Here is a 208273-nt window from a genome sequence, read left to right as displayed (position 1 = left end):
GTGTGGGGGTGGGGCAGAACCGGGGGGAGGGGGGCATTAATAAAATATTGCCCTGGGCCTCTTTTGACCAGGAGAAGGCCCCGATGATGACTGCCATCAACAAAGCCGGCCCTCCACTAAACAATCACTAAAACCTAATGGGATGGAAGCACATAGGTCAACAACCTCGAATGGAATAAACGTGGAGTGAGCGTGAAATAGTTCCTGCGCGCGTATTCCTTCATGTACGGTAGGCGGAGGAATGTGTCACACCAGTGTAGAGCCGTAATGATGTCAACTTGTTATTTACTTTCCAAATCTGAATGACTGAGCAGGGCGAAAGGAGAATTAATCAGCCGCGCTGTGACCAGGCAGGCGAAAAAGAGTGGCGTGTGGGGGAGGGGCGGCTCCGAGGCCAGCTTGGCTCACGGTCTCAACTGACTGTAGTCTTTACACACGCTATATGAAGAAAATATGCAGCTATTAATACACCTCGACGCGATGTTTGCATCGTTTTCTGCTCATAACACAAAGTGCGCCGCGTAAAGTCTGTATTCGGTGCCGCTGCAGCCCAACATTTGCTGGATTTCAGTCACACACTACAATGTACAGTAGCCTTTGTGGGGAGGCATTCAGTTGACTTATGGCGGCAGGACACGCTAAGCTAGCACTTCTTACACATTAGCACGGCGCATAATAAAAGTGTCCCCCCCCTGTACTCATTAAGTCACCGACCGTCGAAGGTTCTAAACGCAGGCACGGCCGTGTTTGTATTATTCAGGTTTAAGGTCAGTTCGCCTTCACCCCCCCACCCCCCGGCTCCCTCTCCCATTCTCTGTCTACGTCTCTCTCCCGCTGCCGATCAGCGCCTGCTGCTGTCTCTTTATGTTAACTGTCCTCCTCACTGAGCGGTGAAACTCCACAGAGTACCCTGCAGCCTCGGCTACGGAAACTCGCCTCCCCCCCCCCATAACTTTACCGCCAGCTTCGAGAGTCTGAGCGAACACGGCTCCTTTTTCTCCCCCCCTCGTTAGCCCCCAAAATTAGCCGCCTGTGAGTCACAGGAGACAGCGGTCGGAACTTGAAATATGACGATAAGCAAAATGGGAGGAAAGTCGCTGCTAGCTCACTGAAGTTGGAGGTTCTCCTTGTGGAAGAGGAAGAGGTGGCGGCGGACACCACGAGTTCACTCACAATAAAAGGTACGCCAGTAAAAGTTAAACGGCATCGTTTCGAGCTGCGCCGCGTTGGCTCGGCTCGAATGTGGATTATGTGCGGGGAGAGTTTGAGGAACTGGTGATTGTAGCGTTGATTGTGAGGTTACCGGCACCGGGCTTAGTCACCCCTGGGCTCCACACGTGTGCTCGAATTCCTGCTTTTGTGATCGAATTTACTCCGGATCGGTGATAGTTAGGCAGCCTACTTTGGTCCCACGGTGGTTTTAGGCGCAGGCACGGCAGCTCCCCTCTCACGGGGCTGACTTTTGCCCGAAAAAGCACACTTAGTTTTGCAGATTGAAAGTTGTCCTATTCCGCTGAAGTGTTGGGATCTCTGCCTCATAGTGGAAACTCGCACATCCACACGGTGTAGCATGTTCCCGTTGATTTATTTAAGGCATGGAACAATAAGAGGAATGTGTAGTATAGAAATATTGCCATGCATACATCAGGGAGGGCATGAGTTTGGTGGGGGAGGGGGTCATATGTACTAGACCTTGCCTGCAGATTTCTAGGTACAGTCAGTGTTACTGTACTTTAAAGGTGTAAATTGGGCTGTGTGTGTTTTCACCATTTAGCACAAATCACAATATTCTGATCACAATTTGAGTCATAGTACACCTTTATTGCTTGCTTGTGCTCCAGAACAGGGGCTTATTGATATCTAGAGATACTATTTGCTTTATTTTTTTTAGTTGTTTTAAATAGCTGTTGTAAATGGGTGTTTCTGTATTAAAATTGTAGATTAGGTCAAAGGTCTATTCCACTGTACAAATTTTAAAAAAAAAACCTGGCAGAATCCAATGCTGCAAAAATAGTGTGACACAGTGAGCCGCTTCAAAAAAAAAACCCAAAACATTTTAACAAGCAACTACAAACGGGGACTTGTGAGCTCACAGATTTGCACAATATATGTGATTAAGAGTTGCGCAACTTTTATTTCCTGTTGCAGAAGTGTGGTAGAAAATATTTTACTGATATCTCCACTGTTGCTCAATCAGTCTCTCAAATTATTGATGCCCCCATTTATGCTCTTCTAGTGATTGTGGAAGTAAATCTGCTTGTTTTGCCCAGAGGGAGTCAAATGTCCTCATGTCAGATTGATGTGTCTCTTTTAGGAACTGTTAGATTAAAATAATTGTGATTATAAGGTGTATTTTGACATATTTGTCCATTTTTAGTATAAAATGAAAAAAAAAAACCCACTGTCAACTTTCATGCAAACCAGTTTAAACGCAAAGATAAGAAATGGTTGCTTTGCTGCAGCAGTAACAAAAACTAAACCATCTTGGGGATCAGAAATCTCTTTACAAACCATGTAGTTTTCATAAGAACCATAGAAACTAGCCACCTGTGGGAGGTAGTGTAACTGATTCCCTACACAGTTTCACCAGTTTGTATTTAAACTGCTCGTAGGAACTGTTCATGACTTTACTACAACATCTATAAACCATGAGCAAAGGTGGTGTCGCTCTTATTTACAGTAAATGATAAGGAGCATGTGTGTGTGAGTACATAGGAAGTGAGGTCACATGGTATGACTCAATAAAGAATAAATCATCAGCAATAAGAGGTTGTTGGTGTCCACAACAATTCTGCATTTTCAGGTGGAAAATAAGCTCAGCAGCATCCCCAAATGTCTCGTTGTGGGTCTAAAGCTCACAGAGGTGTGTGTGTGTCTCCTTCAGTGCAGATTTAGCAATGTTGGGATAACCTCAGGGTGTTCAAAATGTCAGTGATTGTTTTCAAGCCTCAGATATCAGTCTGGAAAATATTCCCTCTCCTGCAAGAAGATACTGCTTCCTTTTTAAAGAGCTTCTTTAAGTGACTTTTGTGTCTGAGTGGTTTGTCAGAATAGTAGCAGAATGGTGCCAAAGCACGCGCACACACACACATACACACACATACACCTCCTCTAAATCACTGACAAAAATTCATCCTTGATAATTGTCATTTGCATCCTTAAAATCTAGGACACAAGACTCATGTAACATGTTGGCAAGGACTCCTTTTGGGTGGTTGTGGAATCAGAGGTAACAACAACACTCCTGCTGCAGTTGGAACAATATTGGCCCCCTCTGTTATGCTTTACCATAATATTTATACAGCCCGGGGAAGTGTGACAGAGGGGCAACAGGCCCAGAAAGCACCAACAGGAAGGTGCTACTGGCTTGCTTTGCTCTAATTGCAGTGGTTACAAGAGCAACTTTTGTGGCACCAATTTAAAAAAAGAAAAAGAACAATGGGTGTTTTATGACATCTTTATGCCCGTGTGAGCCCACTTTACACCTTCTATTTCTGAATCAACCAACGTGTTTGTCAGTATCTCATTTGTGCACGTCCCTGATAGCTCGAAGAGCTGCTCTCATTTGTGATTGGTTTATATTTTTCCCAGTATTTTCTAAACAACACTTAGATATTTGGACAAATATCCTTGTTCATCTTGTTCCGGAAGCACGTAATTAAATCATTTCATCGGGATGTAGTTTGTCTCTTGCTTACGCTCCTGTCCTTTTTATAAGATGAGATGCGCAAAGCTACCATTTGTATAAAATGATTAAATACTGTTTGTTATTCGAAATGCATGTGTTTGCCAGGAACAGGATGAACTGAAGCGCATAAGCCACGACATTACATCCAACATTAACTGTGTCCAAAACAGAAATATATCCTCGGCTCGTAAGTAGGGCAAGGAAGTCCCTGAGAAAACCCGTGTCAGCACTGCAGGCCTGTAAATCTCTGTATCAGACTGTCCAAATATTTCTGTTGCAGTATTTATTCGTGATAAGCCACAGGGGGTGCTGAGCCCTTCTCTGCCTCCAAAGGATACAGTTTGCACGGGCTACCAGCCAATTGACAGAACGTGGGTACTCTGATATAACACCCATACAAGTGAGCTACATTCGGGCTGCGGTCGTTTATGAAAGGTTCCGGCACCGCCGGTGGAGCTGTTTGTCATTGCCTAGGTGCACCTTTTGAGAGATCACCCCAATTTTCCGAGTGCACAACAGCAGAGATGGAGAATACCGTTTGGAAAATATCACCCAGGTTGAGGCTTGTGGAAAATCATGGGTTTTGCTGTTTTCTTCTTCTTTTTCTTGATTTCTTCTTCTTTTCTTTCAATCCTGTGTGGTTGCAGCGGTGCGTCATTCATTTATTACTACGGCTCTTCCGTACTTTGTTTAGAGCAGTTTCACGGCCACACTCACGTTATCATCATTGCTATCTTGTGAGGAGCCTGATAAACCCATAATTAATAAATAAATCCATAACTAGCACTGAGTGTAGATGTATCAGTGTGGCTTTATTACTGTATATGGTGTATACATTTAGGAGCGTTCATCCTACATGTTTTGGCATATTCTGTGTCAGACGTTAAAAGAAATGGCTAAAAAATAAGTCAAGACAATACAGACAATGGCAAAAAGTGGTAATATCCCAGAACTATGTGTGTGCGCATCATAGTGAGAAGAAAACTGGTGATCTATCACTAATGTAAGTGTCCTGCTGGGGTAAAAAAAATAAAGTGGCCAGTTCAGCAGACGCAGGTGGGTGACGGGGAAGTGAGCAGGGCAACTCAATTGACTTGAGACAAGTCTAGAACATGTCCCCGATTGGTTGAAAGACTGGAATCAAAGGCACCGTGGGACAGCCGGTGGATAGCTAACAGTCAGAAAAGTGGGTTATTATCACAGCAGGGATCCTGCGATAGTTCATTTACACTGCGGATGAATAGCAGAGCCACCGTAACGTAGCGCTGCACGGCGAATCGCAATGAGCTAGCCTTTGTGAATGAGTTTTGTGACCTCATTTTTAAATTAATACTGTGTTTGTAGGCAGGCGTAGGCAGTTTCTTTTCTCTTTTCTTTCTTACCTTTAGGTGATCTCATTCCCAACAGCTAATCTCACTCTTAAGCATGTAAACCCATTCACCGAGTGGCAAGAAATGTATGTAGTGCGTTAGCGCCAGATAGGCTGATGCTAAATGTGACAGCGTTGTTAATGACACTGCTGGGTGACATCTTTACTCTTTGTTCCCTCGCGCTCAGCGGAGTGAATTGAATGTGACCGAACACCTTCCATTTCTGGCCTCTTTTGTTACAGAGCAATCGCCTGGCTGCTTTAAGTTTCCTCCCATTGCATTTACATCATTCTTTTTCTAATGTATAAAGCTACAGCCAAATACCAGTGAGATAAAAAGCCCAGCCTCTGATATTCAATCTGTGTGTGGATAAGAGAGCACTGATCACTGCTTGAGTTATATGTAACTGTTTAGGTTATGCATCTGCCACCCACAAGCTGGAATAAATAAGCCAGCCAAACCTAATGTTATATTTGCAGGTTGTGGGTCAATGTACGCATCACAGAATGCGTACAAGCAACAAACTGAGCCGTAAAGCTCTAAGATTGAAATTGAATTGAGATACTTTTCTCTTGTGTCTGTGTGCTACAGAGAAGTGCCTTTGGTAACTCCACAGATCTTCACTGTTAGCACAGACATGGATGCCTGTATTTGCCTGCACTGGACAAACATTCTCTTCTCAGAAATAGATTTGCAGCACTGCTGCACTTAGACATGAAGTGCGTTTACGTTCGAGTATTTGTTTTTATGCTAGTATTAAGGCAAACATTTACCTGCTCTGTTCTCATTTAAGAGGCTCTACAATAAATGTGTGTTCAGCATTTATAATAAAAAGTAATCTTTAAATAGGAGCTCTTAAATAAATGTATGTGGCAAATTGCCGTAATGCCCCATTTAATTACATTTTCACAGCTGTGGCAGCTGGACGGTAAAGCACCACCTGAATGGAATATTAAGGTGTATTCTGAATCCTAACAAGTAAAGCACCTATGCTCAGAGAGCTGACAGTAATCAGAGCTGAGCTAGCTTTACTATAAAGAGACTCAACCCCTCTGTTCTGTCACCTCTCTGCTGCCACCGATGCCGCGATCACAGGCAGAAATGTGACTCTCTGGAATAATAGTCACCAGGGCTCGCTCCTGTGACTGCGTTTACTCGGCATGGACATGCTCATCAAAGCCTGTGTTACTGCAGTCATGCACGCGTCTCATTGTCTTTGTAGGTGCCATTTGCTTTGGAGGATGGTGCACGGTGACGAGGGACCTTTGGTGGTGTGTGATGCCGTGTAAACGCTGGGTGAAAAGCGAAAAACACCCGTGCAATGGCTTCAAAATGAAGAACAGTATTTCAGCTGCTTGTCTACCTTGTTTATTTGGCCCTGATCTCAGATGGAAGGGAAGTGCAAGGAGAGTGGGGGGTATATAGGATGGCATGAGCAGCTGTTGACAGAGAAGCAAGATCCTCTTGTCACCATAGCAACACTTGTATAGCCCACACTGGTGTGTCTCTGTTTACGGCTTATTTGTGCAATCTTCATCTCGCCGAACAAAGAATAACCGTGTTTTTCCCCCCCTCTGCTGAATGTTAACATTTCAGATTTGGGGAGAAATTAGACCTGTAGAAATGTACATTTACACTACAATATAAACACGTTTGTTCACACGCGTGCATACTTTCCTCCCTTTAAAAAAAAAAAAAAGAAGCAACAGTTTATTTCCTTACAACTGGATGCATTTGCATTGTTGTCACTTTACAGCCTGATTCCTTGCGGAACGTTTTAGTCAGGTGTATTTTTAATAAAACACACAACAAATAGAAGTCTGAATGTGTTATTTGCACAGTGAAATCCAGGGTAAATGAGACCGAGTCAGGCTCTATGTGTTCCTTTTTCATGGGTTTAAATTAGCGGGTGCATATTCATGCAGTGTGAAAGCGGGTGTCGATGAAGCGTTGGTATCAGAAATGAAATAACACATCTGATCAAGATAAAACTGCTCTGTATCATAGGAGCTTTCGCTGTCCCACTATCTCCCCCACACAACAAATTTACTGGCTCCCCACCCCCACACAGCCCTATACACACACGCATGCCCCAAAGCGACGCCTTCCTTGTGTGCGTACATGAATGCATACACACGTGAAGCGAGAATCTCTTCTGGTATCAGAGGAGAGCAAATTAAAGCAGAAAATCAAAGCGATGACATTTGCAGTAACCAGCAGGTGTATTGCAGTTTTTCTGTTCTTTGATTGAATTCCGCCTGTGAAAAGAAAGAATTGTTCAGCATTTCGAATCAATGCTCACCACTGACTTATTACATGGTTTTGAAAATAAAAAAGTATTTGGGTTTTTCTTTTTTCTTTTTTCTTTTCTAACAGCTTAAAATGCGCTTAAATTTCTGACAGCGCTGCCTGGAGCATGTAAATTGAGTGATGTCATTTAGGTTGGTGGTTTCAGACTACAGTTTAGAAAATGTCGTGTCAGGGTGTGGACTGAGAGGGAAATTAGGTTACCAGACACTCGCCTGTTTCTCATCTCTGCACAGCCTGTGGTGTGTGTTGCCGTGGTACGACTGTGGCACAATTCAGGGAAATGTGCAGCCCAGTCAGGGAGACACCAGGTTTCTTGGAAGAAAAGTCAACAGATCTGGGTTTGCTGCCCTGATAAGAGTATTACGTAGAAAACCAGTGGGTACATTTGCATTCACAGTTTATTTGAGCTATTCTCAAAAGTGGACTTTGGCGTCTCGTCGGAATTCTTTCCTTGTCCCAGTTTACACGCAACAGAGTTAAACTGCTGGCTGACAGGAAGAAGCCGTCCTCCTCGCCCCCAGGGGGCGATATGCAGCCTTTGGGTGGGTTAATATGGCCGCCTTTCCAGTTGAAATGTTACACCACACAATGGAGTCCGGTGGTATTTTGAAGAACAGGAAAATGGATAATCGCCAAGCTTTGTTCATGTGTGTAATGCTTTGCCTAGTGTGGAGACGAGATGCCCCCTCTCCCTCTTGGTCATGGTGGTTTTGAGAGGCAGACAAAAACGCCGTATGCTAACGCCAGATTTCTTGTATCTTTCATGCACAGTGGTCTAGTTCAACTCCGATGAAGTCGTTCATACACGCATATACGGTTGTCCAGTTTGGGTCATAATCTGTGTTTTGAGGCCTGTTTTATACAACAGTCTGAATGATCTTTAGATTTAAAGCTATTTATGGTCCCCATCTCCTCCTGAAAGGTGACTTGAGATTCTTGTGTTTGTGTGGGAGACCAGATAGAGGGGGAGAGAGGCATTTTTATACCAGCTCTATAGTTTGAGTCTTTTTTTAGGATGAGGTTTCTCTCCTGCATCCCCGTTTGAACTTTCAGATGCCGGGAAATGCTGTTTTACATCATTTTTCCTGTTAACTTCAGGAGATGTCTGCTTTCAAACTAGACTGTTTGTTGTGCACATTAAAGACCGTGTGGTGGTTGAATAGCGTGATATTATTTCGTAACCGTGAAGAGGAAGTTTATTACAAAGCGCTGACGTGTTGTCTCCATCTTGGAGGCAGACGTGTGCGGCGCAGAATGATACAGGCCTTGCAGGTAATATAAGTGCATAATTCTAGTTGAATTACTCCTTTTATCCTCTTTTATTCAGTCCTGTCTTTTGTGTTCTGAAGTTTGGACAGTAGAATCTCCCTTTGCGGGTGGTTATCTGTCATTTTCACTCGCTGTTGACAGTAAATGAAAACCCGAGCTTGCTGGGGATTTTCTGTTTTATATAATGCTGATGACTTTAGGTATGAGAATGGGTCTTTGGTCCGGACTCTCATCAACCCCTCTGAACCATGTGGGACACTATGTCCTTGATGTTGTTTGAATATTCTGTTGGGGGAAGCTAACATTTACAATTTTCTATTGTAGTACATGACAGAATGTAACAGCATAAAGCTGCTTTTTGTGTAATTCAGTGGTTGTTGCACGCGTGACCCCATTGACCCTCATTAGCTGCTCACACTGGTACGTCTTTGGAGGGTTTCCAGTGAGGATCCAGTCCACCTCAGCGTGGCACCGATGCTGCAGTTGTAACAGCACAACGCTGTCTGGCTCCAGTTTCAACCGTGCCGCTGTTGCTGACAGGTGAGGTTGTAATCGTAGACAAACACGTCATGCTATTCCCGTTGTTAAACGCTTTCGAAGGTAGCACACGCGAGACAATGTTGCCGTGGGTCTGTTAAATTTCATTTTGCTGTTACTGGGTTGTGTTGTTACACCACGCCGCAGTTAACAACACATGGAAGACCAGTTATAAGACTTCACTCGTGTCATAGGTTTGAATCTTGCTGATTGGTTGCTTTTCCTCGTCTTTACTCCAGATAGCGAATCAGATTAAGGTGAAATGAGAATGGCTGTGAGCCAGCCTCTCAAATGCTGGTGTGTGTGTGTGTGTGTGTGTGTGTGTGTGTTGAAATTGTTTACTTTCTGGCAGCCTTCCACTTCCCTTCTCCTGCCCTGTTCTGTTAAAGTGGAGCAGCCAATCGCAGCCATCTTTCTAATCAACCTCCGTCAGAGAGGTTTATGGAGCAGTTGACCGTCGGGGCGTTTCGTCACCACTTGTCAAGCTCCAGACCAGTTCAGCCAGCCAACGCCAAGCTTGTGGTCCAACACGTTGAAGGCCGGCCCTGGCGAGCATGCGGTCATCCACGGTGTGTGAGGGGGAAGTGTTGTCTTTGGACACTCCGCACTTCCTTCTGCCGTGTTTTGCCGCCCTACACTGGTCTGTCGCTAAGTGACTCATTGTGAGTAACAAACTAGAAACGGTCGCTGTTGCTCGCTGGTGATCAGTGTTGATTATGCAGCTGCTGCATTCCACGGCCCCGTCTATATTTATCCCCCCGCCCCACAAACAACAACAACAACAACAACAGGAGCAGCAGAGAGCCAGTCTCAGCTCCAGCCAGGCTTCAGAGGTGGGATTTACTCAACAGAGCAGTTCAAGAGAAAATGGCTGCTGTTTCCAGGTCTGCTGTGCACATCTGTCAGAAAGTGACCGTGCAGGAGAAAATGAGGTCTCGGGCGTGCTCGTCTTTCAACACTCGGGCTGCTTGTGCGGTGTGTCATTTCTCCTATATTTTTGTGATTGTATTAAGTGCGATCAGCTCCCAGTGCTGCTTTCACATGCATTATATTTCTGTCCATGTTTCTGTTTATGTTGTAAAAGATCAAATTTGCAGCTTATCAACGGTTCCGACTGTTTGACATGGCAGTGCAAAGCTGCAGCGCTGTATTTGTTAGTACCCTGGATGAGTTTAGCTCCTGTCAGGTGCAGCCAGAGAGCTGATGGAGCTCATTCTTTCCTGCCAAAACGACATTCTGTATCTGTTCAATTAGCTAAATTGACTGGTTTATTTTAAAGAACCTCCCAAAAAAACGAACCTATTCCTGTAACTTCCACATTAGACGAAGTGAATCCGTGCTTAATCAGTTAAATGCACCTTTTATCTGATTCGGTAATAGCCTATAATTATGGCGTACTTTGGACTGCAGCACAAGTAAATATATTACGCATTACCTCACAGATTCAGTTGGTCAAACCTGATATCAGTTACCTAAAGGATTACTCATTTACTTATAGAATATTTTTTCATTTACTGACCTTTTAAAAATGTGTTTAACCGAGAGAATTCTTTGAATTTACTCAATAACGTTTCCATTTTAACAGTCCTTTGGGAACTGGATGGTTTTCATCATTGCAGGCAAAGCGTTAGTCCTTCTGAATCTTGGACTAAGATCTGTGGAGCTCAGTCTGTTATTTAACTCAGGATCAAATCCAAAAGACAAAGATTATATCTGACCACCGTTATTCCTGTCTGTTCAGTGTAGGACTGAGAGTGTCCTTGTCCTCCGCTAGCACGTAATCCATGCATTTACCTGAAACAGAGGCAGCAGACCTGTTTTAAAAGCATAAAGACCCACCTTTATTCCTTCATCTCATGTAGGTTTAATTGACTCATTCAGCTGAGACCTGTTGTAAACATTAACACTTTCAGACTCATATTGGGTTCACGTTGGTTCACATTGGGACACATTTGTGCTGTGACTGTTGCATAAGATCTGTTTGACTGTCTCTCTGCGTATAAAATCCATTATTATTTGTATTTTGCCGACCTGGTCGCGTCGATTCGCCCCTAACGGCTTCACGTCTCGCCGATAAATCCACGAGATGGCCATTTATTTGCCGTGCTGTTTTTATAAACTGGCAGCAGATTTGAAGGTGACACAAGGTCAAACACACCTCATTCTGCACAGCCGTTATATCTTTGCTGCTCCCCTAAAGGGACAGTTGGCAGGTGAGTATGTTTTTTTCTTTTAAAAACCAAGGCTTCATACACACTGAAGAACACTGAGGTAAATCTGGCCTCCATTAATCTCGATTGAGACTAGTCCATTTAGGAAGCCCTGCAGTCAACCCAGCAATTAGCCTGCCTGCTAACTCTGACGACTGACAACCTCTGTTCCAAAAATAACACTTCCATGATGGGAGGGGGGAAAATCTTATGCTCATCTGCACTTGTTTTTTGTTCTGAGCCATGAAAGTATTGATATAAAGTCAAAAACTCTGGAATGAATGATCCGGTTGTGTCACGAGGACTGATTAGTGTTCTGCGTCATGGCATGAAGCGGCTGTGAATTCATGAAGCCGTTTTTTCTATGTCCACGGTTTATGCTGAAAATACTCACCAGTCAGGACTGGACCAGTCAGGAACAACGACACCGCTGATGAGATGCGTGCAACCGAATCCTATCAAATCGTCACGGATAAAATTCAATAGCACGCAAGCCCAACTGCCGATTGTTGCTTTTCTCCATTAATAACAGGTTGAAATGACAATTCAAATGTTTGTCTCTCCAGCCATTAGTGAAGTGTTGACTTTTGAGATGCTAAGTGTCAATATTGTGCCTCCAGTAAACTGTATATCTCCAGTTTCTGTTGTATATTTTTACAGTGTAAACAGCCGGTGCAGTAGCAGCCTTTTTCTTCTTCCTTTTTTGTGGTGGCTGGTTTTTTTTTCCCTCGGGGATCATTTCTCCAGCATCATTTCTCACGTCAGTGGATAAACCCGAGAGCCGGGCTAGCTTTTGCCGGCTCCGCTGTCGGGCTCATTGTTTGGTCAGAGAGGATCCGACTGTCCTGGGAGTTGTGTAATGGAACACGACATCACGAGCCCATCTGATAGAGGGATTATTTCGGCTGTTTTGCGTTGCTGGAACATGTGCTGCTCCAGGCTGCCTCTTAATTACGGCCCTAGTTGTTTGGTATGTAGTTGTAGTGGCATGGCTTTGATGGCAATTCCTTCCTAGCCGATTACATAAGATGAAGAAAAACATGGCCATAGCGGGTTAGAGGAGCTTTTTTTTTTTGGCAGGATGTAGCATCTCACTTCCTTCTCATCTTTTTTGAGAGTTGCACAACACTGAAAAAATGCTGAAAGAGTTCTCTGCCATGATGATGTCTGATTCACATACTGGATATGAAACATGAGCTGTTTTAGCATTCTAACGCACGAGCGACACATACCGAAATATAGTCTATTTTATTAATGTAACAGTGTACCGAAGGTGGTCAATGTAGATCCTGGAAACATTAGTCACTTGTGTATTATCTGTGAGCCGAGTGGGTGTGTGAAATTCCACTTTGAAAATGCATTTCAGTTTACCAGAAGTTGGTTTGAACGGTGGATTATTCTACATATCCGTCAGCATTTACAGTTAATTGGGGATTATTTGAGGACATGGTCCAAAAGACATGAGGCAATTGTTTTCAGTGTCAGTGTCCGTACTGAAAGCATTTCCAACTCAAATATAACGCGTTTCACAAGATATCTTGTTTTAGCTTCAGCTGTGTGAAGAGGAAAAGGACCTTATTTTGTGGCGGCATGGGTTTCATAAGGCATTATCCCAGTCATGCAAGCACATACTCTATATAAAAGAACATAGAAAGGTGGAGGAGTAAATAATTCATGTAGAGAAACATGTTCAGGCCCTCTGGCTGTATGCCCATTGGTAATTGGGACAACACCATTCTCTATTTTTCTCCATCTCTCTTGTTGCTCTTGTTGCTATGTTACCAAAGGGGAATTTGAGTGGGCCTGGACAGTGTTTGGAGTGAAAGACAGACAACTGTGCCGCCTTCATACCTGACAACACCCCTTCATTTCAGAGAGAAATCTCCCTATTGGAGATTTGGAGCGGTTAAACAGTATATGTTTCGTTATGTTCCAGTAGGTGGACTATAATTGGGACTAGGCTACATTCCAGACACCTGTCTGTATCCGTGTGGCGTATGTGTAATGTATAAAGACATTTACGCTGCTCCATATGGCCCATGTGTGAGGTGGTGCTCAACAGAGATCTGCTTCTTCTGCCCGAGCACAAAATCCTTGTGGAATAGAAACTAAAATCTAATTTCTTTTCCTCTCCCTCATTTCCAATGTTGGGGTGATATCAGTTGAACATGACTGTATTTGCTGATTGATTGGAACTCAACTGGAAGGTCAGACTGGCTCCTATGAGCATTTTGCCATCTGCGCTTTTCTGTAATTTTACCTAATGATTAGGAGAAAGGCTTTTAATATGCTTACTGCTTTGTCAGGGCTCTTTCATTCCAGAGAGCTGGCTGGGTCACAAGCGGGAAGAATCATTCAGTTCTTCGTGGAGGCAGATGGATGTAGATACTCTCTTTGAATGCGAGATACAATAATTTATGCATTCAGTGCTAGACGCGCCTTCACAACTGAATACATTGACATTCAGCAGAGGGATCTGTGCAATGAGTGTGAGCGGTTAGTAACAGAGGCTGTGTGCCAGTACTGTGCTGTATGTTATATAATTACTCAGTTGCATCATTGGAATTTTGCAGCGTCCAATTTGTGTTTTCTAGAGATCCATTATGCTTTATAATGATTTCATTAGTAATAATGTCACATTGACCAGTACTGATGTTTTTAGGTGGTCACAGCCTTCCAGCATACCTCCTCTGTTTCTTTGGGCTAAGATGAGTATTACCAGTGACGAAGTCAACTTCTTGGTCTACAGATACCTTCAGGAATCAGGTTTGTGTCACTTCTGCTCTGCTATAAGCTGTGGGGGCATGTTATATTACCAACAGATAAACAAATCGGCTCAGATCAGATATTTCTAATAATGCTTGATGCTCATTGCAGTACTAATTACCTCGTTGCTATATCAACCTCTAGTATGGCTTAGAGGTTGCCATTGATGCTGACTGTATATCATTAATTGGCACACTCGTTACAACAATGAGGCTTTCTGTTGTTGTGATAGCATGTTCTGATGATTATTTGTGTCCTGTTTGTGCACCTTTTAATTTGTACTCTGTTGCTAATGAAGATAATGGTGTTTTGTGTTTCAGGTTTCTCACACTCAGCGTTCACCTTTGGCATAGAGAGCCACATTAGCCAGTCCAACATCAATGGAACACTAGTGCCCCCTGCTGCACTCATCTCCATCCTGCAGAAAGGGCTTCAGTATGTGGAGGCAGAGATCAGCATCAATGAGGTGACAGCATGCACGCTAACGCTTCTCTGTTACATCTGCTGGCTTTAGTAGTGACTGACTGCCCTTTTTCTTGACAGGATGGTACGGTGTTCGACGGCCGGCCGATCGAGTCTCTGTCGCTCATCGACGCGGTCATGCCAGATGTGGTGCAGACACGACAGCAAGCTTTCCGTGACAAGTTAGCCCAGCAGCAGGCGGCTAATGCCACAGCTGCCTCATCCTCTGGAATCCAGTCTAACACCCCAAAGAATGGTGAAGCCACTGTTAATGGAGAAGAAAATGGCACTCACAACATGAGTAAGCGCCAGCAGCATTTTTTACAGTGTAATGTTATTGTTCCTGATTCTAGTGCACTTAAGTAGTTTTTACATTCCTCTCCAACGGCGCACATATTTTGGTTTCCTCTTCTAAAGGGAGCCAGTTATAATAATGTCCTGCAGCCAGCGTGAGCTGTTAACTTCAGATCTCTGGTTGTTACGGCTGCAGTTTTATCTGCACCTGGAGACAGCAAGAATGGGAATTAATGACGGCGACTCCTGTGCCGTTTTAGATCATTGCTAGCATCAGAAAGCAGCCCGACAGTTGCATTTGTCTGTTTCTTGGGAGCGTTGGTTATTTCTGCTACACTCTGTCAAAGCAACCTCCTGGTTTTCCTGAGAAACAACCGCCACATGGTCTCGCAGCATTCCATATCATTAGCAGCTGCTGAACTTCATCTGTGGCCCAAACCGGACGAGGGTAGAGTTGACGATGCCGACAACAAGGGGGGAGTTTGTGTCCGCGCATCCACTTCTGTAATTTCACAGTGCAGACGGCAACAACAAGAGCGTGGCGTGAGATTTCACAGTTTGAGGGCACGCGGAAGGTTTTACATGTTGCTGCAAATGAACATTAATGGGACATTCCATTACAAAGCTATTAGTGTGGTTTCCCTTCCTGCTGAGAGCACAATTATGGAGAAGACATTCAAAATGGATCAATATGTGTCTTTTTGTTTGCTGAGCTGTTGGTGCTGATATACTGTAAGTAAACACACGTGTCAGTAAACACGTGCGTCTGCCTCCCTCTGCTCAGATAACCACAGTGAGCCCATGGAGATGGATGTCGATGTGGAGATACCAGCCAGCAAAGCCACGGTGCTCCGGGGCCACGAATCTGAGGTCTTCATATGTGCCTGGAACCCTGTCAGCGATCTGCTGGCCTCTGGGTGAGTTCCTGCCGGTGCTGAAACAGATCTCCATTCATGTCGGATGAGTCATACATCATCGTAACAACGCTTTGGCTCTTTTTTCTGAAGATATACGACTTTGTTAGATCTAAGGCTGACATGTTGATATTGGGATAATCTATTGACCCCCCTTCCCCCCCATCTGGATTCATTGATATTCTGTTCAGCTCCGGGGACTCGACTGCACGGATCTGGAACCTGAATGAGAACAATAACTCCAACTCCACCCAGCTGGTGCTGCGCCACTGCATCCGAGAAGGAGGACAAGATGTCCCCAGCAACAAAGACGTCACCTCACTAGACTGGAATGTAGGTTCCCGATAGTCAGACCTCCTCTCTCCTGGATGAGGTAAATGACCTCTGCATCTGCTGTCAGTTGAGTAGCAGCTCTGTTTTCTCTCCATCCAACAGAGCGATGGGACTCTCCTGGCAACGGGATCTTATGATGGATTCGCCAGGATATGGACAAAGGATGGTATGTCCATCAATCCTGGGTGTTGTTGCTCTGCATTGAGCTTGGATCATTGTTATCCGGAATAATCTGTAATCTCTGTGATTCGTTCGGAAGGATGTTTTGTCAAACAAATGGATCTGACTTTTATCCATTAGGAAATCTGGCAAGCACCTTGGGGCAGCACAAAGGGCCCATATTTGCACTTAAGTGGAACAAGAAGGGGAACTCTATTCTTAGTGCTGGTGTAGACAAAGTAAAGTCGTCGGTGTAATTTAAAATATTCTGCTTTCACCTTGATGAGTTTGCTAAGTAACCCTCTTTTTTATTTTCCAGACGACAATCATTTGGGACGCACACACAGGAGAAGCCAAGCAGCAGTTTCCTTTTCACTCAGGTAAAGGGAGATCGGGTTGTGCCGTGAACAGTGTTTTCATGTATGGTTGTGCTTGTGGGGGGGTCGTTAACGAATGAGACCTCCCACAGCTCCAGCCCTGGACGTGGACTGGCAGAACAACACCACCTTCGCCTCCTGCAGTACAGACATGTGCATCCACGTGTGCCGTCTCGGCAGCGACCGACCCCTCAAGACCTTCCAGGGACACACGGTAAACTGCTACTTCTGTCCCTCATCTGTCTTTAAACGATCCCTGCTAGATTAAGAGGGGCACTAATGAGGTTTGTGTGCGGCAGAATGAAGTTAATGCCATTAAGTGGGATCCGTCGGGCATGCTGCTCGCCTCCTGCTCCGATGACATGACGCTGAAGGTAACACTCGGTCCTCACGGCCCCTGAAGTCACGACTGGCGATTTGGACTTCAACACATTTTACTGTTGCCTTCACGTGCAGATTTGGAGCATGAAGCAGGAGTCCTGTGTCCATGACCTCCAGGCTCATAATAAAGAGATCTACACTATCAAGTGGAGCCCGACGGGCCCCGGCACAAGCAACCCCAACTCCAACATAATGCTTGCCAGGTGGGAACACCCTCGTGTTTCATTCACATTCACTTACACCCCACGTTTGATTTTAAGTGCAGAAATGTGCTCGTAGCAAACTGCAAATATGTACACGTATGGAACTGGAACATGGGAATTAGTCTGGTATTCAGAAGAAACGTCCGTGTCAAGCAGATCCAGGGGCCCCACAGTTGTAATCTCTGACCTAGATGTGTATGCGTGTGTAAATGTGTAGTTCAAATAGCACAGGAATTTACAGCTCTTACTGAGAACCCATCGTATCTGCCCTGAAGTCACTTGGTGAATAATGCTATGAATAATGGAGCTGCCCATTCTGTTCCCGCTTTAATCCCAGTTAAAACACCAGGATTATTCTATATTTTACATTCACAGATTTACTTTTCTCCTGACATTTTGTTAACAAATGTACAACTCGTGACCCTTTGGCAGTGCCTCATTTGACTCGACGGTGCGACTGTGGGATGTCGAGCGAGGTGTTTGTATTCACACACTGACCAAGCACCAGGAACCCGTGTACAGCGTGGCCTTCAGCCCCGATGGGAAGCACCTGGCCAGCGGCTCCTTCGATAAGTGTGTTCACATTTGGAACACCACGGTAAGCAAACGAGACACACAAGGATAGACGAAGCGGCGGGATGCCCTATCAGGACGCCTTCAGGAGCTGTTGACACTGTTGTTTCAGACGGGAGCCCTGGTCTACAGTTACCGGGGAACCGGAGGCATTTTTGAGGTGTGTTGGAACAGCGTTGGAGATAAAGTTGGTGCCAGTGCTTCAGATGGTTCGGTAAGCTCCTGAAGATAGCTGCCTCCTTTATTTGTCAGACACTACAATAGATTGAGAAGATTAACTATAGTTCTTCAGTTGTTTATTGGTCTCTCTTTGACCTTCCAGGTGTGTGTTCTCGATCTCCGAAAATAGCGGATTTGACACTTTGGTGACGCATCCTGAAACGTGGAGTGAAATGTTTTCCACTGACATCAGCAAACGGACTACCAAGGCTCCAAAAGAGTCCAGAGGTGGAGTGAAAGGCCTCTCACAGGGGAAAACCATCTTAGCGCAGAGGAACCAACACCAACTGGCTTCAGTGCACCTTACAGTTTGTTGATGTGTGTTTTAACTAAGAGCCCCACCATTGGACCCAATCCCGCTTCTGGGCTGCAGCCTCTTTAAAAAGGGTTCTCACAAGGAAGTGGCGTGATCCCTCCAGGCCACCGCTCCAGCCGTTATCTGGTTAAAAGTGTCCGAACACACAGCTGAGTTTTATATAAAGAGTAGAAATGTCAATGAATCACGTTTGGCTGTAAAAAGGCAACAAATGATGACCGAAATGCTCTGCTTCTAGAGTTCCTCTGAGCAAATGTTACTTGATGCCCAAATGAGCTAACTGGGGTGGTGACAAAGGAACATCAGGGCACACGTGCAGTGTCTGTCAGTGCTGGGCTGCTTCTCAGTGCCGTCGTTTGTTTCTTGCTGTTCAGCTTTCTCCACAGACGGACTTTTGAAAGTCACGGTTGAATGTGCCGCCGACGGGCTCGCTGACAGGTCGTGTTTAACAATGCTAGGAAAGGCTGGATTATCCTAATATTACCTTCTCAATTCACTGGACATTAGTCTGTTGGTCTAAGATGTGAAAAGGGTTGTTTACGAAGAGAATCTACTCCCTTTTTGGATGTAAATTTCAGAATGTAAAGCTATGTAAATTAGAGTATACACAGCCTTATATACTGTGTATATATGTTTATATCCAATCTGTAGAGGCTCGTTAATGACTAGAGCTGCCACCCCTGCACACCACAAAACCTCTAAGCTTCTAATAATGCAGTCTGTCTCTTTGATAAGAATATTCACGTCTGATGCATCAAGTTGATTTGGGGCGAGTTGGAAGCGACCTGACTATTGATCCTTTGAAGCGAGGTGTGTATGTCCCTGCATTAGGTCACTCTATGGGTAGTGATGCCGGAGGGAACGGTCACCACCACCGTGCTCTGCTTGTTCTTTGCTTTATCTGTCGTGCAGAAACCCAGGAATACATCTGAATTAGCATTACCATAGCTTCTCTTTGGCACTTTCCTCTGAACAATCTACTGAAAAGTTAATTGCACATTTTGGCCAGAAGGTGGAGGTCAAGCAAAAAAAAAAAGTCCCGGCGATGTTGCTGTAAAAGTAAAGGCTACGGGTTTATTAAACCTTCCAAATGCTGCCGGCTGATCAGAGTTGGTCGGATTTGACATTCCTGTGTTGTGGACTTGTCTTCAGATAAGTGCAGTCTGCCTCCCTCTACTCAGTGGGACCTTATGGAAACGTAATATCTTCCAAGTAATTCGCCACCTGTTTGATTTGCTTTTTTTCTGCTCCTTTCTCTTTTAGTCCGTGTCTAGAGCCATGTGAAGTACACTCTTTGTGATGGTGCATATGCAAATGTTCAGATTTTGCTGAAAGTGAAGGGCAATTTCATTTTTAAGGTCCAGTGTCTAGAATTTTAAAGTATCTTTTGGAAGAAAATGAATGCATTCATATTTGTATCCATTCATTCTGTAATAGCCCCAAAATATGTATACATTTTAAGGAAAAATCCTAAACACTGGACCGATTTAATGGGTATTCAGTTGTATTGTGACTTTTATTTGAGAGCCATTATTGTCTGTGTCAGACTGAGAATTGGTGGCCTTTCTCGACAAGTCAAAGAGCCCAGTTTGGAATATGGACCGCTACCATCCCTCCCACACCCTGTTCCAGGGTGCACCAACCCGTTTCAAAGACGAAATGTTAAATCAAGTCGTTCATTGTCTCGAATAAATCGCTCTATTTTGATATCAGAATCCACAGGAGCTCACTTGAGTGATTTATATTTGTCTGAAATGCCTTTTCTGTGGGACACAACAGCAAACTTGTACACAAGGATTTAATGTATTATAAAATGTGTGCAAAAATACAGGAATGACACTAGAAGGAAACAAAAAAACATTCCGTCTGAGCCTAAATACATATAACCTAAATACATTTGTTAGAGGGTTATTAGTTGTTTTTTTTGTTTTCTTAAAAAGTCAAGTTTATTCAACTGGCTGCTGTGAGACAGAGTTCAGGAGCTTTTGGGCTGTTTCAGAAGTTCTAACTGATGAATAATATAAATGAACTTGAGACAGGTGTAAACTAAAGAAACAAGAACCACATCCTGCTGGAAAAAGTAGAGCTCGGAGGGTCTTTAGTGCTTCACAGAGTTCTCCAGCGACTCCTCATCAGCGTCTACATCCTCATAGCCTCGTAGCTCGCTGGAAATGTGGATTTCAACTGTACTAGACTCTGAACCTAGCAAGACAAAATAGGGGGAATTACTGCGGGTCACTGCACATTTCACTGTCACAGCGGCTTTGTCAGAGCGCAAATGTATTTTGGGAGTTTTTGTAATGGCATCCTGCAGTTTAGGCACGACAGCATGTAAGCTGCATCTGACTAAAGAAAGAATCCACACATCCTTTCAGGGTTGCATTAATGGAACTTTATTTCTAAAAGGACTCAGTGACACAAAACATTCAACAGCTTTTGTTTTGTACATGATACAGTACAGAAAGTGACTACAAAACTTTACAAAATGTTTGAAAAATCATCCCAAAATACATTTAGAATCATCAAAACAGGCCTTTTTTTCTGCCGTGACAGACATTTCAACTCTTAAAAGAAAAACTTGTCATCTAATTCTAATATTCAAGCGTCTCATGAACCGTCCCAAGATTTCACTAACTATTGGAGGAAGGACAATCAGCAGGAACAGGCATGGGAACCCTAAAGACTAAAGAAAATGTTGTGATGAGGCCAAAAGGCGACGGAACAAATAAGGAAATGAGCCGACTTCACACAAACCTGAGGAGGGAGCCTCGACAGCTCCAGTCAGACAACTACAGTGGAAGAAGCTACAGTCAGGAAGCAGCGCGTTGCTCCGCAGGGCCCTCAACGCATCATATCATGTCCCACGCACCTTTTCTCTTTATTATAAATATGATACTGAGGACGTTCCTGTGCAGTCGGCGTAAACACGACTGTAGGACAAACGATCTCGCAGCAGATCACAAAACATCAACAAACGGCTCGAACAACTGCAGCACCTTTTACAGCAAAAAAACGGCTCAAATCAAAGCGTCTCCCTCTCTGTAAACACTGATTCACACACGTCCCTGAAAGGAAATAAGGGTTTGCACACGTTCGTTTGCGCGCCACCGTCGACGCGCAGACAAAAGCATCGGTGACGGTCGTCACTTTGTCACGCGCAGTCCAGCACCACATGGACAACATCGGTTCCTCCGGTCGATTATCTGCCCTAGCTGTATCAACCGCAGGGAAAACCGATCCAGTCTGGGCTCGGTGAGCTGTGGAGCGTCACCAGCCCTGGTACACAGGTGAGTGGTTGCTGTTGCTGCTACTGAAAGCCCAATTACCTTCTGAGAGGATGCTGACGGTGTCAGAATGGTGGTGCCCGTTCCCCAAGGAGGTCTTCTTGGCTTCCTGAACGTGGCTCTGGTAGAGCAGGGTGGCTCCCACCAGAGGATTGTGGCTCGTGTTGGGCACCGATGTGGAGACAGACTCCCAGGCCAGTTCCCTGCTCCGCCGGGGACTGAGGTCCACGTCAAAGCCCGTCCACCCGTGAAAGGCCAGTGTGTTCAGGAAGGCCTGCATGGGGTTCAGGATGCCCTGAAGGAGTTGGAAAAGGCTGGTCAGACGGATGAAGAGGAGCTGCCCTCATGCTGTGTGGACGACCAACCATGATGAACCACGTGATGAGGGCCGTGTTTCTGACATCCCGGAAACTGCTGTCGTTGATGTCCGCCTGCATCTCCAGGTAGAAGAGGAGGCTCTCGTTGATGATGTTGGGAACCCAGCTGGAGGAACAGCACAGGAGAGGGCAGAGCCATCAGCGAGACCACAACTGGAAATAAATCACGGGATGAGACGTCCTCGTGTGAACGTGCAGCTGATTTCTGACGTGGATATCTTCATTTTATCTCCGGGGAGGAGGACGCATGGTAATTGAGCCTGACTCATGATGGTCACCCTCCTCAACAATACTGCCATGTCACTCCCATGGAGCATTGATTTAAGTAATGTTCTTAACTAACTTCTACTAAACATTTTTTTTCCAGCTTTAGTTGGTCACACGTTTTCGGTTGTACTCTCTGGGATATTCTCGGTTTTTATTTGCTCCCAGATAAAAACATGAGGCCATTTAGACGCGGCAAAGACTTCAGCTATGTTTAAGAATACCGCTTGATGACTGATTTGCAAGGACACCTGACACCCAGCAGAGGGCGCTCCAGCTGCGACAGAACCATGGGGAGCCTTCTGATGGCAACGAACTGCAGTTAATGAAGCATCTGAGGTCGTGCATGATTCTCTGTTATTGTCAGACAGCGGGAAAGGAAGTCCAGGGAAATTTACTCTTCCAGAAATGGTTTGGGAAAAAAACACCCCATAAAAACTCAGCACGAAGTCACACTTTAAAAAAAAAAGTATTAAAGAACCTAATTCTGGCACGCTAATTATCAGCGCTGGCATGAGAATGGAGTGGTGGTAACAATCTTCTCACCTCGCTCTCAACAATAAAGGAACCTGTAGAAGAAGCCACCTACCAAATAACAAACACCAGCATGATTTTAAAGAAGCGTATTTTTATCTCGTTGGCCAGGCGCCGCTCGTTTTCCGTGTAGATTCCCTGTCGTCCCTTTAGCAACGACGTGACTGTGGAAGGAAGAAGATGAGCAGAGAAGGTAGACAATTAGTGCCAAACATCAACAAATATGGACTTAATTAATGCAAACTTTTAAAAAGTCTTCTTCGTTTACTTGAATAGTTTTGATGTCTGAATCATATAGATTACAGATAACTGCCTCCGATATACTGCAAAAACAACCCCCCCCCCCCAATGACCTGCTGCAGTGGTCCGGTTAAAGAAGATGGGGTTGGCAACAAAGACCAGCAGCATGGGCGCGTACGTGGTGATGTAGTGAGGGATGGCGTGCTGGAGGCCTTGCTCACAACTGCAACAACAGCACCAGACCTTTCAGGAAAAGACAACGTGCAGCTTGTGAAGCAGAGGAGAGGCTGCGCCGAGCAGCAGCGTCTCCTCCACCGGGCTGGAGGAGCCTTACTCGGAGATGGACGGGTAGTAGAGCATGGCCACTCCTTCAGTGCACAGCAGCAGAGCCAGACCCCAGGTAATCATGTGGTAGAGGATGATGGTGCTGTCGGGGGGAGGAACAGTCATGAGACCGCAGCTAGCAACACAGGAGCTCCACGTTGTGGGGATGTGTGTTCTGCCTGTGCCTGTGCACGTGTGTGATGATTCTGAGGTGATTTCAGCGCCTCAGGTGTGGAGGCGATAACGAGCTGCGACGGACGTTGGCTGAGGCTCGGCTCACCTGATCCCTGCAGATGTTTTCACCACCAGGAAAACGTCGACGGCGTAGAAAAAGGTCCACCAGAAAGAGGCGCTGAAAAACAGCTGGATCCACATCTGCAGCACAAAACAGGAAGTGTTCAGGCGCAAGTTGCACGGTGGAGCCGAGGTTCATTCACTGTTCTGCCCGAGGCCTGTGGTGACGCTCAGTCCTGCATGTGGTGCTCATGCACAACAAGACGTGACCCACGTTGAGCTGTGGGATCGAGATTCCTCGGGATCAGCCGTGTCCCCGAGCTTTGTCTGAAAACACCCCACACCTACCGAGCTGCCCACGCAGTAGACCTCCGGCCAGACCGCAGTGCTGTTGGCCGCTGAGATGCTGTCGATGATGTTTGGCAGACCCAACCAGACGGACGACCGGAAGATAATTCCTGGGAAGAGATTGGAGCGGATGAGAGAGACCAAACCTCATTTTTCTAAAGTGAAAGGAGGGAAACGCTCCTGTTCTTTCTGTTGGGAGAAAAATGTTGATACATCATCAGCACCAAACATGTGTTTCAGAACTCCGGTTGTGTTGTGATCAGTGTTTCCATTTCCTCCACCATCACAGCGACACGAACAGAGGCACTTTTAAAAGTGTCCGTTTGCAGGGAATCACACCTTCAACACACCCACATGTACCCACAGTGAGTCAGAGGAAGAACAACAATGTGAAAGCTGGAAACTATTAATGCAGCAATATTTCTTTAAGAACCATGCTGCGAGCACGTGGCAGCTCTGACAATCATTTCTGCCAAGAAGCGATGTGCAAAAATGGCTGATAGATCTCACATTAGTCGTGTTTAGTGAGGGATGTGAAGCCTGTTATGAGTGTCTGACACAGGAAAACATATAAAACCGCCCAAAGTTTAATGGTGCAGCCACAAGAAATGAAATACTGCCGCGCGTAATTCATCCAGAAAGAAGCAGATGGAGCGTTTACCTGCGCATCCCAGCATGTCGCACACGCTGATGATCAAGAGGATCCGCGAGGAGGACGCGGGCCTCGGCAGCGGGTACTGTCCCAGCCTCCTGTATCCTTTCCGCTTGGGCAGGAGTTGCAAAATGGAAAATAAAAGGCTGAGAACCGCGCTGGCCAGAGTCAGCGTTCCGAACAGGACCGGCTGGAAGGTGACCACAAAGTCCGTCGCCGCGTCCCGGTTCGGGCAGCAGAACGTCTCCAGCCGGGGGGAAGCCATGGCGCGCCGGAGGAGACGGGAAAAGAGGACAGGAGGGAGAAGTGGGCTACGGTGTCAGAAGACAGAGACAAGAGAGAGGAAACGATCGGCTACATGACCCAAGAGTGAGAAATCACGGGGTTTGAATCATCATGTGCTTCCATTTAATCCCTGCAGTTGTAGCTTAACTGCGCCAAAGCAGCCGACAAAAGGCTGTTGTGCGCTGTAAGATGTTGTTGCCTGGCTGTAATTTAATTCATTTAACATAGAAAAACACTATGATCCAGTTAGATGCTAAAATACATGGTGATTTGTCAATATATAAAATATGAAAAGTGCTTTCTACAGTTGCAGTGGAATCAATTATAGTGACACGTTCAAATGAACACGTAAAACTGTCCTGGTGGGACACGTGAGCACAAACATGAGGAACACGCCAGCTCTGCAGCATCATGTCAGGAGAGTCAAGGGAAGTTTGAGACACATGACTCAGATTTTGCCGACAGGCTGAAGCTACCAACTGTTGATTCCAGCAGTCTTCTACTGGCATAGACTGGACACACGTGGGGGCATTATTGGATCACTGGTTTCCATCGTGCCAGTTCACAAATTCAGAGCATCAAACCAACCCTACAAAGGGCTGATGAAGGTCAAAGATAAAGGTCAGGCAGCGTCTTTTCACACACCACGTGCACAAAAATCTGAGAGAGAAGATTAGAAACAGTGAAATAAGGTGGTGGACTCTATCTACAAGCTTGTTTTTCCAACTCTGTTCATTTCCAGGGCCGATTAAGGCCGCCACGCTCCTCAGGGTCTCCACCTGTGCAGTTCAGAAGTTCAGGAGCAGATGAAGATGAAGCCAAATGAAGACCCTGATGGTGCTGGTGAGGTCGGGTCCTTCAGCAGAACACACACAGACAGCTTCATCGTTACTGGATCCCCGTCTGAATCCCAAGGCTCAGCTCCAAACAGTCATCCTGCTGCTCCTGTCAGCGTTCCCATGACCAACAAACATCACGGAGCTTGTGTCTTCCCAGTGCCTCTACCCTGTTTGACACGAGGCTGGAGTCAGAGCATCACTAGTTGCCAGCTGATCTAATCTCTGAGGCGCCATCTCTGCGGGCCAGTGGCGCAATGGATAACGCGTCTGACTACGGATCAGAAGATTCCAGGTTCGACTCCTGGCTGGCTCGCTAGAGTTTTGGGGGCAGTCAGGCTCTGAACTGGGACCCATTTGTGGACTAAAACTAAAACCTGGAACGTGGGTGGTTGCAAGAGAGTAGCCAGAATAGAATAATGAGATCGGATTATGGAACCAAGGAAAATATAGATGTCACATCACTAGGATGTTGTGCATGTTTTTATAATACATAACATACTTTTAACAGACTCTACAAAAAAAAGGAATTAAAAATAAATAATTATATTTTTCAGCACAGCTGGATCAAAGTTCTTGGTCAGAGATCTGAAAAAACTGGGGTGGTAACGTTTGAATCAGATTGAAAGTGGAAACAAAGCGTGTGTGGCTGTGAGTATTCCGACAGAGACAGAGAGCTTTTATTCTGCTCATACAATGGAATTCTAATCCTCATGCACCTTCTCTGACAGGTCAGCTGTAATGGCCAGTTACTAGGCTGCTGCTGCAGCAGGGGATTAACGCCGCCCTGGGGGGGTCCGATCGCTGCTTCTACAACCACTACGCTACTGCTGCCCCCTGCTGGACGGAGTAGACTGCTATTACTGCTTTATAACACAATGGTCTACTTCAATGGTCAGCCTCAGTATGTGACTGGAACATGACTCCACTTTTTTCCTGCAGGCAAAATGTGACCAAAATAACCTGCCAGCAAACTTCAGCGACGACATTTTTTGATATTAACAATAGTAATACAAAGACTGTCAGTACTTTCCAAATGGTTTCAACAGCTCAGTGGAAAACACACTCCTTATTTTACGTGGCAGAAATGTAAACTCTGCCTACATCACACTCGTGTGAATTGCGTAATGAACCACGAGGGCTGCAGTGAGGGCATCCTGATCTCTCAGAAAGATCACCCCCACAGCACATTTAAACCATGCCTCACAGCCCACTTTAAAGGTCGCTGTCGGTGACCCTGTGACAGACTCAGAGCCTGAAAAACAGGGTCTTCCTCAACCAGCCACACCAGCAGATGCTGCCTTCGGCTGTTTCCAGTCGGGCACTGAAGTTGTTCCCGTGTTGCAGATGATGGGCGTGGATACGTGGAATCAGGTTACACTATGGTGTCGGACCTGTCTGACAACCGCCCCCTCCCTCCCCGTCAACCAGCCTCTTTCCTGCAAAGCAAAGGCTCTTTTTTGTCCAAAGAGGAAATGACATCAGAGCTCCTGGCAGCGCCGCAAACTCAGTGGAAACAGATGAGGACCAAACGTCTCTCATGTGAGCTTTGACTGGGAGTTGCACGCGATCGCTCGGCTCCTCTCAGGAAACGCCGCCCCCTCCCCCCTCCCCCCTCCCCCCACGCCCAAACCCTCCAGGCGAAACAACGAAACGACACTCAAAGGGCTTCGTCAAAAGCAGGTCTTTGGAAACAGCCGCTGTGAAAAATGTCTGCTGGACGCCGAGAGACGCCGCAAAACCGTACATGTCAGGACGCGGTGCTTTTCTCCAACTCTTTGATGAGCGGTGAGTGGCTGCTGGCGGTCCCACTGCAGCTGGAGCCCATTCACCCATTTACGGGGTGGGGTGGGGGTGGGGGGGGGGGGGGATTCAGCCGGCCAGCCGGACGCATGCTTGTTGTTTGAAAACATTACTTTTGACAGATGTCTTTTTTCTTGATGTCTCCACCCAGATGTTGAGTCAGACTGGTCTCCCCTGCACGACGCCGCCTTCAACGGACGCGTCCTGGCTCTCCAGGGACTCATCGGACAGGTGAGGACACCTCACCACTCATCTGGTTATGAAGGAGGAACTGGGCCGGGCGGAGACCTGTTGGGCATCAGTTTGTTTTGAAACCAAACCCCCGGTGGGGGATTTGTTCGCAGGGGACGTGCGTGAACCTGAGCACCCTGGACAGGGTCTCCCCCCTCCACGGAGCCTGTGCACGGGGCCACCTGGCCTGCGCCGACCTGCTCATCCAAAACGGGGCGAACGTGAGTACGGCGGCCTCCTTCTGAGGAGGTTCTTGGCCAATCACACTCGACCCCGGATGATTTAGGGTGACGACGGGTTGTTGTTCTTCTTTCCAAGGTCAGTGAAGGACACGTTGGCAGGGTTGTGTCTTCACGTGTTTCAGAGATGGTGAACCATCAGTTCTGATCAGCTGAGTTCAGGACAAAATATCAGATTCACGTACAAACAGAATTGTTGTTCCACGACAAATCCTTGTCTACTCGTGAGCTGTTTCGCAAGAGGAATCGCACCAATGAGGCGGTTACACGAGCGTGAAAAGTGGAAACTTCAGAAATCTGAAGCAAATATTCTTCAACTTGTTTTCTCCCGTCCAGCCTCAACTTCCAGTTCTCAAATGTTCTTCCTTCCTCCTCCACATATATTTTTAGGTTCTCCGCTGGTCGAGGTTCTGCAGCCACAAACCCCTCCAGTATTGCGTCACCACGTTACACCACTGCTGGAATGATCAGAAACTCCATAAAGGGGATAATGTTCAGAATTTTTTGGTCCACATAAAAAAGTAACCCCAAAACATGGATAGTAAGGTTTTGGCCTCTTGAACGCCCCCTGCTGGTCAGTTACATTACAAGAACAAGCTCCTCATTGTGCTCTGCTCCCTTGGCTAATTATTTCTATCAAAACCATCCACATAAATTAATATTGAATATTAATATTTAAATCCCTTCCCGTCACACGCTCAAATCAAATCAATCTTTATTTATATAGCGTCTTATACAATCAAAATTGTTTCAAGGAGCTTTCCAGAATCCCAGGGCCTGACCCCAGACAAGCAACAGTGGCAAGGAAAAACTCCCCTTTAACAGGAAGAAACCTTGAGCAGGACCAGGCTCATGTAGGGGGACCCTCCTGCTGATGGGGGGCTGGGTAGAGAGAGAGGAGAGGAGAGGAGAGGAGAGGAGAGGAGAGGAGAGGAGAGGAGAGGAGAGGAGAGGAGAGGAGGGGAGAGGAGAGGAGGGGAGGGGAGGGGAGAGGAGAGGAGAGGAGAGGAGGGGAGAGGAGAGGAGAGAGAGGAGAGGAGGGGAGGGGAGAGGAGAGGAGAGAGAGGAGAGGAGGAGAGGAGAGGAGAGGAGAGAGAGGAGAGGAGAAATTAACAACAATAAGCTTTTTCAAAGAGGTAGGTTTTAAGTCTGATCTTAAAGGTAGCGATGGAGTCAGCCTCCCGTACCTGGACAGGGAGCTGGTTCCATAACAGGGGGCCTGGTAGCTAAATGCTCGGCCCCCCATTCTACTCCTAGAAACTCTGGGAACCACAAGTAGAGCAGCATTCTGAGAGCGGAGCGGTCTATTGGGCTGGTAAGGTATCACTAGCTCCTCCAGGTAGGATGGAGCTAGGCCTCTGAGGACCTTGTAGGTCAAAAGAAGGGTTTTAAAAATTATTCTAAATTTAACGGGCAGCCAATGAAGAGACGCCATTACAGGAGTTATGTGATCTCTTTTGTCAATACCTGTCAGAACTCTGGCTGCAGCATTTTGGATCAACTGGAGGCTTTTTTAAAGAGTTGTTTGGACACCCTGATAATAAAGAGTTACAGTAGTCCAGCCTGGAAGTAACAAATGCATGAATTAACTTTTCAGCATCAGGCCGCATCAGCAGCTTCCTGATCTTTGAGATGTTGCTCAGGTGAAAAAAGGCACTTCTAGAGACTAATTTAATGTATGAGTTGAAGGAGAGATTTTGGTCAGAAGTTACTCCTAGATTCCTCACAGAGAGACTAGATGTTAATGAGATACCATCTAGAGTGATCATGTGATCTAATCTATCCCTGAGAGGTTCAGGACCAAACACCATGACCTCAGTTTTTCCTGAGTTAAGGAGGAGGAAATTTGAAGACATCCAGGACTTTATGTCTTTAAGACAGGTCTGGAGCTTCACTAACTTCTCTGTCTCCTCTGGTTTCATGGATAAATATAGCTGAGTGTCATCAGCATAACAATGAAAATTTATCCCATGCTGCCGAATAATGTTCCCTAAGGGAAGCATGTACAAGGTGAAGAGGATAGGTCCAAGTACAGAACCTTGAGGAACTCCATGGCTAACCCTACTGTATGAGGAGGGAACACCATGGACATGAGCAAACTGGTATCTATCAGATAAATATGATCTAAACCAGTCTAGTGCTGTCCCTTTAATCCCAATCACATGTTCCAGTCTCTGTCACAGGATGCTGTGATCAACTGTATCAAACGCACGCTGTGACCGTGGACGACGTTACTGGCACAAAATACACCTACACATAAACTACAGTCAAATAAAGAGTCTGAATGTCTCTGCCAGGTTAACGGCTCAACAGTGGATGGAGTCACTCCTCTGTCAGAAGCCTGCGCCCGGGGCCACGTGACCATGGCATCGCTGCTCCTTCAGCGTGGGGCGAACCCCTCGGGGAGCGACCACACCAACTCTCCAATCCACAGGGCTGCTGCCAAAGGTCAGAGGTCACATTCCATTGATACTCACTCATAATCTATGCTGGACCAGCGCGGAATGCTGCCGTCAACACATCAGAAAAGCCCGGCTCAGTCATGGAAAAAGGGGAATTGCATATTCACCTCCTGGGATTCAAGAATGTCAGCAGAGCTTTTCAAAAACAAATCTCCTGATTCTAAGTGAGCCGGTCCACTTTGTTCTGATCCTGCTCAGGTCACCCAGAGTGCATGGAACCTCTGGTTCGGCATGGTGCAGACGTGGATCAGGTTATTGAGCAGCAGGGCTCCCCTCTGCACGTCGCCTGCTCCAATCAGCACCTGAGCACCGTCAAGAAGCTGCTGGAACTTGGTGAGAACACCGACCTGCTCTGTGAGCGTGCACAGGTCAACCTGTCATCCTGTTGGGTTTTATTTTAACGCAGTTAATTCAAGTTAGACGACGTCACCTCCCCCCTGAAAAGGCTTTATTAGTTCCAGACTCTTATTCTGCTCTCCTACCTTCAGTTAGAATGTAGAAATTAAACTGCAATGGACAGAACAGAATCAAACATTTGGGTGCTAAACTTACATCAGCCTTTCTGCAACATGAACGAGATCCTCATTTGTAAGTTTAGCAAGACTTTAATGTGTAAAATCAGGAGCTGTTTAGTATGTTGAGCACTGTCCTCTGAGCAGGTTTGCACTTTTAAATGTCCACTCCTGCCAAAATACCAACCAGTGACAGGGAAACCTGGGAAAACAGCAGCGAGAGGCCAGAATCCCTGATTTTAATCCAGAATTTCCTTTCTGCGAGGCTGCTCCTGCAGGGTCACCAGTCTAATGTAATGTTAGAACACAATGGGTGACAACACAACGGGGACATCACCAGAACCGATGCCTCACACCACACAACAAAGATGCCATAGCAGTGGTTCTTCTGCAGAGTTCCTGGCAGAAAATATTGCAACAATAATCCATAATAAAAATAAAATATTTTGAGGGTTGCAACGACCTTCTTAACCACGAAAAACACTTTATTTTCCAGCATAAAGCAGTAAAATGCTGTAGGTGGTAAACGTCAGGCAAAAGGATGTGACGGTACCTCATGGGTCTGCCTTCTCCTCCAGGTGCTTGTGTAAACTCAAGCGTGCGTGGTGAATCTCCTCTGCACATCGCTGCTCGACTGTCCAGCCCTGAGCTGGCGTCGGTCCTGCTCGACCACGGGGCCGCTCCCTCCCCGAGGAACTGGGAGGGCAAACGGCCGCTGGACCTCGCACCTCCGGATAGTCCGGTGGAGAGGCTGTTGAGACAAGGAGGTAGTGAAGCCTAGATGAAGCAAGCAGCCTCTCTGTGGGGTTGGGGGGGGCAACGGCCTTTACATTAATGAAAACGTCTCTCTATCACGCCTCCTGCTCCGCTCCCTGATGCCCCCCCAGAAGTATCTCCGCTCATGCAGCTGTGTCGGCTGCACATCAGGAGAACGTTGGGAAAGTGGAGGCTGAGGAGCATTGATGAGCTTCACCTCCCCGCCGACATTAAACGGTATCTTCTCTACCAGTCAAACACGGGAGGAGAGCCAACGCACCGATATTAGGCGATGTTACACTTGTGGGACAGCAGGGGGCGCACTTGCACAGTCGTACTGAGAAAGATCAACGTTGCTTCAGAAATGTTGGTAGGTACGTTTGATTCCACCTTATCTGTAAATAAAATAAAATCCAGGGCATTTCCTGTGATACTTTAGAATAAAAACCTAAAAAATATATAGAGGGTAAGTGCCTCATCTGTATAAGTGACAAATAAAAGTATGTGATATTTTCCAATTATCTGTTGTTGCCCTTCAATGCAAACAAGTCACATTTTAAACCGTTCTCTTTATTAACTTGCACGTTCACACACATACACACTTTGTACTGTGCATGAATCACCTACATGTTCTAACGTCCTTAGAAGGGACGTTAAAGGAAATGGAAGCATGAGTGTGACACAATTTGAACTCACCCCTGTTTGTGTCACACAGTCTGCTGAGGGATCAGGAATTATCACCCAGTTTCCCTGAGCTGGACATTTCCATTGGAAATATTGTCCTCATTTCAAAGCAAAACGCATTCGCTCCTCAAGCTTCACGAGCTCTGCCGACCTGCATAAACTTGCAGTTACAGTCGTGAAGTGGTCCTTAGACCTGGCAGAGTACGGCCGCCGTGCTGACAAAAGCTTCTTAAAAGCAGCGTTCTACTTTAACCAAGTCGCAGTCACCTCGAGCGCGGCGAGAGCCCCCGGCGCCACAACCGGGCCTTCGATTATAAACGGTGTTAATGAGCTTCTCGCCTCTCTGAGGATCCTGTACTGAAACGCCGGCCGATGCTGCGATTGGCTTTAGCATTAGATGGCTTCAACACGACCTTGTTTCTTATGAATGCAACTTTTAACGAGATGAACCAGGAGGTGACACTCGCCCGGCGATAACAATAATAAATCAGTCCAGTGGTTCTAATCAGTGCAGGATTAGTTTACCCCCGATTCCTTCTAGCCATCAGCCAGGCGAGCAGCTGCCATCCGACAGCGAACAATCTCCAAGAGTAGACGCCAGACAAACCATCCCTAATAACCCAGCTGCTGCCGTTTCTCACGTCCCGACCGCTCTGGGCTCGATCTTGTTATAGATATCAATGCTAAGCTACAACTGGGTTACGCCCCATCCTTGTGAACGCAGTAATTGCGTTGGTATTTTTAGTCGTCGGGCGTCGGGGTAATTAAAACAAACAGGAGAGATAGTGAAGACGGATCTCTAGTGGTTCTCTGGATTGAGTGGGGAGGTTTTAGTGAGGTCAAACGCTGCTGTTTTCAATTAAAACACCTCAGCACTAATGAGGCTTCCTGAAAGAGCGCGAGCACATGGGACCAGAAGCTCAGCTGCTCAGACACATAAACGCATCACGTGTTACAAGGATTTATTTTACATTTTGTTGATTTATACAAAATTGTACAGTAGAATCAGAAAAATAGCTAAGTTATGATAAATACAACTTCATTTTCCTGTGAGTAATCGATGATTTAATATCCCACCATTAAAAGTGTTTTAGTTGTTTTTACTCAGAAGATCCTCTATTTCTATGGAATGTCCGCTTACGTTGCAGGTCCATAATTCTAGCGTCCTCCCCTCCTCCCAGGAGCCGGGGCTCCAGAGAGGGTTCGAGCCGGGTGGCCCGAGGCCCCACCAGGGGGCGTCTGTGTGTCTCTACGCTGCGTGGTCACAGGCCGGTCAGGAGGGCTGCGCAGAGGTGCCCAGCAGATAGAGGCACAGCAGGGTCAACATCAACAGGACCAGCACCAGCACAGTCAGGACCTTCTGGATCCATAGACAGGTGTTGACCTTCTGCTCCAGCCGGGAGTTACAGGCCATCAGCCGCATGAGCTGGTGAGAATGAAAGAAGGAATAAATCAGAGAAAGAAAGAATTTTTTGTGGTACTTTACGGCACTTGGATTTCTCCAACTGTCAGGTGCTGGAGGGCTGATAGATGTAGGTTTCTATTTCCATTTCTACAGGAAAAAAGTCCATTTCAGTAGAACCAAGTTCTCCTTCCACCAGAACTCACCACCATGCTCAGCTCCTGCTGCCCGCTGGTCGCCGTGTCAACAGGAGCGTCCCTGAGCGGCGTCCCTGTGGGTTTGGCACCTTCCAGGACGTGACAGCGTAACCTGAGGGCGAGACACGGTCCAACGGGAGGCGATGTCACACCTGAACCGGCTGGGAAAAGAGAAGGTGTAAATCCTTCACAGACCTGTGCTCCATGACCTTGGCTTTGGGAACTTCTTTCCAGAAGAGCGCGAGTTCTTGAGAGCCAGCGTTCTCCATCTCAGCAGCCATTATCAAGAATCTGTCCTGTGGGGAAGCTTGTGAACCTGCACCAACATATCGGAACAAAAGAAAATGAATGCTGGGATACCGGAGTACTAGGAGTCTCGTATTCCCAGTAACAGGACAGATGCAGCGAGGGTGATGGCCTCGTACCTCCGTGTAACGACACCACGATGTCGACAGACGCTCCAGGCTCACAGCAGCTGCTGCTGGGTTTGACTCGGTACTTCTCGGGTGCTGTGGTCCTCACCTGCAGAGTATACGTCCATTCTTAGACAGCTCAATGATGCTCGGGGTTTCACAGAAGCAGAACAGACGCAGCTTCCCTCTCTTTTCTCCTGAAACAACAGCTCATTGTTTCAATAATTTAGTTTAACACACTCACCTTGAAGGCCACTTGGTTTTTAGCCACATTGCTCAGAATTATGAGGCTTTTTCTCTCAGTTTCTACAGAACCAAAGCTCAGTTCCTCGGCAGGGCTGGAGAATAGAATGAAAACACACACACACACTTATTCCTGCATAGATAAACAGTCACTGTGTGTCTCAGCCTTGTTCAGGTGCACCATCTACATGATGATGATTAATAGATTTTGCCATAGTTTAGCCAGGTTTAACAGGTCCCAGTTAAAGGATGTGCGACTATGGACACATTAGGATAGCTGAAATGACGTGCTGCTCCCGTAGATGTTCATTAAATCTGGTTCATACAGACTTTACAGCTACAGTTAAAAAAATAAGACTTTTGCTGCATAAATCAAAACAAATACATGAGAACAGGTGCTTAAAGCCGTTTCAGTGAGTTAATGACATCATGAGGACACCCTGGCAACAGTGTGTCCTCATCCTTCACTTGGATGACTGACATAACAGGATTCATGAAACCAGGTTTGGGTGGTTCGGAGCATTCTCTACATTGGGGGATGTACTGTAAAAACTCAGGTGTTCCTGAAGCCACCAATCACACAACCGCTGATGCTGTGTGAATCTGCCCCGCCTGTAACGGCAAACCAAGTCACATGACCACTGGAGTGGACAAAAGGCAGAATAAGGTTGTATACAAGTTTGTTTTCATGAAAGATCTCGGAGCAGAAAAGTAGCTGCTGAGGTTTACTTGCTGCCTGATATCTTCATCTGAACGCACGAGTCTGTTACACTCATGCATCACAACTACCTCCATATTTACCTGTAAATAAAACAGAGCCCTGCTGGCATGAAGGCGGTGATTTAAATGTAAAATCCAAATCTAAAACCTAAACTCACAGCCAGATGCCATTTGTCTCATTATCTGCTGCTTGTAGAGCTGCTCTGAATGCTCCGTTTAGATAAGGTCAGGCTAAAAATAGCCCCAAAATGAACAAACTCAGCTTCAGTAAGTACAAAATGTTCAGTGTCTTTGGGATTTCACCTTTGGCACTAAGTAACCAGCATAGTTAATACTTCTCTATTTAACTCAGCTGAATAAAGCTCCCTGTTGATACAGCGTGGTGGCGTTTCAGGGGCTTAACTAGGAACAAAGATTCATTGTAGATGTAGATTCTGGTGCTCGGTGGCTCGGAGGTTCTGGAAATCATTGCTAAAGCCCAGAAAACTGATTGCAGTGACACTGACAGCCCATGAACACAGCAATCATTTCATTTTATCAACTTTACCACCAGAAACCAGAGCCGTCGCATCAGAAGTGTTGTCTGGAATCAGTGACCACGTGGACGCTCCTGGACCAAAGGACTGAGTGGACATGACGGCGACACAACTCTCAGATTTCTAAAACATACCTGCAGTCTCTAAAGCCAAAGGCGCTTCACCATTATGTCTTCGCCACGTCCAACAGATCAATTAAAACATGTTCGGTGCCTGAAGTAACGGGCGCTCTAAAAGTTCAATTGATTACTGGCCAATATCTCCCTTAGCAACTGATTGATGGCGTCCTTAATGCCTGCCCATATCTGATGAGATCATTCGGGCTGTAACAGTACAAACACGTCGATAACGACTCTGGGCAGGCGCACGAAGGGGACATTTCCATCGATATCTACACGACCCCCCACAATTTAGAAGTAACAGACTGCAGGTGTTGTAAATATTCTTAATGTTCAGACAATCTGCAGTGTGACTTGGGAACGGTTGCCGAGCGCTAAGATGAATCAGTTCAACTCTGCTCCTCCCAGAGGTCTTTAGCCCAACATCACCTCCTCCAGCTCCGACGACCTCGTAGGTCTTCAGACGTTGTTTCAGTTCGTGGAACCACTTCAGAGGACTGACCGTCCTGTCCTGTTTGCTCGACCCCAAGAGAACTCATTTAGCCTGAAGAGACGTCTTCATGAAATTATCCTGTCATCTGTTATTAGCTACTGAGATTAAACTCTAATGATGCGGCTGTACGCTGATTGACCCCCCCAAAAGACCGAAGATGAAGTCAACAGCCGCTTCCCCCAGTAAGAGTTGTGCAACACCTCGAGGCAAACAGCCTCATAAAACACCAGCAACAGTGTTTACAGTCAACAAAGGTGCTGTTTCAACACCATCAGGAGTGACGTTCAGAGGCGTGGGCGACAGAGGGGCGGGCGGGACAACCTACCTGACGTGCAGGAGGTGACCTTTGAAGGTGGTGAGTGGCTTCCTGGCTCCCTTGTACTTGGCGCTTGTCTCTCCTTTATCATTGTCCTCAGACCTCAGGCTGTCCTCCAGGAAATTGACCTGAAACCATAAAGGCCGCTCGATCACCAGAGATTCAGATCATTTGAGCTCCTTCCCTTTATCTGGACCCGTGGTTAATAATATTTTTGACTGGCATCACTAATGAGTATTGGGCCATGGAATGACTGATTCTTCCCAGTTTCAAAATGGACCAGGCCCATTCGAGGGCGTTCAAAATAACCTTAAATGCTGCCTTTTACTAGACCGAAGCCCAGGAGTCGTTGCATAATTCAGAAATTAGTTTCACTTCAACAAAATATGCACAAACTTTGCCCTAAATCCTGTGCGGACGCATCAGCAGACCACAAACATCTGACTGGGAATACGTTCATAAATGTGATGACTTGGGGAGGAAATGGAGGCTTTCACGGTGCTTTCAGATGCAGATGTTGCACAAAAACAGATGCAGGCGGCGCGAAAGCGAGCGCACATGACAGGAGAAAGCGAGGGGGGCAAAGGTGAGCGGTTCGTGCATGTGACGGGGACACGTGTGACTCGGGAGGGGGGGGGGAGGGGTGTCGTTTGCAGAGGTAAGCAACAAGACACGTCATCTTAATTTCCTGGCTGACTGTCCTGCAGCTGCCACAATGAAGACATCAAGAGATAATCGGCTGATGATGAAACATCTGCATTTATTCATCATTTTATAAAAGAAACTTTTACGTAGTACTTTAAAAAAAAAAAAAGTCCGTTAAAATCAACCAAAGATTGTTACACTGAACAACGAAGACAATGGCAGTTCAACATGAAAATCAAACCCCAACAATTCCAGAAATGATAAAGATCACAGGACATTGTGTTCTAAGTCAGTGACTCAAACTCAAAGAAATGATTGATTCTTTCATCAATATACAGACCATAAAAGAACTGATGGAGTGTCAGTTAATACAAAGCAGATAAAAATCGGTGAAATGTGAGTGTCTACTGATCATACAGTACAAAAAGCACATGGCGTTACAGTGAGCAGCCCCCCGCTGAGCCAGGGACCTGGGAGAGGATCATGTTGGAGGACAAGGCACCGCTAGGCTGTGGTTAAAAAGGCCCTTTGAGAAGAGATAAAAGGCTGCGCTAAAGGTTCAAGTCTAGCAGCTTGTAATCTACAGTTAAGAGATAAGAAAAGGAAAGGACACTTGGTTATCACGCTGTGAAATAGAGATGGACCACGTCAGTCCCCCCCCCCTTCCCAGCCGGGTTGAGATCAGTTCTGCGCGACTGGAGGGGTCAAAGTCAAATGTGAGTTCCAGGACAGGTCAAAGGTCGAATGTGTTCAGGGGCGGAGAGGACATCGCTGGGCTTGTGAGGAAGGTGCACTCACAGCAGCTCCAAATCACATGAGCGCAACTGTGTGCAGAAACGGTCCGGCTCCTCGCAGAGGTGTGAATTTACACTGACTTACCACCAGCCCTTTTTCTTAAGAAAGAGAGAGAAAGGCAATTAGCTTGCTGAAAGCCTGAAGCTGTCAGCCAAATGTTGCCTGGAAATCAGAGGAATCCAGGTCATGATGGGATGTGGGGGGAGGCTTGGTTTCATCAGACGACAGAGCTGAACACAAGGTGTTCTGCAAAATAAAACCATGTCACAGCGCTGCAGAGGACCCGGCTCCTCTCTCCTATGGTGCAGATTGGATTTATCAGACACAATATCAAGGTTTATCCTAGTAATAAATGACATCATGCTATTGTCTTAAGAAATGACTTTGCTATATCCCACTTGCTGTATCCCTGAATTAATCCACCCCTCTTGCATCTATGGAGTGTGTAACTATGGTGTTTCCTCAGAATTCTGTGTTTTTAGGTTAAAATTAAACACACATTTAGGCATGACTGAGCACACACACAGTGTGTTTGCAGATTGGCTGGAAGTTTTACAGACTAAAGTACCGGTAGCGTCACCCTCACCAGCTTCATAATCCCAGTGTTTGTGCTGCCAGAGTGCTGGTTAAACTAGTTCCTCTCGGCAGCCTGTTTACCCTCAGAGCCGATGTGACTGTATTTTATATGAAGGGCTGATGTGTGCAGAGTTATACTAAAATGAAGTTTGAACAGCTCAGAGTTGGTAGTTGCTCTTTTTCCACGGCAGCCGCTCCCTGACACGTCTTAAGAGGGAGACTCTCACGCGCCTGACTGTAGCTGATTAAGAAGATCAGGAAAACTGGCTGATTTTCATATCTCTGATTTGTAAAACCCCAAATCTGTTGTGTGTGACCAATGAGGTGTTCGTCAACAACAAGAGTATTGTTTGTTTATCGGGGCCGTGTTGCTGCGCCCCCCTGCTGATGTAGTCGGTGTCCTGCAGGCAACCGACTACACCAGCTCTCAAAGGCTTCTATGACGTAGGTCACGACCCGGAGCGTATCGACTGTCGTCAGCTGAACTACAACATTGATAAGAAAGCTGGTAGATATCAGTCAGTACCAGCTGCCATGTTGAATAATGAACCCAGAGAATAAATAGCCACATATGTGCATTCACTCAGATTACTGCCTTAATGCGCTTCATCCATTTTCATGCAGGCTTCCGCTGAACGCTGCTCGCCAGAAAAGAAACTAAACAGATTAGGAAGCGAGGGCTGGATTGTCCTGTAGAGTGAGGAGAATACGTGACTAGGAGTAATGGCGTTGACACAGGAGAGGACTTTAGCTGCCGACATATTTGGGAGGAAGCTTCCAGATCATCTTAGTGACAGGGCTATACTGGGCTCCCTGCTGCTGTGTGGTGGGGAAGGGGAACCAGCTGCAGCAGGGAAGAGCTTAAATGTCGGACTCCGACAACCTCTACATGCCACATGAGGAGCTGAGAGGATGAGAGAAGCAGAGCGGGGCCTGGGATGCGCCGGCTTTGCTGGCGGGATTTAATTGTGGCCAAAGACATCATGAGTCACCTTCACAGACACAATGAGCAAGAGCTTAAAATTTCCCAAATCAAAGAGTATGAAAGTCTCTAATCTCAGGCTCGACTCCAAGAAAGGCAGCAAAACTAGAAAAAAACTTCAGCTACAGAGGAGAGTTTAGTTTATGTGACACGCGTCTACATTTCTGTGATCAAAACCTCCTCTGTGGTCCCAAAACCAGCAGATGTGTGATGGACTGCAAGCAAATTTATGTTAGTAAAAATACGACACGATTTCAAGAAACCACAAAATTTACCTTTTTGGGCTTGACAGCAACCTCAGAGTTGAAGCTGGACTCAAGAGCATCTTTGCTCTCTGCGTCAGCCTCTTTGCTCTCCATCTCGTCCTCACTCGCCACCGGCCCGTTGTCACAGAGCGGCATTTGGAAGTCATCATCAGGAAGGGGGGGGTAGCTGTATTTGAAGGGGTCCTGAAATGCAGATGGTAAAGCCCTATTATATATATACATACACACACACAGATTAATGACTGCGAGTCTTTTTTGGTGTGGGAACAAACAATTCATGCTGAGAATGAATATTAATATCAGTCAGCAGCCACAAACTACCGCTGTGTCTGCAAATATGCTGCGGACAGAAAATTCCCCGCGTTATAAAACAATTCTCTGCTGATCAGCGTTTCAATCGGCCATTATAACTAGTAGTTTTTACTTGATTCAACACACGAAGGTGGGCAATTACAGACAAGAGCATTGTCCATTAAAAAAGGAGTAACAACGTACCGTTCCACCCATGTGTGCTGGCAGGTACTCTGGTCCTATGAACGTCTGGACCTCAGATTTGGAGGCAAATCTGAGCTTGCTAATTGCCTCCGGACCCAACCAAGTCTTCACGATCTTCCATGCAGCTGAAATACAGTAATTTTTAAATGCCAGCTGTGAAAGGAAATGCAGAATAACTGAAAATGTGATGTGAGATAATGAGGGAAAAGTGAGCTGAGGCTCACCATTCATGATCCAGGGCATATCCACAATGATCATTTTGGCTGAAACCAATAAAAGTGAAACAGCTTTAATTCCCTTTTTAAAGAGGCTGTAAGTTCATGTCAGTTTCGCAAATATACCACTGAGATTTCCACTGTTGAACGTTAAGTAACTTACATAAAAACTTGGGGTAGTAAACTTTGAAGCAGTTGATAATGTACCTCACAAAATCCATGTCCTAAAACAGAGTGGAAGAAAAGGCTCTTTAGGTTATGAAAGACCCTGAAGATTATGTAAGGTTCTCAACAGGGATGTTGTTGTTCACCGTGATTAGAGCTGCGGCTCATACGCAACAAAACATTCATTACAAGCGTCAGGGAATGAGCCCCCGCTAATGATGTCAGAGGAAAAAGACCTGAGGATGTAACGTCCCCGTTTTACGCTCACAGGACCTTAAAGGCAACAAAATAGCTCGGCTTGTATTTTTGTTTGAGTTTCAAAGCGAATGCAGATCCATTTGGTTAAATGCTAAATGTTTATCATCTTATGGCTTCTTTCTTTTTAGTGTGGTAAGAATCGTGAGATAAAACAGGCAATATGTTAGAAGATATAGCCCTCCCTGGGCTCAATAATTGGCTGGATGGCTCATTGCTATGCAGGAGGCTTTAGATCTGAGCCTTAATGAGATCATGCCCGCGACCCCTTCGCCAGCTCAGACTGTGATTGAGCGTGTCTCAATAAGGCTGCGCTCTAAAATGATCCTCTAATCTACTCATTTCGTATTTTATTTGCATGAATATTTATCATGTTTGTCTTGGTTTTATTGGGCATTTGGATTTAATTGAGCCATTTATTCAGGAAAGAGCCCCGGCCAATGACGTGCACTCTCAGAGACTTTCTTCAAGCCGCAGCACGGTGGCTCTTACGGATTAGACAGACCAGTAGAAATGACCAACAGGATTTAAAGGTTACTTTAATCTACAGAGTAGAAAACCGCTGAAGAGCATCGGCCCCTGCAAGACCACAGCTCAAATATGAGACAGTCAACGTGACTCCAGGGACACTGTAGGGAAAAGCTCTTTTACTGGCTCACTTACATCTGTTTGTTAGAAATAACAGGTATGTCTGCATGCAGTCACTTACGATATTACTGATGCCAGAGTCGGACATGTCGAACACAACGGTGAGAGGCATTCCAGGTTCCTTCTTTGCGTACCGCTCTAGCCAAAAGGCAACATACTTCTTCTTATCCAACACTGTTTTTGGGTCTTTGACATGTAGCTTCACTTTGAACCAGACTAAATAAAGTAAAACAGCCATTTGCATTGTTAATAAAACAGGCCAATGAGTAAATACAAAAAACTACGTTTGTGCTGTAAGCAGTGTGAACGCACAGAGTTTGTTGCCTTCTTTGTCGTAGCCATGGAGGAACACGGCACCGGTCTCGAACATCCATCTGGGAATTACACTCTCGGTGAGATCTGAAATATGCAAGCACACACAAATTACACATTTCACTGTTGTGTTACATGCACTGCCTACAGCGAACGTTACAGTGCTAAACAAAATGGCCAATGCCTACAGCAGAAACTAATCCTACAATGTTGCTGTTTGTCAAATAACGCATCTTTAAGGGGCCCTCTGCGAGTACAGAACAGATACTGCTGATTGGCTTCCTGTGAATGACATGCAGATTGTACTTTCCTGGGTCTGCAATGTTTGTACCACATCATTACCGTCTTTTTTTCCCCTGTTAAATATTCCAGGTTTGCTAAAAGTGACAAAACAGGGTCTTTGAATAGTAACCGCCCCAATAAGCTTCACTTCCAGTGATCAACGATTTGACTGCATTTGAATCCAGTGCAAACTGGATCTGAAAACAAAAAGTGGGGATTGGTTTTAGAGCCAAAGCCTGGAGACAGAGGTGTTCTACACACAATGACACTGTATGGGCCATCCATCCCACCACGCCGCAGCACCACCGACAGCGTGTCACAGCTTCACAAACACCTCAGTGCAACAATGCCAACAGTGATATAGTTTAGGCAGCCTTTAACACATTTGTACTTTCAAGGTAGGTGGAATTTTGAAAGTGAGGGCCGCTATTACAAGTCCCAAACACTCAAGGACAGCTTGTGGTTTCCTGGTACAACTGTGCTATTTAATGCATTGTGTAGTAGGGGATAAAAACCCATTGGGCTCATACCATTAACACCAAACTCTTTCCTCCATTGAAGGCTTTCATCAATCATTTTCAGGGCATCATCTACAACATAAAGCCTCCATGTCAGGTAGCCTTCCACCAGAGCATCTTCACTCTGGAGCCTTTCCACGTCTCTGGAATCGTATTTTTCTGTTGAATCTAGAAGAGAGACAGAAACAAAGTGGGACAACATTCATATGCATCCAACTGACACTGCCTGAGGAGAACGACCATGTTTGCGGTGAACTCAAAGTCCACCCGGAGGCCATAACGACGTGGTCTTAGCGAGAGTTCCGACACAGAGCTAATGTTAGCTAAAGAACTGTCAGAGCTTATCTGTCATTTAGGTCATGTCAGAATCGTGAGAGTGTGGGGAAGCGCTGGCAGATAACTACGGGAAGTGAAGAGTTATCGGAAAAACTCATCTGGCTGATAACAAAATCAACCTTTACGCGAGGAGGAACTTTCGGCTGGTTCAACATGTCATTTACCTTGGAGAAACTCATTTGTAAATCTCTGTCTCGTCTCCACAATTTTCTTCTCGATGTCCTGTCAAAACAGTTCGCGAGAATTGGACAAGATCTCCTACTCGAATGAGTGATTTAAAAAAAAGAACAGATCACATTCTAACAGTAGCTGAGGGTACCTGCTCTCCTTCGCGCTGATCAAGTTCAGCCATATTCAACTCCGAGGTTCCCTTTCAGCGGCACCGGTCCCGCCAGCTAGCAAGCTAAGCTAATGTAGGCAGGAGGAATCAGTGCAAAATGTGAAACTGTCATTGTGCCGCTGCCATTTTGGTTCAGGTCGTAGCCACGCCTCCTTATGGGATGTTGATTTAAACACAAACAATGGGGAGAAAGTTTAAATACACGCATTCGATTATTCTTGCGCACGGGGCGTTCCAAAAGCAAACAGTAATTTGGCTGAATTTCGACAAATTCCCCATTGTTTTCCAACTCCGAGTATGACCCACAATGCACCGGGGTAGACAGGAAGCGTTCAAATTGGAGTTGACGCGCCGCTACCAAGTTGCCGTGAAAAGTTGATTAGGACAAAGTTAAACAACTGCTGCTCGTCCTTTTCAGCAACCTGGTGAGACTTCTCCCATGAAGGCGACCGATTTGCGCGTTTGCTTACCTCGGGCTATCAACACGCGGATTTCGATCACCGCTTCCTTCTTTTCTATCACATGATGGAGGAGAAAGTCCCCATCTCAACCCATCACCTGCTATGCTTCTCTGGAAATATGTTCCTGCTTAAATGTCGCCGAATCACGGAGTCAAGTGGCGGCAAAGTAGGAGCTTTTACGCTTGCATTCAGCAGGCTGTCATATAACAGGGAAAACGACGTGTTCGTGAAGGCAGCGGAGGGAGCCGCTGTCCTCAGCGGAGGGATATCGTCACTTGCGTACATTCTAACCTGCAAATGTGTATTAAACTACCAGAAAAGAGTCAAGACACCCTGTATTTTAGTGTTAAAGAAGGGCGAGGGTGAGAAGAATTTCCAATATAGCCTCTTCACATTGAGCTCTGACAGGTTGGAGCTCTGTTTGGAGTTCAGACTGCCTTATGAACTGCGGGAGAACGTGCGTGTTCTCGGTGGTCCTGCGGTGATGTGGAGGCAGGCGGGGGACGTCTGCTTCATATCCGTGCAGACAGGGGCGGTGCGACGTCTACCTGTGCAGGTGCAACACTGTGTGTTTGGAGAGCTCCCCCTCTGCAAAGGCAATGTGTTTGTTATTGGAGGGCAAGAGCTTTCTAGCGCCCGGTGCGTGAGCCCGAACCCGGGACATTTCATTGAAAGTGGACACACTTTTGACGGGAATATGATTTTACCGCAGCCCTACATTAGCCTCACGCAGTGCATGTTGATACTGTCAACAGGAAAGACAGACTGCAATAAAGTGGTCCAATCTGCTGTAGTTGTGGCAACTTCTCGACAGCAACTTGTTTATTTTGAGAATGGAGTGGTGAAAAATGCATGCCAGCTTCCCTTTGAGCAACCCAACAATATTCAGCTCGTTGACACTGGAAGGAGTGGCAGCATGTTTGTCATATCGTTTCAAAAGGGCCACGCATGCGCAGTGTGGAAGGAAACCTTTCAGGTATGTAAAAACTGTATTTATACACAATTGGAACCTACTGATTACATAGCTATGTCATTATCCACTGAACAAATGTTTATCATCTTGTCTGCAGATAGCTGAACAATGGTCAAACGTTGACTCTGTCCACGTGGGGGACTTTTTGGGATGTGGAACAGAGCAGATGTTGCTTGTTTTTAAGGGTCATAGTGTGACAGGCCAGCCTCTGGATAAATTCCTCCTGACTGACCTCTGTGGTATCACATGTGCTGTAAGGAGTGTTTTATATCAGTTAAACTTGTTCATGTCCTACATGCATACTGCTCATGATCCTGTTTTAAATGCATGTTTTAGAGAGGCCAGTCTGATGAAGCTCCAAAGACGTCTTCTCTACCAGAAAATAATTTCCTCATGCTTCAGGCTTTAGAGTCCAGATTGCAGGTGAGAATGTATAATCTATTGTTATGTTGCCTTTTATGTCATATGAATCTGCAGATTAACCCCAAAACACTGGTGTCACTATTTGTTACCCTATCACCACAGTCATGGGTGAAAATCACACCAACTTAGTGTTCTAGCCCTAAGAAGGTCATCACTTTTATTTTGTCAAACCGTATTATAATGTTGCCAAATGTTAATTAGAAGAAAAAAAGATGTGAGATGTTTTGTGGAACAGTGGAGCTCTGCTGCTTGTAACATCTGTCGGACTGTTAAGTGGCGTTGTCGGTATTTTTAAAGTACTCAGTGACACTCGTCTCCTCTGTTGTCACATATCTGTGGTCACATATTTAGAGTGGGATGAGCATTCTGCAGGAGCTTCAAAGAGAACTGAGAGAGAAGGAGAGAGTTCTGCAGCACTCCGTTAAAGCCCTTACAGATGTGCTCTCGAACCGAGACGCTCCTCTGACGCAGCCTGAGCAGGTACCCTTCACGTATGACAACATTAACGCGACATGACAGCGTTAAGTTACATTGCCCATGGCTGTGTAACTTTCTAAATATTCTTCCCCTCTATGTGTGAGTTGTTTGTCCCTCCTTTTCAGGGATGTTTTTCTCCAGCGCTTGTCAATCACGTTGTCATGCTGACATATTTAAAATGGCATCTCTCATGAGTAACATTACTGGCAGGATGAGGAAACAATTGGAGGTGTAGACAACACACACAGTCCTAATCGTTTTCAACAGCACAGTCATTGCAACCAACTTTAATCCTAAATTGAACATTAAGCATTCCAGCAGTGTTCCTAAAAATCCACCGTGTACAGAGTGTGTGTGTTTTGTGTACTGCTGTCACACACGTCACTGTTGATCACAGGCTTTTCACTCTCTGTCCAGGAAGGCCTTATCGCTCTGTGGGACTGTGATGAGGAGTCAAAGGAAAATGCGTTGGATGGCGAGACAGCAGTCGTGCCAGCGGTGTCTTCAAACCCTCAACTTGACAGGCTGTGGCATCGCATCTTCGAGGACCGACTGCTTGTGGGAGTGATGCTAACTACTACGAGTGATGCTAACGACAGCTCCGTGTAAACAGGATTGTTTTTTGCTGTTTTCTAAATGGAGAGAATACTTTTTGATCAGCGTCTCTTGCATATCTCTCAACATCCCTGACATGATGCCGGTGTCCGGTAGGGCTCATTCTGCAGCGCTCCTGCTTGTCAGGCTAAACGAACCCATCTGATTGACTGCATCTTGTATTTTTGTGTGTTAACCATACTGGCAACACAACTGTGCACCAGTGAGTGAGATTTATTGCCATCCGTTGTCGTATGGATCGTTGCTGCGTTGTCAAGTTGCTCGGAAACGTAACTTTCCACTTGAGTTTTGTCACTGGGGGAAGTATAGACATCGCTCATGATTTTAGCCTCTGGGACGTCTTTATTTACATTCCCGTTGTTCTGACAGTCACAGCTTCTTCCATGATGGTCACAAGAGTCCATATTTAATGTTGTGCATGATGACATTCTGTCCAGTTGGTGTAGTCTCACCAGCTCCTAAATATTGGTGGTACCAGCTTGATGAGCAGTCACCTGTTCATTCACGCACCAACACTTTGTGCTGCTGAATCTGATCCCCCACCATCGATGTGATATCTGATTGTTTGTGATGTGTTATTTTTGTTCCAGACCAGTGGCCAGTGTAAGCTTATCTATCGTGACAGAGGCGGACCAGAGCGCAGCGCCCGCAGTCATCCAAACCCAGAGCCAAGCGTTCTGGCTCCCTGCACCCTGCTCTTCATCCTCCTCCGCCTCCTCCTCTGCCTCCATCTTCCTCGAGCCTCCAGCTAAAAGAAGCAAGCAGCACGGTGATCTCAACACATGCAGACTGGCCGTGACTGCTGTGACCAGGCTGACACCTTTGCTGAACTCGGCCTGTGTCAAGTGTTCTGTCATGCTCCGTTACATCCAGAAACACGATGCTTTCGCCCCTCTGAGTGGCTCAATACCCCACATGCTGCATTGTGGTAAAGTTGTTCTCGACATTCACGGTGATTTCCGGAGCAGACTGTTGAAAAACCCTCAACTTCAAACAGGTAAAGATAAAAAAAAGTCCTAGGATTTAAATGTTGATATAAAGCTTCTAAATATTCTTTTGTTTTTCTGCCCAGAGGAGGCTAAAGAGGACTTGCTGAGCCTGCTGACAGTGCTGGACCACTGGGTCTTCCTCATAGACTCTCCTGATTACAGCTTAGGAGATCTAGAAAGCTGGATTCAGAAACGATTTGATTGTAAGAGGATAGAGCTGAGCCATCAGTATTATTATTTAGACTCTCCGGAATCATCTACCTCCATGCTGCTGCACTGGTGTCCCATAAGCCCCTTCCGCGGGGAACTGTCCGTCCACTCAAGGTAAATGCTCTTCACACATACAGGACGGCCGTAGTGCTGCACTCACAGTTGTTGGTCTTGATGGTTTTGACTGCAGGCCATTGGTTTGCAGATTGGACTATTACAAAACCAAAGGATGTCAGATAGAAGCTGGAGATGGGAATGGTTTCATCACATGTAGTCGTTGCTGCCTCACTGCTCTGCCTGCTGTGTCATACTGTTGGAAAATGATATTTTCTCAGTGGCAGACGTGCAGACGTGCTGCTGCTATGTAAACGGGGACCTCTATGGCTTCATATCAAGACTGTAATGCGTAACCAAGATGATAAAAACATGACAAAACAGGGAAACTGTCAGTATACTTTCAAGCTCTGGGCATTGATTTAAACTCAACTACCAGAATTCACTCACTGTTCAGTTTTATTGGAAAGAACAAAGGAGGCCGACTCTGCAAGTAGAAGAGGGCACCGTTCGATATATATTAATGGGTTCGATGTCGACAAGTCTTTGAAGTAGTCTGGGATGGGAGTGTGATATTTCAATGAATACCAAAGTGATTTTGATTTCCTGGCAAGCGAAGCACTTAAAACGTTTTGACAAATATTCTCTGAAGGGGTGGATGTGATGCAGAAATAATAAAGAGCTCCAGGACCGGTTTTGATTGATCACAACATGTATTCTTTTTTGGGTTTGTTTTGCAGCCAGATAAAGATGCTCCAATTTCTGGATTCTTTCTTGAATTTCCTCCCCGTTTCCTGCTCCATCCGCCCAGTCAAAAACACACAAGGACAGACTGCAGCTCAAACATTTTCTTTGGTTTTGGAGAAAGAGGTGACGTCACTTCGCGATTCTCTGACATCATTATTGTGTGACGAAGGTGAAGGGGACAAGACGAGCCAGGAACACGAGGCTCCCGAGCCAGGTTCTGCCATGGAGCTCCAGGGATGGAGGGAGCTATGGCAGCTGGATGTGGAGGAGAGTAGGAAGAGACTGCACCCCCTAGTGGATGTCGGGAGGTACCGCAGTCTGATGCAACGCGTAAACGACGTCCAACAGAATGTGGATTTGGTGGCTCTGTTAGACACTCAAAGAACATTGCTCAACTAGAATTCTGCCCACCTGACATTGAGATTAAACCTTTTTGTAAATATAAACAACAATATTGAGATTAAGACATTGTTTATAGGTGTATTTGATCAGCAAAACATCATGCTGCATACATATGCAGAGACTCAAGCATTGTTTGTTTGTGTCAGTGTGGGCTGAAGTGTGTGTTTCTATCAGGGATTCTGAATCTGCCTTCTGTCTCTTGCTGTGTTGGATATCAGCCTTTTTCCATTTCCCTTGGCTCACTTCCTGGGTTTCAGTCGTAATCTGATTCTAATATGACACTACTTACTGTTTATATCCCTTTACGCCCTATGTGTTTCTAAATAAGCTCTTCAATATGTGCTGCTGCTCAGCGTAAGAAGGAGACCAGTTGCATCCTGTGGTGAGAAACCCTGTAATGAATAACGTCACAGGATAATGGAGGAGCAAAGGGTTATGGATCTTGGAGATGACTGAAAGCTTTTAGGAGCACTTCTCTGTTATGGGTCAGTTATTTTTCCTATTAAATGTTTGGTAAAAGTCCCTGGATGCTATTTCTCCTTATGCTCCACAGCACGCCGACGCTGCTGGTTAAAATACCACTCATGCTTGTTAACATCAAACCCTACTTAGAAGGACCTCGCCGTCGCTGGGTGCAGGAGGTCTGCGGCGACTGACCGGCTGCATTTGCTAAACTGCCTTTTGAGGGTATGTTTTTCTGCTCCAGTGGGGGTTGAAGAACACGGATGTGCGTTTTGTTTATTTGCAGGAGATGCTCAAATGGGCTGCACCCCCCCCCCCCCCCTGTTTTTCACCTTTAATGTCTCTGTTGCCAGTAACACCTACCAGTTAGCTCAGCGGTGCATAGCTCCAAATATACTCACATAGTTGCCTGCTTTCACAACTGAAAGCTATTTTTGTCATTTTAGAATCAAACTAAAAGCTATTTTCAGTTCATATAGAAGTGTAGATTTTACTGTAACGCTAAATATATCAACACAGAAGGTAATGTAATTTCCAAAAAAACCCACAAATAAACAGCTTGTATTGAGTAAAATGACATTTATCTGTGTTCAGCAGCTTATCTTAAATGTTCTTAGTAATTAGTCACACGTATTTTATCGGGTAGATTTCACCTCTGGTTTATCCATAATAAGCCACGCAGATTTGTTTTTAAATCTTAGACAATTTTAAAAAAATGCCTCTGATATTTGCAAATGCTGGTTACACAAGACTCCCAGTGTGCTTTAATATCATGCTGATTTTATTCAGTGGTACTGTGTCATATTGATATTACCCCGTGATGGGAGCACCTCCTGTTGCCTTATTGATCAGAGCTGGGGGGTTTCCTGTCCGTTAGATTCTGGAACCTCGAGTTGGACAGAACAAAGGGGGAGCCTATTGACCATATTTAGACTTTAACACAGCGCTATTCATTTTGTCAATGCTGCGGTTCAGAATGTTCAGCCAATTAAGCCACAAATTATCCGTTCGATAATGAAATTGCTGTCAATAAATAAATAAATAAATACCATCAACAACGGGGGGTGAAACCCTTCATTGACCTGATGAACACTCAGTATAGAATTCATTTGTAAAAGTAGTTTTCACTGAATAAATTCAAAAGAAAAAAATGTTATATTGCTGCTCAAATTAGCATCTCCTAAAAGGTATCACTTTTAAACAGATGTCTTTAACCCTTTAGTACACCGAGAAAATCTGCAGCACTGCAAGAACAGAATGGTTATATTAACGTTTACGTGTGACCATCTTGTCACACATAAAAGCATAAAATTAATGGTTTTGTTATCGGTATTGGTCATGAGAAACAAAATCCATTTAATTGACAAATTGTTTTACAACATCTCTACGTAATTGGAGGAATCTAAGAAATGTTCGTCAAATGAGTTTCTTCCTTATCGCACAGCAGCACATTTTTATTAATCCCTCGGGGTTAATAACACTGCTCAAAAATGTCAGGCTCATTTATGTGAACTTTGCTGGTTATTAAACTTCAAAAAAATCAAAAACCCTTAACACACAATCAACTTTGTTTCTAGAAACTCGACCACGTTCGTCACCTCTGACTGAGGTGATTTTACGGAATGGAAAAGGATGCACACACGGTTCCATCAGTGTGACGCTTGCAGAGGTTCTACGGAACCGTCATCCTTTGAGGAGGGTCCAAAACAAGCTGTTCTGATTAGACCTAAACACAGAATAAATTATGCTTGCACTCGCTGTGTTACCAACATCAGAGACACTTGAGGCAATCACACCAAGTGTTCCCAAGTACAGCTTTTCTCTCTCGCATGAGCCTCCTCCATTGATATGCAGTTGCTATAGCAACCCCCGTTTCTCACCTCTCTCCATCAGACATGATGCCCCCCCACATACACTCACACTTTAATCAATGTGGAAAAGTTGCTTCCCTCGTCGCCCCGATTACAAGCCCCATTTTCTTTTCACTTCTTCTTCGCTGGTTTGAGCAAACAAATATTTGTGTTTTTGTTTATTCGGAGCAGAATGATAATAAACGATGAATAAAAGCTGTGCTGGTGGTGGTTCCATGTGGGGATTAGTTATTGATCCATTTTTACTTCCCGTGTGTTGAGCTCTAAAAACGTCTCCAGACCATTGAGGCGCCGGCGTGACCCCAGGCCGCCCTGCGTTCTGTGGTGTGTGTCATCGCCCTGACTTATAAGATAAGAGCAAAGCATTTTCACATGTCGTCCTCCAGCCAGGCATCAATCGGAAGAAAAAGGATAGAAACAAAAACAATCTGACCATCCAAATATGGTACACAGTCAATTTTATTAACGTACAGAACAGTAAATAACACTTTTCAGAAATAGCATTCAAAAACCAATAGCTGCTCTCTATTCCATCTGTCCCTCACTGTTGGACTCAGCTAATCCGCCGTCCAGCAAATAAAGCCGGAGGGAGGTCACAGTCGTTTCCTCTGTTACGATAAATATGCCATCAGTTAATGTACAAAAGCGAAAAAACAAAAATCACATTAATATGGAGCAACAGAAAGGGCCGACTACACGCCTGTTTGTCTAACAGCTCACGAGGCATCGCTCTTCTGACCCGAACACCAGCCGACGACCGACATCACCTCGAACATCACGCGAAACAAAAGTGCTCTTGAATTTCAGCTCCAGTTCGGGGAGAAAAAGTCGTGGCGGTGCATTCAAAGGCTCCGTCTCGCTGTATCTCTGATAGGTAAGGCCTCGGGAGTATCCAGCCCCAGATCTTCATCTGCTTTGTGTCGATGCTCGTGCAGAAACGTGCTGAGACCTAATGTGTGAGGGATGCATCTGGGTGCATATTTCATATGTTGGCTGCTTTGTTTGGTGTAAACGGATTCTGCCCGGCAACAGTGCACAAAGACAGTACAACCTTTTTTTTTTTTTTTTTTTTGCGGTCAAAAAAACCTCCTGCTGATTTATAAATCCAAACGGAATGTTTCTGTTTGTCTGACAACAAGGCAGGACTGATTTTAAATAAATAAACAGAAATAAATAGATAGATAAATAAATAAAGGTTCATCTTGTCCTGTGAGAGTCTAAATCATGATCCCAGATGAATCGGGAAACATTTTTCACTGATGTCACAACAAAAAGCATCTCTGCAACTGTTCAATGTTATCAGAGTGACAATTACTGTGAGATGGAGACATGATAATTATACATTATCCCTGAAAGAACACCACGCCGCTCGTTAACGTCTCGTCACAGTTCCTGCGGCGTTCCTCAGTCCAGGAAATGGAAGAATTCCTTCCCTCTGAAGTCTCCTACTTCTTGTGGATGTCCTCATGCCTGATGATCTTGTAGGTGATCCAGTAGAAGACGTTGAAGATGAGGAAGGCCAGGGGGAAGGCTGCCCTGGAGATGGTGTCTATCCTCTTGGCTCTGTCCACAAACTTCTTCCTCATGGTGTCCACGTCTCTGGGGACCGGCGGCTGAGGGTTTGGGGTCGGGGCGGCGTTCTTGATGGCCGAGCTGTCCTTGGTCGGCGCGGGCTGGCTCACGTAGCCGGCAAAATTAAAGCGGCCTTCGCGCATGTCTTCATCCTGCAAACATGGTGTCAGAACACAAACACGCTCACATTGCTGCTGCCTCCTGATTGGCTGCCAATCTGGTGGAATCAGTCATTCAAGCCCTGCTGGCAGGTCACCAGTTCAATGTCCCAATTCTCTGTCTCTTCTGGGCACCTAGATCCTATTGTGTCCCCTCTAATGCGCTCTGCCAAGTCGATCATTTACCTGAAGACATTATCTTCACCCGAACAAAGGAAAGGGATGTCGGAGAGATCGGTTGAGATAATTACTGGAAAATGTATCAGATATTGTGAAAAAAACGAATAATAGGAGAGGTATTGAACTAATTTAGAGTGATGTAAGTTTTGAAGATATGAAATGTAGGAGTCATTCATTCCTCTTGCAGTGAAATCTGTGACATGACATTTAATAAAATTCATACTGTCCAAGATATTTTTATCTGGACTATAAGTGGGAGAGGTGCTACAAATGTTGATACAAGCCTCCATAACCATAACAAGCACAAATTCTAACCACATATTGACCACACGGTCTTTGAAAACCTGCCTTTTGTGTCCTCCTTTGTCTTCGCCTCAGGCGTAAGAACTCCTTCTGTTGCCTGGAGACAAAATTAACTCCAGCATATTCCAGCAACGCAGCAAATACGAAGAGCAAACACACAGCCATCCAGATATCAATGGCTTTCACATAAGAGACCTGAGGAGAGAACGCACATTTTGTCAGATCTTCCCAGGTGGCGACATCAGAGTCCAGCTCAGATAAACACAGAAGCTGAGACATCGATGAAGTGTTCGTTAGTCCCGCTGTTGGTTCTCGCTGCTTTTCTCTTTCATCCCGCTCATTATCGCAGTTTACTGGGACTTCTCACTGATAGTAATTAAGGTAATGTTTGCTGGCAAAAGTATCAGAGCTGCCAGCGAGCAATGCCAGCGACTGCACAGCGGGAAATAATTCCTGCCTATTAGTTCTGATCTGTTTCCTTTGAAAGTGCACGGACGAAGTTAAAAGCCCGCATCGCTCATCAGCGTCCTTAAACTCGTGACAGCTGATTAACGTTTGGAGAAAACGTCTCAGCTTTCGGAGTTAGTGTCTGGTTCAATTAGACGGCTCCCGTCATACACTCAGCAGCACACGCGTGCACGTGCAGAAAGACGTGACTCGGTGTCTGTGCTTAACTCCCCAACATGCACAAACAGGTAAATAAGTGACCGATCAGAGGTCTGAGGTGAAAAGCAGATTTAATCTGCAGCGAGGTTTACGTGCACGGCAAACACACACACGTGCATGCTGGGACTGATATGAAACAATGACCTTTGGAAGAGAAGCTCTGGAGCCGGAGCTCTGCGTGGTCATGGTGAGCACGGTGGTGATGCCCAGTGCCACTCTGGCAGGCGCCGCGTCCATGTTGATCCAGAAGGACACCCAGGAGAGGATGACGATGAGGAGGGAGGGGATGTACATCTGGATCAGGTAGTATCCCATCTGTCGCTCCAGGTGAAATTTCACCTCTATACAAGTGAATTTACCTGGTGTGGAAACACAGAAGTTTTCACTCAATGTGCACGTATCTGTCCACCTCCCTCAGCTCTGTGTGTTCCACCTGTGTCTCTCCTCTTTCCCTTCTGTGCTACATGATTGTCTCTGATTTCAAGAACTCTTTTTTTGATGACATTTGAACTTTTCCCTTAAGTCTGAGTCTTCGAAATAAGTTCAGGCACTATACTTTTCATTTTATTGTTCTGTCTTTACAGATAAAGTCAAAAGCAAAGCTAGAACTTTGAGGAAACCCTCATAATTCGCGCAGATCACAACTGTTTCACATGAACATGTCACATGTATTGCATGGCCAGTGTGGAGGTTCGACAGCAGAATCTTGAACACGGGTTTGTTATTATCATTCAGCTCATATCCACACAAGATGTGTATTAAAGGGTGAAATAAAGGAACCACGCTAAAGAGTAGCCGCATGTTTCTTCTCACCGGTGTTGTAGTGTTTGGTGCAGTAGCCCAGCTCCTTCTCATCCCTCATGATGAACTGAGGCAGGGTGAGACCGTCAGACACCTGCACCGCCCCGTTCTCCAGCCACTCGAAGACCAAGTCATTCATGGTGTAGCCGACTGGCGGCGGAGAGACAGACAGACACGCACGTTTAGGCCAGCGTCCACGCAGAAACAAGAACAGAAAGGCAGAACTCACAACTCTCCAGCTGCATCGTGCAGGTCTGGACATCCATGGGAAAGTTCTTCAGATCCATCGGGCAGGACAGGATGAGAGTCAACCTGCAGGACAGGTGGGGGCAGTGAGCGGTTTGCACGTGCACGTGGATGTAATTCGCCCAAAATGACTGACAGGTGCTGCATTTTCCTGACAAATGAAATCCCAGCTGCTGCTTTTCTTTGGACATCTTTTCCATTCAGGCCTGTGTCTGGCCTCTGATAGCCTCTGGCACGCAGCGTGGCGCAGGATTCCCTCCAGCAGATTCCTATCACACTTTCATTACTCCAACTTATTGTATCTGTGATGCATTGTGGGCCGCCGTCTCGGTTTGTCAGCATTCTCATGAATGGTGAGTGGTCCCAGTCACCCTTCATCTGGCCTATTAACCCTCCACACCTGAGCTCCTCTCGGCCCCGAGGTGCCCGGTAAATGGACTCAAGGGTCAGTCTGCTGTGATGCGGTCACGTGCGCGCACAAGATGGAATATCTGATTGAAATGAAATGTGTTGAACTCTTTTAGATTGTGTTTGCTGAAACTTGGGGGCTCGTTTCTCTGTGCTCAAACAACAGGGGCGACACACTGAGGGTTTCTCATTTCCATCTTCATTCCAGATTCTCAACAACGGCCCCGAGACCAGCTCGGCCTCTCAGAATCAATGTTCCCGTGCTGAAAACCCACATTGCGCGTGGGGATGTGCCGCAAGCCCGGCGAATTACGGCATTTCAAAGGAGAGATCGTAATGAGATAAAATCCATATCTTTGATGCGGCCTTTGATGTTTAAGAGGAAATGTAAGAAAAGCTATGAGGGAGCATGTCCTGAGGAAACTCTGCTTCATAGCGCCGGCTCTACTGTGTCATTTTTATTCAGCGCCCACCCCCACCTCCGTGTCAGGCCTGCTGAAAACTCTGGGTGCTTCTAAAAATTATTTCCACTTGACCTGTGAACCAGCAGCAGTGAAAATGACCACTGTGATATCTTTATAAGACCTGGCTCATCGTGACTCACAGTTCAGACTTTTCACTTTACTGTCGCAGGAAGAGAAAAAATGTGAAACTATTAAATCTCTCCTCAGCTGCTGAAGTCGAACTACCTAATTTTCCATTCCAGTAATTTTTTTTACCTTTTACAACGATTATCTCGCCAAGCTCACTAATTTTGTTAGCAGTTATGGCTAAAAACAATTATATGATCATTATGTCTGGAATCTTCCCGCATCAATCGCCAATTCAAAGCACCACAAACAGGATCAGATTAAGAGTTCTGCTCAAAGCGGATGAAATCATCAGGTTATACTGAGGAAAATCGAATGGTAATTGTGGTACAAAAAGGTAAATAGACTGATATTCTCAGATATAGAGGGACCAAAGTGGCTAATTGGAGTGATTATCCAGAGTGAAAAGAGATAAGATTAATTGTTCTGGTTTTAGAGGGACAGACAGAGTAACTGGACTGGGTATAGCGGGGCACAGGTAATAATTGGTCTGGTTATACTGGGATAAATGGTAACAGGACTGGTTAATAATTATTTAATACTTATTCATAAAACTGCTCCAGCAGCCCATCAGCTCCTCACCTGATGCTGTAGAGAACGTTTCCGTTCTTGAAGATCCGCAGCAACTTGTTGTCCGTGGTGACGTCGTGGAAGTTGGCTCCTTTCTCGTTGGCGAAGAAGAGGTCGGGCTTCCATATGGAGTCCAGCATGGACGGGTCCAGGTCCAGGGACGGATCGGGGTATTTGCTGTAGGCCAGCCGCGGGTCATTCCACTTCTGCCTCAGGAAGATGTTCACTCTGTAATCCTGCACAGATGACAAGACGCTTTGCATATTTCATGGCACTCAGGCCACAGTTATGAGACATGTGCCAGTTCATAAACAGCTTTCCTGCCAGATGCATTTATGTTTGATGATGTTGTCACGATAACTTTGAGGTACATTAATAAAAACCCCTAATTATGCCACAGCAGCTTGAAAAGTATAAAGTAGCATAAAGTAAAACCTACACCTACCTGTAAATAACAATAAATCAAAGGATGTAACTGTTTACGTGCAGGTCATGATTTATACTCACTTTTTTAATCACTATGATTTTGTCATTACAGAGGCTAAAGACGGGATCTTGTCATGTGATCGGCATGACAGTGTGACACGGTGGTAAACTGAAGCGCCACAAATCTCTCACGATTGATGTGTCACACTGATGAGACGCGACCCCGTCGCTGTTTGTCATTCCGTCAGCACGTTGGCGGTTCCAAAATATTTGCATGCGTGTCTAAAGCTGTGTAATTCCCTGGCAATCTTGAGTGCTCCGGCTCTGCATAAATTATCAGCCTCCATTTGTGATCTAAGTAGCTAATAACCGTCATTATGAACCCTGTGATTGTTGAGTTTGTCAGGGTTCATGTTTTTATCTCCTTGGGCATTCAGGTGTTCTCGCACGTTACTGACGGAACCACCGATGCAGAGAAACCCCCCACAAACCCTGGGCTGATCGCAGAGTTGTGGCAGAAAGTTCACACAATCCTGCCGCTCACAGCAGCCCAGAGATCCCACAACACAGCAGATACTGCATAACAATTTACCGATTTTATTTGCTTCTCTAATGAATCTAAATCAGCTTTGGAATTAGAGACTTCCACAAATATTTGGTGGTCTCAATCTTAACCTTCCTCAGCTGATTCCGGGATGAAAGTTCATCCTCTCCTGGCAGATTCTGCGTAGCTGAACTGAATTTAGTTGGATGTTGAACCAGACTTGTTCCTCACAGGTAAAGCTCCTTCTTCTTTTCACTTTTTTTTAAAGCAGCACTTCTCCTCATGCTACTCAAACCTCCAGGTAGGTCTGGCAGGATCTCTTGGGTTTAGATGATGCCTGATGTCTCATTCTGGCTGAGAGCTTGGATCAGGAGATTCTAGCTGAGTTGAACAGTCGTGTGACGCTGACGTCTGGAACTCCGACGCCTCTACTTGCTTTTGCATCATGCAGCTGCATCTACTCCTTTGTACATTGTGAGACCATCACAGGGGAGGGATGATATAAAGTGGTGTGAGTTTACTGAAAATGCAGAAGTGTGGGAGCTCAATGCATCCATGAGATACCAGATCTACACAGGTGTAAATGTCAAGCACCACTGTCTTTGGAAAGACAAACCATATATTCCTATTATCCCAAGTAGAATAAATAAATAAATGTATGGAATACAGAGGTAATTCTAATAATATGTTTCAGTCCTTCAGCAGAGGTCAACATTCAACTCACCATTGTAGTTTCTGCTATGGAACCAAAGCTGTTGATAAATATGTTGCAGGTGACGTTAACTGGTGGACCTGCAGGTTGAGGGACAGACAAAATGGTGACACAACACAGGAACCAGGAACGCACCAATGTCACAGAGCCGACGCTGTTGATTAAAAGATTGAAAGTCACATTTATGGGGGTCTAAAAAGATATGCTGAAGCATGAAGGAAGGTGAGGATGGATCAGCAGGTTTAGCAGATCCTTCTCTACGTAAATACCTACAGATATTTAGCTAAAATCTAAAGAGTTGTGTTACTGACTTCATCACAAATCTCTTTGCCTTTGTATGAACCCTTTTCCCCACTCTTTTCTGCCTCATCTTGATGTGTGAGGTTGTTAGGCCTTCCCACTGCCCTTCCTTCACAAGAGCCTCATCAATATTTCATGAAAGTCGGTATTAATATTTGCCCGAGTTTGTTGTCAGGTAGCTGCATTTAGCGGCGCAGCCAGAAAAGAAAACATCTCGCAACAAACTCAGCAAAGAAATCTAGGTCAGCCTTCACAAACACAGATCAACGTTGCGCTGAAAGACCAACCAGCAGGTGCGCATCGCTGTGTTTTCTTCTGTGCATTTATCTCTCCTGCCATGAAATGCCAGATTCCTAACAAGACAGGGAGCATTTTCTGCTCTGAGAACGAGTCGTCCACCTCTGCTTATTAGCCAGAAGCAGCCACTGTTGCTTTGCTCTCTGATAAAGGAAGCCAGCCGCCTGAATCCAGAGAGCCGCTTCAACAGGAATCCCTTAAGTTCATGCAAATCCACGTCCACCTCAGCCAGCCTGGAGTGTGTCTCTCAGCCTGATCCTCACTCAGCTCCTTTCCAGTAACAGATGCTGTTCGTGTCTCTCCGGCATCACAGCAGCAGCAACAGGGGAAGTCGGTAGCCTGCAGCTTCACCACGGGGGCACCATCCATCATTTGGTCTGTCTCGGTGGCATCCCTGTCTGCAAATGTGGCTGTGACATTTACAGAAGCCCCCCTTTTTGGCTTTCAGGTTATTATTTAATGGAGACCGTGGTTACTGTCTGGCATCATTTCATCACATGGAAACAAGCGTGTGGCGTCACAGGGGGAGGTTAGTTTAAGAACACACTCGAGCCAGGACACGCTTGTTATTGTGGAGATGATTGATCGCTCTTATCAAAGGACGGGGAGCAGGATATCAGCATCAGATAAGACTAAATGGATCCCAGGATAAGAAGGAATGTGTTTGTGAGGAGGAATATTCTACAGGCAAAGATTATCTGAGTGTGAGCTGCATAAATGTATGTGGAAAGGGATGCGGGATGGTTCCCAAAAGGACAAACCTTTAAAATTGGGTCTGATTCGTGCATCGTACCCTGACGTGCGACCCATTAGGGAGTCCAGGAAGTCTGATGGAGACATGTTGGAAGATGATCTGGAATCGTGCTCCTTGGCATGCACAACCCTGAAACACACACACACACACACACACACACACACACACACAAATCACTTTATCAGAAGTCGTGACAGAAAAGTGGGAGTTAAAGCTTATCTGTCGCCTTCCAGCTGGCTGGTGAGGACGGTAGAACCAGAGAATGGGGTTATAGAACACACACGGCTCAGGCCAGCCTGTATAATTGTGTGAAGTTGTGGGAATTTTTAAAAAAAATAATTTTTTTTGTTCCGCCAATCATTTGGCCTATTGTATATTATAATGTCCAACCATTTAGCAAATGATGTCACCTGAAATAATAAATTGTGAAAACTGCAAAGCAACTTTCATCAATATATAAGTTCTAAATATATAATTTAGAACTTAAAAATTAAAAACTTTTTTGTAGGGGAGAAAATACTCAACTTTTAAATGGTGTTTTAATGACACAAATTCTCCCTCTCTCCCTCTCTCTCTCTCTTTTTTAAAATTTCGTACAGAAGAAACAAAATGGCAAAGCTCGGCCTACCTGAAGTTGTTTGTCTCCATGAAGTACGTCAGTAAAGTTATGCAAATCTTGACAAAGGAGCGACTCATTCCTTCAGGCTTTCCCATGTGCTCGCTCTTTTAGTTCTTCCACATTTTTATGTTGGTCAAACACATAATCCAAATGGGGGGGTCGCTCTCTTCCTGACGCGCGGGTGTGTGTCTCCAAAACACAGGAGACATTCCTCAACGCAGCCGCGGATCATAGCAGACGCGCATTGAACTCTCGGAGCGGAGGAGCGCGGCACCGTCGGTGCCACGGACGGACGCTCAAAAGTCCACAGGCTGGAGCTCTGCTGCCTCGCCCTGTGGAAACCAGTCCGTCGGCCTGTGCTGCCACTTGTGAAGTGAGATGTTTCGCAGGTGGAAGACGCGTCCTCTGTTGAGGAATGGGGACGGAACGCCTTTTCTCATTTCAGCACTTGGACAGCTCCCGGCGTCGTTACGCGCAAGCGCAAGGCTTTAAAGTGGCGAACGTGAGTTGATTTTCAATAAGTCCAATAAGCGCAAGACGTGTTCAAAAAACCCCACAAACATCTTCTTTCTTGCTCTGTTATCAGATATGTGTCGTGTTCTGACCATAAAGCTTGCTTTCGGAGAATAGTGCGCGCCGCTGCGCAACAGGACCAACCGACTCTCGACACGTTTAATATCTTCGATTGATCACGGAGAATTGAATTCATTTATTCTCTGCCTCAATAAAGCAATAAAACTGAAAACTAACCAGGATTATATATATAGATTTATTTGGCACAACAGTGACACAAACAACTGGATGATTCATAACTGATTCTACTGATTCTATATTTACCTTTAGTGTGTGTGTGTGTGTGTGTGTGTGTGTGTGTGTGTGTGTGTGTGTGTGTGTGTGTGGGCGGGTGTTTTCCTCACAATTATATTTTTAATTTAGTTACATGTTTACATCAGCTATATTAAAAGTGTAAATAAAGGACACACAAGCAAGAAGCCACTGGGAGAGTACTTGGTACCCTGGTTGCCCTGGAAACAGATTTCCGAGGCACATCATTGGAAATGCTGAAAGGTTGGCCTCCCAGAGCGAGACGGAAGAGAGCTGACTGACAGAGACAGACACAAACAGAGAGGAAATATACTACAGGCTGGCTGAAGTCCAACGGCGGAGGGGCGGAGGGTTGAAAGGCCGCCACACAGATTCAGTTAGTATTATTTCGTATGTGGGTGTAGGAGCTCCTGGCATCCGCGCAGGGGCTACATGGAAAACCTGGCAGTGTGAGGATGTGTGTGGCCTGAGAGGCTTCGTGGACCACATGAATGAGTCATTCCACATGATTGCACGGCCGTGCGCTGGGGAGGAGACGCAAAAGAAAGAATTAATCCACATCGGCTGCGGTGTTGCGGGATAACATTGCGCATCACACGCCTCAGCCGCCGCGACACGCTCAGGGCCACGTTACACTGGAGCCTGACACTTGGTCACTGACCAGCTCTCCAGACCACCCGCATCCCTCCGGATAAAGCGCCAGCCGGGCCTCGTGTTTGGGGAACATATTGATGGCGTTATCATGTGCCCGGCACATGTTTGCATGAATTCTGAATGCGCTGCATGAATTATTTACCTACATGCAGATGTGCTGAAACTCTGTATACATGGGAGACATGTGGAGGATTCTCACTGGCTCTGATACAACTATAGCCAAGGTAGTTGAAGCTAAGGGCCGAGATTTTCCTGCTTCCCATTCTGAGAAGACTTTATGTGGCTACTGTGTGATGACTATAAATCTCAGCTTCAATTGGCCATTAAATTCCCAGGAGGAACAGGACTTTGGTGCAGGTGGGTCACATCCTTAATGCCGGACAAGTCAAATGTATGTGTCATTATAGAGAAGACGGACACCGTGCTGCACCTCTGCTTCTTTCTCTCATTTTCCCCTGAAGTGAATGAATAAAAAGGAGCACACTCCCTTTGAATAGGAGCATCTGTCTGCCTCATTTATTTATCGAGCTGTTTTCGAGCCCGATATTAAAATTACAGGCTGAGCAAAAATTGTGAATCTGCCCACACACCAACAGAGATTGGTTGCTGCGCTGCCTATTATTCTGTGGGGAATTAGGGCTTGTTCTTCATCTTATTTGTCATGCTGTGTAAAAGGATCTGCAGCTCTATTGCTGTCTTCAAAAAAAGAACAGTTTATGTAATATCGGTGCACATATAGAAGCTTTTTGAAAAGAAAAATATGACTGAAAGAATCTCCAGTGTGCGGAGGGTGCGGAGGGTGCGGATGTCATTGATTCTGCTACACTGGTGGAGGAGTTGTGGGGTCGGTGACTGACTGGAGAGCTCACCTGGAAACGTGCACTGGACTGGAGACAATTGAGAGCTGCGGAGTATCTGCTGCTCCATCGATTGCCTGTATCTTTATCCCACTTAATGACTTCTTTCGCTCCATAATTCAGCTCATGGAGCTGATCTGGATACAGAGAGCTAATTTGTGTGTGTGTGAGTGTGTGTGTGTGTGTGTGGGGGGGGGGGGGGATTATTGTGATAAGATAATGCAAACATGCCGGAGGAGGAGGAGAGAAAATAGAATTTAATGAGCAGATTCCTGAAGAGAAGGAAGGATTTATGAAGTCCAAACGTGCCACAAGTCCCAAGTCACTTATCAAAACCCCTCTGTCATCATAAAATGGAGCTATTTTAGGGGCCTCAGTGGCACGCGAGAGAGTGATAAACATGCTCCAATAACACCCAGGCTGCAACACAGCCACGAAGATATTTTCAGTATGTTTCAGGCATTAGGTGAAGCGTGTGCATGTATGTGTGTGTGTATGTGTGTGTGTGTGTGTGTGTGTGTGTGTGTGAACAGCTTAACGACCCAGGAGGCTTTGGCTTCCTTAGGTCAGGTCATTCCTCAGGTCAGAAGAAAAGTGGTCCTTCTTCAGTGGGAGCAGCCTGACAGCCACAGAGCCTTTCTCCACGACTGAGAACTGGGAACCCGCCGATCCCCCAGTCTGGACCCCCTCAGCACCACACAGATGAATAAATGGATGTGTACATCAGAATGTGCGCGCCAACTGAAGCCGCTGTGTTTGTCTTCGGATCTGCATGTCAAGATGTCGTCCTGGGGATTCACTTTATGTGCACTCACCCAAACTCTAAAACAGCACACACACACACACACACACACACACACACACACACACACACCACACACACACACACACACACACACTCACTGGTCGATACGGGCTCAGTCTGCAGCCTCACGCAGCTTCTCACTCACCGCTGTCACTGCAGCTGTCAGATGAAGCAGGAATAAATTGAAGATAGAAATTTAAATTGCTGAATTCGTTTACATCTTTTTCCCTCCCTTTCAGCGTAGCTTAGATGCATTTTAGAGGATCAATTACCCAGAAGAGGGACAGTGGCAAAGCAGCACACAGTGCTTTTACCCATGTTTTTTTAAGAGATTCATGGAGGAAACTAATCTCTTTTCATGCAGGGACTCATGGCGAATACTAATGCGCGTCGCTATTCCGCCATAATGTGTCCATTTTCAAACTGAACTTGAAATAAAGACGCCTGAAGCGGGGGAATATTGTCTGATGCAGCTGGTTGCGATGTCTCTGTCAGAGGAGGAGACGGAGGGACGTTCTAATTGTTGTCACACAGCTCTGAGAGTTGGCGCCCAGACGCCGTTAAAGGCCCCGTGCGAGGAAATAAGACATGATGCGCTTGCACAAACGCAGCCTGGCCAAAGTGACGAGTCTGCAGCCTGTCAGATGGAGGAGCACATTAAAGCTGACTGACTGTCACACTTCAAATGAAGCAAGATCTAAAGAAGTGAGTGGCGTACTCCACTGATGGATGGGCCGGTTTCTGCCCCCGCGGGGCTTTTTTAAAATTTCAATGGAACTTACACAAACCATTGCATGTTCTGGTATCTGGTGAGCAGATGCTGTTGTGCACGTTGACCACCCCTCCTCCTCTCCTCTCCTCTCCTCCTCTCCTCCTCTCCTCCTCTCCTCCTCTCCTCTCCTCCTCCTCTCCTCCTCTCCTGCTCCTCCTCTCCTCCTCTCCTCCTCCTCCTCAATGTCATCAGGGTAGGGCCGCAGTTCTTTCAGGGAGTCATCTTCATCACTGCAAGCCTTAAATAAATGTTTTCATCTTCTCATTGAAGCTCAAACTAGACTAGAATTTTCTGTCTTCTCTCACATTTGAACACAGATTCTCTCACAGAATCTCAGAGTCTGGGGATCGTCTTGGTTCACTTCCTGAATAGTGGCTCTGAGACTCCATTGAGGCGTTCAAATATTTTCAGCTGAGGTCAACCCTCAAGCTCCATTATATAAAAACCAAAAAAAAAACAAACAAACAAACAAATGTACACCTGATTTCTCCCGCTCATGAACAGAATCTTAATGGGCAAATAGATTTTTAGCAGTGATTGAAACCATAGTTACCGCAGCAAAAGGGTTTTGTGTGAAATGCTCAGACAGTGAAATGTTTAATAAACACGGAGGCGCTCAAAATGATTAAAGCACCCAACAGATCATTAAATACATGATTTAATTGCATAATGTTGATTAAATCTCTAAATGGTTCCTCTGAGTTTGTGCACCTTCTGCAGCAACACTCATGTTCTCTCAGGCCTTCTGCACCTCCAGCCAAAGTATTTCCTATGAATCTACAACAGATCTGTCAACTTTATTTTCTTACTTGCCCCAAATGTGCTGGGTGGGGTCGAGGTCTGAGGGGGCCGGTCTGTGATCTTGACCCTTCCGGGAGATTCCCCCTATAGCAGGCAGATCTTCAAAAGCTAGAAAAATGTTCATTTTGTGGGCCAGTTCTATAAAAAATGGTGTTCAGGTATAATATATAGTCAAACTTAGGACACATGTCAGTAAACTAACGGGTGAAGCACATTTGATAGACGATTTAAATGGAAAAGTGCAGCGGCCATATTCATGGATGTGTCTGGGGGGGACATGGGGCTAAACTGACAGACTGTCAGCCTCCAGGTCTCACACACGCTCAGAACAGTTCTGCTCTCATTAAAGAGGAATTCACTCACCAGAGAAATTTAAAAAACATTCAGTGAGAATTTTTACTGGTTTTCTTTCCTTCCCTTTCATTAATTACATGACATTAAACATATTGTGAAAGGGAACATTGAATGTAAAGTGAAGCAGCTTCATTCACTACTCAAACATTTAATTAGGCTGCATACAAATGGAAGCAAAAAAAAAAGATGTGAGGGTTCCTCCACACTGATCACACAGAAATTATTGAACACAATGTGAGAGCTTACCAAAGCCCAATCCCCCCCCCCAACTGATAGCCAAATCCTACTTTAAACCTGATGAATGCAAAGTTATTTCCACCCAGCTGATTGCCATGGGAACAGAGCTTCAGCCGTCTCCTCCAACTATACGAGCATTAACAATTGTCTCCTTCAAAGGACTCGTGATAGAATTCACAGAATCCCATCTATATGATGCTGCGTTAATGCAGCAGACACAACTGCGGAGGAGAGCAGGTCATTGTGGAAGCGAGTGGGTGAATCTTCCAGCCGTTTGCTTCAGCTCGGAGTAAAAGTGGGGAATAATGGGGGGGGGGGGGGAGTGCGGAGCGTGCAGACACAACAGAAGCTGTCAGGTTTTCCATGCTACACTTTCAGACGTACGGGAACGCTGCTCGGTGGTTCTGATCCAAGACTTTTGGGTTGGAGGGGAGCTGAAATACACACAGAAGCAAAGGAGGGGGGGCTCTGTTCCTGATTCACCCCTTTCTCGTGGCTTTAAATAATCACACGGGCAAGAGCAGGCGAGCGTTTGCTGGTCGCCGTGGCCACAGAGAACATACGTGATGGATTAAACGAGGAGAACCACTCGTCGTCACCACTGTCCATCATATCTGTGCCAGTTTCACTCGCCTGGCACTGTTATCACTTTGGAACCATTTTTAGAACACTCTGGGGCAGTAAACACGGTTTCCATGGAAACATCAGCGAGACACACATTGATAAGCGGATTGGAGCAGCTGTATTTCTCTGATGACGAATGAAACCTCCAACGCTGAGAGGGTTTCATCTGGTGAACACAATTAAGCACCTCCAGTGGAGCCAGGAGAGGGGATCCACATGGACCCCCTCTTATGTGTGTTTATTTGCTTTTTATTTTTCATTGGAAGGAAACACACACACACACACACACACACAAAGGCACACGCATTCTGTGGCGCCCGTCTGCCTGCCAACTGGGTCTGCGTCTGAGAGTGAATGCACAACCATTTCCAATTAGATGTTACTTTACAAATGGATATATTGATCTGCTGCAGCTGTTTTTAATGAAGCTGGAGAGAAACAATCAGGCACGGTTTAATTTAGCATCCGTCAATGGCCAGATGAGGAAGGAGATAGAGAAAGGTCAGAGAAATGTGAACCAAATAGCCCCAAATACCACCGTCTGGGTGGAATACATACGCAAAATAATTCAGCAGACATGCAAAATGTCAGTTAATATCTGTCTTTGCAGGAAAAGCTGTTAGAAAAAAAGAAATCAGGCCTATATTTACACTTTTCCCCGTGTCTGTGAGGTTTCTGCACTGAAACTGTCAGAAGGACGCTTGGAGGAAGACGTGGGGAGAGATTCTTTGCCTGAGAGCAGCACATCTCCCCTCTGTGGATTTCTCTGTCCTGGAACTGCTTCGAGCTCTGACCTGAAAAGTCCAACTTTCCTCCCCGACTTCATCAACAGCATGTGGAGCGAGCAGAAACCACGCAGAGGAGCCCGTCAGAAAGTGTTACTTGCATGATAATTCAGCTTGATCACACACACACACACACACACACACACACACACCACACACACACACACACACACACACACACACACACACACACACACACGCACGCACACACACACACACACACACACCTCAGAGGTTAACATTTCTCATTCTGTTGCAGTTCTAAAAGGATCAATGTGGGCGAAGCTCAGTGATGAACTCGTTCCCGCCGGCAGTCTGATGGGTCTGTTCTCTAATGAATCGCAGCCTCCAGGGGAAATAATGACACTGGCCTCTGTGCTCGAACAGATTCGCGCTCCACAAGTGCGAGCCAAGCGCAAACATCCTCATAAGCCTTTTTATGGCGCAGAAGGAAAAAGCCGAGCGTGAGGGGTAAAATCAGAAAGGCCTAATTTTCTCATTTGGCACCTCGGTCCTAAATTGCGTTTTAGGCGAAGACATTTGGGTCAAGAAGGTTTGATGTGTCCAAATGGAACTTGGAACTACCGGGGAGGCGAAACACATGGGTTTGTGTAGCTCCGGTGGTCTGAATGTGTCAGACGCTGCCAGTTTCCATCATTCACGGTGTAGAGGAGTGTGAGTGCAGCAGGCAGACAATGGAGATAAAATCCAGTCAGAAAATAAGTAATTAGTGGAAACAATGCAACAGCCCCGCAGTCCAGAGCGTATTAATGTGCAGCAGCTAATGGTCTCCCTGAGAACAGACAGCCTGTTTGCTAAAGTAAGTAAGAAATGGAGGTCAGCAGCCCTAAAAATGGACCAAACATTTATTGTATCTCTAATTAGCTCCGACTGCGCTTCTGAAAGACACAGCAGGGAAATTAGCTTCAAGGCTGCTGGAGCATAATCACGCCGCAAATGGCTGCGTGACTTCAGTAAAGACGACACTGACGTTCAGTTGGAGATAATTACCTGGGATGCTTTTGAAGAACGCATGTTCACACCGTCAGAACAAATATCGCACAGCTTTGATTTAATGAGCATGCAGAACTCTGCATCATCCATAAGTGGCACCGGACCTCCACCCGTTCCTCCCCTGGACTGAATGGATTTTGACACAAGCCGTAATACGTGATGGAGGTTGAACAGAGATCATTCTGCTGTGAAGATCAGGAAGGTGGAGGTAATCCTGAAGAAACTTCCCAGAAACTCTGATCTGCTCAGAGGATTTCAAATGAATCAGACTGAGTCAGACGTCGCCTCGGGACTGAGTCTGTCTGCACAGGTATGAATCATACAAAAATTGTAATATCTTCCACATTTGACAGTAATTTTAACATAAGTTAGTTTGAGTTATTAGTTTTTACCTTAAGATTATATCTTACAATTTAATTTTTAAAAATGTCATTTTGTTCTGCTGAATGTTTTTCTTTTGAAGTAAAGTAATAAGTTCAAATTTAGAAAATATTCCATGTAGGAATGAAAAACCCCCATAAAAATAGAAAATGAGTTGAGGATGACCCCAATAATATCCCAGTCATGTCCACTAACCCCACACTAGTCCAAACAAAGCTTAGTATGTATATGTAAAACTGGGTTTTGAAAAGGAAAAAGACAGGTAACTAAATTATTATAATAATGAAATAAGATAAAATCCAGTAAGCTAGTGAGGGAGAATCAGCTTTGCTCCTGAGTCCTTGTACCCTTTCTAAAGTGTTGGGAAGGACAGAGACGTGGCCAAACCATTTCCTGCTTCCATTTCAGACCCAGAGCAGCTGTTTGGAGGCGATACCATTCAAAATACGTGAATCGCCTGTCACTGCATGACTCCATAATTTCCCTCAGGTAAACCCAAGGACGCCACTTTTTTAATCTGAAAATTGACACAACGGGAGTCCTCTGGAGAAATGTGACATTTGTGATACGGAGGGAGGGCGAGAAACCTCACATTATTGACACTTGCTAATTTAAAATTTCTTCTGCTCTCCTGAAAGTCAACAATAGACGGCCTTCAAGCTGTCTTCATGAACAAGAGCGTCTGTGTTGAACAAAGGTTGGTGTAAATATTCCTCCTGCACCGACGCCACTGAGGCAACAAAGATCTTATAAAACAGGAAATCCAGCGACGAGTGACATTTAAAGTATTAATTAAACCCCCACAGCCAGCTGAAACATAAGACCCCGCTCACAAATGCGCTGTTAAATCTGAACTTTGGTTCTGAATGCGACCCAACAAAAGAGGAAACGGGACCAACGATGTCAGCCAGTGTTGAAAGTATTCAGTGATATAAATACCTCCAGTGATGAGCTTCCCGTAAATATTTGGGGTTACCTTAAAGCAAAGGGCTTCTGTGCAAACACGCTGTAATGTCACCACAGATCAGACCCATGGCCTCGGTCAGCGTGCTTGGACACACGCTTGTGTTTGCAAAACTTTTCCATCAGCACATTAAATTCCTTCCATTGAGAGACGGAGGAGATTTTGGGAGGATAAACTGTTGATATTCTTGGATGGGGTCAGAAATCCTGAAGCGGCTCGGCTACGGCCTCATTTTTCATCGGATGAAAGAATTAAAACTAAAGAATCTCTTTTTAAAAATGTGGCTTCGTGCTGCCTCCACAGCAAACCCCTGTGTTTGTGTGAGGGACACTAATGTAAACCAGCGCTTGAGTAATTCTAAATCGTCTGCTCTGTTTATGTGACAGCACCGCAAAAGTATGCGAATACGTCTCTTCTGTGTGTGAGCAGAACTTGGATGAACGTTTTAATCAGCGTTTGCTTCGGTGTTTTTGGACTCAATAGCCCAGGACAGACATACAAACGTCCAGCAGATGGCAGCATAATCCAGACTAGCGCCTGGCTGTTGACGTGCCTTCACTTTTTAAAGCTTCCTCTCCAACAAAAACATACTTTTACATTGAAACGGTGTCAAAAATGATCACTGATCCGCATGGGCGAGTTATTCAGTGCTCCTTGATCCCTGAACTCACTGCCAGCCAACTAATGAAGGGAGTGGTGGAGGAATTCAGTGTTTTACAGCAGTATGAGGGTAAAGTTAGCAGAGAAAGTTTCCAGTCATTTAATAACTGCAGAGTGATTCACTGTTGAATTCCACTTTTGCCGACATGACAATGAGCCAAACGTTTCCCGTCAGGGCTGCGGAGCCACTGCTGATGCCGTCTTTCTCGTGCATCCTGCAGACAAAGCTGCAGTGACCCAATTATCTCTGGAGGCAGAGTCACAAGAGTGCGAATAGTTGGTTTTTTGGGGTTTTCTTTTCCAAGGGCCAGAGTAAATTCTGTCTCCTAAGTTGTCCAGAGCTGGCCACGCCCATCTCCCCTCGATCTCAAAAGGATAAATGAGGGCAGCAGAGGAAACACATTTTCTCGTCGAGGTTTTCTTACTTTACACTCGACTTCCAACAGCCTTGTTTTCCTGTAATCATCTCCTCCTTTTACACATGCGCTCGAGGAGATAACTGACCTGGATGGAACCCCCCCACCAGCTGCTTGGAGCTGTTCTTTGCTGGAGGCCGATAAATGACATTAGAGCTCAGGGCTGTTTTACGTGCTGACGGCTGCCCTCGACCTGCTGGAGTCGCCCCTTCAGCCTGTTTTCTTCCATCCAACACATTAAAGAGAGTCTAACTTGAACAGGAGCCAGATTTAAGGGTCCGTAACAGGGGACATGGTCAGAAACGGGTGGCGCAATCCATAATAAAAGGGATGAAGAAGTCCACAAACGCCGTCAACAACCTTTGGTTTTATAGGCAAGTCGAAGAGATTAAACCATCGTGGTTGGTGGTAAACAATGTTTCCATTAGATGGCAATAAAGCTGTTTTCCACTTCTGCTCAAACACTAAACCAGATGTTAATTCCGCTCTCATATGTTCTCTTCCCAGGAAAGCTGAAGGAACTCTCTCTCTCTCTCGCAGGCATTCGATTGGTGCATGTGAACACAACACAAGGAGGATTTGCTTACATCGTAAAATAGGAATTGTTTTAATTTGTTCAAGATTTTTGAGAGTTTTATGAGGAGATTTTCCTCGGACTGCTGTGGAAAAGTCTTGAGCCAACACGTCAACAATGCTGACCTGCGCTGGTCTTACATAAAAGCTGTCATGGACAAAGGACTGTAATTAAAGCTCTGATTTTACAGCAACATCTTAACAAATGATGTAATAGCACATCTGCCGCTGCAGATTTTGACATCTTTACGTTAGCTTCTGGAGTGTGTGGTTACGAGCTGACGGGAACACTTAGCAGGCCAGACGTGCAACAAAGTTTTGGAACTGATGCCAGCTTAACTTTTGAGCACCGACTGCCTCTCCTCCTGAGTCTATTCACAATGCCCCCTGTTTTTCGCAGTGGGCTGTTACCATGACAACTGTTGTGCCCGGTGCAGGACCTCAACAAGCGTTCCTTAATTTGTAATTAGACTCTGTAGGCCTCCCTCAGGCTTATTCTAGTGCCAGGATGTGCATATTCCTGATTAAAAACATGCAGAACATGAAATATTGCAACGCCGCAGCTCCTTGGACGTCCTCTGCTGATGTTGTGCGTCTTTGTCTCCAATGTTTGACCAACGTGTGGTCGATTACCTCAACAGGTGCGAAAATAACAGCTGACTCTGTTCTCCTATTCTACAACTGCTTACTTGTCAAATCAAAGGGCTAATCAAAGTTTATCAAGACATTTTAGTTTCCAGTGAATAAATCATCCCGTGCACGGTTGCTAAGCGACACAGCCGTCCCGCGTGCACAGTCTGCTGTCAGATAAAGGACTTTGTCTGATGTGTTTTGTTTTGCCGTAGTTTAGCGGTTGCATGGCTGCTGTCTGCCAGCTGCTGTGCCTGCTGTAACAGCCAGCCCAGTGCTGGAATGTTCCCATCCAGATCCTCTATTCACACACGCTGCCCGAGCACAAGAACACAGGGCAAAAGGGTCTGCATGCAGGCTGTGATTCACTTTTACTGGAGTTGCGTTGAACATGTGTAGAAAGGACTCAAATGCAGAGTTCCAAAGTTTTTATATATTTTTTTTATTTCACGCGGATCCGAATCATACGTCCAGAAACTCAAACCTGCTGAGAGACTGAGCAGAAGACAGGAAGTCCACCTGGGCAACAGGTTAAAAATCCCCCAAAATATTTGACTAACCGTAATACTGCCTTCGTGGGGCTTTGTAGAGTCGAGCAGTTAAATATTTGCTTTTCTGAGGCTTTTGTATCGACCATGAAACGGCCCATTGAGAGGTGCCACTTGGCCACCAGTGAATAGGCTGGATTGGTGGACGCGCTGCAGAAAACTCCAAGGATACCAGCACACAGTAATGATGATGAGTTAGCACCGTGACAGATCTGTCTCTGTGAGAGTCGCCTCCATTTTTTGCCTTCACACTAATGCTGAATGATGTCGGTAGAAGCGCCGGACGCATCACACACAACAGTTCAAACCACCTCAAATACCAGCCAATTATTTCAACAGATTCTAAAAATGATCATTGCATTCAAGGCTGTTTATAGATGAGACAGTCTGACCGAAATGTCCTCTAATCAACATGAACACATGAATGTTTTGTGTTGATTTAGTGTTTCTCTGCAGCAGTGTAGTAGAATTGTGACACACATGTGTGTTGTTCATATGGGTTTTAATGTTAACGACTGGTCAGAGTGGGGGGAAATGGACTTCACTGCAAATATCATGTGTTTCTTAGTATAACTCTAAAGGATTTAGACTCACAAAGTCAGAGTTGTATTGGTATTCAGGGCAGCTGTGCAGTGGAACTGTCACCTTATTAGTTGATTTAAAATCAGATTCAGATTCCACATGTTTACAAGTCAAATCATATCAAATCAAAATCAACGAGGAATATTGGAATAAATTTTGTCAGTACTGTTGCCCCAACCTTAATCCTTAGGTTGGAGAAAAGCACTGGAGCAGAGGATGTAACCCTGAGAGACTTTCAAAACACTGCTAACTCATTTTCAACCACATTAAAGTGGCAGCGTTATCTCATAGCTATATTACATTTTTTAATATGCCTTATCAGTTACATTGTGACAGGACTGAAGAGCACTTAAACAAACAGAGCATGATTAATGTTGTGTGTTATATATTAGATTTGACCACCACTATGTCAGGTTGTCATCCCATGATCAGCAGACAATTGATTGCATGTTTGTTGACCTCTGACCTCTGATAAGACCTCTTCTGCTGACCTGACAACACACCTTTCATTTGTCGATGATGAGCAGCAGTACAGAGAATCCCTGGATGTAATCACCACCACCACCACCACCACCACCACCATCATCATCATCATCATCATCATCATCATCTCCTCCCAGCCAGGGTTGATAAAACAGACATCATCTTTGAAACGTGCCGGACGAGGTTCAGCACGAATTCTTCCAGATAAAAGTTGCTCACGAAATCAGGATGAGGAACAACTCAAACTTTGGACCAGGGCTGAAGATGTGGATGAGGGGGGAGGACTGCCTCTCATCAGTAATCCCTGCGGTGACGTCACCAAGGCTATCTCCAAAGAGGCTCTGTGTTGAGTGTTGGCGCAGCCAGGCGGCCAGTGTGCATCCCAGGACGCAACATTCGCGCAGCCGGGGCTCAACTTTCTGCTGAACGCTTCACTTCGGACACTTCGGAAGATCAAAATGGGTAAGAATTTGGAAAAGCCTTCATATAAGCTGACGTGGTCGAGGATTAATGCAACTTTACCGTTTTTCCGCCATCAAAGCGCGATTCTCACTTAAAACTTCTCTGGCGCTCCAACTTTCGGCGACTGTTTGTAATCGGACCGATGTGCGCGTCCAGGGCTGCGCCGACGGGTTGCTTACCTGGCCCTGTTTCACGTAGTCTGGCGCAGTCTGCTGAGGCAACAGGAGAAAAGCGATTAGAGAGATTAAGTCTGTGGATTCCTGCAGGTCGCAGAGGTGTAAACACGCTGCCCCCACTGTCACAGAATAACCACAACCACGGATGACTATCGCGCCGTCGCGGTGAAAAGTCCCTGTGGTCTGTGGTGATTCCAGATCAGAATGCTTCGGAGTTTAATAGTGGAAAAGCTGACAGGCAACATCGACTTAGTCAGACGCTCCGTAGCTAAAAATGCCATTTTGTGTGTGTTGGGTCAGAACTTGCTGTTTCTCTGTGAGCAGATCCTGGCCCGGTGTTGGTCATCTGGGGGTCCTGCTCTGGATGGGAAGCAAATTAAGTCTTTTTCCCCCTCCACCTTTAAAGCTTTGGTGACCACCTGAGCTGAAACCAAACAGGTTCAGCTCAGAATCAGTTCACTGTTTGCAATAGAATTTCTGGCATCTTTTATTGCCCTGTCCTGTTTGCCACGGTGCAGCTGAGGCCAGGCAGAAAACACTGCTCTCAAATGTGTATCAGCGCTCATTAATTCACTCTGAAGCTCCTCACAGAGGCGTCTTTGTGCTCCTAATTTGGAGCTGCTCCTTTGTGCGACTTCAGTGGCTCTTAATGTACAGAGACGTCCACTGAATTGTGAGTTTCACTGTGGATACCCTGTGAACTAATTTGCCCACAGACCCCCTTTGACCGCCTCACAGAAGAGAGAATTTTACTCTGCATTTCTATTGTACATTGTCCAGTTACCAGAAGCTCCTATTTTATATTCAAACTGTCTCCATGACTCGTGGTAGACTTGCTAAAAATGAAATAAAAGTCGTCGGATGTGGTGAAGCTGCAGTGTGATTTCCTGGGTGAACTGTGAAAAAGGAAAACGGGTCAGTCCTGCCCATGAAAGCTCTGACCAAAAAAAACAGGATGTGTCCAAGCTGATGCGAGTGCGGAGCTGCTGATGTGTCGAGGTCGCACGGACTCTGTGAAACTGAGGTCTGGTTTGATTTTACAGTGACTTTGCTTGTTTTGCAGGGTGATTCTCCCCTGCCCCTGTGATGAACGCTTCATTTGTGTGTGTGTGCGTGTGTGTGTGTGTAGGAGGACAACTTGGCCTCAATCTGCTGAACTCAAAGGGAGATAACAAATATCCACAAATATGCTTCTTCTGTTTTAGACTCTTGATTTTTACCCACACCCATAGTTTTGGTTGCCGTGGTCAGTTCTCCCTATAGAGAGCATTTCTTTAGGTTGTCAGGATGATCTATAGGACAAATCCTTGCATGTGAATAGCATGCTTAATATTTGCATGTGGAAACCATGAAAGTCTGCTCAGTTTTCCTTGCTGGGGTTTGCTGCTCTTAGGGGAGGACATCTGTCAACCAGAGGAAAGGTTTAAAGGGATCGCTCATCCAGAAATGGAAAATCACTCCGATTCTTCTCACCACTGAAGAGGTGGCTGAGGGTTTTTTGACATGCTAAATCCACACTCTTCTCGTGACTCAGATGTTCTTCCTGTTCTGAAGATGACCATAGCTTTGTGTTATTTAACATTTCAGCACATCTCCCGTCATCCACAGCCTGCTCCCGAGCGGCCATCTTTTCTGTTCTTCAGCCAAAACAGGGAGCTCTCACGTGACAGCAGACTCCCGCAGAGCCGATTATGGACTCCATCTTTAGTGTCTGGTCATCTTGAAGATGTTTGCAAAACGGTGGTTTGTGTTCGGTGGGCTGGTGGAGAGGACCACCAAGGCTGGAAGCACCCCAGAATCAACCCTCACAGGGCAAAAGCAGTGATTTAATCACAAGTGACGGCTCTGAATGTGTCTTTAATTAGGCATCTTTCTACAGTGTCTAGTACAGTCTAGCAGTTCATTTGCTACACACATTGGGTTTGCCAGTGTAGCTGATGTTAAATGTAAGTCACAGAGGACTTGTTGATAAGAGTTTCTGAATAGTGCTGTTCCCCAGGGGTCCACACATCAGGGGTCAGGGGTCCACACATGCACAAGCTCAACAGATCTTCACTATCTGTGTCTAAATAACGGCTGCCTTTAGGTAAAGGAGGGTGTCTGGAAGCTGTCAGATTATATAGCTGACAGTTCAGTGGCAGTGACACATGCGTGGACATGACAGTGGACATGGCAACGAGTCGATGTGGGCTGTCTTGTGTTTACTGGTCAGTTCCACGACACAAATCTCTCATTTAATTGGCTATAATGTGGTCTATCTGAACGATAAATGTCGATTTACGTGCATTATTTTGACGTCGATTACTCTAAATATCATCCTGAATGAGGCAGTTGCTGTCATGACTCTATAGTTTTCTTGCTGTCTTTCTGATTGGAATATACTTAGCAGATTATGACCTTGCCAGACGTTACCTCAAGCTTCCCTCTCTGCTTGCTTTCTGACCAATTGCTCTAATCTTGGTTTCCCTTCCCTGTCTCATTTTCACTTCTTGTTTCTGCTCTGCAGATCTGATCTAAAAGTCATCTTACTTTCTTGAGCTTTATAACGCCCCCAGCAACAAACAGAGCTGCTGAGTTCCTCTCTGAACATGTGAGACTGGATGTGACTTTTTAAGAGAGCAGAGGTGAACGGAGGGACGCGAGCATGTGACCTGTGCAGATGAACAAAACATGCAAAACACACCTTTTTAATGTAACTTAACAGTATCATTCCATCACTGTTCTTCAAGGTTTCATGGAAAAGAAAGAGGAAAACAGGCTCTATTTGTTTCTCCAGCATCACTACGCCCACGGGGAGCACGGAGGTGATATTCGTCAGCAGCAGTTTCTATCACTGTTTTGTTCAGTGTCACATGATTGTTCCAGAAGGCTTTTGGGAAATAATAGGTCAGTCAAGGCAACGGGCACGTCCAACTGATGAGCGTGCACTCATTCACCGAGTGCTGCCATTGATCCACTATCACGGGAACATTGATTAAACTGTCGATATTCTTCACACGCATATTTGGCTACGCTTGTAAATAGAACACGACGTTTGTGTGCGACTGTGAATGTGGGAATGCGAAGATAGATCAATGACTCCTGTTTGATGGCCTAATTTGTGCAGCACGTTCCTGCAGAGTGGCCACACCGAGCAGACAGAATGGTCTTGGTTGTATTTTCCCAAATCCAAACTCTCTAGCATCTAAAACAATGCTGACAATGAGAGAAATAACCTCTAATAACCTCGAAAGTTCATTATATATATATGGTCCATTTTAATTAATGTGGTTCCATCTTTGTTCCTCCTGGAGGGTCTCCTTCCTAGGGGGACAGGCTGGCAGGTTTTTGGCCTCATTTTGATTTGATTTGTAAATTGGTGCTTTTTAAACCGTCAAGTAAGCAGCAGGAGATGCCTTTGATACTGTTTAATAGATGACTAATTCAGGGTGAAAATCTTTTGGGATCAGAGTGACAGACAAACCCGGTGATCTCTTTCTAAAAGTAGAGTCTCTGGATTCCATCTAAGGAAACATGGTGCAGTACGTCCTCAACTTGTGTTTTGTCGGATCTGTTCTTCATTTCAGTTCTTCTTTCTGGTATTGACTGTTCAAACAGATTTTTATGTCCTTCTAAATGCAGTTTTTCCCACTTGTTAACTTGCCAACAAGCTTTCTTTACACAGCAGCCGACCATGTGTGTTGGGAAATCGCGAATATCAACATCATCAGTCCAGTTTGAGTTTTGATATGTTGAAACCAGAGATGCCACGTTGATGTGTTTCCACACACAGACCCTCTACAATCGGAGACGGGAGGAGGGCGCTCAGCTGTTCTGGTTCTGTATCATTTCCTTCTGTTTGAGAAGTCTGCCCATTCAAGAGTTAATTCTAAACTTCCACAGCGTCTAATTCACATCTTAAGGGCTCGCTGTGGAAAAGGCTCAGACGCTAAAGTAAATAGGTGAAATTAGATGAATTAGCCGGGCCTCCAGCTAATTTTCCTGTAAGATCATGTGCACGGAGCAAGAGCAGAACACATCGGGCGCTTCTGAAGTGTGGGAGCCTGAAGGATCGAGCCGCTGGCTGAGTGCCCACCGAGTGTATTCAGCCCTCCACAGATAAGCCTTTGTCCTCGGTGCTTTTACGCAGCTGCTAAACAGCCATAAGACAAAAAGCATCGGGGGGACCCCAGCACCCCGATGAGAAATGTTCAGCATATGAAGAGCCCTGCCAGACAGCCTGGGAGCTTTTGGACCCGGCCAAATGCTACGCTTGGGATGAATTAAGCAGGAATTTCAATGGAGACACATGTTATGACTTTCTTTATGCCTCCGTCTTCTGGATTATGTGTAAAATCCTGTTTGAGATGCAGCGACATCTCTGCCTCTCCCAGCACGCCGTGTTGTTTTTCTAAGACGTGGCGTGGAATGCATACGACTCCCCCGCGCTCACGTTGTGGTGATGCTACATGTGACACATTCTCACTGCCAGGGACAACTTTGTTACCTTAAGAAGAAAAAAACCTTTCCAAGGGAGAGATTTCCTTGTCTGCCTTTTATCCTGGTCAGGAAGGGAAACTTCTGCCAAGCAGATGAGAATCAGCCGTGGTTGAGCTTCGGTGAGGCGACAGCTGCAGGAAACCCAATAGTAGAGTGTTTTTGAGGCCGTTTGCTTTGCAGAGCTGCTTTTTGAACAGATCTAATGTGACACAACCTTTTAAACGGTGCGGTGACTTCATCATTCACACGTTGCCTGATAATTTATGGCTTTTTTGTGTGACTCCATTTAAATGATCTTTGGGGGGAAGGAGCAAAATAGAAGCCACGGCAGAGAGGAAATCCCTGATTTTTATGTCTGAAAAATGGCTTGACCCTGTAGCCGCATGCGCATTAGCGCAGGGATCAGTTACTGCCGTTAATATCGCAGCAGCGCCATTGAGGGAGCTCATAAGTCATCTTAGCTTTTGGCCTCGCCTCCATGGGAATACGCCATTGTAACAATAGAGCAGCCACAGCTGAAAAGGGTATTTTTTGTCTCTTTCAGATGTTGGATTACCCCCTGATGGCTGGTTTTATGATTTATCGTCATTATTGGGGAAGGCCTTTGTGGTAAATCAATTGTCAACAACCAGGCTCTTCGAGTACTAATCAAATAGTTATAACTAATGTGTTATTACAAATGTAGCATAGTTAGAAACCCTTGAAGTGGTGGCACATAATCTTAATCTGCCATCACCCTAACCACTATATGCCTCAAATTTAACACCAGCATGTTGTGCAGATTTTGCTACACAATAGAATTACAGCCTTCGTGCCCCCTTAATAATTGCAGTTGGGAAAATGTCCCCACTTTTATTGTGTAATCAGAGAGGTGTTCCTGTGTGCTGTGAGTATTTCCATCTATGGAGACATCCTCATCACTTGATTGATGGAGCATCCTCAGATTACATTCCAGAGTATAAATGTTTAGACAGTGCTAATAACGTAGCGACTGCTTCGCTTCCCGTGGTCCTGCTGAACGAAACCACTTTGCTCCAGTACGTTCTGTGCAATGGACCACATGTTGACGCCATAGGTGGTGCTGGAGATCAGTGCTAGGAGCAGAAATGGATTGACCCACTCTCGTAGAGGTCACCCGAGGCCACTGTATTTACCGTCCAATAGCGAGATTAGCTTCCATCTTTCTGGTGGGATGAGCAGTTTTACAACACTTATTGTGAAGCACTTAGCCCTGCTTCCATCAAGGATCTGAGGACAAACAGACGGGGGGGCAGAGTGTCAGGTTCAGGTTACGGGCTGGCTCGGTGCCCCTCCAGGATCCAGCTGCAGGACGCGGAGCTTTGACTCTCAAGAGGGTGAGTGGTGTGGGACAATGGCATTAAATCAATCTCGGTGTCATCTGCACCATGAATCCTGAAACGTGGGGTCTGTTGGGCCGACGTAAGGAGGAGGTTGGCTGTTCCCTTTAAAAGAAGCTGGGGGGGTGTTAAAAGGGGTGAAGTCTTGGGTCAGGGGTGAGAGGTTGGCAGAGTGAGGACAAAGAGACTGGCGGGAGCAAGACGGGGGGAGAAATCCTAGCAGCTGTGATAGATGCAGCAGAGGGTGGGGACTGTCCATGGGAAGCAACCCCGAGATTAGCTCAGTCCTGTCTGATGTCTCTTTGCACTTCATTGTGGCTCTATTGTGTCTGTGTGTGTGTGTGTGTGTGTGTGTGTGTGTGTGTGTGTGTGTGTGTGTGAGTGTGTATACCCTCCGTCTTCGTTTTTCCCATTCCAGCCAAACTGAAGTTTGAAAACTTGTTGTTCCAGACCCTCATCTGTTAAAAAGACAATGTCCACACTTCCTGAAATGAAGCACTACATTATCTTCAAAATCCATTTAATTTTAATTGTCTTCCAAGTTCAAATGTGAGTTCCCAGACTTTATGGCCTGATGCTACGAGTAATAATACAGTAATTCCGTTTGTACGTCTGCAGCTCCTCTGCGATTCTAAACGCCTGCTGTCTGATCACTCGAGGATCATTTAAATCAAGTCAGCACTGTTACAGCTAAATATAAAATTGCTTAGGCTGATAGGTATTGCATTTAAAAGGATTAGTGTTGGTGGAGAAAGGCCTTGTGGGATTGTACTCATAGATTAATGGTCAGGTGCTCAATGTCTAAATAATCGCAGGCTATTTGCTGTTAATCTGGCCAGACAAAGAGATGTGGTGTAAGAGGGAATATGAAATGATCCTGAGGAGATTTAGAGTGAATGAATCAACCACCATTGCTTCCTAGTTCGGCTTCTTACTGGCACAAAAACCAGTACAATGCAGTGGTAATTTTGGCCATTATGGCGCTATTTGGAGTATTCGACTTTTCATGTACGGTGAGTTTTTTTTCTAAAAGCATAATGACAATATAATATAGAGGGAATAGACAGGATACTTATAATTTCTAACTGGATAGTAGAAAAGTGTCAGACCACAATAACTACCCAGCTTCCTCCAGGCCCTTATCTTTACAATTCTAAACAGAATCCCCCAAAAAACCCAAGCAATTACTCAAAAATCTCTTTCACTCCTCCACATTTATGTTTCGGTTCTTGGCGCTGCCTTGCTCCTCCAGCTCCAGACTGGAATTATGAAATTCTTTAGGATAAGATGTTGTCTGATATGGTCGTGGTGCCAGTTTAAACGTTAGAATATAATGTGAATCATCTGCACAACCGCACTTTCCCTCTAACCACAGTGGAGATGCCAGACAATCGGGCTGGTGGAGACATTTCAGAGGTCAAACGCGCCTGCCTGAACGATTGTCTCCTTCTTTTTAAACTTAACACGATCAAAACACAAACATGTAATTGTGGTCGTGCTGAGTCAGACGCTGTGGCCATTGTTTGGCCAGACATTTGCAATTATGGTGCAGAAAAAAATGGAATCTGCAAAATGTACAGTGAAAGGTTGAGAGGGAGAACGTTTGAAAACGTGATTCGCAATCCGTGTGTAAGGTCATCGTTTCCGTCACCTCGTGTCTGGTCACTGCTCACGGCGGGCGGCCATTTTCAAGCAACAGGAGGATGAGGGAGATGTGACGAGTGTCTTCAGAATCTTAATGTAAAGTGAATGTTGTGACGTCTCCGTTCTGGTGGCGTCACATTACTGCGGCAGAAGTGTTTGAAACGGCACCGAGAGCAGGTTTCACCTACAATGAAACATCCCAGAAGATGTAAAATCCACAATGAGTCCAAGTATATAGGATTATCTGTTTTTTTTTAAAGCTATACTGTCTGTCCATAAAGGGGATTTTCACCAGTGATTGTGTTTTTACGCAGAGATGAAGGAAAGAACAGGGCTGATTATGAGAACTCTCAGTGTGGTTTCCCTGTCGCTGCCCACATGTTCGCCTCTAATGAACAACGAGCGATAGCATCATTCTTTCCAGTTTTCTTTCCTTTAGAATTAGTGAGAAGTGCTTCTCCTGCGTTGCTTAGTGAGTTTATTTACGTATCGGTTACATGAGTTGGATGCTGGATATGAGAGGCTTGTCTCAATGGGCTAAATGTTGGCACGAAGGAAATGTTGGGATATTCTGCATCTGTAGACAACTGGGTCAACAAAAACTGAATGGATTTGTATGATGCTTTTGTGGCGCAGTGCTTTTATCAACCGATCGATGAGGCTGGACTCAGCTTGCCAAACGTGCAGCGGCCGTATTGAGCAGACTGACCCGTGAACATGTCCTCCATTTGAATCCAGGCTGGAATAAAATGATGGTCATTTCCATCTTTGTAATCAGAGGCAGCTACCTCACCACACTCCTGCCGCTGATCTTCCAGGGAGCAGAAAGCCTATTTTCTCTCCAAGTGGTGCTTAGGCTAAGTCTCAGTCCTGCACCCCTGAGAACGCCTTCCTCAGTGTGAATCACACTGGGTGCAGGTCTTCACGGGCGACTGAACACTGAGGAGCATTCTGGGCCCCCGCTCTCACAGCGTGAAAGGTTGACCCACAATGAAAGCTCCTTTATTTGTATGAGCTTCATCATCATTCCGATTGTGTCCTTAAGTATGGGAATGTTGAGTGTCAACTTTAGCATGCAGCACTCAGGCTTTTCCTGCATTCTCTCGATTATTCCCACAGTCTGACAGTTTCCACACAACCACACACCTCTGTGGCTGTACACAACATCCCGAGGAGCCCTGTTCCCAGCAGCACTGGGCAAAGTGATTCAGCATAGGCGGCCTGAATGAGGAGCCTAAGTGCTAACCGCTATGAATCGCTGAAACACAGACATTAGAAAAATGCAAATAGTACATGAAATACAATTTCAGCAGAAAAAAATCTTTAGGAACATAATTTAAGGATCACTCATTTCAGTCATGGCTGATTTGTCTAGAAACTGTAGATTATCACTATTATTTGGGAATTATATGTTTCCATTTTCATTTTCAGAGCTTTTGCAAACATCAGGCATGTGTTATCTGTATATATATGCTTGGCCAGAAATCATATATTCCTATTGTAGCTATTTGCACCCCACCCTTAAAGAAGAGCTAAACTTGTTCCTCTGGTTTTGGCCAACTAAAGTCCAGCAAATAGTTCTAACAACAATGATGTAGTGCAAAATATTTAACAGATTTATAGACTGAAATCAATTAAACGCTTCATGCTTTACAGTCTTTTGGTTGGCCAGTTATAAACTATCTGAGTGAAGTGAAGCATTGCTGAAGCACACAAACAACCAGTTGGATAAATATTGCAAAACATTTTGCTAATGTCTCATCGATGCCTTTTGTCTCGCTATTTTTCTTATATCTAAAGTTCAAAACATTTTTCCAGGCATGCCCTGAGCTCCTGCTCAGGGTTAAACAGGTTTTGTCCATTGATACAGAGCTGTCACTGCTGTGTATGGGCTGGCTGGCTGCTTCACCGCTTAACAAGGAGTTCACCTCTGATGGTGTAAAAGCTTAGGGCTTAGTGCAGCATTTGTAGTTGTGGGATCCCTGCTAAGTTCACTTCCCTGACCCCTGAGGCTCCCCCTCCCTCTCTGAGGCCTGCTATCCGTGAGAAGACAGCACCCCGACTCCCCCCTCCTCTGAAAGGCCTATCTCTCATTAGCATACCCCTGGGGCTCCTCCACCGGCTGTTGCCAAACAAACACAGCCAAGATCTTCTCCAATGTCTCCTCTATTTTGTGTGTCATCCTCTCTCATCTCTCACTATCCATCTTCCTCCATTTTTGTGCTTTCTCACTGTGTTGGGCTCTCATTTGTCAGCTCTCTCTTGCTCCACTCTTGAAGTTTTTATGTTTAAGTATTCAGGGGTTTCTGGCGCTGCCATTAGAGTTCCCTCTGTTGTTTGCATCAGCCCAGAGGACATTCTGTCCCTCTGTGTAGGAAATGTAAAGCTGCTTTACTTTCCTGTGTCTTTTTTTATGTGAGGCAAAAGACGCCAGATGGAGGAGAAACAGCGGTCAGAGTTGGTTAATGTGAGCTGCAAGAGCAGAGGGCATATGGTGGAAATCACAAGATGAAGGGCGAACCCCCATGCACTTGCACACATGCTCATTTCCTGGACTAAAGTGACAGTGTCCCCTCACCCTCAGTAAAAGACTGACCCCCAGGCACTGATAAAATCCCTTGAAAAGTAAATTCACGGTGTAAAGTTTAACCCTTTAGCTCCAACCCTTCTTTGGAGCTATACTTTGCATAGTTTTGAGTATTATTCTCCTCATTGTAGTCGCCTTCCCAAGGCAGGGAAGAAACTGAGAACCAAGTGGGAACGGGGCACAGCGAGGAGAGAGGAAGAGTGAATTTGCTGAAAGGAAGCATTTTTGTTGGAGGGGAGACGAACAACTATGGAAACTTCATCAGAGGAAACTCAAGAACAGAGGCGGGACAAAAGAGCTACCAATGAGAGCTCACAAAGAGCCCGTTCTGCTGTATTTATTGGGGCTGCAACCTACTCCTGCCACTTTATTTGTCTGCACACAAGAGCCCGCAACAAGCAGCTCCCCAGGGACCGTGTTCACAGAAATCTCACGTGTTTGCCTGCAGGAAGCTACTGATGGTCCAGTTGTGGATGCTTCCATCTCCAGGTTTCATCTCTACCCTTATTCCGTGGTTTAAGTCCTTCTTTCCCCTCATGCTTTGTCTAATTGAAGTGTACAGGCTGCAGGACGTTTCAGCAGACTGGGCCCCAGCAGCGGGGGGGGGGGGGGGGGGGGGGGGGCATCGCCGCAGGTCGCCATTATAGCCGTGTCACATTTGAGGACGAAGAGCTGCTTGTAGAATCAACAGCTGATCAATCACAGCTCAGGGTGCATCATGAGGGGGGTCAGTGATGATTAATGAGGTGGAGTGAGAGCCAGCAGGGACACACAGATGAAACATGTAGACAGCGATGAGAAATCAGGAGAGAGAAAGCGTCATAGAAACGCAAGAGTTACTGATTTATAAAGTCAAGGCAGTCACCGGCACATGTTGTCTGTTTAGATCAGTCTGTACTGTAATTGTATTTTGAATTTTCAAATGTTCGATAAACACAGATAAAATCATATCCGCAAAAGTTGCTTTGCTTACTTGCATGAAAAGATGCATACCTGTTAAGCTTCTTATCAGTTTCAGAACCGATCTCTTAGACGATGTCAGCTATTTGCCAACATCTCTGCATTTTAGGAGGCATGTTTGAAAATGTTAGAACCTCGTGGGCCATCTTGCACAAGCCAGCAGATGCAAAGTTTGTGATAATTACCTTTAAATAGAGACTCTGGCATTATTTGGTCGGTTCACACACATCACCGCTCCTTTGTACACAAACCCTCAGTTATGAGCCATTACAGCCATCGATGCCTTTAATTGTAAGCTCGCTCACACACACACACACACACACACACACACACACACACACACACACACACACACACACAACACACACACACACATACACACATACACACACACACACACACACACACACACACACACACACACACGCAGAACAGAGTCCAGGTTTTCCATTGTGAGGAAGTTACCCCGGAAGGCTGGGCTCTCCCCCAGTCCCTCGAGGACGTCCATTACAGCTATTACAGCATTTTTAAGTATGGCCCTTTTCAGGGAGGAGAGTGTGGAAAATGAGACTGCTTCTCATAAACGGTGCTTTGGCACCGCGCTGAAGCAACAAACAGCAACACTTGCCATTAGCTGTAAATGGACACACGTGTTGCTAATGAGGCTGAATGGTGCAGTTGAAAGTGGATGTTGTTTTGACAAAGCTGGAAGACACTCGAGGAGTCGAGGATGAGATGGAGAACTTGGGATTTCATCACAAATGGTGCACAAGTGGGGTTTATTGTACGAGTGGAGCTTTTTCTGCCAATATTTATCATTTTCCTATCTAAATCTAATTTAATTCTCTGTGTGCACGTGTGATTGTTTCCAGCTGTTCGATGGCCTCCATTTGGTGTGTCTCTCTACAATCAGCAGGAACTGCAGACATTCTCCTCCACCAGCTGTTTGTGGGTTTCAGCGTTGCTGTGTTGACGTATGTTGTATACTGTTGAAGGACTGCGGGTCAGAAGGGTCGGGAGTGATAAAGCAAAGGCAGCTGGAGGAGTCGGCACGAGGAGCCCGAGCTCCTTCAGTGATGTATGGCTGGATTAACCTGTTTGGAGCCAACCTTCCCGTTGACTCCCAAAGCTGCCATGAACATCAGACATATATTACATGTCAATGAATCATGGCTCGATTGAGGCTTTTTTTCAAATGCTTTTTTATTGAAAATGACAAAAGTGAGTAACAGGGTACTGATAAAAGGACAGATTTGGGGTGTTAAAGGTGCTGGTGATTCATTTATCACAATCAAATCGCTGTAAAGAACTATTTTGACGATTCTCACCTCATTGTGAAGTTCACTTCAGTGTTGACGAGGTCGTGTAAAATTCACTTGGATGGCTCCTGTTTTCCCTGCTCTCACTCGTTGGGACTCTCTGACTGTGGCTCTGCACGAGTCCTGTTGCTCTTCGGGATCCGTCTCGTTCACACATTCAGTGATGTGAGCCGCTCTGACAAACAGGATCCTCCTGAGAGGCGGCCGCTTTGTGGCTGAACTATGCTGGAGGGACACAGGATGGAGCTCAGTGGTGGGCGCGTTCTGGGCCTACAGCCTGCCAGCCGGAAGAGTTGGACTGCGGTTCACTGCCATTCTAAATGGCCCCTGAGAGTCCAGTGTGATGGACATTTTAGAGCCGCAGCACACACTGGCTCTTTGTGTTGGGGATCTTGGGACTTTCTCGCTCACACAATGTCACACACACCAACATACACACACTTTTGGCGACACAAATGTCTCTTTTTCTTCTCTCCGAGTTATATCATTGTGGCTGACCAGGCCTCCACTGTAGCCCTGATATTGTCATCACCGGCCCTCCATAACTCGTGTGTGTTGCTCTCACTGTGTTTTTAAAACTGTGTCTTGCTGCAGCGAGACGGAGCGGGCTGATGTGGCCGGACGTTGAACCAGGAGTATTAGTCAGAGAGCATGTGAATGTCATCAGGAGGGAGAAGGCAACAACGTGATTTTCATTTATACACTCATATACAATCAGCTTTCTTACAGCAATAGGATCCAGTTGTTGTAATAAAGCTGTTATTTAAGAGTCTTCAGCGCTTATTCACAGCAAAAGAGGACGGACAGAGATAAAACATGCGCTGCAATAACCTGTCACCAGCGTCTGGAGGACAAGCTACTGTCAGAAATGACCAAATTACAGATTATTTTTCAATATAAACAGAATATTCAACAATGTCTTCTCATGTTTGCATTCTGTCACAAGCATCAGGTTTTATGATGAGATTATACACAAAATATCTGCCCTTAAACTCAACTCCCACCTCTCTTTTAAGTGGAAGTGATTTTGCTTCGACCAGCTTTGATTCGATTTCTGTTTCCTGTGATGTGGAACACCAGGACTAAAGCCGCGACAGAGCCTCTTTGTTGACCGAGTCAGCTTCCTGAGGCGGTTAATGGAGTGCCAGTATTTCTTCAGTCTGTCAGACTTACACGCTGACCTGTCAACATGTCACGTCCAGCTGTAAAAACACCACCTTGGATTTATTCGGTTATAGAGGACATGACACGTCTCTATTAAGAGGGCCAAAACATCGATGCTTCAAAAGTAAAGCGCTCTGTTGGAGCAGACACTAATCATCCCCATAGCTTATCGATCAGGTTGATGGCTTTTAACCATGTTTCCTAAGTGCAGAAGCCAAATCTGTGTCAGGCTCCGGGGCAAGATCCACCGTCAATGCAGGCCTTTTAAACAGTGTTATGACAGTTTTGCATCCAGCAAAATTCATGACAAACCGGGTCAGACCATTATGTCATGGCTCTGAGCACCGAGCTGATCCATTTTAAAAGCAGCCGAATGATGTTGAACAAAGCAGTCGTCGCTAATATGAGAGACTTTGTAACGGAGAGCGTGTTTCTCGCCTACTTCGGGGAATTCGACTGCTTTTGTTGAATAGCCGACAATGACAGCCGCCACACGGGCAGCTCTTCATTTAGATGGAATGTATTTACTTTGCAGTTGCGCTCAATATCCTGCGGAGCTCTGACTCCCAGCTGCTCGCTCATCCTCCCTGACATGTTCATCAGGGAGAGACGTGGCCTGCAGTAAAAGTTAGCCACTCAGCTGTGGGTACACTCATTCAGTTGTGGCTTACAGGCTGCCATGGCAACCCCTGTCCGCCCACCACGGGACAGAAATTTGTTTTGTCTCCCAGTGCTACACACACAGCTGGGACAAAGTGTGTGACTGCTAAAATATTGCTCCAGTATATCCACTTTCATTTGCTTTGTTGCATACAAACATGGACGGACTTTGAAGATTTTCCAGTCATAAAAGTGTGTTTCTGATGGACTACAGAAAAAAACAACAGTGGTACTTCAAACAGGCAAAACCGTGCCACATCGCTGCAGCATCCTAAAATACACAGTTTGTATCTCAGCTGAAGTAGACGTCGACAATAACATAACTGTTTGGGCCGAACTGTCTCTCTGAGACATTCCAGCAAATTTGGTGGCACCACAAAGCCAGAACGAGAGAGAACGATCCTAACAAACCACGAGTCAGTGCATTTGAGCTAGTGAGCTTTGATTTTCATATGTTGACTGGAGGATAACAACATTAAAGCGAATAAATGGAAATTTGCGAGGTCGTTATTGAACTCTTCGTGAATCTTCAATTCAGAGTGACCCAACAAACTAGACAGTCCTTCAATGTAATTCTGTTCAATTACACAAACAGTATCATGACTGCGTTCAAGTCTGTAGGTGATATTATATGCTTGAGTTCCTCCTATCATGTTAAATTACTTGTTGCAGCCATCAGCACACTGCAAAGTCTAAATATGGAAGGAGAAATATCCCAAACATACGTGGATGTGTGATAAATCCTCTTATCTTTCTGAACCAGATCAATGTCCAACTTTTCACCAATTTATGACAACTATGTTTCCCCAGGTCATACCAGATGATGCTGTGTATCCATTTATAAGATATAGAAGCTTTCTGCTAGCTTTAAAATGCCCTACACGTTTTGTTGTGAGCTATCTAGAATAATTTATGCAACAGTTACACAAATGTAAATTATAGCCATAATTTCAGAAGAGGAAAAAGGTTCGAGGAAGAAGTACAATTGATTTGGCAGACTCTAAAACTTCAGAGTGTAGGAAAGTGGGCGTTGGGATTTTGCAGATGCGATATGAATGGAAAATTCAAACATTATATACATTCCTGTCTGAGTCATGTGACATCGATTTGAGAATCATAAGATGAGAAGTATTGTAGCAGCTAATGATCAACTGAAAGGTCCTCTTTATATGTTTGATTGTGCCCTCTGGTGTCTTTAGCGCATCCAGCCAGTCACATTTGGATCTAATCGGAGGCATTTGATGGTACATATTCACAGACGAAGCTTTGTGCTGACATGGCTCCATTTCCCAGAGCACAAGAACACATCCCATGAGGCACATGCGTCTGGGTCACTTTGTTCCCTGGGTGTGAGCGCCCATTGATTTGTCATTATTGGCAGACTTCCCCTGACCCGCTGCACGTTCATCGGTGCCCTTTACTGCAGTGTTGAACCAACAGATGAAGCTCCAATTGTAGTGAAAACCAAAATGTTGAAGCAGGAAAAACTCACTGTTCAGAACTTGTGAACAGCGCTGAGGGTGGGTTACTTTTGTAGATCTCAGCGAAATGTGATTTTGGTAAAAATCTGACTGAGCAGTGCTCATTCAGCAACACTTGGGGGCTGAATTCCCTTCAGGGGTCATGACCCTGTACAGCTTTTACTGTAAATAGATTTACAAAGAAACATTTCTCCCTTTTTCCTCATTCTAGGTTGCTTTGAGTGCTGCATCAAATGTTTAGGGGGGGTGCCGTACGCATCGCTGGTGGCTACAATCCTCTGCTTCTCTGGCGTCGCCCTGTTCTGCGGGTGCGGCCATGTGGCTCTGACCGGCACAGTCACCATTCTGGAATCCCACTTCTCCAGAGTCACCAGTGACCACGCCATGCTGACTGACGTGTAAGTGTTGTTTTCTTGGCGGTGATCCACAGAGATCACATATTATGTTATGTGTACAACAGCGCCATGACATCACCACTAGAATGAAGAAAAATAAAGGGAGGTGGACACTTATAATAACATGATGCTGGCTATTTTTAGCACATGCTGTCTCCCCAGTTTGCTTCATCCTTGAGATCATTCCTAATATGGACCTCTTTTTTAATCGTGCCTCCATTAGTCTAGACAATAAAAGAGGAATGACAGAGACACATGTGTTTCACGTTACCATGGAGATGGAGTGCACTGTTTAATCTGAGATGTCTCCAGAGGCAGTCTGTCTTTTAGCAGATGACTCCCAGAGACATGCATCACCTGCTCCCTCCACATTTGGGCTTAGCCTCTCTGTGCATCTAAATCTTAAAGTTAAACCAATTTCTCCAGCGGTTACGTGGCAGTAAACACCCCAGCATGGCGTTGCTCTCTCCGCCCAGCATGTGTGTGACGGGTCGGGAACCCACAAACACGTTGACCGCAGATTTGACGGCTGGAGCTGATGTCGCCGCTCTTTAACAGGATTCAGCTGATGCAGTACGTCATCTACGGCATTGCTTCCTTTTTCTTCCTGTACGGGATCATCCTCCTGGCTGAGGGCTTTTATACCACCAGCGCCGTCAAAGAGCTGCACAGCGAATTCAAGACGACCATCTGCGGGCGCTGCATCAGTGGAATGGTATGTTGACACAACCGGATCCTCATGCGTGGGACGCTTTAAACCTTTCGTGTCACGTGACTGAAGCGGCAGATTCTCATTAAAGCGCAGGTTTAATGGTTCTCTGATGCTGCCTTTGTGTCCTCCCGCCAGTTTGTGTTCCTCACGTACATCCTGGGAGTGGCCTGGCTCGGGGTTTTCGGCTTCTCCGCTGTGCCCGTTTTCCTCTTCTACAACATGTGGTCCACCTGTGCAACCATGAGGTCCCCCATGGCCAACATGACCAACATCGACTCCATCTGCGTTGATGTTCGTCAGTATGGTAGGAGGGAAAAAAAGGCTGTTTCGGCTGGTTTTATCATCATTCTACGTGTTTGCTTTTAAATCTGGGAGCCGTTTGTTTAGAAATGACACAGTATGTAGTTATACTGTACCTACGTGTTACTCTTATGGCTTCTTAAAATATTTTCAGAAGGAAAGTGTGATGCAGTTGTAGGAGGAAATGTGAACATGTTCAACACATTTTCCCTGCTGCAGGAATCATCCCATGGAACGCCACGCCGGGCAAGGCCTGCGGCTCCACACTGAGCGACATCTGCAACACCAATGAGGTGAGGGCTCATCTCTGACTCCACGTAACTGTGATCACACGTGATGTCACCGTGTTTAACTGTGACCACTGCTGCTCATGGTTTCAGTTCTACCTGTCCTATCACCTGTACATCGTAGCGTGTGCCGGAGCCGGAGCCACCGTGATCGCGCTGGTAAGATCCCCTCCACTCTGTCCGTCCTCTCCCCTTCAGCCCGTCTCTGCCGGGTCTGTACCGACAGACCGCGTCAGCTGCTCCTCTCTTCATTCCCATGGGGTTTATGAATATTATTGGCTGTTCCTCAGCTCCATTCGCTGTCCCATCTGCATAGCTGCACACGGCCGTTTATGACATTTCAGATGGTAGCTTGCTTTGATGCACAATTTCTTTAATAAAGAAAACAAGACATGTGACTTTTAAAACTCACCAGGTGTGTGTTGTTAAATTAACCTTCATTTTTGTGTTCAGAAACGATTCGTGGCTTCATTAACTTGTCACATTAGCTGTGATGAAGTGGTCACCAGCATGTTCTCTTACAGACTTCTCTTGTTCTCTTCCACCAGCTGATCTACATGATGGCTACCACTTATAACTTCGCTGTTTTGAAGTTTAAGAGTCGGGAAGACTGCTGCACTAAGTTTTAAGCCCTTTATCAAAGGACGGCACAGCAGTCGAGGCTGTGTCGAGTAGACAGGTGCCACTGACAACAATTCAACTAAAAAAAACCCCAAACAAACAAAAAAAAAAGAACCTAGAAACATCAACATCTCTCGATTAGTGTAAATAGCTGATTGTTCGCTGTCTCAGATCCGGGGTAGCTTTTGTCCGAGGATCGGTCGGCTCAGATGGGTTTGGCTTGTCGCATTCATGGGTCTGTTCTGCTTTCTTCCCTGTTCTCCTCTAGTCACCATCAGACTGATAGAATTGCACACCGCTAGTTATTCACGGTGTTATTTATATTCAGAATGTGTGTGGAGCCAATCTTGACAGCACAAACACACAGTAGAACACCGACTGCACGAGTAATCCAAATATTAAGATAAACAACAGTATTTAACCTTCACCTCACCTTGTATGAAAGGATGTAGCCTGTGGAGACTTTCAGGACGGAGCTCTGAAACGAGTTTCCTATTTTCAGATCTTCTGTAATTGATGGCCGGGCCTCAGTTTTCTTTCCTTTTGCCTTAAAGCGTCATTAATGACCCACACCATAGTGTTACGCAGGAAATATCGAGTGTTACTTCTTTTTGTCACACATTAGATTCTTAAGTGAAGACAAACATCGACCGTCTGAAGAGCTGACAAGTATTGTGATAAGTTATGTGTATTGTAGATTTACAAAGTAACTGCCAGCACATGGCACAGCACCAGTCTTGCCCTTCACTTTCATTTTGTGTTTCATATATATATTTTTTCATATATATATATATATATATATACATATATATATAATTTCCACTTGTTTAGCTAAAGTCGGTGTTTTTTAAATAAGGGCTGATTTAGCCTCAGATACAGTGAGACGCTGATGTTTTGTTTCATAAATTTGACTTGATTCTTTCTCGAAGTGCCATTAAAGACCAGTTTGTTTTTATCTTAACCCTCGACCTGCATGCTTACATAATTTTTTTTTCATCTGTTTATAGTTACTTATACTTATCGCGCATCTTTATTATCTAATTTGCTCCTAAGGTTTTCAAGACTGTAGCTATTACTTTCTATACAAAATAAACCAACTTTGTTTACAAAAATACCCCTACTGGTCTATTTTCTTGCAGCGGTGTGGTACAGACGTGCATGTGGTCGCGCTCAGATTCACAGAACCTCACGCTTGGCACTAACCTCCAGCCTCCACAGCTGCTTAATCTAACACTCGCCCTCTTTCTCATTCAGCTGAAGGTGTATTTTCATTAATTCTGTGGATAACAAGATGCCGTAGTGACATAACTTTAGAATTCCAGGTGTTTCCTGTGACCTTTTGTCAGTTTGTTGTGTTAAGTCTTAATATTAATCTTAACTGTACGTTCCTTGGATCTCTGATGTAGCTCTGACTCCTGTAGCTTGCTTTGCGTCTCTGACATGCTCACTGGCCATCCACCTCACCCTTTCTCTTCCAGATCCACTTCCTCATGATTCTCTCTGCAAACTGGGCCTACCTTAAGGACGCCAGTCAAATGCATGCCTACCAAGACATCAAAATGAAGGAAGAGCGGGAGCTACAGGACATCACGTCACGCTCAAAGGAATGTCTCAATTCCTACACATAAGGATACTCGCCTGCTCACATTTGAAGAAAATACACACATGTACACACCCACACATGCTGACATTGGTGGTGGTCGACCCCGGTGGCCCCCCTGGACCAGGACACTGCTCAGACAAAATAACCTGCCGATGCCGTGACGCTGTGCAGTACTAACAGGCTCCTAAACCACTAAACTTAACTATTTCATCAGGGCTGCTTCCTGCACTAACTGCTAATCCAGGCGCCATCCATGCTGTCCCTTCTTCATTTTCTAATTTTTGGAGGAAAATTCAGAGATTAATGCCGTGTTTGTATTTCTTCACAGCCAGTTTTTGCTGTTGAAGTTGACCTTGCACTATTCTTACACAAGATAGTTTGACTTTTTTTTTTTTTAACTGTTGCTCTGTCGGTGTTTTGTCATGGAGCTGTGGTAGATGGTTGCATCTCTGCTTTTGTTTGCTTTTCCCCCCTCAATAATAGGAAAACAACACTAAACACAACAGAAAAGGCCTTACTTTTCTTCTTAGGTCACCTGCAACCTCTCGATATCAGTTTAACGATGCTTGTGTACCAGATTTTAAATTTGAAGCTAAAATGAAATTAAACTGACAATGAAGGTCCAAGCATCAATTCAGAGCCACTGCAAGACTTTCAGTATATTAACATTACCTCAGATGTGCACTAGACTCTGCAGAACAATTAAAACAAGCTCCAACTTCTATTTCATATTAAGATATGGAGCTCTGTGTGTATTCTAATATACATAAAATCAGAGCACACACACAAGGAGGCTCTCTACTTCAGAGCTTCATTCATAAATATGAACCACTGCCAAAGGGATGCATTATAATCAATGTTTGAATGTCATCTCCCCCCCAGCCGGCCCCTTTCATTTATGCTCATATATGATTGTATAAGTGTCCCACACATCCTGCACCATGAGGAAAACCTGGGCTCTAAGAACCTATGGTGGGAAAATGTAAACAAATCATGACTTTTCCAGTTGTTTCTGAGAGGAAACTCACACTTTTCATTCATTTTCAAATAATTGCACCAGATGTGGATGTGTGATTGTGGTAACACTTTCATTTCTCTTAGCTGGGTGACAGGAAAGATGTTTCTTACATGATTATCATGGACACTGACAGCAGTAGGCAGTGTTTGCCTCTTTCTTTTTTAAATATGAATTAATCCATTTTCTGTAGATTAATTATAGCATTTTATTTTAGTTTGAGTCATTATTTTGTAGCTCTACTTTCTGTGTTTAATATGAATGAGCTTCCATGTGATTTACTGACACTTAAAGTTCAGCCATTTGTAAAATAGTCTGGCAATCGATATGATGAATTCAGCCAAAGTGTGAACCCTCTGCCCAGTGTTTTATATCTGTCAGACATCGGCGGCGCATTTAGCAACAAGCCGACAGTTCCCAAGAATTAGGACGAGACGTTTAGTTTGTGCTGACCAATCGTCAAGTTGAGTGAACCAAATGAAGAGAATAATACTGGCTGCCCAGCAATCACCAGGAGGACAACATCCTATCATCCTGTCTGACCGGAGCCCCCTTTATGGCATGACTCATCTGTACTGTTGAAGGTTGTCATAAAAATCAAAATCATAAAGACAGTATTTACTTTGTGTTTTTTAAAATCTGTTTAGTTGTGTAAGAACAATAAAAAAAAGAATAAAAAGAATGAACAGCGTGATGGATGACTGATTCCCATTGTGGGAAGGTTCCGAGTTGGCAGAGCAGATCTCCTCGTGTCAGTTTCCACCCACAAAAACAGGTAAGTCACTCTAAAAATGAGTGCACGAGACCCAGCTGATGTCAGGAAAAGGCTCCAGTCCCATCATGACCCTGCGTCCAATAAGCAATGAAACACAGGTTTATATATGCAGGTATCGAAGAAAAAGTACTGATTATGGTTACTTACCAGCTCACCAGAAATCCTCATCATCAATGGCGTCCTTGGGGGCATATACCTCAATGCTGAAGGCAAAAAAAAGAGATCAAAGCTACAATCTAGAAGATAAAGCAGTCGGTTCAGCCCCTCTGCTGGCCCAGAGCAGCAGACTGTACCTGTTGTCTTCCTTCGCAGACAGAGCCTTGTCCTCTTGATCTGAACATGTTTCAATAACGGGACTCTGAAAGGAAAAAGAAAATGGTTCATACTCTAAAAAAACCATAGAGTTAACCACAATTTTTCGACACCCACCTCTGTCTGCTGCTTTCGTGCCTCCAGGATTATTTTCATGTATTTGTCTAGTGGATTTTCAGTCTTTGGTCCCTCCTCATCGCTACAGTCCTCTTCCTCTCTACCTTTGCTAATTTCAGTTTCTTCAGCTTCTTTCTGTCCTGCTTCTTCCACTTCCTGCAAAAGCTGGTCAAACAAGAAAAGTGTCAACATTTATGCTGATGCGAAGTTCAGAATGAGCTAGAAAAGATAATCCACACCGTCTCCTCCTCCAGCCTTTTGAGTTCCTGACGCTCTCTTTCCCTGGCTTCCTCTTGTTCCTGTTGCCTTCGCTCTTGTTTCTCCTTCCGCTCTCTCAGCCATTTCTGCTCCTCAGCCTCTTCATCTGCTCCTCTAGTAGCTTCACCTGGTGTTTGAGCAGCTTCTGTAAGTCAGAGTAATGCTTATGAGTGGACTCAGTGGTGAATTTGTGGCAGTGATATCACAGGGATCACAGGGCTGTTTTGTTTAGGGTGATCTTTACAGCAGTATGACCATCCGTCATTGGCCATCTGAAACTTTGCATGAAAAGCATGGCGACTAAAGGCTCACCCGTCTGGCCCTCTAAGTCCAAGGGATCTTCTGGGGGGTCTGGTGAATGGGGGACAGTGGGGCGGACAGGGGCCTCCTCACTGAGAGAGACGGCAGTGTCCAGGAGAAGCTCTGGAATGTAGCTGGGCTCTGGAGAGACACACAAACAAAGAGATCTTTTATGTTTCACTATAATGCAACGAGCCTAGAGGACCAGCACAGAATACATAATCAGCTGCCCTTCATCTACACTATTGTCTGTTACCATTGAAAGGATACTTGTGAGGCCGCTCACAGCCTCATTAAAAACAGCCTTTCCAGGACACAAATCCCTCCACACCGGATATACTCCTATTTGTTTCTCAGACCTTTGGAAACAAACTGCGCAGACATGAATATAGGGCTGATCAATGTGTTTTCAACCTTTTCTTTTTTTAAAAAAAAACAACAACTTAGGAATTAATGGAAATTTTCTGTTATTTTTCAGGAAAAAAGTTTCCAATAAACATATTGTTAAAAAAATATATACAGATGAATAATCCAGTTAAGTGACCATTGAAGTAATCCTAATAGTACCCGTTGTATCATTAATCAGGTCTAATGAATACATGGGTAGGAAACCTGAAATAAATGAGGTTTTTGTTTTTTCAAATGTGTAGTACCAAATGAAAAGGCCAAAAAACAAGATGTTGTTAAAGTTTCATAGCGCAACAGCTCGAATTCTAACAGTAAAATATAAAACTTATCTATAAAAGTGAAAAATGTGTCTCACCAGAAGATCAAAAGTAACTTTCTACTGCACAGCCCTCTGGAGCATTAAAACCATCATAAATGAAGCTATGAAGATTAGGAGTGGACTGAGATGAGGAGAACCATTACCTGAGGACAAATCCTGATCAGGAAGAGAGCCCGGCAGCAACGGCTCTGGCCCCGCCACCGCAGGCACAACCACACCTGTTGGAAGAATTCCCACTTCAGAGCACATTTATGGAAAAAACAATGAATCTGCCTCAATGTTTCTAGAAAATCTGGAAGTGAGATCATATCATCTTTTTTGACTTTGCATGCAGGTTGAGAGCTGAGTCAGGTTTAAACAGTACCTTTAGAAAGCTCTTCCTGATCTACCCTGGGGCCAAAGTGCAACTTGGGGGACGACTGTCTGGGTGGTGAGCTGCTTCCTTCCTGAGGCTGTTGAACCGTTTGTTGCAGAGACTTGGGTACTCTGTGGGTGCTGTAATCATTAAAAACGGTGGTCTGGAGTTCATTTAGGTCTTCTGAGGTTACCCTTGGTTGGCCTGTTTGCACTGTGATCATGGTGTCATAAAGTGCTGAGGAGGAAATTGTTGCAGGCTGGAAAGACTCTGATACGCACGAGGACTTGGGTTTCTGGGAAAGACGAGTCTGGGAGATGTTTTTCTTGATGGTGTGATGCAGAGGATGAGCTGTGGAGGGATGAGGTCTAGTAGGGAATATCAGAGGGATGGTGGTGTGCACTGCCCTCTGCTGGTAGGCTCCATAGGCTTCCTCTAATGTTTCGGCCTCCTCCTGCAGCTCCTGGAGCCAAGGCTTTGCTTCAGCCACTGAGTCGATATCACAGTCCAGGAGGTCGCTCCCCCATACTTGGTTCGCTCGCATGGGTACACCTCCTTCAACATCAACAAAGCCAGCCCTGCCTCTCAGAAGGGTTCTGTCCACAGAGGGGGCAGAGAAAACCAGCTTGTCTGGACTCAGAAATGAATGATCAAGGGAGGGTTTGGAGCTCCGCAGCACTTCATTTTCAAGAGCTGCCATCATGCAAAAAACAACAAATAAAAAACATTTTATCATACGTAATCAGGATACACAGCCCAAGGTAAACTATGCAAATGAAGAACTTCCAATAGAGAATAAACACCACAAACAAGCCTGCAGTATCTGTTTTGTGTTAGTGTGTGAGAAACATGCATTCATGTGCCTTGTTGTGTTTGTGAAAGCTGCATTTTCAAGTCCTTCACGTGACTGGACAGCCACTGCAGCTTCTCCTGATCCGCCATCAGCTGGGTTTTGAACTGAGCCGACTGTTCCATCTGCAGGAGCAAAAACCAGCAGCCACCACATTGGTTATTGAAAACCAAGATTTACCAACACGTAACAATAAATCACAGAATATTCTAAAGGAGAGCTCATATAAACACCGTGACCAAATACTCTGCGTGAAGTAAAGGTTTGTGGCATTGACAGACCTCACGTTGCAGTTGCTCCTGCAGTGCCTGGTTCTGGCCCTCATATTCTTCCTTGTTCATCCGATGAGCATTCTGGATCCTCTGCAGCTCCATCTGCAGTGCCAGCTCTTCTTTGGATGGCCTGGTTAAATCTAAAAGAAGGGAACATTAGATTTTCTGTCTTCCACGCCAGTGGCAATACGGAGGAAAAAAAGCAAACGTTCAGCCAAACATTCGTTACAGAACAGTACTGAGAAGGGCAAGATCTCTAAATTGACACAAACGGTTATGAGACAATTATAACAGGCCGTGCTAACCTGCACGGAGAAGCCGCATTTGCTCCTGGGCCTCCAACAGCTGATTCTTTAGCAGCTGCACCTGCCCATTCAGCTCTCTTTTGTCTCTTTCCAAGTCGGAATAGTCACCCATCGTCCCTAGTCTCTCTTGTAACAGCCCCTTCTGCTGATTCAGGAGAGACACTTGCTGCTGTGCAGCATCTAACTCTTTCTGCAAGAGGAGAGGAGACAAATGAGCAACAGAAAATGAATCAAGAAGAGCATAAAGTAATTACCGGTACTCAATCTCTACAACGCACTGAAATGTTGGGTGAATTATTTAGCGAACTGGCTGTGTTGTTTACCTGCAGACGCTTTAACTCTGACGACATTCTGCAGTGCTCCTGTAGTTTGCTGTCAATCAAAGCGGACTCATTTTGGATGCGGGCCGTTTCCACTGAGAATATCGATGTAAATGTGATTAAATCATAGAAAACTGCATGCTGCAAAATAAGAAATAGAACTATCCTATATACTCACCTTTGATTTTAGTCTCATTCTCCGCTAATTTCTCTGTTCTTTTCATGAACTCCTCTTTTAACTGCATCTGATACCTAAGTTGATATTGATAATGGTCACAAAAGGGGCTAAATGTCAGTTCTACATGTGCTTTTCTAATAACCCTGAGCAGCATCTTATTCAGTGTTTCATAAGGATACACTAAAGTAAACTGAATGCAACAGAGAAGGATTATTGAATGAAAGTCATGAGAACTAACTGTAAAATTCTGTATTAATGGTGGTCAAAGCTGCAATTAAACTGAATCATTCAGCTTTAAACTGAGATTTTTGTTCCGTTACCTGGAAAGTTCAGTCTTTAGAGTTTCATCGTGAGTGGCCTCCATTGTCTTCACTGCCAGTTCCCTCCTCCTCAGCAGCTCTTCTGTGTTCTTGACTTTGTCCTCAAACATTTGACACGTCCTATCAAAGTAAGAACCAGTTATAATTTTAGTGAGTTAGAGGTCACAATAAGAATAGAAATATTAGGTGGAAGCTCTCACCTTTCAAAAGCCTCCATTCTGATCTTTAGCTCATTTTCTCTCTCTCGTGACCTGTCAATTTCTTTCAGGAGTGACTGTCTCTGCATATACATGTCTTTCTCTTCAATCTTAAAAAGGGGAAATGAACACTTTTAGAACTTGAAAACAACTCCTGTTGTGTCAAATACAACAGTGCCGAATAAAATGGAATTTGAACCTCTCGTTGCTTTTGTAACTGATCGATAGAATTTTTCTCCCGGTCCATCAACGCCTTTGCTTTCATCTCATAAGTCCTCTGCAGCTCCTGCTTTAGTCTGTCAAACTCTTTATGAAATGAAGCTTTCTCCTCCATGCGCACCTTGGCAAGCTCAGCATCTTTAAAATGCTGCATCTAAAATGAAAAGAACACATTTTACAGATGCATCTCCACAGATGAATTAGAAATCATTTGCCATAAAGCTTTACAGCTAATTCTGTTGTGGAAAATACCTTTTTGTTCATTTCTGCTTGTGCCTTTGCCTCAATGTCTTTTCGATATGCAGCCAGCTTTGATTCCATTGAAGACGAATGGTCCCCACTATAACTGAGGTTCTCATATTCCTTATCGATGCTCCTCAGCTTCTCAACTGTTGACACAAACAGGACATTATTAGAAGCAGACCATTCTAAGGCACAGGTGTGGAAGAGAGCATGTTAAAATGTAAAAATGTATCATTTGATTGTACCAAGAGACTCTCCATAACTTGCTGTGCAGCTCGTCTGAGTGTCAGCATCACGATACACGGTACAAGCGTGATGGCGTGTCAGGTGTTTCAGAAGGCCAGTCAAAAATCCTGTAAAATTGAGAGAACATGCCAAGCGCATGTCTTTGTCAGGAGAAATTCTATGCCAAACTAAAAAAAAACACATCAAAATAGTTTTATACATACCTTTACCATCTTTGATTGAACTCACCTGTGGATAAATAATATATTTAACAAATTCACCTTTAAACCTAATCTTGAGAATAACATTCTATAAAATAATAACTTATCTACCTACCAGAGATTGATAAAGGTCTGATTCAGGACTAATGTTGACAAGCTGAAGAAGGTCTTCTGTAGTAACCTGCAAAAATGAAAGAGACCAATCTCTGTACTGTGGTGTAGTACTCGTTGGACTAATGTAATATAAACAAACTTTTTAGATGCTCACCTTGCTGTTGCTTTGGCCACATTCAGGATAGAATATAGACAGGGTATACTCATACCCACAGATCCTGAGATGATCGGCCACTATGCTGTTGCAAGCAGAGATTAAAATGGGATCAGACCTCGCCGGAACTGCTTGGGGAATGGGTTCAGCTCCATTTAACACTGGGTACTTTAGCTCCTGAATGAGCTGGTTTCGCAGCTGAGTCTAAATCAAAATATCACAAAAAAATTAGAAAGATCACTTTTCAGCACACAGGTCACTGTAGTGGAAGACAACCAATAGTGTTGGGAATATTACTTACTTTGAGTTTGTCGAGGACCCCTTTATTCTTAAATGTGTTAAAGAGTCTCATTCGCAGTTCATCCTTGGACAAAGTGTCCTCCATGGCTGGTGGTAACCTGGAAGAACCACCAAGCAATACTGTAAAAACACGTCACTGCAATTCCAGCGATATGTTTAACACATCTGCACTGTCAAGATTATTGTCTTTGATATAATAACGTTGTTTTATCACTTTAGCCGACCTTAACCTGAATGGGTAAAAGAAGAGAGGGGGAAAGACCCTCCATTGTCCACAAATATGAAGGGAGCTAACAGTGACAGCAATAAATAAATAAAATTAAACTGGTTCTGCAAAGACACCGCTGAAATCGGGACCAATGAGGAACCACCTGTAGAAGAGGTCAAGCGTCAGCAGACGATGTTAACTTTGCTACCTTTACAATAATCGCTGCATCAAGTAATGCACCTCGTCGTTGACTATTCTTGTTTTGCATTCGCATCAATTGCTTTGATAAAACATTAGTTATTAATGACATTCACGTTAAACCCACCTAAATAACAGACCGCATCCAACTGCTAGATTAAAAACGATGTCAAATACACAACATGATATCAGACATATCCATTCTATCCATTGGAAATAGCAGCTTTAATTTATCTGCCGAACAGTGAAGCGTCTCTCTTAAGGAGGCGTTACTTTTTTAAAACCGTCAGAGGCGATTCTACTTCCGGGGAGTCCCACAATTATGACGTAAAATAGGGTTGCTAATTTATTTTTTATCTTTAACTGCATATCTTAAGTATTTTGATACTTTAAAAAAAAAATCATACTATTTAAAACATCAATTCTGAGTTGTACAGCACATAGTTAATAAATAAAAATGTTAGGGTTCATTGTCGTCATCTTTGTCCGACTTCTCTCGCTGTTCTTCAGGAAGTAAATGCGCAGATAAACAAACGTTGGATATAGAGACGTAATTCATTTCCATTGTTCCCTAAACCATTTAGCTATGATATTTAATGTAGTGTAATTTGATGTAGTTTCATCAGTTGAACGTAAAAATTCGATTTACCTTCCTTTCTAGCGGTGACGGTAGGTAGGATCACGATCACCCGGTGATGTTTTATTTATATCGTCTCTGAAGATTACCTGGCAGGTTTATCTTTGATCGCGTTCATTATTTTCATTGCTGTTTAGTTTCACTAACGAGAGCAAACGATGTCTGGAAGTTTTTATTTTGTCATGGTTGGCCACCACGACAACCCAGTGTTTGAGATGGAGTTTTTACCAGCAGGAAAGTCTGAATCTAAGGTAATGTAATGCACCGACGTTAATGGTCATACTGTCAATTTATCTACCTGAGTACCGTGGCAACTGGTCCTATAGGTGATTAATTAGCACATGTCAATTACAACTCACTTATTTTAATCTCACAAAACCGCTATTGAAGCAATAGTTTAAAGACACCCACTATTAGCCATGCTGCCAATTCGACTGATCACGTAAAGGAGTTAAGACATAACTTGTCTGTAACCTGTATGTCTGCTTCGCTGCCCCCAGGAAGACCATCGCCACCTGAACCAGTTCATCGCCCACGCCGCCCTAGATTTGGTGGACGAAAACATGTGGTTGACTAACAATATGTACTTAAAAACCGTGGACAAGTTCAACGAGTGGTTTGTGTCTGCCTTTGTCACTGCAGGACATATCCTTTCCCCCACTTTGCTCAACCTTTTATTATTTTGCACAATCATCAGGTGCAGCCACGATCAGTTTCATTTGCACTGTAATGTGGCTACCATTTCACAGTCTATAACAGAATAAGACATTAAGCGAAGTGACGTTTTCCTTAATTTCTGCCTCACATATAAGGTTTATCATGCTCCACGATGTCCGACAAGAAGATGGAATCAAAAACTTTTTTAATGACGTGTACGATTTGTACATCAAGGTCAGTTTTCTTGCACGTGAGCGTAAGTTGGCACCACACATTTATCCTAATGCGTGAATATTCTTTCCTGCCTCCCAGTTTGCAATGAATCCCTTCTATGAAATCAACGCACCAATTCGCTCAACAGCCTTTGAGAGGAAAGTGCAGTTTCTTGGGAAGAAGCATCTCCTGAGTTGATCACTGCACCAGATCTGGAGGATTGGAAGACATTTTTGGCTTTTTGTGTCGAACTAACGTGCTAATGTGACGTGTTTGTGGCTCCTGCTCCCAGTAAAACTGTTTAATGCATAAAGGAACCGTTGGCAACATTACAGCTTTCAGAGGTTCTCCATTTACCTTTGTGAGGAGCTAGAATTGATGGTGAGGGACACTTGTGAATCAAACCATTTGTTTCCATTTTAAAATACAAAACTGTAAATACCCACCCCTGGTGTCCAGATACTGAATTTATATTTGATCTGAAAATGTAACTTGACATTTTAAGCAATTCAAAAAATGGCATTAGGTGAAGCTTGTTTGAGAGAGATTAATGTACAAATGTTCTGAGAGAATCCTCAGCTGCCTTTATTGTTTGACATGTCAGTAGTACAGAGCAGAGCATCAGAGCGGTTGTGTTAAAGTCATCATTTAGCAATTAAAACCTCACACTGGGAGTTAGAGTACTTTTTAAGTTTAAAAAATAGTAAAGCTGACATAGGGGAAAAAATCATGATTTGAGTCAAAGTGTAAAAAAAAAAATCCAATATAAATGGACCATGGACCACAGGCCATACATATTTGCTTTAATGTACATCTTTGTTAGGAAGCTTAGTGCTTTCAAATGATCCGCTCACCACCAGGCAGAATGTGCACAAACAGGAACACAAGCAGCAATAATTACAGCAAGCTGCACACAAAGTGTAGTTAATAATGCTCAGACTGGGTTATGGGACTGTATAAATTAATTATGCAATTAGTTTCCTACCCTAAACACGGAGGTCATCACTGTTATTACATATGGGAGCTGATGTCAGAAACCTTCTGATGATCACACTCAGTCCATTTTGAGAGTGAAAGAACGGAATATATTATTTTCAAGCATTTTTTTTTAGTCTGAAGGCAGTCTTGGCCAAAGAAGACTTTCTTTTGATTACTGTCGATGCTTTGCAGAATGACTGATGAACTGGTGCAAATACACAGCAATCAAAGTGTTAAATGCTTCCCACAACCTTTTTTCCCCCAAATACTCTTATTAGAAACATCAAACCATAAAGCCAGTAGCATAATTTGTTTAAAAAGATCTCCCGTGCATCCAGCGCCTCATCACATAACAGCCATTAGAGTAACTTGGTAAGAATCCTGGCTGTTACGCACAGCAGGACGAGGCAGACCGAGGTTTTCTGTGGAGCTTCACTGTGTCTGTGGGGATCAGATGGTCCGTCCTTTCATCCGAGGCAAACACCCGCCGCACTGCCTCCTCGAAGGCCTCCGCTACATTGGTGGCATCTTTAGCACTGGTCTCAAAATACGGGTAGCCGCCGTTCTCCTGGCACCACTGTTGCGCCTCCTCCAGGGTCACCTGCCGCTCTGTAACATCCAATTTGTTGCCTAAAACTACAAAGGGGAATTTCTCAGGCTCCTTCACGTCTGCGTAGTAGATGAACTCTTTCTTCCAGTTGCTCAGGTTAAGAAAACTCTGGTTGTCATCTACGCTGAAGGTGAGTAAGCAGCAGTCGGAGCCACGGTAGAAAGGAGTCCTCAGGCTGCGGAAGCGTTCCTGTCCAGCCGTGTCCCAGATCTGAAGGGTCACCTGGTGGCCGTCAACCTCGAGTTCCTTGTTGAGGAACTCCACGCCAATGGTGTGAAAAAGGTGCGCATCGAACTTGTTGGTAACGTAACGATTCATGAGGGAGCTTTTTCCTACACCACCATCACCCAGCAGGATTACTTTTTGTAGAGATGTCTTTGTCGCCATGGCTTCTCACTCACAATTGATCACTTTGAAATAATGCACCTGTGGAGACAATTCAATTCCAACGAGAGATTAATATGCATTTGAATACACCTTACTGATAAATAAACAATTGTTGACATCTCACCTCTGTACAGTTTTGATGTTCCCAGTCACATGCTCATTTGTTTAATGTTGACGTAAATAGCCACAGAAAGTGCAAAGTTTATCTAGCTGCAACACAATGACAGCAATCAGCTTTCTGATTAACAAAGGCTCCTGGTTATATCAGAGAAACCACAAACAACTAAACAAACTACGGCTACTACGCATATATTCCACATACAATTCGCCAGCATTCTAACAGGGGAAAACTGTATTAAACGGCGTTTAGAGGCACACTATATGAACAATCTGTTACTTTCTGGAGCGTGTTGAAATTGGGCTCGGTGTTAGCTAAAGTAGGCTAACGTTAAAAGGAAAATTGGGGAACCCATATTACATTTGCTAGCTCGGGATTCAAAGCAATTGTACTAGTAAATGCAAGTCCAAACTAGTAAACGACAACATAAACACAATAAATTCCAAGTGACTTAATTCATAGAGATGACAACTCGCCTTGGCGCAGCTCCTGATAACGCCGACTCGTACTGTTTCCTGGTTGTCTCCAAATGCTAAATGCTAACGCAGCTCTAACAGCTAACAAGCTAACGCTGTCAGATAGGTCATGTGATATTCCGGGCTGAGGCAAAGTCCCATGCCTCAGTAATAAAATCACATGTTATGTTCCATAGTATATGTACTCATCATAACGCTATTATTTGAAGTGAAACATGATATTTAACTTTAAATTAAGCAATATTGTTGGGTGGACTCAGAGCTGAATCTTTCAAGAAAGTAAGTTGTAATACCAGCCTCCACCTAGAAGGGGCGCCATTTGACTGCCAACTGTGGCGTGAGCGGGTACACAGCAGCAGATTGAGATACCAGGGCTTTCAAAATGTTCTTTGAGTCATCATATAGCATCTATCAAAAAAGAAATGATAATGATTTAAAAAGGGGGAATGAATGGTAGGTGTAGAAAAAAAAACATTTTATTGAAAGGATATAAGCAAAATGTACAGCAGATATGCACTGACAGTTTTAACATTTATTGTACTTAGCCTTCAACAAAAAAATATCTGTAAGATTTGATTTCAGTAATAATCTGCCCAAGAATTCACATTGCATATCAAGATTATTTTCATATATTTTCAGCAATGAACACACTAGTTAAATTAGCTTTAGCACATATTCCTGAGGTCTTCAGTTTGTTATATGTGTCATAGATAGATACAAAATGTTGACCATGCAACATAGTGTCATAATTATGTATGAAAAAACTGAGGAAAAAAATCAAAGGAACCAAAAGCTGTGGACGGGACTAGTTGGTTTGTGTGAGAACAGATTTCTAAATTAAAAATCTGGGCTGAGGCTTCTTAATAGATTGGATCACCCTCATCTTGGCAGGGGCCTGAGGTCAGCACTACATTATCCAGCCCAATCTCTCCTCCAACACTGTTCCCACGCTGCGCTTCAAACACAATCTGAAAGATATTTAGTAATTGCATTGGTAGTTCAGTTCCCAGTAGTCTGAAGTGGATCAATTTAAAATCTTGGAGAATAATCGCTGTTTAGCTTTGATACATCCTTTGTGCACCACATGTTATTACCTTTAACGTCTTTTAAACCAATAACATGACTCACAGCTTGGGGGGCTTCTTCTTTCCAGGCCACAGTGAGGAATTCTGTCTGCCAGCTCTGCTGTCTGCTTTGGCTCTGCTCCCACACTGGATAAGAGTTGTTATCCAGCAGCACCTTGATCGTTCCCACATTCTGTCCCAGAATCCGGTAGTCAAAGGTGAGGCAGAAGCTGCCCTGCTGGGCGCGGTCACTGAGGAGCAGCTTCAGCTTGGCTGTGTCACCTTGTTCACCTACGAGCCCGCTCAACGCCATGTAGTACTGGGCACCTAGAGGAGATGTTACAGTACGTAAGTCAATGTATGAGGCTGAAGACGTCTATGGGTAAGTATGTCCTCCATTACCGTCATCATGGTATATCACACTCCAGTCTATACTGTCAGCCTTGTCCTGGACCCATTCACATGCTCCCTGGTCAAAGTTGCAATCCATAAAAAAATCTAGAGAATAAAATATTTACAGTAAATTCATATATTATTCTAACAATAGCACAAGTGCAAAGGATGCCTTACCTTCCTGAACTGGCGTGATTTGGATTTCTTTAACATCTGTGGGGGGACCAAACACTGATTCAAAGTCCTCCGTTACTGCATTTGAAATGGGTGGGGGGGGGGGGGGAAACAGCATGATTTAATGCAATTTCCATTTAAATACCTCCTGCAACAAAAGAGTGTTCAGTTCCAAAAAAGGGCACATTATATGATCTAATACCATGTTGTATGCAGCTGGATTAGATTCAGAAGCGGAGAATCAGACGTAAGTGTATCGCTTTTTCACTGTTAAAAATGAAGCTCTCTCGACTCTTTGTGATCAAACCAAAGCTTAAAGGGCCTCTGAACCAACAAGTGTGGACCTGTGCTGCTGTCACTCGATGCATCTCCGACCAGAGGATCCATCCCCTCCCCGAGAGTTTTAAAACTCTGGGAGCAGCGCAGTGACAGCTGGATGTATGGAGCCCGTCTCAACCGGAGTGGGCCGGTGGTAGAAAGGTCTACAGGGCTGATGACAGACTTTCCTTCGCTGAGTTCAGTCTGTTTGCACAACAGCTGTTTTGGGGAAAACATAATAAAAGGCTTGGAGACTTTTTATATTTTCCTCTCCTCTCCCTCCTCCCAGGAGATGGGAAGCGGACCCAGGATGGGTTGTGTCCCTTGGCTCTAACATGCCTAGAGGGCAAAATTCCTTCCCGGAGGTGATGGATGTCTCGGGGCTTGTCTCCTCTTGTTATCTCAGTACTTACAGACTCGGGTGTTTCCATAACGATGCAGATTTGTGGTTAAATGTCTCTCAAATCTCAGAGGGGTGCATACCAATTGTAAACTTCCCACTTTTCATTTTAAATCTAATAATGGTCTGTTTATTGCCAGGTTGTGCAGGGTGAAAAATGTGCTGATGGATTATTATTTATGTGCATTGTGAGTGATTAAGGTCACGTGATGGTATAAACACCGTGAGGATCAAATGATAATCAACATGGTGGAGACACCTCTCATAACCCTCATATGCCTAAACCTGTTCACCAGAAGGAGTCCTAGAAAACCTCCAGGAAAAGCTCAGCAAGTCCTCGAGCAGCCTGATCTTGACAGGGCACATGCAGCTGGTCAGTCTTAAACCTGACCTGACATCATTTAAGCATATTAAAGCTGCTGATTAAAGACTTCTTACTGCATTCAGATGCTGGGAAGGGGAGGGGGGGGGGAGAGAAAAATAGCTGTAAAAACAATTAGCTTGTTTAGTCAGGGGTAGATGTGTTGTGGACCACCTACATTGTCAGACAAATGATTGCTTTCCGGGAGCCAAACCAAAAGGCTGCTTACTGAAAACATCTCCTCTTGGATTGAGCTGGTTGTGTACTTCTTCTTCCTCCTCTTCCTCCTCTGGAAATTCCTCCTCCCGGTTCCCCCTGGCCTGGCTGCCTGCATAGACTTCTCTTTCATAGTCAAAAGGCTGCAGGGGGATCTGCGGCGGCAGTGTCACAATTGACTCGGGAATAAAATTCTTCAGTTGCTCATCTGGTTTACCGTCCACAACCTCAGGTTTCACCTGGAAGTCTGGGATGGCTGCAAGCAGGAAGGGGAAACAGAATCAGACATGTGGAACCATAATCACGAGTTAGAGATGCCTTTTGGGCCAGATTTCATTTGTGGCAGCTGGACATTGTAAAAAAAAAAAAAAAAAGGCCAGTTTCTTGCTCTGTTTCATGCAAGTGAAGCATGTGACATTTGGCATATAAATCACAGGCCATGCTGTTGATTCCATGTTTCATATTAAGCTGTATGTGTTGTGTGTTTCCAGCCACGAGCAAAGGAAAGAGCCTAGGGAAATGTTCTCTCAATCAACCAAGAAGAGAGGGATGAATGGGGGTTGTGGGGCAAAGGGCGAGCAGTGGAAGCGGAGTCCTGGATTCCAAATAAGCTCACCATTGAAAAAATCATCAGCACTGCCTCTTTCGCCATCCCAGGATCTCTGATAAAATGGCTTGACTATAAGAAAAGGCATGTTTAGTTATGCTGACATTTCCGAGCCACATTTGCACAGATGTCCAGATGAACTCTGGTTCTCTCATGTGATGAGAGGACACTGGCCGAGCTTTCCTTTTATGTAAATTTATCAACATTTCAACACAATATTCCTCAGCGGTAGAAACCTGAGGCTGGACTATAACAATATTCAATGCAGATAAAACAAAATCAACCTAACGCTCATTAGTTCACAATTAAAGAGCCCTGGAGCTCACCGGAACATTCAAATCCATTCCCTCTGAAGCCAGACTTGCACTTGCACTTGTAGGATCCTTGAGTGTTGAGGCAGTCGGCGTGGTGGCTGCATTTGTGGGTGTCCGTTGCACACTCATCATGGTCTGGAAGCACAAGAAGGCTAAGTGAACCTTAAACAGCAGGCTTTTTTTATTTTTTACAAATGACTCCCCCTGCTGACCTTGTACACCTTACCTACACAGTCATATTTGCCGTCAACATATTTCAGGTCGAAACCCTCCTGACACTTGCAGAAGTAGCTGCCGAAGGTGTTCACACACTGTCTGTTGTACGGACAGAGGTTCTTTCCAGTTACACATTCATCAATATCTGAGGACAGACAACGTTGAAAGACATTTTATTCCATTTAAATTCCAAAGCTGACGTGCAGTCACTGTGCAATAGAGGCCAACAGGTAAATATAAATAAATACAACTTTTCTCACTGATTTCTCATGCACCATCCTCTCAATGAGGATCTCTTCTCAGCAGAGCAGTGCCACACATTTCAGTGTTGACATTGTGTAGGAGTCTGTCACATCGAGTGCTGACTGATAGATTGTGCTGCCTCCAGAGCGGAGCCAAAGCGAGCCTATGCTGCCAAAGCAAGTCCAGACGGTAGTGTAAGCCACAGCCAACCCATCATAGCCCCCAAGAACACCCCCCTCTCCCCCAAACCCATGTGGTGAAAGACTCTACTTAAATCTCTGCGGGAGACAAGAGGGAAAGATGATTTGGAAAGCCTCAGAATGAAGAGTTAAGCTCTGTGAGCAGCTTGTAACTGAATCTCTCCCAGTTGACGTTCCCTTTTCTTTCTCTCTTGTGTCCACATCGTTCACATTTCTACATTATTTCCTGTTTCATTTGATCTACCATTTGGAATAATGGAGAAAGCAGCACAGGAAAATAGAGAGATATAACATATTTATCAATGGATTTAGAGGAGGTTTATCACACACCCGAGTGCTGTCAAGCATCATATTGTAAGAATTTAAAGCGTCCTTTCAAATGGGTAAACCTGCCTTAAGGAAATTACAATCCCTGCTGCAGTGGAATGGCAAGTCAGGAAAAGTTTAAATGCTTCTTCAGACCTTGTTATATGAGTTTGCAAACTAGCTACATTACAACCAAGATAATTGGAAGCCTAACAAGAATAGCCACATTGTTTTAATAATTACAGAGCTGTAGAATTCAGAAAAGTCCCTGATCTGCATACAAACGAGGCAAAATAACATCAGCATGAAGAATGAAGTGGAACGGCTGCTGACAGCGGGTCTGAGAGAAGACACAAGATAAATGAGAAGGCCCCAAATCATGTTCCTCACCAACACAAGTCCGTTCATCCTGTCCAAGCTGCAGCCCTGGAGACGGGCAGAGGCAGCGGATCTCCCCCTGGACCTCCTCACAACCATACTGACAGTGAGCGAGAGAGCAGGTTCTGGAGTCTGAAGACGAGAAAAAGACCAAATAAATGCACAGCTTTGGTCACTTTGGTCACAGAGGACGACATTACTCACTGGTGCAGGAGCCATCAGGGGTCACCGTGTAACCGTTCAGACAGTAGCACTTGTAACTTCCATAGCTGTTCATGCAGCGGTGCTCACAGGGACGAGGTTTCAGGCCGCACTCGTTCAGATCTGCAAACACGTTGCACCATCTAACTACTGGGCATTTTCACACACTGGTGCACAATGGTTCTCAACTGACCCCTGACCCCAACCGCCTACCTTGATTACATGTCTTTCCAGTGTATCCGGGGAAACACTTGCATTTGTTGGGGCCGACACACTCTCCGTGCTTGCAGCCGTGCACACACTGAGCTGGTAAAGCCATTAACATGGAAAAACACCAGCAGTCATAAACATTTTGAGGATGTTGGGATTTTATCAAACCACATATGTCAATTACAGAACACAGGCGTGTGGCTTTTTAATGTCTCTGTTGGACTAAAGAAGCAGACCAAACTTAACCACATGTTAATGGAGATAATTTAGACTCCCTTCAGGTATGTGTGTTTATTCACAAAACAACTCTGAATCTAATTATTATTATTAAAAGACATCTTACCCTCACACTGTCCTTTACTATTTTTCTTCCAGCCATAGCAACACTCTAGTCTCCTGCCATAGCGACACACCCCCACTTGGTTTCCAGTAAGGACTTGTCGGTAGTGCCTGGGTAGAAAGTAAGAAGGAGGATTTAACTGCCGACAGCAAGCCAACAAAAATTACTTGGAGATTTTTCTCAGTTACACTTTGCTAAAAACAAACAAGACAACAAAACGTGGCAGCGGTGTCTCGGTCTGTAGGGGACTTGTTCAAGTCCTGTTGCATGGAAAAGTTGGAAGGACAGGCTCTGGTCAACAGTCAGGAAATAAGAACACAAAACCCACCTCCAATACAAATAAAGCGTTCTGGTTCAGACCCCCTGAGTGTTAGAGAAGATCCCCTGTGGAGTAACAACCAGCTGTAGCTACAAATGAAAACAAACTAATTAGCCAGACACTTCCTGTGGTGCAACCTGACACCTTATATATACAACCATTTGTCCGTTTACCACATCCAGATACTAAAGTAGGTCAAATGTCTGAAGTGAGATAAGAATTCATGGTAATGTTAGCACACTTGTTGTCAGCAAAAGGATTTAAAAATAACCCACTGGGCATATAGATTGCATCAATTGCATGAGTATTTTGAACGTGTAAATTCAATTGCATGTTGAAGGGCATCTGCTGATGAATAAGAACGTGGCAGAGACTGACGTCCACATCGGTTAATGCAGCTTTCTTATCTCTATTTAGAACTGTAATAACCCTAAACATCAGGGTGACATTGGTAGTAGTAGTAGTAGTAGTAGCAGCATCCTGTAAGCAGCCTTGGCTCCAGTGGGACAGGAGGAACGTGAGACTTGAAAGAAATCCACCAGAATAGCCCACAGGAGAGGGGCTCTGAAGTGCGACAGGTGCTCTTGCTTCATTCACACTCGTCGTGCCACATTTAGCCGACCCATTAGCCCTGTACTTTCAGTAGCACCGGTGTGTAAATGCCTTCTTAAAAAATGACTGATTCTGCCCTCTCACACGCTGCTCAAATCAAAGCAGGGTGCAGAACTACCAGTAAAAACAACTGATAATAGTTCTCTAATATTGGTCATTAGTGATGATGATTGCCTCATTCAGTAAGTCAAATGTGATAAACTTTAGAGGAGTTTATTTGGAAGGTCCTGGCTGAAAAGAGGGTTTAGATGACAGCTCACTTACCTTTGGCCGTCTGCACTCCCAGAGCAGATATGCAGCAGGAGAAAAAGAACACAGAGGACTGTGAGCGGCTGCATGTCTGTCACCGTGAGAAGCGTTTGTCTCTCGCCGAGGCTGACTCTGGTTACTGTGAATCCTGACTGTTCCTTTCAGGGGCTCCTGCTCGTCAAAATAACAAGCAGCTTCTCACACAAAGCACGCTGGATTTCACGTACTTCCAAAGTCTCCTCCAGGAGGGGGAATAAACCCTCTCCTGCTCACTTCAATGCTTCACCTAGAGCCTACAGCCCATAATGTACCCTGTGTCTTCTGTAGGAACACAGAGGTGGGTGCTGAAATTACACTGCGTGTTGAAGGGTAGTTCGGAGGGCTCATGGAAGTAGGAGTGGGTTTGTAAGGGAGGGTGGGGATCATGTTTAGGGGCGCCTCTCTTGACTGCAACCTTATATGAGATCACTTGGATGCCGTGTGGACCCTTGGTAGAAAAGTAATAAGAACATTTGTGAATATTGGTGTTTGTTTTTTTCATTTTGGACATACTGCTTGTCTGGTCTGTGTCCTAATTGTTGTTTGGATTATTGGCTCAGATAATTGTGGAAGTTGGGCATGTGCAGGCCTGTCATTAGAATATACAACACTCTTTGATGTGTTTCTCACAGGTAGCATGTGAAGTGGTGCCATTTTGCACACGCAAACTTCGCGCCTGCAGCCATGAAAATGTTTAATGAGTTTTCGCACTTTCAAAGTCGATGACAACATCTGGTCCTGATCCTCTGTGTCCCTGAAACAGACAGGTGGTTTTTACACAGGAAGCAGCCCTACGGATGCTTGAAATAATGCACATCGCTCAGCTGTCGACAACAGATATCCATATGAAAAAAGTTACGGGAATTGCTATTAAATGTGAAGGAAGTGCGTGAGTACATCAGCAGAGGTCCTTGATTATTTTGCCAGGCAGTCTGCACTCAATTACGTTTCAGCTTCGTGGGTAAAACTTTCCGCTATCGACTGGAGCCAAAGTGAGACTCTTCTATTTATTGCAAAATTAATACATATTTGAGTTTCGTGTTTTTGTATTTTCACATGAATCAAAGATTTACAATCAAGACACAAATGTCAGACTCATTCTCACTGAGGGCTGCATCAGCATTACGGTTACTGTCAGACTGTACAGTATAAATGTAGAAAACATGTTGTTAAAAACCTCTCAAATATTGTACACGCATTAGCACAAGTGTCTGCATAAAGTAAATAACACAAATTTCAGCAAACATACAGTATCATATTAGTTTTATGCAGGTCATGCATAGTCATTGTGTGAGACGTTTTCTTTCACACCTCATATTGAAATGGATAGACCATTACAACTGTGTTGAACATTAATTGCAACAGCTGCTTTGCTTTGAGATAGTTTCTTCATTTAATCTACAAAGTCTTCTTGAAAAATTTTACATTTTAAAAATAACTGTACCTGTTTGGGGCCCACCTGCTCAAAAAAACTGAAGATACATCTCTTCAGGAACTACCTCCCATTCTGTTCATCTTCTGATTTCTTCAACAGTTAAGCTATTTCCATTGCTGCATCCTTTTTGGCTCTAGCTTCACATATGTGATTGCAGTCTACATTTAAATTATTGGACAATTTGAAGTTTTTCTTGGAGGCTAAATTTCGCATACCTCGCTCTGTGTTTGAGGTCAAAATGCTGACGCAGCATCACTGCCTCGTAAAACAAAACACATTGATTTTGCTCCTGGAATCACTAACATGTTTGTATTTTCTCTGATTTCATTAAATTACCTTCCTTTTCCCGCAAAATTATTTGTGGTTTTGGACACGTTGGGTTTATTCATATTTATGAAGGCTAAAAAAGTTGTGGGGAAATCCTGCAACCTAGTGGCGATTATTTATCAATCCAAGAACGTCATAAGCTTGACATGCATTGTGGGAACTGTAGTTTATGGTCGGTGAAACGTTTAAAAACGAAATAGACTTTACTGTAGGACATGTACTTTTTGTTTGTGATGGTCTATGTATCTTACACACTGCTGTGCCAGGTTTTCTCAGGGCGCCCTGTACAGCCAGTACTTCAGTCCAAAATCCAAGATATTCATGTATATCTTGGATTGTGATGTCACTTGAAAGTAGTCTCAGAAACTGCTTTGTTGATCTTCTTAAATCAGCAGAAGCGGTCCTGGAAAGCTTCAGTGATGATATCCATCATCATGTATTTCAAAAGGGTCCAATTTTGTCAGCTTCTCTTCAAGGTCAAAAGTCACAACTATATCTATTTTCCCATATTTTTAAACAGGTATTCACCCCTGCAAAGGTCATTTTTGCAACTGCTGATATCAGTTGCAGTTCTAATAACACATAATTACAAGAGGAAACAAATCAGGAAACCCCAAACTATTCATAAATTCTGCAGTAATTAGTTTCTGATTAAGGTAGTCTGGCTTCGTGGATGATTTGAAGCGGTGGAAAACTGAAGATGCCTCTTGGATGAGAGCCAAAATATCGTCAGGAAGTCACAAGGAAGTCCAGAGAAAAGTTCTTTCCCCTGGATGGTTGAGAACATTCACTGAATAATAAATCCAAAAGAATCCTGTTTTCCAGTGGTGCTGGTTCGGGTCTGTGGATTCTTCTGTGTGATGAAGAGGATGGAAACATTTAAAAGACAACAGCACCATCTTCTGTCCTGGAGAACTTCCATTTCCAGTTTGTATTAGAAGTGATTACTGTGCAGTTTAGACACAAGGACATCTTAGTGTCTTAAAATAATAATTTACTTTTGTTTTATTTTTTTATTTTTTTTTACAGATATTGTTTCTAAACCGTGTTTCTCTTGATGTGGCTCCATTTTCAAAAGTTGAAAGGTAAATACAAACCCACACAGCTGAGTTTTTATATCAGTTGTAGGAATAGTTTAGCTACAGGTATTGCCGCCTTCAGCGCTGCATACTGACCTCCGACCCCGTTGACCCACTCAAATTGAGGTTTCTCAAACAGGTTTCTTCCTGTTAAGAGGGAGTTTTTCCTTACCACTGTTGCTTGTTTGGGGTCAGGCCCTGGGATTATGGAAAGCGCCTAACAAACAATTTTGATTGTAACAGATGCTATATAAATAAAGATTGAGCATAACCTCGTGATGGATGTTTTGTTTTTCCAGTATGAGGAGCTGATAAGAGGGGATGCTGTGGCACATCAGCTCCCGATTATTCTTCAAATGAGGATGTGTACCATGAGGCCTTCCTCCTACTTCCATTTTTGGTAATAACTGGAATCTATACCATTTGGTTGGCTATATTGTGTTATAAGGTCATCAGAGAAGAATGTGTTTACTTGACTTTATAAGAAGGGGCTATCGAAGTAAGCACTTTAGAGATCTTCACCATTTGGACAACGAAACCTCCCTCGGGCAAGCTGCAGCGTCCGATAGATACTGTTCTCTCCAATAAACATCTCTTACAACCAAGTAGGAGTCTACGAAAATTCCTTCATCTTCAACACCTCTCGACTACCACCAGAATAATACCACACACTTCCAGCTACTGAGGCCTCCTGGTGGACGGGGTGGTCAGTCCACAGGAAGAGAATGAAAGGGACACTCCACATGCCACACGCTCAAACTAATCTCGTGATAAACATAAAAACCCAATTCCAAAATCACAGCACAACCCGGGAGGGGGAGATGTTACCACCCAGGACACCAACACATTAAAAACACATTAATACAGAAACAGAAAACAACAAAAGTTTACACCAATTAACATAACCAAACTAACCTAAAACATACTAATTAATTAAAATAGCGACCTAAACCATTCTCATAAAAACCCTCATCAGGTCACACACTCCTGCACCATGAATTCACACACTCAAACACCCAATGTCCGACTGTGGGCCTGGATTCCCTCGGTCCGTGAACGCAACACAACCAGAGACCCACGATCGCTGTCCAAGGGATGCAGCAGCTGCAACTCTCACCAGCCAATCCGATTATAAATCCCGCCGCCAACGAGCAAGGAGCTCCTGTTGGAGCAACAAACGCACCAGGTCAATGTCCAGCAGGAACGGCAGCCACCAAGATGGGGAACCACCGGCCACCAGATGAATCCAGCGCCAAATCCCTACACGGCAGCCCGCGTTCGTCAGTCCCGTAGCCAAAGATCCACAACACCAAAGGCAGCACTCACCGGCAGCCACCCGATCAGGAGCAGCGAGCATCAACGAAGCAGCTGTAACAGGGCTTTTGTGTTATAATGCGTTATAAAGCGTTTAGTTACACAAAATATGGTCTGTTGCATGCTCAGCTGTCAGAAATACAGCATTTCCGGTGCTAAGTGATGGGTTCAGGAGCTCCGTCCTGCATTTCTTCTTCTGTGGTGCCCCTATAAAAGTGATGGCGATCCCTCCGCCTCTCCCCTTTTACGCATCACTCTCGTGGGAGAGGTGGGTGTCTCATTTACCATCACGGCAGTTCAGATTAGTTACGTTTGGTTCTGTGTTCATCCATTTATGTATTCTAATAGGTTGTTTAATGTGTTTGTTTATTCATGTTAGAAATACAACAGAAACATACCAGGACATGATGTTTAGACAGTGTTGACCGCTAGCTTACTCGCTATGACGAGTCTCGCTAATGTTCGTCTTCCCGCCTTGTCTGCCTCGAGCTGCTAACTGTCGATCAATGTTATTATTTGTTGCTGCCAGGTATGTGACTAGTTGTATGCCCTTTTTGCACAATACTCTCGTGGGAGAGGAACTCGAGCGGGCTGTTAACTGTCGATCAATTTGTTGCTGCCAGAATAAAGAGAATCCTGGATACGAGAGTCTCATGAAACACAACGCAGAGTTCCACCAGTTACACAGCCACCCTCCTGCGCTCACCTCTCGATGGACTCATGGACCCATACGTCCGGCCCAAACCCTCGGGAAAGAAGCAGGTACCCCAAGGCGATCACACCAGTGGTCAAACAATGTCTTTCCTGCTGTGACACATCACAAATGCTTTAACGACCCGCAGGACATTGTCAGCCAGGGACCAAAACGCGATGCGGCACCCAGAAGGAAAGAACCACTCTGGAAAGGAGAGTCACGGCGAGAGCAATGGAGGTCTCAGGGCGAGCGACCCACACGCGAGTGGTGTGCAGGCAGGGCCTATTATAGCCTCCCCCTCTAGACTATTAGGCTAGACTGCTAACTAGAGGCACGTGACCAGCACCAGTCCAACCACCAGCAGAGGGGAGGACGGTAGGCCGGTGAGCAAAAAGAGGAAGGTCGGCTCTGAGTGCAGGGGAAAGGTCTGCAGCAAACCCACTACTCAAGTGGGACCGAAGGAGGTGTCAAACCGGGGCAGAAAGAGAAAGGCCCAGTCAGACCCAGAAGCACCCAGGAAGAGACAGAAGACTGAACCAGTGACGGTTCCCCACAATGTGTTCTCTTTTCCTGAGCTGCGGCCTTCAAGCACAGCAAAGGTGAGGTTATTGTGGTGGGTGTATGTGTGTTTGTGTGCACTACAGCTGTAGTAAATCTGTATTTGCAGAAGAATATGAGAAACACTATATCGAAGATTCACAGCTGGGAGAAGGAGGTTTTCAAACGGTGTATTGCGGTTATAGAAGGGGCGATTTATTTCCAGTAAGTATTTTAATTTGAATCACACCAAACACACATACACATATAATCACCACTGATCTCCTTGACGCATGATTCTTTCCTGCAGGTGGCAATTAAGCACATTGATAAATACTTGGTCAAGTACCAGCCAGTGGTAAGGCTAACTTTGATCCTACCATCAGTTGTGGAACTTAGTGTGGAGCTGTTCCTTTTTCATTGATGACCAGCAGTAAACCACAGACGAGCATGTTGTGTTCCTCTCTTCAGGTGATAAACGGTGAGCTCCACTGCGTCCCACTGGAGATGATACTGATGGCGATGACAGCAGGGGACGCTGTAGGGGGAAATGCAGCGGTATCCCCATTAGCATGGACTGACCATGATTATGAAGTCCTACTGATTATGGAGAGGCCAGAGAACTGCATGAGCCTGTTCGACTTCAACAATGGCCAAATAGAGGAATGCCTGGCTAAGGTAATAACGCTGGCTATCGTGTTACGGTGGACCGCCTCCCACCGCTGCAGAGCTCAGTCTGATACCATAATTTCCGGACTATAGAGCGCACCTGATTAAAAGCCGCATAATCTAATTTTAGAAAGAAAATCAATTTTGAACTCAATAAATAGAACAATAACATTGAAAGTTGCAAAAGATAACATTTACAACAAACAAAAACAGGTTAACACCAACCTGAACCCACAGACACACTGCCACAAAGCATGCTGGGAAATTCTCACACCCCTCCCCAACACGCTACACTACGTTTGCTTTTCTTTTCAAACGGTGCCTGTGACGCGGCAGTAACACAGCAGCAATACGGCAGCAACACTAACAGGGCTGGTTAAAAAAACATACCGGTAAAATTTCTTCTTGCATTTTCCATGATGAGGGTCTGTTTATGCTAATTTTATTCATACACAAAGCGCGAAGTTACACTAAACTTGCGTCTTCCTCGACACATATATTCCACCATCTCTCTTACCTTTTCCGCTCGAGCGCCCCTAGCGGCCGATAGAAAAAAAAATACATAAATAAGCTGCACCGTAGAACAAGCGGCAGTGTTTAAAGTGTAGGAAAAAAGTAGCGGCTTATAGTCCGGAAATTACGGTAATATCTTTGGATGTTCGTTAACTCTTCTTTCTGTCCGTCAGGAATTCATGAGAGAGCTGGTGGAAGCTGCAATTGAAATCCATAAGGCAGGCGTCTTCCACCGCGATCTAAAACTGGAAAACATTCTCATCCAGTTCTATGATGCTCGGCTCATTCCTCGAGTGCGCATCATTGACTTTGGTTGTGGCTGGTTTGTGACGCCGGGATATTGCGGCTACGTCGGTACGGCTGAACTCATGCTGACTTTCAGTGGACACTTTAATTCACAACCTTTTTCTTTTCTCACAGGAACCTCTTGCTATGAGCCTCCAGAGTTTAAGCAGCGGGGAACCTATGAAGCTGGCCCGACCACCGTCTGGCAACTCGGCTGCATCCTCCTGGAACCACTGAGTGAAAAGACTGACTTGTTCACAACAAGGATGCAGCACTGCCAAAATGTCCTCATGTATACCATAATGGAGTTGAAAGTGTCTGAAGGTAAAGAGATGCTACTGCTTCTTTTCTTTATTAATATTTTGTAATTGTCTGAACTTGTAATTAATGAATGCAGCTTTTGTGCTAACGGTCACTTTTCTCTCCGTCTACCCTCCTCAGACTGTAAGAAGTTTTTGATGAGGTATTTGCTCATCAACCCGGATCAGCGTCTTACCCTAGGACAGATGTTGTGCCACCCGTGGTTACGTTGACAATTGATGTCCCTCTATTTTACTTTAATTTTCAGTAAATGTGAACCTTACAATGATATGTAACCATTTATCACTACTGTCTAAATAAACATAATATTTTCCTACATTTCACAATACCTGAGAAAATGACTGGTGTCTGGTCTGTGCTTTGTTTCTAGGTAACTTTCTATTATACACCCAGCCCAGATGGGCCAACATGGGGATTATGTGGTGGGCTTGGGGCTGGGGGAATGCTTTTAGAGGTTATTCAATAAATGTTACCCATGTTTTGGCGTCGAACTGCTGAAAAAAACAAGCCTGAGGCTCTGATCCAAAAGAAACCCAGGTGGCCTTGACAGACATATATTTAGTGTAAATTTTAATAACACATCATTATTCATTCTAAACATTGAGAAGAAAAAAAATCAGGCTACTGATCCACTGTTCACTTGGGATGTGGAAGTCTAGAGTCTCGCCGCTAAAACATCACCGTTCCAAGGACAGAGTTGACTGCAGCAGTAGTTGCAGTGAAGGTGGACAGGATGCTGCAGGAGGAAATGCAGATCCCACTCCAGCAGTCAATCTTCCGGACTGACAGCACAACGGTGCTTAAATACCGCAATTTCCGGACTATAGAGCGCACCGGATTCAAAGAAGTATAAAATAATTTTGGCAATTTATTCAATTACGTACTTATACAAGCCGCACTTGATTATGAGCCGCACCTGACTATGAGCCGCATTGAAACATAAGTCTCGAGAGTACTCATGCGCAGAGTTCTACCTGCTTAAAGCGCTACTTTACACTAGACGAAAGACACGTCAACGAAGGGACGTCTTCAATCACACACACAACCTAGCTTATGGTGTGCAAGTGCAAACAGTAATTAAAACAGTAATTAAATACATCAACAACCAGAACTCAATAAATAGAACACTAACATTGAAAGTTGCAAAAGATAACATTTACAACGAACAAAAACAGGGTTAACACCAACCTGAACCCACAAACACACTGCCACAAAGCATGCTGGGAAATTCTCACACCCCTCCCCAACACGCTACACTACCTTTGCTTTTCTTTTCAAACGGTGCCTGTGACGCGGCAGTAACACAGCAGCAATACGGCAGCAACACTAACAGGGCTGGTTAAAAAAAACATACCGGTAAAATTTCTTCTTGCATTTTCCATGATGAGGGTCTGTTTATGCTAATTTTATTCATACACAAAGCGCGAAGTTACACTAAACTTGCGTCTTCCTCGACACATATATTCCACCATCTCTCTTACCTTTTCCGCTCGAGCGCCCCTAGCGGCCGATAGAAAAAATACACAAATAAGCCGCACCGTAGAACAAGCGGCAGTGTTTCAAGTGTAGGAAAAAAGTAGCGGCTTATAGTCCGGAAATTACGGTACATAGACAGCGAGACTGCCCGCTACAAGACCTTCGTGGCATAAACAGGATTACACTCATACGAGAGGCCACTAAACCATCGCAGTGGAGGTATGTCAGGACGTCGCAGAACCCGGCTGACAAGGCGACCAGGGGTCTGAAAGCTAGAAGCTTGATGCAAGATAGAGACTGGATAAATGGCCCACAGTTCCTTTTACAGCCAGAAAGTGAATGGCCACAGAGACCAGAAAACATGAATCAGAACTTGCAGAATGATCCAGAGGTTAAAACCATCACAGTAAACACCATCACAATTGATGAAAAGTTTGACTGTATGTCCAAATTACTTCAATACTACGACAGTTGGAACCGGTTGAAGAGGGTGGTTGCATGGATTATGGAAGTTAGAAAGTTGTTGATCCACCTGAAAAACAAAAGGAAAGAGTTTCTAAGTGAGACCAGTCAATCCGAAAAGGATCCAGAGAAGCAGAAGGTGATCGTGCAACAGAACATGGAAAGGTACAGAAGTACTATGGAAAAGAGATCTGTTACCTTTGAGCAGCTGATGACAGCAGAGGCGGAAATCATCCGGGACAGCCAAAGTCAATGCTTTCCTGAGGAAATTAGAGCTCTCTGCAGCAATAAGCCTGTCAAGAAAAGCAGCCAGGTGTACAGGCTCGATCCCATGTTGCAAGATGGCTTCCTGAGAGTAGGAGGACGGCTGAACAGAGCGGCCATGCCAGCTGAGACCAAACATTCTGTGATGCTCTCCAAACACTCCAGAGTTGCAATTCTCATACTGAATGAAATCCATGAGAAGATCGGTCACTCTGGGCGCAACTACATGTTATCGCAGTTGAGACAAAGGTTTTGGATCCCTCAAGCAACCTCAGCCATCAGGAAGATCATATCTAAATGCACGGTCTGCAGAAGACTTCGAGGACAAGTTGGAGAACAAAAAATGGCACCTCTGCTGGAAGATCGTCTTTTACCAGACAAACCGCCGTTTACCAACGTTGGAATTGATTACTTCGGCCCATTTGAAGTGAAACGGGGTCGGAGCACTGTTAAAAGGTACGGTGTTATGTTTACCTGCCTCACCATCTGTGCATATCGAGGTGGCAGATAGTCTTGACACAAGTGCTTGTATCAATGTCCTTCGTCGTTTCATAAGTAGCAGAGGACAGATCTCCATAATGCGTTCCGACAATGGCACCATTTTGTTGTTCCCGAGAAGGAATTGAGAGAAGCTGTAAAAAACCTGGACCAATCAGAGATGGAGAAGACAATGCAAGAGAGGGGCATCAAATGGATTTTCAATAGTCCAGCTGCCTCACATCAAGGAGGAATATGGGAGCGGCAAATACGCACAGTGCGTAGGATTCTCGGCGCTCTGCTAAAGGAACAGACCCTCACAGACGACAGTCTTCAAACCCTTCTTTGTGAGGTTGAAAGTATAATAAATGGCCGACCCATAACAAGTGTGTCAGATGATCCCTGCGACATTGAACCTCTGACTCCCAACCATCTGCTGTTGATGAAGACCCAGCCCAACATGCCACCAGGAATCTTCAACAAGGACGACCTACACGCAAGAAAGCGTTGGAGGCAGGTACAGTATCTTGCGGATCTATTCTGGCGTAGGTGGACTCGTGAATACTTACCCCTCCTACAGGAACGCCAGAAGTGGACGAGACAAAAAGGGAACTTTGAACCTGGCGATGTGGTGCTAGTAGTGGACAGTTCATCCCCACGAAACATGTGGATCATGGGAAGAATAGTACAAACTTCCCTGATTCCAGTGGAACTGTACGTCGTGTGAAGTTGCAGACAGATCATCTTTAGTTTTCTTTTGCATCTTTATTTTAGAAAATAAATCTTTGGCCCTCAATATAGATGTTTTTAGGATTTCGAACCCTATTTGTTGAATGATTTAAAATATCTTGATTCTTTTGAGAATTCTGAGTTGCATCATATTTCTGTTTCTTTCAGCATCAGAGAAGGAAAACAAAGTGCAGTTTATTCATTCAGCTGGTGAAGACAGAGAAGTCGGCTCAGCTCAGGTCATCAAAGAACCGGACACAAGTTCTACAGAAGCTGATCAATCAGTTGACAACAGTTCTACAGAAGCTGATAAATCAGTTGACAACAGTTCTGGAGAAGCTGATAAATCAGACATTCAGATAAACTTGACGTCATTTCATACTGGTGCTGTTTCATGAGTCATTTCCAGTCATCCCAGTCAGAACCAGAGGAGGGAACCAGACCAACATTTCTTCAGGAGAAGCAATAAAAATAAATTACAAGCGACATGATGACAAGAACAAGTCTAGAATGTGAATGAATGCATCATCATCAGAACAATGCAGATAAGATGATCCGAGTGTTGCAGGTAGAAACGGCACCAAGATGCAATAATGGAGGAACCCAGCAGGAGATCTTATTTTTTTAGAAATCAGCTCAGGTTCACAACGAGATACAGCATTCAAGTAATCCAGGAAGTTATTCCACAGTGTGATGATCCACAGAGAAGAACATGTCCAAGAACATGGAAAACTCAGGCAGGCGATGACAGGCAGGGAACCAGCAGAGACTTGTTAAAACAGAAGAGAAGGCAATTTACCGGGACAGGGACAGGGACAGGCAGGAGCACAACACAAAGAGTGATGTGCCAGACAGGAGGTTTGAGCAGGTGTGCTGGATGATGCTGAGCAGCAGAGAGAAGACAGAGTGGGCTAGATTACAGGGTGGAGCAGGAGCAGACTGAGACAGAGGTCTGCAGACTCTGAAGACCCAGAGATGGACAACAGGAAGCCAACTGAGAACAATACAAAAGCAGCTTTGACTTTAAGTATATTCATCACTCAGGTATCTCAGTGGGCTGTTTTCCCTTTTTCTGACAAATATTTTTTCACCTTTTTAAGGACTTCAGTAAAACTGTTCCATGAGATATTTGATAGTTTTATTAGAGTATGAAGACATTTAGCTAATTAAGCTCTATGTTCTGCATTTGTTTTGTACAATAGAGAAATATTGTGTTTTTGTTGGTTAAACCTGCAAATGTCTGTCGGTATTACAGTCAAATATTTTATAGAAGAAATCTGAGAGTTGAATCTAAAGAAGCATGAAAACTCACGAGAGACACAAATACCAAAGGATTATCAATTCTTCCAAATTTAAGACACAAGCTTTGATATTTTATTGTTGGGCATTATTGTTATTACTAATCTAATAATATATGTGATTGTTTTTAAGTGTGGAAATTCAGCCTAAAAGTTGTTTTACTGTTAAAATAGTTGTTTTCTTATTTTTAAAGGGTTAGGGTTAGTGGAGCTAAATCTCCAACTGTGGTCTGATTAACGAGACGAGGTAACACGCCTTGTGTTGAAATCTCCAATATTTTAGTGAGTGCATCACTTCAGCTGCGACTGGAGCAGATCAACAAACCCTGACCAGACTGCTGTGCTTGGACAACAGTGGTTCCACCAGCTGCAGGACAGTGGGACATGACATTGTGTGGAGCTCAGTTAAAAAAAGGGAAGGGGGCATTGGATTCATCCTGTGCAGAAAACTTTGGTTCATCTATTAAAGTGCTCTTACTCATGTGAATATGTTGCTGTATTTCATGTTTAAAGTGTTGTTTGTTCTAGAAGCTGAGCGGAAACCTTTAAATTAGGATGCAGTAGGATTTACGTCGAACCCACAGAAGGACATGCTTCAAGCTGACATTTAAGTCTGATTCCAGCAGGCTGAAGCAGTACATGCTGCCCTTTGAAGCAAATACACCAGATGGGACAAAATTTGCTCTCAAATGTGTTCTTAATGACATGTGCGTCAGAATAAAGAATTTTGTGTAAAGTTCATTTAGCTGGGCCACAATAGCAAATGTAAACGTATTTATTCACTAGTTTTGTTAATTAGGCATGCGGTAACGTCCGTGTGGGTCTTCTGGACTGGTAACAAACCAAAGCGCCCGGCATTCAAACAGGAAGTAGGTCATCAGAGACTTCCGGTTCTGATATATTAAACGCAGCGAAGTGAGAGGGCGGATACTTTCGCTTTGGCAGGAAGAAAACAAATTTAAATATACACTCACCTGGGTTTTACCTGGCTCGTAGCGGTTTAGGCTTGTCACAACTTGACAAATAATTATCAACCCGTTCGTTACTTTGTGTCATCAATGTAGGAGAAGGAATGCTGCGGCGCTATTGTGTGCTCCTGGAATGGCTCCTCGGGTTTTCCAGGCTTTTTTCCTGAATGTGATCTTCTGCCTCGGTGAGTCTTTCTGGAGGTGATTGTTGTGCTGATTCATGCCTCGTTTGAGCTCTCGGAAAATAACCAATCATTTGATTCATTCATATTTTCTGAAATTATTTTAGTTGTAAAAGTTCCATTATATCATTTCGCTGTGGTTTGAGTGTAGTAATATTTCTGTGATAACTTCCTAACTTCTTTTGCGACTTATTATTCATCTTTGTTGATGGTCACTGTTATTACAGTGCTGTTACCGCTATGATATTCCATTTCTTTTATACAAAATATTTATATTATGTTTTTATTTGACATATTTGCACAGAGGACACTTTCACTTTCGCTTTCTCGTTCTCATGCACACTCACACCCACAGTTATGAGACAATATGGCGGCTTTTATTGGTTAATGCTGCAGCTATGTGATTTTCTCGGTGACCCTTCAGTTGCTGTTTTAGAGATTTCATCTGTTGTTTCTGACAGCAAACTTTTTTTCCTGCTATTGTTCATTTGAAAGCTAGCTGCTGTCCGTCAACATTACTGGTCCAGAACTGTGTTTTATTGGATCAGAACAGGCTCACTGATTGTGGGTGATGTTGTCCACGGCTGGTCCTGAGTGGTTGAACAATTTGATGAGAGGAAATGAAAATGGAATAAAAACTAGATGAATATTCTGGATTTGTCCAAACTCAGGTGCTTGAGCAACCATAACCCTTGTTTTTATTTTAACACTCCTCCGTTCTGTTTCTAGTTGCTGCACAGTCAATAAAATATGGTCTCAAGGGTCAGGAGGTGAAATTAAAGCCACAGATCCAGGAGCAGCAGCCTGATCAGATTCTGTGGATGCATGATGACAACAAAGTGGTCGAGTTCAATGGCAAAAAAGAAGATGTGTATGACCCATTTAAACACAGAACCACTCTTGACTGGCACTCTGCAGAGCTGCATCTGACCGACCTCAGATCTGAAGACAGCGGATTGTATGAATTGCAGTTATACATGCAAGAGAAATCCTATTTCTATTATTATACTTTGCAGGTTATTGGTGAGTATTTCTTTGCCAATAAAAGTGAAAGATTTGCAGTAGAAATTAAAATAAAATTAACTGATTTATCTTCTGATAGAACCTCAGTAAAGTATAATTGAGCAGTTTCATTTTGTAGCAGTTTTATGTAGAACACGACCGAGTGAAGCAGCTGAACTTCACTTTGTTCAGATTTTCACTTTTGTTTCATCATTTTCACGAGAGTTTGTGAAATATGTTTCAAATAATTCCATTAAATCCTAACGTACTGCTGCCCGTTACTGCTGACTCTGATCTCTGGCTGTTTATGATGGCCTTGTATTCAGTAATTATATTTTAATAGTTTAAACCACTCACTGTGACAAATGCATCATAACTTTCTGTCTTCCTAAAGATAAAGTTGCTAAACCAACAATCACCTGTGAGACAAACTCAAGCAAGAGCTCAAATCTATCTGGACTGCTGACGTGCTCAGCACCTCAGCCTGATATTGAGTACGAGTGGTTCTTCTATGGAAACACCCAGCCGGGCCCTCAGTTGAGGATATTTCTGGACAATAAGCATGATGAACGAGTGTACAGCTGCCGCGTGAGCAACCCCCTGAGCAACGAAACTGCTGAATTCACTGCAAAGGATTGTTACTCTGGTAGGATTTGATGTTGCTTTACTCCCAGTTTACCCAGCTTAACTTTTGAGTGTGCTTAAATGGGCTTAGCACCACTTCCATCTTACCATTTTAGCTTTTGTCCCTTTACCAGTTGAATGTTTCTGCTAGAAACAGCTTTAAAGGCTGAACCTTGGGTGACTTTTGTCTTCTGTGCAGGTGAAAGTTCACCTGGAGTTTTGGCTGCTGTCCTGTCTGCAGTCGCCCTGCTGCTGGTGGTGGCATGTGTAAAGATCTGCAGACGATGTTGTAAAGGTATTGGAATAAATGTAGGACTGACACTTGTTTTATAAATGATTAATATTTCGGTGGATTCTGAATTTTAACTTTCAGGAGGGGACAATGAAACAGCTGAAGATGGTGAAACTCAGCTGCCTCTGACATCTTCTCTTACAGGTCTGATATACTCAAAGATTTTATTTCTATGGTATATTTTTGCATTATGATGTACAAAACTTTGAACTCTAAACTCAGAACTCAGTCAAGTTTACAGGAACAACTACTGACATTAATCATAGTTTTATGGATTTAATCAGCATTTTGGTCTAAACTATTTATTTCTGTTTCAGAATATTGTAATAAACTGAAAGTGTTGGTGGTCTTAGACAAATATTTGGTGTAACTGGGAGCAGCAGGTAGTTTCACCTGGTTGAAATGTGTTTTTATTTCAGAAGGTGAAAGTCAGGTACAAGATGAGGCACCAAAACAGGATAAGACATTAATGCTCCCTCTTCTCACAAGCAGACTCAGTGGAGCTGATGTTCTCCTGTTTAACACTGTTCACTCAGGTGGCGTCAGACGTCAGAGACGAGTTTGAGCGATTTGGTGCTCAACAGACTCCAGCCAACAGCCACAGAAACCACCGAGGTTCAGTCTTTTAACCTTTGTCTCTTTTTCTGTTTACTTGTAAATTCTTACAGTTAAAGTCAAATTTATTTGCAGGAATTATTCTATTCTTAATCCTTAAATTCAAGTTTAAACTCCTCCATATGAAGAGGACATCATATATATAAACCAGTGTATTTATTGTAAACTGTGTATTGATTTGTTTCTTCATTGGTTCAGATTTCTGCCCTCAATCACAACAGAAGAGGCCTCGTCAGGGTCAGAAAGGAAGTGATGAAGGTGATGAAGGTACAGAACTGGTCAATGAGGTGTTTTCAGATGAACCAGATCCAGCTGTGAAGGAGGCATCTGATCTGGAATCTTCCACTGAACAAATTATTTTATTCCACAAATCTGATCAACTTGAAAGGTTTTAGAAGGAGCTGATTGATATACTTTTTGTTCTGTTCCACATGATATTATCTTCCTCCAGCTGTTTGCTCACATTTCAAGATTCAGAAGAAATATAAAAGACTCAAAAATGTAGTAAAAAACAAACTGCACATCAACTGAAATAAACAAGTATATTTTTTCTTCTTTTATAGATTCATATTTGCATTTAGTTGTAATATATTTATTTCTACCTCTTGTACAAAATATTGGTATTAATGCAAAGACTGACACTTGTTTTATAAATGATTAATATTTCAGTGGATTCTGAATTTTAACTTTCAGGACGGGACAATGAAACAGCTGAAGATGGTGAAAGATGTTGCTCTATTCCTCAATAATGTAGCGTGTTGGGGAGGGTCAGTGTGGGAATTTCCCAGCATGCTTTGTGGCAGTGTGTCTGTGGGTTCAGGTTGGTGTTAACCCTGTTTTTGTTCGTTGTAAATGTTATCTTTTGCAACTTTCAATGGTAGTGTTCTATTTATTGAGTTCTGGTTGTTGATGTATTTAATTACTGTTTTAATTACTGTTTGCACTTGCATAAGCCAGGTTATGTGTGTGATTGAAGACCTCCCTTCGTTCATGTGTCTGCAATTTTATCTATTTAAAAAAAATAAGGAAATCCATACTCATTACTACGCATTATGTTTATTCATATTTCCCACTTTAAAATAATGATGCTGCGGGTGACAAATTAAGACACTTTGTGTACAAGTTACACCTTTCTAATGTCTTTTCAATCATAGCTGAGTAATTTCTTTTAGTTTCAGATACAGCTCAGTTGCACACTGCCAGTACTCTGCCTTCTGTAAATGATTGCTGTGCGTGGCCAAGTCCAGGTACTCCTGCATGCTAATGGATTAATGTGATGTAAGTTCCAACACACACACACAAAATTTCACAATCTTTTGACCTTTGAACTCAAAGTGAATCATCCTATTTCATGCCTGATCCTGACAGTGAAATGATTGTGTGAGGGCAATTTGCTAAAACTAGAATGTTCTAAAAAAATCCGGATTTTTGCCACATTTGGGTATTTCAGAACTTTGGTCAAAAATCCGGATCATTTTGATCCTGAAAATCAAGATGATAATGATCCAACCTCAGAGGTGGATTTGGAAATGATCCTGTGTATGAAAAAAATAGTAATTTCTTACAAATGTTGTCTCGAAGACAGTTATTTTGAGTCATTCTCTTCACAATGTGACTTCAAAAACTAAAAATTATAGTTGATCACAACAGTCTTGTCATTTTAAAGCATTTTGTTAGCATGTGTGTCACACAAATACTTGTGTAATTTTACATTACATATAAAAGGGACTACTATGCTTCAAGTGATGTACCAAAATAAACATATACATTGTGCAAGACAGTATTTATTGTAACAAAAATATGACCGTTAAAATAAAAAAAGAACTGAAAACTTGCTCTCAGAATTCCATCACAAAATAAATAACTTTTCTGTAAAGTGATTCACATTAATTGTTTTTCAAGCAATTTAATTTGCAGTTTCACCAGTTCTTGTTTCAATTTTGTTAAATTAATCCGTTCATTGGTGAGGACAAGCTGTTGTTGCGTTCGCTCTTTTTCAACTTTCAGCAGCTTTAAGTAGGCATGATCCTGTGTATGACTCTTTGGCCTTTTGCTCCGGCACGTCAAGGGTGGTGGTTGTGGTGATGGTGTAACCCTCACCACATCAGCAGCTTGGGTCAAGGTCTGGCTGGTGGACAGTTCAGGTTGATCTGACTCAACAAAGGTAAGGGTGCTTGTCCCATCGCTGGACAGATTGAGTGGCCCCTGGGAGCCAATAGACTCTCCCACATCACAGGGTACAATCCCATGTAAAGCTTAAGAATCTGCTCCACCAATAATATCCAGAACCAGTAAACTCACCACGTTAGTAGCTTATTGTTTGAGATTTTTCCATCTGATCCACAGATCTGCGTTGGCCCACCGGTGGCATTAACCAGTTCTGTTATCTTCTCCAATTTTCATTTTTTGTTTTGGCATTTGAGCCGCTTTGTCCAGGACAGCTGAAATTGCCAAATAGCACATGATAATTTTCACCACCCTTCGAGCAGTGCATTTGTTTCAGTCGCAGAGAAGTGACCTCCTTCGGTCTTGCCCTCCATGTTGTCTGATTGCAAGTCACACCCAGGCTGGCTCTTTATACTACCATGAGGGATCGTTAAAATCAGGTGTGGTGGGACATGGGATTGGCTAAAAAGGGGTAAGTAGCAAATAGATTGAGCAAAATGACAGCGCTAGTGCATGTGATGCAACAACGTCAGAGGCAATACAAGCCTCGGCAATATACTGAACGACCAAATTTACTTCTGCAGTACTCTGATGAACAACTTTATTCAAGATATCGTTTCGGAACACAGGATATTATTTATTTATGTGATGTTCTTCGCCCTCATCTTCAAAGACCAACAGTGAGGAGCCATGCCTCGACTGTGGAGGAACAGGTGTTGATTGCTCTTCGTTTTTTTGCAAGTGGATCGTTTTTTGAAGTTATTGCAGATAGCATTGGAGTCACAAAATCAACAGTGGGATGTGTGGTGCATTCTGTGGCAAGAGCTCTTTCAAGTTTATTAAATGAGTATGTGAAATTTCCTGAAAATGAAGAAATTTCACAAAACAAAAAAACAGTTCTTTTCCATAGCAGGAATGCCGAACACTATTGGTGTGATAGACTGCACACATATACACATTCAAGCCCCTCATGAAAGAGAGTGGGAATTTGTAAACAGGAAGGGGCGCCATAGTATAAATGTGCAGTTGATTGGGAATGCTGACCTCCAGATAATAAATTGTGTTGTACGATGGCCGGGGTCTGTACACGATTCTCGGATTTTAAGAGAAAGCCACATATACCACCGGTTTCAACAAAACACTCCAGACGGAATCCTCCTTGGTGACAGTGGTTATCCTCTTCTTCATTGGCTGATGACACCTTTTGCAACAGTCACAAGCAACTCACAACAAAATTTCAACTATGCTCATACATCTACAAGGGGGACAATTGAGCACATCAATGGTATACTTAAACAGAGATTTGCCTGCCTTAATTATCTCCGAGTGGAGCCCAAAGAAGCCTGCAATATTATTTGTGCATGTATTGTGTTGCACAATATAGCACAAAAAAGAAGAGTGCCCATGGAGGAGGACGACATTCCACTTCCAGAAGGTCTGATAGAGGCACCACAACCACATCAAACTGACGAACCAGCTGGGAGAGCAGTCAGAAGTGCCATGGTTAATTTGTATTTTTCATAAAGAATGGGACAATTTCAACATAATACAGTTTGATTTTCACGAGTAAAAAGTCATGGTACGTATATTGTTTTTGAAATTTTGATTTTGTTTTTTTAATAAAATATTCAGGATTGATTTGTTGAAAATTATATTGATTTATTGTAACATGAGTTACTATTTTAAAGTTATAACATTGACATCTAAGTAGATAGTGGTAAAATCTTTAAATAAAATGTGACTTTTAGTTTGACACATGGCGCTTTATTTTGTTTTTAAACACATCAATTCCTGTTTCCTGGCAATGATCCAGTGGGAGGGACAGATTTGGAAATCCCTATCCAGGTGGATCAGGATCATTTTGATCCTATCCTGCAAGGTTTTGAAAAACTGGGATAGATTATTATGATCCACAGACCAGGATAGGGGGATTTACAAATCCGGATCATTTTGATCTGGATTTGGAGTTTTGAAATACTGGGCCCTGGACTGACAGCACAACAGTCCTGAAATACATAGACAGCGAGACTGCCCGCTACAAGACCTTCGTGGCAAACAGGATTACACTCATACGAGAGGCCACTAAACCATTGCAGTGGAGGTATGTCAGGACGTCGCAGAACCCAGCTGACAAGGCGACCAGGGGTCTGAAAGCTAGAAGCTTGATGCAAGATAGAGACTGGATAAATGGCCCACAGTTCCTTTTACAGCCAGAAAACATGAATCAGAACTTGCAGAATGATCCAGAGGTTAAAACCATCACAGTAAACACCACCCCCTACAGGACACCCTGACAGCACTGGGCAGCTCCTTCAGTGAGCAGCTGCTCCACCCTCACTGCGTGAAGGAGAGGTATCGCAGATCTTTCCTGCCGGCTGCTGTCAGACTGCACAATAAACATAACACCCGCTAACACAATCTGAATATTATATATTCTGATATGTATATTGCATTCACCCTCTGTACTATGTACAGGTACACAGAGGCCGAGTATCCATTTATCTGGATTATTGTAAATATACATCCTCTTTGTATATTCCAAATCCTGTTCTATTTGATTTTATCTTATTTTTCTCTGAGTGCTCTTGCTGCTGTTGTTGCACTGTAAATTTCCCCGTGTGGGACAATAAAGGATCTGAATCTGAATCTGAATCACAATTGATGAAAGGTTTGACTGTACGTCCAAATTACTTCAATACTACGACAGTTGGAACCGGTTGAAGAGGGCGGTTGCATGGATTATGGAAGTTAGAAAGTTGTTGATCCACCTGAAAAACAAAAGGAAAGAGTTTCTAAGTGAGACCAGTCAATCCGAAAAGGATCCAGAGAAGCAGAAGGTGATCGTGCAACAGAACATGGAAAGGTACAGAAGTACTATGGAAAAGAGATCTGTTACCTTTGAGCAGCTGATGACAGCAGAGGCGGAAATCATCCGGGACAGCCAAAGTCAATGCTTTCCTGAGGAAATTAGAGCTCTCTGCAGCAATAAGCCTGTCAAGAAAAGCAGCCAGGTGTACAGGCTCGATCCCATGTTGCAAGATGGCTTCCTGAGAGTAGGAGGACGGCTGAACAGAGCGGCCATGCCAGCTGAGACCAAACATTCTGTGATGCTCTCCAAACACTCCAGAGTTGCAATTCTCATACTGAATGAAATCCATGAGAAGATCGGTCACTCTGGGCGCAACTACATGTTATCGCAGTTGAGACAAAGGTTTTGGATCCCTCAAGCAACCTCAGCCATCAGGAAGATCATATCTAAATGCACGGTCTGCAGAAGACTTCGAGGACAAGTTGGAGAACAAAAAATGGCACCTCTGCTGGAAGATCGTCTTTTACCAGACAAACCGCCGTTTACCAACGTTGGAATTGATTACTTCGGCCCATTTGAAGTGAAACGGGGTCGGAGCACTGTTAAAAGGTACGGTGTTATGTTACCTACCTGCCTCACCATCTGTGCATATCGAGGTGGCAGATAGTCTTGACACTAGTGCTTGTATCAATGTCCTTCGTCGTTTCATAAGTAGCAGAGGACAGATCTCCATAATGCGTTCCGACAATGGCACCAATTTTGTTGGTTCCCGAGAAGGAATTGAGAGAAGCTGTAAAAAACCTGGACCAATCAGAGATGGAGAAGACAATGCAAGAGAGGGGCATCAAATGGATTTTCAATAGTCCAGCTGCCTCACATCAAGGAGGAATATGGGAGCGGCAAATACGCACAGTGCGTAGGATTCTCGGCGCTCTGCTAAAGGAACAGACCCTCACAGACGACAGTCTTCAAACCCTTCTTTGTGAGGTTGAAAGTATAATAAATGGCCGACCCATAACAAGTGTGTCAGATGATCCCTGCGACATTGAACCTCTGACTCCCAACCATCTGCTGTTGATGAAGACCCAGCCCAACATGCCACCAGGAATCTTCAACAAGGACGACCTACACGCAAGAAAGCGTTGGAGGCAGGTACAGTATCTTGCGGATCTATTCTGGCGTAGGTGGACTCGTGAATACTTACCCCTCCTACAGGAACGCCAGAAGTGGACGAGACAAAAAGGGAACTTTGAACCTGGCGATGTGGTGCTAGTAGTGGACAGTTCATCCCCACGAAACATGTGGATCATGGGAAGAATAGTACAAACTTTCCCTGATTCCAGTGGAACTGTACGTCGTGTGAAGTTGCAGACAGATCATCTTTAGTTTTCTTTTGCATCTTTATTTTAGAAAATAAATCTTTGGCCCTCAATAAAGATGTTTTTAGGATTTCGAACCCTATTTGTTGAATGATTTAAAATATCTTGATTCTTTTGAGAATTCTGAGTTGCATCATATTTCTGTTTCTTTCAGCATCGGAGAAGGAAAACAAAGTGCAGTTTATTCATTCAGCTGGTGAAGACAGAGAAGTCGGCTCAGCTCAGGTCATCAAAGAACCGGACACAAGTTCTACAGAAGCTGATCAATCAGTTGACAACAGTTCTGGAGAAGCTGATAAATCAGACATTCAGATAAACTTGACGTCATTTCATACTGGTGCTGTTTCGTGAGTCATTTCCAGTCATCCCAGTCAGAACCAGAGGAGGGAACCAGACCAACAGTTTCTTCAGGAGAAGCAGAATAAAAATAAATTACAAGCGATCATGATGACAAAGAACAAGTCTAGAATGTGAATGAATGCATCATCAGAACAACAAATGCAGATAAGATGATCCGAGTGTTGCAGGTAGAAACGGCACCAAGATGCAATAATGGAGGAACTCAGCAGGAGATCTTATTTTTTTAGAAATCAGCTCAGGTTCACAACGAGATGCAGCATTCAAGTAATCCAGGAAGTTATTCCACAGTGTGATGATCCACAGAGAAGAACATGGAAAACTCAGGCAGGCGATGACAGGCAGGGAACCGGCAGAGACTTGTTAAAACAGAAGAGAAGGCAATTTACCGGGACGGGGACAGGGACGGGGACAGGGACAGGTACGGGGACGGGGACAGGGACAGGGACAGGGACAGGGACAGGGGACGGGGACAGGGACGGGGACAGGGACGGGGACGGGGACGGGGACGGGGACGGGGACAGGGACAGGGACAGGCAGGAGCACAACACAAAGAGTGATGTGCCAGACAGGAGGTTTGAGCAGGTGTGCTGGATGATGCTGAGCAGCAGAGAGAAGACAGAGTGGGCTAGATTACAGGGTGGAGCAGGAGCAGACTGAGACAGAGGTCTGCAGACTCTGAAGACCCAGAGATGGACAACAGGAAGCCAACTGAGAACAATACAAAAGCAGCTTTGACTTTAAGTATATTCATCACTCAGGTATCTCAGTGGGCTGTTTTCCCTTTTTCTGACAAATATTTTTTCACCTTTTTAAGGACTTCAGTAAAACTGTTCCATGAGATATTTGATAGTTTTATTAGAGTATGAGGACATTTAGCTAATTAAGCTCTATGTTCTGCATTTGTTTAGTACAATAGAGAAATATTGTGTTTTTGTTGGTTAAACCTGCAAATGTCTGTCGGTATTACGGTCATCTAATTTTTATAGAAGAAATCTGAGAGTTGAATCTAAAGAAGCATGAAAAGTCCTCATGAGAGACACAAACACCAAAGGATTATCAATTCTTCCAAATTTAAGACACAAGCTTTGATATTTGATTGTTGGGCATTATTGTTATTACTAATCTAATAATATATGTGATTGTTTTTAAGTGTGGAAATTCAGCCTAAAAGTTGTTTTACTGTTAAAATAGTTGTTTTCTTATTTTTAAAGCTGGCTTTATACAAAGTGCTGTGGAGCTCAATCTCCAACTGTGGTCTGATTAACGAGACGAGGTAACACGCCTTGTGTTGAAATCTCCAATATTTTAGTGAGTGCATCACTTCAGCTGCGACTGGAGCAGATCAACAAACCCTGACCAGACTGCTGTGCTTGGACAACAGTAGTTCCACCAGCTGCAGGACAGTGGGACATGACATTGTGTGGAGCTCAGTTAAAAAAAGGGAAGGGGGCATTGGATTCATCCTGTGCAGAAAACTTTGGTTCATCTATTAAAGTGCTCTTACTCATGTGAATATGTTGCTGTATTTCATGTTTAAAGTGTTGTTTGTTCTAGAAGCTGAGCGGAAACCTTTAAATTAGGATGCAGTAGGATTTACGTCGAACCCACAGAAGGACATGCTTCAAGCTGACATTTAAGTCTGATTCCAGCAGGCTGAAGCAGTACATGCTGCCGTTTGAAGCAAATACACCAGACGGGACGGAATTTGCTCTCAAATGTGTTCTTAATGACATGTGCGTCAGAATAAAGAATTTTGTGTAAAGTCCATTTAGCTGGGCCTCAATAGCAAATGTAAACGTATTTATTCACTAGTTATGTTATTAGGCATGAGGTAACGTCCGTGTGGGTCTTCTGGACTGGTAACAAACCAAAGCGCCCGGCATTCAAACAGGAAGTAGGTCATCAGAGACTTCCGGTTCTGATATATTAAACGCAGCGAAGTGAGAGGGCGGATACTTTCGCTTTGTCAGGAAGGAAACAAATTTAAATATACACTCACCTGGGTTTTACCTGGCTCGTAGCGGTTTAGGCTTGTCACAACTTGACAAATAATTATCAACCCGTTAGTTACTTTGTGTCATCAATGTAGGAGAAGGAATGCTGCGGCGCTATTGTGTGCTCCTGGAATGGCTCTTCGGGTTTTCCAGGCTTTTTTCCTGAATGTGACCTTCTGCCTCGGTGAGTCTTTCTGGAGGTGATTGTTGTGCTGAATCATGCCTCGTTTGAGCTCTCGGAAAATAACCCATCATTTGATTCATTCATATTTTCTGAAACTATTTTAGTTGTAAAAGTTCAATTTTATCATATTGCTGTGGTTTGAGTGTAGTAATATTTCTGTGATAACTTCCTAACTTCTTTTGCGACTTATTATTCATCTTTGTTGATGGTCACTGTTATGACAGTGCTGTTACTGCTATGATATTCCATTTCTTTTGATACAAAATATTTATATTGTGTTTTTATTTGACATATTTGCACAGAGGACACTTTCTCTTTCTCTCTCTCATACACACCCACAGTTATGAAACAATATGGCGGCTTTTATTGGTTAATGCTGCAGCTATGAGATTTTCTCGGTGACCCTTCAGTTGCTGTTTTAGAGATTTCATCTGTTGTTTCTGACAGCAAACTTTTTTTCCTGCTATTGTTCATTTGAAAGCTGTCTGCTGTCCGTCAACATTACTGGTCCAGAACTGTGTTTTATTGGATCAGAACAGGCTCACTGGTTGTGGGTGATGTTGTCCACGGCTGGTCCTGAGTGGTCGAACAATTTGATGAGAAGAAATGAAAATGGAATAAAAACTAGATGAATATTCTGGTTTTGTCCAAACTCAGGTGCTTGAGCAACCATAACCCTTGTTTTTATTTTAACACTCCTCTGTTCTGTTTCTAGTTGCTGCACAGTCAATAAAATATGGTCTCAAGGGTCAGGAGGTGAAATTAAAGCCACAGATCCAGGAGCAGCAGCATGATCTGATTCTGTGGATGCATAATGGGATGGTGGTGGTTGTGTTCAATGGCAAAGAAGAAGATATGTTGGCCCGCCCATTTAAACACAGAACCACTCTTGACTGGCACTCTGCAGAGCTGCATCTGACCGACCTCAGATCTGAAGACAGCGGATTGTATGAATTGGAATTATACACACAAGAGAAATCCTATTTCTATTATTATACTTTGCAGGTTATTGGTGAGTATTTCTTTGCCAATAAAAGTGAAAGATTTGCAATAGATATTAAAAGAAAATTATTGATTTATCTTCTGATAGAACCTCAGTAAAGTATAATTGAGCAGTTTAATTTTGTAGCAGTTTTATTTAGAACACGACCGAGTGAAGCAGCTGAACTTCACTTTGTTCAGATTTTCACTTTTGTTTCATCATCATTCACAAGAGTTTGTGAAATATGTTTCAAATAATTCCGTTAAATCTTAACGTACTGCTGCCCGTTACTGCTGACTCTGATCTCTGGCTGTTTATGATGGCCTTGTATTCAGTAATTATATTTTAATAGTTTAAACCACTCACTGTGACAAATGCATCATTACTTTCTGTCTTCCTAAAGATAAAGTTGCTAAACCAACAATCACCTGTGAGACAAACTCAAGAGAGAGCTCAAATCTATCTGGACTGCTGACGTGCTCAGCACCTCAGCCTGATATTGAGTACGAGTGGTTCTTCTATGGAAACACCCAGCCGGGCCCTCAGTTGAGGATATTTCTGGACAATAAGCATGATGAACGAGTGTACAGCTGCCGCGTGAGCAACCGCCTGAGCAACGAAACTGCTGAATTCACTGCAAAGGATTGTTACTCTGGTAGGATTTGATGTTGCTTTACTCCCAGTTTACCCAGCTTAACTTTTGAGTGTGCTTAAATGGGCTTAGCACCACTTCCATCTTACCATTTTAAGCTTTCCCCCCCCTTTACCAGTTGAATGTTTCAGCTAAAAACAGCTTTAAAGGCTGAACCTTGGGTGACTTTTGGTCTTCTGTGCAGATGAAAGTTCACCTGGAGTTTTGGCTGCTGTCCTGCCTTCAGTCGTCCTGCGGCTGCTGCTGGTGGTGTTGGTGGTGGTGCTGGTGTTGGTGGTGGCAGGTGTACTGATCTACAGACGATATTATAAAGGTATTGGAATAAATGTAGGACTGACACTTGTATTATAAATGATTAATATTGCAGTGGATTGTGAATTTTAACTTTCAGGACGGGACAATGAAACAGCTGAAGATGGTGAAAGTCAGCTGCCTCTGACATTTTCTCCTATTAAAGGTAAAGCTGCTGAATACAGGTCTGATATACTCAAAGATTTTAGTTCTATGGTATATTTTTACATTATGATGCACAAAACTTTGAACTCTAAACTCAGAACTCAGTCAAGTTTACAGGAACAACTACTGACATTAATCATAGTTTAATAGATTTAATCAGCATTTTGGTCTAAACTATTTATTTCTGATTCAGAATATTGTAATAAACTGAAAGTGTTGGTGGTCTTAGACAAATATTTGGTGTAACTGGGAGCAACAGGTAGTTTCACCTGGTTGAAATGTGTTTTTATTCCAGAAGGTGAAAGTCAGGTACAAGATGAGGCACCAAAACAGGGTAAGACATTAATGCTCCCTCTTCTCACAAGCAGACTCAGTGGAGCTGATGTTCTCCTGTTTAACACTGTTCACTCAGGTTGGCTCAGACGTCTCAGAGACCAGTTTGAGCTATTTGGTGCTCAACAGACTCCAGCCAACAGCCACAGAAACCACCGAGGTTCAGTCTTTTAACCTTTGTCTCTTTTCCTGTTTACTTGTTAATTCTTACAGTTAAAGTCAAATTTATTTGCAGGAATTATTATTATTATTATTCATATTATGCAAGTTGAGACTCCTCCATATGAGAGGACATCATATATATAAACCAGTGTATTTATTGTAAACTGTGTATTGGTTTGTCTTTTTCATTGGTTCAGATTTCTGCCCTCAATCACAACAGAAGAGGCCTCGTCAGGGTCAGAAAGGAAGTGATGAAGATGATGAAGGTACAGATCTGGTCACAGACCTGACAGAGAAAATTAATCAGCTGGCTATTGCTAAACCAAATCCAGCTGAGAAGGAGGCATCTGATCTGGAATCTTCCACTGAACAAACAGGTTTGGAGTCTGTCTTTATTATTTTATTCCACAAATCTGATCAACTTGAAAGGTTTTAGAAGGAGCTGATTGATATACTTAGTTTGTTCTGTTCCACATGATATTATCTTCCTCCAGTGTGCTAACATTTCAAGATTCAGAATAAATATAAAAGACTCAAAAAGTAGTAAAAAACAAACAAACTGCACATCAACTGAAACAAACAAGTATATTTAATCTTCTTTTTATGAAATTTTTTCATTTTGTGATGCACAAAACTTTGAACCCTAAACTCAGAACTCAGTGATCTTTATTTACTGTATTGATGGAGAGTTCCAGGAGTTTTAAAGTCTAGAAAACTCTTTTAGAGCTCCACAGGTGAACGGCTTTTCAACCAAATTTTATACATCTGAATCACAATGAACCCCCAAACTGTCTATTCCAGTTTTCCAGTGGATATGTAGGTTAAACACTTGGTATTAACAATGTTTTCTTTGTTGGATTGGAATTCTGTGGCCTGCAGACACTCTGACTGCACCACAGCAGCAATATACAAACGTGGGGAAAAACCTCTCACATCCCCATCAGGCAGCAATAATGGCTAGTTCGTACTGTTAACAACAAAATGGTAATAGATAATATGTATAATTCAATACGGTAGAAATCTTGTTTCAAAACAGCTTGATGGTATCGTTAACAAAAATATTCTGTACAAAACAACTTTAGTTTTCTCACTTTTGCATCTTTATTTTAGAAAATAAATCTTTGGCCCCTCAATATAATTGTTTTTAGGATTTCGGACCCTATTTGTTGAATGATTTAAAATATCTTGATTCTTTTGAGAATTCTGAGTTGCATCATATTTTTGTTCCTTTCAGCATCGGAGAAGGAAAACAAAGAGCAGTTTATTCATTCAGCTGGTGAAGACAGAGAAGTCGGCTCAGCTCAGGTCATCAAAGAACCGGACACAAGTTCTACAGAAGCTGATAAATCAGTTGACAACAGTTCTGGAGAAGCTGATAAATCAGTTGACAAAAGTTCTGGAGAAGCAGATAAATCAGTTGACAAAAGTTCTGGAAAAACTGATAAATCAGTTGACAACAGTTCTGGAGAAGCTGATAAATCAGTTGACAAAAGTTCTGGAAAAGCTGATAAATCAGTTGACAACAGTTCTGGAAAAGCTGATAAATCAGTTGACAAAAGTTCTGGAAAAGCTCATAAATCAGTTGACTACAGTTCTGGAAAAGCTGATAAATCAGTTGACAACAGTTCTCGAAAAGCAGATAAATCAGTTGACAAAAGTTCTGGAAAAGCTGATAAATCAGTTGACCAAGGTTCTGTAAAAGCTGATAAATCAGTTGACAAAAGTTCTGGAAAAGCTGATAAATCAGTTGACAAAAGTTCTGGAACAGCAGATAAATCAGTCGACAAAAGTTCTGGAAAAGCTGATAAATCAGTTGACAAAAGTTCTGGAGAAGCTGATAAATCAGTTGACCAAAGTTCTGGAAAAGCAGATAAATCAGTTGACAAAAGTTCTGGAAAAGCTGATAAATCAGTTGAGAACAGTTCTCGAAAAGCAGATAAATCAGTTGACAAAAGTTCTGGAAAAGCTGATAAATCAGTTGACAAAGGTTCTCGAAAAGCAGATAAATCAGTTGACAAAAGTTCTGGAAAAGCTGATAAATCAGTTGACAAAAGTTCTGGAACAGCAGATAAATCAGTTGACAAAAGTTCTGGAAAAGCTGATAAATCAGTTGACAAAGGTTCTCGAAAAGCAGATAAATCAGTTGACAAAAGTTTTGGAAAAGCAGATAAATCAGTTGACAAAAGTTCTGGAAAAGCTGATAAATCAGTTGACAAAGGTTCTCGAAAAGCAGATAAATCAGTTGACAAAAGTTCTGGAAAAGCTGATAAATCAGTTGACAAAGGTTCTCGAAAAGCAGATAAATCACTTGACAAAAGTTCTGGAAAAGCTGATAAATCAGTTGACAAAAGTTCTGGAACAGCAGATAAATCAGTTGACAAAAGTTCTGGAAAAGCTGATAAATCAGTTGACAAAGGTTCTGGAAAAGCAGATAAATCAGGTGACAACAGTTCTGGAAAAGCTGATAAATCAGTTGACAAACGTTCTGGAGAAGCAGATAAATCAGTTGACAACAGTTCTGGAGAAGCTGATACATCAGATGACAACAGTTCTGGAGAAGCAGATAAATCACTTGACAAAAGTTCTGGAAAAGCTGATAAATCAGTTGAGAACAGTTCTCGAAAAGCAGATAAATCAGTTGACAAAAGTTCTGGAAAAGCTGATAAATCAGTTGACAAAGGTTCTCGAAAAGCAGATAAATCAGTTGACAAAAGTTCTGGAAAAGCTGATAAATCAGTTGACAAAAGTTCTGGAAAAGCTGATAAATCAGTTGACAAAAGTTCTGGAGAAGCTGATGAATCAGTTGACAAAGGTTCTGATAAAGCAGATAAATCAGTTGACAAAGGTTCTGGAAAAGCAGATAAATCAGTTGACAAAAGTTCTGGAGAAACTGATAAATCAGTTGACAAAAGTTCTGGAAAAGCAGATAAATCAGTTGACAAAAGTTCTGGAAAAGCTGATAAATCAGTTGACAAAGGTTCTGGAAAAGGAGATAAATCAGTTGACAAAAGTTCTGGAGAAACTGATAAATCAGTTGACAAAAGTTCTGGAAAAGCAGATAAATCAGTTGGCAAAAGTTCTGGAGAAGCTGATAAATCAGTTGACAACAGTTCTGGAAAAGCTGATAAATCAGTTGACAAAGGTTCTGGAAAAGCAGATAAATCAGTTGACAAAAGTTCTGGAAAAGCTGATAAATCAGTTGACAAAAGTTCTGGAAAAGCAGATAAATCAGTTGACAAAAGTTCTGGAAAAGCAGATAAGTCAGTTGACAAAAGTTCTGGAAAAGCTGATAAATCAGTTGACAAAAGTTCTGGAAAAGCTGATAAATCAGTTGACAAAAGTTCTGGAGAAGCTGATCAATCAGTTGACAACAGTTCTACAGAAGCTGATAAATCAGTTGACAACAGTTCTGGAGAAGCTGATAAATCAGACATTCAGATAAACTTGACGTCATTTCATACTGGTGCTGTTTCGTGAGTCATTTCCAGTCATCCCAGTCAGAACCAGAGGAGGGAACCAGACCAACAGTTTCTTCAGGAGAAGCAGAATAAAAATAAATTACAAGCGATCATGATGACAAAGAACAAGTCTAGAATGTGAATGAATGCATCATCAGAACAACAAATGCAGATGAGATGATCCGAGTGTTGCAGGTAGAAACGGCACCAAGATGCAATAATGGAGGAACCCAGCAGGAGATCTTATTTTTTTTAGAAATCAGCTCAGGTTCACAACGAGTTGCAGCATTCAAGTAATCCAGGAAGTTATTCCACAGTGTGATAATCCACAGAGAAGAACATGGAAAACTCAGGCAGGCGATGACAGGCAGGGAACCGGCAGAGACTTGTTAAAACAGAAGAGAAGGCAATTTACCGGGACAGGGACAGGGACAGGGACGGGGACAGGGACAGGGACGGGGACAGGCAGGAGCACAACACAAAGAGTGATGTGCCAGACAGGAGGTTTGAGCAGGTGTGCTGGATGATGCTGAGCAGCAGAGAGAAGACAGAGTGGGCTAGATTACAGGGTGGAGCAGGAGCAGACTGAGACAGAGGTCTGCAGACTCTGAAGACCCAGAGATGGACAACAGGAAGCCAACTGAGAACAATACAAAAGCAGCTTTGACTTTAAGTATATTCATCACTCAGGTATCTCAGTGGGCTGTTTTCCCTTTTTCTGACAAATATTTTTTAACCTTTTTAAGGACTTCAGTAAAACTGTTCCATGAGATATTTGATAGTTTTATTAGAGTATGAGGACATTTAGCCAATTAAGCTCTATGTTCTGCATTTGTTTTGTACAATAGAGAAATATTGTGTTTTTGTTGGTTAAACTTGCAAATGTCTGTCGGTATTACAGTCAAATATTTTATAGAAGAAATCTGAGAGTTGAATCTAAAGAAGCATGAAAACTCCTCACGAGAGACACAAATACCAAAGGAGTATCAATTCTTCCAAATTTAAGACACAAGCTTTGATATTTTATTGTTGGGCATTATTGTTATTACTAATCTAATAATATATGTGATTGTTTTTAAGTGTGGAAATTCAGCCTAAAAGTTGTTTTACTGTTAAAATAGTTGTTTTCTTATTTTTAAAGCTGGCTTTATACAAAGTGCTGTGGAGCTCAATCTCCAACTGTGGTCTGATTAACGAGACGAGGTAACACGCCTTGTGTTGAAATCTCCAATATTTTAGTGAGTGCATCACTTCAGCTGCGACTGGAGCAGATCAACAAACCCTGACCAGACTGCTGTGCTTGGACAACAGTAGTTCCACCAGCTGCAGGACAGTGGGACATGACATTGTGTGGAGCTCAGTTAAAAAAAGGGAAGGGGGCATTGGATTCATCCTGTGCAGAAAACTTTGGTTCATCTATTAAAGTGCTCTTACTCATGTGAATATGTTGCTGTATTTCATGTTTAAAGTGTTGTTTGTTCTAGAAGCTGAGCGGAAACCTTTAAATTAGGATGCAGTAGGATTTACGTCGAACCCACAGAAGGACATGCTTCAAGCTGACATTTAAGTCTGATTCCAGCAGGCTGAAGCAGTACATGCTGCCGTTTGAAGCAAATACACCAGACGGGACGGAATTTGCTCTCAAATGTGTTCTTAATGACATGTGCGTCAGAATAAAGAATTTTGTGTAAAGTCCATTTAGCTGGGCCTCAATAGCAAATGTAAACGTATTTATTTACTATTGTTGTTAATTAGGCATGAGGTAACGTCCGTGTGGGTCTTCTGGACTGGTAACAAACCAAAGCGCCCGGTATTCAAACAGGAAGTAGATGCATCAGAGACTTCCGGTTCTGATCAAATCAACGCAGCGAAGTGAGATGGCGGATACTTTCGCTGTGGCAGGAAGGAAACAAATTTAAATATACACTCAACTTGACAAATAATTATCAACCCGTTCGTTACTTTGTGTCATCAATGTAGGAGAAGGAATGCTGCTGCGCTATTGTGTGCTCCTGGAATGGCTCCTCGGGTTTTCCAGGCTTTTTTCCTGAATGTGATCTTCTGCCTCGGTGAGTCTTTCTGGAGGTCATTGTGCTGAATCATGCCTCGTTTGAGCTCTCGGAAAATAACCCATCATTTGATTCATTCATATTTTCTGAAATTATTTTAGTTGTAAAAGTTCCATTTTATCATATCGCTGTGGTTTGAGTGTAGTAATATTTCTGTGATAAGAATTAAGAGACTTCCTAACTTCTTTTGCGACTTATTATTCATCTTTGTTGATGGTCACTGTTATTACAGTGCTGTTACTGCAATGATATTCCATTTCTTTTATACAAAATATTTTTATTATTTTTTTATTTGACATATTTGCACAGAGGACACTTTCGCTTTCTCTCTCATACACACCCACAGTTATGAGACAATATGGCGGCTTTTATTGGTTAATGCTGCAGCTATGTGATTTTCTCGGTGACCATTCAGTTGCTGTTTTAGAGATTCCATCTGTTGTTTCTGACAGCAAACTTTTTTTCCTGCTATTGTTCATTTGAAAGCTAGCTGCTGTCCGTCAACATTACTGGTCCAGAACTGTGTTTTATTGGATCAGAACAGGCTCACTGATTGTGGGTGATGTTGTCCACGGCTGGTCCTGAGTGGTTGAACAATTTGATGAGAGGAAATGAAAATGGAATAAAAACTAGATGAATATTCTGGATTTGTCCAAACTCAGGTGTTTGAGCAGCCATAACCCTTGTTTTTATTTTAACACTCCTCTGTTCTGTTTCTAGTTGCTGCACAGTCAATAAAATATGGTCTCAAGGGTCAGGAGGTGAAATTAAAGCCACAGATCCAGGAGCAGCAGCCTGATCTGATTCTGTGGATGCATAATGGGAGGGCGGTGGTTGGGTCCAATGGCAAAGAAGAAGATGTGTATGGCCCATTTAAACACAGAACCACTCTTGACTGGCACTCTGCAGAGCTGCATCTGACCGACCTCAGATCTGAAGACAGCGGATTGTATGAATTGGAATTATACACGCAAGAGAAATCCTATTTCTATAATTATACTTTGCAGGTTATTGGTGAGTATTTCTTTGCTGATACTTTACTGAACCAAAGTGAAAGATTTGCAATAGAAATTAAAATAAAATTAACTGATTTATCTTCTGATAGAACCTCAGTAAAGTATAATTGAGCAGTTTAATTTTGTAGCAGTTTTATTTAGAACACGACCGAGTGAAGCAGCTGAACTTCACTTTGTTCAGATTTTTACTTTTGTTTCATCATTTTCACAAGAGTTTGTGAAATATGTTTCAAATAATTCCGTTAAATCCTAACGTACTGCTGCCGTTACTGCTGACTCTGATCTCTGGCTGTTTATGATGGCCTTGTATTCAGTAATTATATTTTAATAGTTTAAACCACTCACTGTGACAAATGCATCATAACTTTCTGTCTTCCTAAAGATAAAGTTGCTAAACCAACAATCACCTGTGAGACAAACTCAAGCAAGAGCTCAAATCTATCTGGACTGCTGACGTGCTCAGCACCTCAGCCTGATATTGAGTACGAGTGGTTCTTCTATGGAAACACCCAGCCGGGCCCTCAGTTGAGGATATTTCTGGACAATAAGCATGATGAACGAGTGTACAGCTGCCGCGTGAGCAACCCCCTGAGCAACGAAACTGCTGAATTCACTGCAAAGGATTGTTACTCTGGTAGGATTTGATGTTGCTTTACTCCCAGTTTACCCAGCTTAACTTTTGAGTGTGCTTAAATGGGCTTAGCACCACTTCCATCTTACCATTTTAGCTTTTGCCCCTTTACCAGTTGAATGTTTCTGCTAAAAACAGCTTTAAAGGCTGAACCTTGGGTGGACTTTTGGTCTTCTGTGCAGGTGAAAGTTCATCTGTAGTTTTGGCTGCTGTCCTGTCTGCAGTCGTCCTGCTGCTGGTGGTGTTGGTGGTGGTGGTGGTGTAGTGATCTACAGACGATATTATAAAGGTATTGGAATAAATGTAGGACTGACACTTGTATTATAAATGATTAATATTGCAGTGGATTGTGAATTTTAACTTTCAGGACGGGACAATAAGGGTGAATGTCAGAATGAATGTGATGAAGGTACAGATCTGGTCACTGAGCTGGTCTCAGATGAACCAGATCCAGCGGCGAAGGAGGCATCTGATCTGGAATCTCCCACTGAACAAACAGGTTTGGAGTCTGTCTTTATTATTTTATTCCACAAATCTGATCAACTTGAAAGGTTTTAGAAGGAGCTGATTGATATACTTAGTTTGTTCTGTTCCACATGATATAATCTTCCTCCAGCTGTTTGCTAACATTTCAAGAATCAGAAGAAATATAAAAGACTCAAAAAGTAGTAAAAAACAAACTGCACATCAACTGAAATAAACAAGTATATTTTTTCTCCTTTTATAGATTCATATTTGCATTTAGTTGTAATATATTTATTTCTGCCTCTTGTTCAGAATATTGGAATAAATACAAGACTGACACTTGTTTTATAAATGATTAATATTTCGGTGGATTCTGAATTTTAACTTTCAGGACGGGACAATCAAACAGCTGAAGATGGTGAAAGTCAGCTGCCTCTGACATCTTCTCCTATTAAAGGTAAAGCTGCTGAATACAGGTCTGATATACTCAAAGATTTTATTTCTATGGTATATTTTCGCATTATGATGCACAAAACTTTGAACTCTAAACTCAGAACTCAGTCATGTTTACAGGAACAACTACTGACATTAATCATAGTTTTATGGATTTAATCAGCATTTTGGTCTAAACTATTTATTTCTGATTCAGAATATTGTAATAAACTGAAAGTGTTGGTGGTCTTAGACAAATATTTGGTGTAACTGGGAGCAACAGGTAGTTTCACCTGATTGAAATGTGTTTTTATTCCAGAAGGTGAAAGTCAGGTACAAGATGAGGCACCAAAACAGGGTAAGACATTAATGCTCCCTCTTCTCACAAGCAGACTCAGTGGAGCTGATGTTCTCCTGTTTAACACTGTTCACTCAGGTAGTGTCAGACGTCTCAGAGACGAGTTTCAGCGATTTGGTGCTCAACAGACTCCAGCCAACAGCCACAGAAACCACCGAGGTTCAGTCTTTTTAACCTTTGTCTCTTTTCCTGTTTACTTGTTAATTCTTACAGTTAAAGTCAAATTTATTTGCAGGAATTATTCTGTTCTTAATCCTTAAATGCAAGTTGAAACTCCTCCATATGAAGAGGACATCATATATATAAACCAGTGTATTTATTGTAAACTGTGTATTGATTTGTTTCTTCATTGGTTCAGATTTCTGCCCTCAATCACAACAGAAGAGGCCTCGTCAGGGTCAGAAAGGAAGTGATGAAGATGATCAAGGTGATGAAGGTACAGAACTGGTCACTGAGGTGGTCTCAGATGAACCAGATCCAGCTGAGAAGGAGGCATCTGATCTGGAATCTTCCACTGAACAAACAGGTTTGGAGTCTGTCTTTATTATTTTATTCCACAAATCTGATCAACTTGAAAGGTTTCAGAAGGAGCTGATTGATATACTTAGTTTGTTCTGTTCCACATGATATAATCTTCCTCCAGCTGCTTGCTAACGTTTCAAGATTCAGAAGAAATGTAAAAGACTCAAAAATGTAGTAAAAAACAAACAAACTGCACATCAACTGAAATAAACAAGTATATTTTTTCTCCTTTTATAGATTCATATCCCTGGAGTACTGAGAACTCTCAGCAGAGGTCGCTGTCTACTGTTTCGCTGATGTTGGGCGATCACGTCTCAATATAAAATGAGCAGTTTTTGATATCTGAACACAGTTCGTGTTTCGTGTGTTCGCTCTTTCTGATAAGAATTACTTTACAAGATGTTTGTTGGGGTTTTTCACCCCTTTGACTTGCTGCACTGGCTGCCGAAATACCTTCAGGAAGTGTGCCTGCTCGTCTTGCAGCATCCACTCAAGCAAATAATCTTCTTTCACGTAAATCGACTCCAGGCGAGCAGGCAGACACGACCATGGCATAATTTGATAATGCACCTTAAACCGGGATTAGCAGAGAGCACTAACCCAATTTGATCTGCTCTCTGCAAGTTGCATCTCATGTGGGTGCCAATTTGTCAGTTTAGATGTCCTCTCTGTGGCCCCCACATCTGCATGGCTTTTTACTTTAAAAGGAAGGACTAAGTTGGTGTGAGTCATTTTGCATTTTGAAGTATTTTAAAATCGATGCCTGTGGCTAACCACATCCTGCCCTCAGTAGGAGCACAAGTGATCACTGAATGCACTGCAGCATTTACTGGCTGCTGTAACAACGAGCCACCACCACCACCAGAGGTTGCAGCAATGTGCTTAAACACCACAGTATTCACAAGAATGGATGCCGCTCATCATTTTTAGAACCAAGACCTTTCTGCTGTTCTGGCGAGTAAAAAAAATGACAGATGGGTGAAAAATGGAAAAAAGCTAAACTCATTGCACTCATATTAGTTATAATACGTCAGATGACGGGCATGTTCTAGCAGAAGTCTTGAGATTTGAGATCCTGGTGCTACTCCTGGAACATTGGCTACCTGCTGATTACACAGTCACAGGACCCAGCTCGACCAGAATGACAGGCTTTTGGGAACTCAGGCCTGTTTTTTTGTCCATTTGTGTGTGAGTGATGGGAAATTCCAAACATCTCACAAGAGAGAGAGTTGAGCTGTGGCTCCCCATTAATTCATGGTGGACTTGCCTGATGAGTCATTGATATAGATCCTAAAATATTGTGTTGTATGTTATATTGTATGTTAAAGTGATGGTAAAGCACAGACCTTACCACTTACTATTTATGTATATACTGTATATAAGTCTTATTTTATTTTATTTATCTTATTCTAGTGTGGTCTTCTTTATGTTGAATGTCGCAGCGGCACACCATGACAAATTCCTAGTTTGTGTAATACTGTGTATTACATGAACAATGGCAATAAACCTGCTTCTGATTCTGATTCTGATTCTGACCTGCTTACTTCAAGAGTGGCTTTGTTCGAGATATACGTGTTTTCAAGCAACAGGAAATGTGCCTGTTCTGCATTCCTTTTGATTCTACCCCTCTAGGGTTCTTTAGTCGATGAGCGTGAGCTTCAAAAAGGAGCTAAAAAGATGCTTTTGAAACACAATGCTTTACTGGTTCATCTGCATTTTTGTGAAAATCCTAAAGTAAAAGGTTAGAACTTCCCTTTACTTCTGTGGAAGTGTATTCTGGGTATACTGACACATCATAAGACTAACTTCCCTACAATGCAGAGGTGTTGTTAACATGCATGCCTAACAGGATAAGACATGTCGTCCTATAACTTTAAGCTCTCAGCAGGACGTTGAATGTGTCTGCACTACTGCGGGGGCTCTATTGCAATACGTTTGAAATGTGTCTGCTTTATATTAAAATTTATGTTCTTATCTGCATGATGGTAATGGCCTCATTTCATTTCCCTTTTCTCTGCTGCAGAAAAATGGGGATGCTAGTGATAAAAACAAAACTTTACAAAGATAAAAGGTAGTTAGGCAGTAAGTCTGCATGAGACATGCCCTAATAATGAACAATGTGCCCCAGGTTACATGCCTAAACACAGCTGATCTAAATATTACAGCTGCGATGTGGGTTTTTACGATTTTTTTCTTTAGTGATACATAGCAAGTAGAAAACAGAATGAGAGACCATATCATAAATAGCACCAGACGGAAGCATAAGGGAGAAAAAAGTTTTGTCTCAATGGCTTCCAGAGCTCAATAGAACCCCCACTTTACACTATCTAGCTGGCTCTGCTGTCCTGCTTAGGAAACTGGGATCCAAGGTGAAACCCGGTTCTAGACCACTGATCTAAAGACTCAGCATCAACAATTTTCAGAATATGGACAACATAGTGATCATGGAGAAATGTTTTATGTTGTGCGAGTGGCACATTCTCTTATGCAGCCAGACCTGACATTTCAGACAGGGAAAGCAAGTCATGTGACCAATCATGTAGAATACTGTCACACAGACATCCTGTTGACATTGTGTAACTGCCTTTAAGTCTCAAGACACACACAGAATAGTGCAGTCTAACCTCAGTAATTGACCTTTAAATTTAAGTCTTTACCCTGAAATGATACAATCAAGTAATCAATCAATTAAAATGTTGAGAGTAAAATCTCCAATATATAGCACATGTGCACACTCACACGCTGTGATATTTCTAATACTTGCAAGTGTGATCATCATATCCGTTTCCTGATTTACCAGGACTGACAAATTTAGCCACGTGGAAACAGCTCAAGTTCGATGGTTAAACAATATTCCTGGCTAGATTTGCCAGCAGCCCACAAGTGCAGCTCATTAAATGACAAACTTGTGCCTCTGCAGTTAAGGGTTTCACCCACATCCCATCACACACCTTTGAATCTCTTACTAGGCACAAACAACCTCCTACAACATGAGCTGCAATCACACAGCAGACCGGAGACTCATGTTAGACACCCTGTTAATCATGGAGATTTACAAATGAAACCTAAAATATCCATCTCATTTATGTTATGATGATGTATATAACCAGACAGACATAACTAGCAGAGCTTTGAAAAACACAGAAAATCACACCAACCTGCCCTTTGCCAGAACAAATTCAAATAGAGGGTTTTATTTATTTGGGTGTAGCAGCTTCACAGCTGTTGAACTTCTGGGATTGCATTGTTGTGTCATCACTCTGTGGTCACATCTCGCTGTCCCAGTCCCATCTTAATGTGAACTGTGGTTCTCCAAGACCCATAGAACTGGAAGTCAGCATTCCTAAACCTGACACCTGAGCTGAGGGTGGGGGTCCTAATAACAGGCTCCTGGGAAAAGCTTCTCTTAAAGAAAAAGAAGGCCTAGTTTGTCATGAGGCCCAAACTGGATCAGTAACAGGTAGCTCTGTATCATCAACTCTGTATCATGACAGCTATCACATTGATCCCATACGGACCTTTCACCAAACGAGAAGAAAACTAGTTAAGCAACTCTGTGTTTGTGTTGCCTCTGCATATATGTTTGTCTTTGTGGAAAAATCCAACTCCAGTTGTATCAGTATCTGCTAAATTCAAAACCTTTCTGTGTATGAACTCAGTCAGAGCCTGCTGGAAATGTAGTGTAGATGTGTTCAACATCTCTTGTGGCACATTTCTGGTTTCTTTTACACACAGCACCAATTATGGAGTGGCTGGCTCACACCCACCGCTTTTGTGTCTACCTGTCACACAATGGGCACGCTATAGTTTTCCCACCAAGGCAATGACAAAGAAGACAAGAACTTAAGGCCATGATGACTCTAAAACTCCCGATATAAATGAAAAACAATGATCATTTTTCCACTATCAGCTTTTATTTCTCACATTTTCATGGTGAAAATTCAGCACCTGGCTGAGATAACATTTCACAGAAACTTTATTTTAATTCAAGAGGGACATCACACAACCAAATGATGTAATTAAAGTCACTATATAAAATGTTTATGGGAACATTACTCAATAAACATGAGTATAGTTTCCAAAGGTCCATTTTCCCCAACAGATCTTACACCTTGGTGGCTTTGGTGAGTGTTTTTGCCATTTTAACTACTGGAACTCAGTCTTACACATTAACAATTAGCTTCCTCGAAGCAATGAAGAAACCTGTCCAATAGCAGTGTAACACAACTACTCCTAAACTTGCTCAGGCAGGCAGACATATTTTCCATAGGGTGTTATCAGCAACTTCTTAACCTCAACGATGTGAAGGTGACAGGGAGATGCCGAGCTGGGGAGCTTTTCTTACCCCAAAGAAATTGTCCCAAATGTTAATTTTTTAATGCTAAATGGAATCATCCCACACCTTTGACCTAAAGATCACCACTTTTCCAGGTAAAACATCCTGAGATGTTTCCGTGGTTGAGCATGTGTAAAGCCTTTCTGCCATTGAGATAAAGAAACATTAAATGGGCTTTGCTGTTATGAGCGAGTTGATCTAGGAGTGTCCTTTTAAAAGCACTTTTCTTGTGAGGCATGTCTAGTTTCCATGAAATAGGCAACAATGGCCACTCAAGATTCATAAGAGTGTGCATGATTTAGCAGGGTTCCTCACTCTTGCTTTTTAATAAAAAAAGCGACAAGACAAACTTCCGGTTTCCCATGCTAAAAATGTCTTAATAAATGTGGGCCCTCAGGGAGTGGATGAACAGGAAGTCTCACCAGTCACTCTGCAGAGCCCGTCAACATAGCAGCACAGCTGTTGCATGAATCCCTGCCAGTTACACAATTGCTCTCCCATGAGAAGTTACCAGGAGTAATTAATCAGAAATGCACCCCCACATAAAGGGCAGTTACAAAAGGCTGGGAAATATAGACTGTTGTGCAGAGAAAGCTGCAGACAGATTGTGTGTGGGTGCAGATCAGTTTCATTCAAACAGGAAGTAGGTAAATCATGGCACCATAACGACAAGCCTGGTCAAGTTTAAATTTTTATTGAGCATCTTTTTTACAAACTTGTATTCCAGATCATCAAGAAACTTAATTTACAAGCAACTAGAAGGCAGGTGTTGTTCAAAGTGTAGGTCCCTCAGATGAGGCCATGTCTGGTCTTCAACTGAAGTGCAGCAGATGAACAGGAACCATTTTGACAGGTCACTTCCTTATTGTGCCAGGGGACATTTTAGCAAGCCACATCTTGAAGAGTTAGATGAATGATTCTGAATACATGAAGAAAAGGCATGTGCAGTGGAGCACACGTTCCAGAGCATTACCCAGACTTCTCCTGTTCAATTGCTGGGAAGGGAGAGGTGCAGTTTTAGCAATAGTACCCAGATACACCAATTTTAAAGTCTGCAACGGTACCTACTTTCTTTTGTTGGCAATGTGTTTTTCTCCTTAGTATCAGTCTTCTTCAGTTTGGTCTTGTCAAAGGTTGTGACCTCTTTGATGTCTGGTTTGTCACTCATGTCTGCAGAGGGTCTAAGCAAAAAAAAAGACAAGTTACAGGAAGTAAAGAGAACATGAATGAGGAAGTTATAACGCAAATGGGGTGAGGGGAAACGAACTCTTGACTGCACCCTAAATCAAGTAGCATGAGCAGAAAAACGCCCTTTTAAGCCATTCAAAAAAAATAAAATCTACCAACACCCATCAGTGTAGTAATTTATAGAAGTCTAAAGGAACACCATAAAAGGTAAAACATTTGCTCCCAAATCAGGTTTTTTCAACGCTACCTCCGAGCGTTTCACAATAAAACAGGGACATTTTTAAGCATCAAGGTCGAGCGTTTGACGGTAACGTGCACTTCAATATAAATCGACATCTGAATTTGCAGAGTGCAGAAAAGGGACTCACCAGCACTTGTTTTCCCAAGCGGATGCAGAACAGATCTTCCGACACAAAACGCAGTGACTGCTCCGCCGCCAATCACACTATAAATACTGCGCAGTATGCAAATAAGCCCCCTCCGACGTCACGCCCACTACCATCGAAATATTTCCCCTTTTTCATGAACTTATGGTTTATTTTAATTCATTAAATTTGAACCACTAAAGAGCAAAGATGGGGTGGGATAACCGTTAATCAAATGTTCACCATGGTTTATCTATCTAACGCAGGAAATCTGACGACGTCACTCCTTTGGGACCACCTGCATCTGATTAGGTAATCGAGTTTTGAAATATCTAATTATTATCTATTATCTGACCGTACAATGATTGCCATTGCATCGTCTCCGGGTGTTTGTAAACGCCTTAATTTGATCCAATGCTTAAGAAACAATGGGACAAGTCTGCTGCTTTCCTTTTCTGAAGTTGCTAAGTGTCTAACTTTGGCGCCACCTGTTGGTAAGTTAAAGTAACTATCAGGAAACGGAAGATTCAACCAATGAACAGAAGGGCTTCATCACCTCTGCTCTGAGAATTCCTTGACATTTTTAGTCAGTATAAAAAAACTGTGATGTTTTTTTTTACACCAAATCATGACTTTGTTTGCTGTGCTTCTCTGAAATGAATGCTGTTTACTAATGATTAACTTGAGTTATATGTGGAGAGTAAAGATTATATAACAATTTTCGCACAGCCATTGTATTTTGATAGAATTGTGGCAAACTGTCCATGAAGGTATGAATAGACGCAGCGATATTACACATATTAGAAACATTTGCATTTATTTACAGAACATGCACTTAAACAATGTGAACAATCATCTTTCCCTCCACATTCTGCTTTATTTACTTGTGAAGTACTTTGAATAATTTTTGTTGTACATAACCTGATTTTCCACCCTGACCACGTTCCTCAGGTTTTGCCAAAACCAGGGTTCTGCGGCAGCTGTTCTCGGCCAGTCCACTACACTTTCACCGCACAGTCTCCGTCGCAGACGAAGGAAGTGAGAATGCTGCAGAACAGGTTCCAGCAACAGCAAAACAATCACATCCACATTTTCATCAAGCAGTCTCTGGTGTGCCAGATACATGGCCATCTTGAAAATCCCGGTCTTGACGTAATCCTGCGTCAGGACAAATAGGGTCTTCCGACTGTATCGGATGCTCTGAGTGAGGTTGTCTACCAGCGGTACTCCGGGGGTCCAGTCCCTCTCCTCCAGACACAGAGGAAGGTTCTTCTCTCCTTCCTCCTCTAGTTTCACCAGAAGGTTCTTCATCACCCATTCAGAGACATGTGGATCTCTGGTGTCGTAGGTCACAAAAGCACCATACAAAATCTCTGATGAGTTCAAAGAGCTGTATCCCTTTAACTTAGCTTTCATATAGTGTAGGACATAGGTGGCATCCCAGTAAAAAAGATGGGCCACAGTGGTCACAAGCATAAAACCAATAACAAAGGAACTGGTAAGGATGTAGATCAAGAATGCCTCACTGTTGTTTACACACTGAGTAATGTCAAACTTAATCAGAACACGACCCTTTTGATTTGCAGGTGCATCACATTTCACATCCGTGGCGAGCCCGGGGATTTTTACGTCACTGTTTTCGATCCATAAGATGAAATCTAGTAAATCACATGTACACTGAAAGGGGTTTTCCTCCAGGTACAAAGTCTGGAACTGATTCTCAGGTCTGGGCTGGAACGTGGATTCGTTAATGGTGGTGAGTTGGTTGGATTTGAGATTGAGAACCTGAAGTCTTTTTGCACCCATTAGAAATCCATCATCCAAGTGAGAAATGCCATTATGTTTGAGGTTGAGGAGTGTCAGGGTGTGGGCAATGTGTATACCTGTCACGTTGGTCAAATGGTTGAAGCTGAGGTCTAAAACTTTAATCTGTGGTAAAAATATAAGCTTGTTCCATTTAAAATCAGTCAGGAAGTTGTGACTTATGATCAGTGTGGTGAGGTTCTGTGGCAAATGTTTATACATCTCATCAGGGATCTTTATAATTTGGTTGAAGGATATGTCTAAAATGGTCAAATTAGTAAGTTTAGTAAAAAGTTTCTTGTAGGAAAGATCATTTTCTTTCCAAAGAGTCCCAAGATAATTGTGTGTGAAGCGAAGCTCCGCTAAAGACTTGCTTTCCATGTATTTTGTAGTCAGTGTGGAAATGTCATTGTGGCTCATATTCAGCACCCTGAGGACCGGCAGGTTTCTTAAGAAGTTAACTTTATGGGTTATCCCTTGTACATTAAAGTAGTGAGGATTGTAACTGAGGTCCAGCACTTGTAGCTTCTTTAGGTCGTTGAATGCAAAGCTGTAGGCCAGATCAATTTTATTGAATGACAGATCTAAGTACGTCAGATTAGGCAGGAAGGAAAACTCTGTCCCATTGAGCGCTGGTGCGAATCCATTTCTCGAGAGATTGAGACACGCAATATCTCCTTCAAACTCCTTTGTGGAAATAAAGAGGAAGTTATTTGAGTTAAGGCTCAGCACTTTTCCAGCATCGAAGCACTCTTGCTTGATAAGTGTCTGAGATATCTTGAAGAAATAATCTCTTCCGTGGGGTTTCATGTATGATGAAACGGAAAAGTCCAACCTCTGGTTGTATTGCACGCTCAGACTCGGCATATTTTTCTCTGGAATGGGATACAGCCTGTTTTCTCCAAGATATATCATTTTTAGATGAGATAGTTTTTTAAATATGCTAGAATGAGCCTGAATAATGAAGTTAGTCCCCAGGTTTAGCACAGACAGATTTTTGAGCTGGTACAGTGGTCGAAGTGTGTCCGGTCCAATATTTTGGAAGACCAAGGCCTCCAGATGTAATGTTTCAAGGGCTGCCAGATTTGAAAACTCTGGAGCAAGATTGATGGTTTTAGGATAGGACCTTAGGTTATAGTTAAAAGATAGATCCATTTTTTTTACATTGGGGATGTATTTTAGGAATGCCCCCTGCTCAGTAATTGGTTTTAACAGAAAGTTGAATGCAAGGAACAATTGTCTGAGCTTGTAAAGTCTCTTAAACCAAGAGGGATTCAGCTCTTTCAGTGAATTTCCTCCCAGGTTCAGTGTTTCCAAATTTGTCAAATTATAGAATGCATTAGGATCGATCCTGACAGATATATTCTGACAAGTATCACATGGAAATGGAGCATTTTCACACCTTGGGCAGTTGCCTTCTAGTTTGAGCTCTTTTAAATTCTGTAATCCATAAAAATCATCTGAGTATATGTTTTGTATTTTATTGTTATCTAACTTTAGGAACTGCAATGATTGGGGTAATCCTTTCGGGACCTGAGATAAATTGTTAAAGGACAAGTCCAGAAACACCAAGTTGGACATGCTGGAAAAGCTGTCCTTCTCAATGCTAACATGTTTCCCACAAGGATTCCAACGGTAGCAGTTTTTTGACAAAGAAAAATGAGTCACATTTTTCAAGCCAGCAAGGCTGCGTGCATCCAGAGAGGTGATCTTGTTGTTGCCCAGCTTAAGGATCCTCACGCTAACAGGGATGTTTCCGGGAATTCTATACATGCCATTGCCACTCAGGCGCAGTTGCTGCAGCTTTGTCAGATTTCTGAACAGATTATTGCTGATGTTCACCCCCGTTTTCTTGTTTGCCCAGCTGAGGTTGAGCTTGGTCAGGTTCCACATTGTGGAAAACGCAAGAGGCGAAATCTCCTTGATTGAATTTTCTGACAGGTTGAGATCGGTTACGTTGCTCGTTATACCTTTGGGGACTTGATGTAGGTGGCGCCTTGAGCAGTCGAAGAAGACACTGGAAGAGTTGTATCCTGTGACTTGGCAGGGGAACTGTGGCCGCAGCCATGTAGGTTTACATGCAGCATGATGGAGCTCAGAAAGCCACAACAGACACGACAGCAGCATCCAGGCCAAAGTCTGTAGATAACAAATAAAACCAGTCAACTCGAACAGAAGAAATCAAAAATCTAATTCTAATTACGTAAACGACAGTTTAAAGACTACATACTTACGACGCAAGTTAAGTTAAGATCAGCTATGACCAGCAGGTGGCGGTACTGTGAACACTGACATTTATTTATTTTTTCTTTCTTTTTTATTATTAAATCTTTTTATAACAGCCACCCCTCACGCGCATGCACGCACACACATGCACGCACACATTATAATGGTATAATGGAAATTAAGAAATGTGAAGTGAAATAAATGAAAGTTATTTGCATTATGGACAAATATAGATAAACTATAAGAAAGTTTAAGTAAATAGTCTTGTGACCATTTATCTAACATCTAATATATTTAGGTGTTTTAATGTAATAATCTAAGCACTTAGATATATGAACAGTTATAGAATATGCCTGATTTCTCTGAAAATATATTAAAAAGTCAAATGTAAAGTAACGTTTTTCAGCACATCGTGACTTCACTTTTACAATCCTCTGGCATTACAGGACTAAAGGTGGCCTAACCACACAATTAATCACAACATTTATACTGCACAACAATCCCTTATCAAAGAAAATATGCACTTTTCTAACCTTAGGAAGATTATTTTTCTGCCAAAAATAGAGCAAAGTTTTAAACAAGGAACAAATTTGAATTGATTAAACTCACCATTATTAATACTCTGTATTGATATCTTGTGATCGGTGGTCTATGGCCTTCAAAACAAGCACATTCAGGCACTTAAAAGAAAAGCTGCACCTCTGTTGCTGTAGCTCTGTGTCACAATAGTCCTCTTATAATCACAACTTTAATATAAACGCATTTGAAGCCAGTTGGTGATGCCCATAACAGGAATCAACCAAGTCCACTAGTTCCCACATTAGTTTCACTTCCATATTTCACACACATTGCGTGCCATGTTTATCTTTGACATGTGAAAGTAATAATCCTCTGTGCAAATGCTAGTCTTTAGAGTGGAGAGAAAACAAGAAGTTTATTTTTAAAAATCAGTTTTTAACGTCACTCAATGAGTAATTAAAATACAGACATTCAAATACACATATAGAGCAGTTGAATCAGGAACTGTAAATCAGTTTTCCTACAGTGTCTCTTTAAAGAGGTTGTTGTATTGTTTGTGGCTTTCTGTTGCCAACACACTTCTCACGCTGAACCAGAAATATGGACGGGCCTGAGGGTTCGTCGGCCACTCCAGCACAGACCGTCTATACAGTCTTCTCCTCAGTCTCAGATACCTGGAATTATAAGGTATGTTCTCCAGGAAGATCAGAACAATAACATCGTTCTTTTCATCCATTAGCCTTTGGTGGGCCATGTAGAAGGCGGTTTTGAAGCTGCCGCTTTTGATGTATGTGTTTGTAAGAATGAATACAGTCCTCTTGCTTCTGTGGATGCTCTGGGAAAGGTTATCGATGACGGGAGTGCCGGGTATCCAGTCCCGTTCCTCCAGACACAGCGTCAGACGCCGGTCTTCTCGACCCTCCAGCTGCATGCACATTTCCTTCATCACCCACTCCGACACCGCAGAATCCTCTTTGTCATACATCACAAACGCATCGTAGACAGAGCTTTGAGAGGAGAGTTGACTGTAGCCCTTGAGCTTGGCCCTGCAGAAGTGGTAGATGTACCAGACGTCCCATAGGAAGAGGTGACTGGAGATGGCCAGTGTGAAGAAAATCAGGGTGAAGGAAGTCATGAGAAAGTAGAGAATGATTGACAGGAAGTTGTGCTGACAGGCCAACAGATCCACTGAGATCACGGGATGACCCCTCTGTGCCCCTGGAGAAGCACAGGTCACATCTGTAGCGAGTCTGGGGATGGTCACTGTAGTCTGGTTGAGCCACATGACAAACCAAATAGCACTGCAGCTGCACTGGAATCTGTTTTTATGAAGAAGCAGCATGTCCATCCCATTTACAACGTCATCTGGGAAATTTGATTTCTCAATTTGCCCTATGCGATTAAAACTCAGATCCAGATATTTCAAGTTGTAGGCATACTTAAGGAAATCTGGAGTCAGCTTTAGGATTTCGTTCTTATGTAAAATGAGCTTTTTGAGAGATTTGGAGCAGTTTGACAGCATGTGTGGAACTGTAGTTAAGTAGTTTCCACTGAGATCTAAGACGAGCAGAGAAGGCAAGAGCGAAAGTTCTCCCCAAGCAAAGGATTTAAGTTTGTTGTTATTCACATAGAGCTCAGAGAGTGTGTCTGGCAAGCCGCTAAACACTTGCTGTTGAATGGAATTCAGGTTGTTATGTGAGATATCAAGGACAGCCAGATTGGATAATTTCTTAAAATAATTAAGATATCTTGTGTTGCCATCTCTCCACAACATATCTAAGCGATTGCCTCTGAACTCCAACCTCTCCAGAGACTGGCTCTCCAGCTCCGTGTTAGTGGAAGAGGAGATTTTGTTGTGGTTCATCATCAGTATTTTGAGATTTTTCAGGTTTTGGGTGAAATTAAGCATGTGAGTCAAGCCCTCAGATTCAAAATAATGGTTGTTGTTACTAATATCTAAGATGACCAGATTTTTCAGCTCTTGGAAGGCGGTGGAGTAGAGCAGGTCCAAGCGATTTGAAGAGAAATCCAGATACTGCAAACCTGTCAGATAGGTGAATTCAGAGCCATTCAGGCTTTGGCTCATTGCATTTCCAGACAGGTTAAGACACTTCAGCTCTCTGAGATTTAAAAACCTGGAATGTAAGAAGAATATGTTATTTCTGCTCACGTCCAGGGTTTTTCCAAACTGGCTGCATTCCCTCTTCACAAAGGATGCAATGACTCCGAGTTCTTTGTCTTTATATTTGCAGCTGCGTGCGTATTCATCATATCTGAAGTAATGGATCTCTCTCACTTCCTCATTTTGGTACTGATCAGCAGGCAACATGGGAGACCATTCCCAGGCCTGTCCCCCTGAGAAACCAACGGCCGCTTGTCCATCAGAAGGGGACGATATTCTATTGTTGGAGAGATTGATTATTTTGAAGCTCTTCAACTCCATCAGGATACTGAGGTTTGTCATTTTGATGAAATTCGTGCCAAGATCCAGGACCTCCAAATTTGTCAGGCTTTTTAAGGGAGTGATGCTCTCTGGCTTTAACTGCTGAAAGACAAACCCTTGGAGCCTGAGAATTCTTAGAGAATTCAGATATTTAAAACTGCAGCTCAGTCTCAGCGTCTGAGGGTACCTCTGCAGCTCATAGTTAAAGGAAAGATCCAGTTCTTGCAGTTTGCCCAGATATTGTGGGAACAGAGTGACTCCTATGTCTCTGGCTAAATGATTTGAGGACAGATCGAGCACTCTGAGCTCCTTTGTGCTGGCAAACCACTCGGGTACGACGTACCTGAGAGAGTTACTGTGCATGCGCAATGTCTTCAGATTCGTCAGTGTTTTAAAGGCTGACTTGCTGATTTGAAGCGGCGAGTTATTGGGACATGGGTTGCATGGGAAGGGGACATTGTAACAGCGGGGACAGTTTCCACTAATGTCCAGGATCTCAAGGTTTGTTAGGTTTTTAAAATCCTCATCGGTGACTTGTTGAAAGTTGTTGTTGTAGAGATACAGCTCCTTAAGACTGGAGGGGAGGTGATGTGGAATAAAGGAGAGGTTGTTTGATTTAAGACTGAGCAGTTTTAAATTGTAGAGCTCCAGAAAAGCACCCTCCTCTATGCCATAGGAAAAATTACAGGGGTTACGATAGTAACAATTTTGACCCAGGTAAAGACTCTGAATGTTTCTGATCTCAGAGAGGTTTGCTTTTGAAATATAATAAATGTGATTCACTTCTAAACTCAGAAGGATGAGACTGGAGGGCAGGCCTTCAGGTATAATGTACAGCTGATTGCCGTCTAAATAAAGCGACTGCAGATTCCTCAGGCTGGTGAAGGTATTCTCCTCTATCGTCACGCTCTCTGTGCAAATACGGTCCTTGGGGCCGATTTTAACGGGCACGCAGTTGCACCTCAGGTCAATCTCCCTCAGGTTGTCCAGGCCTTGGAAGGAGCTGGAGTTGAAATTAGGAATATGGTTGATGGTGAGTGTCAGATTGGTGACGTCTCTGGGGATGCCAAGGGGGACACCTTTGAGACTTCGCTCGGTGCAGTCCACATTCACTACGCTCCCGTTGTTGGTCACGTCACATGGCAGTGTTTTGGGGTATGAAACATTAGCTGTCAGTATGCAGAGAGGGCACCAAAGGCCCAAAATCTGCAGGGAAACACAGAAACTTATTTTGTCTTCAATTTTAAACTGAATCACATGCCTGAAATCACTGTTAAGATAAAGTTCTCATTTACTGGACATGGTACTTCAAATTAGGGAACAGGAACAATCAAACATCCTATCTCCCATGTAAATTGACATTATAAAACAATGAATGTATTGTGCACTCACCAAGAGGAGAAACATTGTTCATGTGAGAGACGAGTCTTTGAGTCCTGTCCGTAAAATGGACTGATAGAGAATCCAAACCTACTCAAGGTGATGAGCTGAAAGTACCAGGTGGCAGTGTGGGTTTATTTCTTATATAATTAACCAGATTCACTTCCCTTTTATCTCAAAGCCCACATTTAAATTTTTAAGAGCAGTTGTGTGACAGCGCTCATGCTGAGATGCTTTTGTTTGCACCGAGTGAGTCCTCTGTGCTCAAGAACAATGAGAACAAAGATGATGCTGCTGACAGATTAATGACACAGCTTCAGGGGAATGCTTAGTCACTGGCCAAGAAAGTGGAAAGAGAAATTAATTTCAGATCAGCCTTCAAGAGAAACTGAAACATGCTCTGCATGACACAAAGCTGCTGACATGGTGCTGGTACTGATGAAATCCAAAGCACTGCCTCTCATCTTCACGTACTGCAAACTGAGGTGATTTACTCGAGAGTGAATCTAACATGGAACCAACTTGAAGACTGATGTGTTTTTAAGCGACACAATAGAAATAAATGGCTACTAGATTTTAAATAAGAATATTTGTAGTTTTAGACAGGAAATAGCATTTAAAATGCCACCTCACAGCTAACTATAACTATAGATGGCCATTATACGGTATAAACACGCAGCATTTGTCCACCCAAGAAAAATGGGCCTAATCATCATTAATGCAAAAGTGTTACCAACACAGGCTTGACCAAATAGTGGAATCATGAATTATAAAATAAGGGTTTGAAACAAAACACAAAGCAACATAACCCTCCGAGGATTTTAGGAGCATTTCTATGTTCTTAAGATGTCACGCAATCAGCCCATTATTCCAGATTTGTTCAAAAAATCTTGAAAATAGGATGTTAAGTAGTGTGGGGAGGTTGAAGTAAACAGATGGCAGTTCCTGTTTACTGCAAACACAAACAGACCAAAGCAATTTGAGATTTTCTTTTTCTTTTTTGAAAGTCTTGATCTTTTTAATAGAGCTGGAAAAAAGTAACAACAAAATTGTGAGTGTTCATGTGTAAACCAACACATAAAAAACATGACTATTGTTTATTGACCTCTTGTTCTGTGCAACAAGTTTTATGTATATTATGCATTGCTCCAACAAAGTTACTTTCAGTCTTTAAACAGGATACGTTCAATGTTGTGATAATCTACTACTTTTACCCCTAATATAACAAAAAACATTAAAATAAACTATGGTATGTAATATTAGATCATATATTTAGGTTCATATGCTTCGTAGAGGTTGTCATATATTTAAAACTTTAATTATTCATTTAATTATATTTACTTTACATATTAAAATATTGTATACACAAGGCAAATATACTTTTTTTTCACAGCAGTGTCATGTCGGTTTTCAACCCATGTCTCTTATGTATGGCTTTAAAATCACTAATCAGGAAAATAAGATTATTTATCAAGCAGTGTTTCCAGTGAATGAATTAGTGCATTTATAATAGCAGACATGGTGGCAGAGTGATGCAACAATGCATTCACACTTTGGTCAGTGGGGAGGCTGCCTGAAGCCGCCTCAGCAGCTTTCAGCAGACATACGTAGTTCATGATGACCTCGTCCACTTTAGCTACCACAGCACGCTGCTGGTTCTCAACGCTCAGCCCTTCCACCAGCGACATGCAAGCTTGGGTGAGGCAGCACAGTGTGTGGAAGCTGTGTGTCAGAGTGAGCAGTAACTCTTCTGGGGTGCCGTATTCCACCGTCATCCGACTGCAGGTGCTGTTTAGTACTTTAGCCTGCATAGAGAGCAACTCTGAAAATGAATCAGCCTCACCGACCTGCTCCTCACCTCGGCACAACTGGCCCACGCTCGATCGCAGCACGCTGGCTATCTCTAAGGCATCCTTCCTTGCAAGTGCAAACCCTGTGTGAAGGCTGTAGGTTTTTCCCTTCATGGAATTTACACACGCTAGCCTGGATTTAAGGCTCGTGTCATTTGTAGCTGTGGTTGTGTTCTCCTGGTGGGATTTCGAGTCAGCTTTCAAAGCAGGTGAGAAAATGGAGGATAAAAAATGTGAGGATGTCTCCTTGTCTTCATCATCACCATCAGGATTTGTCTTCCTCCATGGGAAACAGCGACTGAATGGCCCATGACACCTTGATGCATCCAGCCTTGATGATGAGGACCCTGGCAGAAAAAAAGAAGCCCCCCTTAGTAGTTTCTTCTCAGACATACTTGATGTGACAGAACCCTGGGACAAACTTTTGGGTAAGATTTTGGCAGAGCAAATGTTCTGCTCTCCTTCAGTTTTCTCAGATTGGAAATGTCGGCTGTTGCTCTTCCCTGTAATCGTGGCTTTGGTCTTATCTATCAACGCTTCAAAGCTCCTGGAACTCGGGATCATGGTACTCCAGCTCCTCCTGGGCATCCAAATCCTGTGAGGCTTTTTGAAGCTGCCTGATATTGGTTCAAATGAAGATCCATCTAAATGGAGAGCCAGGTTCTGTGGATCAGTCTCAGGTGGGGACTGTGGTAGCCAGCTGGGATCAGCACTACTTCTTAATGAAGATGGTGATGTGGTGATGGTGGTAGTCGTGACACTAGTCCCATTACATACAGCCAAAGATGCCTCTTCTTCACCTTTCTTCAGTTGTGTGCAAGCTACACTAGGGGTACAGGAAACAGAGGACTGTTAAGCATCTCCAGGTGCACTTAAGCATGTCACTAACTAAATACCTGACACATTCTATGCTTAATTCCTTTTAATCTTTAATCTGTCGACTCATGATTTTCTTTCAAAAGCTAAAAATTTGCGTTTTTTTAATGTCATTTTCTCATTCCTGAACAGTCTGTCTCATGTGATGCTTTGACTTCATTCAGGTTCAGTACAACAGTTTTCCTATGTTATATAAAGATAATCTTTACATTTTTTTTTACAGCTTTTTGGTCGATTTCAATATCTTTTTCATCACAATTGGACACCCTGAGGTCTAACTGACATTTTAAAAAGTATATTTGTATGTCCCCTTTGTCTGCGCTGATGAACTACAGTAAAATACCGCTTCTGTTCCTTCCCCTCTTTTTTTAGTTTTACCTGTGGTTTCCTTTATCTTCGCAATGCGTTGCCCACTCTCCCGTGTAATCCCGAGACCTGGCTCAGCACTGGTGGCTGCGTGAATCTTCCTCAGCAGAGTGGGGTCTATGGGATGGCCGACTTTGCCCTGACCCGGGGGCCCATAAGCTCTTTCCTCAGTAGTTACATAACCCAGGCCCTTGATTGAGGACTCAGAGAGAACATGCATATTGTCTGTGACACAAAGAGGAGAATCCATAGGAGTTGCGCAGCTACTGCTGCCTGTGCTACAACCAGCATCTATAGAGGAACACTGTGAGCTTTGCAGGGAATGAACCCCCTCACTCTGTAAAGATGACATGCGCTTGTTTAGGTGGCATTCGTATAACCGCGTGACATCTTGCTCTGATGATGCCATCTTAATTTGTTGTTGCTGAATGTTATCTCGTGAGGCAGCATCTCCATCTGCTGGGACTGGTCCCTTGGAAGGAGAGAGCAGATGAGGATGTAACAGTTGGCTTCTATCAATGGAGTCCTGCCTCTCTCCTTTTGCTGTCAACCTGTCTGCGTGGGCAGCCTGTGAGTCATTTGTGCATTCTGGGGCAAGATTTTCTGCCATTTTGTTCCCAGGAACTCTCTGCTGCCAGTTTTGCTGCCTGTCTTTCAAGTGGGTTCGCCCCAGATCCAGTTGATTCATGTAGTAAGAATCTCGCACAGTGAAAGCATTATATTTCCCAACAAGATGAAGGGGCTCTTCTTTAGCCAAGTCTTGAGCCGTCATGTGAGATCTGTCAGAGGATTCACAAGCATCTCCTTGGATTCTGCCCTCTGCCTCCCTTGGCTTGACTCTCTGCCTGCCCATGACTGAGCCCATCTGCATCTTAGTGAAGTATTCACTCACTGATTTGTTCTCCATCGCCACTGGCTCCATCTCACCACCGTCGGAGTGAAAAATCTGAGAGGAGGTGACGACAGATGATTTCGCCTCCTCCTGTTGCTCGTGGGGGTTGTACTGCATAGCTGCTGTGCGATTATCACCAGGTGCAGTGACCTCTGCCTTTTCCTCATTCGTTCCATGGTACCCTTCTGTCAATGCCATGTGCATCCTCAGGTGATTTTCTGAGAGTCTCTGAGCAGCCGTCAACTCTGAGCTCTCTGTCATCTCGGAGGAATTTGTCTCGTTGCCAGAATCTGAAGACTCAGGGCTAAATGCTCGTGATATTTCTACACCTGCGTACCACACAGAGACAAATACCTCATTAGCAACATCGCATATTTAAATATCAAATATGTGTCGTGGTAATGGAAGTGATGATGATGATAACTGAAATTTACTCCTATCAAAATTGTATATGATAAAGACATGAACAACATACCTGTGAAAGTGTAGTGATTTGCAATAAAATAATTTAAAAACGGCATAAATATGACAAATCATGACAAAATGAATGATACTGTAATGAATACAATTGTGCTGTATGATGAAATGAATGAACAGATACTCACACAAATGGAAACGAATGGAAATGAACTTTATTGAAAAACAACAAATCAAAAGTAAATGGCTGGAACATGCACAGTGTTAATGAATAAATGTTACAATAGTGAAAGTTGAACCTGTACTACTCTCGGACTGTGCAGGACTCTGTTCCTCAGATGCAGCAAGGGCTTCCAGTGCTTGCAAGGTAGTCACCATTGCATCGTTCAGAGGCTCCGTGTGGCCCTCGGCCTGGTGGGAGGGCACCGAATCTATGAGAGACACCGGGATATCATTGCAGGCTCCTTTGGGCCGTGTACCGGCCCCTTGCTGCTCCTCCTCATCAGAGCTGTCCCTGAACCCTGGGGGGGGAGCAGCGATTGCCAGGTTTAGTGAGTGAAGCAGTACGTCATTGTCCTCCTCATCATTTCCTTCCGGCGGAGGAGGGAGAGAGGTCAAGTCAATGATGTCATCACTAGACTCTGACAGCGAGAGTAACATGGGCTTATCAATGTCACTCATCACCATGTCCTCTTCACAGCTGATGTCATCCTCGTCCTCGGCATCATCTGTCATCTCTGCATAGCAGATATCATGCAACAGGGGCTCCTCAATGCATTCTGAAGGACCAAAGATTTTGGTGGCATAGTGATAACCTTCTCCGTCTTCTATAGTGTCCATCATCCTATAGTCCTCACCAAGACGTCTATACATTGGGCTTTGATTGTCCTGACCGTCTGGGCCCTCATCCATTAGTCTCTGGTAGCCCAGATTTTGGGGATTTACACTGTCTAATGGAGGATCACCAAATATGAAGGAGACCTTTGCATTCCTGGAGTCCTGTGGTTTCGACCTAGGGACATTTACATAGGTCTGGGAACAAGGGATCCGACAGCACTCCACTCTTTCTGCCATCTGCACTGAGTGCTGGGGCTGGTGGATCTCAGTTATGTAGAGTGGCTGGCTTTCACATCTTGCATGGTCGAGGTAGTCACCCTCCAGTTCAGAATAATCTTGGCTGCACCTCTGGATATTTCTGTCTTCACATCCTTTACTGGGCGTGCTGTATGTGCACTCGATGGCCTGATAGTTCTGCTTTGCTCTCGCTGCATGGCCTGCAAAGAGGAACCAGAACTGTTAGTTTTCTAAAACTGTTTTTTCGGTCACCTTGTGATCACTTCACACGTACTTGTTTCCTTATTGTCTGTGTTTTTGGCCACGTTGAAGATAGAGCGGCGTGAATCCACCAGTAATCTGTAGTATCCAGCAGTCAAACAGGCCAGATTCATTGCATCGACAGACTCCATTAAGAGAGTGATTGGCTGTGAAAGAGGCAGATAAGCCATGAGTGCAAAACAAATGGGAGAGTAGAGCTGGACAATGTGATTCGAATGTCTGCTGAAACAAGCACCTGGATGAAGCCAGGTAAAGCTTTCATACACTAATATGTGCTTTATTATGTTAAAAAGCAGATGGTGTATTATTAACCTTTACATCCAGAACATGTAGTTCCACTCGAACCCTGTTCTCATCTTCTGTGTACATCTCAATGCGGTTGACATGACTGAAATCGGCCAGAAGGGCCACTAGGTTTGTTTTGGTGTTGATCACATGACTTATTCCATATTTGGGCCCAACTAAAAGCGTCACCTCTGTGTGCTTCTCTCCTTGCTGTAAAAGAACGCACACAGTCACACATGGAGCACCTATTTATCACATTTTGAATAGAGCAACAGAAAAGGTTTCACTCACAACTAGTGTGGATTTAAACACACGTCCTCCATACAGCCTCAAATCACTGAGGTACTTCAGATAATGAACCTTTGCTTGCAAAGCAGTCAGCTGGAATAGAGAGAAAATAAGCAGGAGCTGAAATGATTTAAAGGGGGTAATTACAGCACTATGTGATGCTCAGGCTTTCAAAAGTGTAACCTGATCTGACTAAATAAGCAGCCAGTGCCATTGTTTTGAATAATACCCATCCACTAGGTGGCAGTCACGAGTCTATTAAGATGGAGTGAAAATATAGTAAAAGCGTGACACACTCCACCTTTTTGCCAGGTGGCACCAGGTTTTGGTTGGTTTTCAGGATGTGAGTAAGGGCTTTTTTGATGTTCTTCTCTTTCATGCTAGACAGCACAGCAGGAGGCAGAAACAGCGCCAGACCCCACTCCTTCCTGCAGACAAATTATTCATCCAGATCACAGAAAGTCATTCAAAGCCTCATTATTCTTGATTGGCTTTAGTCAAACTTGGGTTAACTTATCAAGAAGGATATATCTTCTAGCACCGAAGAGGAACGTTTACATTGGGGTCATTGTGTAACAGTAATATCTTCAAATTATTTATGGGAAACATCAAAATGGCTTCCAGCCCACATATGTGCAATGTACTTACTCAATATACTTCAGGGAAACCTTCTGGGACTGTTTGGTGTTGATGGTTAAAATATACATCTGGAGTGCAGCCAGATGAAGGGCTGTGTCATATTTCAGCTCTGACCCAAATCTCTCCAACACCACATCATTACAGCTCTGAAGGAGTCAGACAGAACAGGAGGAGCTAATGATCCTGACATCCAAGACACCAGCACATATACAGCAGCCGTGTGTTTGTGGAGCCATCATGGTTTTCACCTGAACATAGAGGTATTCAAATGCCACTGCATCCCTCCTCAGCAGCTCCACAGGATCCTTTGGAACAAAAGTGAGGCGAAAAAAGCACTTCATCTTGTGCGACCCTGGCCTCTGTGTCACCTATAGCACCAGGAAGCAATTCATCAGATATTGGCTTGTAGTCAACGTGCAATCCTAATCAGTTTGAGGTGACACTGTGATACATCCAGCTTCTGCTTTGACTAAATAGCCACAGTAGGTGTGACTGTAAATCCAAAATTACAGAAGACATCTCTTTATGAAAATCAGGTAAATAGATAAGGTAATCAACTTAATGCTGTCAATTTAGTAGAAAAAGTCACAGAAAATAGGCTGCAGTTGTCAATGTAATGATATTTGGAAACTAAGGGCAAAAGAGATATTTATTATCCTTGTTCAAAGGACAAGAAAGGTCTGCCTCACCTGAGTTAGCATCTCCTGCTCATGTAGGAGCATAAGTTTGCTGGCAGATCCTTCAGCTCTTTGCTCCAATGCCAGAGAGAAATGCTCAATGCTCTTGATGGATAACTTTTCTTGCAGGGTCAAGATAACATCCTTTATTATAAAAAAAAATTCTGTGGTTATTGTTATGATTGTGCAAAGTCATATGAATGATCACAGTGGAACACAAACGCAATTCATAACAGATTCAGTAGAACCCTCCTATGATTGGCCACTTTGAGCTTAATCTTTTTACAACATAATTTCAATTCAGAACAGCACTAAAGATTATGCAAGAGCATTTCAGAGTGAAGCAGGCTTCTTCCCAGCACCTACCTTAATAGATGTGTTGCTGTCAAATTTAAATGATTTAGTCTGCCCATTCTCCAGGTACACTTTCAGAACATTTGGCATAAAAAGCAGTGAGTTGTCCTTTATCGTTTCCTGAGGATGAAAAAAAAACACTTGATCAATAAATCCCAGCTTTATATGCAGGATTTGCTAATACTCTGAAAGTTAAAGTGCAGCACAGTGGAGTAATTTTTGATTGTCTAGGTATTTTCTTCCCCCCCCCCCCCAAGATATCTTTAAACTAAAATGATAGGGAGTGAGTAATAAAAAAACCCATAAGAGTAACGTAACTGTTGGGTTTGGTCTAATACTGCCCTTTCCAATCAATCATTAGATACTCCCACACTTTCATCACGCTGATGCTATTGTGATAAGATGAAGACAGACAGGAGATGAATGTCTTGCTTATGTGTGTCATATTTCACATGTGGTGATGTGACTGCTGCCAGACACTTGTTTGAAGCTACAGCTTCACTCTTCACCATGTTAACAGAGTGAGCAACTTACAGGGACCTGGCCGTTGATGATGACCTCCTCAGCGAAGCGGACTTTGACAGGGTTAGTCTTTAACTTCGCCTTTTTGGCCGCGCTAATGAACGCTGATTTAGGTGACTGTTGATAGAAAAATGAGAGAAAAGCCAACATTAAAAAAGAAAACCCAACATTCTTGGGATGTGTTTTATTCAGCAATACAGCGTTCTTGCTTATAAAAGCATCATGCAACAAAGAGGACTTTTTGTGCAGCAGGTTTTTATGCAATATCCACTCTCTGCCTTTCAGGAAATAACGTGAGGTATACTATAAACCTTTTTAATGTTGTCTGTGAACACACAGCGCTATTGTGAAGTCAAGTAATTTCATTTCCACTGACTTGTTTGGTGACCTGCCATTAAAGGTGGCAGGTCACATGATTATATGCTCATGACACAATGTGTTCCTCGCCATCTGGTGCTCAATGACTGGTGGTAAATGTCAACGGCAGGTTTATCTGAGGTCTTTGGAGAATGTTACAACATGAGATGTCATGGAAACACACACTCCCTTTGAGCAACTGGGCAATAATAAGGCAATTGGCTACATTAACGCTGACAGATTGCCAACATGAACATATGGCAGGATTAATTACTCATTTTCATAGAGTTGATGAAGAAACCGGCAGCACTAAATACACAAGAGCCCATTAAAATGCGCGTGACTAAAGATGTAGGAGATGGAGAAACTCACTGGGTACGGCTGAACAACCGTCAACAGTATGGACTCCTTGCAGCTCCTGCAGGACATAGAAATCATTTACTTGTAAGTTGCTTTCCTTTTAAAATAAGAAGGTTTTTGGTATCATTATGTCCTAGTGGTCCACTGCAGAGGCTGAGCTCCCAACCCACGCACCATGGTGGGGGCTATCACACGGATACGTTTGCCTGTAGTAATGTACTGTTTACAGACTGCTGCACAGGTCGTTCGAGGACTAAACACTCACCGGCAGCTATTCAGGCACACCACAGATACTAATTTAATGAGACACATGAAGGAACATTAACACCAGCTACCCGTGAAGCCACGATGAATGGAGCAGGTGGATGCAAAAACAAAAACAGAAATTAAGGACCTTCCAAATATACAGCTTCTTTTATGTTATTAAAAGCATGTCTGCATAAATATTGACATTAAAGCTCTTACAGTTTATCGAAAGAAAATCAGAGACATTTTATTGGCGTTTAGTGTTTTTTACTGTCATTGGCAGATATGAACAAAACAAATTGCTTTCTCACGTGTGTGGGCTCATGTGCATGAAGTTGAAACACTCACATTTAATGCGACAACCTTTTCAATACAAGTGTATTTACACAAAGCTAACTATTATAACTAGCAAGTTGTCATTGATCTCCAACTAATTTTATGACCTTGAAATGTACCTTTAGTCAACAGTTGTGATCAACTGCATGATTAGCAGCAGCAGCTGTAACAGAGGCAAATGAAATCGAACTATATTGCACTGTCATACCTGACAAGGTCGATCACCCTCTCTCTTGGTGCAGAGCTAACTGGCTCATCGTTAATCATGATGATCTCGTCCCCTGGGATGAGCTTGCCCTCTGAAGGACCTCCTGCCAATGCACAAAAGCACAATCGTTTCAAACCGTTTTGTTTCTGACAGCACTGATGAATAACTTTCGTTTTGTTCGTAACTGGTGTGACCTGACCACGTTTTCCTCCTTCCTCTTCAGCCTTTGTTCACTACAGCTGAAAATTCACACTAGTCAACCAGAGTTCCAACATACAGCTGGGATTCTTTACCTGGCGTGACTGAGCGGACCACCACCGGTTTCTCGCTGCCTGCAACAAATCCGAAGCCAAGCACTGGGTCCCGTCTCATCTCCACCTTTCGGGGAGCTGGTGGCACAAACTTGTCCCCGTCCAGACGGACCTCCTCCAGGGAGCTGCTCTGGGAGACGTGACTGTTGGTGAAGAGGAGCAGTCTGATCAGGGTATGTGTTTTGATCGTTCTGCTGAGTGTGATGTGACAGCAAACCAAACATGTCAGTAATAATAACTGTTGTCTAGAAAGCATCTTCTTAGCTCATCTTAAAATCCTACTGTTTAAAAAACAGACCTCTAAATGCCATTTTCAAATGAGGCCTGCAAAAATAGAACATGTGGGCGATGGGATCCAGTCTCCAATGTTTGTGCTCTCACACTGCAGATATCCACTGCTGCAGTCTTCTTCTGCTTCCTAACTAACGGCTTTTACCTGGACACATTAATAATGATGCAGAACTGACATGATGTGTGCAATGCTGAAAGATGCTGAAACCTTCAGAGGCAAAGCTTCTCTTTAGAGCCTTAACCGTCTGGATCCTAATCCTCTAGAGCCTTTCCATTTTTACCCCTGTTGCTTCGTGAGCTTGACAAATGTGCACAGACTGTGTAAGTTTCACATGTTCTCTCATTAGAGCCTTTTCAGTGTCTCTCTGGCAGCCAAAGCAGCAGCACCAGCTCTGCATGGTGCCAGGCTCGGTTAATTAAAGCCGTGGGTGCACAGTGTGTAATTCACAGTTATTCTTGACACATGTACTGTTCACCACTAAATACTTACAATTATTCTCTCACAGTACAAAGACACAGTGAGGTCTGTCAATTGTTTTTCAAGACTGGAAAAAAAAGAGTGACAACTTGAACCAACTGTTAAAAGCAAAGTGACTGTCAACATATTTTTGGAGGAGAGTTGAAGGATTCTTTCCAAGAGCTGCAAACCTGGAGAGTAAAGCAGGTGTCAGAGTTCTTAAAAATGGAAATAAAGTGGTACGCACATCAATGCAGTTTGTTCACCATAATCTTTTTAAGGCTTATCCTTTGCAATTAAACTTTTTTTTCAACCTTTCTTACAGTAACACAATTATGAGCATTTTTAGTTTATGGCTGTAAAACGTCTTTTGGACAATGAAAGCTTCTGCTGATGCTGATAACAAAGGTCTCTTCACGCTGCATCTGCAGTGTCTGATTGAACACTTCGCTGGAAAGACAGAATGAAATCTCTGTCTCCACTATGAATTTAGTGTTTAGCTTCTTTATTTGAGACACTTGAACATCAAAAGTGATTGTGTGTGTGTGTGTGTGTGTGTGTGTGTGTAAAAAATGCGAAATATAGAGAATATCACAAAATGTGCATATGCATAAACTATGCATATGCACATGCATAGTTTAAGACAAAACCGGAGAATGTGTGAGGCATAAAACAACTCTCTCAAAGGCAGCAGGAATCTGTCATAACTTTATTAACTTTTTTAATTAACTAACATTTTTTATTTGAAACTGTATACATAATAACATAATCTGCCAGTAATCTACGATCTACAATCATTAGTAACTTTAATACTCCTCCATTTTAGTGTAATTTAAAAATCCCTGCGTACAAATTTAGAAGAGGATTTTAATGATGGTGCATCTTTATATAATATTTGCATATTGTTTTTTTGAGTAAATCTCTGACATGTTTGTAATTATCATTTCTCAGCCATGAAGTCATTAGGAGACAGTAGTTTAACTGCATAATATATGAATTTCAGAAGTGTTATGAACATGTAGAGACTCAATTATAATGTAGGAATAAATTATTTCCATTGAAAACACACCCACGAGGATTTGCACGCTCATCCCAACCATGTGGAACAGCATAATAAGGACCACGCAAACAAAATGTCTCATTGCCTATTGGGGGTAGATGCCAAAATATCAAATGAATTATTCATTGGAGCATTTAGTAATTGTTTATAGAGCTGTTTAATTGTTGGAGTGCAATAACCATTTTAACCAAGGGAAATATTTTCTACATGTAAATGTTGATTGTTGATTACAAAGGGAATAAGACATCAGCCCTTCCCCTAATATCAGAATAACATATACCTGTGGTCTTCCACTTCTTTTTGCTGTAAGATTTGATGTGGAGAGATTTTTTTCGGTGTGTTTTGTTTTTCCCTTCTGTAAACGAGACATTCTGCAGATTTGGAACAAATCCAAATTGTACGGACGCGTGCTTTTGGGAAGAACACTGTCTCTTCCCTGCAAGGCCACCTGCTCCACATGGCCTGATTCCCATTGTGCAGACAGCCATGTATCTAATGATCCTTAATCATACTCATTAGCTGCTACACAACACTCTATACATCAGTCAAACAATGTGCTCTGAACAATGCAGGTTTCAAGGTGAACAAACAACTGTTAGCTGTCTGAAGGCTTGTTTCCCTCTTGTTTTGATTAAGCAGATTTGTGACCATGTTTTGGCGGGTCTTTATGACAATAAGCAACATCCTGTGAATGCATTCTCACTCTTGTTTGGTATTCATATATTTGGCATGGCTGAAACACAAACATCACTTTAAATCAAATGACCTCGACAATTTTTAGAGCGCCAGATTTGTTTAGCACACCTGAAAAAGAGTTGGACGAAGGGGGCTTCAGTACTGCAGAAGCCAGTGTTACTTAAAGCAGCCCTCCAGTAAACACCTCCAGCTCTCTCCAAAATAAATGTCATCTAAGTCGAATGCAGCGAGTCTCACTAAATTTTAAATAGCTGCTGCTGCTCCTGTCACGTAGACTGAACACGCGACACAGTAGGATTTGTTATACCAGCCGTGACAAACTGATGACGACAGAAAATCACAGATACAGATGTTCGATTATTCATGAGTCTTCCATTAATGTAGCTAAAGCAGCCTCGGCGAGCTGCCTCAGCCATGCATACTCTGCATCCAGCACTTCCATTGCTCCTTGCTTCTTATATAACTCCTCTGACATCACGTTTCTCATGCTATAACCCGTGTGTGACAAGTGCACAATGTGAAACCCTGCAAATATTTGCACGGCTTATTCACTTCGAAATTATAAAGACACAAAGGGCACTGCGACCTCCTGTAACGCTATTTAAGCAACAATACTGCAAAACAGAGCTAATATCTCACACATGCAGGATAAAAAAAATCCCCCACAGTTTTAGAATCAACACATCACATGAAACATTATAATAAAAAAAGCCCACACACTTGTTACACAGCGATGTGCGCACAAGCTTGCAAACGGAACCAAGAGAGTTTCACTTTACCTGCCTGTGCAGATATCCTGAAGTGACAGTTCGGAAGGATCGATTACGCTTGCAGCCCTTACAACCCAGTGTCCTCTCACACACGTGCGCACCCTAAGCTCAAAAACAGGCCAATTCCTTCACCATCTCCAGCATTTCTTTCCCTCTCACTCTCAGCCATCTCCTTGCATTTGAGAGACAGCATGAGGAGCATTGTGGGTGTGTTTGTCAGAGAGAGGGAGAGAAAGGAGGAGAGGAGGCAGGGCAGAGTGTGCGCAGCAGTGGAGAGAACAAGGAATCAGTATTCTGTATGCACAGATGGAGACAGTGTGGGAGCTGGAATAATCACAGGTTTGCGAACCATCTAAGACATCTGGGACAGAGGAAGCCCCCCCCCCCCCCCCCCCCCCCCCCCGCAATTCTTTAAACACTGAACTTACTCAATGTAACAGTCGCGCCCGTCTCTATTGGTACCCATGTCCCATCCATTGGGAGGTGTGTGTGACGCGCTCCAGGTTCCTGACGGGGGCGGCCAGCCTGAGGATTTGGTTCTGTGGCTGCGGGAAAAGAATTAACATTGAATTTATATCAAAATCTTTATCTAACATGCAGTCATGTATTCTTAAGTAAAACAAGCCTATTCCTCTTACATTTTAAATAATACAACATCATCACAGGAATAAATGTGACAAGATGCGAAACACTTCTGCTCCAATGCTGTGAGACTGATCCAGTGTGATAAACAATGTCCCATAGTCGCAGTTCACTTAGTGAATACCAATCAAATTAATTATGTAAGGCTGACATACAGGCGGAGTTGTCGTGCCTCACTCTTGTGCAAAGAGAGGCATGAAATTGGGTTCATTTCTGGATGTTGGCAAGTTCTTTTCACCCAAAAAAAAGTCTGGGGGAAGTTGGGGGGGGGGGGTGTATTCTCACTTTTTGATTTGATAAAGGTTTATCAGAAGACGTACACGCAGCCGGGACCTTCTTTCCATTAATTGCATGAAGGATGTCTTGAAGACTCAGATTCAGCTGATTCCTTCAAGCAACTTCAATTCTGCAAGTAATTTTCCTACTGCGGTCCCCGGTTTCCAGAGTGAATTTACACAGACCTGAGACAAAACGCTTTTGTCTCCATCCCCACGTTCCCTTTATCTCTGTCTTTGTCTCAGCACACTGGCCGGCCTATGAAAGCGGCGGCGCTAGGTTATGTCACTTCAAAGGCTTGTCTGCCATGTAACAGGCCTCTGCACATTTATTATTCAAAGCTTCTCTTCCTCCCAGGTCCAAATGTTTCCCCAGTTATGGTAGAGGGAACACACACACACACACACACACACACACACACACACACACACACACACACACACACACACACACACACGCATTTTAGATTTTTTAGATAATACACTAACCAGTTGTTGCTACCCTAATCCTAACAATCCCAAATAACCCCATTAACACACCCATAACCTAAACATAATTCTAACATCAACCTTAGATTAACCAGGTCTTAATCCTCAAACAGTCCTTTGGAAAAGTAGCTCACCTTCAAAAAATGTCCTCATTTTGCTAATAGAATGAGTATATTGGTACTTAATATGTAGCAAATACAAGGACACACACACACACACACACACACACACACACACCACACACACACACACACACACCACACACACACACACACACACACACACACACACACAATTAAAAAAGTAACAAAAGAAAAACAAATCTCACCCCCTTATTTAAAAAATACCTTAACAACGAGATGGTGGGAGTAAATAACACAGTTATTTTTCTTCTGCTAATAATCAAGATAATAATTGGTTGCCTGAAGCGATGTGATCTCGTTCACCATACAGTAGTATGTTTAGGAAATCTCAGCGTTTCTGCATGAATATGGATTGTTCTGACCTACAGTACATTCACTGGGAGCGCGCCTTGATGGTGTATATTTAGAACATTTCTCCTGCAGCTCAAATGATGTGTTTGGGCACAACAGGATACTGTCTGACACGGGTAGAGCCACGTTCACCTCATTGATGAGTCGTCATTTCAGCTCAAGGGCCAACAGCCATGTTTGTTTGGCACTGAATTACATTAATTCAAGTCGAAAGATGCAGCTATTAAAGGCTGAGGAGCAGCAACAAATAAATGATAGAACGTGAGATTTAGTTCTGCAGGACTGCACATTAACCAGTCACATTGATGTTGTTTTCATCCACTGGTTTGTAAAATAAAATAAGCACAAACATATTGGACTTACAATCTTTGCTGTAGCGCTCTCAGAATGTGCTGCGGTTCTGAACAACCGCTCGACCAAACCCATTTTCTGCCCCTCGCTCACAGCATGCCTGTATCAGTGGAGGTAGGGTGATCTTTGATTTCTTCTCTGTGCAGCTGGAGTTGCATTATTCCACTGAGTCACAGCGAACAGAGGCTAAAATGGTTCACAGTGGTGGACAGTGAAACTGATCTCTCTCAGCCAGCATTAATAAATGATGCCTGCACACAGTCACACTAGACTAAGTAATCGAGCGCCAAGTGGGCAAGACACGCTGCACAATTCATGAGCAGGTTACCCAAGAGTCAGAGGGAAAAGCAGCGAGCGGCGTGGCGAGTGAACGTAAGCCCCCACCACCCTTCCCTCAGGACATGAACGCAACATTACTACAAACCTTCCATGACCATGATTTAAAGCCCATGGGGGGGTTTCTGGGCTGTGCTAGTCAGACCTGAGACGATTGAATGGTGGGGCTCTATCGATGCATCTATCTGAATTAAAGAAAGATCATATTTCAGAAGTTTTTAACAATTAAATCCTTTTCTATTTTGTGGTTGTTGTCTTTTTCTGTAATGCTGATGTTTAAAGCACCGTTACCCTCATTACAGTTTAAAGAGGCTGTGAAGCTGCTCGCCTGCTGCTCGGGATTTTAGCAGAGGTACGTGTGCAGAGAGAACCTGTTAATATGATTCAGTCCAAACTGCAGGGAGACAGATGAGATGAGCCATCTCATTGGAGGAGGCCCAAGAAGACTGCTTCTCTCTCTCAGACTGCACAAAAGGCTGCCTTTTGTTTTCTAAAATAGCTTCCATCCACTTTGCCGACCTTCTCCAGTCTAGTTATTTGGTCAATTTGACAGCAGAAGAGAACGTAGTCAAATACTTCATTTCTAGACTAATACCCACAAAAGCACGTAATGGAAGCTATTAGTGTGATTTCAAACTGCTGTCTCATCCCTTTGTCGCACTTTATGACATCACCTCAATGACATCATCACCAGTGTTTAATGTGAGAATATGAGGTCAAATCTGACAAACAAAATTCCCCCGGCACGACAACATGGACTCAGCTTGCAGTCATTTTGGAAGAGTCCACTTGGTAAAACTCATTTCAGAATAAAAGCATCCAAACCTCTTTCATAACAAAGATTGCATTTTCATTTTTGACATTGGAAGCAGTGATATTGTTGCCATGGGAAACGACACATTTCTAAGCAGCTCTCTGGTGCCTTTACATTGCAAGGCTTTGGTTATTTAACCTCTATGTAGGAATAACATCGTCTGGGAAGCAGCCCAGCTACGGTGTTCTAACTGATAGCTTCAGGACTAAGTGGGCAGCTAATCATTAAAAGAGTCGAACACAGAAATAAGGAAAGACATCTGTTTTTGCTCCACACTTCTCTGTGTTACATAAAATACAGACTGACAGATTCCCCCCATGGAAACCTGGATTTATCCACTCGGTGCCACTCTGCTTTTATGCTCTCCAAAAGACAGAACTGGATAAATGGATGCTTGCGATGTCTGTCAGCCAGCTGGCATCCCATCTCTGACCCTGAGCCATTTCTAAATAGCTACAAATAATAGACCTTTTGGTCATCATGTACTCTGATGAACATTTAGGCTAATCGATTTGTGTCCAGACCAACGATTTCCTGTACAAAAATTACACAGAGGACACATGCCAAGCTGCAGCTACATTATAGATTTCTGTTTCAAAGCAACATATAATGACTATTTACTATCAGTTGTTCTTGCAAAAACCATTTCTAATGCACACACAAGGACTTCAAATGAACATGACAAGAATTAGGATGTTACGCCATAACATAATTGGGATGTTTTGTAATTGCTGTAAAGGGTTGTAGCTCATTTCTGCAAACCAGAGTTAATCAGTTAACAGTCCTTCGGTCACTCAAAATGACACTTTTTACTTCAACTCCTCAGATTCATACTCCTTATATGTAAAACAATAAAATATAAAACTGGCTTTTTACACACAAGTGGACAAGATTGTCCTTCGAAAGCTGCACGTTTGCAAAAATGCAGATGAAAATACAACAAAGAAAGATGATGAAAGATCAACAAGCTTTTGTTCTTGACGGCAGATGCGTCTGGGTTTTGCAAAGACAATCATCAGGGTTTCCCTATAAAATGTTCCATCAACCTCAGCGGCTTCCTGCTGAGTTAAATTCTTGTTGGCAGCTGGGCGGGAGAAAACAAAAACTATAAAGCCAGTGTTTTTCTGTTGAACTCATCATCAGAGTTAGCGCCGTGTGGCGATATTAGGCCTGACAGGCGGCGGTGATGTCGGTAATCCACTGTGAGCCACAACATAAATGTTGCCATGCTGAGGAAAACTACAACTCCGGCACTTCCCTGTAGGAATGTTTAATTTAAATTCATGATTTGCACATTCATAGAATTAAATTATGCTCTAATGGTATATGACTACAATGTGCATGGATAGTATAGCGAACTGCTGCCATTGATTCCAGCTGCATATTATGGTGTCGATTACTAAAAGTAATGAGAAAGCTGCAGTCGGTTGATGACTCATACGTGCAATTAATTTCACCGAATCTGGTGGTAAATAAAAGCTGCTTCAATATTTAACATTTATGTGACCAGCAGTTCCCACCGTTAGCAGTGGTTCTGATGCAGCCAAGCCCCCATGGAGGATTACTGTCCACTGGGGCAGATTAACTCAATCAAGCAGCCCCATGAGTCCGTTGGTGGGGTGTCAGCCCAAATGACGACTGCATTCCTCGTGACTGCCACTTCACTCTTATGTGTCATACACAGCTCCAAATGGAAACATAAACCAAATATAGGCATATTTGCAGCTATCTCTCTAATTTTCAAGAGTGTTTGTGCATTATTGCCTTTTTTGTGTTGTAAAACAACAAAGAGAAAGGCACACAGCGTGGTCTATAAGTTTTTATGGCCATAGGCAGATAAACTTGTGGTTTAAGATTAGAATTACTTTTAAAATGAATGAAAAAATGACAAATAATATCTTAAATACAATACCAGAAATATGTTTCTACTGAATGTGAAATGATCAACAACTACATCCTGTGTGTTGCACATCAACATTTAAACAAAGATAATTTTTTTTAATTCCAAAAATAAAAGATTTGTGCTTTAGCCGTCATAGGGCAAGCATAAGCCAACAGACCATAACCTGATCTTCGAAGAACTTTGATGCAGACAGTTTAGATGAATGAGCTGCAGCTCCTGTGCCCAGTGCTCCCATTTACCTCCCTGGCCCATTCATATCGCATCATACATGACTGCACAACTTGCCCTCATGGGGGAATCAATAACTCGGCATGATTTATTATCCTAGTCAACATGTGATTCCTTTATGGACGTACATAAGAGCTCCTACTGGAGATGGAACAGGCTCATGCACAGACACAGCAGCATCCATTGGACTCACCCTGACAGCTTCGGCATCTTCACAAAGCTAAACACATCCATGTGTGCTGCTGACTGCAGTCAAGGCTACAAATTTACCATCTGCTTCCCTCCGCATCCATGGTCTCACAGTCTTTTACAGGGACAAATGAACAATTCTGGAAAAAGTGGAGCTTCCACAAGTCAGGTGGCGAGATTAGTCCTGTCGTGTGCGCTTCTGCATGGCTGAGTGATTGCTGTGTCCTCGCGTCAGTGGTGCAAATCCACAGCCCGTGGAAAAGGATCTGGCAGGGCAGCCTCCCCTGGTTACATCCTTCAAAGCATGCCTGTGTTCGCGCCGTTAAGCCACCTTCATTTAATTTCCATCGCGGTGGAATGATGTGCGGGAGCCGCGCAGTAACAACAGCTTTGGAGGGAGGCAGAGAGAGCCGGAGGCGGAGGGAGAGAGGGAGGGACAGGGGTGGCGGCAGTGGTGTGAGATGAGAGTGAAGGAGAGGAATGTGAGAGGACGTTGTGTGGGCATACGGCAGCAGGGGTCACAAGAATAACTGCTAAAAGATGAAGTGGGCTTCCATTTAATTCCCCGCAGGCTTACCTCATCAATCCTCAGCTGTGTGTGCAAAGCAGGAACAGGTTAAAGAGGAGGGAAAGCACGACACACACAGTGTGAGTGTGAAGACAGCAGCAGCAGCAGCAGCTGGAGATGATCTAACATGCCTCAGCTGCACACTGGGGTGTCCAGACTGTGACGCTGCATGTTTGATTTCTCAACAAGGCACCTTCTTAAAAGGCTGTCGCACATTTTAGCGAGCCGGCCGTGACTGCCGGGTGGTTACATGCAGCAGCAAGAGGTGAATCAGCATTCAGAGAGGAGAAGAATAATGCTGTTGTGAGCGGTCCTGATCACATCCTGACTGCAACTGCATGCCATCAGAGGCATCAAGTACCAACGTTTCATCATGCTCCTGCTAAGATCAAACAGCATCTCCATAAACTCTCACGTCTCGCTCCATTTACTTGGTGTGAGACACCCTCGGTGGCTTTTGCCTTGCTATTTCACACCAGCACCCAAGTGCTGATAAAACAGATAAATGACCTGGAGGGAAATGAAATTAACTAATATTGTTTCGAGGGAGGATAAAATCACACCACCACATTAAAAATGACCTTTCATAAATCAACGCCCGGCAGATGAGTCACCTCTGTATCTTTGTCACAAGGCGCCAAGAGACACTTAGCCTCGTCTCAGAGCTGAGCTCTTGGGCAGTTTTAATAAAACTGTAGTTCTAGTAGATTTACTGTATTTCCCCGACCCAACATAAAAAGCAGAATTTAAAAAGTTTCATCAATATTAATGGCAAAAATAAAACAGTCCTTCATGCATGAAACTACAGCCAACATGCATCTCTGCTAGGAACTTGCCAGTGTAATAAATGTTTTGTACACAGGAACTTATAGATGTGTGAATGAATCCAGGGTCTAGTAGCAGCCATCCTATATGAGAATGTCACAACTCGTAAGGCTCATGAGGGTGAGTCAGTGTGCCTTTGCTGTGAGTGATACATGTGATCCATGCAGTAAAGAATGTTGTCACTTCTACTCAAGCTCACATTTCTTTGCTACCGTGGAGCAAAAAGATGCAACTGCATGATAATAAAAATGAGCCCGAGACCTGGACTGACCCATTTGGGTTTTTTCCTTGTTTTTTATCCTGGTAAAATCATTGATATTTTAATTAAAATGTTAATTCTATCTGAAACAGTTGGTATTTGTCAGTAAGTGCACAACATTCAGCAAACAAGGAGACTATTTGGTTCAAATGTGGCCGTGGTGTCCAGTGATGGGAGGATTTCGAGACTCAACATATTCTGGACGCACACATTTGTCCGTGGGCTTGTGGCCTAGAGGCCACCATGAGTGACAGAGGATATTAAGGTCAGACAGAGGCGTGATCTAAGGAGACTATAGCTGAAGCTCTGACCGATAAAGCCCTACTGGCCTGCTGATCCTTAACTCCCCTCGGCCACTGCCTCCATTTTGAAACAGCTGACTTCAGTCATTTCAGCACACTTTCCCCTCTTCAAATCCAGCAGTGCTTAAATTTTTCAAGTCCTGCCTGAATAGACTTTAAATATTTATCTTCAAATCTCAAAGTGGAACCATTTCACAAAGACTGCAAAACATGCACCGATACAGGGTGTAGAGGAGCTCCGACCATCACAACACAGGAGCTGTCTGCAGAACATAGATGCTAGTGAGCTGGACCTGAGCCCTGGTGCTGCAGCTTTTTCCACTGCAGTGATGTAACAGTGTTTGGCCCTCACTCGTGGCCCTCGGACCTTCAACAACACGTCCTAGAGAGCTTCCCTCAACCGCAGCCTCGTCTGCTGTGCTCTGCCTGCTCCAAATCCCTCCGCGTGTGCTGTCGCTGGTGCCACACAAATTACGCCTGAGCCCCAGCTGAATTATCCAGTGAATTAAATAGCTTTTAGGGTGGAATTTAAAGATCCAAAAGCTTTTTTCGCCATGAATATTCAGCGGCGTGACTAATTGGGATGAGAAGTGAAGTGTTACCTGGCTGCGTTACGCTACGCTGCAAAAAAGATTAGGGATTTGCTTTGCCGCTTAAGTGACAACCGCTGATAAAAGTTCAAAGTGATAGTGAGGAGGCTGCAGTGTGTTCTGTGTCAACTTTTCCATGTAACATAATGGCAGCACTGCCAAGATGCACCTTACATGCGGCTTATACAACACTGAGGTAAGAAGGTCACATTGGATACATCCGCCTGAGCATCCATCCTATACATGTGCTTATCCGTGGGGTTGCTGTGAGCTAAAACCTCTCCCCAGCAGGCACTGGCCAGCTGGCAGGATAGAAAACAGACACTCTTTATGGACGAGTCTGTCACAGATCATTTATGTGACCAGCAGTTTTAATGAAAATTGTAGTAAACTTGAATGTAAATGCCATTTCTATTATCAGCCATCACCATCTTTGTCTAAAACTGCACAACCCTGTAGACAAGAGAGGCTGCACCGTAGCTCAGACCTTTGAACTGACACGTCTGAATGAGACGCAGCCATCAAGGGATTCGATTCTTCAGTGATGCTTTTCCTACTGTGCAACTAAATGTGTACAGATGCAGGCCTTTATCACAAACTTCAACGTTCTCCCACAGATCCAGCACAGTTATGGAATCTCAGTAACGCAGACGCCACCCCACAGGAACAGTCGACTGTGGAACACACAACATTCAGGAGCCAGTCCACGTCACAACAAGTGGGACTTTAAACTATGTCTGCTGCATTTGTGGGCCCAGATAAAAATGGCTTTTCTCGTCATCGGTGTTAAAGGGCCAGGATTGTTGGAGATAATCAGATCTGACTGACAGCATAAAAGGAAACTACAGTCCAGCGACTACAACTCACTGAATGACAGTGAAGATGCCGACTTCATTGTCGTCCGGGTCCATTGTGGTCGACAAGTCTTTACTGGAGCACTTGCTTCCGGCCCTTCTTCTCCTGTGCGCTCCGGTCCCAGCTCCTGAAAGAGTCTCCTGCCTCTATTTGGACATGTGATACACAACTGAGCTTGCAGGAATAAAACGCGTAGCGTTATGATCACACATACAGCTCCCCTCGTCCAAGTGAGCAGCCAGTGCCCCGAGGGAGGAGAGCGAGCTCGTCGCTTCTGCCTCAGTAATGAAATAACATCACATTCCGGGCCAGTGCATCAGAAAACACAGAGGGATCAATGCAGAACAGCTGGACTCCAACGAGTTGCTGCATGGTCGAGGCGGCCTCGGTGAGCAGGTCTCTTATGGAAAACCATGGAAATTCACCCACAGTGGATTTTTTCTGTTGTTGTTGATGGTTGTTATTTTCTCATTCCAGTAACCGAAGCAAACGGCTCCATGTTTGATCTCCAAGATATTATTTACAATGTTTCAATAAACTGCTGAATTGCAGGATCTGAAATATTAATCCAATCCCTATATGAGGCATTTGGAAATGGCATGTGTTTTATCATCCATGAGAGCTTAAAAATTAAGCTTCAACCATAATCCAAACTCTATTACTATGCACTGCTATGCCAGCCACCTGTCACCCTAACAGAGCCAGACCTACCTAAACCCTACAGGAACCAGAGAACTGGACTTCAACCCAGATGTTTCATTGTAATGTGTTTCACCTTTTATACTTTAATGCATTTGACAAAACAAACAATGTATACATGTATATGCATATATATACATACAGGTAAATGTAATTTAAAGGCATTCTCCTATAAAGCATTAATATCATAATTCAAGCTGGATTACAGCATTCAGGCCCCCTCATGCATGAATGGCATACACAGGCTTCCATTAGTTATGAGCTGAGGCACGTGTCTTTGAAACTGCGAGCAAATGGAAGTGCTTGCATAAGACATCCCATGGCTCATCCAAACATCCCCTGCCCGGTCTGTTGAATAAAAGGACGCCATCCACAATGGGAGAATACAACAGCAGATTTCAGCTTTCCTGAAGCAAACATGGTGAAATGCCAATGATGAAGTCACTTGGAACGTAAAGTTCCCACTTTCTGTCCCTGCAGTTCTATACATATACATGAGCATATGGCCAGAATGTAGCACGCGGAAGACAAAAGCAGATTTTTCTGCAGGAAACATCCTGCGCATGAATCCATCCACTCATGTGGTCTGACACCTGCCCCTGGGCCAGAGTGTGCAGCATCAGTGGCCTGTTTCTTTTCTCTTTTTTTCCCCCCCTGTGACACACAGGCCGCATCATTTAGAACGTGGGGACTTCGGCTGTTAAAAACACAATCCTGCTGCACAGTGTACACATCTGAGAGGCACAGTTAGTGTGCTTTATTGAGGTTACAGCAATAATTATGCAAAATTGTGAAGATGTGCTCTCCCAAGCACAGATATACTGGCTTTAACAACAAAATAAAGCCGAATGCTTGTTTGCAAGTTGCTCTGCCAAACTAAAAAGGCAACGCGCGGCTCCGATGTTCTGATTAATTAGTAAAGCATACTTTAGAGCTTATGAGACCCAGACATCCCAGAGCTCTAAAAACAACTCATAAATGACGACTTAAATTGTTACATCAATCCGCAGTGTGTGCAAGTTCATTTCCAGTCCATCAAGGCTCTGTCTGTTGATTAATAATAGCGGGGAAGTGGCTTTTACATTACTTTATGGAGCAGAACCAACAGAACAAGCATCTATTTGCATAAAATGATGAGAGTCGCACCACGCAGACTGGAAAAAACAAAACAAAACCCCAACCAATCAAACACAAGAGCTTTGGCTGCTCCCTACGTGTGTATTTGTAGCAACATAAACTGCATTTATTCCAATACTGGATTTGTACTGTTTCACTAAAAAGCTACATTTGAACGTTTCTTGCTCTAACATGAGAATTACAGCACAAAGCTGTTGTTCTCATTAAAGCCTGCGTCCTCTTTGAGTTACACACACAGTGCATTATTGAGTAACTACACACGTTCAGGCCAAAGTTTGTAATTATACTTTAATGAGGCCAGTTTACAGCCAGTAAAATAGAACCCCAGCAGGCAGGAAGATGACTCCCCTGACAGTCTGTTAATATACACAAATCACATGGACAGGAAGTACAGGGACATCAATGGCAGTCAATGAGATGCCAGAATATCACTTTCCTCAAATCAGATAGCCACCCTCATGTCGACACACTGCAAAGGCTCCACCCTGCCAGCCAGGAGAGGATAGGATTCACAGCATCCAGCAATTATCTGTAATGTGGGAGAAAAATCAATGTGCCCATGGAAAGCTGCTAAGGTCACCGAGCCAACGCTGTGGCTTGAATCAGGAGCTCCGTGCTGCTGCAGGCCCGCCTTCACGTCTGCAAGCAAGAAAGCTCCCATCATTCCGTCAGGACGTGGGCATGTTAATCATTAGCCTTTTTCTTGTAGTTAAAAATAACTGGTTTCCATCATTTGTAGGTTAAGTGCTTTTTATTTGATTTTATTTCCTCAGAAAAATGCCAGTATTTCCACTTGTACTGTAATTCTGCTTTATTCTGATGTTGTTATATTCCATAGCCCATGTCTCTGTCCCACAGCTGTCTCTACAGTTGCATTGAAGAGTTGTAATGACATATTTTTAGCTTGGAGGGAGAATTTACACTCCTTCACCGGCACTGATAGACCAACAGTAATGTGGTGCCTACAGACAGGTGGGGGACATGATCATAAATAACTTGTCAGTGCTTGTAAAAGCTCAGAGAAGAAAGGGCAGAAAGTGGAACAGCTTGTGACTCACCTCTGCTGCTCTTGGTGTTTGTCCCACGTGCTGCTAACACAAATTCCGTTCTCTCCTGTATGGTCAATTTCCATGTCGGCTCTTCTGAGTGAAGAGTCACTAGTGGAGCTCCTGCAGGGCAAATTTGAAATGCGCCTTCATGAAAAGAGAGAACATCTTGGTGGTGCTGGAAGGGGAGGGCAGGACTCCTTGAGACATTGATAGCGCTGTGTAAATTCTATTAACAGCAAGGCGATATTCAGAGGAATGGAAAATCAATAGCTCGCGACCAGTGATGTCTGAATGTTCAGGCCGAGTGGGAATCTGAGACGGCGTGGCCTCACTGGGGTGCAGGGGGCTGCTTCTGTAAGTGGTTAAATCAAGCTCTTGTCTGACACCTTGATTGCATTTTCACCTCACCATTTCCCCCTCTTACACTTTAGAGAAGTGCTATCAAATGGAAGAGTTAGTAATCCCATTAATAACAATCGCTCTTCTGAGGTAGCTGCACTCTGCTAGGAAATCTCAGACCCTGAACATCTCAATTTTCAAAGTCTTTTTTATTTCTTTTTACTTACACCTACACTAAGGTAGTAGAACCATCTGATCTGTAGAATCTCCTGGACGTCATTCCCATGGTGACTCATCAACACCAAATGTCGCCTGTCTGCTGTGTTAATGTGTCTTATCCCTAAATGAAAGGATGCACCACATGCTGTCCTAGGTTAGCATCACACTCCTGCTGTCTCCCTGCTGAACTCCGACCCCTCTCACTTTACCTCCCTTCAGGCACAATAACCCCGTCTGGACCGACTGATTGTACATTCACTCTATTTGCACTGATTACATCTGTTACAATAATTGCACTACCTACATCCGTTTATTTGCACTGCTTTTCATACTTTTCACATTTTTTACCATACTTTATCATTATAGTATAGTCAAAACATACATAGTTAAAAACTGCATAAATAGCCTCTATTGATCCTGTAGGAAATTCAGCACCATAGTTACAGCCTGTATATATATTTATCTTGGTTGCAATGACTTTTATATACCCTTTACATATCTATGAGCTCTGTAAATACAAACATATATATTGATATCATAAACATATATTAATGTGTGTATATATTGTATATACCTCATCACAGTTTTATTTGCTACTTAAGCACTTCTGGTTAGATGCTAACTACATTTTGTTGCCTTGTACTTGTGACATGTGTAATGACAATAAAATTGAATCTAATCTAATCTAATCTATGCCATCGTCAGCATTGAGAACTGACAAAGCTCTTTATTTTTAGCATGCTGAGGTTTTGACCTAAAATATATGATTTAACGGAACTGAGAGCTGCTATAAGCAGAACGGCGTTTCCATGAAAGATGACTCTCCAGCCACACTTCTCTCTTAAAAAAGCCGAGTGTTTGTGCTCACGACGGCACAACAGCGCCCACCTGTGACAGAAATTAGACTCTTCATCTTCACACAACATTAACATACCCTGTATTTTGTGTCTTCATTTTGTTGGCCGCTCTATAAACAAGCAAGAATCGTGACAAATTCGAATGTTACTGTTTTGGTATTTGGTGAGATTTAGCAGTAAAGATCAAAAGCTGCTGAGAATCTGCTGTAACCTGATAATGACACGAAAGCCATTTGTCAAAAGCAACTGCATCTCAAAATATACATGTAATAATGGTGCATAGCACAGATCATTTACCTATTCTAATTAAATCAGGAAACAGCATATAGGGTGTGAAGTACAAGCCTAAAATTTGCACAAGGGTTGGATTAGGTTACCATTAGCACAACAACCGTGCTGCCAGCCCTCCAAGCTGCTTAAACCCCTCATGGAAATAACCCCGGTAATTTATCCAAATTGTCATCCCTCAATCCTGCTTTGATTTAAGATGGCACATGGGTATCCTATCCAATGCCGCGCTGTCTAAAGCTGGTCGCTTGTAGTGGGTGTTAACAGGAATGAAACATATTTCAAAACTAACATTTCTCTTTAAAATATGGACACGCACTGGTGACTCAATTAGACATGAATGTCTGGAGTCTAAGTGCCACAAGGCTGACAGCTTTCATAGTATTCACCAGAGAGGTGAGCTAATAAATCATAAAGATGATGTCCCACTTCTGTCCCCAGGAATCCGTGCGGCTCCTCACCAGCAGGGGGCGTATAAAATCCCAGCAAGGCCCAGAGCATCTCAAACACTGACTCCAATTAAGACATATTAGTTTCACCCCACATTCATTTCCTGCGTGGTCCAAGTTATTATCGTGACGTCTGCTACGCGTATCCCGGAAACACGTGACTAATGGGGAGTCTGATGAGAATCAGTTGGGAGTCTCCAAAAACCTCGGTGCCATCACCAAATAAGTGGATCAAACGCAAAGCTGCGCTCTTATCGCCACTTCCCCTGTCTGTTTTGTGGACACTGGTATCTGATGAATCCTTATCGTGCCCATACAGAGCTGGTTCACATGCCATGTTATCACACGGGTCTCTTCCCCGGGGCCCCCACAGGAAGAGCCAGCTCCCGGGGCACCGGGAAGAAAGTAACTCAACTGCCTTTCGGTAAGGAAGGAAAAAGAACTGTGGGCACAAGTCGGATTTTGAATAAGGACGGGATCCGTCTAGTTCGAAACTTTAATTTTTGTTGTGGTTGAAGTTCACCTGGTATATTTGAGTAGGAAAATCATCGGAAATTTTGGAGAGCACTATTTAATCTTTCTGCCAAAACCATTTTGGTTTTGCAATTTGATATATAAACGATGATAATGTCCTACAATGAGATGCTTGCTTGAAACCTTTGCTGTGTTTAATATGTGTGTTTAAAAGCCACACATACATCCAAATCCCTGGATATTTACCGACGAGGTGGTTTATTAAAAACTGAGAAGAGGGAGCAGTGACTCAGAGAATGTGGGTGGAGGGGGTGACCAGCACGGTGACGCGCGCGGCGCTGACGCGCTCCTCCTGCTGCTGCTGCTGCTGCCCACCCCTGTCGCCAATCGGTGCTGCTCCTTCGTCGGACCCGAAACTGAGACATGAATATATTTAACACGCATCTAACCACGACTTGACCAGCCGAACAGAGTTATGTCCGCTCAAGGATTACTGAGCAGTGTTTTTTCGTGTTCTCTGAGCCCGAAAACTATCACCAAGCAGAAACTGAGGCAGACCCGCAGCTTGGACCCGGCGTTGATGCGACATTATGGTACCGGAGCAGAGAAGACATTGTCTATGGTCAGTGACCCGATAGTGTTGATTATGCAAGTGTATTGTTTGATTGATATGTGGGGTGCTCATTATGGGCTACATGTCCTCTCATAATTAATATGCCCATGAATCAGAGCTCATGAAGCCAGGAGTGCTCTTTTAAATAAAGTTTGCCTAGACATGATTTTATTTGCTGTATATTTCAATGCTGCAATGTGAGAACAACTGAACTTGGTGAGAACTTCTGATGAAGTTTTTCCATGATTGCAACATCGCTGTGACACAGATCGGCTGCTGCGACGCAAAGTTAACTCCAAAATGATCCTCTTTTTGTGAGAGGATGTCGGGGGAGGCATAAGCTTGTTCTAACCTGCTGATCTTTATGTTGCAACAAAGTGCCACACGCGTGAGTCAGCTGAAAACTGTCGCACAGTTAAGGAGGAGACGAAAAAGTGCGACACTGTGGGGGATGATGAAAGGCTGGAAAAGCATCACGCTGACCCTACGGATACAGAATAACTCTGCTGTATTTTGTGCAGCAGAATCATTTAAAATCGTTGCGACCTCTTGTCATCTTTTGTCAGGGATGAAGCTGATTTACTTGTGCATTCCGCCCCATCACAGTTGCGTCTTGCTCTGCATGGCAACACTGTTTGTTTGGTACAATGGAAAAGTGTTGCATACGTGACATTATAATTGGCTTGTTACGCACGCAGGTGTCTGTTTTCTCAACAATAACCCACCTCTAGCCAGAGCTCTTAGAAATGTAATCACTATAAATCTCCACGGGGCTGACCAATCCTGGGGGGGCCTGCACGTCAGGCGTGATGCCCGACGCCATCCCCAATGTTGTCACCAACACAATGACACAGATGTGCAGCACTCAGAGTTTGGATGATACTGTTTGACAGGTCGCGAGCATGAGTGAAATCCTCATTGATCAGTGATCACCATCAATGCCGTCGTGCATCTGGTATCTGGTTCTGGACCAGTTTATGTCAGGCGGAATCAGGTGTGAGGACCTTGGTGGAGACTCATGGTGACAATCATGTGACTCAACCTGACTGGATAAAAGCAAGACAGTATTTAAAATACTAGCAGTCATCCAACAGTCACTTTTTTCCAAATATTTATGTACTTCACATAATAAACACCCTTTGGTATAATATTTATCTTAAAAAAAAATAACTATACATTTGCTCTGAGCCAAGAATAGGCAAACTTTATAATCCTTTCTTTATTTTTTAGGTTAGAAAAAGCCGTATGGAAAGTGTCTGTTAATAGTGTTTGAGAGGGAAACCGTTTCGTTGTTATGTATATTATTTAAATCCTCACCAAATACTAAGTGATGGTGCAGCCCTGGCACAGAAGCAAGTCTTCCCCTTTGTTTAAAACAATGTGTCACTGTGGTATTTGTGATCTATGCTATAAGTGACCTTGTATTTTCCATAGGTTCAGCGTAGCAGCGTCGATTAGAGATGTGCTCGCTCACGCTGTCAGTCGGCTCGGCTCAGACGGAAAGCAGAGACATCTGGTTTACATGAAGAGAGCGTCTACTTTTATTTCTCCCAGCGCAGCAGCACGACCTGATCCTTGGCTGCAGCCCCGCAGGGACATTTTCCTTCCCATGGGAGACGGTTTGCATGGCATGGAGCTAAAGGCTGCTGGCTTCAAACCTCAGCACCAAAACATCCAAGCTTTAACCGATGGGCGCACTTTCATGGTCATCATCAATAGCTTGTGCTGACATTTGTGGTGTGAAGGTCAGGTGGAACGTTTGAGGCTTCTCAGAGCATCAAACCCCCAAATCCACCGTCTCAGGAAAGCATTATGCAGCCTTTTAAAGTCTGGAACAGTCTAATACCCCAGACAAAGCCCAAATAACATCTTTAATATATTTTAGAGGGAAAACAATGGATTCAATGTCGTAGTGACGCTGCTGGAGCAATTGCGGCTAAAAACACTGTGCTGGACATTCCTGAGATAAAAGAGATGGTGTGCAATCACAGTTTTATGGAGTTTAGACTGTACACTTGTGGCAGCTCTCAGAGGGAACGTGAGGTGTCTCCATAGCGACGGACAAAACAACAACAAAGGACCTTGTGAAAACTCTGAATAAAAGTAATGTGAACCATGATAATATCCTTTTAAGTCGCCGCAGAGCCGCTTGGCCAGATTAAAAACAATCTGATTAAAAACACACAAAGACATTTAAATTCATACGGCAGATTTCTTGTGACCCGTGTCATCACAGTCCCCAACAACACCTCTCATGTCTGACTGGTATTGCGCAGCCTCATCCAAGACGCTCAGCTCAGACCAGTCAGCACGGGGACAGGGGACCTCCGAGGGCGAAGCCTCTGCTCCATCCAGTCACGTTGCTTGTCATAGATTCTTAATGATGTGGAGCCCAAGTCCAAGCCTTGGCTGGACGTCGTGGCCCATTATTGGACTGAGGAGGCGCTACCAGGGACGGGTCTGTGCACGAGAGGGACTGCAAAGAGCTGAATATGCTCTTCATCTAACCTGTCAGTGCCTCACTGCTGTTTATCGCAGGAGAGCGTTTATCTTTAGGATAAATAAGAAGCGTTGACAGTAAACACAAAGGAGTGTGAGAGCAATGAGTTCCCAATGGTGCTACTAACTGTCTGCTATATTGTATTGGGTTTATATTAATTAACCTTAGAAGAAACGGTGTGTGCTACATTTAATATAAAGATAATCAAACTATGGTGGTTATTTCCCTTGCTGAAAATCAAATTAATGCCATATTCTGAATTAAATCAGCGATCTGGATCCCTCCAGTCAAGGACCAGTTCAGAAACGCCTCGCAGCGCCATAAATATGCCATCAAATTCCCCTGCCGCGGGTTAACGTGATGGGTCAAAACACAACTTGATTTTGAAATTTACTCCATTTGATTTACAGGTTGCATAAGGTGTAAACACTATTTGCGGAGGAATTCAGATCCGAATATTAGAGCAAAGGGGGGAGGCTATGGGAGTTAATTTATTCAACATCTAAAGAGAAACCATAGTTTATCTGCGTTAAACTCCCCCCTCCACAGATGTGTTTTCTAGTTCACCGTTATGTCCAGACAGCGCTGAGCCCTCCCACACCCATCTGGCTCCACCGTTACGGCCACGGCGTTTCCGCCCTCAGTTAAATGCGCCGTCGGCTGAACTTTTGCCAGATCTTGGTGCGCACATCCAGCAAGTGTGCGTGGGGCTCGGGCGCAGCGGGTTACCTGGTCGTCCGTCTGGTGTGGAAGTGCGCGCGGCTGCGCGATGGGAGACCCGCGGGTGGCGCAAAGCATCACGTATCTTGTGAGTAGCCACTGATGCGCTTTCCAGCTTCTGATTTACACGGTGCGTTTGGTTGTTCACCGCTACTTTTTAGTCGAATACCTAATGGTTTTTTAAAAATCTTTTCACCCCGCAGTGTACTATTTTGAATTTATTTATTTATTGGTCTTACTTTTCTCCCAAAATACAACCAGAGGTCTTTCAGTGCTGCATTTAATGTGTCCCCAAGCCTCAAAATACATTCATCAGCTCCCTGCATCTATTTCTATGTTCGATTACTGTAATCTGCACTTCCAATCTCCCTATTCTGTGTGAGCTACCTTGCACGCTTCCTCTCATTGTGTTCCAGGGAGCACCAACAAAAGCTCATGGTTTCCTCCGGGCTTTAAATTCAAGTTTGGTGCTGCACAGTCAATGCGACCTTCATCGACACAGGAGAGGACTTAGTTTACTCGGAGCCGGACGGATTTGTTTGAACAGGATCTATCTGAGCAGTGCAACAAATCAGCATCTCAAACATGTAAAGCAAAGACCCCCAACGGCATCGCTGTGTCAATTGACGTGGTTTATGGTGCTGCGGAAAACAAGCGGCGCCCTTGTGCGTCCACGGTAGTCATGAGGTCAACATGGTCGGAAGCTAATGTACAACTAAAGTCATGTCAGCATGTTACAATAAGAGCATCAGTTATGGTCTGACCTCATCCAATGCCTTTAAAATGAGAACCATCTGTGAGAGGGGAGGTCACCCATGAGATCTGTGGAAGAGGGTTGTTTTGTTTTCTGATGGAATAAGAAGAACTGGTGGACGTTTGTTAAAACTGGACCTGCCCACACGATGGCTGTTGACAACAACAGTTAACGCAACTAACATACCAAAACCTGCATTGGATAACACAGCAATCAGACTTATTAAACTAAACATGAATCTCAGACGACCAGGTGGTAAACAAGGAAGAGAGTGTATTGCTGTACTGCAGGAGTGAAGGCCGTACAGAAATACTCCACACAAAAACAGTGTTTTATTCCAGTTTGCCAGCAGTCATAAAGTGTTCTTGTGAAAGAGGTGGAGCTGTTTACTTCCAAGCAGCATTATCACAGCCATGAATGAAATATTTATACCATAAAATGGAATGAGGGGAAACACCCAAAGAGAAAATTCCAGAATTGGAGAGCAGAAAGGGAAGCTCAGAGAGGGAAAAGTCATGGCTTTAACAGATGACTGACGGTGTTATTAACGGTTTCATTTTCTCCACCATTAGAGGAGGAAAACAGGTTAAAAAAGAAATCCTTGTAAAATCCAATGAAACCGTGGGTGGTTATTGCGTTATGTTATAGTTACAGTAAGAAAGGGTTGTTTTTCTCTGGAAGAAAAGCCTATTCCTTCTTCCTCTATCAGCTGCGTTCACTCCCTTTTAGTGAACAATAGTTGAAACAATAGTTCCCCTTGATCTGTACTAAAGTACTGTACTACTAATCTGTTAGTCATTTAGAATACTGACTGTCGCCATGGTTATCTGTGCAAGCTAACTTTGGAATACCGGAAATCCAGAGTAAATCACTTTATCTCACTTTGTGGTGCAGTAGATTGATGCTGCTCTGGGACGGCATTAGCAACGATTTTCTAAAAAAAATGAAATCTACTAAATGATTAAATGCCTGGTTGCTGGAAGGATCCAGGCCCCTCTGACTGTAAATTGTGCAGGTTCTCCCAGCGCCTGTTTGGGATTTCTCCCAGCGCTCTGGTTTCCTCCCACTGTCTAAAGTTTGCTCACTGGTAATCACAGACTCTTGTCAGTAAATCTCCCTCCATCACATTAGTGCTGTCGTCAACGCAGCTGTCTGTGTCCTACAGAACGCTGGGCTACTGTTTTGTTGCCCTAATTCTGGCTGGGTAAGACTGAGCCACTTTAGCGTGAGCCTTATCCTGATAATGAGCTCCTAAGCCTCTTTAGAACAGGGCTGTGCTGGATCAAAGCGCTGTAATCTCCTCCACGGAGATGCTCATAGGTTGATTTCAGATCAGATTAACTGTCCCGTCATTAGCGCAGAGCAAATCTTCAAAACTGTTAAATTCCATCTCTGTTTGTGTTGCAGTCCTGTAGATACTCTGGATTGACAACTGAGGGAGTTTGTTCAAAGATCAGTAATTTTTTAACTCCATTTATATCCAAACATTGATTTTTACCAGGGGATCCAGCTCATAAAGCGCATTATGGGCATATTCTTGCCACTTTTGATTTTGCGAATAGCAATTTTCTGCTCTTTCGACACACAATTGCCACTCGCACAACAATTCAATCCCAGCGACCTCAGAATATGGAAACGGAGCGTTCTTCGGATTCCTCCAAGTGTTAGCTGTCAGCTCTCGTCACGGGGAGCATCAGATGATTTATGTTGAGATTTCAGCCGGCGGAGTGTGTGATTAGACGTGAACCCGTGGCGCGGTGACAGTGATGAATGCTGTGCGTCTGCGTCTGTGTGTCCTCAGGGTGACTTCACCTGGAAGAGCGTGTCAGGGCGCAGCATCGGCCTGAAGCCCGTCCCCCTGCAAAGCCTGTCAGAGCTGGAGCGATGTCGTCTGCAGGACGTAGCCTTCAGGAGGCTGCTGCGGGACCGAGACATGGGCTGCCACATCTCCATCCCCAAAAGTAACACACGCAAAAAAGAGAGAAATGTAGCTTTATATGACAAACATCCACCCCCAAACTCTTGTTTTCTGATGTCTTCTATAGATGGTCACAAGCACAAGAAGTCGCTCAGGCAGAAGCTGGATTCCTTATCCAAGGAGAAGAGTAAAGACAAAGGTGAAGAGGCTGCGCTTGTTGTTGCTCCTGTCATCTCCTGACACACAGCATCCTCTCCGACCCTCCTGTCTTTAAGCAAGCAGATCAGAATCTGGAGCGCTGTAAAGACGTCTCAGAGGGAGCTTTGACGGCCGCGCCTGCTGCAGCCTTCTGGCAGGAAAGTAATGTTTTCTGTCAGAAAAGCAGTGGAGGGAAAAAAAATCAAGTTTAAGTGGTGGGTCGTCATTACAATGCATCGTAGGCATGGCTGCCATCCTCTTCACCTCCACCCTTTGGTTTACAAAGGCACTTCAGAAAGTGTCTGACAGAACATTCTCTTTACAAATTTAGCTCGAGCGGGAGAATTTTTGAAGAAAACTAAAGACAAGGATGTCTTCAATGTCAAAAGTGGCACATTTCCAGTGCAATTGAATGCTTTCATGAACTCCTTGTTCTCCCGTCTCTTACGCAGAGGTCACGCCCCTGGTGTTTGGAGTACCGCTCTGTCAGGTCATTTCCAACGACCGGACGCTCAAGCAGCGGCACGATCCCCCGTGGGAGGGTCACAGCGACCCCACGGAGCTGATGCTGTCCTTCCTTCACCTCACCACCAGCTTCAAGAGGACCAACAGGGAGTTCTCCAGCAGTAACTCCTCCCTGAGTTCCAGTGAAGCCCCCAATGAATCAACTTTGATCAGCACTGCCGACGCAGCCCCTCGGACCCGCAGGAGGGTAGGCTGCTCCGTCACGGGCTTCTTCCGAAATAACACTCATTCCATTTCCTGCTCATTTGTAGTGTGTTCTTCAGAAGGAGGCGTTCCTCCTGTGAGCAGACCATGCCCGTTTATCTACCCCGTATCTTTTCCCCGGCAGGGCGGAGTATCGGTGGATTGCATCACCGACCTTGACGATAACCAGTCGCGGCTCTTAGAGGCGCTCCACCTGTCCCTGCCTGCAGAAAAGGCCTGCAGCAGGAAGAAGAGATGCGACAAAAAGCTCAGCCTCAACCCCATTTACAGGCAGGTTCCCCGAGTGGTGGAGCTCTGCTGCCAGCACCTTGAAAAACACGGTATGTTTTCGTTGGAATAGAAGCCGTGCAGAAACAGAACAGGGCTTGTTGTCTTTGTACACAATCAAAAAAGATATTGGAAGCAGAGTGTTGATATACTGAGGCTGAATCTCCATCTTGATTTAGGGCTACAGACAGTTGGAATATTCCGCGTTGGGAGTTCCAGAAAGCGAGTGCGGCAGGTATGACCTCATCTGGGGAGCTTCATATTGTACATCCAAGTCCATCTTTGATGAGGATTGTGATATAAGGAAATCTCTTCCAGCTTTGCAAGGAATTTGACCGGGGATGGGAGGTTCATTTGGACGAGGAGCACAGCGTCCACGACGTGGCTGCATTACTGAAAGAGTTCCTCAGAGACATGCCTGAGCCGCTGCTAACGAGAGAGCTCTACACGGCCTTCATCAACACCGTGTGTGAGGAGCGCACATGTATCAGCCATCAAACCAACAGAAATCATCCTGTTTTCTGTGATTTTTCCAGATGTGTCATTGACATCAAATGTGGTGGCTTTTTTTCCTGCAGCATTGGCACGTGCAGACCAAGAGCATGCCCTCCAGCTCCTGATTTTTCTGCTTCCTCCCTGTAACAGCGACACTCTGCAACGCCTCCTCCACATGTTGTCCACGGTGGCTGCACATGCTGACGACAGCATCAACTGTAAGGGACAGAAGGTAACGGAAGAATGCTGCTCTGTGACACAATTTTGCATTCTGTTGTGTGCTGCTTATTTGAGAGTTTTATACGTGTTTTATGATATTTGTTTACTATATTAAATAATACATTAGATAAAAGCCCAAGCAAATAAAGTTGCATTGTTTAAAAAATAAAGACAAAATGCAATTTTATAGTGTAATAAACGCTAGTAACCACTAGAGGGGAGTATTGCAGAACTTTGATATATCTAAATTTAATATAATTGTTCATCGTGAATGTCTTTAAATGATAAAGAGCCAACAGAATTTGGTATGCCAAAGGAGTCTAGAAAGATATCTAATATAGAATTTATAGAATTCAGATGAGAGACACTTAACGCACATGTGACTCTACAATATGCCCAAATTCCATTTTTTTATATAATGATAAACTTTTACTCAATTCCATTTGCAGGCCCAATACCTAAATTAGAGCTTAATTGTTCCCCACAGCGGGTTTCTTGTTGGCTCGAGTCCTGGAACATACACAGAAGAGGTCTGATTGGTTTCTTTGAACAAGTGATGTGAACAGATCCACCCTTATTGATGGTGGCAGCTGCGCATTCCCAACATTTTCTGGGTGCTGAGGAGGGTCAGTGTGCATCAAAAGGGTCCCTAATTGATAAAGTCTTGATTAATGTGTGCTGCCTCATTATGATCATCATGAGGGATATGTGAAAACTGGCTGATCAATCCTGATTATTGTTTCCCTTTGTTTCAGGTGTTGGGAAACAAAATGACATCGTACAATCTGGCCACCATCTTTGGACCAAACCTCTTACACAAACAGAAGAACCCAGAGAAGGAGTTTACAGTCCAGAGCTTCGCCCGGGCAGAGGAGAGCACGGCCGTCATCAGCGTGGTCCAGAAGATGATCAGCACCCAGCAAACACTATTTATGGTGGGTGAAGAAGTGGTGCCTTAAAAACTGTAAGAAATAAAATAAGGGAAATGAAAAAACAAAACATGTTTATGTGAACGCCCCCCCGCCCCGCATGCTTTGAGAGAGTGGTTTCACTATCACCTAATAAAACGTTTAAATTAGCTTTATATGTTTAGAAATGGGAGGTTTACAGCCACTTATCAACCAAAGCAGCTTTGCAGTAAAACAAAGAAACCGTGGGACGTCTCCCCCCTCGCAGCCCTGCGGAATCTATCCAACTGAATATTCATCCTAGTAAATATTAAATGATAGGCCTCATTGAAGAGGTTAATACGTCGCCCCACCCTGCATTTTTAAACAGTCTGATTAGCAGTGAGGGCAGGACCCTCGTCTTTTACATTTTCTGCTATTCTGCTTCTCACCGGGTGCAGATGAATCTAATTGGGAGTATCTGAAAATGAAGCCACAGGGCAAAAATAAAGCCCATTAGGCATTTGCTCTGCGTCATTAGTTCTGCTCTTCCGTTAATTATTTTCACCTCGCAGCATCCAAACAGCGGCTGCTGCGGCTGCTGCGGCAAAGTCCTCCAGTGAACGTTTGGATGTAACGTCCACGTGCTGAGTAGGTGTGGTGGCACGGTGGGGTTAAGTGCTCTTTTTGTGCTGCTTTGATTGTGGCAGGTTCCTGCTGACCTGCAGAACGAAGTGCTGATGAGTTTGTTGGAGAGCGACGGCGACGTGGTGGATTACCTGCTGCGCCGGAAGGCCTCGCAAAACCTGTGAGATCCCAGCACTTTTGCGTGCGAAGCCCAGTGCATCGTCACGTCTTCACGTCTTCACGCTCGGTCGCACGTGTCTCCGTCTCGTAGGGGACCAGGGACCATCTCGCTGAACATCCCCCTGAATGAGCGACGCTTATCCAGTAATTCCACCAAGGTGTCGAGTGGAGATGTGTCTCCTTATGACAACAATTCCCCCGTCCTGTCGGACGGACTGGTGGAGAAATATCCGGACGACAGTGACCCGTTCGCCCACAGCGTCCCCAGACTGTCTTTCACAGTTCATTCTCCCGAAGGTTCCTCCAGGAACTCTCCTACACTGTCCACAGACAAAGGTGAAGGACTTTATTTTAGATATATAGATTGTTAATCACTATAAAGACTACAGGTAATCCCTCTGGTTCTGTTGCTCTTGTTAGAGGCCTCAGCGGATCATTTCTGGGACACCTGGGAGGAATTTCTCAGCGAGGACTTTGCGGACTCTCGCCTGACAGGTGATAGAACCTGCGCTGCTGCAGCTGACCTTGAGTCTGCATGTGATGAATGCTGAGTTTTAATGGCGCCTTCTCCTACGCTCCCTTGGAGACGTAACAGAATCCCAGTCGTGCAGATCATCAGAGGAGTGGAGCGGTCGCCAAGGTAACAACAAGCCGCCCATCACTCCAACGGCAACCTCATTGGGTGTGTTGGATAACAGGCCACACCTCCCGGTGACTCGCAGCAGCAGCGGCCCCCACGACCACAGAGGACAGACACGGACGCCATCACCGTTGCATCAGAGGCTGTGTGGCCAATCAGGAGCCATCAGCCTGGACAACCTGGCAGCAATGACAAGACACCCAGCGTGTCCGTTACTGGAGGTCAGGACACATGTTTTGTCTCATAATGACGGAGCGCTGAGGGAGACCCATATTACTCACTCCACGCCCTCCCTTCCCACACGACAGCCTAACCTTGACGCTCTGAAGACGGCCGGCACCACAGCCGCCTCTGGGTCTGGACAGGTTAATGGTGCCGGTGCCCCAGACTGGCGTTCAGGGCGCTGGCACATATGGCAGAAAATGTCAGAGGAAAGTCCAGAAAAAATGCCGGAAACTCTGGTCTGATGTATCAGCTGCAGTGGTGACTTTCTGATAAATGTCTATATATTCTCCTTTTAAAAATGATATTTTATGTTTCTATATTTCATTTTTGTAATTTTTGTCTGTCAATTGTAATATATTGTGCCAATTAAAGTTGGAGTTGACTCACAACACAACAATCTTGACGTCATAGTTAGGCTTGAAAAGCAATGACAAGTTTAATTGCTCCTGAATGGAAGTCGATCATGTATGTTTCTAAAGAAAAAAGCACTTTCTAAAGCACTTGTTCAATGCAGATTTGGCCACAATTTAAAGCAAGTGAGCGCATAAAGTAGAATCACATGGTAATCAGGACCTCCAACGAGTTCTAACATGATGATTCCAGGCTCACATCTATACTAAGCCTTTTGGAGTTCTTTTTTTATCCATTCTTGTTCCCATCATAGTTAAAATTCATTATGATGTTTGTGGTATTTAAAGCAAAGCCTCGCAAGAAAGGATTAAAAACAGAATTGCATTTAATGAAACTAATGGGCTCCTGCAGTGATGCGCTGTGTTGATCGTTGGACAGAGGTAAATCTGTTCCAGTTTTTCTGAATCGCGAAAGCACTAAACTCATTCTGCGAACCAAATGTGGTCCCATTTATGAAATCCATCGCTCTTTTGCCAAAAACAGAAGCAATTTTCACCCATTTAGACACAACTTGCAGATCTCATTTGCAACGCTCAATCTCACTCGCCCCAACACATTAATCACTGTGATGCACTTGTGAGGCAAAAAGGAAGCTAGTGGCGGTAGAAGATACACACAATTACAGCGCATGTGTCATAAGTCACACACAACCTCTCACAACTGTTCACACTTGTTGCTGATGATGGAACCAAGATGAGTCGGTCGTGGGTGCTCATGGCCGAGCCAAAAGTTGATATCAGAAATGGATGGACGCAATCTGAAGGGCAGAGGAAGAAGAGTGGAAGTGCGAGGTGGCGTACAAGGAGGAAAAGGAGGAGGGGGAGGAAGGACAAGGGCGGTCATTTCAGATGAAATCTGTGCAACTGTGATAGACCATGTTCTTGTTCAGGGAAATGCAATGAGCAGAGAAGGACACGGAGAACAACCCAATCAGGGGATTCAGAGAGAACATCTGATTGTTTCTCTTTGTTCATTGAACGTTTTGGAGGTTTCAGAGTTTGGAACTGCACAATCCTGTTGCCACATGAGGATGGAAGGACTCCTCTACCCTCCCAACAGCAAGAGGCTCTCACAGTTAGTAACATGCTCCTTCAAGGCCATTCGACGGTGACTCACAGTAAAAGCTGTAAAGGCTGTACTGTATATATTATGAGGGAACCAAGAGCATCAGGCTCAGCATTGACCGGGTGCTCCATCGTAACAGGGCGCACATGAAGCAGCCCTTTGAGCTACTCAGAAAGGGTCAAGATCGATGATTTCACACGTTCACAGTGCTGTCAACACTAAATACTATCCTACATTATTACTGTCTGTACATTGGAGTGCATAAACTGAGTCTGTATTTCTGTAACTAAATTGATTTTTATGTATCGAAAGTGTTTCAGTTGGATTCTACAATAACACCTAATGAATACATTTTTACGCTAATGTGCTTTAGGCTTACATTTAGTTTTAATCCTTTGGTCTTTAGTGTATACCATAAATTCTGTTATCTTAATTGTGTTACTGGGCTTTGAATATTTTTGAAACACCAACAATTATGACAAACATTTATTTTCTGGAGCGAGGTGACCGGAACACTGTGTTTTCCAATTTCTGATGTGGTGTTTAATGAATGCTCAGTAGTGTTTTAATTATCACTGGCTGATGTTAAGACCTGAAAACCTTGTTTTTATTTTGAGAACAGACAAAAGTGTTTTGACTCAAATGGCCACTAGATGGCAGTCGTGACCATACAAATATATTTTAACCTGACCTCAAAATTTTATACTACGGTACTAGAAAAAAAAGCTCACCGCATAGATGTTTTTATTCCACCTTTAAATCCGGATTTGAGCTCTTTCAGTCATGATTGCGATGATGTTTTTGCAGATGAATGAGCTCGACTGCTTTCAATGCAGATGTACACGTTGTGCAATTAACAGCATTTTTCCTCTGTGTGCGCAAAAATTAAAAGCTTGAGGACAATAACACCCCCCACCTCAATACTTTCCCAATGTGACTCAAACGGTTTCTGTATTTGTGTCAATCAACAAGAAGCATCTTGACCCTGATTCTAAACTTCTTTCTAGCTTGTTAACCACAGGAGGACTTAGGGGATTTCCTCAACACGAAGATTTGTGGTTAAACTTTCCATATCTGCCTGCACAGCTGTGTGAGCTGAGCTGTGTTTGGCCTCTGTTCTGACTAAACCAAAGAGACAGGAGAACAGGATGTCTGGAGGTTTTTCTATACATACTCACTACGGTTTGCTTTCCAATCTGCACCACAAATGGGAGATATCGGCCCTATAAAAGGCACCAGAGTTAATGCAACACAGGCGCAGCTTTGGAAAACATGGCACGGTGATCTTTTTATTTCTTTGCCTCTGTCCTCCCTCTGAGTATGAGCAATCAAGATCCAATATTCAATTTCACATCTTATCTCTGCAGCCCTGATGGATGTAAGTTGATCCTCTGGAAGAGAGCCGCAGCTGCTCCCAGCAGGGGGTCCTTCCTGGCATCAGGAGCAGCCACGGGGAGCACAGGGGAAGGTCACCCTCCAAAATGGGGCTGGATGTCCAGAAACAAGAGCTGTTTCAAGGTCGAATCTGATACACAAATCTCTACGGATCGAGAACGGAGCTTGGCAGATAAAAAAAGAAAGAAAAAAAAAACCTTGAAGACAACAAAGTCTATTTTGATGCCAACTGGGGCTTTGGTGTTCAGCTGTTTACCGCTCATCAATAACAGAGAGTCAGTGGGACTGACTGCCTTAGAAAAACCTGGAGAAACCTTTTTTAAAAAGAGTCTACTTCCAGCATTTAGCCCTACATGTGAGAATAGAAAGTGTTTTTCTGTTAATTTGATTTACTCCTCATCCTCCTTTGACAGAAGAAAAGCTTCCTCTGAAGCCTTTATTTACAAAAGGGTGATAATGCCGGATGCTCGTCCCATCGCTGAATAGAAACAAATGTGCCAGACAACGTTCACTGTCCATGAATCGACCTGGGCCAAACACTCAACATCAGCGTGAGCCACAGAAACGTGTGCTGAGAGTCATTTAACTGAAACCTCTCAGTCTCTGCTGTTTGTTTTCATATCGCAACTTTCAGATGTCGGACTTCCTCCTTCCTGTTTATCCGCAGTGAAAGATGAACCCCATCTGCTCTCATTCATGCTCCACTTGGGATTCATTTGATAAACGCTTCCCTGTTTGCAACACACACCCACCAGGTACGCTGTCGGCCGTGCATGTGGTTGTTGTTGCGGTGGTGTCCGGCTCTCACACAGTATTTACTTCTTCTTCTGCTGCTGCACATGGCGGAGCGGCGTAGACGCTTGCTGCCCGTTGGGTCGACCTCAATGCCTCACTCTCTTGGCAGGCTGGGGCGTCGAAATATTCCCCCCCAAAACTGTGTGAGCAGGACACTCTGGACCTTCAGGAGCCACTTGTGCACAGACCTCAAACTTGAGAATTCTGCAGCTGAAACAATGACTCCTGTGTAACATCAGGAATCGCAGCATCCAGATGTTTCCCTCCAAGGCTCGTTGCTCTTGAGCTTGTTTTACGAGGGCGTCTCTGAACACATGGCGGCTCCATCTGATTCCTCATTACTGTTATCTTTTTAATTTCCCCGTTTATTGCTGACAGTCTCATTCAGCTGTCTGCAAATCACTTAACAGTCGCTCAGCGTGGGTTAAGAGAGACGCGAAATAAGTTTCACTCCGATAAAGGCCCAAGTTTCTAGTGTAGAGACGTGCACGCGGTGGACAAGAACCAGCAGTTTCCTGTGAAACACTCCTATCGGTGCGTGCCTGTGCAAATCTACTCTGATTTACATCCTACTAAAACAAACAAAAAAAAAATCGTGGTCATTCTTGGCAAATAATCAAGAGTTGATATTTCTCAGCTCATTTTAGGGAGGGATACGTTCAAATTCCACACTACTCCCCATCTGCAGTGATTGCAGCATGAACAGCTACTTTGAGGACACGTAGCATTAAACCAAGACTCAAACATGCAATTACGCTTTAAATGCATCAAAGAAGCCGCCAGCAGTTAATAATTAAGCAGAGGATCAACCTGGGTAATTATCAGAGTGTCTTTGCAAATTCAAAGGGGTAAAACGGCAGCTCGTGAACATCTTGGGAATATGCGTCCGTTCCCATGAAAGAGGAACACCTAATCAGCACCTTCACGGCAGCGGCAGCACTTTGGGTCTCTCAAGAACTGTCTGCTCGTGTCCTCCGACGTTTGCTGATCAGAGTTTTATTCCATTCTGAACATATGCTGCAGGATGGAGCAGAGCCGCGTTGTTCACGTAGGCAGCAATCTGTCCCCTGCTGTGGAGGAAAGCCCACCACCACCACTTCCTGTCACTCTAACAGTCCCGGCCTCCTCTTCTTCTAACATCGTCCCTAAATTACAGAACGGAGCAGTAGCCGGCTCATTTTCCTGTCTGTCAACAAAAGCCTTGGAATATAATTTTGTTGGAATTTAGCTTTTGGGATCATTTTCTCTCTGTCAGATCCGACATGAAAGTCCACAAAGATAATGATGGTTCCAGTTTCAGCAGTTTCTTGGCAACATCTGGATGAGTCCAAATGGCAGGTGAAGAATGGAGAGCGTGTGACGGGGAACAATTCACCTAATCGGGGCGATTAGACCCCTGATCAGGCTGATGCATGAGGGGCGGCTGTGCTGCAAATCTGCTGAAGTCATCAAAAATCCGTCTCCAGTGAGCGATTGTGCCGGAGTGTAATCATCACAGCTTAGCAGCGGCGTACTGATGGCGGTTAATCCCCCCTCCTTTTGTTTGTGTCTTCCCGCCGTCCTGAACCGTACACACAGCCTGGCATCTTTTGAAAAGAGTTGCTGTATTCATGTAACACCTTAACCTTTTTGCTCTCCCAGCCTCCGGCTAATGTAAACCATACTTCCATTCAGTGCTTTGAGCTACATGTGAGCTGAGATTTCTGCTAAGTGTTGCTATGGTCAGAGCTCAATCCTTCTTATTTCTAATTATTTTGCCAAAGCTCATGTGTGGTCCCTGCTGTCTCTGATCTCCCCCAAACGCACCTCACACACCATCCTGACGTCTCCACGGCTGCCAGATTGGTCTGACCCGGTCCTCGCTGTTGCTTCTTAGCATGCGGTTACTTTAAACTTCCCCCTTTACCTCTTTTTGCAACCATTAAGTGACCATCACAGCCGAGCTGCTGTCGTCCATCTGCCATGAATCATAACGTGCTGCCGAGAGACGTGTCCTGAAGGAGCCTGGAGGAAATTCTTGGTG

General features: G+C 43.8%; 17 protein-coding genes, 2 long non-coding RNA genes and 1 other non-coding gene across 43 annotated transcripts; 11 read left to right on the top strand and 9 right to left on the bottom strand.

Moving 5' to 3' along the window:
* The first annotated feature begins 824 nt into the window (after nucleotides 1–824).
* On the top strand, nucleotides 825–20096 carry tbl1x (transducin beta like 1 X-linked). Of its 3 annotated transcripts, none has more exons than XM_057040909.1 (15): nucleotides 825–1181; nucleotides 14047–14150; nucleotides 14471–14616; nucleotides 14694–14913; nucleotides 15691–15823; nucleotides 16012–16153; nucleotides 16256–16319; nucleotides 16454–16551; nucleotides 16632–16692; nucleotides 16782–16903; nucleotides 16989–17063; nucleotides 17146–17273; nucleotides 17706–17871; nucleotides 17959–18060; nucleotides 18169–20096. In XM_057040909.1, exons 2-15 carry the CDS (start codon nucleotides 14093–14095, stop codon nucleotides 18193–18195), a joined length of 1542 nt encoding a protein of 513 aa, XP_056896889.1. In that variant the 5' UTR covers nucleotides 825–1181; nucleotides 14047–14092; the 3' UTR covers nucleotides 18196–20096. The 3 variants fall into 3 exon arrangements, with proteins under 3 accessions (XP_056896889.1, XP_056897047.1, XP_056896963.1); XM_057041067.1 differs by lacking the exon at nucleotides 825–1181 and adding an exon at nucleotides 9887–10007; XM_057040983.1 differs by lacking the exon at nucleotides 825–1181 and adding an exon at nucleotides 10040–10149.
* A 221-nt stretch (nucleotides 20097–20317) lies between these two features.
* Nucleotides 20318–24903, bottom strand: gpr143 (G protein-coupled receptor 143). The gene is made up of 9 exons (XM_057041189.1): nucleotides 24648–24903; nucleotides 23987–24096; nucleotides 23685–23779; nucleotides 23415–23507; nucleotides 23194–23303; nucleotides 22896–23004; nucleotides 22031–22148; nucleotides 21708–21960; nucleotides 20318–20583 (listed from the first exon to the last, which is right to left on the bottom strand). Exons 1-9 carry the CDS (start codon nucleotides 24901–24903, stop codon nucleotides 20480–20482), a joined length of 1248 nt encoding a protein of 415 aa, XP_056897169.1. The 3' UTR covers nucleotides 20318–20479.
* A 1099-nt stretch (nucleotides 24904–26002) lies between these two features.
* Nucleotides 26003–26075, top strand: trnar-acg (transfer RNA arginine (anticodon ACG)). The gene has a single exon. It is a non-coding gene; the product is annotated as a tRNA-Arg (tRNA).
* A 1222-nt stretch (nucleotides 26076–27297) lies between these two features.
* On the top strand, nucleotides 27298–32280 carry LOC130530252 (ankyrin repeat and SOCS box protein 9-like). Its single transcript, XM_057041306.1, has 7 exons — nucleotides 27298–27547; nucleotides 27714–27793; nucleotides 27907–28014; nucleotides 30330–30480; nucleotides 30693–30827; nucleotides 31585–31773; nucleotides 31894–32280. The coding sequence occupies exons 1-7, from the start codon at nucleotides 27469–27471 to the stop codon at nucleotides 32049–32051; spliced, it is 900 nt and encodes a 299-aa protein (XP_056897286.1). The 5' UTR covers nucleotides 27298–27468; the 3' UTR covers nucleotides 32052–32280.
* Nucleotides 32281–33393: 1113 nt separating this feature from the next.
* mospd2 (motile sperm domain containing 2) lies at nucleotides 33394–44444 on the bottom strand. The gene is made up of 16 exons (XM_057040780.1): nucleotides 44186–44444; nucleotides 43695–43867; nucleotides 43540–43597; nucleotides 43052–43207; nucleotides 42240–42326; nucleotides 41989–42143; nucleotides 41023–41083; nucleotides 40869–40907; nucleotides 40645–40769; nucleotides 40159–40332; nucleotides 36895–37013; nucleotides 34703–34796; nucleotides 34471–34567; nucleotides 34241–34361; nucleotides 34055–34157; nucleotides 33394–33872 (listed from the first exon to the last, which is right to left on the bottom strand). The coding sequence occupies exons 2-16, from the start codon at nucleotides 43725–43727 to the stop codon at nucleotides 33720–33722; spliced, it is 1575 nt and encodes a 524-aa protein (XP_056896760.1). The 5' UTR covers nucleotides 43728–43867; nucleotides 44186–44444; the 3' UTR covers nucleotides 33394–33719.
* Nucleotides 44238–50586, top strand: fancb (FA complementation group B). 2 transcript variants are annotated; one of them, XR_008951685.1, is made up of 9 exons: nucleotides 44238–45152; nucleotides 45247–45402; nucleotides 45486–45572; nucleotides 45924–46052; nucleotides 46467–46654; nucleotides 47255–47661; nucleotides 47737–47977; nucleotides 48658–49551; nucleotides 49620–50586. XR_008951685.1 is itself a non-coding variant. In XM_057040612.1 (8 exons), the coding sequence occupies exons 1-8, from the start codon at nucleotides 44238–44240 to the stop codon at nucleotides 49061–49063; spliced, it is 2529 nt and encodes an 842-aa protein (XP_056896592.1). In that variant the 3' UTR covers nucleotides 49064–49588. The 2 variants fall into 2 exon arrangements, 1 of the variants encoding a protein (XP_056896592.1); XM_057040612.1 differs by lacking the exon at nucleotides 49620–50586 and having other exon boundaries at nucleotides 48658–49588.
* A 1254-nt stretch (nucleotides 50587–51840) lies between these two features.
* glra2 (glycine receptor, alpha 2) lies at nucleotides 51841–61138 on the bottom strand. Its single transcript, XM_057043732.1, has 9 exons — nucleotides 60555–61138; nucleotides 59934–60055; nucleotides 58588–58655; nucleotides 56906–57129; nucleotides 55309–55391; nucleotides 55092–55229; nucleotides 54423–54637; nucleotides 53658–53807; nucleotides 51841–53123 (listed from the first exon to the last, which is right to left on the bottom strand). Exons 1-9 carry the CDS (start codon nucleotides 60638–60640, stop codon nucleotides 52845–52847), a joined length of 1365 nt encoding a protein of 454 aa, XP_056899712.1. The 5' UTR covers nucleotides 60641–61138; the 3' UTR covers nucleotides 51841–52844.
* On the top strand, nucleotides 60907–61294 carry LOC130531654 (uncharacterized). Its single transcript, XR_008952168.1, has 2 exons — nucleotides 60907–61047; nucleotides 61132–61294. It is a non-coding gene; the product is annotated as an uncharacterized LOC130531654 (long non-coding RNA).
* A 12370-nt stretch (nucleotides 61295–73664) lies between these two features.
* On the top strand, nucleotides 73665–95415 carry gpm6bb (glycoprotein M6Bb). Of its 2 annotated transcripts, none has more exons than XM_057033590.1 (7): nucleotides 73665–73972; nucleotides 90012–90198; nucleotides 90754–90910; nucleotides 91043–91211; nucleotides 91427–91500; nucleotides 91588–91653; nucleotides 93594–95415. In XM_057033590.1, the coding sequence occupies exons 1-7, from the start codon at nucleotides 73969–73971 to the stop codon at nucleotides 93741–93743; spliced, it is 807 nt and encodes a 268-aa protein (XP_056889570.1). In that variant the 5' UTR covers nucleotides 73665–73968; the 3' UTR covers nucleotides 93744–95415. The 2 variants fall into 2 exon arrangements, with proteins under 2 accessions (XP_056889570.1, XP_056889578.1); XM_057033598.1 differs by lacking the exon at nucleotides 93594–95415 and adding an exon at nucleotides 92043–93227.
* Nucleotides 94788–102197, bottom strand: ofd1 (OFD1 centriole and centriolar satellite protein). Of its 3 annotated transcripts, XM_057033571.1 has the most exons (23): nucleotides 102029–102197; nucleotides 101497–101593; nucleotides 101196–101399; nucleotides 101043–101108; nucleotides 100931–100955; nucleotides 100727–100834; nucleotides 100491–100627; nucleotides 100219–100392; nucleotides 100023–100129; nucleotides 99823–99942; nucleotides 99503–99576; nucleotides 99328–99419; nucleotides 99005–99194; nucleotides 98709–98839; nucleotides 98441–98552; nucleotides 97587–98270; nucleotides 97366–97440; nucleotides 96508–96636; nucleotides 96177–96340; nucleotides 95938–96102; nucleotides 95802–95866; nucleotides 95656–95711; nucleotides 94788–95579 (listed from the first exon to the last, which is right to left on the bottom strand). In XM_057033571.1, exons 2-22 carry the CDS (start codon nucleotides 101578–101580, stop codon nucleotides 95660–95662), a joined length of 2958 nt encoding a protein of 985 aa, XP_056889551.1. In that variant the 5' UTR covers nucleotides 101581–101593; nucleotides 102029–102197; the 3' UTR covers nucleotides 94788–95579; nucleotides 95656–95659. The 3 variants fall into 3 exon arrangements, with proteins under 3 accessions (XP_056889551.1, XP_056889542.1, XP_056889557.1); XM_057033562.1 differs by having other exon boundaries at nucleotides 100727–100955; XM_057033577.1 differs by lacking the exons at nucleotides 94788–95579; nucleotides 95656–95711; nucleotides 95802–95866; nucleotides 95938–96102; nucleotides 96177–96340 and adding an exon at nucleotides 97259–97292 and having other exon boundaries at nucleotides 100727–100955.
* A 176-nt stretch (nucleotides 102198–102373) lies between these two features.
* trappc2 (trafficking protein particle complex subunit 2) lies at nucleotides 102374–103853 on the top strand. 3 transcript variants are annotated; one of them, XM_057036148.1, is made up of 5 exons: nucleotides 102374–102570; nucleotides 102676–102789; nucleotides 103039–103187; nucleotides 103348–103429; nucleotides 103508–103853. In XM_057036148.1, the coding sequence occupies exons 2-5, from the start codon at nucleotides 102697–102699 to the stop codon at nucleotides 103604–103606; spliced, it is 423 nt and encodes a 140-aa protein (XP_056892128.1). In that variant the 5' UTR covers nucleotides 102374–102570; nucleotides 102676–102696; the 3' UTR covers nucleotides 103607–103853. The 3 variants fall into 3 exon arrangements, with proteins under 3 accessions (XP_056892128.1, XP_056892119.1, XP_056892134.1); XM_057036154.1 differs by having other exon boundaries at nucleotides 102408–102451; XM_057036139.1 differs by having other exon boundaries at nucleotides 102388–102789.
* Nucleotides 103854–103969: 116 nt separating this feature from the next.
* Nucleotides 103970–106244, bottom strand: rab9a (RAB9A, member RAS oncogene family). Of its 3 annotated transcripts, none has more exons than XM_057036112.1 (3): nucleotides 105978–106049; nucleotides 105508–105593; nucleotides 103970–105422 (listed from the first exon to the last, which is right to left on the bottom strand). In XM_057036112.1, the coding sequence occupies exon 3, from the start codon at nucleotides 105381–105383 to the stop codon at nucleotides 104775–104777; it is 609 nt and encodes a 202-aa protein (XP_056892092.1). In that variant the 5' UTR covers nucleotides 105384–105422; nucleotides 105508–105593; nucleotides 105978–106049; the 3' UTR covers nucleotides 103970–104774. The 3 variants fall into 3 exon arrangements, with proteins under 3 accessions (XP_056892092.1, XP_056892099.1, XP_056892108.1); XM_057036119.1 differs by having other exon boundaries at nucleotides 105508–105589; nucleotides 105978–106037; XM_057036128.1 differs by lacking the exon at nucleotides 105508–105593 and having other exon boundaries at nucleotides 105978–106244.
* A 184-nt stretch (nucleotides 106245–106428) lies between these two features.
* On the bottom strand, nucleotides 106429–116933 carry egfl6 (EGF-like-domain, multiple 6). 2 transcript variants are annotated; one of them, XM_057036058.1, is made up of 13 exons: nucleotides 113114–116933; nucleotides 111922–112028; nucleotides 111582–111674; nucleotides 111372–111491; nucleotides 111180–111299; nucleotides 110051–110185; nucleotides 109837–109959; nucleotides 109520–109582; nucleotides 108917–109159; nucleotides 107612–107686; nucleotides 107444–107539; nucleotides 107106–107368; nucleotides 106429–106945 (listed from the first exon to the last, which is right to left on the bottom strand). In XM_057036058.1, the coding sequence occupies exons 1-13, from the start codon at nucleotides 113185–113187 to the stop codon at nucleotides 106838–106840; spliced, it is 1620 nt and encodes a 539-aa protein (XP_056892038.1). In that variant the 5' UTR covers nucleotides 113188–116933; the 3' UTR covers nucleotides 106429–106837. The 2 variants fall into 2 exon arrangements, with proteins under 2 accessions (XP_056892038.1, XP_056892043.1); XM_057036063.1 differs by lacking the exon at nucleotides 109520–109582.
* A 114-nt stretch (nucleotides 116934–117047) lies between these two features.
* Nucleotides 117048–120645, top strand: LOC130527485 (serine/threonine-protein kinase pim-2-like). Of its 4 annotated transcripts, none has more exons than XM_057036098.1 (8): nucleotides 117048–117348; nucleotides 117916–118054; nucleotides 118135–118748; nucleotides 118834–118881; nucleotides 118995–119201; nucleotides 119879–120059; nucleotides 120126–120314; nucleotides 120432–120645. In XM_057036098.1, the coding sequence occupies exons 3-8, from the start codon at nucleotides 118608–118610 to the stop codon at nucleotides 120521–120523; spliced, it is 858 nt and encodes a 285-aa protein (XP_056892078.1). In that variant the 5' UTR covers nucleotides 117048–117348; nucleotides 117916–118054; nucleotides 118135–118607; the 3' UTR covers nucleotides 120524–120645. The 4 variants fall into 4 exon arrangements, with proteins under 4 accessions (XP_056892078.1, XP_056892072.1, XP_056892063.1 ...); XM_057036092.1 differs by having other exon boundaries at nucleotides 117048–117560; XM_057036083.1 differs by having other exon boundaries at nucleotides 117048–117560; nucleotides 117672–118054.
* Nucleotides 120646–125908: 5263 nt separating this feature from the next.
* On the top strand, nucleotides 125909–150471 carry LOC130540083 (uncharacterized). Of its 6 annotated transcripts, XM_057058990.1 has the most exons (14): nucleotides 137338–137592; nucleotides 138308–138604; nucleotides 138978–139229; nucleotides 139411–139539; nucleotides 139618–139683; nucleotides 139978–140016; nucleotides 140095–140175; nucleotides 140375–140443; nucleotides 147761–147850; nucleotides 148208–148273; nucleotides 148568–148606; nucleotides 148685–148765; nucleotides 148965–149132; nucleotides 149366–150471. In XM_057058990.1, the coding sequence occupies exons 1-14, from the start codon at nucleotides 137541–137543 to the stop codon at nucleotides 149449–149451; spliced, it is 1515 nt and encodes a 504-aa protein (XP_056914970.1). In that variant the 5' UTR covers nucleotides 137338–137540; the 3' UTR covers nucleotides 149452–150471. The 6 variants fall into 6 exon arrangements, with proteins under 6 accessions (XP_056914961.1, XP_056914978.1, XP_056914970.1 ...); XM_057058981.1 differs by lacking the exons at nucleotides 137338–137592; nucleotides 138308–138604; nucleotides 138978–139229; nucleotides 147761–147850 and adding exons at nucleotides 125909–126170; nucleotides 126897–127190; nucleotides 127564–127815 and having other exon boundaries at nucleotides 140375–140554; XM_057058998.1 differs by lacking the exons at nucleotides 137338–137592; nucleotides 138308–138604; nucleotides 138978–139229; nucleotides 139411–139539; nucleotides 147761–147850 and adding exons at nucleotides 125909–126170; nucleotides 126897–127190; nucleotides 127564–127815; nucleotides 127993–128088 and having other exon boundaries at nucleotides 140375–140554.
* On the top strand, nucleotides 143337–145078 carry LOC130540110 (uncharacterized). Its single transcript, XR_008954312.1, has 2 exons — nucleotides 143337–144325; nucleotides 144875–145078. It is a non-coding gene; the product is annotated as an uncharacterized LOC130540110 (long non-coding RNA).
* Nucleotides 150472–154142: 3671 nt separating the features above from the next.
* Nucleotides 154143–159811, bottom strand: LOC130533286 (toll-like receptor 8). The gene is made up of 5 exons (XM_057046540.1): nucleotides 159656–159811; nucleotides 155897–158959; nucleotides 155495–155505; nucleotides 154533–154645; nucleotides 154143–154459 (listed from the first exon to the last, which is right to left on the bottom strand). Exons 1-5 carry the CDS (start codon nucleotides 159656–159658, stop codon nucleotides 154434–154436), a joined length of 3216 nt encoding a protein of 1071 aa, XP_056902520.1. The 5' UTR covers nucleotides 159659–159811; the 3' UTR covers nucleotides 154143–154433.
* Nucleotides 159812–159954: 143 nt separating this feature from the next.
* tlr7 (toll-like receptor 7) lies at nucleotides 159955–164086 on the bottom strand. The gene is made up of 2 exons (XM_057058931.1): nucleotides 163401–164086; nucleotides 159955–163214 (listed from the first exon to the last, which is right to left on the bottom strand). Exons 1-2 carry the CDS (start codon nucleotides 163413–163415, stop codon nucleotides 160086–160088), a joined length of 3144 nt encoding a protein of 1047 aa, XP_056914911.1. The 5' UTR covers nucleotides 163416–164086; the 3' UTR covers nucleotides 159955–160085.
* Nucleotides 164087–164366: 280 nt separating this feature from the next.
* Nucleotides 164367–183346, bottom strand: frmpd4 (FERM and PDZ domain containing 4). Of its 2 annotated transcripts, none has more exons than XM_057058905.1 (17): nucleotides 182707–183346; nucleotides 177410–177526; nucleotides 173690–173850; nucleotides 173397–173499; nucleotides 172619–172664; nucleotides 171902–172006; nucleotides 171380–171487; nucleotides 171026–171157; nucleotides 170585–170704; nucleotides 170346–170482; nucleotides 169999–170125; nucleotides 169701–169790; nucleotides 169437–169619; nucleotides 169138–169270; nucleotides 168089–169063; nucleotides 166493–167701; nucleotides 164367–166059 (listed from the first exon to the last, which is right to left on the bottom strand). In XM_057058905.1, the coding sequence occupies exons 1-17, from the start codon at nucleotides 182745–182747 to the stop codon at nucleotides 164852–164854; spliced, it is 4995 nt and encodes a 1664-aa protein (XP_056914885.1). In that variant the 5' UTR covers nucleotides 182748–183346; the 3' UTR covers nucleotides 164367–164851. The 2 variants fall into 2 exon arrangements, with proteins under 2 accessions (XP_056914885.1, XP_056914895.1); XM_057058915.1 differs by lacking the exon at nucleotides 182707–183346 and adding an exon at nucleotides 179245–179263.
* On the top strand, nucleotides 173743–204992 carry LOC130540059 (rho GTPase-activating protein 6-like). Of its 4 annotated transcripts, XM_057058957.1 has the most exons (14): nucleotides 192095–192234; nucleotides 193660–195533; nucleotides 198001–198160; nucleotides 198245–198316; nucleotides 198768–199027; nucleotides 199169–199364; nucleotides 199491–199546; nucleotides 199630–199780; nucleotides 199890–200038; nucleotides 200781–200960; nucleotides 201623–201720; nucleotides 201811–202055; nucleotides 202140–202214; nucleotides 202306–204992. In XM_057058957.1, the coding sequence occupies exons 2-14, from the start codon at nucleotides 195495–195497 to the stop codon at nucleotides 202824–202826; spliced, it is 2202 nt and encodes a 733-aa protein (XP_056914937.1). In that variant the 5' UTR covers nucleotides 192095–192234; nucleotides 193660–195494; the 3' UTR covers nucleotides 202827–204992. The 4 variants fall into 4 exon arrangements, with proteins under 4 accessions (XP_056914945.1, XP_056914930.1, XP_056914923.1 ...); XM_057058965.1 differs by lacking the exons at nucleotides 192095–192234; nucleotides 193660–195533 and adding an exon at nucleotides 173743–173880; XM_057058950.1 differs by lacking the exon at nucleotides 193660–195533 and having other exon boundaries at nucleotides 191923–192234; nucleotides 202315–204992.
* Nucleotides 204993–208273: the final 3281 nt, after the last annotated feature.

Source organism: Takifugu flavidus, chromosome 1 (genome assembly GCF_003711565.1).
Source record: "Takifugu flavidus isolate HTHZ2018 chromosome 1, ASM371156v2, whole genome shotgun sequence".
Lineage (NCBI taxonomy): Eukaryota > Metazoa > Chordata > Actinopteri > Tetraodontiformes > Tetraodontidae > Takifugu > Takifugu flavidus.
Note: the sequence above shows the minus strand (reverse complement) of the source record. Positions and strands in the feature narration are given on the sequence as shown.

Excerpts from the sequence above, each read along its gene's own strand:
- rab9a (XM_057036128.1), bottom strand. The coding sequence starts at position 105,383 with ATGGCGACAAAGACATCTCTACAAAAAGTAATCCTGCTGGGTGATGGT.
- trappc2 (XM_057036148.1), top strand. The coding sequence starts at position 102,697 with ATGTCTGGAAGTTTTTATTTTGTCATGGTTGGCCACCACGACAACCCA. Across the intron at positions 103,188-103,347 it reads TTTGTCACTGCAGGACATAT|AAGGTTTATCATGCTCCACG; the intron begins CCTTTCCCCCAC and ends TGCCTCACATAT. Across the intron at positions 103,430-103,507 it reads TGTACGATTTGTACATCAAG|TTTGCAATGAATCCCTTCTA; the intron begins GTCAGTTTTCTT and ends CCTGCCTCCCAG.
- tbl1x (XM_057040909.1), top strand. The coding sequence starts at position 14,093 with ATGAGTATTACCAGTGACGAAGTCAACTTCTTGGTCTACAGATACCTT. Across the intron at positions 17,064-17,145 it reads CCGATGACATGACGCTGAAG|ATTTGGAGCATGAAGCAGGA; the intron begins GTAACACTCGGT and ends CTTCACGTGCAG. Across the intron at positions 17,872-17,958 it reads TTCACATTTGGAACACCACG|ACGGGAGCCCTGGTCTACAG; the intron begins GTAAGCAAACGA and ends CTGTTGTTTCAG.
- gpm6bb (XM_057033590.1), top strand. Across the intron at positions 90,911-91,042 it reads GGCGCTGCATCAGTGGAATG|TTTGTGTTCCTCACGTACAT; the intron begins GTATGTTGACAC and ends TCCTCCCGCCAG. Across the intron at positions 91,501-91,587 it reads ACATCTGCAACACCAATGAG|TTCTACCTGTCCTATCACCT; the intron begins GTGAGGGCTCAT and ends TCATGGTTTCAG.
- glra2 (XM_057043732.1), bottom strand. The coding sequence starts at position 60,640 with ATGGGAAAGCCTGAAGGAATGAGTCGCTCCTTTGTCAAGATTTGCATA. Across the intron at positions 54,638-55,091 it reads CACCAAACACTACAACACCG|GTAAATTCACTTGTATAGAG; the intron begins GTGAGAAGAAAC and ends TTTCCACACCAG. Across the intron at positions 53,124-53,657 it reads GACAAAGGAGGACACAAAAG|GATGAAGACATGCGCGAAGG; the intron begins GCAGGTTTTCAA and ends CCATGTTTGCAG.
- LOC130540059 (XM_057058943.1), top strand. The coding sequence starts at position 192,088 with ATGTCCGCTCAAGGATTACTGAGCAGTGTTTTTTCGTGTTCTCTGAGC. Across the intron at positions 201,721-201,810 it reads CGGAAGGCCTCGCAAAACCT|GGGACCAGGGACCATCTCGC; the intron begins GTGAGATCCCAG and ends TCCGTCTCGTAG. Across the intron at positions 202,215-202,305 it reads TGCGGACTCTCGCCTGACAG|ACGTAACAGAATCCCAGTCG; the intron begins GTGATAGAACCT and ends GCTCCCTTGGAG.
- egfl6 (XM_057036058.1), bottom strand. The coding sequence starts at position 113,187 with ATGCAGCCGCTCACAGTCCTCTGTGTTCTTTTTCTCCTGCTGCATATC. Across the intron at positions 111,300-111,371 it reads CCCTGATGGCTCCTGCACCA|ACTCCAGAACCTGCTCTCTC; the intron begins GTGAGTAATGTC and ends TCTCGTCTTCAG. Across the intron at positions 106,946-107,105 it reads AAGAAGAAGCCCCCCAAGCT|ATTGTGTTTGAAGCGCAGCG; the intron begins GTGAGTCATGTT and ends AATATCTTTCAG.
- fancb (XM_057040612.1), top strand. The coding sequence starts at position 44,238 with ATGATGGAGGAGAAAGTCCCCATCTCAACCCATCACCTGCTATGCTTC. Across the intron at positions 45,573-45,923 it reads CTTTAGAGTCCAGATTGCAG|AGTGGGATGAGCATTCTGCA; the intron begins GTGAGAATGTAT and ends TCACATATTTAG. Across the intron at positions 46,053-46,466 it reads CTCTGACGCAGCCTGAGCAG|GAAGGCCTTATCGCTCTGTG; the intron begins GTACCCTTCACG and ends CTCTCTGTCCAG.
- LOC130527485 (XM_057036098.1), top strand. The coding sequence starts at position 118,608 with ATGTGTGTTTGTGTGCACTACAGCTGTAGTAAATCTGTATTTGCAGAA. Across the intron at positions 120,060-120,125 it reads GGGATATTGCGGCTACGTCG|GAACCTCTTGCTATGAGCCT; the intron begins GTACGGCTGAAC and ends CTTTTCTCACAG. Across the intron at positions 120,315-120,431 it reads GGAGTTGAAAGTGTCTGAAG|ACTGTAAGAAGTTTTTGATG; the intron begins GTAAAGAGATGC and ends TACCCTCCTCAG.
- LOC130530252 (XM_057041306.1), top strand. The coding sequence starts at position 27,469 with ATGTCTGCTGGACGCCGAGAGACGCCGCAAAACCGTACATGTCAGGAC. Across the intron at positions 27,548-27,713 it reads CTCCAACTCTTTGATGAGCG|ATGTTGAGTCAGACTGGTCT; the intron begins GTGAGTGGCTGC and ends GTCTCCACCCAG. Across the intron at positions 30,481-30,692 it reads CCACAGGGCTGCTGCCAAAG|GTCACCCAGAGTGCATGGAA; the intron begins GTCAGAGGTCAC and ends GATCCTGCTCAG.
- LOC130540083 (XM_057058975.1), top strand. The coding sequence starts at position 137,541 with ATGGCTCTTCGGGTTTTCCAGGCTTTTTTCCTGAATGTGACCTTCTGC. Across the intron at positions 140,017-140,094 it reads AGATGAGGCACCAAAACAGG|GTTGGCTCAGACGTCTCAGA; the intron begins GTAAGACATTAA and ends CTGTTCACTCAG. Across the intron at positions 148,274-148,567 it reads GACATCTTCTCCTATTAAAG|AAGGTGAAAGTCAGGTACAA; the intron begins GTAAAGCTGCTG and ends TTTTTATTCCAG.
- frmpd4 (XM_057058905.1), bottom strand. The coding sequence starts at position 182,747 with ATGGATGTGTTTAGCTTTGTGAAGATGCCGAAGCTGTCAGG. Across the intron at positions 169,791-169,998 it reads TGGTGCCACCTGGCAAAAAG|CTGACTGCTTTGCAAGCAAA; the intron begins GTGGAGTGTGTC and ends TCTCTATTCCAG. Across the intron at positions 167,702-168,088 it reads ACAGTCCGAGAGTAGTACAG|GTGTAGAAATATCACGAGCA; the intron begins GTTCAACTTTCA and ends TGTGGTACGCAG.
- LOC130533286 (XM_057046540.1), bottom strand. Across the intron at positions 154,460-154,532 it reads CACATTGCCAACAAAAGAAA|CAATTGAACAGGAGAAGTCT; the intron begins GTAGGTACCGTT and ends CTCCCTTCCCAG.
- gpr143 (XM_057041189.1), bottom strand. The coding sequence starts at position 24,903 with ATGGCTTCCCCCCGGCTGGAGACGTTCTGCTGCCCGAACCGGGACGCG. Across the intron at positions 23,304-23,414 it reads TACTACCCGTCCATCTCCGA|TTGTGAGCAAGGCCTCCAGC; the intron begins GTAAGGCTCCTC and ends CTGTTGTTGCAG. Across the intron at positions 21,961-22,030 it reads TCATCACGTGGTTCATCATG|GGCATCCTGAACCCCATGCA; the intron begins GTTGGTCGTCCA and ends CAACTCCTTCAG.
- ofd1 (XM_057033562.1), bottom strand. The coding sequence starts at position 101,580 with ATGGAGGACACTTTGTCCAAGGATGAACTGCGAATGAGACTCTTTAAC. Across the intron at positions 98,553-98,708 it reads AGGAGCAACTGCAACGTGAG|ATGGAACAGTCGGCTCAGTT; the intron begins GTCTGTCAATGC and ends TTGCTCCTGCAG. Across the intron at positions 95,712-95,801 it reads TCTGCGAAGGAAGACAACAG|CATTGAGGTATATGCCCCCA; the intron begins GTACAGTCTGCT and ends TTTTGCCTTCAG.
- mospd2 (XM_057040780.1), bottom strand. The coding sequence starts at position 43,727 with ATGGCTGAACTTGATCAGCGCGAAGGAGAGCAG. Across the intron at positions 43,598-43,694 it reads ATCAGCGCGAAGGAGAGCAG|GACATCGAGAAGAAAATTGT; the intron begins GTACCCTCAGCT and ends CTGTTTTGACAG. Across the intron at positions 42,327-43,051 it reads GAAAGAGTTTGGTGTTAATG|ATCTCACCGAGAGTGTAATT; the intron begins GTATGAGCCCAA and ends TGCATATTTCAG.